The sequence below is a fragment of the Achroia grisella genome, unplaced genomic scaffold (assembly GCF_030625045.1).
Source record: "Achroia grisella isolate CSIRO2021 unplaced genomic scaffold, CSIRO_AGI_Agris_v1 utg515, whole genome shotgun sequence".
NCBI classification, from domain to species: Eukaryota; Metazoa; Arthropoda; class Insecta; order Lepidoptera; family Pyralidae; genus Achroia; species Achroia grisella.
The window spans coordinates 576,101-832,641 of record NW_026712908.1 but is presented as its reverse complement, the minus strand read 5'-3'; the positions used below and the strand labels follow the sequence as shown (position 1 = coordinate 832,641).

The window sequence follows — 256,541 nt, the reverse complement described above, 5'->3', positions numbered from 1 at the left end:
TAACTGTCGAAATCATAGATGTAGTAGAAGTACAATATATGTGAACAGTTTGTTCACATATATATATACATAAAGACAATCTGTGAAGAATTTTTTTTACAAAAAAAAGTTATGAATATTTATTTTAAAAATTTGGTGTCAAACTAGCCGGTCTGAATCTAAGTAGGTACTCCTGAACACTCGGCTTACAATTATTACGTAATCTTATCAGTTGCCAACTGTTTAAAATTACTAATTTTAACTTAGGTTTAATTCTAGCATGACAATCTGCATGAACTAGTAGATATTACAGAGAAACTGAATAAAGAATAGCGATTATTACCACACATACCTACATAACGGTTTCCATTAGTTTTCAGATGCGACATTGAATAGCACCAGTCCCCGCCCTGCGTTAGGGTTAAGTGGGCTCGCACTTAAAAAGACATCAAGGGTACAGAAATGGCATTATATCTTCCTGATGACCCTCTTCAGAAATTACGTTCAACGATGTTAACTCCATTTCACTTGGGGACGTTCGTCTGGGACGTCCCGGTGAAAGAGAGGTCTGATAAATACAAGAACACAGATGTGACACTGATTGTGCCACTAAACGATCTTCATTATCTACCAACTGCGCTGAAAAGTACATAATGGTTAGCTTGACGTCAGATAGGCTTACAAATGTACGTATTACTACCTCAGAAGAGTTTCGTTAGTACATTGCTTAGCTTAAATTAAGATTTGAATTTGATCTAGGGTCGGGCCAACTGATTACTATTTTTTGTATTAACAAATTTGTTGACGGCCTCTTGAATGGTAAGCGATAACATTTGCATATACATAGATAACATGATAGAAACCATCGGTAATATATTATGTGAAATGACAACGCACGACTGATATGACAACGCACGATTGATATCACGAATATCACAGGATAACGTGATGTCTGTAGTGATGTTCATGTATATAAGCGATGGTTATCGTATACCATCTGATAAGTCGCCAACATTTACATTCCAATATCTTAAAAAAAATCACTACCACGGTTTTGAAGCGGACAGTCATGCATACAACACTAAAAGCAGATACAAATATCAGATGTGCCAGTATAAATGCGTGGATGGACCTATATCTGATACATATTAAGATTGAAGTGTAATAAAATGGCGTGCTGCATGCATTTTTTACATAAACGAATTAATAAATTAATCTAGTTGAAAGACTACCAAAGGGAGTCTTTGTGCAAAGTCGACTTGAGGATCACCTGTCTCATTATTTATGTTGCTAAGTTGCAACGAAAATAACCTTAGTCTCAGCAATGTATGAAGGGTATTACGAGCTTCGCAGATTCTTTTGTGATGTTCACGTCTATAAACGACGGTATTTTCCATTCAGTGGACTGACTTAAATAATGCATAAGTATTTTTAAAATAATTGCTGTTATTTTAGTCTTTTTCTCTGATGCAGATTTATATGATGTTGATGTAGATTCGGGAATGTTGAAATGAGTTAAGTATAATCGTATCATATATATCAATAGATTAGGTAATTCGATTTATATAACCCTAATACATGAAGTCTGTTATGAACCAGTTTATTGACTCTATAATCGATTTCATCTTTATCATCTTGATGTCTGTGGCCGATGATGGGAAAGTCGATATCCTAGCGAACTTAATTCAGGCATAGATATCTTACAACTTAAGATTATATGATAAAGATTAAAAAATACTGGAGTAACAAACAATCATGAAGTGATGATACATTGAATTGTTCCCGAAAGGTTTACAAAAAACACTTTTTTTTCCGAAATATGGATGGAAACAGGGGTAAGTGCAGAAGTCACTCCAAACACACGTAAAGACTTAAGGAGCTGTTGTAGATCATCTTTAGTCGGATAGGAACAAATCTAGGCTCGTTCGAATTTAGAACCCTATTGGAAAGGGACAGAAGGTCGCATGAAGGGAACAAAATACATTGTTGGGAGAAGGGAAATGGGGACTGATGACCCCATTGCTAGTAATGTACCTACCATGTTAGGTTGACCTGCACGCAGTGCCCTCTGGAAACCATAATGTCAAATTCTTGGTGAATTTGTCATGATGGGCTGACTTGCCTGATCTCATGTTCATCTTATCATCCTCCATTGGTGCCTCGCCAGCGTAAGCCGTCAGTGAAGGGGGGTGCACCATTCCATTAGGTATCATTACAGTCAGCGACTTTGTTTTATATATTACACAGTATAAAACAAAGTCGCGGTCGCTGTCTATCCCTACCTCCCTCATGCAACGGATTTTGAAGCGGTTTTTTTAATACATAGAGTGATTCAAGAGGATGATTTATATGTACAATATACCTGTGCGAAACGGGGGCGGATAGCTAGTATGGTATGAACCATAGAACCATATTAATGATAATAATCGTAATAATAAGAATACAGTAGAATATTGTATAAATTTATCAAGCATAACACAGGTTTATATAGTAATAAAATCTTCTATATACCTACATATATTACCTTTATCTGTATTTAAAGTATCCGTTATAACAGAGACCTACACTGAAATTAGATAGAGATAGACAATAAGGTATTGAATGTTGAGTATCTATTTTATACAGGTTATCAGGTTATTGTTCGCTAATTAAGGCCCTCCTTTGATGCCGTGATGCTTAAGCCTCTGTGGTTCGCGCCTTCACTTGTTGTAACTTTCCATTTCAACGTGGAGCGATCTGGGAACATTAATTAAGTACTTTAAATACGCTTTGATCCTTAAATGGTGGATCTACTACTTATACCCGAATAAAAGGTTTAAATATAAATTAAACAAAAAAACTAGATATAAAGGTGAATAAGAATTTGCTTACCTAATTTTAATATTGCCACATTATAAGGGCTATTATTGTCAGACTGCTACGACCTTTAGACACCCATTGTGAATATAATGTGGTCTTCAATGCCGAGTTTTAATCGTAGCCGTTAATTTTAGTCATGAAAAAGAATTTAACAAGATTTTATTTCTTTAGAAGTGCAAAACAGATTAGGTACATCCGAAATAGATGAAAACTCATTTGTTTATATCTTTCGGATGGAGTAGGTATATTGTAGCTCTAGTGGTATATTATCCCGACTTGAACCCACGGATCCTGATTTCGAATTTCTCAAAAACACAAAAAACTTTGTGGTTCAATTTATATATCCCACTGATTCTCCGATGAGTGAAAAACCAATATCAAACCAATTTAATCCGAGAGTCGATGGTAGGCTTGCTTTCTGCCAAGTTAAATGTTGCCATATCAAATAATGCTGTACTGCAACAGTTGATAATGTTTCTGATTACCCTATTCGGGGACGGTCGAGATGGCAAACTTATTTTTGATTTATATAATTAATATATACCATTTGTGAATGAGTGGGCTACGAACTCATAAAATATGTAATCCTATTTTCTCTTCGTTTAATGCTAGCTAATTAGGTACTTCCATTTTTACTCATATGTATATTCTTATTCTTAGAAAATATAATTATAGATATTAAAATAGATCATTTCATAGCATAATTGTACTAGGTAAATTATAAAACGATAAGTGAAAATACAGTGAGAAGATAGCAGGGATAAATCGAAATGGTGTCGGTGCGCAGTCATAAACACAAACCCGGATAAGAAGGAATATTCCTAATAATAAGCTGCATTTACGGCTCATTCGGCTAGCATGTACTTATGTAGCATACGCTTTCACAAAAATAATGGCACACATAAATCAGGCCTCTTGACGCTGTCTCGTCGCGTTCATGTCGTGTTCTCAGGAATATTGTGGAGGCGAAGCGACGGGAGCCGAGCTGGGACTTGTGTGTATATAAAGCCTTATTTATTTCCAAATATTTGTTTACTCCGTTGGATCATTTCGAACGAGAGTCTGAGAGCTGAGCCGCCCGATTTTTTTGGCTTAAAGTAGGTGCTAAAAGATCTGTGGCGTCTGCAATTTCTGAGACTGAAATTTGTATCTACTAATGGTAGACGGTGAAAGCAATACTTGACATTTTGCTTAGTTTATTTGTATGTAACGTAGTAGTGAACGAGCCTACTGTAGTCTCCCGGATTAATTTGGTTTGTTATTGGTAGTTCCATAGCAATGTATATTAAATATAATTAAATTGACAAATTTTCTAGTGGTTTCGGACAAAATTTAGTAGAGGTCTGTCTGTCTCTCTGTTTATTACCTGTTTACGACCAAATGGTATTTAAATGAAATTTCATAAGAAGAAAGATTCTATTATAAGGACTTATTAATTCCAAAAAAAAAAATTATGAGGGCGTAAAGCATGAGATGGAAATTTGTGAAAACCAAGTTGCGGTTAATAGCTGGTATTCTACAACTAAATTTTAACACGTTTCAACTTATACATTTTATATATACCTATATCACTAGAACTTTCTTTGTTGTTATAAATACTTGAAACAATTTCAATCAAATAATTTATAATTAATTAAAATAGGTACCTACTTCTGCAATAAAATGGGTTGTGTAGGCGGAGCGGCGGAATTTTCTTCTAAGTATTATAGAGTTTTCTTATATACATAACGCGAAAATTTATTGCCTGGCTCCGGGCCTAGTCACACGCTGCCATGTTCTGGCGAGCTTCCTGATTTACACCCTTATTATTTGGCTTTAATAATGGATTTTTGATACGTTACTTTTTCCAATTTTCCGCATGTGGTTAGTTCCTACTGTCATTTGCATCGTGGCGAATCTACTAGAAATTAATCACTGGCTTCTATTATTAAAAACCCCACCCCCCTAGAAGTTTATAATAATTATAATAAATATAATCTTTCAAGAGACAGTGTTACGCTCTTAGGTCGAGAAAAGAAAAAAAAATCTGAGTAATATAGTACATATTACTTGGGTAAAGGAATGCTCATTGTAATTTGGTTGTACCTGAAAATATGAGTGTTTGAGTGAATGTATTTACCTTTTTGTGGCTTCACTAGTAAGTAGTTCAATCACTTTTCGTAAAGGTATGTATTATCTATATTTTAGTTAATCATAATACATGTATATCATGTATGTCTTTAGTTAATCTGTATCTTACGTCGATTTGGAACAAAGAAACAAATTCTTCCATGTAATTAAAAAATCATTTTAAGGAGATGCTTTTTTTTATGTTTGTTAGGAAAGAGCATTAAGTACTCTTAATTAAACGTTACAATGTTGGGTACATTATTAATCCGTGTATTGTTGCATTTCTTTAAATAAGTTGCTATTATATTTCTACTATTGAAGAAGTGACTTAAATTCAGATGATATGACTTAAGATAAAAAAGTTATACTAAAAAAGATTTGCCAGTATTTATTATAACCTTTCATGCGTTTAAAATAAAAGAAAATTGCGCCGGTGATATATTATTAGGTAAACCAATTATGCATAGAGCTGAAGTAACTATGAATTCTGTAACTCCTACTTTCAATAGCGAAAATTAAAATTATAACGTTGTCCGCAAATAAACTTATTCTTGCTATATATTGCTATCATCTATAAATTCATCTATCTTATAATAGGCTTTTTTACATAACATTGAATATATATATAAATACAATGTTACGTAAAAAAAATATTACTTATGTACCATTAAAAAGCAGTTTATTAATTTTGAACTTGTAGAGGTTGGCTGGTAGAGAATACTAATAGTATGTGTGTGTATCAGCCTGCGTATTGTACAAAAATTCAATAAAGTTTAAATAAATAAAAGACATATTTGTTTTGAATTTCTTATTTATTCGTGTCAACTAGCCAGTTGCTTACTACGTATGTATCTAAAATATATAGAGAAAATGAAAAAAAATTTTACTTCTATCTGTATATAATTTTGACTCTTTGCATTGCGTAAATTGCATTAAGTATTAAATATACATAGAAAGGATCTTTATTATATTTTAGTATATTTACGGACAATATGAAAATTTATTACTATTTATGATTTGAAATGTTATCCTAATATATGTTATAGTATAATTTAGATATTGTACACGAACAAGTACTACTTTCCTACCTATCATGTGCAGCAACAAGACATACATAGGGATGCCAACATCTACATCGCATGCAGGGATGCCAACTTTGAAACACGGAGCTTTGTAAGAAGAAATGAAAATCTCACAAAATTTCGTACACTGGCTCAATTTGGCTCTCCAACATCATACGCCATCGTATTTTGACCTTGTTTCGCAGCTCAAAATCTCGTACAAGCGTGGACGAGGATGAAAATTTCCTCATACTAAAGGCCAAAAATCTCGTAATTGTAAGAGGATCTCGTGTTATTGGCACCCTGGTCTTAAGGATGTAAAGTCAAAGTATCTGATATGTGCGTGTGCGGTATGCAATTCCCCTTTTATGGAGGAACTTTGTAGCATAAATTAGAAGTCAGCCACGACGCTGTTACATATGTACATTACTGGATAGGAAGTAACACCTACATTACCGATTCATATTACCATTTCAAAGATTTAAGACATCCGTAGTAGACGTTATCAGGTTATGGACTTCAAGTTTAATATACTATTTAAAGACAGATCTATACTAGCTATTATGAACGAATGGACATCCATTACAATCGAAAATTACAATTATAAGATTACCTAGGTACTAGCGCTGAAGTAACAGAAATTATATATACTCTAATTAGATAAATAAGTATTTTCCTATACAAATTATATATTAAGTTAACATATCTTGTTATTTTGTGTTAAAAGCATATTATTGAGACGCCTACTGTAGTCTAGCTGTTGTTAGTACACTGTTTTCTATTTCGTTGATTGCAAGTTCGATTCTCACACACCCGAGATTCCTAGACTGTAGTTTAGGATGTAATTGACTTCCTTAGGCTAGAGGAGGATATATCTGAAAACGTTGCTACAGCATCTTTCTAAGTCTTCAAATAAAGGACCAAATTAAGTTAAAAATTATGTTCATATAATATTTTACATACATCTTTTTTCAGTGCCATAAAATATGCCAAATTTATCCTGTATGATATTAGATTAGTCACATACATTATTATTTTTTCTGTTATATTGTTTAAGTTAATATTGATGATGGGAAAATACAACAAAAATACTGATTAATTTTCAGAATGGAAATATTTTTATTACGGAACATATTTTAGCTGAAGAATCTTGATAATTCGTCGCCTCGATCTCGTTTAAGTAATTGATATCAATTATTTAACGAAAACATTCAGAAACAATGAATTTTCAATATTTCATTATAAATACCTACCTATTGTTTATTTATGAGAATTTTATGATTAAGCTTTTCTTGAATTATTTTTATCTGCATTCGTTAATTTTCTACTATGTTTTTTAGTTATAAGTAGATATAGCTATACTGAAATCTATTATTTTAGATTATATTGAAACAATTTACAGGAAAATTTAATAGTTTTTTTTCAATTGAAATTTTTTTGATATAATGAATAGTGTATGAACCAATAGTTTATATTGTTACATGATAGTTCGAAATTTTCATAGAGTGTGCTCTTAAATGTGAGTTAATATATAGGCTAAAGAAATCTTAGAGCCATATCATATTTTTGTTATTAATTTTAAGTTTTCCAACTATGTTCATAAAAACTCTCCTTGTACCCATAACACATGCTCTTCTTAGCTTGGGACTAGATGGCGTTGTGTAAATTATTCAGGGTTATAAATAAATTAATGCTTTATTTTAATTTGTCGTTTGATGATATTCAATTGGTGCCGTATACAATATACGTTTGTGGTGATAAAGGCATACAAAACATAATGTGTTTGTTCGGTGCATTATGCAAAATACATCGTATTTAAAACAGTATTAGAGTGTTGTTTCACTAATGAGCCTGCATAACGTGTGAAATAGGACAAGTGAAACGAGCGCCTGCTGTAACTGATAACACTTTAACGCGCGTAAAACACCATAGCATTGTTTTGAAACTTTACCCGCTTTTATAGGCTTCTAGCGGGCAGTATACTTATTTTAATATTTTACCCGACTACTAAAGGAGGGTAATATGCAGGGGCGGATCGTGAATTTGTGGGGCCCTGGGCTAAATCTACTTAGGTACCTACCTACGGTACCTAATTATATTACTCAAATAAAAAAATACACCGACCAAAAACAAGCGACTAGAAATTCCCCGTTCCTTGCGATAGACGCGCACTTGCATGGGTTTATTAATCTTAGGCTCAACCATATAATCCAGGTTTTTAAACATTCCAGATATTTTTTTATATTCTAAATATTTTCAATACTTTCAGTGGGGACTGGGGCCTTTTGTAGCCTCAAGGCCCTGGGCTGCAGCCCAAGAATCCCTCAGGTAGATCCGCCCCTGGTAATATGAGTTTATCGCGTGTATGTATGCATGTAAGTGTATCCTTTTCTATGTTGTAACGGGTAACTTAACGTCTTCATTAGGTTTCATAATTAGATAGATGATTCTGAAATGTAGAAGTTCCATAAGCAATGCACTCTATAGTAAAATAGCTATTGGACTTTGTTTGATTTGTATGTATTTGAGAATTTTATTGTTAACGCCACGAAAATGACGTAACGGTTAAAACCTTCTATTCTTATAAATCAAGAACCAACAACCTACTAGAGGTATGTACTATTGTATATAGACGATTTATTTATATTAAAATATTACAAACAAAATGCTATAAACAAGTATATACGTGTAAGAAAATTATACTTAAGAGAAAAAAATCCACACTATTGTACCGACTATAAATATATCGTGCTCGTAATATCTCGTTAAACATTTTTTTATTCCTAGCAAATCTGACAATTTCAATAAACCAGACACGTCACTTAAATTATGTTAAAAGCGAATTAGTAAGTAATTAATAAATAAAAGAGGCGGTTAAAAAGAAACCATCCTAAATTTTAGATTAACATAAAGAAAATTAACGTCGCCGCTGCTTTCTTAATGAGGTGAATAATAAGATGCGAATAAATGAATGTACCATTGTATATGTACTTTACTTCGATTTTTTGTAGGTTTTGTGGGTATTTAAGTATTCCAATATAATGAAATAATTATATACATATAATGTTACGTGCTCTTTCGTTAAAACTTTCATAAAAAGAGTATATTTTTTTCTGTATATTGAAATGATAAGGCTTTGATATCAATAATGTATGGCCTCACATTAACCTATTTCAATATCTGTGTACTAAATCCGTTCCGGCGGAACCACCTGATACAAGCATTGCTATTACGGTTGCTTACTGTCTATAATGTTTAACATTTATCAATATTTCACTATACATATGTGTACTTGATAATAATAATAATCATGGACAATTCAGACAACGCCATCTAGTCCGAACCGGTGTTGTGTAATGGGTACTATACTACTGATAGAAATATTTACATAATATTCATAGGAGACTTCTAGATAAACACACAATTATATATAATATACTCATGCGTATACATATTTGTATCGCGGGAGGAATTGAACCCACGAGTATTGATAGTAAGGCGTACTAAAATGTATTAAAATGCTAGATCACTTAGGCAATGTATCTGTAGTTGTACATATGAACTAGTGAGTTCACTCAAATAGCGTAGAGACGAGACTGAGTACGTGAGAACAAGGTGGGCTAATTAGCTATTAATTTGAGAGGGAGGGACTGCACTCGTGAAGAGGTAGAAGCGTAATTCGAGTGGAAAGTTTCAATGGCGGTCTTATATTTTCTTCGGGAAATAAAGTTCTTATCGACCTTTAGACGTCGATCCAGAGGCGGGAATAGTCCAATAATGTATATTTTAAGCAGAAAATTTTGATCATTATCGTATTATATCGGCTATAAAAGTGACAGGTGGATTATATTAATATTTGTCTATAAGTAATTATTTTCAGTTCATTTTTATTTTGTAGATGTATGGAACCATGTGATTCTAATGGTGGTCAAAATTTTTTTCATCATTGTTTCTGCAGAACATTATACACGGATATATATTACAATTTATGTGCTTAATGACATTTATTTACGTCATTCATTTACTACTATTAATTAATATAATCATGGAACAAAGTGAATAACATAAATATTTTTATTAGCACTGAAATTTTTAAACATACAATATGCCACCGTTATTTCTGGATACCATTGTGCAGGATAGTTGATTTTATAAATGCTCACCTACAGGTTCGGAGGAATTCGTTTAAAATTCCTCGACATCAAATAAAACTGCCTCAGATTCTAGAATGTTCTGTGACTACTGTTCTTTCGCATCGCTTTACATTGCTACAGTGAGTGAGTTTGAATTCTATTTGAACAGTAACTTTTAGAGAGAGAATGTCAGAGAGCCACCGACCTATGTATATACGAGTATAAGTAAGTGTATTTAAGTAACAAGATTAGGTAAGTATTTACTAGCTTCATTAGACAATGAGTAAAAATGGTATTATTCTTATATTACTAATATTTTCTTTATTAAATAACTTATGTACGTAATTATTGAGTCAACAAATGAAAAGAAATAGATGGATGAATGTTTTTGAAAATTGTCGCAACAAATATTATTAAAAGCCTCGTTGGTTTAGTGGCTAGTACACTGCTTTACTACCGATGGTAGCGGGTTCGATTCCTCGCACGGTACTAATTTTCATGAGTAAGATTGTTTGTATCGGTCTGAGTATTTTCTAAGTATATAGTGTAGGTAAGTGTTTATAAAATAAAACGACTATAAATATATTTACACAGTTATCTAATTGGATTTGCACCTGATGGCGGTGTCTGAATTGTCTAGGATTATTATTATTATTATTATCATATAATAATAAGAATATTGCGTAAAGTTAGTAATAAAAAGTAATACAATGTAAATATTTTTTATTAGTATATGGTTCAAGTCTATTTTTAGACAATCAAAATTGCAATAGTTTATTTTAATGACATTAGCATCCTAATATTCCTCTTCCATTTTTCTGTAATTCCAAAACCTACAGACAATGAATCATGTCTGTACCTCAGTTCGACATTCAAATGTCCGAGAAATTGTGTTTAATATATTTACTTTATAATAGGAATAATTTAAATCAAAGTAGGTGACAACTGTCGCGTTTACCAAGGAATTTGAACGCAGCTTAAATTGTTACGTAATTGGAATGTGGAATTCGAGATAATTTCAACGTTGGCGCGAAATGCATCCGCGCTTTCCTCTCGCTTCATTCTCTGGCTGGATGCGGATTTGCGCTAATGTACGTTACATTGCCAAGTAAGGTGGCTCTTTGCCTTTCTGCCGTAGATAATGTTTGCTTGCTTTGCGTTTAACAGTTTAAGCCCGATATGATTAACAAATTACATTCACATTACTTTTACCTATATGACTACTTTCTCAGTAGTCACATAGATATATGTTACGTTACATATAGACTGTTTATTGTATTTTTTCTGCGTGTTTCAAGATATCACATCTATTTTTAATACATATGACAATCTTTTCTGAAGTCTACGTGAGTAATACAGTGGAATACTGTAATAATATAATTCAAAAAACAAGACATGATACGTAGAGCACAGCGCTAAACTATCAATGACCTATTTTAGTTGTATTTTTATTATAGTCTCAACAAAAACTATTGGGAACTTCAAATAAGGGACGTCTCGAAGAGCGAACTTTAAAAAGTTAACGAGAAAATGTAACTTTAAGGTTGAACTAAAGAATAAAATAGTTTTGTAGTTCAATACCTATCTAACGGGGCTATTAAATATCGTCGCATGCAATCGAATCAAATTTCAGAATTGAATTTTTCTTTTAACTTAATTGTGCAACGCAGAGAACGCTACCGAACTGATATTGATCAGGAACGCAATAAGAGAGAAGTTAACCTACTGTACAGCTATCGGCTGTGCAGCGTGTTTCAAAAGACAATCCAATTATAGAGAGATATGGCATGCCGTTCCCATTTTAAGGATTGTTGTTACAGACTTGGAAAAAGGAAGATGTTTTGTATTCAAATTTAAATAGGTATTGATTTTTTTATTACCTTCATTACTTTTAAGGACTTGCAGATATGAAATTTGGTTCTTTTATAAAATTAACGCATTATTGCATGGATAACAGTAACAAAAACACAAATATATACTTAACTGGTCAAATGCAAAACAATTTACAATTCATATAAAACACTTTAATGTAATAAAAAATAGTTATTAGTATGCCATGTGCCATTTCAATATTGTGCCTTAAAGTTATAATACTTATAAATATTCTAATTTGTGGGTATTTTCCTGACTCAAACATTATAAACTTTGTATATGTTAATAGAGAACTAGTATAGATGTCATATGAGATATATATATATATATTTCGAAGAGAGTTAAATAAAGATAGCAATACAGTTAGGTGATTGCATTGGTGTGTGTGGATTTATAGAAAGCAACAAACAGTGACGGGCACGAGGGAACAGTTTCATTTCCTTCCGCACATATTCACGAGGCGACGAACAATATCTCAGTAACAATAGCTTCGTAATTTGGACGAGATGGCGCTCATGGGACAATACGTCAAGTGACTCATTATTGTGGAGGACTGCTTCGGGCAGAAAAATCATTCTCCTTGCCTCGCATGTCGCTCTGAACAATATGAGCTGCGTGCGTGCGAATGGCGAAAATACATCACCAAATAGATTACACGCACCAAAGTTTAATTCATTGCAAAATTTTACCTTACTCCAACGGAATAAGAATATAATGGCCCTAAATGATCTATTTTAAAAGTCGTCCTTGAAGTTGCATGGAGCGGTACCGTCTTAAAGCGGTCGCTCGCACCGCGGCTGATCTTTTGTTCGTTGCGTGTTATGGTAGGCAGTTATTCTGTGCTATTATTCGAAAAATATTCAATTAAATTGGTGCCCTCTTCTAGGTCACGACACTGGTATTTCAAATTCTTACGGAATTTACGAAGAACCAACTTTCTCTCATTTTCGAATAATAGTTTCCATTATAAGATATTCTCTACCCAACTCAGAGCTGTCAGATTTCGGTATCATCCCTAAATAGCATGTCTCTTGTTGGTAGGCCTCTTATTGGTTGGTAGGTAGGTAATTAAAAGGCGTAAGCCTGTGAAAGCGGGAGTCATAGCCGACTGTTGATATTGTAAGATATCTACTTTATAAAAAAAAATGTTTGCATTTTATTCGATCTAGAAGAGTATATGAGATGAGTCAGTGAGAATATTTCCTGTATGTGTATTTAAATTACAATTCAGCTATTGCAAGAGATATGCTTATTTTCTTGTGACTTAGTAAAAAATGGGGAGAATTGTGAACTTCGTTTTCCTTGAACGTTTCGAACTAAACGATATTACTTAAAGCCTGTATATAACTCAGGCAGAGACCACTTATATAATAGTATTAATATAATATTATATAAATAGTAATACAGATCAAATGGTTGATATATTCACTTTCTCAATTGACAACTCTGACCGAACTACATTGACCGAACCTATGTATTTGGATAATAAGCGCGAAGGTAAGCATAAAAAGAAAATCTGTTGAATTATTCATATAGTTCCATTGTTTCTTTAGGATTCTTGTTAACGAAACAAAGCTTTTTATAATATGCGCCGAGTTTCGCACAGTTAGAATATTCGAGCGTTCATTAATTAGTAACATGATATAGGTAGCTGAAGTAAGTATGTAGATAGGAGACTACAAGGATGCCAACCGTACGACGATCCTAGCACAAGTACATGACCTCTTGTACATGTTTGTACGATATTTTGACGGTCAAAATACGATAAAATACGATATTAGAAAGTGAAATTTAGCCAATATACGATATGTCATAAAATTCTTGTTTTTTGTACGAGGCTAAATATTCTAAACAAAACAGAGAATATCAAATCTATGTTCCATATGGTTTAAGGGTGGCAACCCTGGTGAGTACAGGCCGTTATTTCGGTGAGTGCACGCAACGGCAGTTTCAAAGAGATTTTGAAGGGGGGTGGCATTGTCACGTGTGTTATTGTACTGGAGGGGGAATATGGAACAGGTGGGTAATCTGCGCGAGAGCAAACAGGGCGCCTGTAATTAGCTGTCTCTGCTGCAACCACAGTAACAGACAGTGAGCCTTTGTTGCCGTTTCCTATTTTATCGTGGCAAAATAGGCTTAGTAAATTGCCAATCGGTATACATTATTACAGTATCGATTTTGTATATATATTGACTTTTATTACATCTGTATATGTAACAGTAGATAATTTATATTTATTAGTAAAATACCTATCGAACATAAGCATATTTTTTTATTACGCGTAATTGAATTCTTTGCTAAGTATGTCATTTTGACAGTCATAAAATTTATCGGTATAAATGAATTTATTCAGGACAAACTTCAGTCTAAACAAAATAGTATCGGTGTATACAAAATAGTATCAACATAAGAATAAAGATACTTAATTCATTTCGCGTCATGAACCCTTATAACGTATAATTTAATTTCTATGTATCTTCATGTTTTAACGCAGTATTGTCATATATAAATGTAGTTCATATTGATAAATACTTTGCAAACTAAGATGTAACAAGAGAAAAAAAGTAGATTTTAATGTGTTAAGAACGCGTGAGCCTTATTTTAGTACAACAGTGCTACGCCATGTTGTCGTAGTGGCTATAGTGTTGTTTCATAGCTGCAATGGCTACGGCTAAACATTAATTTATGAATGTTATTTATTCATTATGAATAAAGAATAAATATTTATACTTATATTTTTTCTGTATTGTTAATGCGTGAGCCTTACTTTGGTATAACGCTACGACATTGCTACGCTATATTATCGTAGTTGCTAGAGCGTTGTTTCGTAGCTGCAACGTCTACGGCTAAACATACCTACAATAACTTGATTCTTGTTGGAATAAAGAACAAATATTGATATTTAATGGAATTAATGCGGGAGGTTTACATTGGTATTATGCCACAACATTGCTATTCTATATCGTCACAGTTGCTATGTTGTAGCGTTAGTAGTAGTTATAATGGTTACGTGTGGAAAATTTTCATTATGAGTTTATATTGTACAGTAAGTAGTTCAGTTGTTCGGCCATTGACTGAAGTTCCTCTATGTGGATATCTCAGGATAATATTAACATTACATCAGATGAGATTGCCCGTTTGTATTGGTAAAAATATATGTAATAACATGTATATATGTACGTTGTCTAGTTTAGTAACTAGTAATACTCGTACAGTACAATATTTCTTTATAGACTACATATTTATTCTTGTGTGACTCGTATAAATATTATTTTATTTATTCTTGGTAGGTCTCAAAGACTCAATGATTATTTCATGGAATAAAGGTACAAAGTTTTTGTTTTATCGCATTTCTATCATGTATTATTACTTAAAATTGAAACAATGTATACATATGTATATATTATTGCAATTTTTAATTTGTCTCCTTCATAACATGCAATAACTTATATCATTATTTCATAAAGTCAAATAATATTTAATTCAAAAGGTAAAACAAGAAAGAGGGATTTTAAATTTTCACTCGTATGGAATGTACGTAATAAACAAACTCGAAACCACACGGGTGTTGGTTGTGGATATTCAGTTACCAAAATGGACTAACGGTAACCTGACGCAGTTAACGTAGAATGTACAGACTGTAAAATATTACATACTCGATTACAATGTACGATATATATGTCCGATAAATAAGCTATTTTCGGCATAATTATTGAAGAATTTCTAACTTTCTTTCATGATAAATTTAGACAAAAAATAAACTTAATAGATGTACTCTGTTTTTAATATCTAACTTATTATCTCTCTGTATTTTATTATCTGCTGGATAGTCATCTTATAATTTAAAGTACATAATAATCACCTCAAATATATAGAACCCATTTAATTCATACAATAAGTTATACTTTATAATATATTCAGTTTACACAAACCAACACGTTAATCAACAGATTTATAGCCATATTTTAGTTTTTATGTCATCGCTATCGCTATAAATAAATATTTAAATCTCAGATCTAAGTCGATTTAATTTAATATATAAAATATCTTAGACATTAAAATCTAAAAGACTTGGCTTTCAATATAAGAAGGCTGAGTAATACTCAGCTGTTCCTTAATTTGTTTCGTAGATAATACTCGTATTTTAACTCACAACTTCAAGGGAGGAAAATGATTGTTAAGTGAATGGACTAATGTTCCATTTGCTGTACCAAGTTAGGTCGATCACCTGGATCACATGGTACTCCCTGAAAACCACCATGGTTTATTACTAGTGATTTCACCACGATGAACTAACTGAGTTCATGTTCATCTAGTGCCCCCTAGCATATACTGTTAATGCACTATTACATTATCATCCACTAAAAAAAACTCACAACTTCACAAGTCACTCACGTGCATACGTGCATGCATTGGGCAACGAATTCAATTTGTAACAGATATATCTGGGTAGAGTGCCGGGTACCTGATAGAAGGGGAATATATTGTATTTGCTATATGCGTACACGGCAGATGTTATGACGATGTCGGTGGCATATGTTTATGACGTTTTATTTTTATCCAATACTGCCATTGTACCCAGTGGTTAGGGACGGCAAGTGCTTTTAGGTATTTTGTTTACCGCTTGACTCTGGTTTGTCGTTTGATTTATTTTATAGATAGAGGTGTATCATAAATGATAGTGGTGTTGTTATGGAATAGAAAAAATGTAAAAAAACTATATTAGACGTAGACGTCTACGTCTAATATAGTTTTTATGACGTGAGTTCGAAGTTAACTGGCATGCATCGTCAAATCAAATCTTTATTTTTAATTTATATTTCGGACCGATTCTCCATTAACAGGAACACCGATAACAAATTAAATTAAATCGGGAAACGACGTTGGGATAGGCCGGAATATTTATTTTATTAATTTATAGTTTTTAGATACTGCTCTTTATCATGTGTTGAAATGAAGATCTAAAATAAAATTATACTTGCTAAATACGCATATATGTATTTATGATGATTATCTTTTTTGTGTCAATGGCAACCTATATATATTTATACCAGTTCTTAGTACTTAATGACTCTGTCAGTAGTTTTATCCAAGTCTTTTTTTGGGCAGCATGATGAACAGAAAATGTTGATAATAATGTGACATACCTAATTCCCTGACATGCGTGTCAGAATATGCTAACAAAATCATTTTTATAAATTAAAATAATAATAAGCAACCATGAAAGAACTGTTGTACAAAACTTGCTATTGTATTTTTCCATTTGGGACCATTTTCGTTCGTATTCGACTGAATTTTTTTAGTTTACTTCCCTGTACGACAACATGTAGCTTTGTAACTTGCGATGACGCAGTTTTTATCTGCAGTAATGCTTTTGTGAACTCTTTTAGTCTATGCATTCAATGATCTGGTTTCACTGTGACAATGTTTTTCTTTGTTTGCCATCTATTTGGGATTACACAGTTGCGAACATAAATATATCTAACTATATATGTAATATAATAATACTTATTACGTAATACTTATTTGTATGTATAATTATAGGTATATTTCACATATGGACAGATTTATATAATGGTAGGTACCCGCCCCGTCTGTATTGCTAAATACTGCATTAAAATCCGTTGCATGAAGTTGCTTCCGGTATCTGTTTCTTATAAACTATAAGAAACAGATAGCGGAAGCAACTTCATTTATACTATGTAATGTAATGGTTCTGTAAATTAAATTAATATTTTTATGATTTGAATTAATGTTAAAATATATTTTATAATTTGTATCATTACAAAAACATTGTTTTTATACTTATTACTTGTCCTGTCTTTAGCCAAATAACTTATAATATTAATATTATTGAATTAATTATATCAAACGATCATTTTCACTAGGTACATAAAAGTATAAAATAAATTTTATTATAATTTTGAGCGTAACACCTACTACAATGAATTGAATGAAAGCATCAATTACAAAACAATATATTATTAAACAGGATGAAGGTCCATCAGAACCCAAATGAAATTGAACAAAAAGTACTTTTGACCGAATGGACACATTTGTCTTGGCCGTTCGTTACAAAAAATATTGAATATAGAGTTGTACGATCGATATATCCGAAATGCAAAGCCATGGCATGATTTGAAAGGATGAGGTCGGAAATGTGTTAGGGAATAGGTTTACGGTAGATTGATGGGTAGGCTTTTTCTGTCATGATGATATGTCCGTTGCCGTTCACATATGAGGCGGGAGCGTGTTTGAGATTTTCAGTTACTCATTGCATCAACCGATTTATGGGTGAGATTTATAGGCCATGTTTTATATTTTTTGTTCCATTGGATATTGTGTGGATGTGCTACTTAAAAAATTATGTATCAATGCTGATGAAATTATAAATCTTATTCGTCAGTCGTCTGCTGCTCGAAATTAGAATATATAATATTTTTAAGTTTGAACGTTAGGTATAAATATTTTTGTTGCGAAACACTAAATTTTATATACATATGTTTGTGTGTCAAACTTATAGTACTGTGTATGTAATATTTACAGTTATATATTATATTATCAATCAATTTTTTTTTTATTACATTATTAGGCTTTTTGCACTCCTTCCCCATTTAAACTTTAACTTAAACAGGTTTAGAAAATATTTATATTATAGGAAATATGTTTAATATATAATATCTAAAAAATAGTACGTAATAGTTTAGTTTTATTATTAATTCTAGAAATATTATATATATAATAAATAAAAGAATAACTACCATTTACAGCTTTATAGCCGACTAGTATAAATCTACCTAATTTCATTTATGGCATGTAAACATTTGCTTTCCATTTCGCCGCACAAAAGATATATTTGTAAATTCAATAAGGTCGGTAAGGGAGAGGATAGGGTACAGACTGCTGGTATTCTAACACAGAGAGAGCGATATCTGAATTGAGCATATTTTTCGATTTGCTCACGTGTGGCCTCAAGTGATTTATGAGAGAAGTAGTGGAGCTATGGATATGTGCTGCAAGAGTGGCGGTTATAGCAATTCCGAAATATGCTGATTCAGCGCATTTATCAGCCCCTCTATCATATGTTAGATTATATGAATATGCCTAAAAGATTAATATTCTGATGATGATAGGGATATAAATAAGTATAGTAATGAAAAATAACGACTTAAAAATGTAAATTGAATATGTATGTTTATTAATACTGGCGAATGCTGGCTTTGCATAACTTTGAATTCATCTAAGAGTATATTCACACGTCATATTGATACATGCAATACGACATAGAGAGGAAGTGACGAGACTGTCAGTAGCTTCTATACTTAAGCGCAATTGTAGCTTAATTTACTTTTATAACTATAGTTGTGCCTACACGCTGGTACCAGTTTGAATATACGATTTTCCTTTGAAAGAATATACCGTTTTGAAAGTACGATTTTCTTTGATAATATATAAAAATAATAAAACCACTATACCACAAAGAGTACATAAGAGAAAAGAATAATTTTACAGAAATGTTCATTCACAGATGTAGTTCATACCTGTTTAAAATTAGGTCAAACGTAGCTTTCAGCGGATTGAAACGCAAATTCAAATTATTCACTAACTACATACTACTCACCGCAGCGATAGCTGCCTGCGTACTTTAATATTTCCGTGTTTTCTGCGACTACACGAAATATTTCGTGAACATTTAATAAAGTCGCGACGTCATTATTGTTGCCGAGCATTGCTACCAACGAAATTGCGTAGTATTTCAGCGACATAGAACTAGAAATGTTGTAGCAGACAGATAGAATTCGCAAAATGAAACAATAGAACGTATTCAGATTTATGTATTATTATATACAGTTATTGAATACCTAACTACAACCTACTTAAATTTAGATATTACTATAAATAGTGTTTAATGCATCTAACCTATTATTAAAAGCTGACTTAATTTAGAAATAATTGATTATTTTTCCATAATATTATGTATTACGTTACGTATTTTTGCATTACGCAATAAGTAATGTAAAAAAAGTGTACTTACGTACAGTTAAAAGTGAAATGTCATAATCCCGTTTTTTAATAGAAATGGAATATTGTAGTTGTGACCTTCTTGATTTGAATATATTATATTTTAAAACAAGTTAGTATTTACAATTAGTTCCAAAAAGTTCATTTGGACGACTTTAATTAATTGTTATTTTTCATACTATTTTCTGGATAGGTTGTTAGAAAATGCCTTTAGGCATCTACCATGTATATAATTAATGTTAATATGCAATAGAAAAACAACTAAATACATAATTAAAACAACCCGTAGAAATAATGTGCTCTATAAACATGAATATAGATTTGTTACTTACGTACACCTACTAATACCTTATTAATATCTTTACCTGTATCACATGTACTTACAGTAAAATAATATTTAATATCGTTAATAAGACGTAGGCAACAGGTATGCTAGTTCTATGCGACCTGTCGCCATGTTCTTATTACTATGTTTACCGAGCTCTTGTTAGTATATTGTTTTTGCCGCAGGTAATGAAGAATTTGTCGTAAATGTTTTTGGGTTACATATCCAAGCGGTAAACATTGGGAAGACTAATCTTGTTTGTTTGTAGTTTATTCAGCTACTAATTAAGCCAATAAATAATAATCTAATAAATAAATAATAGGAACAATTCAGACAGAACCATCTAGATCCAAGTTAAGCTAGTTAAAGATAATGTTATGGGTACTAGATAACTGATATAGATACATATACATCATATTATATTATTTACAATTATATGAAAGATGTTGTTATATACGAATATTGACAGTGATTCACTTATCTAATATAAACACTATTCTAAGTTCAGTGAATCGGAGGAATATACATATAAGTATTACTTTTCTATGGATACATACATATTGATTTGAAGGAGGACATCACTGTACACTGTTACACCTACAAGAACAATACATTGGGGGTTTGAATATTGTCAATGAACTGTATGTCAACGTTGATATATAAGTATATATTTATTTTATACGGCATGTAAACCTGTATTTTTGTAGCTACAATAGAAGCTCGTATCGTTGAGTGGATTTCATATTCTCGTAACAATAGCAGATATAATAATAAGGTATCGGGAGTAATAACATGGTCGGAGTCATGTTAGGAAGTTGCTCGTAGGGACAGCCAACTAGAAAGCCTTCTGTTTGCGGTAATTAGATAAGTTTGCAGATGTACAGCTGCTCAAACCAATCTTAAGGTATAGTTACCTATAGTCGTATTACAACGCGACTTGATCGTTTTAGTATTTTTACTATATAATATAATATCTTAGAAAAACTTACACAGAGCCATTTAATCCCAAGGTAAGTAGAGATTATGTTATGGGTTATATATACTAGACAACTGTTATAAATTCATAGATACCTTTTTTTGTAAATAAATGCATAGAAAACATCCAGACCGAAAGAAATAATCATAATCCAGAATACAAATTTTTGTACCGTCTCTGGAATTGAACCCGTGACTATCAGAAGTAAAAGCGGTGTGCTATACCGCTAGACCACCAAGGCCGTCTAATATTTAAGTACTTACTTCTTTAAACGAAACTAATGTGATTCCTCAGGGTAAATATTTTTGCAATTACATATTAGGATTTACTGTTTAATCTCATGTAAATCTTGTCTTGATTGATTTTGCGTTTTTTATCTTTATACTTATTTTGGTTTTACCTATCAACCATACAGAATAGAATAATTACAAGTTCCACTAATCATGGAGAGTTCTAAACATAATGAATAGAAGTCTTAGATTATCTCTTCTGTCTGTCTGTCCTTGTCTGTTCGTTTCTACTATTATGCTTTAATTTTAGGTTCTCCGTGTTATTTATGTATATTTTTGGAATCAAAACTTTTAACATAAAATCATCATAGAATTATGATAATACAATGATTGTTACTTTTAATGATTTACCTTTTATGAGTTTACATATATACATTTCATGTATGAATATAAATCTTTTCTAAAACTCTACCTACTATTCAAAGTGCTTTACCCTAGTAATGCTTTGCTATTAACTTGTAAGGAATAAAAGTACGATCATTCAACCTGTTCCAGATTTACATAATCTGAACGTAGGCAAATCTATTGTTAGCCTAACAAAAGGATTTCAATAATCCGACAATAACCCACAGTCTAAATCGAGAGGTCGGGTTATACGCGACGCGGATGCACGGCACGTAGAGAACTTTCCACAGGAATGGGTCGCCTGCTTGCTAAAGTTAACCGAAATGTCATCAGTCCTACAATGCACTGTTTCTTTGTCCCACATATCCCTGTATGTCATATGTCCCATTTCTTGTATAATTTGTCATCCGCCGGAAATTTCCGTGGAACTGGCTCAGACATGGAGACGCTGTATCTATTGTCCGTCCGAAGGGGAAAGAAATAAAAGTATAACATCAATCTGGATGTGATATTTCACTATGTTCCCTCTCATTGAAGTTGGTAACTTCACAGTAGGTTTTATAACAATTATTTATATACTTATAAAAGTCGTTTGTATCTGTATTATTATATGTCCTAATACTAGTTAATACCTGTAAAATAATGTTTGTTATTGGCTCTTGTTATGGCTCTACACGGTAAGAAGAAGACTAGTAATAAGATTTTATATTATTATAAGCTTCATAGGAACTAAGGAACCAGTAGGTATTAGTATACTAATGAGTGTAGACTCTTTATGTAATTAATTAAAGATCAAAGAATATAATTCCTAAGAATATGGTATTAGTAAAAACTGCTTTATACTTTAATGCTAAGAGATTAAATTTCTAAATATATTTTCAATTAACATTTCGTTATGAACGAACCTAACCCCGGGGTTTCGTTGCAGTGGTTGCTTTATTATAAAGATATATAATACTTATAAACAAAAAATAAATACCTATGTTGTATAAATGCAAAATTTAGTTTAAATATTGTTTTGAGATTTTCAACTACTATATAACGAATGGAATCATTCTAATTTACAAGATTAGTTGACTTTATTAATCTTTTCTCTTTAGAAGAGGTTCTAAATGAATAAATTACTTTGTAGTTTTAGTATTTTTATAACATTCGTTAAAAGAAAGAACGAAAAAGACCAAAATTGAAAAAAAAAATCTCCATTTTCAGTTTTAGTTCTTTCTCTAAGCGAGGGCTCTGCTTTTGAGTTCGTATTCGTATAGTAGACGGTAACTCTTCCTCAGTGTAAGGCTGGACGGTTGGACATTCTGCGCACGTACAGTCAACTTCCAACACTCGGCGGCTGCTGGAACTTCGCAGATATTTGTCAGAGCACACAAGAGCACCAACTGTAATTTACGTATAAGGGCAACTTTAGTCAAACATTCTACGTTTTTGCATCAAAACTTAGAGACACGTATAGGTATATGATAGAGATGGCTTTATCGTAATATATAATATCATCTTTACATATAAATCATAAAATTGTGACGAGGCAAAAACTGTTCGGTTGTCTGTCAGTATTACGTTAAGTAAACTGTTTTTATGACAGTATCACGTAAAGAATTAGGAAAAAAAAATCACAGAATGTTTTGTTTAATATGGGTCTACGGAACATAGAGGCTAAAAGAACAGAAGAAAAATATCCCACAAAGGAGTGCATAATTATCTTTGATGTTAATTAACTTAGAATAAATTAAATGAATTACGTAGTAGATGTTGTCTATATATGTACACATGCACGAAATAACGGGCATAACTTGATGTCATATGAATTATTACAAGATTAGTCAGAATATTTGTCATTGTGACTAGACTGTACTTGTGGAAGTAACTAAAAACAGTCTGGTTGCAAAATTTCTTCATTTAAAAAAAAAACGACAGATTATTTTATCGTTAACTAATGTCAATAGATAAGAAACAAATTCATTTATAATATTTTGAAAAAATACGAAACTTATCTACTAGTTTTTATTTAATATTTAAAAAGCATGATAATTCATTAATTGTAAACAGGTAGATATTGTAAATTTCTAATTTGTGTGAAGGAGACAATACCTACCTACTTAAATTTTTATGGTTTTTCATAGTTTTTTCGTTATAACTGCAGACCTTTTCAGTACCTATATGGATTTTATAACATCCTCATACGGAAAACATATAAAAGCGGACGAGTACTCTTTTGGTTCACGATTTTTCATGTAAACATACATATACATATATACATTGATGACTTGTCGTTACTATGAAGTTTTAGTGCTTACTCGCATGTTGTAAAAACTAAATAAACCCACTTCTTCGGACCGAGTAAGGTAATAATTTTTTCATGTTTCGAACCGATCGATATTTTATTGAGCACTAAATGAACTTTCTTGCTCGGCTTCTTATTTTACGACATGGAACAAAATGATAAGAAAGACTCTTAAAACGTAAAGAAAATTAAGAATTATAAAAATATATTCAAAGCTCGATTTCTTCAAATTTTTTAAAAAAATGAACAAATATTCTCTAAACTTAGAATCATAATAATAAATGCTATCGCATCTTTTTCTAAAAACTATATAAAAGTAAGCATTGCATGCTAATGCTTCCCGAACGTCTGCAAAATAGTTATGGAGTTTATTATTGACGGTGGCAGATGAACTAACTAAACTAACTTCTTCTTTTCAAGTTCTGCATCAATGTAAAACATTACACAAGTTTAATTAAAAAGCAGTCCTTATAATATTTATCCTCATTTCAAAGAAGATATTTTAGAAGTAAGTAAAAAGTACTCAAATTCGTATGTTTCTTAGAAATTAAATCTATTACAAGAGAGGATTTTTTTTTATTTTTTAACGTTTTTCTTTTTTATTAAAAATGTTAGAGATGTACCAAAAGTCTTGTAAACACAATTGTAAATGTATGCAATATATGATTTTATATATATGTTAACAGTATATACATATTAACAGTACCAAATAATATAATGACAAAATTTTAGTAATTGTAAATGGACTGCAATTACTAAAATTTTGATTTGGAATTATTCACGCTGCTATGGAAATGACATCTAAACTCTAACATTGTATTACTAACTGAAATCTAAAAATGGGTCGACTACTAATGTAGTAATATCTAGAATAGTGCCGGCGCAGCCGGGTCGTTGGGCTCTTCAAATGTGGTTGAGCGTAATGATGGTTGGCCCATCCATCATTTCATAAAAGGGTGCAGTTTTTAGAAACTGCTCAAGATTGCTACGACTGATTACATTTTTATTTCTCTCTGAAATGTATATTTAAATAAGTATATTCTTGACCGTTACGTTATTGGTTATTTAAATTCTAAATTAAATTTTGAACCGTTTTGTATATGTGACATAAGACATATGACGTGATTCTTGTAGGTGCTTTGAAAAATGTTGAACTCCGGTAATTCGTAACATGTCAATTTGTGCAATTGACACTTTTCAGTAAAACTGGTATATCAATAAAAACAATGACTATATATGAGTAGAAGATGAAACGACGTAACTTTTTTATGAACTCACGACTTTGTTTTAACAACCGGTAAATACACATGTAATGAAAGACAAACACCTTGTTAATATAATTGAAGATCAATATGAATTCACTACAGATAATTAAAATAATAAAATTCATATTAGTAATTAATTCGATGAAATATTATAAATTTCAAACGATAAATAATCAAAGTTTTTATTATAAAACAGAGATATAATTAATCAATATAAAAAGGAGACTCCATTTGCCTCCTCTTCATTAGGTATATTCCCCATTACAGACTATCACCGCCAATTACGCACGGACTGTGAAGGGTTTGATCTGGTACTAATTTCATCGCTATTGAAAGCACAATTTAATTATTTATTTTTAATACAAGCTTCACGTCTTGTAATTGTAGTATTTGTAAATAAAGATATAAAAAAGAAGAGCCAATGTATAATTATTATCACATAATGGTATACTAGAATGGGATCCTCTTAGTTAATTGTTGTCATTTATAGAACAAGGGACAGACATTTGTCGATAAATACACTAATGGCTATAGATACATCATTGTTAACTTGTACGTATTATATTCTCTACAGCTATTGTTTACGGTATATTGTTTACGTAATGGAAGTCAGATAGAACGGAATTGAATTTTTATAGTCCTTTATATTTTATTTGCACTTTGTATTTGCAACCCGTCTATATCTTTTATTGCTCTTTAATTTTGTATGTAGTATTATTTACCGTTTACCATTTACCATAATAACTAGTAAGTGGTTTATACCACTTACTAGTTATTATTATTCCGAAATGAGTATCAACGATTACTCCAGACATTTCGATAATTTCTAAATATTAACTAACCGAATTTCTGCGATATATTGTTGTATGTTGGTATAGTTATAGTTTTTTACGTACATTACATACATCTTATCTTACTTTTCTCAGAGTGTTTTATTCTCCATTTACTTGGAAATTAGTAATAACCCCATTTTTGTACTTTGTGTACATTGTCAGTCGGCGACATTTATTAATTAAGTTTGAATTTGTATCTCTGCTCATCTGGTATATGTAACTATGCAAGTTACATGTCTATATAATAGTAATCATTATTATTCATTTAATTATGGTGTAGCTTACATAAAATTATGATTTTATTAGGTTTTTATTTGGTTAGGTTTTAGTCATTAGTCAAAATTTATCCATACTTATATTATAAACGTCAAAGTATGTCAGAGTTTCTGTCTGTTTGTTATCATTTCATAATTTAACTGATCTGAATAAAATTTGATATGAAGAAAGATAGGATCATGAGGATATATATCAACTTTTATCTAAAAAAATCAGACAAAGTTACATCAAGCAGCTAGTAACGAAGATTAATAATCTTTCACAACGGCTTGCCGTATTTGACAACAAGTTTTAAAGTTACGTTGTATTATTTATTAGTCTTTTTATTTTGAATACAGCATAAAATAAATATTCACAACTAAATTCAGATTTATATTTTGATGAGAAGATTGATTGGTGGCTATGTAATATAACATTGTTTGACTATTTCTATCAGTGTTGGTTATAGACCGATGATAAAACAGAGTTTTAGTTACGAACTCACTCAAGAATATTTATTAAACATTATGCAAACTGTAGGTATGTACTGAGATGCCCACCCATAAAGTATGCTAAAACCCACACAACTTACAAAAATATTCCTTCGAGAGTTGTAAAAGATAGTTAATATATAACATCCCTTTTAGGATTTATTGCATATTGATTTTATAGATTCGTGAACGTTTTTTCATTTCGATATACCCAAAAATATCTTTATAAATAAAATGAGTGTTTGAATGTTGTCCTTTCATTCAACTTTGGTGAGAGTTTGGTAAATTATTCTGCTCATTCCTCTGCCAGCAGATATCCTTATGTTAATTTGTCAAACAACCATGGTAAAATTAATCATATACATGTAGTATTTAGGAATTAGATGGATGTAAGCGAGATAATAATTATACCCAAGTCAATCATTATATTCCTTGCTAGTTAAGGAAACACACAAGGAAACGTACAATAAAATCGAGAAATAGTGATGACGTGTTCCTTTGTGAGCTTGAGAGCTTGATGTCAAAAATATATATGCATAAACTAAAGAAAGTTGGGAATAATATATCTGAAATGAGCAATAGTTTATTTTGTGAATTTTTTAATTCAACCAACATTACGTTAGTAATGCATTCATTAATCAAGCACTAGATGGCGTCGTATTTATCCTTATTTTTGTTGTTGTTTATTCGTAGTACGAATTTACGAGCACGATTATTACCTTCGTACTAAATACTAGATAAACTTGAAGACAATGGATCACACTATATAGTAACGTGTAGATAACTACCCTATTTGAACAGTGCGTACGTCGTTGGTGCCGTTCAAATAGCTTGTATATCCATCTGAAGCTCCATAGAAGCCAAACAAGACACAAAGGGAGCGAGAGATAAACTGTGTAAATCCTGCGGCATACAAATGCGGACTCACTGGAGGAATGATCCGGCGGGCTGATCTCTTCGGGGTTATGGCGAACTCTATCCAATTCATTCATCATACGGCGCATTTACTGTAATATCTCTGTGTGGATTCGTTAAATGTCGCTGATTTATATTGTACTAGTTATAAAACATGACTTCGTCTGATTTTTTTGTATAAAATGTATACAGACATAATCTATGTATCAATAAAATAATATTTCTTATTATTTATGTCTGGTTTATTAAAATATCCTACACAAAGAAACTATTTTGCATTTGAATTATTAAGTCTGTAAAAGTGTCATTTTATAACAAAATTATTTAATGTACTATTGTGACGAGGTCACCAAATATTTACCTAATTTTGTGTAAATATGAGATAGGTTTATATTAAATATACATTACTTTAGAATTCAAATCACTAAGCTACAATAAAAAGGTTTTCTTTGTTACAGCAATATCGGTGGTTTCTGCTTGAGTGCTTTCTATTTGTTTCACGGAAAACTACATTTCCGATGTAAATCTTGGAAATTTTGTTCTTGTTAAAGACATTCTAGTATCAGTTTGTAGTAATATCAACATTATTACTATTTTAAGATGAAGTGAGGGGGTACTTAAATGTCAGGTCAATATAGAGCAGTCTATTCCCTGTTACTCTAAGTGGGACGTGTTCTATACATATTATTACCGCCTATATGTACTTTATAGTGATTATTATTTAATTAGTCAATTTATAATAAAATAGGCCAGTTAGGTAGATACAGTAATTACTATTAGTGTGAATCACGGCTATTTTTTGTCCGAGTCATTACTGTTCATAACTGTCAGTATTTTTGCCTATAGTGCTGTTTAATTAATATTTGTGTCTTCAAACAAAAATACACTGGTTGAGTTATCTTTTACCCAAAATATTTCCTGGTTTATTATAGATAACATCTTTTCGGGGGTGAAATGAAATGAAAAAAATACAAATACGGCAAAATTAAGTAGGTTATCTAAGATGTTGTTGTTATTAAGTTATTCAATTTAACTTTATATAGAGATAATATTTCTAACGAATAGTTAATTTCAGTATTGTATATTGAACTTCATTAATTAAATATTGAAGGTCTTCATTCATATAATTCGGTTTATATTCCGTATATTTAACGTATTGTGTACAATAGCGATCAAATTAAATTTAAGTTAGGTGTTGATGTTTATGGCAGGTTTAAATATTTCGTATTATTATTGCAAACAGTTGGCGTATTTTCATTTAGCGCATATTGCGGCATATGTGTGTACATTTTGTGCTTTGTAGTATCAACAGTGTACGCTGTATTTCCCCATTTTATTTGCCACGTGTTAATCCCATAAAACGTCGCAAATTATTGTATGCGGAAGTCGTTAGTGTTACCTACTTACATTTTCTTTTTCCTGTACATTATTATATTGGCATTTTATAATGGTATTGAAAGCTAATCAGTTGGAAAAAATATAAGTATTCTATATACTAAATATTTATAACACAAAGTTTACTTGAAATTGGTTCTTTTTCTGATCTAAATCTGATCTAAATACTTGTATTGCATGAATAAAAAAAATATATTGAAGTAGATATGTATAAAATTTACTTTAAAAAAGACTCATGAATGGTTTTTGACAATATCTTAAAATATTAAAAATAAGAGAACTAGTGTCTTGCAAAAAAAAAACTATATTTTATAAACTGTTAGGTGTGTAATAAGATTTATCTAGTAAATAATATCTACATATCTATACTATTATTCGGACGTATACAGTGCAGCATTGTGGAAAAGTAAAGCCGTAACCAAATGTTTATTAAACATTACCTTTATGTTAACCTTTATGTTAACATATGTCACGTCATTATTATACCAGAATTATTGACGCTGTCTAGCTTGTCGTTAGATACGCTAAAAATGCAATAAATACTTGATATCGGGGGACAGGAGACTATTATTAACTATTGTGGACCAATTAAACCATTGCTAGCAATGTACAGATTGACTTCCACGTAGTTCCCCATAGAAACAATTATGGTAAATTCCCGGTGAATTTGTCACGATGAGCTAACTGACCTGACCTCATGTGAACATGAGTCTTACTATCCTTCTTTGGTCACTTTTATTTCTTCCATTGTCATCTTTAAAAAAACTATTTCATATCAACCTGTGCCGGTAGACATAATGAGGCTACGACTTCAATGCCGTCTGAATATTTTAATGGCTCAATCGTACTTCGCTTACCTTTCAGAAGCTATTCCTGGCCCTTCACAATTCTACTGTAGATACTAATTGAAAACATGCTTTGAAGAATTTCATAAATATTGAAAAAAATATTGTCTCGTTAGAGATTTACATGTTGACATAACTAAAGATACACAATAGACTATCTACAGGCTGATATAGTCTGTACTCAAGTATAGTATATTATCTATGCGCTGTACGAGTACTCCAATTTACTGTGTGCCCAGTATTACGAACACTACTACAATAACACTTTTATATATTTAAATTATTTATTTATATAATAGTTAAGCTATTTAATAATGAAAGATCTTAAATTGGTAGTTCACTCTACCAATATATACTAATTTTATTATGTTAATTTGGTAGGAATTTGAGTTATAATGGACTACTACTGTTATAGTAGATTTTTATTACGAGGAGCAAACTATATGGTAGGTCACACGACATCGAATGCTACATATTGTCTACAAATAGCACGCTTCACATTAATGAAATACTCTTTAGGCAAAATAGGGCAATGTCAGGAGTAAAGCAACCATGCCCGTATCATAATCTAAATAAGTGCTTATAGTCTTTAGTACTGTTTTGAAGTGAAATTTGTACGTTTTAAAAAATATGGAGTGGGCTACTGTAAAAAATTACATAAGTATTTAAGTAGTACATGTGACTACATAGATAAATACAGATTTATTACGGCATTTTATATACATAGTTACTTTTCTTAGTACTTCTAATACGATTTTTAAGAGACGGTAGATTATTTTACTTCATATATATTTTCTCCCTATCCTATACTTTGGAAATTATCATTTTAATATAATCATTCATTATCATTCTAATAATGTCAAATAACTGTATATATAAGTAAAGACTGAAATGGTCGCTCAACTCGAGTAAGAGTGATTAATCACGAACAAAAGAAACAGTCGTCCAAAGAGTCTGGTGTCCTACCCATTGCATTAAAATAAGGATGAGCAGAAATTTAAAAGTTATCCGATAATTAATGGTTGCTTGGTGTCATTAAAATTTGTGGATTCCTAGCTATCTGTCTTCCTTTTGAGTTCATGGCTGCCAGGGACGACGGAATGCCAATTCAAATTATTCTAATTACCCATACCTATTACTCCCACGCCTCAGAAAAATCTTGATGTAATTTCTCAAAACGGCGGATAACGTTTTTGTAACGCGCCTATTGATTCATTTAGTTACAAATGAGATTCCGGACTGAATTTTCGGTAAAATCCTGAAATTTAATGAATAAATAATCATTACCAATATTCGTTTAAGTCAAATATGCATTTAAGTTGAAAATCGTCGTCTCATGGAAATTAAATATACTTACTGTAATGTTGTTTTTAAAATTAGTAGCAAAGTTTCAAAGCACGATTTCTGTATCTAATTAAGAATTCTCGCTACGTGCTTATGATTAAGGATAAGAATTTTGATGATGAATATATATAGATCAAGGTATTAATATTGGAGCCTGATTGCAAATTTCTCGGGTATCGATTAGTAAGCTTTTGGCATCTGTGTATTGCCTTAGGACTTAGATTTGGCCATTGTCCAACCTACAGATCACTCGGACATAATCTCACACCGTGTGCATTTGTGCATCAGAAAAATAGGCATTTACTGGTCGAGTAACCTAGTACAGTTTCTGCCGTGGGGGGAAGAGGGGGTGGCGAGTTTTGCAATATGTTCTTTTAATCTAATATTGTATTTATATATCTACTTTACATAGTACACAAATGTTTTTACATGGTTTAAAAACTAAATATCGAAAATGAGTAATTTATTTTCTGAGAAACAGTATCACGTAGGCATAATTGTCTGTCTAACACATATATGTATACGTAGTAAACATATTTATATGTACGTTAAAATAACATTCCTTTATGAAGATCATTAAAAATATAATTCTTTTCAATACAAAGATTTAAGAAAAGTAAGTTAAAGTACCAACGAACTGAGATCCGCCTTTTGGTAGTTGGACTATAAAACTTTGAACTATTATTTAGAAGAAAAAAGGTTTTCAACGTTATGAATTGAAGTCTTCGTCTTTACCGTATTTTAAGTATGAAACGTTAAATAATTCTTAGCCCACATTGTTTCTTCTGTGAACAGTATCATATTGAAATATATAATTTTAAAGATTGTATAATTAATGTAGACAGACATACCTAAATAGGGCAATAAATGTCACGGATTACATTATTTCACTAATATTTCGAAACTTCGTTGTTTTAACGAAATGTAGAATATCTGTTGAAATAGTTGGTAACTGTCAGATTATTTTCAGTCGATAAAAGCATTTTGGGAGAGAGTTTCGTTCGCTCCTACTTTATAAAGGCTTTAATGAAGAAATTTTACGAATAGATCCACTATTAACAATGTGATTAAACTTTGTTTTACGCTACCTGAAACTGTCCATTTAAGGTTTAAACATTCTATTCATGAAGGGTATTATGAAAATGCGAAATAAGTAATAATACCTTTTATTATGTAACTTGAATGGGTTTGCCATTGATGTTGACGACTCTTTTGCTGAAAAGTAAAGGACTCCTCATTGTTGTTCTGCCTAGGACTAAGGTATTACACCTGCATACCCTGTTTTTACTACCATATGACATCCTTTAACGTAGAATATAATTAGCGAAGCAAACTGCCTGCGATAGAAATTTAATCTATGTGTATATTTTAATGCCATCATCTTACTACTGTTCTCTTCTTACAAAGGATATCATGATAATTGGGTTAATTGGTATTTATATATAATCTGCATTTTCTACTTCTTGTAATGTTGTATTGTTGCGTTCTCCGACCCTTAAAAATGATAAAATAATATTGGGAACAGGATAATTTCGTCATATCTGTCTGGGCAATAAGATTTTATCTTTAAATTTAATAATATAAGAAACTGTAACCGAGTGCAATTATTTTTTTTTTCATTGGAATTATAAAGAGCTATTTTTATTGGCGGGGTGAGCGTAAATCGCGACCGCCAGAAAATTAGGGGCTTAACCCGGATTACTGGCAACATTGAGCACCGCTGTCGTTTGTTTCTAATTCTCCAATTTCTTTATATTATGGAGACGAACTTCCAGCAATTTTGTATAATAGAATGATAAATCATGATATTAATCATTCTTACTAACGCGTTTGATTTCGATTTGATTATTTATCAATAGTGTATTTATTAGACATTCTCGTAAGAATTCCTTGATTAAGAAAAAATCGTTAGAAGATCTGAAAACATTAGTAAGTAATATGTAGATGTTTATTATTGTTTCCCCTAAATAGTACTAGACGGATTATAATGATATAGGTACAAACATTTCTAGATTAACAACTTTTTACACAATTCATGCGGACAATGCATGTACTATATTAAATATATAATTAAAAGCATCTGTAATTGGCTTGAAATATTAGCACTCTCTTCAAATAAAGTCCGATGCAAAGATATCAGGGTATTGGACTACCTGACATATTAGCCGACAAAGGTAATTCGATTATTGCTACGATAAAAGCACCGGAAACTAAATTAGATATTAATGTAATAAAGTGAAGGTTCGGATCATTACGTTCCTTGTAATAATATTATACTTATCTCGAGTTATGTTTGAAGATCTCTGTACGTAGTTTAATGTTGTATGTACGTCAAGTGTTCATTGAGAGTTGACCGTTGAGAGTTCGACTCAATTTTACATTACATAGAAATATGGCGCACCTGTTTGCGTTAATGGGAGGAATCCGCTTATATGGCACCAGTGAAAGAACGAGGATGATGTCAGTACAGTAAACTCATAGTGGTGGTTATTTGTCGATTAAACCTTAAAAGGCATGTCACTAGCAATGGTGTCCAATATTAACAATCCCCTCCGTGTGAAACGTTTCTTATTTACCATTCAAGTAATAAGAATACGATTCTTAATGGCACTTTCCGACTTTTCACTTTTGAATATAAAAACGGCATTTTACTTTTTCGAAATCTAATCAAAGGAAAAAATTAAAATGAAATGGAAATTGGCCCGGTATGCCTACGTGGGCTGCTTTGTAGGCGAAGCTACAATGAGAGAGAGGCATTAAAACAAAAACAAAGGTTGAACTATAGTAAAGGTTATACATGCCTTTTGGTGTTAAACCATAGATACTTTAATAAATCTCTTTTGTATAATACCTAATTCATGAATTTTCATCTAAGATTATATAGCTACCTACACATTATTATAATTAAACGATAGGCTGTTTATACAATTCACGTGTATATACATTTGTATATATTTACCTGATCTTGTATAAATATTATTGAAAAATCATTATTTTTCTATTGCATGTAACATTTATTACTGTAATTTATATTAGTTTAAACAATAATATAAAAATCATTAAAAATATATAAAGCTTATTCGAAATGATCTCTTTAAACGTTGAGACCAGTTATCAATAGAAGCACACACTATTTCCATGGAAAAATTCTTCACTGCTAATCTTATGGATTGGTTTATGGTCTCCAAATTATCATGGCGTTTAGAGTAAGCCCTACTCTCGAAAATCCTAAGTCATCTTTAAAAATAAGCGACATGGTTCTAGATGCTTCATCTCGGTAGATAGAATGCTTTCTGACAGGATTTCTTAGAATTATTTCCCTTACTGCTTTAATTGAGGCCAGAATTTTTCTGTCACAAACAGAGGAGGTTTCATTTTACCTATCAATAGCTCGGTACGCAAACATTCGACTGGTGGAGAGTGGAAGCGGGTGGAGAGTTTCAAATAATGTATTTATCTCCTATACCTACTTTGTGTAATACAATCACAGCGATTCGGTTCTTTTTATCACTCCGCTTCATTTTAATATCACAAAAATATTTGACAACCATTTGGCGCGAAAATGAGAAAACACAATGAGCATTCATAACAAGAATGACAGATTCCAAATTCAAATATAATATTTTGTTTATTTTTAATTGTAGCAGTATTTATGGCCAGACTATGTATATATTGAATGTACTGCACACTGTTCTAAATAAAAGATGAAGCGCTTGTAAAATTTACGCGGGTATATATTTGTAGGTATATATGTATATTTGTATCACAAGTAATCTGAATTTGTGATAAATATGTGAAAATTTGTGAGTTTTGCCTTTATGACAGTGTATATTTTATAGACTTTAAAACAGAAGGAGCTTTCAATTAAACTATTCTGTAATAAATAATAACATATTCATTTTAAAAGAATTGTCATAATTAATAATAATTATTTATTAGTTATAAAGTTATTTTTAAAAGGAATAAAAATTGTATCTAAATAGTATTTGGGAATTACTTATTCACAAATACTATTAGTTCCATACCATTTTTTTAATTACCTAATTTTGGTAAAATGAAATGTTTTATTTGACAATTAATTAAACATGTGAAATATTCTGGAGATCCTTTACAAATGTTGTAACAAACTTAATAAACTTTTTGAGTCGTACAATCATGCCTTTTGAATATAATGGCCCTCTTTATGCCATAAAACCAGGCGCGATGAAAAGTTATTGCAGATGAAATTGCAGTAGAAGCAGATTTGAATGAAATAACCGTTATAGAGTTATCTTTACTGTAGGGGAGATTAGTTTTGTATAATGGCGAGAAAGTTCGCAAGAAGATTGAATTACCTATCGTAATTGACTAATTATGGGTCCATATAAATTTTAAGTATTCAGTATGAGCAGGACCAATTCTCATAGATTGAAACTGAAAAATTAGATTTAGATAAAGAGACAAAACCATTGGACACTATTGTTACCTCTAAATATTTAGATATAGTGTATATTATAACGAAACTTTGAAATAGATAAGCACTTTCAATATTTGCATTTATTTTATTTTGACGTTAAAAAAAATATAAGTGTCCAGTACCCATAACAAATTTGTACCTTCGGACTAGAGGGCGATGTGTGAATTGTCCAGGAGTATTATTATTTATACCTATTATAACATCCCCCACCATATAGTTTTTAGGAATTTAATTCAATCGTATATTTTTGACATAGAAGTAACAATTAGTAAAAATATACAGATAATTACTATATGACCTAATCTATTAGAGTATGCTAAAACAAAGTAAAATAATAGACTAAATAACAAATTTACTTACCACTGTTTTATAAATAGAATTCAATGTTTGAAACGTTTCAGATTATAAGTAGTTTGATGTTTTAAAGTAAATCTACAATATTAGAGAGAAATCTGAGCTACAAACCCTTTTAATTAAAATACGAAACAAGGCAGTAAATTAGCTTTCTATGAGACAGCTGATGAGGGGAGGAAACCAACGGTTCCAAATTTTATACAACATTCTAAACGAGATTCTATGAACGTTTGTTCAACTCGGAATAAAAATCGATTGCACAGAATTTTTTCCTTTGATATGTTTGGTTAAATTGTAAGGAAAATGGGACCCCTTATTATTTCCTACAGACAAAAAATTTTTTGTTGAAAGGTGGTATTTATTATATTTTGTTTGTTGATTACTGTCTTAACATTCGTTTTTATATTAATTAAGTCGGTCAATTATTGATCAAGTTAATTTGTTTAGATTTAGTATGAAATCTAATATTAATACGTTACTGTTAATAAAAGTTGATATAGTGATAACTGTATAAAATGTTATGAAAAAGACATGTAGGTATAAAGTGAAATAGGTATATTTCTTCGGAGTTCGAGCAGGCCTTAGCAAGTGTGTTGAAAACTCTTAGCTTCAGTAATTGGAGTTAGCGAAAATGTTACCCAAGAGCTTATTAAAATATTACAGGCAATTAGGTGAGTACATAAGAAACTTTGGAAGCAGAAAGTCCCGATCGGTTCTACCACGAACGAGTCGGTCAAGAGCTGACTTGAGGGAATTTAAACGTAGATTAATAAGCTTCCGAAAAAGGTATGCCCTTTGTGGCTGGTGCTCTCTATTATTATTTGCCTATTCATGAAGTCGATAAACTTTGTTGAACTGGAGGATTGAGAGATTTGATTTAGAAAAATGTAAAAGCGGACGCTCCCGTCGTTGACGGCAACGAGTTTTCTTTGCCTCTTTAATGAGATTCAGTTTGTTGTTTTCAAGTTATTCTCTTTGTTTCATAACTGGTACACAGTATAGAATACTCAGTTATATATATATAAGAAAATTAATATATAGCGTTGGTTCACTGTTTATAAACATATTTCACTGTGAAGACATTAACATTTATAAATATTTACTTCATGGACTTTTAAAATAAACTTGACTACTCATAAATCACAGAGAAGTTACAGCTTCTACTAAGAATAAACTGTAGAAAGACAGAAAGGAATAATCTATATTAAAGTGAAATTCCAATAAGATTTTATGGGTAAAATGATTTACAAGTATCCAAAATGAGACATACTAGTACAAAAAAGATTTCTATTCAGAATTATAAATGCATCTGATGTCTCACAACTTCAAACTATGTACAAACTTGTTAGTATTATTATTATATTAATTAAATTATTTTATTTTATTAATAAATCTGCTTGAGTGTTTACTCTGTGGCATCTCCGGATCCGGCAAAGTATCCTCGTAGGCACGTTTGTTCTCAATAAGTGCGGATCACTTGGAAAATTGTTTGCCATACGAAAGGCGGTACTACACTTTCGTTTGAAGTACTAAGTAAGGCCACATAGTTACACATATATATTTTGATATTTTTATGATCTTACTCTCCTGATTTGACAACAGATTTTAGGTTTCTAAGATATTTTACGCTTGATGTATACGAATATTTAATTTGTATTAAAAAATAATAATAGGGCAATTTTAGTTACAGTCATAGAACTGGAAGTATCCACTAGTTCTAAAAGGATAATGAGTGGATATTTTAACAACTATTTAGTCCCCTAAGTTAACTAAGTAACTAAGTTTCAATTAATTTATTATTGCTTTATTCGAAATTAATAATCTACCTACCTTACTAATCTGAGTATATATGATTAAATGAATTCTGAAAATATATGTAGGTGGTACTTGTAGGCGTAAGGTTTTCCTTTAATAAATTATATCCATTGCGTTATTGTCTGTTGTGTATTTTAGTATTAGTGTATGGTGGGTACATACATACGTAACAAATACGATTGACATGTCAATGAATAATAGAACGATAACAATGTTCTTTGTCTTCAAATTGTGTTGAAAATGGTATACTTAAAGGAGTGTAATTACATAATGTATAATATCTATGTTTAGTGTTCATGAACTTTATATTGGAGCCAGTAAACACTTTTCATTGCATTAGTCGTCATCTTGCGCGCCATTCCCAGTTATATAAAAAATATTGTAGTTGTATTTATTGTAGCTACCCTAGATAACGACTTGAGGGATGATTCTAAATTTAAATTCAAATTATGAATAAAAAATGCAATCTAAACATAATCTGTATTCACTTCTTTTCTTATTTTTTCTTCATTTTTATTACGTTTTAATCACATGGCAAAGCTCATATTTCTTGGTTGCCAGTTACAATTTTGTTTTCAAACAGAACTGTACAGTAAAATTATATGTATTATACATAATGTAGACGAATAATTAAGGTCAACTACTGGATAACTAAGTGACTGACGCACAGCTAGAACTATTGGAACATGAAGTTTTAAGTTTTACACAGACGATCTCTAGATTGCTTTGCCCGGTTCCCGTTATGAAATTCTTCACGAGTTCAACGAACTACAGGTGGTTTAAATAATTAAAATGGCTAATCTATATGTATATAATCTATGTTAGCTGTACCATAGCATAATTAAATCTTTACATAGTTTAAAATGAAGTTGCTTCCGATGTCTGTCCGCTTATATATTTTAAGGGGGTCTTCCTATGTGACGGCCTGTTTTTTAGGGATATTTTAGGATTTTTTTTCTACGACCAGTAAATATTTAGAGCTTCAAGTTTTTTATCATTTATTAACACATATTTGGACAGTCAGCTAAAAATATTCAGTCAAACTTATATATTTCCTATTCCGGCTGAATCTGAAAAAAAAAAAAACGTTTTAATTGATTTTAAAGCATGACCTATAATCAAATGAATATAAAAAAAATTGGATTTTTGATAGACATTAAATTATTATTTTTTTTTTTTTTGTTTTTTGCTATTAAAAAATCGAAGTTTTGAAAATTTTCGATTGATAATAGTTCATTCCATGCGTTTACATATATTGAGTGTGCCCTGTAAATTTCAAGTAATTCGGAGGAAAGTTTGAAAAACACAGTTTTGAGAAAAACGCGTTTAAAGTTTCAAGTCCGTTAAAAACTATTAAAATATCAACTTACTCTCAATCGGCGATGCCTGGTCCATTTTCCTTCCTCTTCCTCGTGAAACTCTTTTAAAGCATTTTTCTTGAGTCAATCCTGGCTTGTTTAGACATCACTTACGCGCCGCTCAGAGCGTAAGATTCGCTTTTCATCCCGTTTCTCAACATACGCTATATAATCGACATAACTTTTAAAATACCTTCATTAAAGATAATAACTGCTAAGTAGCTAGCAATTTCAACAACTTTGGGACCAGAATGAAGATGTTTAGGAGCGAAAGTCCATATCAAATAATTCAAAGATTCGTTTTTGTTTTGTGTCTGCTCCTAAACAACGAATTAATAATTCGTCTTTCGATAAATCTTCGAAAACCGGTTTGATAGCTTCTTGGACTTGCGGAATTAGAGGTGGTTTATCGTGATGAAATTGGTCCAGTTCATTATTAGCTTCAGCCTTACGCCATTTACACCAACTGTCTTCGCCTTCTGGACAAAATTGATGCTGAGGGTTTTCATCAGAAGAACATTTGTATACGTTGCCCAAACTTCCTTTCTCATATCTTCAAGCGAATCTTTCGAATTGCTAATCCGTAGAATTTTGTAATTTCTTGGATAAATTTCTGTTTAAGTCTGTAGAAACGTGTCTAAACTTGTATAAACAAATATATTAATAAAAGGGAGGCCAGGTATAAAGCCGATATAACTATAATTTCTTTTACATGCTGTATCTTTAAAACGACTTCGAATTTTCTAAAATCGCTTTACTACCGTATTCTAGACATGTTAAGGGAGCAATTTATGAAAAAAAAAAAATCGATTTTTTCAACCCATCACATAGGAAGACCCCCTTAAATTACGTAATTGATTTTAAAGCATTATTTAGCAATAGATACTTATTATATTTCTGTAAGGGATTGTAGGATATGTTACGCGAACTTTCATTAAAAAGGCAAATTTTAAAAGTGTTTGTCTTTACTTTCCGTATTTTTTTCTAAAGAAAAATACGGAAATGTATAATAATTCTAAACTAACAATCACTACATACTATAAAACAAAGTCGCTGTTGCTGATTGTCCGTCCCTATGTATGCTCAAAACTACTTACTTTTTTTTTAATAGAAAGAGTGATTCAAGTGGAATGTACATATATATAATACATGTACACCTGGCGAAGCCGGGACGTGTAGGTAGTAGTAAATAAATGAAATAAATAACGATCTGAATTTAGAACACTCAAGGAATTCTCAACATTCTAAACGTTTTCTATGGCTGCAATAATATCGGTATTATTATTTTCATTTGCCATCGTACGAAACGCAGTGAATGTCTGAACGAAGGCGGTTGCTCGCTATTCTCCAAATTACTTTCACGGTTTGCCCGTCCGCTACATCGAAACTATTGTTTGCCATAAAGTAGTTTCTCGAAATTAATATCCTCGACCTCAAATATTTCAAAAGCAAAATATTGCGCTTTTAAAAACGTATTACAATTTTATACCATACGATTCAGGAGATGTCACATTTGGTAGCGACATCCGCGCGCTACCTACATATTTCTGGTAAGCAATTACGGGACAATCGTCGGAATTATGACCATTATAAATTCCGTGTTCTCAGTGGGCGAAAGATCCTTTTAATGCGTACTTAAATCATTTTTATTAACTTGAAAAGGTTGGATTTATGCGGGAGGCCTGCTGCTTGTAATTTGCTAGGAGCGTTGTGAAATTAGGGATAGCCAACTTAGCGCCCATTGGTTCTGTTCGCGTCATTTGCAATGTTGTATAAATTAAATTGTTATTAAAAGGAATTGGAAATATTTGTTTTAAAACAATGTGAAAAGTTAATCAAGTAATTACATTGTGTAATATATAATAATAAAATGTTGATATATGTAAAACATACGCCTATCATGACTTATGTGCAGTATTGATTATTTGATTGTTTTATTTGGTTAAGGTTTACTCACACCACAGATAAATATTAATACGTGACATGACATAAGAAGTTTGATTATATGTTTAATTGTAATTTCACCTTCGCGATATATAAATATATGTAATAAATAAAATAGATCATAATGGGCTGTTTTCAATAAACAGTTAGTAGTGCAAGTTTTTTATAGTACAGTAATGACAATAAAGTATACGACCCATCTGATGGTAATCGATTATCGTAGTCTGTGGACTCTTGAAGCACAAGGGGCTTCACATGCGGTTTGACGGCGTTTAGACACCTTAATATTCTCCCTTCTTTCTTGAAAAATTCCATGCTGTAATTTCTAGAGTAGTGAAAAATAATTAAAGACCTAAGTATAAATAATGTAAAAAATAATAAACTCAATTTGCAGTCGTGATAAAACACATGGTTTCATTAGTAGCAGATATAAAAAAATGCCCTACTAAAGTTTTTTCTATTTACATGATCAAGGCACTTTCATGTTTATTAGAAAATTTTGCATAATCGCCTGAAATATAATTTGAATACGCGTTTTCAACGATCTACATAAAAACCTGACACCTGACTACGAAAGAGTGTGGAGGCTATAATAATCTGCTTTTAAAATTGATGTCCCCATTTGGTTCATATTTTCCCCCTAAAATGCCTCTTAATGTGTAGTAAAGGATAATAAAACGTACTATAATGTATTTTATCATTAAACAGTTAATTTAAAAGTAAGGTACTTTCAAGATACACTCACAGATTTACTCAGACGTTAAGATGAATATGATGGGTATAATTTATTTAAGCTCTGATTGTTATCACTAAAACCAGAGTGATGGGTCAATGATTTCCTGACTTAGAGTACCTATATGCATAGTATATATATAGTAATATGGAAGTAGTGTGTAAGTAAGTAAGAACAGAGGTCTTTGGTCTCTGATTCTCCACCTATCCCATAAGAGATGTGGCGTGAAGATGAATCATCGATTTATTCCACGAATCAATCCTAAAAGTATATAATAATATAAGAAATGAAATCATAAATTGTTAGACGAAAGTTTATTGACTGTAACCGTAACATAATATTTTGTTTAATATCTAATTTTTGATATTGTTAACTGCCAAAGTTTTGCTATTAACCTTGATAAATGTACCTACAGCTTTTGTTCTATGTAGTTTGTAAAAGCCATTAATAAATTGTAAAGATTTTTTTTTATATAATATTGTCTTTTTTGTGAGACATCTTATAACAAATTTGTTTTAACCTTTTTTATGTCGCTAGAGTGTCAACCTAACTGAAGCCGCCTGATGGTAAATGGCAACTGTTGAATTGAGAGTATGCTGTAGGTTAAAGTTTATATTAAAGACTTAAATAATTAACTTTTTTAAAAATAGCAAATCCTAAAATGTAACCTACAATAAATACCGAGTATAGTAGAGATATAAGTAAATCTCCTTTCAGTATCTCTGTGTTTTAGCTATTTCTGTCGTTAAGCTGTTTGCATTGTTAGTAGTGCAGTTCCAGTCTGTAGGGTGTCATATGGCAGTGAAATTACGGAATACAGAGACTTGACTCTATACTCAGTTAGTTTTCTATTTTAATCTTATAAAAATATTAAATAACGGAAAGTTCGGTTTTATTCATATATTCATTACATGAAAGGCGAGTACAACTTGAATATTTATATTTAAGTAGTTCACGTAGTTTCACGTTGGTTAATTCTAAATAATTAAATTTATAGACGTAAATATTATATAAACTTTTATAACAGGTTTCAAAATCATAAATATACAAATTTGATTGAACAAATTCTTGCGTAATTCCTGCTCTTAAATGTAAATAAAGATTAATAATGAACTTGTGACGAAGTTTTTGTTTTCATTAATAACATAAATTAACTTTAGTATATTCTTAATGCTATTAAGTCTCAAAATTATGTAATCGTAGTCTCAATTCTGAGTCTATGAAAATATCCATTTAATAACACTGAAATATTATTAGATATTCAGATAGGTTCAGATTACGAAATTGAAATAAGTAATAAAGGGGTTATCTACGTAATTAGAGCGACTTCCTTACTAGCGGAAGCCCGGATGCTGTGGAGCTCTGATTTCATAACAACGTATATCTTGTAAGTGATTTCATCGTCGGAACATGTAGATATAATGAGTGTGAATATTACTCGTGCTTTATTAGCTTTTGTAGAAATTTCATTGTTAACTGAGATTCTATTGTCTATTTTATAAAGCCTTAAAATATTTTTGAAAATTTACCAAGTCAAACTTTGTATAAAATCATATACCACCTGTGTGTTCATAATACAAGAACACTTGAATAGGAATAAATTTATTCATTTATAATTTGTAATTTCTTATAAAACCAACATCATTAAAATTAATATAAAGAAATATGTTAAAATTTAAGTCATATATGTATATAGCAATTTTACAAATTTTATTTGTATTTTACAAGTAAGAACCTAAAATTAAAAAGCTAAAAAAATATAGCATAATAACTAATTTTAGTGAAGATAAAAAAATGTTCAAACCACGTAAAGTTCGTCTTAGTACTAACAGATATTTTTACAATTTACTAAAAAATTTTAATAGAAGTTTAATATATTTCATAAATTGTTAGTCACTAAAATGTAATGTGAGAGTTAAGTCATCCTAACTATAAATAGATAAAGAAACACCGTATTTAAATAGTTCCTTGTCCTCCTTCTGAATGTAAATACAGTCTCCAAAATATTTATGTTAAAAAAAGTTAAAATTTATAAGTTTTCTATTAACTAAATAAAGAAAATGCCACACAAAACTCGCTTTAATGTTATTATATGCATACAAAGTGGGACATTAATTGTGGTAAATAACTAAAATAAATAAAGTTCAGGTGGCTAGAGAGGCCTAAAATGAAATTTTTCATTCTCCCGTACTAAACGAATCTAGCCTTCATTGTGTCGGTAACGTAGCTTGAAAGTGTACACCCGGCTACGACGTAGCGAAGTGCTACGAATAGGAAATGTACATAAATATTATAAGCTGACTATATGTCACATTGTTGGGATTACAATGAATGTGTATATGACCTCAATCTTCAAATCTAACATCGTTCTACAAAATACAGACTGCTTTTACTCCTTAAATAAGCCAAACTAACCTCACATACTTAATGGAAAGGGTGAAGTATAGGCTATATGTAGGTGAATTGATCAACATATATATATATATATATATATAAACTGAAGTATCGTTTATAATTTATCACTCCTTAGGAGTAAGTTTACATAGATACTTCCAATTTACAAATTACAGATACTAAAAAGATAGTGAAATTGAGATTTCCCATAATTTTTAAGTCAGTTTAAAAATATTTAAATCATAACAAGAAGTGTTACAATAAAAAGCGATATCTATCCTGACAGGAGGTAGTCGTAAAATCTACATATCTCGCCTATATTGCCCACGTATTTACACAGTATTTTTTCCCAATTCCTCTCATGAATGTAACAACAGTCTCATGAATTTTATTGCGGCGTGTGGTCGCAAGCGGACTATTGTAGCAAGAATTGTGCTCTCCACTACTCATAATTGAATTACAAATAGTCTGATGCGTAATGTAAGGTAGGTATAAGAAAAGTATCGCAAAGCAGTAGATTAGCACAGGTAGCTAGTTAGGAAAACTATAATATCATTTGTTCAGTGGTCTCGTCTATCCAATGAATTTTCCAAATAACATCCCCTCCTTCCCAAATGTCTAGGTTTGATATTGTATAGGTGCTTTGTATTGAGTTATATTGCAAATAGCGTTGTCCTTACAGGCAATGGTAGGACAATTTAGCAATTAAATACTGTGATTTTATTAACCTCTGTCTCACCTATTTCTGCCGCCGAGCAGTTTGCTTTATAACCTGTATTTCGGTTTGAAGGTTGATACATGTCAATAAAATTACACAGTGAGGCATGAAAGCTTAGACGTCAGAATTGGCAACATATGAGGGATACCATAGGCGTCATAGGATGAACTGAAGGCCACTATGGATAATTTCCGACTTTCAATTCAATTACATAAAAAAATTAAATAAGTAATAATATGATATCTACACATATAAATAAAATTGGAGTGTCTGTTTGTAATATTGAAATAAGCGTTTTTTACTACATGCATATGAATTTATATTACGATATACGATACGATTTTATATACGATACATACAGCAAAAAAACACTGTTTAAAATATTTGTCTATTTGTCTGTCAGTCTGTTTGTTCCGGCTAATCTCTGAAATGGCTACACCGATTTTAAAGGGGCTGTTTTTGGCAGGTATCTGATGTAATAAGGAGTAACTTAGGCTACTTTTATTTTAGAAAAATAAAGTTAAATTCCACGCGGAGGAAGTCGCGGGTGCAGCTAATTGTTATATAAAATTAAAGTTTACATTAAAGCATCTATTATACCTACAGTTAAACTGCATGCCACATAACGTTTACTACAGCGGTGTGTGGTGGTGCGGCGTTCGATGACTAGTGTAGCTCGTCACTTGCCAGTCCAATATTCGATCCTGTAGCGGCAGTGATATTGCGCGCTCCATTCGTGCCAATCCGCAACCGCAAATTGTGAACGTGCCTGCCCTACGACTTAAGTATATGTTGGTATAAATTTCATTATATTTTTGTGAGTTTAGTTAGCAAAAGCAAGATATTACGTGTATAGTACTTTGGGTCTTACCTGCTTAACAATATTATTCTTTTTTTGTAATAGGTATATATAAAATAATTTACAAGTAAGATAAAAATGAGAACAATATTAATAATTTCTAATATTATGCTTGTTAGTATATACACAATAAAATATAGGTTAAAACATTTTAACCTTTATGTATACGCGAGATAAAACAGAAAAAAGTAATTATATTGCGACAACTGTGACAAGGATCAGAATGAAAGTGTTCGTGTTTTTTGTGTTTGTTTCAGTTATGAAATCACACGTTTATATATTGTTAGCCATAGTAATATTTTGTAAATATAAAGTAGAAGGAAAATCATAGTCCTTCATAGTAACTATTCAACTATATGGCTTAATCATTTTGAACATTTCAGTACGATTTTGATAAAGAGACCGTATAGACAAATGTAAATTTTTTTAATACTATTCTTAGAAACGAAATTCATACGATCTGAATTTGATTTCACTGACGGACTGTTCATGTAGCCTTTCCCAGAATGTTATACAAAACTTTATTAACATTCCATAAAAGCCTACGCTTATTCGTTCGTTCATGCCGCAGGTCTATTATTGTGGTAAATGTAGAAACATAATACAATTAAAAATGGAGATGTGCTAATTGAATTTAATTTAAAAGGTTATGTTTACATATTTATAACACCTTGGTGTACAAGATATACAATTAAAAATTAATTAAAAGAAACCTTATTAGCAGAGTAATAAGATACAAAATGCGGACATATCGCTGATGCAATCTGTTCCAGACGAAGTTAGGCTAGAAGAGAAAATACAGAATGTGTGTGGCGCTCATAAGGGAATAGTACATACTTACTCGTATAGTATATACTCGTATTTATACTTCTAGTATTATTTATGTTTTTAAAAGTGTAATATCACTCTGCTAAACACAAAATAAATATATTCCGTCTAGTAAAAAAAAATTGAATTCCTACAGGAACAGGAAGCACCGCGGAATCTGGTTCGCGAACGTTTTTCGTATCTGCGCTTATACGCCTTTAATATGATTTTGAGCTACGAATTGCAGAAAAACCACGCAAGTAAGTGAATCAACTATATCGACAAATATTCCGTATGTGTAGTATTGGGCTCCATTTAGTGTAATATTCGTACAAGAGATAGAAACAAATATGTACATTGAAATAATAAAAATATGTTCTTGAAATATTGTGGGTTAGTCAGTACCCACAATATTTCAAGAAGATATTTTTAAAGCATTTTTTATTGATACGTTCTATTAAAACTACATAAACATACTTTCGCGGCTGTTAATCCAGATAGAATAGTTGTAGGCTCCGTCAATTGTTATCAAAGTAGTGGTGAACACAATACCTGACATGCTAACATTTGTTTAATTGGGTTGTTATCGATGTTTCTTGCACTGGAGAGTAAATCAGAAATATAAATTGACAAATAAAGTGTAGTGTCAGTAAAGGGAATTCAATCACTAGGCCACTACGCTCTCTATGAGTGACGGGTAATAATTATTACGTACAATTATTGTTGTCTATATCCGAATTAATTATAGTTATTTAGGTAGATATAGATGTGTCAGATACACTGACTATTACTCAACTGCAAATACAGTTGCTTGTAACTCAATCACAGTGAACGGATCAACATAATTCAATTGGAATTACATAGTGTTGTACATGTATCGACAAGTCTATGTAATTGTGCTGCGACTACAATCTAGGTGTAACATCAAAGAGACCTGAAGAGACTGTCTATTAATATAAAACGAAACAGTTTCCTAAATAATAAATTATACCAAATACATTATATTTGGTATAATTTATTATTTGGGAAACTAATCATTTTAATATGTTGGTAATTTAAGAATATATTGTTGTATTTCCAGGAAAATGACGATGAAAAAAATAGACGCCATAATACGGCCTTAGCAACACAGATATTATAAAATACGCTCTAGTCCCTAGCTAAGCAGGGCTTGTATTATGGGTTTGACAACTGATATACTTATATAGATACATATTTTTTGTATCTACTTAAAATATTCCATACAAACACACATGAATACAAACCGTGTGAGGAATTGAAATCTTGACCATCGGAGATAAAGCGGTGTGTTACACACCTAAACCAGCAAAGCCCTCACTAGGTTTGAATGAAAACAGTTGATGTACCTATTCATGGGCAATCAGATAGGTAGATAAGTAGTATTTCTACTACTGCTCAATCCATTTCCCAATATTAAACAGTATTCGATTTTTTCATTACATTTCGCACAATTATTCTCATTCTCTCTTTATCCGCTTCAGCCTCTATTTAGTCGCGCCCAGCATGCAAATGAACGGAAGTCTGATCGTGCAGGCTAATTAGATCGAGCCATAATTAATGGAGCCGGCCCTCGTCCTCGTCGGGAAATATTTGCTTAATGACGGCTTTGACGAGCACCCGCCAACCGAAATACGCTCGCGAATGAAGTAATTTCGTTTCTGACGCATACCTATCTACGAAACCAACCCAGTTACACTCTGACTCAATGTGCAACCAAATTACATCTATAGGTTGTAATACATTGTAATATTTTCATTACATACAACTTGGGTTAAAATATATATGTATTTTTAAATATTTTAGTGTAAAACATCCTTAAAATGCTTTCGTCGACGTCGATCTTCTCGGTTTATTTGTAATATATTTTTCATGTTAACTACATTGGACTTGGACTTGGCTCAATAATACAATATTTTTGTGTGTTAGATATGTAATAAAATGAGTGAGTCATATCACATGATGAGTTTGTTATTAGTTTGAACTCATATGTTTTTTGTCAAACGATTAGGCTGTTTCTGTTTTTTTCACTATATATTTTTAAGACTAACTCCTATATTGTTTGTTTTGATGGACACTATACAAAAGGTTTGACTAACAATTTGTGTCGCGGCGATCCGAGGCTAACACGCCATTTACTAAAGTATCTTGTGCCGTCCTCTTCTGTATTGGCAAAATTTATTGGACACTAAAGTTTTCATACGCTTTTATGTTTTCGGGAGATTACGCCACCAGCAGCAGTTTGCCGGAACCCCAATGTTTATAAGAGTCTTCAGCCTTCGCGAAAGGGACGCACGAAATTGCACGTTTTCTTAAACAATGTTTGATTCGTAAAATTAGTTCGCAAAAATAATTTAAGAGCATCATGAAATAATATTAAGATACCTTTATCCTTTTTCGGCATTAGCAAGCTAAACGAATTAGAACACAAGTCCTTTTGTACATTAGTCATAATGTCAGTCAAAATAAAAACATGGTAAGAAATTTATGAAACTGAGATATAAAATGTTTTTTCTTAGGGAATTTCTGTCTTGATTACCTAGAAAACACTCAATTTCCTTTAACTATGCTCGAATTACTGAAATCGAAAGTCGGGCGTGATTACCGGTTTGTTCCAGATTAATTAAATAGAAATAGAAATAATCTTTATTCAAATAAACTCATTACAAGCACTTTTGAATGGTCATATTTTGATTCTACCACTCATTCGGAATGCAGATTCATCACAAGAAGAACGAGCAAGAAACTTGTGTGTTACTCTTTTTAATAGATGTTTTTTTAAATATAAATAATTACAGAATAACAAGTAGGAGGCATGCGATAATCAACATATAAATCGCTACTCACTCATTATTAGTGTAATTAGATAATATTGTCAGTGCTATGGATTTAAAGTTTTTTTGCAAAGGAACTGTTTTATTTGACATTTAAATCTTTTTTCTAGCAGATTTATAACAGACTCTGGTATTTTATTGTAAAACCTTACGCAATTTCTATAAAACGAATTACTAACTTTAGCCAAACGACATTTATTAAGTTTATGATATGCTATTGTAATCATAGGAGAATTCTGAAGATTTATTTTTGTCGACAATTTAGATCTTTTGAGTCAAGGTAATAATACAAATGATACTCTCTTTACGACTGCAGTACGGAGACCCTCCTTGTACCTAAATAGAGGATTAATTATTTAGTCAGTGACCAATTTGGAAAGTGGCAATGGCAGCCACAATGAATAATTGTAGAAGCCATAGAATAAACCTACTGAACGTTACGTATTATTCTTGTTCGGATAGATCCTAAGTAAAACATACGAGTGGCTTATAAATATAAGTTTCATCTACTTATTGTACATAATTATATGTTCAGTTTTTCGTCAATTCGTTTCGTACCTGTCGTCGGTTTTTGTGAAGCTAAACTTCAAACAAAATAAAGTTGGACAGTTTGAGCGGCGGCCGAGGGTGGGTGGTCGCTCAACTCGCTCGCTTTCCGCTCAATAAATGCTCGGTACTCGCACAAGTTCCGCCTGGCTCGGCCACACTCCATTCTATGTACAATAACAACTTTCATCCCAACTTTTCGACAGGAAGCACAAGTCGACTACACGTCCCCTCATACACTACTCTTGCGTTCAGTTCAGTTGTGAGCCGAGCCAGTGATTAATTGGTGATTTGATTGGGTACAGTTGGTTTATAATAAAGGAAATGGCCTATTGCTGATGGTTCGCGGTGAGTTTTAGATGGGCATCACGTGTTTTTGTATATCTAAATGTATATTCAATAGTACTAAGTATTTTCTGCGACTTTGTGTTTTTTTATAGCTGAAAAAATAGCCTCGTGATACACATATTATCTTCATGATTCTAGATTTAATTAAGATCGCCTGTACCTATTATGTTAGTGTGAATAGATACTCATTGTGGATTAAGTTATATATTTTTTCATATCGTGCTATCCGAGACTTTATTTAGCATTACAACGTCAGTAAAAAGTAAAACAACTAGGTATTATGGCCACTTTGAAAGGAGACCCTTGGTTCTTTGAGCGACATTATGACGTAATAAAAAGACATAAATGACCTTAACAGTAAAAGACGATTACCTTTTATTATTTGGACCACAAGATACTCAGTTTTAATAAATATAATTATAAGATTTCTCTATGTACCTAATTAGTTATGTTTTCAGTATTTCGTCGATTTATGTACAGACTGTAAGATTCCTGTATTAAGTTTATTATCTATTCTATAGGTGGCAATAAATAAATACTTACCTACTAATGTTGCGAAGTAAATCGTTTTCCAATAAATAAATAGACACGTAATCTCCATCATTCCTTTATGACTGTTAACATCAAAGTTTTGAAGTTATATATCGAGGTTCCTAATATAAATAACTAATAATATCTGAAAGTGCTTATATAAATAACCGTGATATGATAAATTTGGCGGAACATAAATAGGTATATGCTTAACTTAAATAGTTCTAAAAATACTGAGTGCGGCAGATATTTTTAGGTAGATTCTATGTATTTATAGACGACTAGCTGAATCATGCGGCGCTTTTCGCATGAATTCCGATAGAATATATCTAGTTTAGGTACGATCTTTATGTGTACCATATTCTAAGCCGTGAATTTTTGTGAAAGAGTTAACAATTTTCATCTCACAACTTAACTTTTATAATACCTACTAAAATGAATAAATTATTTAATACACTAATTCGCACAATTGGAAAATTGAAGTCCTTACCTTTCAACCACAAACCCATATGAGATAAACGATAGAGACGGATTTTGAAATCCTTAAAGTACGATCGATCTTAATATGGACGTAAAAATCCTCTCCACGAGAAATGAAGTTCTATAAATGTTATAACTTAGGTACATATATGTTGGCTGTCATACCCTTTATGGAAACTGGAATACACTCTAACAAGGTTTATCTGGAATTTAGCTCCAAATGGAATTATCGGTGGCCTCCATACGTTCCTCCTACGTAGTGATTTGTATATAATAATATATCGTTCAACAAAACTACAAACATATATGTAATTATATTTATGTACCCATCTATTTACTATGATAGGAAATATACTTAAATAAAAAGTAAAAGTGTGCCGTACGTAATACCTGCATACAATACAAGTATATTCGTATATAATATAGGTATAAGTATAAATAAAGGTAATTAACGACCAAAATTTCGGTTGTACCAATTGTTAGGTCGAAACTAGTCGGTAACAAAACTTACGTAATAACTAAATTAGTCAAACATAGTATATTTACATTATAAGGATTTGATTAAATAAATGGCATTTATTGAAATTTATAAAATAGAAAGGTATTGTAAGTAAGTACATAAATAAAAGAGGACCTTCTATATAAAACCATTTTTTTTTCTGATACGTTATAATTTTATCTGTTTCATATAGTATACTATTAAAGCGTTTATAAATAAACATACGAATGGATTCTCGGCTCGAAACGTGTCTCCACTGAATTGTGTCCCACTTTGTGAGAAGCTGACATCTTTTGTAAGTATTCAAAACGATGAGAAGATGCCACTGATTTATAGGCGCCATTATTCACACTTACAAAGACGTAAACACATGCCGCTCATTCATATACCATGCAACCAAATAAAGCATACTTAGGTACTGGATACATTTTCATTGGGTGACTGTGAGCTGTGAAAGTCATTTCGACAGATGATGAGAGGCAAATATCCTAGATAAAGTAAACAATGCTTTCTACAGCCAAACGGTACTCATGTACTCACATTTATACTGTAAGATCTGTAAATATATATAAAGTACATACAAGATTTATAAATGAATAAGTAAATAAATGTAATCCTATCCAGTATGAATTTGCATGATTTGACAGCCAGACTAGTGGTAATTATGGATCTAACTATTACCTGGTAGTAATAATAGTAGGTAGTTATAATCAAAGAGATTTGTTATTATTACCTGTTAATTACTTAATAACAGATAATCATAATTGTGTAGACAATTAAGAGAAACACAATAACTTTGAGAGCATTGAGCTCGGTGGTTTACTACTCCGACGCGGTGTACCTAAAAGGTCTTAGGTTTAAACCTGGCTTATAAATATTGGATTTAAATTTTGGTATCTTTGGAATGATAAATCGCAATTAGTATTATTATTTGCGTCTCATTTTGTCAAACGTCTTCATTTTTTTATACTTATTATGTGGGCAATACCTGAGAAGTGCCGTCGCAAAAAGAGGTATTAAAATCAATTCACAGTTGGTGAAGATATACAAACAAAAATACAACTAAAACGATTTTTCCTTGAAAATATACTTTAATGGATTCTCAACATTTCTAATACCATCAAAGTGTTTCATTACCTACGAGAAACTAATTTTTAAACAACGGAATAGTTTGTTCAGCTATTCGTCAGTGAGTAGACACAAGTCTTGGCAACACAAATAGTAATAAGCCTGAAAAGTCGCTTAAACTCCACCGAGGCTTTCGGGAGTTCGCAAATATATATTACGACAAAGCGACTCAAACTTAGATATTGTTTGTCGGACGTCCTACTGTCGATATGCTGCAAACTACACAAGCAGCATCATAATTACTTACCGACTGGCTTTGTTCACATAGCTCAAGGTTCGGGTATAGATTCGGGCTTTGCCAATAAACGGGACGGGAAAAAATTGCATGCAATACGCAAATAAATCCATGCCAAACACGTCCGGGGCCTCTATGTTCCGGATTCAGCCTGACTAAAAAATACAAGGATTTGGTTTTGGTACTAGGTATGTAATATTATCTTATCTGTAGTACTATTAAACATCACATTCGTTTTAGGTTTTTAGCCATTGGTCATCTATTCTAATGTACTACCTAATGCTAAGCTTTTCTAGATTACGGATCCGACAAGTTTTTGAACGTTGTTAAAATGTTCTACCATTTCATAAATAGCGATTCAAAGACGAAATAGGACGATTTCGACCTCATCGTAAAAACTTTAAACATAAAAATAATATTTCCAACCATTAGATACGAGTCTATCTTCTTAAAGGATATTGCAATAGTCTAATATTAATTACATTTACGGAGCAACAGTGAAGGAGAAAAGGGTGAGGTGAACTTACCTCACTTGGTTTCTACAGGGAATTTGTCAGGTAATAGTTTTGTATTATATTACTGAGCGTCCTTCTCCCAGAGATTGTCCGATTGTCACAATAGAAAACTATATTCTATTACGTGTTACTATGTAAGAATAAACAAGTTTCCATTTTCATGTCAAGTACTAAACAAAATCACTCGATTGCTTATTTTAGACCTTAATATTACGATACTATTGATGTTTAAAACAATATCTTCTTCTTAAGATCTTTACTAGCAAGTCATAAGGTTTAGTTTACGCAGATTTTTGTACACCAAGTAATAAATTTTGCTGCCATAGCATCATAAAACAGTAAAGTACGTACCTCGTTTGTACTCATCACGTAAATAGGTCGAAAATTATTAACGTCTTAGTTCGCTATCAGGGCTTTTTAAGGTAGTAACTCGCTCCGATGCATTCATAGAGTTTTATTTATAGGTAAAAGATTTTTTAAATCAGTCAACTGTCTTTTTAGATCATTGATTATAAACAAATTAAAAATCCATCCTTTTTATACTAACCGATATAGGAAATAATTTAATTGATTTTAAATATTAAAACGAGAAGCAGTGAACGCTTTTAAGATGTCCAACACCGTATTTTTAACAGATATACCTATTATATACGAGTACGGCACCAACACAGTAGTGTCCACTTAATTACAAAATTATTATATAGATATAATAAAGTATCTGGTATAAAATTTTCTGACTAATTTCAACTTTGAAGTACGATATCTTTTAGACTGGAAATTCCATCCCGTCAACATTAATAATTAAAACCAGGACGTTTCATACTAGATGAATAGTATGTCTAATTTTCACTACGACTTTTTAATATGATTCTTAAACGTATTTCGTATTTATGAACACAACACAATATCATATTGTAAATTGAACAAACTTCAAATTAAACAATTGAAAAGCATTTACATTCAACAAATATACTTATTTGACTTGGGTAAAACACAATAAAAGTTACAATACACCACACCAATACAACAGTGTCACGCATTATCAATTACACAAATTAATTACATAATTCAATCAATACACCTGTATCATACAGGTGATTTGATTGATCTTTCTGTTTTAAATGTGGTTACAATTAAGCTGAGCGCCCACTTGATTGTATGTGGTAATAAACACCATATCTGAAACGCATCACGAATATCATGTGACGCCTTGGTATCCCTAATGCTTTGCAATTTGGAGGATAAGGATGTTTTCAGTATCCGGTAATTTCACTGCCATATATCAACCGAAAAAGTTTACAAAGCAAGCTGCTTGGTCTCTCATATAAGTTACCAGGAGATATACAACTATTTTGCACAAAGTCAACTTCGTTAGACGGAGAATATTGACTCTGTTAAGTATTATCTTACCTATTTACCTAACATTTTAACATGTCAATTTTGCAGTTCGCTATAGAGCGAGACAGCACCGACCCTTAATCGCAGATAAATGAATTACGTCGCCAGCCATCATCCATCACTGTCGGTAATTTTAAGATAAAAGCTATAATGCGCGCAGGTTGTTACTTCCAAGGCATATCGGGGTTATACCTCAATATCTAATAGATCTAGGGTAACTGAATTTCGGGACACAGCGGAATTTATCTTTTTTCTAAGCTTGATCCGAGTTATATGCCACGGGGCTCGTTACTTATAGTAACCTAATCGATACAATATAGATAATTATATTGTTGTCTAGGATTCCATACTTCAGAAATAGCGACGATTTGTATTGTACGCAACTTGGAATATTGCGTACAAAAAATCGCATTTCATTGAGCCATTGAAAGCAATGTAATATATATTACACAAGTAGATTTCATCGTAGTACACTATAATAATTTTTACAGGAGACCTTCTACATGTTATATATAATATAAATGTTAAGTTCTTTATACAACTTATCCGATAACAGAAATGTAACTCGTGAAGAAAAACCTCAACAAATATAAGTTTACGAATCAGTCACTCTGGCCTACGACGATGGCCGTGTGCCGACACCTGTGCCCGTTGTATTATAGTTATCTGTCCAATGGTCAGCACAATATTTTTTTATTAGTTTATTTATATCTCAGTAGAAATCAGTATAAAATACTTTAGTGTACTGAAAGGATTGTCAGAAATTTAAAAACATTTAGGTAGTTAAAAATGTAGCACCGTGGTTTAATTAAAAGTTTTAAATGTGTCAATATTATTATACTCATCTTTATTAGTTATATTAACGAAACATTATAAATTAGCACTAACCATTTGGTATTTAGGGCCGTTTATATTGCAAAGAAAAAACAATGACAGAAAAAAATATAGCGCCGAACAAATCTCGATTTGTTTCCTAAAGATTACTAATAATGTGTAAAGTATATACAAAAAGGAACAGCGACCAATTTAAGTTCTTTTTAAGCTGTGTAAGAGACTGTCAAACTTTATTATTTTGTTCAACATAGGTATACTAACTATATTTCATAAATAACAGATGACAGAACCAGATTAGATTTTCGGACCAGAATTGAAATCTACAATACTTATATGTAAATAAAACAATAGGGACTATTCAATCGAGTTCACGAAACCAACTGTAGTCGGTATATACATAAATAGCTCCTTTAATACAACTGAAAAAAAATTATAAGCACAAAATATGGAACAAAAGAAAATGGCTGGGTGTACCGAGCGTGAGACTTCCATAGCGACCTATTTTGTTTACGGCTTTCAACGTACTTTGTTTACGGATGCACCCATTCAAATCGAAAATTATAGCTGCATGCAAAGTATTTCCCGGAGCGGGCGGATCGAACAATACGCCGCGAGGTAATACATTTTTCAAGACGCCCTGAGCCCGGCCCTGCCTGGCTCGATTGTACGAGTCTTTCTCTCGAGTTGCACTCGACCGAGACATTGTGCTTATTGAAAATATTAGCCAAAATTCAAAACACAGATTTTAGTATTTTGTCACTGAAATTATTATGTTTGGACCGCCTGAGATAGATTGGATACCAGATAAATGAAAATTTGTTAAATTTTCTGTATATTGTGCTGAATTTATTATCATCGCGCAGTAACAGCTTTGCCTGCTTACGATGCTACAAGAAAATAACAGTTTTGTAATTCGGGACGGAATCCTCTTGTATCATTAGTAAATACCTCTACAATATGAATATTAACTTTATTTTTCGGACTACTCTAATGGTTTTGGCCGCAGCAGTATTTTACATTTTCACTGAACGATAGAAGGCGAGTGCTGCTTTTTGCAGTGCCAAACCCGTGGAAGGATTTATGGAGCGGCAGTAGGCCAAACTACCACCTCACGGATTCGCTTTAGTCTGAGGGCACAGCTGGGGGTTCGAACCTCGGCTCAGGCCATCGTAATATTGATCCCCGTTTGAATTGGACGGGGGATCGATCGGAGGGGGTGAATATGTACATAGCCACCATCCGTTTTCTGTCGCTACCAATACCATTACGAACAAACAAAATAATAGCGGTACCACCTAGCCTCTAAACATTATATATGAATATGTTAGGTTTATAACGATGTAGAATTAAAAAAAAAAGACAATTTAGTTTTAAATCATTTAATAAAATAAGTAATGTATTAATTTCTTATAAAGAACACATTTTAAGAGCAGTCATTGGCTGTATCGTAAATAATGTTTTCACATAAAATATCAACAATAGTTTCCAATAGAAATTAATGAGTTGGTGGACTTTACCCTTTGTTTAGAGTTCAGTGGAAAGCAACTATTATTGCCAAGTAAACAACCATTCCACAGGAACAATCTATCAACGACAGAATAATGACCTTCAGGTGTTAACAAATTACACACCTTGAATTTTGTTTAAAGAAACACCAAATTGCGTTCATACTTCGTTTCGTAAGGGCTTTCTATCTGATACGTAACATTTGCCAATAATTGGAACATTGAATTTCTTAACGAGAAAGTGAACATTCCAAAAAAAAAAAAAACATATGACTGAATATCTTGCATTTACTATATAATACATAAAAACATTAATGTATCATTATAAAATACAAATCTCATATAATATGTCTGTGCTTTCCTATTGTTCGGGAGAAAATAACATTAATAATTCTTAAGTACCTAATACAACAGAAAATAATGTTTCCTATACAATCTGCTTTAACTCATCTCCTATCGAGTCACCTCGCCAATAAATTCATCCATATCAAAATATATACCAAATACATTTTATGATTCATTCATTATTATGTCACAATTGATATTTTATTTAAAATATAACGCCACATTTTTAATATGTATATTATAAATTCTTACTACTAAAACGGTAACAAAACTGATATATTATTGATTGGTTTATGACAGACATTCACAATTATAAAAACATTCACGTGACACACAAAAGAAAATAGGAATATGACTGTTCTATCGTGATCAAGAAAATTATATGTAATGACGAACTAAACTAAGGAGACTAGCTGCTTGTCCTATTGTCAAGTTTGCATTTCCAGTTACATAAGTACACAGAAATTATTGCATTAGTGCCGTTACATTGAACATTATGTATGGCACAGACAGACATAGACGTTTATAAATTTAATGCTAAAACATTCGACATGAACCAAATAATCTAACTATATATTTAAAAATTGCATCAGGTACGTACATTGTAATTAAAACGAACTAGAATACAATCTCGAACCTAGCCAGTTATAGCATGGAATGAGAATACCATCGCGTCCTGTCACTGTATACAAACAAGTAATATGGCAATGAAATAAATAGTTGCGTACGTTTAATTAATCGCTAATTATATAAACAAAATATTCTACTTAAAAGAAAAATAAAATATAAGAAATATTCGTAATATTAAGAGAAATGTCCAAGGTTGCAATACTACTAACAAATAGCACCTAATCCGACAGTTAAATAATAAAAGCTGCCGGTCACCACTCCATAACATGGCTAAGAAACAACATGATTCAGGCAAGCAAAGTTTAACTAGCTGCTTCGCAGGGATCGCAGAGCCGTTCTCTACAATATACGACGGTAATATTCAAACTATAATGATAATTATATCTTTCATCGTCTCGAAAACAGAGCAAGAACATTAAGTCATTTATAATATCACTCTTTAAACATTATATTACAAGAATCGATAGACAAAGACATTTTTCAACAAAGATACTCTCACATCGAAACACTTTGAAAAAACAACAATGCGTAACGCGTACTACGCTCACAGTTAAAATTACATTTGTCACCATTCCACCAGTCCGTCACGGCATGGTCATAACACAGACTTTGACGAGTCTGTGTGTTCTGTTAATTTGTTCCAACCTATAAGGTTGTAAGATATGCTATCCATTGGATGAGAGCTCGTCTTTGAGCCACTGTGGCACGGGACGACCTAATCTCACTAGTATTTTCGATAGAGCTGTATTGTGGGGCGTGTAGTATCGCTTTAAGAATTTGGCCGACAGCTCGTTCATTGGCGGGTATATCCGACCTTTGGACTTGCCGAGGCATTTCGTTTTCTCGTTACTCACTGCTTGGCAGAAGAAGCCTTTCTTCGCATCGAACCTGTGGAGAATATCTCATATATATGCATGTACCACAATATAATACACCTGTACTATGAAACAATATAACAATATTAGTGCTGTTACTGCTTTGGTTTAGAAGATTTTAATCATTACATGTGCTGTTATTTAGATTTCAAAAAAAGATTCAATAGATGTTGCTTATTTATGATTAGCTTTAAAATTCACATAATCTGAATTAAATGGAACCGCTACAATTAATATTAGTAGCGACAATTCCGCAAGTAGGTACATAAAGCACCTATCCCACAATTCAGTGCTAGCATTGGCTCTGTTCCAGATCAGAGTTATTTTTGATAACGCATTTTCATTCAACCAGATCAGTCAGTTTTAATTCCATTACCGTAACATTTACATCTATCCAGATATTATACAATTACAATGCGTAAACAGAATTATTGCAAGTCCATACACAGGCCAGGTTTATAATTTTCATGTGTACCACATTGTAATATGTATTTTCGTAAAATTAAGTATCCTATTATTTGAGGTCGGCGCAGTATATCACCTGATATTTTAATAATGTGACAAATTTTCAAATTACCTTATATTTTAATATTTTTGCTTTCGTAGTATTAACGGGTATCAAACACATTATAAATCATATGCTCATAAGATTGTATATTACTAAATCTAATACATTATATAATACAAATCATCGATAAGCTTTAGTATAAATAATGCGAGAGTTAAGCTGCAACGGTTTGCCATAACTCAAATTATTGATTTTAGATTATCGGTGTTTACAAGGCGTGCTGAGCGATTCATCAGACTTTAAAATTAACCTGCACATTACAGTGTCAACAGCCAATTTCCCAACAATTGGTTTATGACATGACTCAACTTTTATTTGTACAATGTCAATTGAGTCACCCGAGGTCTGCGGACAAAGTCGGAGTAATCTGCTCGAATTAGTTAAATCATCACAAGTGTTTAAGGAGTATTCATAAATTTCATTTTGATCACCCCTCGCCTTATCAGAGTTAGCTGCTTTCGCGAGTATGACCTAACAGCTTTTCAAATCTTAAATCAATTTTATTTTAATTTTAAATCTAGTCATAACGTCATAAAGTCCATGGATTTTTTTTTTAGTGAATGATAATGGAATGATGATCCCACCTGCGCTTACGGTTTACGCTGGCGGGGCACCAGTGGAGGATGATAAGATGAACATGAAGTCAGGTCAATTAGCCCATCGTGATAAATTCACCGGGAATTTATCACGATGGTTTCCAGGGGGAACTGCGTGGAGGTCAACCTGACATGGTACATTGTTAGCAATGGGATCATCAGTCCACATTACTAACAATCCCCTCTCCATGCCAGGTCTATTGTGTGCAGGAAGAGAAATTTCGAGTAGATGACGAGATTATGAAACTAGTTCAGGTATAAGGGGCTAATATATATATATAAAATTATTAATAATGTGATATTACGAAACTTAGGACTGTTCTAACTCCTTGTCACACAATATTCATCTACTCCCTCCCTTCCCCTTAACGTATAACATTTAATTGATGACCTTTAACACGGCCTACACACGATATTACAATCTGCTATGCAGTTGTAGCGTGGGTAAAATCGGTAAAATTGGCCCTGATTTCACAAATCACGCTGTGAACTAGAAATAAATCTTCGTCGCTCCACTATCGGCTACCACTGCTCCGAAATTGGCCCTGATTTTAGCGGCGTGTGTAGATTCTTTTATAATCAGAATAAAGGTACTCACTTGAGCAGTTTATTGTAGTCTATGTGTGGTATTTTGAGGAATTTCTGGAGCGTGTTCATGACCGTAGCGGGTTCCGACCGCAGGAGGGATCCGTCAATGATGTGTAGTTGGTGACTACTGAACTCTGCCAACCAGCGCTCCAAGTAGTGACTGTACTTGCCGGGATTCAAACAGCGGTTTCTATGTAAAAAAATAATGTATTTGTATAATAGGTAATATTTTCTTGTTCTTAGGAATAGACGTCTCTTTACAATTATTAAAATGTAGTAAAAACATCACCTATTTTATGCAATGATGAGACTTTAATAATATAATTAATATTATTGGTTGGATCTCAAAAGAAAACTATGTTAACGAAATAAAGATTTAATAGACACTCAGTTCTGGAATATAATTATTATTTAGTATATAAATATGTAATATAAATTAGCCGAAAATTTATAAGAGAAATGGTATTTTATCAGAAACTGTATAATAACTTGGTAAAGAATATAATTAAGTCATCAGCTTACTATCTACAATAAATTAACATCGCAAAAATGTTAACAAAAATGATATAAAAGTAAAGAATATAACTTTGTATGGTATAACAAGAATCGGGATATATATGAGGGACTTAATATCCATCAGGGTTTTGTTTGATTGCTTAATATTACACGCTTTATTCAATTTAAACACCGAAACTTAAATTAATGGACTACTTACGCAAATTACATGTACAGAAGTACTTACGAATTGTAATAGAAACGTCAAAAACAACATTTCAAATTAGGTCTTTCATATTAGAATTTAAGAAATAACTGTATAAGTGGTTGGCAAACAAATGTTTCTAAAGTATTAATTAATATCTTTCAGAAAACGAAGAGGTAGTGATGTACGTGAGTCGTTATCTAAAACATGACTAAGTAAGTAAGTAATGCACAGTACCTACTCGTAATTCTATGTTTATGTGTGTTCTTTTCCATATAGGTATTTAATAATATATAATTTCATATAATCTTTGTATGTAATTAGATTTGACTATGTTGACTCTAATTTGTAATAACGACACGTTGAATGATATTTGAAAATTAAAAGTACAGTAGATAAATATAAATGGTACATTTGGTCTTTTGCATCTAAGTAATGACTAAATATGCAGCAGAACTATTATGTTAAACCATCATTGGCAAACCGCATTTATTCAATAACTTTCATTTAATTTGTAATCTACTTGCAGATTTTTACAACACCCATGTAGTTCTCTTGTATTGGCCAAAATAGCACAACAAACAGCTAATACAAGTTATACTAACAATGTATAATAACATAAATAATAATTTTCTCTCAATATGTAAAATAGGTACTTATTAAGAATATGCGCAAAGATAAATTGTACATGTTGCAGTTTATTTATTTCAATTATAATGGCGATTTATGTAAAAGACGTCATGGCGTCATAACGAATCAACTTTATTTATATTCTGCTGCAACTGATAAATTTAAAATATCATTACCGTGATGTAAGACTATAAACAATATGAATTATATATATTCCAACGTGTTATTACAGAGGGTTTACTTCGAAATTACAAAACTAAATATTCAGTATCGAATCATACTGGACCAATATTTACATTGATATATTAAAATTGATCTCTTTTTGATTTTATAGAAATACTAGCTACTCGCCCCGGCTTCGCACGGGTGTACATGTATTATATATATAAACTTTCCTTTTGAATCATATCAATCAATCTATTAAAAAAACCGCTTCATAATCCGTTGCGTAGTTTTAAAGATTTAAGCATACATAGGAACGGACAGACAGCGACAGCGACTTTGTTTTATACTATGTAGTGATTGTAGTTAGTTTAGAATCATTATATCTTTCCGCATTTTTCTATAGAAAAAAACGGAAAGTAAAGGAAAACAACTTTTAAAACTTGGCTTTTCAAATGAAAATTCGCGTAACATACCCTACAATGCCCTACATAAATATAATAAGTATGTTTTTATTATCATTTCACACATATTATAAAAAAGAAGTATATCTGGATCAATGGTTTATGCAACTATTTTTTCTATGTCATAACAATTATAATTTTATTAAAATTAAATAAGATTTTGCAACTACCTTTAGTGTCAAGATGGAGCATTTATAGATATATTATTAGACTACATTAAACTACATAGTTCTGTCAGATGCTTATTTTTGGACCTTAGGTCAGGTATTTGTCTATCTGATGACAAGCACAAATTTTTTTATATAAATAATAATCATCAATATTTCTTTTATGAATTCGTATTTTTTGATATTTGTACTATACAAGTTTTTGACTATAAAATATAAGTTAAGTTGTAACATTTGTTTAAAAGAGCAACAACAGGCAAATTTTTTGCTCAATATTCTCGTCTGAAACGGTGTTTCGAATAGCGGTGAATAAAAAATGTTTAAAACTAAAGGTTTTAATAAAGACTATTTATAAATTAAATATCGATTAACAGTCCATACCAACTATCAACTATTACTACTACGAGCTTTGTTTGATACTGTCTAGAGTAGTAGAAAATTTTCGAACATTCGGCGAAACATCGGATTCGTCATTTCGTAGTAGACCCCCTGGTGCGGCGCTGGATAGCTTATTACAAATTTATGGTGCCCCTTCAAGAACAGAATCAATTTCTTTTTTAGGTACTCGTAAACGCGCTCGTTGGTTACTACGGGGGATATTTTTTAAATTGCTTTTTCCTTCAAGTCAGCTTTGAGTTTTTTGTGTACGGTCTAATTCTTGGGTGTCATAGCGACATAAAGATATTAATATTAAAGTAAATTAATCTAATTTTAAAATGGTATTATTATTTATCCAAGAGGGCTGCTATCAATTTATAAATAAAGAAGTTACTGTATTTATATAGAATGCCGTTTACCCGAGAGTTTTATGATTTTTTGAGACAGTCATAACAACCTATATCCGTCCTTGTGATCAAATCAAACAATTTATCTTCACGTCAAATTTCATTGAGCCATTTAGTCGTGAAATCGTAACATATAGATAGACAGATACACTTTCACTTTAATACTATAAGTATTAATTTAATAAGTATAGAATAGTCAGGGATACAGAAGATTAGACGCCTAGGTAGTTCTTGAATGTCATCTATGCACGAAAGAGAGTCGATTCAATGAAGACTAAACTTGAGGATTACACAGCCATTCTACATAACCGTCCTGCATATGCAATTTAATGATGGGTTTAGGACGTTGTTCAAGTCCCGGGATTTTGTAGAGCTTTGGCCAATTTTGTATGAAATTTATACTTGGTTTTAACGGCATATACGAGAAGCGCAAGAAAAATGGAAGACAATTTAGTTTTCTTTAATAAAAAACTTGGAAATGATAACAGTATTCTGAACTTCATTTTTAAGTTCTATAGTTGTAGCTTCCATTTAACTATAAAAATGCTTGTGCCAGGAGGCTCCACTCTCATCATAGTATTTACAGGTACAGTATTCAAATAGAATATATGTCGATTTTTTTAAAGAGGTAGAATCTTTAAATAAAATTTTAGACACAAACACATATTTTGTTTCAATACACACGATATCGAATCTTTAATAAATTAAACTAAGAAAAGAGGTTTATCACAAATGAAATGAATGTCTAATACTATAGAGAAATAAAAAAAGGAACTTACCTTAAGTCCTTGAGTGGTTTAGGTGCGGAGTCGTTGGCAGTGATGACAGTGTAAAAAGTATAGTTATTGGCCACCGGGTCGCCATGCGAGCGAATGTGTTGGTACCACGAGTAGGCCCTGATGACAATAAAAATATATTCTATTTAGGTTTATGGCTGGGATTCCGTACCTATCGCAGTATTCATTTACTTTTATTTTATCCCGTCAAATACGCATTAAATATTTAATACGAGCAAATAAATCATTATTACATTTTAAAAAATAAATTCAGTGAAGGCTTAAACCGCGTTTTACTCAGAGTCTTTTGTATAGACTAATTGTTTTTAAAGTACATAAATTGTCTAATATATACAATTCTCGTGTTGATGTTTGTAAAATTCCCCGAAATCGCTTGACGATTCTTATGAAATTTTATGTGTATATTCAGTAGATCTGAGAATAGGACATAAACTAAATTTTATCCAAATGTTAATTTTTTTAACAACATTTTTCACCTTAAAATAATTACCATTCTATCATCAAACCCTATTTTAACAGCGATATTAGTACTTTAATATTTTTTACAGTCGATGACTTATTAATTTATAAAGCAAAACAACTTGTGCCGGTTATAGTATTTATAAACATAAAACGAATATAATAGATATGTTTAATAAACGATAAAGTTCTTAGCGATCATTGATGCCATCTGTGTTTTATAAATATTAGCTACGTCTTAACGTAGATTGTATATATACAACACTACGAACATTATTAGGTTTTGTAGATACAACGGTACTAATTGAATTAAAAAATGAACGGAATAAAATGTTGTGGTAAGCAGGAAAAATAAAACAACAGAGAGTTCCATGTAGAACGGGATCATTAATAAAATAGTATTAAAATACGGTTAGCATTGCAATGTACACGTAGACTCTAATCATAGACAAAATGATGTAGGTAAAGTGCGCTATTAAACACGCGCGCTATAAAACAAATACGGAAAATATGTCAGTTGGTAATTGGTAGACTAGTTGGAGAATAAATATGAAACAATTGTATTTATAATGAAAAACGGGAAACAAAATCACTGTTACAGAGATTGATTTTCGGAATATATTTTATATTTACCGTAGCCTAGTTGTTATATTAAAGAAGTTGAGATATTAAAGAAATCCTTCCACGTATAAGTGAAAATAAAGCTAATCAAAGTCAATATAATTATTGTTAAACTAGTTATAATATGCTACGCTTTCCCTAATTTACAATTGTGAATTCCAGCTTTTTAACCTTAGAAATTTTGGATGAGAGATTAATATTCATTCGGGACAAATTTTACAACTATAGATCAAGGTAAAATAATAAGTTTTACTATTACCGGTAATCTTGTGTGACTAATCTGTGTAGATTGCTCATTTTGAACTCTAAGCCAATTGAGTAAGCGTCCATTTCAAATTATACTCAAAACACTAGCCCAATGAGGCGTTTAATGAGGTTTTAATTACAGGCGTATTCAAATAATGTGCATTGAAACACACTGTAACGTTTTTAAAGCTTTTAGTTTTTATTTGGGTTCTAAATACCTAGACATGGCATTACAAATGACATTTATAGTTCCTAATTGCTCCAGTAACACTTTTTTAACAATTAAACTACCTTAATGATTTATTTAAGGAAATCGGATTATTACATTTTTCATATATATATATACATATATATTTATTCTTTGATGTCTCTTTAATATAGTCTCACCTTGTTTTTTCAGATTTTAAAAACTTAAATATCACCATTAGAATAGTAGAGCCAATATTAAAAATGAGAATATTTGGAAATATGAATCCATATGTGGCATTTCAAATGACTCTTATTAAGATAATTCTGATGATTAGTTTATTCAAAGTGATCACAGAAGATTGAACAAAGAGGAAAAAGAAAATAAAGATGTACCTGCCCGGCTACATAACTAAGACTGAGAATTTACAGGTATCTTATTAAGAAGAATTTAATTTTTCTATTGTCGTCTTTATTAAAGGTGACAAAAAATCTAATATATTGTTAACAATTGTAATATTCAGTAAACATAATACATAAATATTTATTTCCTATTTGCAGATTAACGCTTACAAATAAATAAGTACCTATATCTATCAAATATAAACGTATAAATAAATGTGTACAATTTAATAAACCCTACAAGGGTGTTCTAATTTTCCGCCAATTATCCCACTATTTCAAGAATGGTCCCTCCAACCGAAATTTATTTCGTATAGTGATTTATTAAACTAAAACGTATTCTTATTCTACTCTATCACGAAAAGAAAAGTATGTCATCGACGTAATAATCAACAATGACTAAAAATGATGTTTTTGTATACATAATAAATATATTTATGCTTTTACAATGTATGTATGCAGATAAATACATAAAAATATAGTTAAGTAAAACTAAAGTTACATGGTACAGAGTTATGATATCGCTTTGTCCGTAGTAGCAGTCAGGTATATAAGCGACGATTGCCACTTTAAATCATCTTGTTTGCCATTCCAAATATATTTAAAAATGTACTACTACAGTGCAAATATGTCGTTACGCGGCAATGATTTTCAATCCGCAAGTTGGACCAATCTGAGTCAGATCTAAGTAATTCATCGAACTTATTCTGTTGTTGATACAATTGTGAGTTACGACAAATAAAACTCAGACGTATATTTATCTAGTATTTCAAGGTATTGAGAATCTTACAAATCGAATAAAATAGAATGTTTATGTTAAAGATAAATACAAATATAATAAACTTAAATAGAACAAAAGTCTCCTCCAAGTTAATAAGTCGCTATCTCGACTGGATCGTTTGAAAACAAACGGTTTTATTACAATTCCTTTTTATTATATTTAGAATATAAGACACTTCACTTTTCAATACAGAACCGGCGGATTACATTTGTAGCAATTTTAACGAATGATTGTGAACGAATAATATAATATAGTAGAGTATATCTTGGTTTACGATTGTCCAACACAAATTAGAACGCAGAATATTGGAAATTTACACAAGATGATGATATAAAAAAAGAAAATAATTACATATAGTAAATGAGTTTTAAGAGATATACAACGACATAAATTACTTGGTGTATGAAATAATACAAATATATAGTATAATGTACCAACATGATAGTTGTACCACAGGTTCAACTTCCTGCAAAGCAATCTCAAGCGTACGCTCTAATGACAAGCAACTTGTCGATTTGTATACACAGATGTACACATACGGGATATATACAAATTTACACATCAGTAGCCAGAGGGCTTTAAGAAGCTCTTTGCCACACGCGCGAACCTGTATAACGCCTCACTGTTCAATATTGACATTAAACGAGTAAAATGTCTTTGTTGACTCGTTCCTTTGTTCAACAACTGTATAAAGTTATAATTTCCGTAGGCATTATATTTAGTCAAGGCGTATCTTATTATTATTATAAAATCAACAAAGTCAAGGCTGGTTCGGGCCACGTTTAAGAAGATTATTATACAATTGATTATATATATAGTACGTACCAGTAACCTGAAAACGTAACAAGGTGCAACTGTATCACCATCGTTGAATATATAAGTATTTTTCATAAAGACTTAATAAAAGCCAGACTAGATAAAACATACCTTTGATATCTGTACGATTTTAGATCACGACGCTCTCAATCGATACAGCATAATTTATTTGCATTAAACAACATTAAGAATAAATTTAAATAATAAGGCACACTTGTTAAAACATACATACACTTGTCTATACACTTCAATAAATTATTCCTAAGCATAATAGTAATTAAAAGAATATTGTATTAGAAATGGAAAGAATATTTGAATTCAGAATATTTACCTTTTTGACGGTGATATTAGTATGACAATGACTTTGGCGTTGGGAAGGAGTGCGTGTGCCCGACGCGGCACCAGCTCACCATCGAAGTACGTAGCCGACTTCTCAAAAGTCATTTGTGTGCTGTTCCCCAAGCTCGGCGGGAAGAAATTTAAGTACCTGACGTCATAAATATTGTAATTAGATACTATACTCACGTTGAATCTTAATATAATCTTTAAATGGTGGCGCGGAAATGGATTAAAGGGAAAATAAATTATAATGTACATTCACAATGATATAGAAAATATTGGTATAAAGTTCAATTGTGTTTTGATTTATTTACATTCAACAAATTAATAAATCTTGTAGATATAAAGTTGGACTTTACAATCAAAGACTCCTAGCATCAAGTATCTTCATTTTTAATCTAACTAGTTTACTAATGAACATCTAAATATATATTTGAGATGATTTTTGTTACCTCTAGGCATCTTAACGACTCAATCAATCATTACAATATAACCACAATTTATTTCCAATGAATAAATTCGAAAGTAAATTATTATTTTAAGATATAACAATATAAACATCAGTATGACCTAAAAGAAGAGTCCCCGACAAATTGCTATCAATGTTTGCCGAGCTTGTTACGTTTAAAAAAAATACACCGTACAACGTATGTGTAGCAAAAACGAATCGAAAAATGTATGGGTTGATTGATGTGTGACATGGAGAGTACATCCATACTGCATAAGTTATGATTGGACGACGTACCAATATATGCTACGCGACTATGGATAGGTACAACACACATTGACTATATCTATATTAATATATAAAAATTTCATGTCTCGTTGCTTGTCCGCGATGGATTCTACATTTTTAAAATGATTTTTATAAAATTTTATATGTATACTCGGTAGTAAGTCTGAAAACAATTTCGCGGATAAAACAAACAAATAAGGTTTGTTTTATTGGTATCATACCTTATTAATTAGAATAATATGCTCTTACATGAATATCTTAAGGTGTGGGAATAAGCTTTTTTTTGTAATCAACTCGGTGAAACTTGATAAAGATTTCCATGAAACAATCATGTCACACATACGTAGTTTTCATTATTTTTATTTGCACAAATAAATTTACTATCATAAAATATGAATATACAATAAATTATACCTAAGTCTACGTGAATAACGTCTCAAGTGAAAGCTATTTAAAACTAAATGTAAATATAAGTATAATTAATCAAAGGTCACAATCGTTTGATCTTAATGTTATATAGTATTACATTGTCACGCCTTCTTGTCAGAATGGATGTGAGCGTGTATGTAAAAGTGCGAACAATATTTTCACATATACTGGATCAAGTGATTTCCTGATGCCGCGCTACCGTAAATAGAATATAAGGCGAGTATCAAAGGGATCAAAAACCGTGAAATTGGCCCGTGTACAAGACATCTGATTGGAACCAGATTGTACCTACGAATGGCACCGCTGTTTTACTACTATCTATCGGCGTCGTTTCCAATCGTGGCAGGTATAAACATATACCCTTACAAACAGCACAGCAACAAAGTTATTTTTAGTTTCAAACTCCACGTAAACCGTAAACGGGTTAATAAAATACAATATGGCACGTAACTGATTTTTGTGGCGTAGGAAATTAATACTTTCAGGCAACACACACATATAAATGAACATTTGGAATTTACGGAGCAGAATATAAATCAGTGTAGGCAAAATGTAGGTGCATGGGCTACAGTAAAAAGGCAATTTAACTGAATATTGTTTGGTTATTCCATTAAATATTTCCAACTTTCATTGGCTATTTCAGTATCTAATATTAGAATACATTTGTAATTCGTTAACTGGTTAGAGTTGTTATATATTTTTGAAAATATTGACATTCTTCATGAGTCTAAAATATTCAGATCACGGCAACTTGCATTAAAAATCGCTTCTATCATACTGTATATAAATAGATGTATTGATTACATAAAATAGCGGCCGACGCTCTTATCAGTTCGTTGTAACATGATTACTAAATCTTAATTAAAGAAGCAGACGTTTAGTTCGTCCTACTGTCATAGTTTTAGGTTACGGAGGGTGGTTTTTGGGGCAATTTATAGTCGTGACATAATTACTGTACACTGTGTACTGGTAGGTGTGTGAAATGGGAAATTACATACAAATTTTTACTGCAACAGAACCAAATCGAATGAAATTTTTAAAGAGTATTTAGAAAATATTTCTTTAGTTAGGAATTAACTTAGAGTTACTAGAATATAAATATAAACAATTGAATTCATATATCTACACACACTTCAGATGCATGTAACAGTGTTTTGAAATCCAGTATCTTTGGAGAGGACGCTACTGCATTTATACGTATATATTTTTACAGTCAAATGTTATCCTATATAGAGACCGTTCGTAAAATTATCTAAATTGTATAATTATATGCCTGCCACCCGAACCACGCTATAACGCGTCAAGTGTAGGCGGATATAGTCTGTAATAGTGGTTTAGGTGCGCCTGAATAGTTCAGAATTTAGCGCAAGCACTAATACAATGCGGCGGGCGTTCGTTCGGACGTAATAGATTCCGACTAAACGTTGATATCGAGTTACTGAAGCTCCATTTTTTAAATACTGCTATAATATGCAACGTACTGAATTCTCTAAATTGGTAGGCATCTGATATAAATAAATAAACTGAGCATATCTGAGACCGAGTTATGCTCCTCTGCTACAACTGCTGTGGAAATAAAAAAAAAATACTCACCAATCTAATCCCTTCAAATAATTATTATTGTTGAAGAACTGCAACTCCTCGTACGTGGTGGGGCTGGGCAGGTTGGGGACAAGCGCTGGATGCATCGCGAGGAACGTATACAGAGCCGTGCTGCCTGTTTTCTGCGGTCCAATCACGAGGAGCTTGGGCAAGGTGCCGCACCATTTGCTCTTCGACCATATGCGCCGGTGACGAATGTCGTCACATGGATTCTAGAGAATAAACATTACTATAAGAATAAACTTTAATATAAGTATCTTGTTGTTTTAATCACCGATCACTCGAACGGGGCTATCAATAGTGACTTTCGAACGTAAAAATGATTGACAATTCCTTCTACATCACGTATTTATTTACATTTATTACATACAATATTTGCATTATTTCACTCATATCAATTAAATCTTTAATATTGTAGCTTGGGTATGCGGGGTGCCCATGACACACAACGAAGCTAAATCGACGCATATGATCGTGAGTTAAAATTAGCTTATTTATCTGTTAAATTACAAGGTACTTAATTTACAAAGTAAGAAGGTACACAATCGATTTCATCGCTCAAGCATTCTCATCCAGACAATAAGACAAAAATTATTATTCTTTACGAATGCTTAGAAAAAAGAACGAAGTAAATTGGAATTGAAAAAACAACTATTCATACTTAGAAGGTATTCAAGGTATTGTACATATCTTTATAAATCTACTTTATAAAATCTGAGAATTTTGTCAATTATTTTAACTGCCAATTTAATTGTATTAGTACAGTAAAAACCATATCATGTCATGAGTAGAGTAAGAATCAAAATAAAATCAACAACAAATACAAATTTAAAATTTATGTTTCTCAATTTTTATATAGAAATCAAAAATGCACTCAAAAATTCCGACAACAATTTTCATTTTGACAGCAACTATATGCAGTTATGTCAGACTAATATATTTCATTCCCCATTTCTGGTTGTTATTTCAGATATGGAATATCTATAGCGGGCAATAAAATATTAAAAATCACGGCATCCGTATTGTGTGGCTCAAAATATGGGGCCATCCGCGCACCGTTGGATGCGTTATAAATTTCACGTATCTATTCCTGCATATGCACAACTCTGCACGTTGCAATGTACTGATATATAGGAACATTTGCAGTTACACTGTTTTTCGTTTATAATAAACTGACTGATGTGACAGAGCAATCAAGCCAAGGATTTAAAAATTTTGCATAAGGGTTAGTTATCACTTTTTATAATTAGTCGTAAAGCGTATACTCGAATCAAATAATGATTACTTAAAATAAACAACACTTATATTTAGATGAAAATACTCGTTTGTTTTTAAACAATAGCGGTTACACGATCTATTTATAATAGTAATGTGGACTAATAACTCCATTGCTGGACTCGTACCATGTTAGATTGACCACGTAGTTCCCCCTGAAAACCATCATGGTAAATTCACCGTGAATTTATAACTAATTGACCGGGCCTCATGTTCATCTCAACTGGTGCCCCGCCAACGTATACTGTTAGACGGTGCACCATTTCATTATGATTAATAAAAAAAACGTTAATGTATAACGTACAAAGTAAATGAACACAAAGACTGGACATCCCTGAATTTATGACAACGGGAGATATTTGGTCCCAGCGCGCATGAGGTCGCAGGAGTCGTTATAGAAACATAAATATTTATGAAACGATTAATGACATTTTTGTTCTATAATAACTATTTAATAATGTTCGAGTCGTTAACTTTTAACAGCGCTGTGGTGGATGGCTATTCTATATACACTAAAAATATAACAATGTTTCCGACACTAAATTATCTTTATGGTAATATTTCCTTTAATAGCACAAATATTTAATTTATTATTATAATAAACATAATATTTCTAGACACATAAAAAAGCTTAATGATTTGGAATACATAGTTTATAATTATGTTAAGCGCTTATCTAATTTAGTATATCTTAATTATAATAACACGTAAACAATTATTTCTTGAGAAGAAATGTATTCATTGAGCACGGAAGTAATATTCAGATTGTTTCCATTATCTGATCCAAGATTGATAATTTTCCGGATGTTATTATTATTTTGACAATAGGCAAATAGATTTTATTTGCATAAGTAATATTATTATTCACTTAAATTATTTTCTAATGGAAAGAAATGAGGTCGAATAACAAACCTATTATGTATACAAATTACAAATAGCATGATACTACATGCCACCAGTTCTCAGGAATGGCATAATGTCTGTGGTGTTGTTCACGTATATAGCCGACTGTTACCATTTTTCATTAAGTGGACAGTCAGGTTTGTCATTCCCGTTATAATCACTGTATAATCGATATATAGTACATACATAACATTAATAAAAAGTTATCTACATATTAATAATTGAAGCAAAAACTTTGTATCCCTTTTAACAAAAATTGCACGGACGCAGGATATTTCACACACTTATAGTTGATACGGAGAATGTGCAGAATGCTAATTTAACTTCCATAAAAATTCATTAAATCAATAAAAAATCATAACACACACTACTATGTATTTGACACACACGCATATATACCCTGTTGTTTATTACCTGTACGAATGTCAGTGCCTGTGATTATAATTATTACTAATAATTTAAATTAAACGTGGTCGAATTTCTACCACTGGGCGACCACTAGTTATTACTAAATAATAAATAGTAAAACTCAGAGCTGGAATTTATCCCAATAGGGGCTCTATTCCTTCATTTATGCAACACAAGTATGTTAATCGCCAATGTGAGCAATTTACGATGTAAGCTGCAATGTCGAAGCGACTTTCAAAGCCACGTAGTTACTTACCCCCCACAATGGATTAAGTTCGTCGGGCCTCAGCTGGAAGTATTTGTCTGCAAGCGCTAAGGGAGGGGCGGAGGCGAGGCGTACATTGGTCCAACACCGCAGGAACTTGACCACCGACTCGAAAGTGTAGAGTGCGAGTCGATCATTGCCGTAGTTGGACATGTGCGTCATAAACACGTTGATCTGGTGAAGAAGAGCCTTATTAAGATACTAGCCGAGCATGTGCGACCTCTTACCTGTTTAATATTATTGTTTGTACACCGATTGGAATATAAAAAAAAAATTGAAAAACTTGCCACAATGGGTTGAGAAATCGTATTCGAATAGGTTATTCGTTCGAACTTATAGACGGACTAAAATTAGTAATCATTGTCTTAGTTCCGTTAATTTGCAAAATGATCTAAAAGCTATTTATGTACCTATTGTTTATAAAATACACACAAGTTAATATATTTACGCAAACATGCACACCCTATATATACGTACTTCAAAGTAAAACAGTGTAGCGGCATACAATACAAATATAGAAATGACTCGTTTAAAACATTATACGTAGATACGTAAGGTAAATAGGTACCTAGTACATTAATAATACTTTACTATACTTACCTATTCATAGTTCCTATTTAAAACGTAAATTTATGTAAAAAATCAACAAGAAAATACAAATTAAATTAAATCAATAATTTCTTGAAGTACACAAAACAAAAATTACGGATAAGTAAATGGCTAATTAATACCTTGGGAATAACCATATTTCTGTGCTACTCACTGGATTATTGATGACAGTCTGAAATAGTTCTCCGCCTTGAATGGAACGGTCGAGCCTTTGCCTTCCACCGGGGTACCGTTCCAGCAGTAGGGTATGGGTGAACAACCCGCAGGTCTGACGTGGCAGCACCATCACTCCTCTATGACGGAACCCGCGCCGTAATCTGATGGTAACCCAAATATTTTAGACTTAAACGAAAAAAACTCACTACTGAAATCTTAGATAAAGTAGTCGGATACAAAATGTGCTAACAATTTATCTACATTACCTATTATCTTACTAACATTATAAACGCAGAAGTTTGAAAGTATGGATGGATATTTGTTAATCTTTCACGCAAAAACTACTGAGCAAATTTTAATGCAATCTTTACAGTAGTATAAGTAAAACTACTGTAAAGATTGCATTAAAATTAGCTTATACATCTGAATAACATTATAACGGCTATAATTTAAAAAATATTATGTAAATCTGATGCAGATTTGTCAAATAAGTTTGATGCAGACGAAGTTACTTAATATTAAATAAAATTATTTCATATCAAATATTTTTGACAACATGTATCATGTATTTTACCCATGCTACATGTAGCCAAAAATATTTGATATGAAATAATTTTATTTATATATAATATATTGTTACTATATACTATATATATATACTGGTTTATTTATTTATTATTTTGGTAGTTTTATCGTCTTCACACACTCACACTCAAGTCTGAACTAAAATACATAATATCTTCTCGTCTAGCGGTTCAACACATCACTTTAATGCCGATGGTCGCTGTTTGGATGGGGTTTGATTCCTCGCACGGTTTAAACATTTACATTATGTATTTACAAAAAAAAAGTAAGTATGTATTTATTATCAGTTGTCTAGTGCCCATAACACAAGCTATGCTTAACGTGGGACTAGATGGTGCTATGTTAATTGTCCAGAGTTATTTATTTATTATTATTATTATTTATAATCACTGGCGGAAAACAATGATATCATCATGCACTTGGCGTCTCTGTTAAACTTGGGTCATTGAGTCATTTGAGATGACGTACAACACAACGCAGACCACAGAATTATCTTATTACTCAGCTAAATGAAATTTTAAAACAAATACAAACAAGGAAATGTCTCGTTTCATTATCACAGTATTATACCATTCATAACTTTTATACTAATAATATGTTACTTAGCTATGAGGAAGGTAGAGAATCTCAGTCAACTGTCTGTTGCAGACAAAGAGGAAAAACGCGTTTATAAACGAATTTATAATAATTATAATCTTCCGACCTTTTTAAGAGACTTCAAAGAGAAGGAAGTTCTCAATTTGGATGGATTTTTTTGTAGACGGCACGAGGTTTTATTACCAAATATGGCTCATATTTAAACATTATAATATTTTCTGTATAAATAAGGTTTAACGGATCTAACCCTCTCGATGAACCTTTTACAATGAAGCAATCCGCCTATAATTTTCAAATAATATTTATATTATTATATTTTAAATTATTATACGAACACTCGCTGTGACACTAGCCTTTAAATGTATTTTCTCAAACGTGTTACAAATCGTTGTGTAAACGCTTTCGTTTGAGACCGGAACAAACAAATTTTCTCTTCACAATATAAGTTCGGAACATAGTAAATGAGAATAGTTCGTTGCGTTTTGTGAACTACTAAACATTGGAACAAATAGCTGAATTCCATTTAAAGCGATATCTGCATGTGCATAGTGTACGTACAATTATTGGAATTTCATTATCGGTGTTCGGTATCGAGAGGTGCGGTCGGATGTTGTGCCGCAACGTAACATTCGCGGTCAATAGGAGTTTTGGCCGCAACGCTGTTACCGCAAACAGTTTCGGCAACAAGGACACTTATTGCGATCATTAGTACTATGATACGGTTATGTGTATCGCATGTCGATATTGTGTTTGTTTTGTTTTAGTACTTAATTGGCACTTTTCCAACCGATGTGGAATAGAAAAAGTTTAAATAACCTCTTTTTCCATGTATTTATCATTCGGTTGTATTTCTTTTGTTACCCTATGAAATTATCTACATCAATACTCATTATATATAAATAATACATAGTATTCTAAGAATGTACTTACTACCTAATCATGAAATCTGCGATGAACAGGTTTTGGGTAATATATAGGAAATTAAGTAAATATTATAATACAATTAAAGAGATATTACTAAATATGTAGACCGAAGATAGCAGTTAAAAGTCGATCACGCGATTGTGATTTCGTGCGTTATTATTTTTTTAATAGTTTGTGTACACCAAATAAAAAGACGCAGTAGACTGTTATAAGCTATATATTATAATAATTTTAATAAGTATGGTTCAACTACGGTACATATGGAACATGTAATTTAAATTTCGTACAAGATTTAGCATAAAATAAAGTAATGACGAAAAAGCCACATTCACTAACCTTGCGGGTCTCAAATGGGGGTATTCTTCTGTGCTCGTCACCTTAACGTCCCATACTTTTCTCCAGGCTTCAAACAGAGGTTCGTGTACCGGATACACTCCTGAATGATGAGGTGAAACTGAGTAACAGGAATTGGTCGGAATGCCGTGCTCGATTGCGAATTGTTTGTTTAACATCATCTCCGCTTCTAGTTGGGATACATTGTTGTAAAGATGCGGCTGTTGATGATTCCACATGTGGCAAAACCTGGTAAGATAAACCAAAACATAATCTTCTGTAATAAATTTATTAGATATATAAATTACTTACAAAATAATTGTTTTATAATCTGTGGAAGAGAATTTTTATAACTGGCAATAAGGAACAGAACGCAATTATATATTTGCCCCAGATATAGTCGTAAAAGTCATTTTATTTTAACACACCTCAGTGAAAAAAGCAAATTACTCTACCAATAAATATCGATATTTGTTGTAAATTCAAATATCGTTATTTTTTTGCATATTATATTTGCTATTTCGCTCATAAAGTTAGTAAAATAAATGATTTAAATTTATTATTAAATACAAATTTACATTTTGTGTTTCAAATATTAAATAAAAATCAATGTGATAAATGGCATATGGTTATTTATGAATGTATTTATAAATACAATGCATTAAGAGATGTAGATCAAACCTGTTAATTATTAAAATGTGAACACATAACATGAATAATTGATTTTTAAATTTTGAATGTATTTTATGTCCTAATCCGGCTGGAATAAGGTAAGGAATAATACGATAAACAAGCCAGCTATATTAATAAAGTTACCTACAGATATAAAAGAATATCGGTCAACAAAGCTTGTAACAGATAATTCAGAGCCCTTTGCCTTGTAATATAATTCAAAGTACTAAAATATATCTATGTAATAAATCTTGGCTCCGAATAAGTACATTGCTGTTTGTGGTCTCGTAAACTAAATGCCTATACTTCACTCAATTTCCAAGTATTGCCAAACAACATACTATATATAATATATAGCAATAATTTTATAGTATACCGATACTGATCTTATAAATTCGAAACTATATCTGTCAGTCTGTCCTTTCCCAACTTTTTCACGACCAAACGGATCTTAATGAAATTTGGTGTGAAGATAGGTTGTAACACGAGGACGGACATAGGTTCTATCTTATATATAAAATTGTATCACAACGTTAGTTACCATACTTTTCCGAAACGGCTTTTATCAAATTTTGTATGCATATCCAGTATGTCTGAGAATCAGCCACTGTCTATTTTTCATACCCCTAAATGATAAGGGTTGTAACATCCAATATTTTTTATTATTGTTTGACATTTTTTTTATATTTTGATAAATTAAAAAAATCATGCAAACATAAATACCATATTTTAAAAACTAAAATTATATGGCAAAAAAAAGTTAGTCGCGACAGCTAGCATTATCTAAAAATAGCAGACGAAGCCGTGGGTAACAGCTTGTATATAAAATAAATGTCGATTCTAAAACGCCATTCGGACAGTAGATTATAGTTCAGCAAACTAACAAGTGGGTTTGTTAACGTTGGGCCAATTCAAAAATAAATAACCAAAGTTCAGTGGTGCGTCGGGACGTGTCGTCATGTTTTTTGGCATTATTTCGTTCGGTAGGTGAAGTTCATAAAAAATGGACAAGGATAAAGGTCAGAGTTGAGTTGTTACATTATGAATGTGTTGGTAGTACATTTTTTGTGGATAAATAGTTCTAATATTTTCCACTAGAAAGTCATTCAGCCGAACTTGAGTTGAGTAAATAGTACTTGTTTATAATTTGATTATTGAAGTAAAATAAATGAATAACAATTATAGCGTCACGACTGTATTACCAAACTGCTACCCCCCAGTTAGAGGTATTGTTAATTGCGGATATCACGAATACATTTGACATGTCCACATTAATTTGGGTACATTTCAATCCAACGTGGTAATTGAAGTAAACTGTACTAATTTAATATATCTAATTATCCAACCTCAAATATACTCAAGAATAATTGTATTTTCCTTTTTATTACATTTCCCAAAGACAGTATTTAAATCAGATAAAAATGGACAGTCACGTAGAAACCTCCGGTAAAATATCATTACATTAGAATAACTAAATAAGTTTTTCGAATGTAATGATTTTTTTATTCGAAAAACAAAATAATTTAGTTTCTTAGACACACATGTAGTATGTAGGTCTTATTATTATTATATATAATATCTTAAATTATATTAATAAGTCTTTCATCTATCGATTATGGCTATAAAAAACTATTTGAAAAACAGTCGACACGAAACGCATACCCAGAACTATATTTAAACCACTTGAAGCAACACAACTTGCGGTTACATTTTCATATGCGCTAAGTATATTGCATTATATATATTTTCAAATAAACAAATCTAATTAACAAACAACGAGCCAATGTTTCCAGTTTACAATGTAAATGGTCTACCAATTAACTGGAAGCTTTTTTTGTAATAAAGATATACAAAATATACAAAGGGCATTGCAGGATTCATCAGTTGTGACAGACAATTTTCTATATATAGATAATATGAAGTTGATAACAAAGTCTTACATAAAATGAATACTTCGTTGGATTTCTCTGTTATAAATACATAAATGTTAATGTATTTTTTTATAAAATAGAAGGAAAGAAAACTTTTTATACCAACGTTACAAGTTCTATCGTAACCAGATTTTAAGACATCTATTTCAGTAGCTATATATTTAAATTATATAATCTAAATAGGGAGTACAGTCCTAACTGGTTTTGAATAAAATAGACTGTATTTAAGTAGATATTGCTTAAATCAGCTACAAGATAATATATAATAATAATAATATTTCAGGACAATTCACACAGCGCCATCTAGTCCCAAGCTAAGCAGAGCTTGTGTTATGAGCACTAGACAACTGATAATTACATGGATACATTTTTTTGTAAATAAATACATATTATACATAGAAAACACCCAGAGCGATACAAACAATCATACTCATGAATGCAAATGTTTGTACCGTGCGAGGAATCGAATCCACGACCATCGGATAGTAAAGCGGTGTGCTAAACCATTAGACCACCGAGGCTGTCAAATAAATTATTAATAATATAAATTATTATTAGCATTAAAAATACATGAAATCAATGTAATAACATTACACACACTTCCATGTATTTTACATATACACGCATATCACGCACGCATATCTATGCGCTATAATGCTACTGAATGTCAAATTAATTAGTCGATTTTCGACCACTGGGCGATCACTAGTACTTAGAAATTGAACATACCATGTAAAGTGTTCTCTGTTTTTCAGTAACGCGTCGTCTCCACGATTCTCAAGTGTGGTGCCGTGGTGGTAGTACTTGGCGCTGAATCCTAAGTTGAAGCGGAATCCTGGTACCAGCCTCTGTAGCGCTGCCTGTGATGCTAACAATGCTGCCACGTCCTCTTCATGAAGACGTGTACCTAATCAATACATATGGAATTTTTAGAAAATATATTTAACATATGAACGAGGTCGATTTTCAGGATTAGAAAAGCAACTTTCCTATTCCTATATCTAGGAAGTAAAGAAAACCTAATAATATATAAATTAAACTTTCACGACATATTAAACCTCTATAATAACAACACATAAGGGCTACTACGGCCATCAATTAGTTTCCCATTCCATTTAGATAACAAAAAAGAAACCGAGTATTCTAATATCTAATTACATATTACATTTATATAAACAATATAAGACACAATTTGGCATTACAGGCGTCCGAAGGGTGTGATGAATGTTCAAAGCATTGTTGCGGGAAAAAATTAAGTGGGTAGGGGCTGTTTTATTACAAACCGTGCCACCTCCCCTTATTTCTGTTACTGTGTGAGTGGCGTCTCATCATGAATCATTCTTTAAATGTTATTAAACAATAAAATTTAGTATAAGAGGCTCTGTTCACAACAAAATTGTAATAACACAATAATTCAAACCCAGATCTCAGTTTTACGCAATAGCCTAAGACATAGGGTGTACGTGTTTTTGGATCTTTGCAACTAATCAACTTGATGGATGTACATTAATGAATATAATGGAATCTTAATCGTGAAAGTTATGACGGTATGAAATAAATATAGACGGGTCAACTTTTAAAAGCGTACATAAACCTTTTTGTTCACTAACATTAATACCACAGAAGCAGTAATTAAAACGTTAAAAATACTTTTAAATTATCAGAAAACAAATGTAGCAAAGTACTAATGTGTTCAAACATTAACAATCTTATTCACAATAACTAAAAGCTTTTATAAACCCATTTTAACTATCACTATCTTTCAAATGAAGAAAATAGGTCGTAAGAAAACGGTTCTATAAATAAAATAGGTTAATAAGACATTTAAATAAAATAGGTTAACATAAGACAGCCAGATTTTTATATGACTGACTGTCTATTTCTTTCTTTTCAAATGATACTTCTTACTTCGAAAGATAAACATAGTTTGTAATAAAACAGTCCAATGAATAAAATAGGTTAATAAATCAGGCAGAAGTATCTATATAAATAACTAAAGTGGTACCTCTTTCGCCAACAAAGATGTCATCAATATCGACGAGGATCCACCTCTCTAGACTGAGACTGAGCTGCCCGTGGCTGAGATAACTTAAGGCGTCGAGGAACAGCAGCCGGTGCAGCCAAAATTGGAGCCCCGATCCGAATAGCACCCGCTGTACACCATCCAGCCGACCGTGGTCTTGGATCACGGTTGCTAGTGGCATGCGCTCTTCTGTGTACAAATGACAACAAATTAAAACCAAGTACGTAAAACATGCTGAAACTAAATATTACTTTGTACACGACAGACTAAAGTATTGTTTTATGTATTTCTACGGTAAATATACTCGTATACATATAAGTCACAAGGACATCACGTTTTCATGTGACGTCCGTAATACCTCTTATATGTACCCATTCAGAAATACTAAGATGTTATGCCTCCTTATGCTGTAATTCAGTATCATATCTCCCATCTTTCAACCAAGACACAGCTTACTAAGCAAGCTGTTTGGCGACATTATAGTCAAGTAATGTAATACCAAACGGAGTAGTCAGGTAGTAGTCAGAGCTAATGTTAACTGTCGACATTGTACTAAACACAACACTTGAAATACCCACAAACTTTCCGCGGCGCCGCCTCTTCTAAAGTCGAGTGAAAATAAGATAAAACTTCTCGCAATGTACACGTCCAGTAAATTGGGATGAAATTCAGATAATAGGATCAGTTAGCGTAATTAAAATTAAGTGGCACGTAATTTTAAACCGGACCGATGTAACCACGGGTCGGGTTGTCATCGCAAGATTAGGTTCGTACAGAATGAAAAGCGGGGATCTTTTAACGTACTATATTTTTTATATATCTAACTGAAAGCAATAAATAAAACTGTTTTATTAAGCTAATTATTCATTAAATAGCTTCGTTAATGTGAATTGATGATCATGAAAAATGGAAAACTTACTTACAATGATTGCAAGTTACATTCCTCGCACGGTCGAATATTTATGTTCATGTATGATTCTTTTATTGTTCTGTTATATTATCTACGTATATTATACTATTTGAGTATTCTTTTATTATTTAAGAGACATATTTTATAACTTTACTTTTGCATTTATAAACATATTAATTAGTATATGCTTTTTTAATTAGTTAAATACGACAGAGTTGTAATGGGATTGCAACAAAGTTTGACGTTACTTCTGAAGAAACCTTTGTGATCTGTATGCAGTCAGTAGTCTGTGTAACTTCGTAACAACGCAGTCTAGAATGGGTTTTAGTTGCTAAATCTACCGATTACTCGCGCTTATTTACTACAATTACTGAAGAGTTCGTATGTAGTTTTCCTTATAGCTTATATATAATCACCATTTTACATTTAGTTAATAATGTAGCAATTTTTAATGAAACATAAAATTTTATAGATCATTTACCAGTTACACAACTAATTGATTAGTCCGGTGGTCAAGCAGACCGCCAGTTTAGCATATCACATTTTTATACGGCAGCATTGCTACTCGCGGGTTCGATCCTCGTTCAATACAAACAATTGTGTTTATGTTTATATATATCTGTTTGATTGTTTTAACGTATATTAATGTAAATAAAAAGTATATTCAAATGTTTATCACTTTTCTAGTGACCATAATACCGCTTGAGACTAAATGAATGAATCCAATTATTTAATTATAACAGAAATGTATTATGAAAAGGGATACGTTCTCAATTTCACGGTATTCTTATTGTGTATATTACGCGATACTTTCGTCATATTCGAATTTTCTATGATTCCTTTCACAATTATTGTCGAATTTGTAGTCGGTTTCTTTTTTCTACTACAAAATTTACTTATTGTAAATGTCAATATAATAAACAATAGTGTTTTCGCATTGTCAGTAGAAAATAGTTGTTCGCGCGTCTTCTAAATCCATAAAAAAAAAAAAAAATAATAATAATAGGTTGGTAAGCCGCCACACTGCTTTTTCCCGCCCCCTTTCCCCGGCACAATATGGACAATTCATTATTCGCCGCCATCTAACAAGTGAAACAACCACCGCATGCATCAATTTTAATTAATCAAGGAGCTCCTTAAATATTATAACAAACTGTATTTGTGTCGCGAGTGTGGTGTATTGTTATTGGAAACCTCAAGTGCTTCAAGTCGCCGACGCAGATCATCAATATTATAATTTGTGCAATTTGGGTGAGTTCCTTAATTCCCTTTTCCTACGATCACTGCAGTGTGGCTAAAAAATACATCATTTTATGGTACCAATCGAACCGGATTCCTGTAAAACTGATCCAGAACGCGTTTTTCTATATATATATTCCGTCATCGCATTGTATTAGCATTAAAAACCTACAAACGCGTTCAAAACAATTGTCGTCGCTAGCGCACGGCATTCGCCATTTTGAAACCTATCGCTAATTGCACGTGATCGTGATATTCTATTTTTTTCTATTCGCTTCCGCTATAATAATACATTTCTACTGCTATTCGTATAATCGCTTAATACGAAACATCGTAATATCAAACCGCTTAAAATACACAAACTTCGTACAACCGCGTAAATATAATTAATTATTTACAAACCTATTTCATGTCTACATTCGCATTATTTTTTAAAACGATACTTATTTAACTTAAATAACGTGTTATTTGTGTAATACGAATAGATATCGATGTTCTATATTGCATAGTAACAAGCCGCACCTGTGTACCTATTATTTACAGGTAATTTAGTTATTGAGTACTTATAACTGCCCTTCAATTAATTTATAATTAAATAAAGCTATTCGCCATCTTTAAAAATGAGTTCTAAGGTCACTGTTTTAGTTGCTAAAATTAATTGCACTTTTCAACGTATAAATAGGCTGCATGATTGCGCAAAAAAGATAAATATTTCTAGTCCCGAACTTCGTTCTACGGAGGCGTTCATGGCGGATACGGAGACATTGTCAGTAATTCGTGATGAATTTATTGCTAATTTAGATATGATAAATCAATACAAAATTGATGATGATTCTTCGTATGTACCCAACTATTCCCAACTTAATGCGTTTGAAGATATTTACACACGCATTCAGAGAGTTCGTTCTCAGTTAATGCAATCGCAGTCGCAGAGTTCTCGTATGCAAACCCAGAATGTCAGGTCTACTATACCCCTTCCACCTATTGATCTTAAATCATTTGATGGCCGATTGGATTCCTGGCCAAGCTTCTATGAATGTTTTAAAGCTAATATCCATGATAACAAAAGTTTATCTGATTCCCAAAAGATACATTATCTGATAGGTAAATTGTCAGGCCCCGCTTTAAGACTAACGACTGGGATAGTACCAGCCGGAGAAAACTACGCCAGCATTTGGCAAAGTTTAGTTGATAAGTACCAAGACCAACGAGCATTAGGCTCTCATTATATGTCCATTTTATTGAATATTAAACCCGCTATTAATAATTCTGTTGCGCTTAATTCCTTTATCGAATCCTTCAACGCCGCAGTGTCAGCCTTAGAACAATTAAAAATTGGTGATCTTAAAGATTTCATATTATTAACGATTGCCTTAAGAAAAATAGATTCTGTAACAGCACACGCATTCGAAATGTCAATTAGAGATAAAGATATTCCTACTTATTCGGAGTTTGTAGATTTTATTAAAAGTCAAGTAAAAATATTAGATCGTACCAGCACCCGTCCTACGGTTTTTCCTATCGTAGCTAGCCCGCGTAATAATACAGTCCACAACTCGAAAGCTTTGCTATCCCACGACAATAATGAATGTTGTTCAATGTGCAATAGTGGTGATCACTTGCAATTATATCAATGTTCCTTTTTCAAATCGCTTCCAACCGAACAACGTTTCGATTTTATTAAAAATAAACGTGCATGTATAAATTGCTTGAGCATGTCACATACTGTATCGCGTTGTAATTCATCGCAGCATTGTAAAATGTGTAATAAACAACATCACACATTATTACATAATAATAATATTGTAAACAATAAATTTAATAATAATCGAAAATCCTCCGCGCCGCCGTCCTGCTCGCACGCATTAGTCACCGCGTCAACCGTCAATTCTGTTGACGTGCCTGCTCTAACCTCATGCAATTGCCCGACGCCGCCGCCACCGCCGGCGGCGGGGGAGGGGGCGAGGGCACAAACCGCTCAAGTCGCGGCACAGCTGACCCCAGCGAGTCAGGTATCATTGTGTGCTCGCGCGCATGTTATTAATAACAACAATACAATATTGCTTAGCACGGCGCAAGTAACTGTCTTAAATTACTATAAACAAAGATCGAATATTAGATGCCTTATTGATAACGCGTCACAAAATCATATAGTGACAACTGCTTGTTGTAAACGGCTTAATTTAAAACCAATTGCACTTAACACGCATTCTACTATTAAAGGTATAGGGTCCGCTTCGCAAACCGTTCGCGGTTGGGTTCCGCTCTGTATTTCTTCGAGAGATAATTTATATACATATACTATTGATGCGCTTGTCGTCGATGTCATAACGGATAACATGCCTTCCGGTTTAGTAGATATGACGATTATTGATAATTTATTAAATATACCGCTTGCTGATCCACTCTGGCATACGCCTGGACAGATTGAGCTTGTAATTGGGGCTCAATTATTCCCATATTTACTATTAGGTGGTAAAATTATTGCACCTCCCGCGCCAGCCGCTCTGGAAACCGTATTTGGATACATTTTAATGGGAGACACACCTTCAGTCGTTGACTCCAATACGAAACCCGCTTCTTCAACATTTCTTGTATATTCCGAACATGATAACGAAAATGATTACTTAGATAAAACATTATGCAAATTCTGGGAACTTGAAGAAATTCCTTCAAATAAATTCATGAGTCCGGAAGAAAAAGAGTGTGAACAGATATACTGTGACACAGTGTCACGTGATTCCTCAGGTAAATATTGTACCGCGCTCCCATTTTCTAGGGATCCAGCTATATTGGGTGATTCCCGTTCTGTAGCTACTCGCCGCTTATTCTCACTGGAACGTAAATTAAAAGATCCAAGTCTTCGTGTCAGTTATAATGAAATCATACAAGATTATCTCCGTAACGATTACCTGTCCGAGGTTCCACCCACCAGTAACGAATACGGTAAAGGGTATTACATACCACATCACCCCGTCATTAGGAACGATAAAACTACCACGAAAGTACGCGTAGTTCTCGACGCAAGCGCTAAATGTCATAATAATATATCCTTAAATGACGTATTACATACGGGACCCAATTTACAGGCAGATATATTCATTCTCTTATTAAATTTTCGCTTATTTCCCATTGCACTAACAGCAGACATTAAACAAATGTATTTAAGAATTGAGGTAAAACAAGAACATAGAAAATATCAAAAAATATTGTACCGTTTTAATTCTACAGAACCCATTCGCGAGTTTCAATTTAATCGAGTCGCATTCGGTCTCAGATGCAGCCCGTTCCTAGCCATGCGTACTGTCAGGCAGTTGGCGGAGGACGAGAAGGGAGTGTATCCGCGAGCAGCAGTTATAGCTACTCATGAACTGTATACTGATGATTTAGCTACCTCCGTTCCGACGCTCGAGGAGGGGGTGGCGTTGTCACGTGAACTCATTGACTTATTCAAAAAAGGGGGTTTCCATCTTACTAAATGGGCTAGTAACTCTGTAGAACTACTATCTACGGTACCTGAATGTAAACGCGCCGCTATTAATTTTGTAAATGATGATAATTTAAAAATACTCGGGTTGAAATGGCTGCCCTTAGAAGACGAATTTACTTTTTCAACATGTCCCTTGGACAATAAATGTACTAAACGTACTATCCTTTCCGCTATTGCTCGCTTATGGGACGTTCTGGGATTCGCTGCGCCCGTTATCCTTTTTGCTAAACTTTTAATAAAAGACTTGTGGGTCCAACGGATTGGATGGGATGACTCACCACCAATAGACATACAAAACCATTTTCTTAATTTTAAACAGCAATTACATCATCTCTCTTCTTTAAAAATTCCTAGACATGTAAAGGTAGAAAATGGTTGTAGTACTAATATAGTCGCTTTCGCGGACGCCAGTATGAAGGCGTACGGTTGCGTAGTATACCTACACGTCACAGATGCTGCAGGCATTGTGCACGTTGCTTTAGTATGCGCTAAATCTAAAGTCGCGCCCATCAAAATTGTAACTCTTGCTAGGCTGGAATTATGTGCCGCTGTATTAATGTCAAAATTGGTAAAATTAGTGTCAGAAACGTATCGTACACGCATTAATATTAATAATACGTATGCATTTTCCGATTCAAAAATAGCACTTTCGTGGATTAATTCATCACCACACAGATGGAACATTTTTGTAAGTAACCGCATCGCTAAATGTCAAGAAAATCTAGACCCTTGTCATTTCTATTACGTAAATACGACAGAGAATCCTAGTGATTGCCTGTCTAGAGGTTTATTACCTGATCAGTTGATATGTCACTCATTATGGTGGCATGGCCCCGCTTGGTTACAGCGACCCGTCGCCGAATGGCCAGTATCACCATTCAAATCTGTAGCATGTGAACAGTTACCTGAAATAAAAAATAAAACACTTACCTGTACGACGTCTACTCCCGCTTCTATAATATACCAAATGGCGCTGAAGTTCTCCTCCTGGAATAAAATATTACGTATTATTTCGTATATTCTTAAATTTGTAAAATTAATACCAAGTAGCCCCCGCGTCATGTCTTCCCATATTAATGTATCAGAAATGTATATTATTCGTGAAGTGCAAAAGTTATATTTTCAATCGCTTTTTTATGATTTAAAGAAAAACAATTTACCTTCTTCTCAATTTCGTAAACTGGATCCATTTATTGATGATAATGGACTTATAAGAGTAGGAGGAAGATTATCTAATAGTAACTTACCCTTTGAAGCTCAACATCCTGCATTGTTACCTAAACACGATCATATTACTCATTTGATTATAGATTATTATCACCACGTGCACTGTCACACTGGTGCGTCATTATTAACTTCATTGTTACGCCAAAAATATTGGATTTTATCAGCTAGAAGTGTAATTAAACAAAGAGTTCACTCTTGTAACAAATGCTTTAAAGCTTCTCCATCTAGTAAGACGCCAAAAATGGCAGATTTACCTTCGTACCGCGTGCGTGAAACGAAAGCTTTTGTGCATACCGGTGTGGATTACGCTGGACCTATAAGTATAACTCTATGTAGGCGTCGCGGCCAAAGATCTCAAAAGGCATACATTTGTTTATTCATTTGTCTAGTAACAAAGGCTGTACACATTGAGTTAGCCACAGACCTATCGTCCGATATCTTTATTTCTGCTTTTAAACGCTTCATATCTCGACGCGGACCTGTTTCATATCTTTATTCCGATAATGGAACAAATTTTGTTGGAGCAAAGGCTCAACTTCAAACTTTAGTACTTAGCCATCGTATCGAATGGCATATGATCCCTCCCCGCGCACCTCACTTTGGAGGTGCGTGGGAATCAAATATTAAAAATATAAAGAATCATCTATTTCGTACTATCGGTTCTCAATTACTCACGTACGAAGAACTATTAACAGTATTAACGCAAATTGAGACAATTTTAAATTCAAGGCCTCTTTGTGTACTCACTGAGGAGCCATTTCCAGAACCACTAACTCCTGCACATTTCATTATGGCATCTCCTCTTTCGTACTTGCCAATTGAACGCGTATCCGAAGATACTCGAAGTATTAGACAACGTAAACAGCTACTTGATCACATGGTTAGAAGCTATTGGAAAAGGTGGCGTTTAGAATATCTTAATAATTTACAAGTGCGACAGAAGTGGCTTGTTAATAATGAGAATGTAAAACCCGGTACTGTAGTATTAGTGCATCAAGATGATGTACCTCCGTTACGTTGGCCCTTGGGCGTTATTACTGAAACATATCCTGGATCAGACGGCAAAGTACGTGTCGCGCTAGTAAAAACATGTAGTGGTTCGTACAAACGTCCCGTTGTAAAACTTTGTTCTTTACCGTCTCAATAACCCAACTTAACAAAAATTCCATAGTTAATAAACAACATATAAATATTAGTATAGTATCATTTAATTTCATTCCGTTATTTCTCTAACTCTTATTGAAAATACTACGTATTCTCAAGGCCGGGAGAATGTTCGCGCGTCTTCTAAATCCATAAAAAAAAAAAAAAAAAATAATAATAATAGGTTGGTAAGCCGCCACACTGCTTTTTCCCGCCCCCCTTTCCCCGGCACAATATGGACAATTCATTATTCGCCGCCATCTAACAAGTGAAACAACCACCGCATGCATCAATTTTAATTAATCAAGGAGCTCCTTAAATATTATAACAAACTGTATTTGTGTCGCGAGTGTGGTGTATTGTAACTGAAAACTTCAAGTGCTTCAAGTCGCCGACGCAGATCATCAATATTATAATTTGTGCAATTTGGGTGAGTTCCTTAATTCCCTTTTCCTACGATCACTGCAGTGTGGCTAAAAAATACATCAATAGTAAATACTTAACTCTACAAATAAAAATCAAGTACAGTACCTAAGTGAGTAAAGAGTTTATTTTGTATTACCATACTGCATAGTTATTTTCCCGTACCTCGGCTTTTGTACAGCCATTTAACATAATACGCTTTTTCACCGCGAGTCTAGTTGCCACTTGAACGCAAAACCGGAGGATTTTCAGCTGATGTCCACTAATTTTGGCGCGCCAACAAGAGAATATATTCCGCTAAAAGGGTCTCTTATTTAATGGAAACTCAAATACCACGCTATTACGTTGGTACACTCACTTAAAACAACTGACAACATAAAGAATTAAAAACTCTTTACGTATTTATTTTGTACTTACTACTATTACTAGTTTATATTGTAAGAAAATTAAATACTACTAGTGTTCATTATAAAAATCTTCAATCCAATCTTACAAATGAATTGAGGATTTTTATAATGGAACTTTATTATATATTTGCCATTTTGGATTTTCTTTTTTATTTTCCGCAAACTTTCGAATGGATGAGTACCTATAGATTATTTTCGAGCGATTTGTTATCGAAAGAGCATATATGTAGTTCTGTATATTTCCTTGATTGCGGAAACAACCACGAGAAATCAACAAAATTCACAGAACCCAAGGTTCTATTTTACCTTCAGTAATACAAATTCGTATGATACATTTTTTAACAGAACATATGTAAAAGAAATTAAAGACATCTCAGTATAAATTGTAATCAAATCAAATTTCTATTTATTGTTTTAAATATAAAGTTCTATTTTTAGAAAATATTTATCGTTATGTTCACTCTACTACTTTTTGGCGTAAAAAAATATTTACTAAACGACGGAGCGTAAATATTTTTTTACCCCAAAAAATATTTTATATGTCAAAAACATTCAGCATTCGAGCTAGACCAGTACTTTGGTGGACTGCATAGATTTCACATAAAAACCTGTATAATGTCAGAAAAGTGCATTATGCATCAAGCTCACCGGTGGAGGCGTATTCGTTTTGGCGCAGCGCCCAGGCTACCGGTTCGTAGGTGGTGCTGTTAGCCCGGAACACGGTCCAGTGGTCTCCGGGCAGCGCTCCCCAAGCCGTCTCCCCGGCGCGCGCCAGCCGTAGCACCGGCGACGAGGGGTTTAAAGTTGCTTCCTACATATTATTAACATTATTTACAAAATATACAATAAAATAACCTAAAAATATTGAATAGAAGTAGTATTCACTGAAATAAATTTAATTTAAGCACCAATAGATATATTGTCACTCAGAGATTCTGCTGAGAAAAATGTATAAGAAACTTGGCTTGTGTAGTTTTGGAATATTCCATTACTTAATTACTAGAGTACTTTGTCACTTTCTTTCAAATTAATAAAACAGTTCGAAAGGAGAGCAGTTCAATAGGTAAGTTTCTTCAGTCTATTGTATGCGGATTCGAAGCTCTCATGGTAGAATATGTATACCTAATGTATTTATGTATAAGCAAATAACATATATATTACATTTTTACAAATAATATATAGACCATACATATATGGACCATAGACTAAAATAGTTAATTTCTATTGTTATATTACGTTCGATCTCTGGTGACTCTGATGACACCAACACAATGAACATCGAAGAATATACACTATAGCTCTTGGCACAATTTATGTAATAAAGCTTCCGTAAACGTAGGACTGATTCATTGAGCCAATCGGTCCAACATGTCAAACTAAGTTAGCGGATTTATGTATTGTTTTAATCTATCTTAAAGAATCTCGCCGTAATCCGTTTGACATGTTTTCAGTTCAATTATTAATTCTTTAATATTTTAAATGAAGTTTTCTTGTTCGAGGTCTATTTGTTGATTCATTATCTCTTACAATCAAGCATTTGACATACACAAGAAGTTTGCGATTATAAAAGATAGACTTATTTATATTAATCAAAAATATGTGGTTAATGTATACACATTAACCACATATATCATATAATAAGGCATGTACATGCCTTATTATTTATAACAAATAGATATCTTTATCCTTATTAGGACCTCATTCACATATTTAGTCTGCTGAAGATTTATATTTATGTAAGAAATGATTGAATTTGTTTTATAAATAAATTTCCATAGATGACGGTTTCGTAGTGATTTATGAATTATACCTGTTATTATAAACCGGATTATTATCCTAACATATACAAGAACTTTTGTTACGCTATTTATATTAAGCATTAGTAATATTATCCATGCACTAGTGGTCGTGGCAGGCGACGTAATGGTCGTAAAAGTAGCTCTACCTACTGGATCCAGTTGTGTTTTAAATCACAGGAGGCCATCGAAATGTATACACAAAATTTCAAACACCCGTTATAGACCAGTTAGAGTACAGAAAATGTACAGAAAAATTATATATAGCATAAGATATTACCTTCAACATAAGGTTGGTGTGCATGAAGAGCGGGAATCCTTTAAGCTGCGCCCCAACGAGCGTTTCTTCTCCAGGAGTCGCGAATCCCACGACGCCGACGGAATATTCCCGGCAGTACTTGTCGAGTAGTTCTCGATTCCATTTGTCCATGTTGGCATATTTGGACAAAGATTCGAACACGATCACACCGTAGCGCCCCTTGTCCAAAGTAGTAAGCACGGGCAGGCTCTTGCCCGCTACTTCTAATTTGTACCTATGATAAAAAATATTTATTTACTTTATTTGTATTTCTCTAACCCACGATGTCGTCGGTTTTTTTTGTGACAAAAAATTGTCTTTGTGTGTCCTCGTGATAAATCTACAGTAAATTTCATTAAACTACGATCAATCGTTTAATCGTTAAAAGGTAATAAACGGACATGCTTTTTAATTCTATAATATTTTACGTAAAACAAAGTTTAACATAATTTTTATAAGGAGTAATTTAACATGGCATACAACAACAAATATGTACATAGAAATAAACTCTGAACAATATGAATCTTGCATTTTTTAACTACCAACGTGACCAGTGGAGAAGATCAGTAAAATTTCTGATTCGGAGTGATATTATACATAATAAATGTTCTCTTAACGTAAGAAAGTAAAACGTAGTCCATATGTGTGTTTACCATTGCCGGTGAGTTGTGAAGAAATTTTAATTGAATCCAAGTTCGAATAGTTTCAGGTTTCCAAAGAAATGCTGGTAGAATTCTCAACGGATATTAAGATCATATAAATTCATCAAATTAGATACACACGTTAGATAATTTTTTTTTAATATATATATATATATATATAAATGTAGGACGGAGAACAGGCAGGAAATCGTACTCGCACGTGTTACTAATTACTTACTTGACTTAACATTCTACGCAGCACAATTACATACTTAGGTAAGATTTTTGATCTGGTCGTCATTGACATAGCCGTAAAGTCGCAAGTTCGCATCGGACTGACAACAAAACATTGTGTATTAATTTATGTTTCTGACTAAGTCTTCGGGATGGAACCACAAATAAAGAAATTGTATCAAGAGACAGTGATAGGCTGCCCACTGCCACATAGGATTTAAAATAGACAAATAGGGGATTGTTACTTTGTAATTGTACAGTATGTACAACTGTACAATTGACAATGACTATCTTATGTATTATTTTTTCTAAGTACAACAAAGTTGCGTTGAATAATCGCGACTTAATAAAGTACGGTGTCTTAATATTGGCGCTTCAAATTCAAGGCAATAACCTTAACCAAATACTAATCAAAGCAATGACGGCCGACCCTTGTCATAAAATTGTACAATTTAAATAGCAACAGCCATAGTCTCCCCTTTTCAAACACGGGAACAAACGACCTGAGTTGATTGGCAATATCGAAAATTGAAACTGTCCAAACATTCGCTTTTAGAATACTTTCTAATTTTCCGCTTAAATATCCGGTTTTTAGATTATTTGGGCCGTTTTTAATACAGTAATATACAATCACGACTGTTACCCAAGATGGAGTAGTCAAAAGCCTTGTTAACTGCCAATGTTTTGTGAACGAACTCGACAAATTTTCAATTTCTTTATTTGTGAAGCACAGGAAACAAAGGTCTTAAAATAAATATATTGTTCTTATTCTAGGTATATTAACATCCAACATAGCAAAAGGCGAGTGCTGCTCACATAAAATCGTGTTACACAAATACCGTCTCCATCACAGAAGTGTCAGTCAGAAATATAAATTGACACACCCAGTTTTTTACCGTTGGCTTCAATTCATGATCTATGGGTTTAAATCGACGTGATAGGTGACGTGACTATTATCAATTTCATAAAAATACTGAATCAAAATCTCGTTGATAGATTGCGGAAAGAAATGGTATGAAAGTAACGACTTACAGTCGTCCATTTCGCTCCAGTTAAGGTTCGTATCAATTTGGCAGCACAAGTGCACTAGAGGCGCAGGCTACGGCGAACGGTAACTTGCAAATAGCATTTACATACCCGTACCGGTCCGCTTCTCTCTCTAATGTACGGTGCACTCGTTGGCAACTTTGTGTAACTACTCGTATATTGAAATAGGAATTGGCTCTCCTATCAATACAAACCGTGAAATTATTTGTACTCTACTGTTTCTATGCAGATATACTTATTAAATTACACAAAATGCTGTTTCACTGAAAAAAGTATACACATCCTAATGTACTATAGAGCTAGACAGAATTGTAAGATAGCGCGTGATTATTTTATGACTTGCTACTGTATACCGTATAGCAATAAAATCAGTGTAGATTGTTAGCAATACGAGTTACCCAATTGCGTATTTCAAATGTTAACCAAATAAGCTTTGTTTTAGTATTTTGCGTTAACATATTCTAATTACCTTAATTAGTGTCCTGCCATTAAACGAGTGAACGCCCGGTTTAAATTAGAACGCGCGAAACGGCCTATTTTAACCGTGAACCGAATAGGACGAGGCTTAATTCGGGAAGGGAGCGCGAGCGAGTTCAATATGGTAGGGGGTGATGTCACGACATGCGACCCGGATGACCTGCCGCCCCTTGTGATAACAGCAGTTATCGCGATTTCGGCTCAGCTACCTTGTGTTGTGGTTGAAGCCATTAGTTAATCTGTCCCTCCGTACAACTCATCTTGGCACAGAGCAAACTTCGATGACTTTGCATATGCGTTAAGCTTAGGACCAAACTTCGTGTTTGGCCAATTAAGAATGTATTACGATTTATCCTCGGGGTAAGGTCACAATGGTTTGATACATGACATTGCTAATTAAGTTTCGGTCGTAGGTGGATATTTGAGTTAAGGTGACGTGGGTCGTAAGTAACTAAATACTGTAAATAGTGTTACAACACAAAACTTTTGAAGAGCTAAGTATCCACCCTGTGCGGCGGTAAAGGGTGGGTCTAATGGCAGCAACGACGTAGAATGTACGACTATACGACTATTCTAACGATAAGTATAACAATGAGACTTTCTTACTTCAGCAAGAATTTTTATTGGGAATACATTATTTGATTTCTACTAACCTTTCAATAGTACTTATTAATATATTATATTTGATTAGATAAGATTGTTTCTATTATTTTCTTATTTTTTCACACAAACACAATACCGCAATGTATTGAAGGTATAAACGCAATCTATCTTTTCTGAAAAATAAGGCGTTTATATTAAACCGCAACAAACTAGGTTGATAACTGATGAAGGGTCTATCCGTGGCTGCCTCCGGGGTATTGAGCAACAGAATATCCATTAGTGCTCTATTAAAAAAGCGATTTGCTCTCTCTCGGCTACTATAAAGCCGAGTTTACGACGAGCAATAAACGGCGCCAACGTTTACATTACAAAAGGGTCAAGTGGACGTAACAATCAAACTCCAAAACAAACTAGTACTTACACGTGTGTGGGCGGGGAACAATGTCATCCGTTTGTTGTGACAGTTTTTAAGAACCGATAGCACTGTAAATGAGGGGGCAATGAGAAGCCACGATATTACGTGTTATAACAGCCGTTTTAGTAAATGTATAGTAGCAGCCTTACAAAGTAGGATTGAAATAAATTGCCACGAGCCACGACATAAAGAAAAGTCTTGGCTAATTTATAGTACACAGGAAGCGTTTTTAACCTGAGGCCGCTTTTTAATGGTGTCTTTGTGAAGATTAAACGAAACTGTGTCAGTAGAAATGAATTAATGTGAAGTAATTAAGTCGTTTTGACACAAACGATCGTTAATGGAGAACTAGGCGTCGAGATAGGGGGCGGGATGCCGCGGGACGCTCTAATGGCACTACTAACTAACTAACTGTCACCGCAACGACTTGGCGTAGATGAGTGGAGTAGAGCGCGGCGGCACGGCGGTGCGGCACCGCGATCGTTCGCTCGCTCGCGGCCCAGCTGTCACCTTACACCTTCCTTGCTTTATATTTAATTAAGTTTACATTGCTGTCTCGCTATGTGAAATGCGATGGTGTTATTGAATTATACGCTAATTAAACGACATTACAAGCTCAAGGTAAATTATAATGGGGGCCGAGATATTAATAAAGCAATCGATATCAATTTAACACGTTAAACTGGAATGTTTACTAATAGAGGATGTAATAGTTTTCATATTTTTATAAAACTGATATAATATTATGTTTAGTGAATAACTTTGGTGATATCCTTATTGGATAGATTCTTAATGTTTATTATATAAAATAAGCTTTAATATGCATTTTATATAAAGAAGTTTTAAGTTAAGAATCAATTTCTAATTTTCAGTCATCCATCAGTCGGTTTGTATAGGAATGGATAGAAATTCCAGTAATATTAAATAATGTGATAGAAGTCTCCAATAATATTACAGAAATAGAATGTATAAAACGAGTTTATATCAAATATGTGTATTTTACAAATGTAATATTTTTTTGCGATATCAAATACTAAATTTACGTTAGTATATATAAGTTTAAACTAAGAAATTTCAGTGTTGGATAACCAATTTTATTATGTAGGAAAACTTTAGGACACAACATTATGCTACGGGGGAATGTGATTGTTATTAATGCGGATTAATGAACCCATTGCTAGTAATGTACGAGTACCATGTAAGGTTGGTCTTCTCATGATTCCGCTTGGAAACCAACCTGATAAATTGGTGGTGAATTTGACACTATGTGTCACTTCTTATCATCCTCCGCTGGTGCCCCGGCAGCCTAAACCGTTAGCGCAGACGAAAACAGCATTATCATCAATAAAAAAAACACGATTCTGCAATTACAAGGAGCGAAACATCAATGAAAAGTATTGTAGAATCGGGAAAATATTACTTTGAGAGCTTGAGTTGTGTGCGCTACATAAATGTTATATCTTTAGTGACGCAGACGGAGTTCCGCAGGTCTACTAGTCATTTATATATATTGTTAGTGTTTTATTAAAAACTGGCTGATAAATATGTAAAATAATTAATAATGGCTCATTCATTTGCCATTATTATTATGTATATAAAGTCGATACGTAAAAACACGATTGGAACAAGGGTAATAGTGAAATAAATACTGTAGATAGAAAATTTAACTCGGAAGTAATGCTTCTTTATTTTTATAAACAACTGACCAGAGTGCTACAAATACTTTCTATTTTTATTGTAAGTACAAATCGATAAGGTCAATGTTACGGATTACTTTATCGTAATTCCATTGTATCTCATAATCAAGGACATACAATGGATATTTTCAAGGATATTTACTATTTAATTTAATTCCGTGCGGCATTTTAATGTTTGGGGATGTACAGGTCTCCTTCATTATACAACCACTTTCAAATTTACAGATCAATTTCGGACCCTTCTTACCAAATAAAGAATACTTTATTACTTTTTAAAACTAGTCTAATTGATAATAATTAGTTTTAGTATTATTGTTCAAATGTGCAAAGGACTGACGAACAGACAAAGGCGCACTACAAAGATTCCGTTCTACATTTTCAGTTCAGAATCCCAATTTTAAATGAGTTTTATGTTTATGGTGAACTCTGAAGTCGATTTACTAGTGAGTAAGCAGAAGTTGTTTGTTTTAAGGAAGTCTATTTGCTTACGTAGCTAAGAGAAAACCGATGGAACTAAGTTGTTTATCTACTTATCTCTAGAGACAAATGGAAACAGTTATGGAAAGTAGATGAGCGCATATAAGTTTATCTTCTATAGTATGCGCTTTTAGTTTAGATATCTGCACGATTAGACGACAATATTAAATTAAATTTATTATGACTCAAATTTGAGAATGAAGTATATTTTTATTATCAATGCAAAATTCTTAAACTAATAAACATTAAAAATTGAAAATTACTTCATGGATAAAAAATAACTCATAGAAATAGATAACAGATTTTAAACATTTTCATAGTAGATTATATTAATAGATAGTAAATAGCTTATCTAAAAAAAATAGAAATCCCTAATTGCTCCGGTTCACTAATGTTTTATATAATCTCCAACTTTTTAATATATCCCTTTTATTTGCATTAATAATATATCATAAAGAGCAAATATTTCATTGTTTGTATGTGTACGTAATATCTACACCCAAAAGAACAATACAAAATATTTAAATATTCTATCATCTATGTCAATATACATCATCAGTGAGTAACATAGGTATAATATACCACGCGGACAGCACTGCGGAATACTATTAGTTAAAAAAATAATATTCTCAATGTCCTTATGGTAATAGGTTTAGTAAACCAGAGATTCGAGTGTTAACTTGTTAATGTATTTATCCCCATTAAGCATTATAAAAGGTTAGTGACGTACATACATACCCTTCTTTCTTCATGCTATTTCAATTACTATAATTCACATTTCAGGTACAAATGTATCCCTTTGTATTTAAGTTCTAACCGGTACAGGACTTAACCGAGCTTCTGAATAATTTATAACGTTGCCTGTTGAGAGTTTCAAATCACATCTCAGCACTATAATTTTTATATGAATCTTTAATTAATTCAACAAGCAAAGTGGGTTTGCATTTATGCAGTTAGTACCTCTACGGGTCTGATAATAAAATCAAGCTTTTTCTTGTACAATAGTAAATGCGATCTAACAATTTGAATGTAATATTTGCACTTTGATAACTTTCTAGTTTTTATCCGTACGATTTTTTTAAAAAATGCAAAAAACAGGTTCATTCATAAATAAACGCTACGTAAAATGCAGTCGCCCCCTTTGAAGATGTTTATAAAATATAATAAGCATACATTTCGTAAGAAAACGACATAAACAAAAATAATGTGGGTAGAAAATAGAATAAACAGAAATGTTGCTGCGGGCCGCAACCTAGTTAACATTGTAGGGCTCGTCCAAAAGGCGGCCGTACCTCATCAAGAGAACTGAGCGCCACCCTCGCCACTTATGGGACTGACTTGCCCCTCTACGCTGATTCGCAAATTAAATGCAATTACTGTGTTAACTTTCCACTTTATGAATACTTAGCCACTTGGAGTACGTAATACAATTGGGAAATATTTGGAGTTGCCCCGCCAGTTACGGATTGTACGAGTTTTTGTTTTTCTTTGTGACTATTTATTCCCTTTTGATACTTTTGATCGTACGATTACAGATACGATTAAATTAAAAAGTTGAGTTAATATTTAACGAAAAGTCAAAAGGTATAGTTTATGTTTCGTAAGTAATGATAAGAAATTATGTATTTGAGTTGTCTTTTAATTATTTAGCTTCAAAATTATTAAAATATGTATTGTGCCACGCAGACTGCAAATTTACTTTTATATGTTGATCAGTAGGTCCATATAATTAAATCCAATATATATAAAAAATAAACATATTAAAAAACCAATAAAATGCAGTACACAATATTATACAATAGATTAGTCATTAAAGTTGTTTCCAAATAAGTACAATAGTCAAATAAACGTGATGAAAACAAATGTGTGCCAGTAAGTATATTATATACACATTCAATAGAACGCTCTAGCAAAAAAATATGACGAAAGAAAACTAATTCTCGCAGTCGTCAAACATTTCAGGAACAAGCGTAGCTTCGTTGACTGGGCTCGAGAGGAAACCGATTTTTAACCGAACAAGAGCAAAAAGTCTCATGACGCAATCGGGGGGAAACCGGGGACAAATACACAGGACGCTTTTCAGACCGTAGCGCGAGACGGCTGGGGCCATCACTCTTTTAGTTTATTACGTTCAGTACGAACGGCCTTGATAATAGAAGATATATAGATTTATGTACCTAAACCTGTGTTTGAAGTTGGCAGCTATACATAAACAAATTAATAATAGGATAATTATATATTTGTATCGTTTGTTTATTGAAACACAAATTACTTCCGAGTGATTACGGTAAACAAATATTACTACTAAGTAATAAATTATCGCCTACATTTGTTGTCTTGATTGTTAATTGATTTTAAATTAATATGCACACAAAATGGTGTGAGAAAAATGAAATCTAATGAGAGGAATAAACAAGTAGCGTCACCGGTTCCTAAAGTATAATATGTAGCTGAAGTGAGAATATTTGTTGCAACAAATCTAAAATTATTTATTAGAACTCCCCTGTGTTGTATAAGGAGCTATGTATTCAACAGAAGATAGGATCCACCCCAATCCTTTAGCACAGACACTACATCAATTCGTCCGCATATTAGCTGTCAACGAGCACGACCGATCGTCTCGCTTTCGACCGAAAAGAAAAATAAACAAAGGGATCGAATAATATACGAATACGCCTTCGTAATAAACATCTGTGAAATGAACCCGATAATGTTTAGATAAGTTTTAAACTATGTATACTTCAGATCAAATGTTTCTTTTGCATACATAATATATACATGCAACATTTGAGGTAACAAATATATTGTGAGCTCATTTTTTACTACCTAACCCATCGAAAATATTATAATGACTAATAAAATCCTGACAATAAAAAACTATAATTTTTGAAAAACTATATTATGGGCATAACACACTATGTTGATCTTAGTAAATAAAATAACATTGAAGCCAGTTACTTCAATGTTACTACATACATACAACTACAATATATAGGTTAAGAAGCAAAAAGTTATTAAAGCGAAATGTTATTTTCAGATACCTATTTCCTTGGAAACCGTAATTGAAATACACTGTAAAAATTTCATAACAAGGTAGAAATACACGTTTTTATTTTCTGTTGTTTTACTTTATAAATTCGTTAATTTCTAGTGTTGCCAGTCGAGCGTTAAAATCGCTTGCGCTTTCTTCATAATAATTGCTAATGGAATATTCATCACGAAATAGACGAATTTCTTCGCGTGATACCAATCTGTTAATTGAATTGAAAAAAAATGTTGGTAAGACGTTAAATTGCAATGATACTATCAATGTCTATAGATATCGAAAGTCAGTAACGAGAGGGTGAGAGGGAGACTTGACGTAATCGATTAGGATCTAATCGAAATCACAGCGAATAGATTACATCTATTCGTTCTCCACGGGCTCGGTGGTCTAGCGATTCAGTACAACATTTTACTTCTGATGGTCGCGGGTTCAATTCCTCGCTCGATGCAAACATTTGTATACATGAGTATGATTGTCTGTATTGTTCTAGTTGATTCCCATGTATATACACAGACAATGTCATGTCATGACACATGACAGTGTCATCGCTACACGAGTCTGCTCGGAACCAAGGGTTTTTTTAACGTAGAGAATTCATCAAAGGATTCCGTCCGTCTGAGATTTTGGTCTGGCGGTGCTATGAGAGTTCTAAGTACAACTGTCGAAATATCTAGCGATGTATGGTATGAAATGTTTACATTTTATGTATGATAAGATCCGATAAATTATAATAATTAGATTAGGTATCTTGTAAGTATTCGAAACCTTAATTCAATAATTAATAGATACTTATGCATATAATGTAACAAAAGAACTTTCGGTGAGGATAGTCGAAATCTTCTGTACTATATAAATGTGATTTTAAGAGTTTTGAAAATTACTAAAGTTATCGGCTGTATATAATATCCACATTTGTGTATTTAATAAACGTAATTGAAAATAAATAATTTTAATGTGTCAAACACAGATATCACAAAAATGTTTTTTTTTATCTTTACATGCAGAACGCCAACTCTAGTAATCGATTAGCATCAAAGTATATGATATTATAACAAAAATTTTCACCTAGATTTAACATGTGTAAAAAATGTATAATTATATGTTAAATAAAAAATAGTATCCATTGGTATCACTATAGTAAATTTCATTTCAACCCGTAGTTAAGAGAGCTAAACTGCTTTAAATAAAATACTTTACAAAGTCATAGCTATAATATGTCTCCCTACACCTAAACTAGAATATGTACTTACGCGATTCGACTGCCCTCGTAAAGAGATGTGTCTACTTGGGCCGTCAACTGTCAAATATTTCAACGTCCGTGTTTCCTCGTAACATTCCTTAATACCACAAACACGCTGTTTGTGGTATCGGTTTTTTCCATATATTTTATTTTATAGACTTCCTATAATACGACTAACCGTATACGGTTGGCGACAAGCAGCTCGGCGATATCGCGTCCAAGTTTCGAGTAGGCTGACTCCACGATGACAAGTACTTTTGCATCGATGCGCAGACGTGCATCCGAGCGATGGTCACGCTCAGCTTGCTGTTGCTGCGAGGCGAGCAGTGAGCACTGTGCCAAAGGGCGAGGCACACGATCACGCCACACCAGACTGCAAAAAAGTAACACTGTTAAATCCGAATGAGCAGTAGAAATAAATATTGTATTATATATATATAAATTTGTATCTTAATTTATATTTTTTATTATTTATGACATTTTTATAAATTATTTATTTGCGTATATTAACCAACTGAACACCTCTTATGCTACGCTGTATTGGGTTGACAGGAAGACTCTTTTAGAAATATATCCTCCTTTGTGCATATTAATTATAATGAAAATAATAATGTATTTAAAGTACTATAAAGAATTAAAAAAAAAAATACTATCCACAAGTTCTTATGTTAACTTTATTTTAAGAAAGATAATTATAATTATAGATCGGTATAAATAAGTCTATAAGCAGACAACTTTATTATTAGAATAGATTACATACTATGCGAGGGAAAGGTCAAACTACTAGAATAAACGGCAACAATATAAAATAATATATAAAATTAAAGTTGTAAATAAAAATATAAACACTTTCTCGCTTAACTTATATAAGTATAACCATCCCATATGGCCCTCTCAATAACATTGGAAATGTATATATGAACTAATTAATAATAATTTGTTTCCTAACCTGGTTACTAACTAATAATATGAAGCGAAACATCTTTACTAACAAACACTGCATTAAGGAGGTCGTGAAGTGTTAGGTCATCACTATATATATAAGAATAGTACGAAAAATATAAATATAATAAAATCTGTATGTCCGCGTTAATCTTGAACGACGCACTATTAATAGAGTAGTCACCGAATGGCACTAAACAACACAGAAATACAGAAACAGAATTATTTATTTTCACACGTTGATTTACATCATCGAAGTCTTTTAGACTCAGACTTTTTTAAATATGCTATCGCTTATGGTCATTAGTTTGTAGGATTCTGTGGGTAAAAGAATTTTTCAAATCGGTCCAGTAGTTTCGGAGCCTATTCAAAACAATCAATCATTCCTCTATATAATATAAGTATAGAAAAGTACCTATGACGTTACCTTTTAAAGTCAATATTAAACCCAAAACTTTTAATTACTACATCAAAGTAAAACTAACATATAGTTAGTATTTTTTTAAAACCACATACGATTTTCATGGATGTTGGCTAACAAGATGAGGATATTAAATGTTGCAGAGATGTTTTAGTATCAATTCTGATAAGTAGATTCTACACGCATCTACCACAAAATGATCATAATTTAGGAAAGTATAAAGAAGATTATAAGGTCAATATTATTTAATCAGGTAAGTAATTAAATTTTAATGTGTATTGGCTACTAAGTTATCTACCGTAGCAAAATTCAGAAGAAAATCAATCAAAGACTGCCAAAGTTAAGGCTGCGTTCCAAGTTGGAGCCACATCAAAGAGCCATTAAGGTTTATCTCTATAGCGTAAAATAAATAAAGCCGGAATTTGTGAAAATATTTATCCTTAGGCGGCTGAGGTCCTGTGAGCCTCGGCTGAGACTTGTGGCCTCTTTGCTTTAATGAAAACCACGCCCGAACCAACAGATTGGAAACTTCAGTGGTGCTAATACGAAACATAGTGATGCTTACTAATCTAAATACTGAATAATGTTAAATTGAAGTACGTATTAAACATCCTACTCAATCTTGGATTTTTAACTAACTGTATTTACCTAAATTAATTTAATATATCGCCAATGAAAATGTATTAATTTAAATATATTAATAACAGAAGCGATATTCGCATTTAATTAAATAAAATAAAAATGTATGTAGTGACTACAATAACAGAACATATAATAGTAATAATAACTATTACTATTATATGTTCTGTTATTGTAGTCACTACATACATTTTTATTTTTTTCTGTTATATTATATCTCTCTGTTTCTGTTACCTACAAATGAATCTTTAAAAGTATTATGTAATCTATATAGCGGATAATAGATCAGACTAGAAGATAAGTAGGTAAAACTTTATAGTAGTTAGGGGTAAACGATAATAAAACAATACACCATTAAATCAACGAGTTTTCTACGCGTTTACGAAGCAGCTTCCATTAATTAGCCAGAACACAAGTTTTGCTATAAATTCAACTGAGTCGGCGAAACTTGCCGCCCCTACCGCTCATCTTGGTGGCGTAATTTTAAGCCGATAAAATAAAATATTATCGTTCTAACTACACGACATCCGCCGTAATTACATTAAGTCACGTTATAAATTACTGTGAAATATTCGCTTCTATGCCATAAAAATTGTCAATGCCAATAAAGAAAACAGAAAACGCTGCAACTAAGTTTGTGTTAGTTTTCTTGTTAAAGTCCACTTTCAATAAATGTGAAGCAATAAAAATAGTTGGTAGAAATGTAGATTTTATTTCTTAGGTTTAATCAACAAGTAAATCAGTAACGAACTTATGAAAAGACTCCAGCAAGCAAGCTATAATTTAATAACATCATCTTGGGTCTCCAATACTTTTTATTTTCTGCCTTTAAGGCCTCTCAAGGCTTTCATAAAAAGTGGCTTTGTTTTACTTCAATATTTATTTCTAACTGAAAAAGTCTTTACTTTACAAACAAGCGTAACCTTCCATATAGAATACAACAAGAATCGCGCGTCTTTCCCCGTGTATATTAACTTTATTATTAATTTTACTGGGAATTTGTAGACTACATCTGCTCCGCCATCTTTATATAAATAAAGATGGCGGGAAATATTTGTCTGTCGACGCAACGGAAAATAATCCAAGTTAAACAATGACGCGCACCTTCTATGCAAACTCTCACATTAACCGTTACAGGAACTACTTTATGAATTAATTACTATTAGTACTTATACAACGTATTGATATTAAATTTTCTGTATATTATAAGATTTCCCAGAAAAACCGATACTTTATAAAAAAAAATTAATCCGACCGTAGTTCGTTCCACTAGGAAATTTAAAAGAGAATATACCTTACTATTATTATAAAGATAAAATTAATACAATATAAACTAATTTGTAAATTAATAAAAATGATTTTTATTTTGTCTCTCCAATATATAAAATTCTCGCGTGTGTTTGGAACAAAAATCCTCCGATACAGCTTGACCGATTCTAATGAAAGTTGGTAGTTATATTCAATAAGACGTAAACTATTTTTCATACCTCTAAAAAACTATACTTTTATTTTTTGTTCAAAATTGTTTATTTTAATTTCTTTATGATTGGTATCAACAATATAAATTGTTAAGATACATACAACCCCGATACTCCAACGTTTGCGGGGTGTGTGATACTCTATTTGTCAAGAAAGGCTACATAACATCAAGCATTAACCAATAAGAGCGGAGTTGCAATGAAATACAGCAAAAATAGGGAAATTGATATATACAAAGTTGTGAGGGTCAGCTAGTGGTTTATTATAACACAACGATCATTTTTTCACACTCTTTATAATATAGTAGCATTTAGCCTTTATAACAAAGGTGGCCAGATGGCTTGGCATACAATTTTATTACGAGTTGTCATTCTCTTGCACAGATACTTGTGCTTTGTTTTGTTAGTTGTCTCTTACAGCATCCATGGGATCGAAAATGTACATATGTTGTATTCAATCATCTGATATTGTTATTTAAACAAATTGCACTATAACATTCAAACATAAACGCATTGTGCTAGATTCCAATGATAATACGAATTGGCACTGACCGAGAGGAATAATTCCATATTATTAATTCGCATTCTCGGCGCATTTGTGCCAAATCGTTCGTGATAGCAGGTAAATTTAATTTTATGCGAATGGTGCATATTTTCAGTTGGAGTATTTTAATTAAATATGAATATATTTCTCTATTTGATTCATAATATACGGACCGCATTTATGTACACAAAATTATAAGCATTGATTTTGTGTACGTAAATGTTGTGAATAACATTATTTTATTATCATTATTGAAACTGGTTACGTTATAAATAATTAATAATACAATGTGAAAATCAAATACCATTCATGCTTTGGCGCTCCTGGGAACTCTGGTTTAAGTAATGTTGTTATGGTTTAAGTTATCTGTAATACTATATCTTTAGTACTACATATTTATCAATTCATTATGGAGATACATAATGAATTGATAAATATGCTTACTTTAAATCACGGAAATATTTATATGGGTTGAACAGACGTAAAACGAAGTCGAAGTCAGAACAAGCTGTTATTAACGAATATTCTAGACTAGCTGACACGGGCTATTTCATCTGCGTCATATAAAAAAAAGAGATAAAAGGAATAAATTTTCCCATTTTTCATTGATGTGTACTGCTCCTATTAGTTGGAGGGTGATGTTATATAGCCTATATATTGGCTTCCTCAGTAGGCTAAGGAACACTAATATATCATTTATAAATTTGAGCCAGTAATTTCTGGCATTAGCGCGTTCTACCAACAAACCAAAATATTTAGCTTTATAATATTAGTAAATATAAATAAATCACAGAATATAACAGTTTATAACTAACCTCGTGAACGGCACTGTAACGTAATATGAATAGAAGAAACTGGTGAGGACGGATAATAACATGATGCCTAAGACGCATTTCTTCAAGTTGACGTGGCTGGCCAGCCAGAAGCAGCACCGTGGAGCCGTCGCCTTGTGTTGGTGGGCGTATTCTCCACCACACTCTAGCAGCGGTGTACGCAAGCCTCTAACCTCCCCCATACTTAACATTTACACACCACTATATTTACACAAAACAGTAACACTTAGGCCTCTATATATATCACGGTGCACTGTCTCTATCTGGGCACCCTAACAGCAACGTTTGTCCTTGGTGGTGACGTTTTCTTTCGCCACTTGCTATGTTTCCACATTTCATAGTGCTGGGGGGTTTGAGGGCGCGCGTGCGCAGGATGGCCTGGTGCGTGGGAGCCGCGGCTGACGGCCATCTCGAGCCGACAAACGCGTTCGTCTCCGGTTTAAAATGGCCGCCGACGCATTATGGCGGGTTGTGCTCATCACGGCGACGTCGTGCGCTCTCGGTGCTAGAGCTCACGGCATCCGTTGGGCAGGGTTGTGGCACCGGCTTCGGCGCTCATCTGTATTATCTGCAACAAACAAAAACATAAACTTAATTATCGAGAATTTTCCAATTTTATAAACAATGACCTGATCATCAATTAGGATATTTCATATGAGTATACCTACTTTGTCAAAAATCTGTCAAACATAATCTAGGATGCAACAGTTAATCCGTACTATAAGATAAATTAAATACAAATGTAATTACGAATAGAAACTTTGAATCATAATCAGTAATTCCTGAAGAATATTTAGGTGTATAATGTATCCGTACGAAATCGGGTCGGGCCGCTAGTTTGTACTGAACTTTCCACTGTGAATTCCCTGTGGTTTTTCCTTCAATGTGCATTGCGTATCGTTAGCCGTAATATGTCGTTGTAATTCCTGTCTGTGCGTGACAGGATTGTTCCAATCTCGTCCAATTTTATTAGATCAGATAATAAAACTGTTTATAGAGATGATATTTACTTACAGAATATTTATAACTGATAGGTCGTAGTCCACGAGTCATAAAATATAGATAAATGCGTAACCGTAGTAATTTCATTAATTACAAAATAAATAAAGTTATATAGCAAACTATTATGCTATAACAGATTTCCGAACATATACACTTGTACAGAATTCCACTATTTTTATAACGCACTGATATTTATATAAATTAATAGAACAATTTTAATCTTCAACAAACAGGCACGATTTCTTCCAGTAAATATCTCCCATTTAGAGATTTCAACTGGTAAACATAATTATTAACAAATAATGTTAATATAATAGCATAATGTACCAATATAGCTACAAATTTATCTTTGGAGATCTTTGAGTCCGTCGACTCGGAAATACTTCGGTCGGCCGCTCCTACAAATCCGACCTTCGCGTTATTTGAATGAAGGCTTACATTGAAACACTTCTTTGCAGCCCCGAAACAAATCCATTCAACTGTGAAATTGGAAGAGCGATCCTCAAAATTCTGAATTAAATTTGATCAAAAAGTTAAGTAATGAATGTGAAATCCGATTTGGGAGGGACAATGAAACGTTGTTTCTGCGCGCTACACCATTTTCCGAATTTACAGAGGCCAGTTCCAACCTCCCAACATAAATGAATATATTATTATAAACGATATCCAATATTTTAAATAAATATAATTTTCAAAACCGACTTTCAATAAAGATATCATACAAATACTGTATTAGAGGACGGCATGAAGAGGTATTATAATACAATTTACCATAATATAGTAGGTCTTTTTATACATTAGTAACAAATTATTCATTAAATTTTAACGTTAAATAAATGATTTATAAATTGTAAGTAATTACTGCTTTTTTAAAACTAACAAATAGGATGTACGATAAGTTTATATTTGATTTAACTTCGGATATGTTAACAACCACAGTCAAGTATGTGTTGTTGTCAAGGATAATTTAAGTCTGGTTCAATGTGGTTAAGTCTTGCTGAAACTATTTCGTTGCAGTAGTGTAGGGTGTTTTCATAATACAATCCATATAGTCCACACAATAAACTCACTAAATAGGTGTTATACCTACTAAAATAGCAGAGGTTTATATGTACTTATACCTGGTTTAATGATTATTTTAATATTAAATTAACTCACGAATAAAAAATAAACAGATTTTACATTGCTTTTTAAGTAAATTGAATTCCTCTTTAAAGTAAGTTATTACTATTATTATTATTTATTACGTGCAATCAATTAACCAGCTGAGGATATTCTGCTTTTATGCAGATCTCCTTTCAAAAAGCTAATCCTGAAAAACGCTGTTATATATATCGAAATAGTCTAATACATTTAATACTGATATATTATAGGGGCTATAATACAAAAGTTCTTAATTACATACAAACGAATTTTAACACATTTTTATATAACAACAATGAGTAACTGTTAACTGCGAAATATATACGATAACCGCTGTGTGCTAATTATGTTAGCACTTCCTGGTTTTTTATTCGATAGTAGCTATATCGTCATGTATCAGTTCAATTCGTAAATAGGTTAAACTGCAAAAAAAAATATAGAGGTCTATGTGGTAACTAAGAGGGAAGATTCGAACGCTCGTTTCCAGGCGATGGTAGAAGAGGAACGTGTACGGAATCCGTGATTGTGCGACCCTTTGAATATTAACTAGCAGATGACCCGCTTGTAACCGGGCCGTGGATCTGTGGACCTCCCTTCTCGAAAGGTTAATGCGAACTGCCCGCTTCCGAATAGGATTTTATTTCCCAACTCCCAACTCCTAATAAGGTTTGTATTGTGAATAGAGATAAAATAATCATTCTTGGAAACAATAGAATATTATTAGCTGACTGCAGCGAGGAAATTAGTTCTGTTAAGATTTACTTCGCAGTAAGAATGATTACCGCAATGAGCACAAGACGAAGAAAAGTTGAAGTTGTTAATTAAAAGGAGAAAAAGGCTGAAAGTACGCTCTAGATGAGCACAGTAGTCATTGCAGTGAAGATAAGATTTTTAAAACGTAGAAACGGTCTAAGATTGTCTCCGGGTCGATTCCGGCGAACAATAGCTCCGTTAACTTAACTGCCAATATCGTAGCTTGCTTTTTAAGATAGGTGCATCCTTTACAAATACACAATGCGATTAAAAGACACTTATCTAGTACGGTATTACTAGTATAATGTTTTAATTCGAATTATCATTGTATCTAGCTTTTAATTTAGCAGGCGTGTGATACAGAGTAGTATTGAAAATAGGTAACTGAAAATTTGAAGAAAATAATAAATACTCCATTGCCTCTCCACTGCCTTGCTATCTCAAGATGTATCAATAAGAGAAATCAAACAGATAATAAGATATAAATTGAAAAAGAGTTTGGAATTGCTTTCTTGAAATTGAATTGGACTCAGATTCTACAAGTACCTAACCGTGCCCGTTTTGTATTATAGTATCTAGGCGACGCGTTTCTACGTCTTTTTGTTTTGTAAAATGTATTTTTCTAAAGAAATGATAGGTCCTTTCTCTACAAGAACAGAATACAGAAGGACCGAATAAGCAAAGACAATTATAAAAACATAATATTGACAAAAAAGGTATTGATAAAATATAAAAACAATTTTATTCAAATCGGTCTAAAAGTTTAGAATCTGAAACGTGTTATAATGTCATGTATAATCTGCACCATTTTTGCAATGGGACAGTGAGAGTAATGTAAGTTTCTGATGTAAAAGGTAATCTCTAAGTCTACTGCAAGTGTAGTGTATGAAACATTGTTACATAATTTATAAACCATACACATTATTTTAAACGAACTTAGATGTTACATATTACGCTTTATGTATATGTGCGATGTCGGTACAAGCGATTATTATAAATAAAAATAATTATTCACATAAATGTGACGAAATGTAGAAAATGTACAATTGTTCAAGTGGTGAACGGAATATTCGGTTTAGTATATAATAATTTGTTATAATTTGTGACGAGACTGATGTTTATGCATGATTGATAAATTCAATTCACTGAGGTAACTGTGGTCAAGGCACGTTATATAAAACAAACAAATGTATGACACAGTTGTATATAATATATTCATAATCATTACAATAAAGTTCAACAGTTTCAGATCAAAACACAATGGTGTTTCAATAGTGTATTACGGCAAAGGGATGGACCAAGTTATTATAACTTTGCTCGTTCACCACACCTCGGCGTCACGGGTTTCGAAAACCCGCATAATAATTCTAACGTTAACATGAAACTCCCATAAAGTGCGGATCGCTCATCTAAAATATTTCACCGTATGAATCAGGATACTGACGATGACAGGGGTCTGTCGATGTCAATAACCGACACGAAAGAGGACATCGTGTATTATATATTTTGCGATGTGACAATTGGGGCCGCGTATATGTGTTGGAATGTTTTCCATACGAGTCGGTTTTGATAGGGTGTGAATATCAGACAGCAAAAGAGGTTGTCAGGCAAAATCATGTTTTGACCATAACATACTTATAAGCATCTATGTGTGATGTGATGTTTATTGACATAACAATTCGGACATTCGTTAGAATATGAAAGATAACTAAATAATAAAGTATATATGGGTCAACAATATATTGATCGTCTATCAAACGGAAACCTTACCTACCCTACCCTACCCCGTTTGCGAAAAGACAATCGCAATCAGTTTGGATTTAGCAAAACCGGTACGCAAAAAGAAATACTATAACTATACTATAATAAATTGAAAAGCTTTTTCTTTTGGCTTGATAGAAAAGAGCTGATGTTTAATGTAAATGCAAACTGACATATGCATACATTTTCACTATACTTACGTACATTCACGCATTTCTAGGTGTATCGCTTAAGTGAAAGGGATTTAAAATTTTACTCAGTTGAACGCGGGACCAATTTAATTTCTAAGATTTGATTACAGATATTGCGACGGGTGAAGCTCGATAAGGGCTGCTAAAAATACGATACCTTTAATGTAACTAGATAACAAATACTGTAACGGTCAAAATATTATTGACCCAGATGTTTCTTTACGAAAACATTACACAAACATTAATTAGCTATTCACTGAAATATTTTGATGTCTGCTTTAGTAAAGGTCTCTAACTATCTGGTCTGACTATCTCCAATCAATCTATTGCCCCAAAATAACTATCGCGATATGAGTGTAATACTTGTAATACTTCTTTACGAAAACATTACACAAACATTAATTAGCTATTCACTGAAATATTTTGATGTCTGCTTTAGTAAAGGTCTCTAACTATCTGGTCTGACTATCTCCAATCAATCTATTGCCCCAAAATAACTATCGCGATATGAGTGTAAACATTGCAAAGTTCTTGAATATCAACAGACTTATACTAGTGATGGACGTTGCACCAATTATTTATTGTCTCTTACATTCACCACAATTTGATAATTAAAAGATTCTGTAGCTAGTAATTACTATATGGAATTCACATAAGTACGTCCAGGAATATAATTCATGAAATACTATCCCGGTGGTATGTGTTAGGTGATAATAATAATTAGAGGCTAATAGCCGGAGATAAAGGGCAGAGTGAAGTGGAACGTAAAGAAGCGGAACACAGACGTCGTCATTAAGGCACGGGCCACGGAGTCCGCAGCCCGCATATTTGGTCAAGATTAATTGTCCCGACATCATCTGTCAACCCGGAGGACATTTCGCGCTCGTTGTTTGTACAACAAATAGCGCCACATATTCGTCTTTGCAATTTTGTTAATTGCGAGGTTTACACTGATGTATTATTATTTTGGATGTCCTAAAAATTAGGAAAAGTAAAAAACATACCACTTTTATTTATAGGCATGTTATTAGTACAGATATAGAATAGAAGATTAACTGCAGAAACACGTATATTGGAATTGAAAAACTTTCAAATGACGTTACGTCTAAAGTATGTAATGTATTGAAGATTAACTGCAAAACTTTTCTAGCGTGTGGTATGAAAAACGATATTCAATATACATTATGAAAAGATAATATTATTCGAGGATGTCGTTTAGTAAAAAGTCAGTGTGTATGACATAATAAAATAAATATGGACATGATTTAATTCCAGATGGAATAAACCGAGGTATTATCATAGTGGTCATCGTAACAACTCGCATATTTCGACAAATACTCGTGGATGGAACTGGAATACGTACTGTAAGGTCTCGCAACGTACTGTATATATGTATATAAAAGTCTAGCAATAATAAATTTGGGTTAAAGCACAGAGTATGGCGCTTCATAATTTATATGCTGAATCTCTCACCTGGATTGTTTAATTTGCTAAATGCAAGGCTGCTGTGTGAACAACAATCGAGTACTAATTGTGATTCACTAATTTGCATTGGCGCGCGACTTAGCCTGCGCAGTGCAACTGCCGCGCCAGAGTTTGCCCTCTACCGTTAACCAGAAGTTCACGCTTGAACTGCAGCATATGGTATTAGTTTACTAGACCAAATCTGATTAAGATTAAGGTTACCTAATGTTAAGTATACGTATATTACCTACACACATATGTAACAGATATATTCTAAACTCAGCAACAGATAAAAATAGTTAAAAAGGTATTAGCAATAGTCCCGAGGAAGTTCATTCTAATAAATCCAGAATACAAATCACATGAAGGATTCATATGAAATGTTCAAGAATAACTTTATAATTTGGTATAATTCGCTATAATTATCTAAAAAGTAATTTTGGTAGGTACATTAACAGTAATGTTGAACTTATATCGTTCTAGGTTACCTTCGTTACACCTTTACAATCCAATAACATCTATGTATCTAGTAAGCATATATATATATATATATATATAAATATATAAAAGAAAAAGGTAGAGTAAACATGTTATAAACGTATCTAACGTAACGCTTCTTTTGCCATGAATAAATAATCGATCACTTTGGCCTCGGATTGGGATTATTCGAATATCCAATAATCCCAATCCAGATAGGAATATAACAGTATTGTAGGTATTGTCTGATTTTAAGCTAAGCAATATACCGATTATTAGGAAATAGTTCTTACTAGTGACTTTATTCCCATGAAATTTTCAGTAAATAGTCTGTAACGCGGTGAAAGAGATAATGAAATACACGCCCTTACTCTTAATGAAATACACGCCCTTACTCTTATTTTGGAGATAAAAGAAAGCATCTCCTTTCTCACGATACAATTTATCTTCATACGATCACATAATATAAATAAATACATGAAAATTCAATTAGATCCGTTCAGCCGTTTAGTTGTGAAAAAATAACAAATAAATAGACAGATACACTATAGCATTTACAATAGTATGGATAAATTACTGAATTATGTAACCTCCGGAACAATCTGACTACCGAGTAGAAATCTAGCACAGAAATACTCCACGCGATTAAGAATAAGGTTTTTAGAAATGCTCATGCCATTCCAAAACACCCTTCAATTATGTAGATGTTCCTTTTCAATTCCCATAGAAAAATCTATGTGAAGTTTGTAGGAGGCTAAAGCTATTTTTAATGATTTGTACCTATAGAAATTAATTGAATAGCTTGTCATCGCGCGTTCCTGGAACTGGTAACGTTAATATAAATTAATTTCATGTATAATTAATTCATACCTACATTGCCAGTACCACGGTAAATAATTATGTTATGGATATATTAAGCTGTTAATATTCATAGGAAGTAAACACGATTAGATCGGGATTCCAAGTTTAATAATGGAATGTTTAAAACAAACCATTTAAATTTATGTTATTGTATGCACATATATAATTAGCCTCTTTATGTAGATATATATATATATATATATTAGAATATTTCAAATTTCTGACCCGAAATATCAGTTTGCCTATATTGCTTTTGGTGATTATTGGAACGCTGATATTGAATCAATCAAAGGCAATCTGCCTCCAGACCAATTAACGTCGATTACACACAGTGACTTGGCTCAGTGTTTACAGCATAGTGTGGTAGCTACATATCTAATTAACGGTGCAATTAAAGTCAACAAATTATTAATATTCGCAAGTTAAAATAACACTTCAAACTGCATATTGTAATATATGCAGTGTTTTTAGGAGGATTCATATTAGAAGTGACCGTGATTCCTATCTGATTGCTACGGAAGATAATCGAATTCATATACCGCCTATCGATAAGTTTGCACAGACGATTATTCCGCAACTATTACAGATATCATAACATCTTAAAACGATATTGAAAGTACGTAATCTATTGATTAAATTCACATCTGTAACTTGTTAAGAATAAAAGAAGAAACACCCAAAATTTTGAAATTAAACACTCCCATATATTTAGTGCCAAATTATTTGAAAGGTTTCAGTTTCCTGGTGTGTAAGTACCTACATATTTGCTCATCGGTGAATAGAGAAATGTATAAATGTTTTCTTCTACAGAATTATGTAGTGCATTGCTTGTTTGCATTATATTATGCAAGTGGCACTGGCTTTACCCGATTAGAGTGAATTTATGCAAGACATTATCCGAGGACAGCGGCGTCGCATAACAACGCCTTCAGTGTCCAAGCGGCAGGGTTGCGCCGCCTCCTTTATGAAACCCCTTACTATGATATATGGGCTAGTGCCAGTGGGTTATTGCTTCTCCAACGTGTTTCGTATGCACACACCGTGTTTTTATAATGGTTTCAGCGGTCAGTGTTTTGTTTTATTAGGTCAGAGCGGAGGTTTTTCGCTAATGACGAGGGCCTGGGTGCGCGGGACGCAGACGCGTGATAATCCTCCCGACCATTAGGCCAGACCACTCGCTCGCAAATCGTCCGCATATTTTGCCCAAGATTAATTGTTCTCGAATATCATCTATCACGGTGAGCTCTCTCGTGACCGTCGTCGGCAGTGCGTATGACGTTTTGTTTGAAGCACAATGGCTCTCAAGTCTCAAGAGCGCTGCTGTCAAGGTAATTAAATTTTTGCTTGCAATAATATCTTCAAAAATATACGGTATTTGAAAAGAATCGTGAATGGTGTTCTAATGGCGTATTTTATGAAGGTAAGTGTACAGGAAACGTAAAAGCAAATCTTGTTATAGCTGATTACTTGGGCTATCTCAAGAGACTGTCTGTGGTGAAAACATATTATATGTGATAATTGATTCTTATATTGAGTAGATTATTAAATAAATTAATATAGAGTAGGAATACATTATTTTTTATACTTTTATTTTAACACAAAAATACCTACTTTTATCTTGACAAAATTACTATTAAGACTAGGGCCAATATGAGTAAAAAATTAAAGAAGTTATACACTTACACAGCGGAGAATAAAAGTAATCACTTCAGATTTTACATAAACACAAAAATATAACACGCCTTAATTTAATATATTTCACATGTTTAATAAAAACAGTGCAATTTAAAGTATTTATTTTTTGTACTTACTCAAAAATTAATTATAAGATAACAGTAACTGTACTCACATAACAAAATAACATTTTATTATAACGACCATTATGGGACAAAATAAGGGAGCATGTTTCATTATAACATTTACATAACCCATTAATTTACCATTTAAACACTCTAAATCCTAATTCTGTTGGACGAAATTAGGGCGATTACAGACTCTACCAGAAGATAAATCCGAAGTTAAAAATACCCAACGCCGAGTTTATTGCGTAACGGACAAGAACAAATTGAGTCAATCTTTTTTTGCAGGGACGAAAAACCGAAACGTTCTGCATTTTCAGCGTTTCAACGTGTAAAGTTCGAATATCAATCAAGTCGACCTTTTTTCAATAACGCTACCACAGGGATCCTTTCGAAACCAATTTTTCGAGTAATTTCGCTCTTAGATACGAAGTGTCTATTGGCTTTTACAGACTCAGTTTGTTTCCGGCCATTCCGAACAATTGATCAACACAAGCTCTTCAGGACAGTAAATAGATACCTAGACAGGTTTATTCCGTTTCATTTATGAAGTAAGTCATGCTGTCAAGGAATCCTTGAAAAGTCATATTAATTACATTGTTCAAGCAAAAGAATATTAATATTCCTTTACATTCCATGAAACATATCTAAAATAAAACTAAATTGAAATAAGTTTTAATTGGATAGTAAAATGGTTAGTTTCTTTAGGTAATTAACATTCTATAAATGTTACTATATACGAAATACGAAATATACTATAACGAAATCACCCAGCAACCTACACGGTGATATATTTATAATACAATTTTTGAGTTTTTGTAACGTCCTCATGTATATATAATTAATTAGGAAAGAGCAAATATGTCTGTGTTTATTATAATATTCGTAATACCTTCTCTCTCTCTCTCTCTCTATATATATATATATATTATACACAGACAGTCGAGATTCTAAGCCAGTCGTCACAAATTGAACGACTTGAATCGATATTAAATTTAATTAAGTAATTTTATCGTAACCATTTAAAAAGGTTAAATTAGAGACTATAAATGTTAATTGAATTTATAAACGCATCATTTGAAATTTAATAGTTTGACCTTTTCATTTGTTTTAAGTATTTTCTTAACCACAAAGGAAAGAAAGTTTAACAAACATTAATTAAAAATAGATATACTAATGGTCCAAACGTATGTGTGTATAGTTTTAGATTTTATTCCATTAAACCAAATCCTATTTTTAACAAAATTTGTAAGGATGGTAAACAATTTTGATTAAAAAATTGAAAACAAAATGAGTTCATATTTGCCGAAAAGATAACGTAGGTAATATACGCACAAAAACTTATTATTTAGTTGTATAATATTATTCTGGGAGTAACTATTACTTTCTTGTTATGTAATTGGAATGACAAACCAGCTTACGATGGTACCTAAATGGTAATCGCCACCCTTATGATTTATGATGAAAAGCAATACGCTGACGCTCATAATGCTTTGCCACTCCGAAGGACTAAGAAGTAATGTATCTTATCTATAATATCACTGCCTTAAATTATCCTTCAACCTGAACACAGCTTACAAAGCAAGCTCCTTGGCCGCTGAAATCCGTGAGACCCACGTAGACATTTTACAAACTTGACTTTGGTATTACTTGTTTATATTTGTCAATCGCTTCTTTTATAATCAACTAAATATGTACATTACCTTAGTAGCGTAGGAATTTTAATCAGCGTGTTTACCATTCCAACTACATAAAAAATGTCTGTGAAAAAAACAGTATATCGGGTGAGTATACATTATCTTATCACATTACATCTTCTTTAAATAGATTGATATCAAGTAGTTGTTAACGACTGTCAGTGTCTAAATGAAACAACAAATTTTGATAAGGATTTCAGTGTTAATTTGATATAATTTTTTATGTACATTACATGCTGTTATTATTCGTATTGAATAATAAATCGAACGAACCCGGAACAGGGTGCTAATTATTAATATTTTATTATATATATATATATATATATATATATATATATATATATAACTGGGATAAGACAAGACGGCAACGACGATCAACTTATAACAATGTTTAGAAAACTTTTCTTATCACAATATCAAGAAGGTTATACTAAGAGTCGGTAAAGAGCACATCACATGTCTGGAGTTTTAGGTGTCTAGGCTACAATTTAAAAAATATTATTAATATTTTTTTTTATTATTTTTCTTCTCGTCTTTCGTCGGTAATTATTATTATTATTAATACTGGCAGTTCTTATATTCGTTTATCCATATTTAAAATATGAGAGTTCTATTTATATACATTTTGTTTTATACACACTGTCTGCTATAATAAACTACTATAATAATCTGTCTTATTTTCATTCATTACTACTGGCCCTTTCTCAAGCAATACAAAATCTCTCCCTTACAGTATTTGAAATATATGAAAATTTTGTTAAAATGGTATTTAATATTAAATATACCTAACGAGTCAATACCGCATACAACTTCGTGACTGTTATCCCAGATGAGGTAGTCACACGCAGTGTCAACTGAATAATAGAGGTCGAGGTAAACGCAAAACTTGACATGCCTACATTTCGATCAGTATATCTATGTAGTGAGTACGTTCCAACAATATTAAGTTAAATATGTGGCAGTCACTGTTTAGTTTCAATAAACATTCTATTTCAATATCATATTAAAGCGCAATTTTATTGTCTTTGCAACTTGAAGTTATGACAACAACGACAGTGATACCGGCAAAGAAATAGTCGGCAAAGGGAGTTGATTAAAGAGCTCCAGCTTAGTACGCGCCGCGACAATGAATATTCAGTGCATAAGTATAATGCGGCGGCAATCTTAGCGCTCACTGACGCTGTCGCAACCGCATTGCTGCCCATTTCTCATCTTAAATGGCAAAGTGCCCGCCTTCAGTCCGTTTGAGTCTTTATGATATGCGAAATACTAATCACTGGGAAACAGTCGACTTATGTCCAAATGTTTACGGCTTATTGATAGATATTAGGCAGAAATTTAATGTAGGAAGTTAATTGTAATTGTTAAAAGTAAACGGGGACGGGTGAAGTAACAATTAATGACACCTAAAATATTTGTGTTAGATTCGCCCGTAAATAATGTTATTTCCCAATAATTTTACTAAATTAAAAGGAATTGACGCTATTAAGAAATTATATGGATGTCTCTTCACTTTACGTCATCATTATAAAATATGTGCAAAAATTTAAAACAAAAATATTATTAAAAGTTAAACAAATTAAATTAAAAGAAACTAGAATGCATAAAAAAGTGTTTATTTACTTTTACAGCTTCAAAATAATACAATATAGATATAACGTAATGTAAATTTAAAGCAACTTACAAAATTCCGCTTCGTTGAAATAGAAATTTCTTCAACTTACTCCTCGTAAGAAACATCTTTAGAAAATTAACAAAACAAAAACAACTTCCATTGACTGATATTACTTATTGTAGAGGTACTAATTCTAGAAATTATCATGTATTATATTATGTACAGTATTGTATTACAATGATTGATTAAGTACGGTCACGTGATCAGCAATCAACAGAGTTTAAGAGAAAAGTAAAAGTTAACTGTACTACTATTAAAAATGTGAAAGATTATAAAAATGGCTAGGTAGTTATTGCTGAATCTTATTACATGAAAGTACACATATTACAGATAGATCACATCCTAGATGTATTCATTAGCGCAGATACTTTTTATGCAACTTCATGCGAGAAAGGCTGCTAGATACATGGTTCTTAATAACACGACAAAGACAAAAATATCATTATAATAATTATATTTTTTAAACCAACATAATTGTTATAAGGAATATGATAGATAATACATATATGACTTAGTGTCACACTCTGTCATATTACTGACTAACGACATTTTAATGAGTTAAACCACTAAACGGCTGATGTGACAAGGTATACAAGTGGTTTGCATATTCATTATTACTTGTGACTGAACACGGGCGCGCAGCTATGGCTGGTTAATGATTTTTAAGGAAGAGTTGCATAGACAACCATCACTACAAGGTATTACTAACATTTCAATTATGCTGGTTGTAACATTCGTAGCTTATAAGCTACGAATGTTACAGTTACGTCTGTAGAACATCAATGATATATCATTGATGTTCTACAGACGTAGAAAAATGTTTGAAGAAAAATATAACTCAAATTCCATTAGAACTAAACGTGTCTCTTTTTTTATTTAACTACTTCACTTATTTATTAATATGAGTATCAAACTGCTTCAAAAATAGAAATATATGAGTGGGTGTGTCTTTGAAAGACGATGTATAATTATATCGTTATTAAAAACATTTTTCGATAAAAAAAATATTTAGGAACACCGAATTAATAATTAGGAAGTGTCGATTAAAAGCTACGCCACGATGCCACCTACTATAGAGTCGAAAATTGATAGGCAAAATACACATTCGGCAATCATCTATTTAAATCGTAATATATCTATGTATATCCATACTTTAATGATGTACTGCTCCCTTAAATTGGTCCAAATTAACTAGAACTTTTTTTGGGCCCAATGATAAACATCTTAAAGCTTTTAGCATACGTGTCTTGTAGATACTGCAATGACTATGCTACAAGGACTAATATAATATACTATTTAAAATATTTATCTATCTTAATAAGTTACAAATAATTAAAAGGACATTAAATTATGAAAACAGTAGTATTACAGTCAGGTGTAAACCTAGCAACGCTAAAGAGGTAGTACATCACTTAATAATGAATATTAAGTGTATAAGCATATTATTAATCTCATTACCACGGTCTGCTATTAACGTTTCCAGCTATTTCTCATCTTATATAGCAAACGTTAAGATCTCTTTTACATTACTACTACTCATAAGTAGTACTCGTTTAAGTATACTGAATTCGCCATTTGTTAGCATATACATTTGCGTAAGTATATAGGTACCTACTACTTAGTAACTAACTGCAATGAAAATAGTTTAGTTACTGGCTGTTCACAAACCACAGATTACATGAATTGTTACCCAAATGTATTTAAAAGCAAGTATATAATTCGTCCTAAATGTCCTTGTGAATATTTAAAAGTGAGGAACATTATAAACGTAAACAAAAATGCATGGAAATATTGAAGCTACCTATTTATCATGGGTTAAGTTTCAGTGTTTAAAAATCCTTTCTCAGTTTGTAATAAATAGCAGCCCTCAACCAAATAATTTGTCCATTCAATGATCATGAAATATGGTATGAATACGTTACTAGTGTATAAAAATAATAGTTCAACAATATACAAAAGTGAGTCACAACACAGTCACATGTCGTTAGGTCTGATTTAGTTTATGGATTAGAAAAGCAAGATAAAAAATAATTATCCTATAAGTGTCTAATTGAATTCAAGTCCATTTAACCGTTTAAGTATTGCGCATGGGACCGTCTTAGGAAGTCTACTCTTGCATCATTGGGAGAATTAAATTGCATCGATCGTCTGGGCCGATATATCTTTATATGAATTCGATTAACCTAATTGCACTTTATCATCTGGTTAAGCGCTGACAGATCAGTTCGAAATATTGTGTGCCAAATCGTATGGTTATCTTAGGATTTTTACAGTTTTATAGCAAAAATGCGCTGTTAAAACCCTAAGGATTATTTTTTTCTCTTTGCAGTCCCTTGTAACAAACGTACGTACAGAACGTTGTTCACATTAAAATATTTCGTTTGGCACGCTATTTTTTGGAGTATATTAAGGTTTCTTAAGGGTCGGCAATGCCCACGTGACACCCCTGGTGATTCAGGCGTCCTTAGGCTACGGTAACCGTTTACCATCAGATAGGCCGTATTGCTAGTTTGCCACCTACGTAGTATACAAAAGAAATTATAATTACAAATTTTCAAATTGTAAATTATTTGGCTAAATTAGAAGGGATTTTATGACTTTTTTGAAATACAGATTGATTTTAATAATTAGCATGGAATAGACATTGATACAAACTGTATATAAATTATTGATTAATAAAATAAAAAATACTTCTTAAATAATTTGACATTCTTTTTTTAATGTTGATTCATAATTGATTATATACTAATTGATTATTTGTATACTTCATATATTAAATGTAATTATTAAAACTATTCTCTGTAGAATGAATGAAATTCATGATAAGCGAACAAGTTAGTTAAATTGAAATTCAGGCACTTCTGTTCGTTCGATTTAACTCTTAACGTCGAAATTAAAAATGAATATCGCGAAAATACCGTTATAGGAGACTTTATGTACTTAAATTATTAAGACATTAACATTCATATATCATTAGGGAATTGACTATTAATATACACCTGTCAAAAACTTTATGTATAAGGCTATAAAGCGCAATTAAAGAAAATAAACAATAAGGATCACTTTTCATAGCGCTAACGGAATGAGTCGTATACTACTGTCGGAAACTACAAACAAAATTCAATGACAAATTATATCGTAAGGGTGGAGTGGTCGTATTTCTGTTGGTAAAGGAAAAACTATTTTAAATTTAACATGAAATCAAAATAATCTGGCAATTAATAAAAAAAATGCTAATTACAATATATTGAATAATTCTTTTAAAATAATACTAAACTTACCCTTTCATAGATATGTTATCAGACAAATATTTATATTCGAGAAAATTTACAATACAATTACGACAACAGCTAGAATGTAATATAGCCTTAAATTTAATTATCATACAGTATATATATATTTGCTTATAAACACATCAAAATATTAGATAACAAAGAGGAAGCAACACTTATTGTCACACATTTCGTACGCGAGCTGGCGAGGGCGCGGCACGCGATACGTCTGACCTCCGCCGAGTATGGGGGAATACTGAAGCGGCAACTGATAGCGACGGCTAAAGTGATAGCAGCGCAGCGTGAGAACTATAAGAAACATCTACAGGACGGGAGTAGCTACGAAAATGCTACGCGCTACGAAACAACTTTTCCGGTAACTGAAATGAAAAGTGACAACAATACATGCAGACATAAACATCACCGTAGACATCACGTCGTCACGTGACTTTCGTGGTATCCGATGATGCGTGAATAGAGAAGAAGACCAAGTGCCTTTGTACCCTGTAATTTCACTGCCTGATCTAACTCCTCAAACCGGCACGCAGAATAGAGACTGCTGACAAATTGAATGTTAAGGAAAAATTAGGCACGTTCCTACCACGACAGTCCATCCATTCAGCACTGCCAACATTCTCCCGCTCTACTGCGATACAGCGCACGATCCGACCCGATTAATACTAAGCACGCCAATAAATACTGATACCGGCTTCTTTGTCTTGCACGGAAGATTCGTTTCCTTTTATTAATGGTATACTCACGTTTGTTTGACAAATTGTGTAGGTATTTCAGGATTTGCTACGTTAGTTTATGTCATTCTATTAGTTCAAATTCTAAACCAGCGCCATAAAGTGAGTTTTGCCACTGTGATTTTATTTGTCAAGTCACTAAATAGAGTGATATATGAAAATACAAAATGAAGTAAAATTTCATGTGTCATTGTCTAATAGATTATACATTTAAAGTAATACAATAAATTTTGTAATCAGAATGGAACCATTTCCAGGACACAGTATATATTAAAAAGATAGTCATCGATATCGATTTATTCTATAAAAACGGGTACATGTACACTATTACTATCTGCACAGGATCTGTAATGGTTCTTTCTGCTTATCAAGTAAGAGACCTGGCGTGAAAGTAGTTATATGATGTTATAATCATTATATGTATAAAATATGATTCTCTAACAAAAGTCACGTTATTGAGCAGAGAGTACCCCACCAAATTAATGTGTGACGGACAGTAATCCGCTCTTAATTAATGTATGTATCTGACGAACCGTGCGGACGTGATATTATTGTAGCAGGAAAGATCGATCGACATTCACGGGGTCGGTTATTCTAAGGCCATATGTGTGACAGTATTATTTCAGCAGCAAAATCAGAAAATAATGAATAATTTTAGATAAACATTGACTAGCTGTATTAAGTAAAGAAATAAAACATAGAAGAATGAAAAGAGAAAGAAAGAAAAATCAAATAGAGAATTCTATTGAATATTGACTATACTAATTGATAGAGAATGCTTCTAATATTAACTCCGCCTTTTTTGCTATATTTTATTTCGTCAATAGTTTTTAAATGAAGAAATTAAAATAAATAATTCTAAATTCCTTTCATGACAACGAAACAATGGCATTAGTTGAAATAAATATTTAGTATTTAATGAAAGACGATCAATGAGCTTTTATAGTCATATTAAACTAGTCAAGCTATCAAAAAACAATTAATTATTTGCATAGGACGACAGAGTAAAGACACTCAATAAAACTGACAAAGAGAACATTACAGACTTATCACCGGGCAAGCGCTTACAAACAATTTCTTATTAATTTAGATCAGTGTGAATGTAGTAAAGAATTTTATAAAACTATAGCGTTTGTTGACTTTAATTTACTGGTGTTCTACATAATAGTTTTTATTGAAACAAACGTAAAAGTTTATGGTGAATATTAACCACGGCTGCGATGTGGTTCCAAGGTTTCCGACCACGTAAAATTTGTAGTATAACATTTTTATGTGGTAGAAAAACGATGCGTCGACAGCTCTGAATAATTTATAATAACTCTGATTTGGGTGCTCCGGTTAACAGTAAATAACATTCCAGAAATATAAATGTGTCGTGAACTCATAAATACTTTTAGTAATATATATAATGCGCAGGTGTGACTATAACTATGCAGTGATTATTCGGGTTCACTTTGAAATACGACGGCTACGATGTTTATTCATATGTTCTACCTACATCTATATACATATATAATAAAAATATAACTGATCTCTATGTGTACAAGGAAAATATGTGAGCATAACTATTATTATAGGACTTTAGCAACGTAATAGAACCCAAAGCAATGCTTGCTATAATTTTTGTGTTTGTGCGTTTATGCGCGCTGATGTTAGGAACGCTTTAATCAATATTGAGCAATTGTCATTAATATGTTGTGGTAAGCATCACATAAAATTATGTGTTTGTTTTATTACAATCAAATGACAAACAATATAGTCATACTGGTACAAAATAGCAAGATCTTTTAATAATAACTATAAGCGATGGGTTTTACACACCATTTCTTACGTCTCTTAATCTCGCAAAAGGTTAAAAATATATCCTTCAAAAGTCGTTCTGTTACTATACTTTCTGTAGGTACTTAGCTGTGTTATTACTACTATTAATCCTATTTCTTGATACATAGACCTGAGGAGGGTTTTAATCTAATCTATATCTATCATATAGCAACAATTACGCGTTTCTTTTTATTTAACCACATAACTTATTTGTTTTTTATAAATTTAACTTTCTAAGTTACATTGCAATTCATACCTTAAATTGAAGATAATTTTTATCAGATTAAATAGCCAACTTAAGCATACTAATTAACAATAATATTTAGTATTTGTATTTATAAATAGCAGACACGAAATATTTAGTCTACAGAAAAAAAAAGAGAACTCAATGAAATACATTTTATTCAGCGCCACATTTCTCCATACATGGGATAAATAAAAACCATAAAATATTTACATATAGAAATATAACCGCCAAAATAGAAACAATATATGAAATCGCACCAGGGACTCTAGCAAGGTTCATGATTTAACTTCAACTAATTCCATGATAGGTTTGCATAAATCAGCAGATAATCTGTACGGTATTGATTTTCTGTAGAGGCCTAAGAAGTGGCGTTGTAAATATCTAATACTTTGTTTCTATTTATACGAGCATGTCTTATATTCCCAGCAATCTTCGTTCACACAAAACAACATTGTGATATGAACTGTACGAGATAAAAACAGACAGAAAATAATGCGTAAACGAGTTCAATATGATTGAACAGGAAACTCATCTGTGAATGATGGACAGACTGCACGATGAGATGTGACTGACAGACATTTTTATGTTATTTCTGTTACTAACTTATATTTATTTAAGTGTATTTTCTTCTATATTGATTTTGCCACGGGGGAGTGCGATATGTAATTTGGAGCACCTTAAAAACTCGAACAGGGTATTGTAGCAAAAAACCTTTTTAATCAACGTGTTTCCCTTGGGCTTTTCCCTGTGGGACACGAATAGCAAGCCTGCCTCCAGCAATCGCGTCTAAAATAATTTGAATCTTGTCATATTTTAGTAGTCATTAATAATTTAAAGTTAATTTTAGATTAAAGAAATATCTTGTCGGTAGTGTGTGTAGATTTATTTAACCTAAGTTAATTACAATTATAGTCTTTAACATATGAATAAGTAAATGACAATTTGAAGTAAATAACATGTAATTATGTAAAATTTACTCTAAAACTGACCTGATTTAGATTTTTTATTGATTTTAATACGTAAAATACAAAAATAATTTTATTTCATTTGATCTTAATGGATTGGACCAAATGACAGGTACCTAACAGGTAACGTTGGAACACGATGCTGTAATATGAACAACTTGCAACTAGCAATTTAGGTGGGTATATTAATACAATAAATTTATTATAATTTTGCGTTGAAAATATGTTTTGTTATATAACTACCAAATAATGGGACATTAATAGCAAAGTTTACAAACATGGCAAATTTAGTTCACACAAAAATCGATTAACGAGGTACCAAGTTTCGACATGTAACAAGTTTTGCGGTACAAATTCTCTAAATATGACTAGTGAGTAATGTCATGTCGCTAATGTGTTCCTGGCACAATGGGTAAGCTGGAGGCAGCGCCACCGTCTCACAAAGTGTAAAGTTTCTTCTACAACAAGGGGCGGCTTTTAGCCACCTTGCACTGAGGTGAAGCGTCGCCGTAGGTTCATTTATGAAAAGCTTTCAGGTTCGACACAGTTAACGGGAAGCTCTATTCAAATCGTCTTTCCTGTACACGAGCGTTTACATAAATCAAGTATTGAATAAGCTACTTTCTTTCGTGTGCAAGAATGGTTAGATAGCAAATTCTTTTGCAGAACTTACCCATTTCATCAGTCTAATGTAATGATGTCTCGCCATTTTTCAGTAATAATTACAGGCCTTAGCAAAGTGATGAATTGAAATATTTAACAGGCAGGAAAAAATGTTTTATTTTTTTCTTCTATTATACGATTGTAACATTTTGATTACATATAATATAAATGTTAGTACAGCTTACATAATACACAGCGATTTAAGAATAATTGCACTTTTAGTAATGAAATGGTAATTATATACAAGATAACTATTTACGTATCCCGAGTAGAGGAAAATATCCAATTTGCGAATATGTGGGTATAGTCTCAATTAATATAAACACTATTAATTATTTAACAAACGTTAAAGAATAAATAAATATTAAACAATATGAACAAAATTATATACATTTCATAGGGAAAATATTGTACATTAAGTAACATATGTATATATGGGAGAGAACGTCTGCGCAAATAGATAGGATAGTCTGGCCGCGCGTCCATAAGCTGCGGAGCGTAAGGGTAATAAGCGGCTCACTCGACTCCGCTTCAAGAAAGAACTTTTGTTGTTACTCGTCTAGATCTTCACAACAAGATAAATATGTAAAGCTGGAGTAAAAAGCATCGTGGCTCACGGACAGACACACAAAAAAAAATAGTAAATTTGATTCCAGTAAATTTAAAGAGAAGAGGTGCTAGAATCTATTTTATTATGTTAACTTCTTAATACGTGATGTTGTGAAATTGCCCTAAAATATACAGTAGCGAAATTAATAAACGGTAACGTCTTTGGGAATAAAATAATTTACAGCGTAAAGTAAATACATACTAACTTTCAAATAACTTGTATTAATCTATTAATTATGCTAACAAAATGTTGAATGAATTATCAATTTTATGGTATTATGTGATAACCTTTTCTCCTTCCACCTTTGTACAAACATTTAACATGAAACAAACTGTACGCTATCAATGACGTAGTACAGACTTTGAGATAATTTTCTTAGAATTACAATATTATTTTCAAAGAGGTTGACAAATAAATACATTTTATACTCAAATGTTTGCGGGGACAGTTTTTGTAATTACAACATTTTAAGTGTCAAGTGCAGGCCAGATAATTACAGATCATTGGAATAATGGATGGTCATTTCAATATTAACTACTAAGATACCTTAAATTGGGTATTAAGTATAAATCTCATCGAGTTAATAAAAAATAATATATACAGGATTTTTGAAATGGAAGCCCATTAGCTACAGATTGTACATTTATACGTGGTATGTTCTCTGTAATTCACTTGTATAGGTCACAGTATCTTAGTCTTATAAATATTTTAGTCTTCAGAGTGAAGTGAAGCACTTTACAAGTATTACGTACTACTGTAGATACCTACTGCTATTAAGCGGTCTAACTATTGTTATAAAAGCGAAAGTGAACCCGTCTATCTGATCGGTATGTTACGACTGACTGAACAACTGAATTTTGGCAGAGATAAATGACACGTAGTGAAATCCAGGGTTGAAACTATGAAATATAATACGATTCAAGAATTATTGATTATCATTGTGCATAATTAACACTACGTTTAAAACTTTAATGAGAAACTTTAGTCAGTAGTTATTTCATATCCTTAATGGATTATGAAACAAGTTTTTGATTATATGTAATATTGATTTGATTGACTGAAGATCTACAAATATTCAAAACATTTTTACTGAGGCTAATCACGATGGACCCACCGTGGTAGAGTCAGAACACCATCAATACACTGCCACCTAGTACAATATAATTGTAACGTCGTCAAAGTTAATGCTTTATATAAATTATTAACAGTTATAAATGTATAATATAATATTTTATTAGTACACTACCTACTAGTCCCGGCTTCGCCCGGGTGTACATATATTTATATGTATTATATATTATATAGACCTTCCTCTAGAATAACTCTATCCATTGCGTAGAAAAATCCGTTGCGTAATTTTAAATTTAATTTAATACATATAGGGACGGACACACAGCGACAGCGACTTTATTTTATACTATGCAACTATGTAATAATATCTAAATCTTAATAATTGGTACAACATCTATTAAATACACAGTAATAACCTATATACCTCTAAATTTATTACTTCAATAAACATTAGCATGAATATGTAAAATTACACTAGTGCAAGAGCCGGAATATCCAAAGGCGAAATCCGTAGTGGAGTGCAATGAGTGAAACTTTTTTCATAAAAGTGCACCGAAGCAGTCGGTTGCGAAGAAAGAGCAAGCGAGCGAACAGTTGTCGAGGTTACTTATTAACTTTTATAACTTTTGTTATGTTCGAGGATAAGTTTATTGCATTCATTAACAAACAATAACTACATGAATTAACTTAACATATCGTAAACGTTATCCTCGTTTAACTTTAGAATATTTTTAGTATTTTTGTTAGAATTTACAATGCGGATAAAATAACAATGGGTACGATTTTGTGATTAATTAATTAATTTTATCTCTAAAATTAATAAATATAAAATATTATTAAACTATTTTATTAATTTGTATTTTATGTTGTAAGTGGTATTATTTATTTGTAATGGTATTTCATTTACTTTTTCATGTACGAGTAATTATTATTTTTCTCGGTATTGGATGTGTAACCGAATGCCAGTATTTTATAAAAAAATCTTATTGTTTTATTAAATAGTTTAGATTATTATTTTGCTATACAGATATAAGTTGCTGATAGTATAATAATACACCTATGTTAATAATACTTAATAATACACCTATGTTGGATAAAAACAAATTCTATTGTTCAAAGTCAATTTAATAATTTAAATGAACATTACTTATAATGTGTTTAGAATATGTGTAAAATGAAATTGTGAGCCTTTCTTGTTAATATAGGGTTTAACATAAACTCGCTTTGTGATTACATTTTACTCCGCCATATTTTTTTGCTATAGGCTCAGAAATTATGTGAATTACTATGTAACTTGGATTGTCCTTTGACCCGACCTCAATGATTAAAACCAGTCAACCGTTTGTTCCATTAGATGATAAACATACAGCACAACTACATATATGAGCGAAAAAACATGAAGTTTTATTTTTATTCCTAAATATTTATATAATTACTTCAGACAGACATTTATACGTATTCATGTAATTTTGTCATTAAACACACATACTAGGGAAAAATACATTAATTTATTTTAGAACAACAATAATAAAATAGGATTTTGTAATAAAATATATAAGAATGGCATTATTCCAGGTCAGAGACATTTTATTCCGATGCGAAATCGCAAAGTATGTAATGTAAAAGGCAGAATAAATTTGACCGAAGAGTCGAGAAGACAATGCCAAGAATGTAGACAGAAGTTTTTTCATAAATGTGCAAGGCTAGGAGCGACTGAGTGAACAGCTGACGACTGGCCCCCGGCGTTGGGCTGTTGTACTCGACACTTTCTGGCAGATGTGTTAAAAGGGGAAATGGGATATCTTGTTTGATTTTATCACTTGGCCCGGGGAAGTAAATAAAAGGTTATATACTCTTAAATATTTTTTAAATTACTATATAATCTGCACAGTGTATTATAATATAAAATGTTATTTAATTTACAAGTGTCTTTTGATTAACATTGTGAACCACAGGTAAGTCAATTTAGAGATTTCCTCTCTCCTAATAGGTATATAATAATTTTAAACTTAGTAATAATTTATATTAATAGTATATAATAATAAATAGCTAAGAAAAACACAGAATGAATTCGAGAGTACGTTTTGTCTAGATGTTACGCTGTTGCGTGTGAACATGTGTCTTCAACATGTTTTACGCTGATTATTTTTTAGCTTCTGTTGGTTTCTTAGCGTATGTTGGTCCACTATTTATCTAATTACGGATTACGTCGATTTTTTGATGAACAAAATATTAAAAATTGTTCACCAAGGTTATTCCCTTTTAAGTCAAATTAGTTCAAAATAGAAAGAAAAAACATTTAAATCCAGCTAAACATCACAAGGGAAAGTTGATTCGCAAAGAAAAGTGCAAATTAAAGCCGTCAAACAACAGAAGTTTCAGTTGGCAAGCTGATGTCGTACAAATAGTATGGAACATACCTATAATTGGATTCGTTACTGCTACAACAAACGGATTGTCGTGTCTAAACTAAATCAAACTTTATTTCCGCCGGGAGTCGCCCGCGAGTTGGCGTCGTTATGGGGGATATTGGAACAAAACTGTAACCCACTAGTGCTCATTATCATACCAACACGGAAACCACGGAAGGGCTTTGCAAATAGTGCAACAGAGAGCAACATTATGAATAATAATTTTGTTGTAGAAAGTTTTCATTACGTTCATAAACATAAATGCCACATATTACATCGAACAGTTTAGATTGTTAATCCTTAATTCCTTACTAGTATTATAAATGTGAAAGTAATTCTGTCTGTCATGAAATTTGGAACACAGATATATTAGACCCTGAGAAAGAACATAGGCTACTTTTTAATGTGAAAAAAAAGATTGTAAGGGGTTGAAAGGGGAGACGAAGGGTTATATGGATTTGTCATCATTTTAAAAGCTAGAAGATTGATAATTTTTTAATGCAGTTTATTAAATAGAAATAAATTTGATATCCAAAATTTGCAAAAAAGAAAACTTTAAGGGGGTAAAAGATATTTTTTATCAAGGTCACTGTTCCACGCGGACGAAGTCGCGCACATAACTAGTAACATATAATAAAGAATTAGAGACATTCTTTATGTTTATTGTAAATACAGATATTATGATAGGAAAGGTATAGAAAAAACTATGTCTTAAAAATCTTTTATTTGTGGCATACACTTACTTACAGGTCGCTACTGGATATAGATGGCGGAGTACCAGTAACTATATTTAGTAAACTCATGTATTTTTTACTTCGTTTTCTACTCTTAGTCTCATAAATAAATTTGTATTTATATTATTATAACTGAATTGTCTACAAATTTTAAGGACTGTTACTACTGACTAATTTTAATTTTATTAACTGGGTACTTCATATAAAGCCTGAATTTTAAATTAGTTGTTGTCAACAAAGCATATTGTCATAATGTGTTATTCCTTTTACTATTGAAATTAGTCATGCATGTCGTTACATACACGTTTACACGCAACAGAGTGAAAACAGTGAGAGTGAAAATGGAACAGAGTTACGAGCGTCTCGCGTGTGACAATAATTATTTAAGATTTCATTACACAAAAAACACTGTTTTAAATCGATAGCATTATTTTGCCAAGTTTCTGAAATATAGGGCTGTTGCAGATAGGTGGATAGACAGATAAAGTATGTATTTTATATTACCCCTATGTTTATATTACCCATATGTGTTTTAGTTCACCCTTGGTACCATATAATATTATATATTAGATACTATGTACTTATTTTTTGTCAATCCAATGTTACTGTGTAGTGTATGACTAAAGCTTTGTTTTAAACGAAAATACATATATTAAAATTATTTTCGATTTTTAATTAAGTACTTTATTATTTCTAAAGGTAATTAAATTTGATTATTAGTATTAAAAATAACAATTATGTCATGTACTATAATTTTAATAGACATGATAGACTGTTCGTTTAAAATACCATATAAAATATTGTAACAGGTTTCAACGTGTGTCATAAAGAGTTTATGGCGTTGAAAATTAGATAATGTCGCTATTTAAAATAAACTGGCACGATTTGAAGCGCCGCCAACCTGAATGCCAAGTATTCTGTTCATCAAAACCAGATGTTTCCGAGCCCCAAGTGAACTTGAGCGGTTTGGTGGAACTTATGAGTACATTTCGCAATTATAGTAATTGTTTGTTCTATATATCATGATAAGCAAGCATATTAACCACGAGCGTATTCAGAATCACGTCAATGATTAATAGGACTTTAAGCATGCATTCGAAATACAACGTTATATGCTTCTATTTATTGACTTCATGTAATATGCTATCATAATAAATGTGCTTAAGTAGGTACTGAAAATATTTTATGCATTCAGTCATTTAAATTTTATTTTTATGTTTATACTTAACGTACTGAATTAATTATATAATATTATAGATTGGTAATGTTGATGTAATATTAACAAAATTATCATTAGTTATGTATTTTCAGGGTAGTCATAGTCAACGATGATTATATAGTATATTCGCAAAAAACAACAAAGTGAAACTGACCTAAATATAATTACAAGAAATGGTAAATTAGCGTGCACTACTTACAAAAATCACTATGTAACAAGTATAAAAATCAGTATTCAAAGTGGATCTGAAACCACATTAACCGTTTAATGTTATAAACAAACAGTAAACGTTGGCTGCCCTCCAACTGGGTTGGGCGCCGGCGCTACCGCCAACACTCTCTGCCATTTGAATTGCGGATATTGCTCTATCTGCAACAGTCAATCTTCGATTTATATAGTCACATGATATACAATTGGCGGTTCTTATGAAACTAGACCTGGGTAGACTTTGTAAATAGCCCATTCCGTGGACTCCTTATTATCACCCCTTTCAGTCGTAAAGTAGCTTGTTTTGTAAGCTGTTTCGATTGAAGGCTAAGATATGTCAGTGATAATACATATATCTTAGTCCCATGAAATGATATCATCATGGGTCACATCATAACGTGATATCCGTAGTGCTGTTCATGTATATAGACAACAGTTACAATTAGTTGGGCCGTCAGCTTCTTAGTTTTTTTAATTAAAATAAAAGATAGAAGATAAAAGAATCAAAAGTACTTTCTCTCCAGTCGAAATATATAAACAATTTTAAAATTTTGACCCACAAAATAGTACGAATTTTATAGGCGCCCACGTACTGTAATATTCAGCAAATTCGAAACATTGCTCTATTGGGAAACGAACAATTTATCTATATACTTAAATAATTAAATATCTGTTTAGTGTTACTGGATCTACCATATGTGCTATTTTCAATATTTCCGTGATGAGGATTATATATTTATTTTGTAAACTTGCCCAGTTTATTCCCGGTTTCAATTAAATCGTGGCTTAACTCACAACTTGCGCAGTTATAGAGGCCCTATTATCTCCATGAAATTTGACTCACAAACCGCAGTATCCCTGGTGGGTCGACATAACTCGACCCAAGTTGAAAGCTTTAATTACGTGGAGTGAGTTGTTCACGCAGGTGACTCCTTAATTACAGGGTTGAAATTGAGCTGCCCATTCGACTGACACGTTTGCAAACGGATTATCGTACCCTATATCCAACCCTTTGTGCGTAAAGTGCCATAATTATAAGTTCTTACTAAATATCAAGTAATAACAATTGTTAATAAGATTAATTGTTGACATAAATATTACAAAGAACGTCATATGGTTGGCCAGTGGTTTACTAACCAGAATTTTGTTTAAAACTTGGGTCATAACAAAAAATGTGTAACTTTACTTTTCTGGCCTTATTTCTAGTAAAAGAGGGATGAAATTTAAAAAAATAATGTGAGAGGCTCTGCCACGTTCAATTCAAGTATACCCAGCGAAATGTGGGCATGTCACGACTATTTACAATGACTCTGACATACCCTATATGGGATACCAGTCTAGACGTTTTGACATATTTATATATAATATATAACCAGTTTAAATATATTTCAACTTAAATTAAATTGCTTATGTATATATTAAACAATATATATAAACAAAAAAATACGTAGGTATATTTTGGAAGCACTTATGAATATACATATATATGCTTTGCATTAGACAGGTGTATTTTTATTTCGACGGAGCAATATCCAAGTCACCGGGTAGGGCTTCGCCTTTATTGAAACTGTTGCGCCTGTTTGAATGCTAATTTCGACGCTCGATAAACACATTAAAGACACTTGTATCAAAATATAATGCTTTAATCAGTGAAACGTTATTGTACGAAGTTATTATTATTAACATAAATTGCCTTTATGTGAATTCTACAAACACATTATGTGATTCATGGTTTATCCGTTTTAATTATTTAAATTTGTATATGTTTTAGTTAAGTAATTTGTTAATAATTTCACAATTGCAATTTGAACTGATTAAGTGTTTTCCTTTCAATGTTTCCTTTTACTTTCTACTTACAGCTCACAAAAGAAATAAAAATAATCACTCAGATACAAATTAAAAAGAGGTCGAAATACCTTTGGGAGTGTAGCAACTTTCCTTTATGTAGTAAATACATTTGTTATTCCACCTACGTCTGACTGTTTGAGTACGCAATTGACTCAACCCAATAACGCTTTGCTTGGAATACTCGAACCAAATATTCGTTTTAAATGTTTGAAAATATTTGCAACAGTTATGAATACAATTTATAAATATCTTCTATCTATAATTTCAGCATAAATAAATGAAATAATATTCATAATTTAAATGGTTTCTTTGCTTTTGAAATTAATTCAGGAACGGGATGAGGGGGAGGTAGAAATATCAAATATAGTACATAAAAATACTATATTAAAGCAAAACTTGGCTGAATTAGACTGTAAATTTCAAAATGTACAAAAAGAACGGGATCAACTGCAGTTTCTTGTCGACTCCTTTGACCAGTGCCGGAATGCTCATGACTGTGCACTCAACCGCATTCATGAATTAGAATGTGAATTGTCAGAAGCATATAATAAAATTAACACATTGACCACAAAAATGGGAGACCAAGAAACAGAAAAGACTATGACATTATATGCCGAGTTGATCGAACAAAGTGTATGTGATGAGCCTGACCCTGTCCACTCCATCTCCGACACACAGAAGCCTTTTGTACAACAGAAGCGAGTAAAGCACCCTCTAACTAATTACAATAGTAAGAACTATAGAAAAATAAGCAGACAAATTAAAAGATTAAGAAAATCTTTCAAACTTAATCAAACTGCCTTATCAAAATTAGTAAAAGAAAAAGAATTTAATTTTGAAAAACAATTAGAATATTATGAAAATCAGTTCTGGACCCATAAATTACAGTTTGATACAAATACTACAAGGTTATTATTGCATATAAAAGAACTGGAAACAACATTGGATGCTATTAGTGACAAGTACTCACATGCTCAGTTTCAAATATCAAAACATAATGTTGTGATGAAGGAATTGCTTGAATTTAACTCAAAAAGTGAAAGTGGAACATCAGAACAACTGTCACAGCAACATGCAGACTGCAACACTATGTCGGGCAATTACACATCACCTTCATCAACATCCATTGTCACTCCGGAACAAACAAATATACTACCCAATGTTGTTAGTAGTCACCACACATGTAAGAATAACACTGTAATATATTCAGATAGTATAGGAATAAATCTAGGATCGCTCATGAATAACTGTTTGAGTGAACATATCCAAAACAATTGTATGCCGAATGCCCCATTTAATTATATAGTTGATAGAATGTTAAAAAATCAAAATAGTTATACTGAATACACAACTATTGTGTTATTCATTGGAAATAGTTTAGGTATCACTCAAAATGATTTGATGAACTTATTTGAATCTGTCTCAAATATGAGAATTAAAAAATTTGTAATTTGTACATTTCCATACTCAAAATCATTATCAAAGAATAGAAATAATTATATCTTTAAACTTAACACTCATATATATAACATGAGCTGTTATAATGACAACATTCATTGTTTTGATACAAATAAATTTGTAAAAAAATTTACATTGACTAAAAATACTTTGTATTTGTCACATTTTGATAAAAGACATATAGCTACTTTGTTAGCTTATAATATACACAATCCTGTTATAAGTAGTATAACGGGTACTTATTCTGACTGCACAGTTTTTAGTAGTTTTACTAATGTTTCTGTGCAAGAATCTTTAAACTTAAGTTACAGACAAAGAGAAAGCCATCACAACTAAATTTAGTACATCAAAATATTCAAGGCTTTCTTGGCAAAGAATTAGAGATAGAATTATTTATAAGTAAATTTAATATTGACATTGTATGCCTCACAGAACATTGGTTAAAACAGTCCAATATGGTATTTCAGTTACCAAATTATGAAATATTGAGTACATTTACTCGGCAAATTTCAATTAGAGGTGGTTCAATTATTTTATTAAAAAATAACATTAAAGGGAAAGAACGTAAAGATATTGTAGCACTTTCAAATGAATGCATTATAGAATTATCATGTGTAGAACTAGAGAAACACATAATTATATGTGTGTATAGGCCTCCTAACTCAGACTATGAAAAATTTGAGTCTACCATGGAAGATGTACTGAAGTTAGCATTCAAAAGTAACAAATTTATTTTGGTATGTGGGGATTTCAATATAGATCTTCTTGTTGATAGTCCTATAAGTAATAAAATTAGAAACCTTTTTAAAAGTTTTGATCTGGATCATATTTTCTTTGAACCTACTAGGATTACATCCACTACGGCAACATGTATTGATAATATATATTGTAATTTTAGTATTTTAAATAAATCGATTATAAATAGATTGCCGTCAGACCATTGTGGACAAATAGTAACATTCGCATGTAATGAAAAAAACGAGATTATGTATAAGTTCTACAGACCAACAACAGCATTTAAATTACAGAATTTTAAAAACAGATTAAATGGAAGTTTACCGTTTTTGATGTTTGATAATATTGATCCAAATATATCATATAATCGTTTTTTCAATATAATAAAAAATCATTTTGATAAAAATTTTACAGTAAAGAAACTTAAAGTCAATAATTCTAAGTACGCTGAATGGTCAACATTAGGTATCAATATAAGTAGGGAAAATATGTATCAATTATATGATATTAGATCATATTTGCGTGATCCTATATTCTATGAATATGTCAAAAATTATTCAAAGTTATTCAAAAAAGTATGTAAGGCCGCCAAGGCACTTTATTTAAAGAATAAAATTAAGTTTTCTAAAAATAAAATAAAAACTACCTGGAATATAATAAATACAGAAACAGGTAACATTAAGTCGCGCCAGTCAGAATATGAGTTAAAAGCAGAAAATGGCGTTATTATTAATAATAATGAACTAGTTGCTCAAACTTTTGATAATTTCTTTTCAACAATACCTCTCAAAGCTACGGAAAATTTAAACTCGTCACCTAGTTTAGCTGAAACATTATTAAAAAATACCATAAATCCTTGCGTTCATGACTTTACTTTTCATCATATCAGTTGCTCCTGTGTGATAAAAACGTTCAACGCTCTCAATCTAAAAGGTACTGAGGATATCTGGGGTATGTCAGTTAGAGTCATGAAAACTGTAATAAGTGAAGTTGCTTCACATTTAACTGAAATATTTAATATGAGCATTGATCAAGGTATTTTTCCAGATCTAATGAAAGTGAGTAAAATAATACCGCTATTTAAATCTGGTGACAAAGACAATATATCAAATTTTAGACCTATCTCAATTTTACCAGTATTTAGTAAGATTTTTGAAAAGATACTACTTACACAAATGTTAGCTCATTTTAATACACATGATTTATTTCATAAACAGCAATTTGGATTTATGAGTGGACGGTCTACTACTGATGCAGGCATTAACTTAATACAAAGTATTTTCGGTGCCTGGGAAGATTCACAGGATGCCATTGGTGTCTTCTGTGATCTCTCTAAAGCGTTTGATTGCGTTGACCATAGGATATTATTACGCAAACTAGAGCATTATGGAATTAGAGAAAAATCTTCAGAACTCATTGGATCATATTTGCGCGATAGAATTCAAGTGGTAGACATTAAAGGAAGCAAGTCCAAGGGGTCATTTATAAAAATGGGTGTACCCCAGGGTTCTATACTTGGCCCATTTCTTTTTCTTGTTTATATAAATGACTTACCATACCAGTTTCAAAACATACTTGACATAGTATTGTTTGCTGATGACACATCACTTATTTTCAAAGTGAAAAGAAATACAAAGGATTTTAATAATATAAATATTGCTCTTGAGGATGTTCTAAACTGGTTTACATCAAATAATCTAGCGCTTAATTCAATGAAAACAAAATGTGTTAAATTCTCTTTACCAAATGTAAAACAAGTAACGACAACTGTTAGTATGAATCATCATGTTTTGGACTTTGTTGATGAGACTTCGTTTCTTGGTATTGTAATAGATAATAAATTGCAGTGGGGTCCACATATATTCACACTAGCCAAAAGACTAAGCTCGGCTGCTTTTGCTATCAGAAAAATTAGACAGTTGACTGATACTGCAACAGCGAAACTAGTGTATTTTAGTTACTTCCATAGTATAATGTCGTATGGTATTATATTGTGGGGAAGAGCGGCTGATGTAGAATCAATTTTTATATTACAAAAAAGAGCAATTCGTTCAATATATAATTTACCGTGTCGCGAATCTCTTAGAGAACGCTTTAAAGAAACAGGTATTCTTACTGTTCCCTCTCAATATATATATGAAAATATTATGTATGTACGCAAAAACTTAAATTTATTTCCAAAAAATAGTCACTTACACGCTTTTAATACAAGGAATAAAAATAAATTAAATATGCCTAGTTATCGTCTCAAAAAAGTAAGTACATCTTTCATGGGACATTGTATACGTTTTTATAATAAATTGCCAGATAGTGTTTTAAATTTAAGTGAAGCCAAATTTAAGATGCATGTAAAAAAAACACTTTGCTCTAAAGCTTATTATAAAATAAACGACTACTTAAATGACTACAATGTGTGGACTTAATTACAATTTTAACTTTTGTTATGAGGCATATAATTTTTCCCATTGACATGGATAATGTAATAACAATAAAGAAACTTATTATAAATTTTGTAATGACATATTGTAAATTAAATATTGTAAATTAAATAATGTAAATTTAATATTGTAATGGGTGAAAACTGTGATCGGTACAGCCTATGCTGTAAATAATATAATTGACGTAGTGGAGTAACCTGAAACAGTCATGCTCGCTATAAAGTTCAAACTTGTGGCGGCGTGGTGGGCCGGGTCGATGTGCTCCCTCAAATATGGTTGAGTACAATGATGGCTGGCTCATACGTCATACTCGTGAACGGGTGCTGCTTGTGGGGACTGGTCTGTTCAGGTTGTGAACACTGATTAAATTTTTTGTTCTTTGCGATAGCATATGCTGGTGGTCACTCTATTCTCCCAAATTTGAATTTTAATAACTGTATTTATCGTAAACATGTTCCACTATTATTTGAAAAAAAATTACGAGCTGAGTTTCTTGTCAGTTCTTCTCATCTCGATATCATTCCGAACTGACGGTAGATTTGACATATCATAAGAGTCTGTAATAGACCTACATGAATAAAGATATTTTGAATTTGAATTTGAATTTGAATTTGCTTTATTATATTAAATCACGTCCAAAGATGTCGGGGAAAGAATATTTTCTCAAAATACAAATTATGTTAGCAATTTTCATACAATAACGCTACTTAATTTATATTCAGTAAATTAATTAGCATCCCCATCTAATTCTATTCATGGCACGGATGAAATTAATTCATCTCTCGACGTTTACGATGATATCAATCTCTATTATAATTCTACGTAAATGTTGGAACAATTGTAGTTTGCAGTGTCGCGTGACGTTTGTCGTTCGCTCTATATATTGTTACCACAGTGTTACAACTGTTAGTGAATGTGTTCAGTGGTTTTAGTCATATCCGTGATTATACAACTGCAATCATATGAATTTATATGTAAATTACATGCTAGTTTGGTACATGCTGTCCATATTGTCTCTGGTCTATATATATAATGAGACCTACAAACATCAAATTTCAGAATATTATGTAATGAATATGCGCAGGAACATGTAATTAATTATAAATGAATCCAAACTGTAATGTCATACAAATTATATTACATGTATGTATTTAGACAGTAAGCTGTAATATATTTTGTTGTTATTGGTAATTCATCTCCTTTACGATAGAAATACTTATACTACTTACTACTCATGATTTTCTGCGGATGCTCTTATTTCACTATCGTTTTCTACTATACAGCTTAAAACAGATTTGTGCCAACAGAACGTATGACATTCGGACAAACTCACGTACCTACATTGTAAATTTTCACACAAATTAAAAAGGCCGTAGCGTCGAAGCCACATTATTTCGGCCCGTCCATCCCTCGTGAATCCAATTTGCGGCCCGGTACGACGTCCCTGTAATGGGATTTTGGGCTTTCTTTAAAAAAGGCTATATTTACACGTCTTATCCATTCTGTTATAGTTATAATATATACAAACCTTAGTTGAAGATATATTACAACACATATGTAGATATCAAGTTCTAGTCCAGCGAGCTAATACCCACGACATTGCGTGTATTCTGAGTTGCATTCATTAGTTGAGTCGATCAGTTATAACTGCTGTTGTCTGTCAAAAAAGTTTATTAGACTGTTCTGAATACAAATAAATTTATAAAATTTTAAATGATAAAAATATATGTACTATAACGTATGAGGCCAGTAAATCAGCAATAATTACCATCGTATCAACAAATTAAGGCAAGTGTACTCTTAAAACTACTCTTTTCAAAAACATCCATTGACCTCGGAACAAGTATTACACGTAACAAAACATCCTATCATACTATCGAGTCATAATCTTTCTTCTTGTCAAGGAAGAGAATATGCCACCAGGTAAGTGGGCTCTAGGCCGCATACAAAACGTTCACTCTGGAAGTGACGGGTACGTAAGAGTTGTTACCCTTAAATGTAGAAACAAAATCATTCAGCGTCCTATTACTAAATTAGTAACTTTGCCGGTTAATGACAACACATTTAACCAAAACTTAGTATAGCATACATAAATCAATGACGACTCCACAAATACACAGCACCACTAACACACGCACCCTACCAATATTCATAACTAACATAAAATCAGAATAATATTTAATTATTCATTTATAATTATTTGTATTATCATATTTATAGCTTAATTTATAATAGTAATATTTTACAAGTAAAACATGAAGGTCTGATTTATGGCGTGGGTTATGTAACGAAAACGCTAAACTATCATAAAGAATGTAGAGAAGCTCGCAAACAATTATCAAATAGACAAAAATTATGGAGTCGGATTACAAACAAAAATAATTGTACAATGAGGATACATTATCCATCAGAAAATATAATAAGGAAAGAGGTTTTTATAAAGATTATCTGATTCCTGAAGTGAATCTTTATGTACATTTATCAACAAAATCTCAAACTACGTAACGTTTCTTGTGTTGTGTAATTACGGTCTTATTCATAAAAAAACTTATTGAAGGTTTATAGAGCTCATTAGTTAAAACATTCATTAGCGCTATTGAAGGTTTATAGAAGTGCGTTATTCATAAACCTATTATAAAGCCTCGCTAACTAATAGAGGTTTATAGGACTGTTTTTATCATTATGTTGCAATCTTGACGTTGGACTGTTTTACCATATACGCAGGTGACGTAATCAGTGTTGTATTTTAGTTGCTTCATAAATCTAGCATTAACTCCTCCAGTATTGAACAAATTATGTAAATTAATACATTTTTATACATTTTCCTATTGAATATATATAAAATTGTATTTTATTATTGTAATTGTATTTCTATTTAATAAAGTTAAAAGATAAAGTATTTTTACATAGTTTTTAAATATTACAATGATTTTTGGTTTAAATATGCATGTATTTTTAAGCAAATTTTTAATATAATGGTTTCAAGTAGTTTTATTAATTCATTAATATTGATTTAAATATTTTGTAAAACTCGAGGTTTCTTTGCTATATAGTTTCAATAAAACATCGTTGGCAACACTGGTTCTGTCAAAACGATTGTTTTATTTAAAATTGCATGTTATAATTTACGATTGTTTTAATATAGTTACAATTCGTTAGAATTAGAATTAACGGATTTATTACATATTACGGATTTTCATTGTCTAGTAAATTTTAAAATGGATAAACAAAAGAGAGCACGAAGCGAAAATTGGTTGGAAGACGACAAGGTAAGATTGTGTTTACTTATCAATATTTGTTATTTTTGTCCAGTTTTGGATCAAGTAAATTATTTTTTATGTACGACTTTGAATTTCACTTGTTTTAACTTTTTATTACATTCATTTAATGCATACCTTATTTTTGATAGAATTTATTGTTGGAATTGATCATCGTGTCGCCGTACTAGAGAATAAGAATACGGATACGAATACCAACAACTGTAAAAAGAAAGGATGGCTGGAAGTTATGGATAGGTTATTTATTATTTGTAGAAGCTAGCCCGTAGATTAGAGTAACTTGCATGCTTAGTATAATTTTATATGTGAATTGTTATTGCTCATGTACTTACACTTCAATATATTTTTCAGTTTTAATGCAATGTGCAAAGGTAGCAGACGCACATTGCAACAAATAAAAACTCAGTGGGGAGTCATCAAAGTAAGTAAAAAGAAAAATTTTGCAGACCAGAGGCGATCTCTGAATAAAACTCCACCTACTGTGACTGTTCCAGTGGACAGTACAGACATATTGGCATGGTTACCGCAGGAGTTTTACGTGGACACCAATCTATATGACTCTGACGCTAAAACAGGAATTCCAGATGATCATGTAACCTATTTTTTATTTTTTCATTGCATATAATATAAAAAGTAAAGGTAGTAAGTGTAGGTTCATTAATCATTGTGTTCATATTTCAGATAAATGAAATAGATGTACCTGTTAGCGCTGTAAGTAATATATAATAAGTAGTATCTATTATATCATGACATCAATGAACTCAGCATAATGTATATTATATAACATATATATATTATTTTTATAAAAGTACATGTTGTAATTAAAAGATTCCAGACAAACCTAGAGAACCAAAACTGAATGAAAAAGCACCGGAGATGCCAGAAATTATTTTGGAGATTGATGAAATTATTGAAAATGTAAGTAATATAGAACTTTTAAATATATTTTTGTGTGCTAAATGACTGGGACCAAAGATTATAAAGAGATGTTTGATATGATTGATTAAATTGGTTGGTATAATATGGTGTTTAATATACATAAATTTAGTTATTTCTTTTGTAGTCTCAAAGTGGCAGCACAAAAGAATATATTTCAAATGAAGGAAAGAAATGTAATAAAAAAAGAAAGGTACCCAAATAAATTTATACACCATAAAATACAAATATTTTTTATAATTAAATAATTGTTTTTTTTTTATTATACAGCTCACAAATACAAACAATTATATACAAAAAATAGCTGATACAGAGATCAAGAACAAAAATGAATTACATAATATACAAATGGATAATGAAAGAAAGAAAGCAAGAAATTTAGACTTGGAGTATGAAATTCTCCAACAAAAATTGATATTTTCTAGAAAGAAAAACAATCCAAGTATGTAGACAACTTGTAACAAGTTAAATATAAAATATAGTAAACAAAGTAAATTAACATAATTTATTTTATTAAAAATTATTTTGTATAAATGTATCCAAAATATATCGAGAGTGTCTTCTTACAGCACCATTGCCCATTCCTTCATCAATTTGATGTTGTGATTGAATGGTAACCTCTTCAAGATTCTCATATTCTGAAATTAATAATATTATTACTTTACAGGCCCATAATTTATTGAAAAATATAATGTATTGATACTTATCAAAATACAGCTTAAACAACAAGGATTAGAAACATGTCTGTATAACTATATTCAATGGATGACTGTGACTGCATCATATATCAGAAGATATAAATAACAACAATGTATAAACTACATTAAAACTTTGTCCTTTACACATAATCTGGATAAATAGTTTGAAAGTTACATATTCATAGCAGACCTGTGAGGCTTCAAAAATAATTAATTCTGGAAGATTTTTACAAAAATACATTTTCATATGAAGTCACAGGCAACCGCTAGTTGTAATAATTGTGTAACAGTGCAAATTATGAATGCACTGAAGTTGATAATCAAATATAGTAAACAAATTAGTGTTTGTACAAAAACTTGTATTGTAAATTTTTTGTAAAAATTGTGTTTATTAAATAATATTGAAATAAATAAAGTAGTGTTTCATTAAAAGAATTACCTAATATATCGTCATTCCTACTCATAGCGATATTGTGGAGCACAGCTAAAGCCACTATAACTGCCTTTCCATTTTCCAGCGATACACTTAATCCATGTAGTAAACATTGGAATCTCTGTTTCCACACTCCAAAACATCTTTCCACACTATTCCGTGTTTTGATATGGGCAGAGTTATACCTTTCTTCCTTTCTACATACAGGATGCAAAATTGGTGTAAAAAGGTAGGGCAGAAGTGGATACCCTGAGTCACCGAGTAAACATCCTCTAAAGTGACCATTATTAAACCTTTCTTTTATAATTGACTCAGTAAATATTCTACTGTCATGAGTACTGCCCCTCCATCTTGCTACAACATCTCTTATTACAAGTTTTGCATCACAGACAACCTAAAATCAAAATAATTAAGTACTTTATACATTACTAGTACATATATATATATATATATATAAACCTTCCTCTTGAATCTATTATAACCCCCTTCAACATGCATTGTATAGTTTTAATGTGACTTTGTTTTATACTATGTAATGATAATTAGTTAATCAAACAATATAGATATGTTTTACACATAATACATAATTTTATCACCTGCACATTCAAAGAATAATATCCTTTCCTATTTATGTAATATTGGGCTGCATCACCACCTGTTTTTTTAATTTTAATATGGGTACAGTCTATAGCCCCTGTAACCCCTGGAAAACCAGCCAGACTTTCAAAATTTGTCATACAAGACCGTTCCTCTGTGACAGTTTCTGGCATTTTTATAAAAGTGGAAGCAAGCTGAGCAATTGCCTTTGCCACCCTACTACATATCCTACTAACTGTGGGTTGACTGAGTCCATGAAGATCAGCACAATCATCCTGAACCTATGAAATGAAAGATATCAAGATTAATTATGAGTTTGAATTGTATGAAAACTTACATATAAAAACTTACATTATCCTATATATATATAAATATATGATTGATGAATGTATTGTAAAAAAAACTTACCTCTCTTCGTCCCCAACACCTCAAAGCAGTTAACACTTGCAACTCTGGAGAAACGGCACCACCTCTGGGATCTTGTTTTAGTTGATCGTATACCAAGGAAATTATATATCGAGCAGTACTTTTATTGAATCGGTATTTATATTTAAAGCACTTATCTGGTAAAAGAAATGGATACTTTTTTTTTAAATGTTTTTTTTTGACGTATTCTTGACATATCAATTAAATTAATTGTAGAAATGGTCGTAATTGCTTCCATTTTATTAATTAACGGAATAATTATTTCACAATTTTTAGGTTAAAATGCCGCTAAAGTAGGAGTCGGCTCTGTTAACTTTATAGGCTCGCTATTTGACGTTTTGACTTTATCGGACCGCTATAGAGCGTTTATGAATAACGTTTTTCACTATCAGAGGTTTATCATAGGTTTATAGAGGGTTTATAGAACTGATTGCTAATGAACAGTTATAAGAGCTTTATAGAGCGTTTATAAATAGAGATTTTTATAAAGCCTTTATAGCACTGTTATAGTGGGCTTATAAAGGCTTCTTAAGTTTTATGAATAACACTGTAAGTGTTTAGTTATAGTTTGTTCAGTTGTAAGATAAATATTGTTCAATCACCTTATAGCATGTAAAATAACTTTATATCATTTAAAATTAAGACTCATTATTATTTTTGTTTAATGTTCGAATATAGCAAATTTTTTTTCTTTTTAGAGGGGCAGGATGTACGGAACACCGTACCATAACAATAATATACTTATAAATTATCACTTACGTAGCATATATCATTTCACTATACATATATTACTATACAATAAATCAGTGTATAACATCAAGCGCTCACTACGGGACGTATCTTTTATTTATCATCCCCGTAGATTATCAATTATAACTATCAATTATCACTATCAATTATCATTATCAATATCAATTATCATTATCAACAAGTGTAGGAACAACCCCTACATAGGTCATCATCATAAATGTAGTGTATAGTGTAATGCGTAGCTTTAACCATTAGTTACAATCATTTACAACTAACAGTAACTGTGCTTTTCTTTTACTCATATTAAAATGTATTTTTCAGATATACTAATAAAAAATAAGAGAAGAAAAAGTTTAATAGTACCTTAAATAATTGGTTAGTAGTAAATAACGGGCTTCAGCATGACGCTGTTAAAAACTCAGTGATAAGCAATATTTTACTGATGCGTATACTTTGTTCACTAGGGAGTTAGACGTGTGCGTAAAATATTGCCTGATTTTGGAGACATTTTGTTAATAATAGCTGTTTAATAACTAATTAAAAAATAAATTGTTACTATTATGTACAATTTTCCAAAGTATCCTGCTGTACTACTCGCAGACTTAAATAATAGCGAGTTGCTTGGGAAGAGCGTGTACAAAATTGCAATGGAATTTCCTTTATACCCACCTGTGGTTCATAGCGGATATTCACACCAATACATCTGAAATCTGTAAATTCTGAAATGATCGGAAGGATTATCAAAGACGACTCTACAGTATGTTTATAGCTATAATCTTCGTTGTATGTTTAGTAAAAATATATTTGATAGTTAATATAAATACAATTATATTGATATTAGTCTAACTTTAATTCACTTAGGTACATTAAAGTCGGAGGATACAAAAATCTATAACGTGATAACCTCTGGAAAGGTATTTTTCACTGAAAGAGAAATAAAAGAGGTTTTCTAAAGCAATACAATATATTAATTGAATAAACCCGAATAATTGTATAATTCAATTTATAGGAATTATATTACGCACGTTTTCTTAATTACATATATCAGGTAAGATAATTTTAACAGGCACGGTTATATATACCCTTTTAAAAATAATTGTTTAAGTAATATATTAGAATTAAACTCGTAGAGGCTTCCGATGATTAAATATTTCAAATGAGTGAACTGTCTCAGACTGTAGGCAATTTTGTGTGACAAACGAGCGGTTGAGCACTGCCTGCGTCTTGAGCCCGTCACGTGCGCGAGCTAAATAAAATACGTTCTAGTAAACCGCCCGCCCTTAGAAATGCCACGACCAAACCTATTCTGCATGCAAATTTCGCGGCCATATCTTGGACTAACTCGTTTTGTTTATAGATACGCTTTGTTTTTAATTTGCAACATAATACGAAGAGTTACCAGAATGATCCCCGTGTTAGGCCATATCTACCCGCATACTTAACATTTCATGAGCCGTTTAGGTAAAATTGAAGAGCTCCATCATGTGTAATGATAAGCCAACGATAATAAAAGGGAAAATTTTACGTTTTCCGCATTTTACGCAGGCTTCTGTATGGATAAGATCGTCTATCTACAGGGCGGAAGAGCGACTCGACCGAACAGCGCGAACGCAGCCTGAATCACAAAGTAGTAAATCAGTTCATTGTTGTGAACAGCTGAATATTCAGTTACCAACAGCATTTACGTGAATAAAATTTGTATGCAGATAAGATAATCTAAGAGTCCAGACTATCAGTAATAAACACCTCCAAAGTGTAATGTTACAGGTATACTTTTTATTAATAGACGTATTTGGTAACAAGCATAAACCTTATTATGTTATTTTTCGTGTCGTCCAGCTCCGCTACGTAATAGTAGCTGTCATAATAAACGTTGATTTTGTTTTTTGTAATTTTATTAAAAATGGTATAACTAAATGTTTCATTTCAAAATATTAGACAACATAGATTGATTTATTAAAAGACTTTCTATCTAAAAAAGACAAAAATGTTTAATCGATTTAACCGAAAAAGAAGACCCATGTCATTTTAGAAATTCTCATGGAAGACCAATGTTTTTTTTAAATTGCAGATTGTATTTCCATATTACTTCGTACACATTACATTTTTGTACATTAAATACTGTAAAGTATTAATAGGCACAGTTTATTAATATTGAGAATTTAAATATTGTAGCATGAACATGCAAAGGAATGTGCTACTAAAAGAAGCGATTAGATATAGGTACGTAGTTTATAAGGCACCACAAATTGTTTAATCAACCGTAAACATTCCGCGGTTATAACGACTTTCATTAGTTTTCAGACCTTCAACTATATATATATAAAGTTCAAGTAATATTCCTCGAATTATATACTTAGGTAAAAAGATATTTACATTTTTACATTAAATACTGTAAAGTATTAATAGGTACAGTTTATTAATATTGAGAATTTTAGTCTTTAAATATTGTAGCATGAACATGCAAAGGAATGTGCTACTAAAAGAAGCGATTAGATATAGGTACGTAGTTTATAAGGCACCACAAATTGTTTAATCAACCGTAAACATTCCGCGGTCATAACGACTTTCATTAGTCTTCAGACCTTCAACTATATATATATAAAGTTCAAGTAATATTCCTCGAATTATATACTTAGGTAAAAAGATATTTCTAACCAATCACTGAAAATACCAATAACTTATAAACGTAGTACTAATAAAGTAAAAAGCAGGGTAGAATATCTATTGTAGTGTAACTTCTTTTGTAATTTTTTACTGTATTTTATTATATTTGGATAAGTATGGTTTTGTGGCATCGCTTTTGTTGTATGTAGGACTTCGTCGGGATTTTTTTATCGATTTGAATGTAAAAATAATAATATGAACCTCTACCACGTTAATTTTCACAGTACCGTCTTTTCTTTCGTTTAATTACCACTGTTAATAAATGTAACATAGTTCTGTACATTTATTAGTTTAATATGTACACACTTTTTAAAGAATTTCAAATAAAAGATTATTTGTTAAACTTAAAGCAATTCTAATAAACAAGACAATTTCTAGGTAAGGCTACGGCATTACCACGGGTTGAGAGATCCACATGCATTAGCACGTAGAAGCCCAATGTTTACTCAACGTTACTTTGTGTTTGTCCAACTGGCTTTGTCGTTCCTACCACTTCTCTAACCTGTTGGACTCCACAGCACATGTTTTTATTTAACCCATTCCGAGTTCATTTACTTGATCTATGTGTAACTACGCATGTTATTTTTCTAGATCATGAGATCTCTTTGGTTTCGTGTCAAAATATGATTTGAAAGCCACTGCAATTAGAGAACAAATGTTTTGTCTAATTTAATAAACCGCAGCGATGCCCAAGGGGTTCGTTTGTCATGAAGTTTGTAAGACGGAAATCGAATTCTCCGCTAGCTGTCATTTAGCTTGATTCGACCCTAACAACATGCCACGAGTAGACGTGCCTGCCTTCTATAATTCCGGGAAAGAGATTGTGATAGGCGGAGAAGATGGGAAAATGTCGAGTGGTTGTTTTGACGCCTCCGCAGAGGCTAAATGGCGTTTACGTAGTATGAACATGGAGTAAATGGGCATATAAGCTTGTGCCGGAAATCGTAGCCGTCGACGAACCATCATCGTGTCGGCGGATTGGCCCGTAACGCGGGGCCCTATATCCGCCGCGAAATGGAACGTGATTCCACTTTCAATATTGTGGGCCCACATATAGCTTTGCAAGATTTGTGTACCTAGCGAAAAGGATTCTTGTTTAGTAATCACTTATTGCGAGCAAAAAACTGATATTGTACCTGCTGTAGTTATCTAATGTATGCCGACATACCAGTTACGTACGGATTCAAATAAATCGATATCAAGATATAGGAGCGAACAAAGTTTATGATTTATGGAACATACCTGGGGTGGTTTTGGCAAACAACAAAGTGTCTATCTCAAACAGCTCGATAATAAATAAATCTAGAATTTATAGGTCTACGATAAATAAAGTAGGTATGCAGATTAATATGATTCCGTGTTGTCACGAAGTGAATACAATGTGTCAATTCCTTCTTCTAGATAAACCACTAGACAAATATTGAATAAATAGACTGTAGTGAAAGGAAGGATCGGATATAAAACCCTACTCAAAATAACGGTTCAGTGTGGTATTACTGAGCTAGATCCAACTCATGAAGAGAAATCAGATCATGTGGGCAAATGACCAATGGGTCATAATTATAATGATTACTAATAATACATACCTCAATTACCAAGGTGAGCCACACTACGGTATGAATACATTGTATATACTAAACATAAAATTTAAAATCATTTATCACCGATGTAGACTGTAAACTAAAAAAATGCTCAAATTTTACGGAGTTCTTATTATTATATAAATAAAAAACATCTTTTCATGGACGTCCTATGATACGTGTCGTTTAACCTCATCTGTAAAACCTGTAATCTCTTCCGGAATTTGCGACCGATGTCCGTGTCACATTGGCTTCATAAGCAGCACGTCGGACTAACGCAATTCTATTATTATTTTTAGTTTATTAAATTGGGAATTTCCAGCAGCCCTAGTTACATAGGTCTAATTCAGATTGCTGTAGTAATTCACTTGCTAATTATTTACTATTGAATCAACTAAACACTACCTAAATAAATTAAAGATATACCTCAAATTGGGCTTGAAGCTAGACTTATTGTATTTTCAGTCCTTGTTCTCCTTCCTTAATCTAGTTCTGTGTGCTTTTGTACTTGTAATTTAATTGAGTGGTGTAGCAAAATATATGTCACTTTTAGTTGAAATTATTTTTAATATTACTGAAATCTTGATAATAAGTATTTTACTGAACTATACCAAGAAAACAAGAGGTATAGCTACAACAACTTCTTTAAAACATGATAATAAAAGAGCTCGCAAAGATAGTACTTATGATGTAGGAGAAATTGAATAAAGGTATATAAAATAACTAATATAACTTTAATAAAACAGAATGCTATCTAAAATCTGGCGAAAAACTGTCGCGTAAATGTTGCAGCGTGTCACAAGCCGTCAGTCTCCGTGGGGAGAACATCCGAATTAAATTCCTCAGCTCTTCGCCAATGCGTCCACGTTCCAAACTCCGACACGAATTTTCGACAAATATAGAGGATTTTCTTAAATTAAGTATATTAAACGAAGTAGTGTTACCAACACGATGTTATAAATGCTTAAATTATTAATGCACTAGATTAGTACATATACATATATGTGAATATACAAATTTTAAACTACAGAAACTATTTTACGGTTTTATATTAAACTAATTTTAGTATTATTATGTATTATTAAGCTAGTAATGGTACATAATAAAGTAAGAAGGTACCAGTGTGTTAAAAAGGCTTTGTGTTAGTGAATGGGTGTGCCTCAACTAAGACAATAACGTATAATTATTACATATCAATCTAAATGGGCTAATATATAGTATAAACATATAATGCCAATCTTCGAATATATATGCTGCATAAAAGTTAATAAATCCGATACTGTGATAAATTAGTTATATTACAAAATAAAATCCCCTTAGTTTCTATCGTACCTAATTTTGGGCTAGGGCCTAAATCGATAAACACGGGTACAAATAAGTAGAAATACAACCCCAAAAGTTGACAACATCGAACAAACGTAACGCCTCGATATTCGTAGACAGAAAACCCGCGTGTGGTGTATCAAATTTCCCGACTACGGTGTGTCGTGTAGCGGAGACAATTGTGAAGTGCAAAACGAGTTATGGCTGCTGTGAGGACAGAGGATGGGCGAGTGCATTAAGATAAAGAGCATTGGGCGCCCGCCAACGTCTCAAGTGTCCAGCCCGTGCCAAGCGCCGGCATCGTCGGTGGTTCCGGTCGGCACGCCGCCACGCGACTTTCCACACACACCTAATCAATTTTGATGACCTGATTCATGTTATTACTACCAGTTGTTACCATTATCTTATCACTAGCGTCCCGGAAATTCAGTTTTAGTCTTTCTTAGCCTCGTGCAGTACACCAAAGGTAGGCAGTAAAAAGTTGCCTGCGTAATAGTGTACTTCAACCGTCAAGTAGCTGGTTTTAAAAGTTGTGTTTTGGTTAGAGGATCAGATTAGTTAGTGAAATTACAAGATAAGAGGCATGACATCTTACTTCTCTGTTGGTAGCAAGTTTTAGTATCACGCGATAACGTGCTATTGATTAATATAGGCGAATAATACCGATTACTATCAGTTAGCCCGTCAGCTTGTTTGCAGTTCCGGAACATAAAAAAATATTTTGTTTTGCACATTGCACAAGGAAACATTAATTAAATAATTAACAAATATTATTTTAATGAATGTCTGTATTCAAATACCTTAAATATATTGATAACGTTGAATCCGGTTCGAGAATAAATATCTATTAAATGTGATTTGAATACAAATTTTCGATTGTAATACAATTTTTATACAACAACCTAACATAGATTCCTAGATACTAAGTGCGAACAATCACCATATTAACATACATATTACTGTCGAGAATCGTGATTATAATTTGAAATCAAACATGCGCAATATGCATACAATGGCAAGAATAACAAGTTTTCCTTCAGTTAAGGACATTAATACCTCTATTTTTAGAACAGATAATATTTACCTTTACATGTTATAGAATCGTAAAATAGTAACACCTATCAATGAAAGGCAAAATCAAAAACCTTCAATTCGTTAAAAATTAAAAAAAATCAGAGAATGTGTCAACATATAGAGGCAAAGAAAGCTGAGAAAATAAATAAGGAGAAAATAATACTAAATATGTATTTTAAACAAATCAATCTATGCCAATTCTATATACAATATATCTAATTAATATTTTTCTAATTAAATTCCTCTAAGAAAATAAAAATATATACGGAGAAATAAATACGAGAATATTAGTTAAACGAGATATTACAATATCAGTGACTTATTTGAATCAACGTAATAAATAAAACAATGTGTATTTATGTTGGACCAGCCAGAGTAAAATAGCGACAGACTGGTACGTATTGCCATACTTCCACTAAAGTAAAGATGTCGAGACATCTGGCTCTCAGCATAATTTTACTAAATCATCTCGAGCTCCGTCAAGTGTTACTCTCTCTCTCTCATAAATTCCATAAGACCGTAACAGAGGATGGACGAATTTTAATTAAAATCTCAACAGTCAGGCCTCGTCTTATTAATAAAATATAAGGCTAAAGTTAAAAATTGGTACTGTGCGATTGTTTATGAAGTTCAACAAATTTATTATACTTAATTACTACAATTATTGACACCGTAAATAATATTTTTTTAGCCGTACGAATGACAGTGGCGTATTTAGTTAAAATCTATATGTACATGGTTTAATTTACACAATGAAAGTTTTAAGCATCATGCATGTAACTATTTTTGTGAAGTCACGATTGCAATTAATTACTCATATATTTAAGGTCACTAAAACACGTTTCGAGCAACGAAACTTTTATTTTTATTTTATACATTAATGACAATAGCAATCTATGCTATGTCAGGCCATAGTAAAATGACATTATTAGAACATAAAATTAACTTATTCAAAATTAATGAACTAGTATTAAGTATAAAAAATGTATAGGCATATATTTTTTTTATAAAACTAGTGTCACTCTTATAATTTCAGTGCCGTTTTATAATACCAAACCGTTCATCATCGTAGACATTAGAGCAATTATTGATGATATTCATAATTTGAAAGGACTATTCGTTTTGTAATTAAATTAGGCTTAATATCGACTTTATACATAAGCATGTAGAGATCAAACCACTCTGATAAATAACAGTGTAAGAGCAATGGACCACGCACGTGCCGCGATTGCTCACGTATCGACCATCGGCGATTTTCCTTGACTGCGCCTGTTATAGTCCGAATCCCAAATGTATTGCAATTGTATGGCTTACTACATAAATATTAAGGTTATCTATTTATCGTAAAATAACGGCCCGTTCTAACTTCGTCCGTATACGCTAGTGATGTATAACATATATATTATATAACATACATATATATTATAACACATATTGTTCATATGTTACACATCACTAGCGATCCGGCCTTACCACACACAGATACACTGAATATTTAATGGAAGTTGTAAGGCAAAAATTATTGAAATGAAATAAAAAGGTATCCAAACCCATAGTTTATAAGAGCTAAGCGAAGCGACAGAAAAATGTTAACCAGAACTTAGCACTGGGAGTTTTTGTATAATTTTTAAAGATTTTGTTTTTCAATATAAATCAATGATGAACAGTAAATTTAAGGGAATTAGAAACGAACAGTTTACATATAATTTAGAGTATAATTAATATAATTTATTATTATATATAGAATATAATTTATTGTAATATGATATTTATGATATAATTTTGATCAAGAACTACTACATAATAAATACTACAATTTATATCTTAGTAGTGTTACTAGCTTTTACATCATTGGCAGACTAAGAATAATGACAATAACCCCATGAGAAAGTATACTACTACGTTGTCTAACTACCCAGATGCAAAGTCCATACAAGGAAGTATCCACATTCCAGCGTCCAATTCAGACAAGCATATAAACACCAAAAAAAATCGATCAGGCGTGAGCTGGAAACTCCGCTTTCTATACATATAAATAAGATTTACAATGAGTTAATTTATTATGGTGTATATTTATTACAGTAAGATATAACTTTATTATAATTTTAGTTATACATAATAATTGAAAATTTTGTTAACAAAATTATATTATTAGTTCCTCATTTTGGGTCAGAAGTTTATAAAAGTTATTTTAAAATCTGCAGGAAGCATAATCTCTATCAATTGCAACAAATATAATTTCTTGCTAATTAATTTCCAAACATAGACAATGTTTTTTTATCTTTGCTATAAGTAAAAAAATATTGTTTTTAATGTGGTGCAAACGGCTATTTATTGGTGACTGATTATGATAAATGCTTTTTTGAACTCTTCTGTGAGTTAAATACGTCATTTTCACTACTTTTTTACAATAAAGTTAGACAACAATATGTATTTAACCCTTTCTACAAGTATAATTGCATTTCTAGTGGTCGGAATATAGTAGTACTATAATGGGAAATTGTGGCAGAAAGACTTTTTATATTATAATGACAACAACAATTTGGAAGCGTATAAAACTGTTGAATCTACTCACAAGCCAATAGAGAGTAATGTCAGCAGTTTCTTTGAAGCGCATACTCAGTACGGGGACAATAATGAATTCAGGCTAGAGGGTCGCGGAGGGGGTGGCGCTTAAACGTCCTCGTACGGTCCACTTTGCACTTCCTCTCTTATAAAGCGATTAATGACATTGCACGACCTTTGAGACTGACGAAGTTTGAAAAGAAATAAAATCCAATCACTGATGCGATTTTGCTTTTGACTGTTTTTATTGGAAGCTTCAATATATATATTCTATTTTGCAACTAGCTGAAAGCCCAACTTCGTACTTATCGTGTTGAAAATCGATTATTTCACAAACGCAAAATATTACGCTTCTTACAGTAAAACAGTATTCAAATCTATTAAGTTGATCCTAGGATTAGCTTGAACGTAAAACGAGGAAAAATTATATAAACTATTTTTGATCTTGCAAATATATCTACAACGTATAAATTTGTAATTTGAAAAAAATAAAAAATACTCGATAATGTCGAAAAGTTATTTCATTTTTTTTAAGGCTGTGAGTAACCAGACGAACTTATATTATCTGCAGAATTTTACGTAAGCAAAAGGTAACTATAGAATGCAGTACACGTTGTCAGTATTTTGCTTCCTTTCGCTTACGACCTATCAACTTTACTAAACAGACATGTCAGTCCGGAAAATACATTTCCTGGCTTATAAACATATTTCAAGGAAAAGCGCTGTGTAATACAAGCAGAGCTCTACGAAATCATGATTTTATGGAGAAGTTATTTTAATATTTAGTTTAGTAGTAGTTTCTTTTTTCTAAACAAAATGTAAATTTATTATTTTCGAGTAATAGCCAAATAAAACAAGTACTAAAAAGAAGTAAAGAATGTCATCAGTTCATCACTGAAGTAAATAAAAGGTAAGATATAAAATTTCATGTTAGATCATCTGCATCAAAAATTGTCTGTAGATTAGTGAAATGAAATTCATATATAGATGCGGCGTAAAACTGATTTCGTTATCACATTGATGATCACAAGATCCCATTGTGATAGTAGAACCATTAGACTTGGCTGATATACTTAAATTGCATAATGTATGAGGCAGCAAATCTATCAGACAAGAGTGTTGTTATGCTATTAAGCGTGACTTGGCATCCAGTCAGCTTGCTAATATGCAATCAAATAGAGCCGGTGACAGTCGGCTTATTATGCGTGTACACTTTATGAATTTAAAGTGACCCTTTAATTGCTTCAATTGCAAAACAAAACTTCATTTATTACAGTTATGAGGAGTTGATTTTCATGTAAATTTTGTATATCTTCAATATATTAAATTGGGATAGAGGATTGTTAGTAACAAGGACCATCGACGCCATAGCTAGACACGTCATGTCATGTTGACTTCTACACTGTACCCCTGGAAACCGTCATGGTTTTGGTAGTAGTACATTATTATGCGAATAAAATATTTTCCTTGGCTTTCATTAAGTGACTCTAGCCAACACAAGTCAGTCATCCACTGTCGATGTATATAATAGAGTATATAATATGATGCTACATACTATTCATTTGAAGTGAACGAGTGCTTTGGTGCGGTACAAGTGTAACAGCTAGTTCTTAGGAATAGCAGTTATGTCCGTGTTGTTCTTTATGCATTAGTTACTATTTTCCACTAGATGTGCTGTCAACTCGTTGGCATTCCAAATAAACATAGAAATAATATTTATGATATATTTGTATCTACAAAGTTCACTTGAAAGTAGGTATAGTAACATTAACTCAGAACTGTTGAGGTTGCCTGGAAGAAATCACTATTTAGCGATTAGAATACCGACTTTCATATAGCTAGTATTTTCATAACTATTCATTTTAGGACCTGTTAACATCTACCAGCTTCAAAAAAGGAGGAGGTTCTCAATTCGATTTTTTTTATGTGTCGGTTTCGTTAACCAATTTTATAATTTAGTATTTATTTGCTAATAAGGTTTTTAATAAGGCCTGTTTTTATGTGACTTAAACTCGGTATAACGTAGTAGCGACCTTTATAAGTATGAAAGTGGCTCTTGTAATACTAATTATTAGAATATAAATTTTAATTCGACACTCATGAACGTAAAAGTTTTCACAGATTAAGACGAAATTTCCACTTTTATTTGTTTAATGAGCAAACATAAACAAGAACTTGTTCAAAGGGTGGGAATGTCTCTGCTTAACCGCCGCGACCCGGATTTCGTGCCAAATATTTATTTTAATTACATCTCGGTTCCTTTAAGGCCCAAGTTAAATGTCTGTGCCACCTCTACTGCCGTAATTCGTATTAATTTAGCACAGTTAGCTACTTATCAATTTCATGAATATATTAATTTTGTTAAATAAAAGAATAATAATAAATACCCACAAATATGGACTTGGGCAAATAACACAGTGCCGTCCAGCTGCTAACTAAGCAAATCTAGAATTATACGCATTAGAAAACAAATATGTAAGTTACACACAAGTAGGTAATAATTCAATTCAATTCAATAATTTATTTGCATTAACCATTTCGATAACATTTAGGAATATAAATATCGTTGTTTTTTATAATAATGTCAATATTAAAATTTGTCATCAATATAGTCAGTGACGGAATATGTTCAGTAATTACATATATATGCTTTTTCCTAGCAATGCGGGTATATAACTGGGAATAAATATACAAATATTATTTTAAAATGAACTAAGTAGAAATTATATATAAGGCCAATGTTTTACTATTATTAGTAGTTTGCCTAAAAAAGTGGATCAATTAAGTATTACTTTATTTTAACCTTTTTATCTAAGTAAAGTAAAAAGTAATGTTTCAATAAAGTAATACAAAAGAAAAGGTTTTATTATATATGAAATATAATTATGCAATATACTAAATATCGTAAAGGTTATTAAAAATCTATTAACGTGGAATGTTGCCGACGCCTCCCTACGGGAAATAGGGACTTAAAGTGCCTGTGCTTAATCAAGTTAAACTCGACTTCCTATTCCAGGTACTGTTGCTATTGCTAAAGATATTTAAATGCGGCTTTAGTAAGTAGCACTATAGGAAATATACATAGTCAAGAGGACTTAATTAAAACTAAACGGGATCCTGTAAAAGGGACAATGGTTGTGCGAGACAATAAAGCGATGGAAAGCGTCATAACTGCTGTCAACCACAACAGGTACGATCTAGGGATAACATCACAATGACTGATTGTTTGGATTCTGAATCAAAAAGGTAAAATGTAACCCATATTTTAAGTCCTTTTGTCTGTCCGTCAGATAGCAATATTACAGAAACTACAAGTTTGATACATTGAAATTTTGATATTTTAGAAATTGTTCACTTAAACATTGTTTGCAAGACTCCAAAATGGACACTTAAACTCTATCATTAACATGGAAGTCGTTAATTTATATATTCCAAAACACGGTTTAATATTTTCGAACTATGCTACTTTCGATTAGTAATTAGAAACTTAGAACAATACAATTAGTTCGCTCTGCACCTAGACAAAATTTCTGAAGCGATTAATCTGTAATAATTGTAGTTGATAAAGTGGCATATAAAAATAACAGAAACAAATAAAAACACACTTTATGACAAATAATTAAAACCTCTTCACTAACAAATATAATTACTTTACTAAAAATGTAAACTCTTGGTCGTTGCTCTGTTTCGTTACAGATAATACATTTTTGTATTTGAACGTTACAATTTCACAAGAAAATAGAAGTTTGCTTGCTGCATTCCCCATTTACAGGAGACTTTAGTAAGCAATATAGAGAACATCAGAATACAAGTTTATAGCTTCAGAGTGGAGAACATATTCTTTATAAGTAATAAGTTAACTTCAATTTGCATAGAAACAGCTATATTGATTAGAATTATTTATATGTATATATATATATCATAGTGTACACTTGACTGCTATATCTAACAATTTCTATACATTTGACAAATATTAAAATGATATCTGTATCTCAAAAGCGATATAGTGAAGTGATTTCGGATATGGAAGAGTCTTTCAATGTTCAAATATATTCCATAATAAAAATGTGGGTCTCGCTTTATATATTATGTAGGTAAATGCAACGTCAATACTCACAAAAGGAAGGAGAAACCATCCCCAAGAGTGACGTTAACAGCCTGAAATTATTTATAAGATCAAACGAATGGGAAAGAGTAAATAGAAACTGGTGGATCGAAAGAGGTATACCTGTCAAGGTCACCGGCGGATTCTTTACGACTGCAAGGGAGCACGCCAAGAAAATACATCTGGGTATAAATTCTGAACACGTCCAGCGATATAAATTTATAACGGCGCAGCGGGGACAAGCGGTGCCTGGGAGCCTCAACGAATTTATTAAATAAATTAATTGAACCAAAACGGACGAACGGCTTGAATATTGAACGAGCTCAAGTAGTGAGACTAGCAGTGTCACTGGAGACAGCCTTCGAAATTAGCTAGCAGCCAATTAGTGGCGTTTGACGTTTAATTTTCTTGTAGCGTGATATATCTTTTAATATTTCAATTAATGATGGTTTTTCAATAAGCTTACTAGACATACATATATAAGCTGACTGTAATACCAAATGGGGTATTGAAGTACTTTGGTCGACTGTTAAGTACCTTTATGGTAAATGTAATATTTCACTTGCACATGTTATTTTGTCCGTGTATTAGGTTTCAATTTAACAACAGGCCAGTATACAGGCTCCTCACAGATTAATCGAAGCCGAGTTTACCAACGCGAAGTTAGTTGTGAGTAAATTTATACGCACAAAGTTTTCGTACTCGTATTTTTGGATAAATTTAATTTTTTTGAGATCACGACAGTCTAAGTCACCAGTTTGTTGTTTCCAATTTTTGCAACAAATATGCGTTTCTACTCATCTTCTTATTCCCTATATATTTCCTATTTTTGAAGATAAAGTACATAGTTGATCAAATTTATAAAAATTAGGGTCGGTTTGTTTTTCCTGTTGAATTATAGTACCAAGGGAATCGAGCTACACTCGAAGTGTCTTTCACTGCAGGTACCTACTTAAATAGACAGCCGTAAAGTTTATAAGGACATCATACAAAAATATATAAGAATAAGTAATTTTAATCATAAATTCAACTTTAAAACTCTATCAAAACGTTTATAAGTATAAGTATATATATTTAAACTGAATTCACTACCAAGTCACCACACTCATCACAAACACAGTCACAAAGTATATAGATAGTTTATTTTCGAGAGACAAGTGTTTATATTGTTAACTGTAGTTATAAGCTTTACTTATTTCATACTATTTTATATTACGTAATTTTAATAATTATCGTAAAACTTACAATATAATGACATATTTCTATTAGTTATTGGTGTAAATGAACAGAAAAATAAGAGTAAACATAATAAAATCTATGGCCCTTGCCACGGTGGCATCCACTTTTCCAATAAACCAACCGGCGGAGTGCATAACGTGCCGAGATTACTTATAGCCTCCAGAGGCAGCTACCAAACAACAATATTTGTTGGGCCGGGACACTAGATTAATTTTTCCTCCGGCGTTTTTCTCTAAGCTATTCATTCGACAAAGTTTATTTACTATAAAAGGTTTTATATATATTTAATGATGAATTAGGCTTCTATTTGAACAGTCTCTTAAAATATATAGGTATATTTGCTTAGAATATCCATTAGAAGAGAATATATAATATAACATATAATAGTAGGTACATAAGTAAATCTAGGACAAACATTCAATTCTCTCTTTGTACTTCGTAAAGCTGTTTAGGAAATTTTGCGTACGGCAGGAAAGGCTACGTTCACACTTTACCAATAGTTTTTATGCTCAGATGATAACCGGCATGCTGCCATCAATAAGTCATAAACTCGTGTAGTAAAAAGTGGATACAGAATATACTTGCATTTCTGCTGTATACTTATGGACACCGTGGAATTTGAAATACCTTCGTTCATGCCGATTAGTCATTTCATACGGGTATTTTCTATAAACATAACATAAAAACAAGTAGCTAACTCGCTACGGCTTCGCACGAATGTGCATGTATAATATATATAAACCTTTCTCTTGAATCTATCTATTAAAAAACCGCTTCAAATATCGTTGCGCAGTTTTAAAGATTTAGGCCTACATAGCGACAGACAGCGACAGTGACTTTGTTTTCTACCATGTAACAGTACATAATTTTATGATATAACAATATAAATTATGGTATAATCTCGGAAATTTTACGGTAGAATGTAGCTACTTACGGTAGCTCTTGTCCCTGTGGGAGACAGGATTATAGTGTTACAAATAGCGTCTCAAGAATTATTAAATAGTGTAAAACTAGAAAGTACTTGCATAATTAAGATTATGTATTTACCAATAATTGGTAAAATATAATAGACAGATTAATACAGCTTTCTAATAAAATCTGAAAGACGAATAAGCTATACACATGACCAGAACCACAGAAATCACGAATAACACAGACGGTTATCGTATCACGCTTATAATACCATTGAATAAATCGTTATTTTCCACTAAGATGTCTTATCCTTATCATTTCACTGCCTAATCTCACCCTATAACCAAAACACAACGCAAGTTTACAAAGCAAGCTGCTTGACGGCTGAAATAAATGACACTGAGGTACCCATACTTTTAGAGTTCTTTGATTTAGATTTTCTTTGAAATTCCACAGTATAAACAAAACATAACAGTTTGTTTTTATTATACAAATTAAATAATACTCCTATTTATGAATTTGATATCTATTCTCTCGACTTAGCTTCGCGTGAATTTGGTTCATTAAGCGACTCCACGCAGTGCATACAAAACACTTTATCGATTATGTAGTTATGTTACAAATTTATGATGAATAAATGAATATGACTAAGGCTTTCAGTAACCACAATCAATAAACGTTTTGTATAATTCAACTGCTCATAAAGCGGTATACTTTACGAGTGATCTAATTATATAAACCGCGACGTCTGCATGCCTTCTATAGGAGTTATACCTATTAAGATAAAAAGGTATAAAAGTAAACAAATATTATTAATATTTCAGGACAATTCACACAGTTCCATCTAGTCACAAGCTAAGCAGAGCTTGTGTTATGGGTACTAAACAACTGATACTAATACATACATAGATGTTATTTTTTGTAAATACATATATATTACTCATAAATACAAATGTCTGGGCTGTGCAAGGGATTGAAGTCGCGACCTTTGGAAGTAAGGCGGTGTTCTAAACCGCTAGACCACCGAGGCAAATAAACACTAAATGTTAAGTAAATATTATAATTTATTAGTTAGAATACCACTCTAAAAAAGACATCATCCACTTTCTGAGAGTAGCGCGCACAAATGCATAGTCACAAATTCTATTACTTTTATTAGTCGCACAATACTAGTTTTTCTCATATATGTCCTATATATAAACAGCTATAAGTTATATATTTATTATATATATGTCAATAACTATGGTAGTGAATACTTACTGATGTTTAGCAATTATTATTATACTGGTTATATTACGTACTTAAGTCAATATCTACGTAAATGTTAAATAATATTGTTGTATAAAGTATTACAAGTTAATATCGGCCAAAGTAAGCCAAGTAAGCAAGAATAATAAGGCTTTCAGGAATAATGGAAAGTTATCAGAGTAAGAAACGTCAAGTACAATGAAGGCATTACTGTACTAACTTGACACTGCGATACAAAGCAACGTGGAAACATGAACATAACCTAATTTGCATACGATGTTGAGGTGGGAATAATTTAATATTATGTAAGCAAATGGAAACGTGTGAACCACCACGTTAGTATGACTTATTCCTGTCGACATGTCAGCCAGCTTGATATATGAAAAGATCATCCTTCATCTGGAAAACATACACAACACGTGATGCTGAATGCGCATGTTATGCTATGATTTTAAGAAACAGAGCTTAGTTGACGGCCTGGGTGCTCTAGCCGTTTAGCATACCATTTTGCATCTGACGGTCGCGGATTCGGCAAACATTTGTATTGATGACTATGATTGTTTGTATAGGCCTGGGTATTTTTTTTTATCTATGTAAATTATGGTTGTATTATAAAAAAACTATAAAAAAGATCATCGTAACATATTTCCGTAAAATAATTACTTCGAGTAATTTGTACAGTGTATTTCATTGAAGGGGTGTAATCAGTATACGTTATACTTTCTATTTTATTAATACACAAACAGTGATACTGCTGATACGGCTAGTAGTGAATTGTTGCCACTTGTATACCACAATAATATCTGGTATGATGAGGTAACCGAGGTCGCTGAATTCTGTCTAGTCATGAAAACGCATTTATATAATTAGCTAGAGTTCTCTCAGAGATAAACGAATAGATTCATTCTTCATGTCCATAAATACCATTATGTTCAAATAATGTTTAGTGGGAATATAGTGATCTACGAAGTCGAAGACTATAAAAATACTTACTGATTCGAGTAGCAAAAGGACTAAATTAAAAAGAGTTAGTATACCACAGGGATAAAAAAAATCCAAAAGAAAATTAAATTGTATTAATAAATTAGCACCCAAAAGGTAAGGTAAAAGTGTAACGTTAAAGATTAATTAAGGAAGCCAGGTGCAACAGAAACGTGTCTAGTAAGAAATAGACCTTTTCTATAATTTATACAGGTAGCCCCAATTGCTATAGCTGAAAATGAATTATGGCTGTTATTATAAACACTACTAAAGAAGCAGTTAGGGAGTCATTACCCACTCATATAATGGGATCATATGTATAATTTAGGGTCATAAATACAATATGGCGTGAACTAATCAGATCATTCCTAAAGTTTAAGTATTGTTATTTTGATTGACATGGAAAATGGATAGTGTAAAATATGTACTAATAACTATTATTCGAGGAGCACACTAAAAAAACGTCCGTTCACTATAACAATAATAAGCGAGAGAGATACCCTGCAATAATAACATTTGTTAAACAAGTTGATTACCTACATATATTACACGTCCACCCTTATATACTACTACAATTATATTTTATTAATTACACTATACTAATATATGTATTACATTTTTTTTTTATTAAATCCAACTCGAACTCATACCTAAGTTCAGGCTTTCTACATCGTTTTAGACGATGATTCTGCAGGGTTATTAGTATCCGATTGATCTGAATCTTCAGGGGATAATGCCAAATTTGAAGTTACGGGGACCTTGCCACCGTCTGCAATATCTACATCTGATCCTAATTGCTCACTTGCTTCAGCTACGGAATCATCATCACCTGTGTTCGCATGTTGCGATGAAACTAATTGTTTTGTAGTTGAAGGCACATCATAACATCTACTACGTCTGTTTTTTGTCTGATCTGCATGCCTTTTAATGGGTGGACCATAATCCCTTCCTTTACAATATATTTTCTAGAAGCTACTTTATTGCTGATTAGAATTTGCTATTTAGAAATTATTAAATTGAGTTTTATTACATATGAGTTTATTGTATATTTCCAATTTTAATTTATATACCAAACATTAGAATAGATTCTAACAAAGACTATTAAAGACTACTTAATAGAAATAAAGAGTGTGAAAATACTATGCCAGCCATGGCATACCTTATGTGTCCTTACTTAGTATGGTTCCCACTAGGCAAATTTAAAGGTATTCATTCTTCATTCACTCTCCTTAATAGACCAAAATAAAAACATAACATTAATACAATAATGTAATGAATTTATTATTTCGAGAACATTGAGTAGGCTTTATCAAGATTACGTAGACCAGAAAAGACGTTGTTCTGTCACAGAGGACTTACACATAATGAAATTTATTAGGGCACCGGAACTTCAATTAATAAAATGTAGGTGGGGAAAAAAGAAATACAAAAGAGGAAACAATACTCGCATGATGCAAACGTAATAACAATAAAAGGAAAAAATCTAATCAAATCCGAGTACGACAAAAAAATTTAAATAACATAGTACAGTCATAGCACAGCTATAAAAATCTATTTACATTTAGTATACTAATGGTGTGTATTTGGAACGCGATTGGCCTTGAGCCTGTCTGCTATCAATAATTACATGTTTACTTTTTTCAGCCGTTTGTCAGATTAATTTTTTATGTAGCTGGAATGGCAAGTCAATAGTCCACTGGATGTGAAGTGAGAACGTCATCTATAAAAGATATGAGTGTCAACAACAAAATCAAAAAATACAATATGACGTCCGTGGTATACTGTAGGTGTTGCCATTCCCGAAAACCAAGGTTCAATTGCAAGCTTCGATTGTAATTATATTAAAATTAATATTTGCAATATTAAATATTGATTAAGATGTTATATAGAAACGAAATACCAAATAGTCCTTAAGAATTGCAACGTACGAAAAATAGTATGGACGCTATCTACGATGTATGAGTTGTTCATGCGTGGAGTTGATAAGGCAATAAATGAAATAAGCTATTTGTTATTGTAAATGGTGTATAAGTAAAGAAAAAGTAAACACAAATTTCTTAAATTACAACCTTTCACAATGGAGTTTCACAATGCTGAAATATTAGCATTTTATTTCCTATTTTCATGCACATATTGTGAATGAAGCTAACAATAACAAAATAAGAATAATATTTGCAAAACAATGAGAGAAAACGGCTGTGTGAGCACACATGGCAAGGACTCATTAACGCCACTGCATCGGTGCATTCCCGTGCATATACACCCACTGGTGCCACAATCCAGGTCTTAACGAAAGGTAATTTAACAGCTACATGCGAATATGGCCGATTACTAACGCTGTACGTGTAGCGTGGAAAATGACAAACTATAATACTAGTCGCTTTCGCTTGCATAATTGTATTTTATTTTGGAATACACAATATTTTCAAATAATTATAATACAACACAATATTATAGTAAAATTATACACTATGAATATGCAAAATGTAAATTTAATGTATGTTAGATAAGTCCTTATTAGTCGAATATCAATCAGTGTTATCTAAATACCACAAGGGTGAAAGAACTTAACAATTATAGATAAAATATAAAAAAGTATATAGTTTTATAACACTTTATAGTATAAAATGATATATTCATATCTTTTGAAAAACATCAATGTTCCTATATACTCGAGCACTTTATCCACTTATCTATCATATTATGTAACTTCACGTATAATAACGCTTAGTATTTGTATTTGTCAATTTAGTGGAGACTAGATAAAAATTATGATAAGATATACAGTACGAACGTCAATTACACATGTGATGTAATTTTTCGTAGTTGAGATCTGTGTTTGAATTATTTGTTGGGCTTAAAATAAGAAAGTATAATAATAAATATCTATATTTATAATGTATTAAATACTTTTCTCCTGTTGTTCGCGATAGTATGGAAAATAAGAAAATTAAATAAAAATCAATTTAAATCTTATCCAAGTGAGGTTTGACGCGTGAACCCGTTGTACTTTTCCCTCTGTCTGACTTGTGCCTGCCGTGAACAACTTGCTATACAAGCTGTGTTGCGATTTGAATGGTGGCAATAGCAAATTATAGGATACAAAGTCATAACACTTTGCTCCTAATAGCAATGCATAAAATATACCTTATACATCACATTATGTTAAATAGATTTCAATAATTGCATTAAAAATTTATTTATAAGTAATAGCTGTTCTAAGTTTAAATACAATTTTAGCCTATATTTTGTGGAAATAATTTAAAACTTAAATGAAATCTAAATTACAAGCTCAGATACGAAGTACCTACTTACATAAAACAATCTGTTGTTACACGTATTTATTTGTTGGCTTAAAAGGCCACTACAATAAATCCGATTCCTAGTATGGAACAATCCGTATGTGCAATGCATCCAATGTCGGAATAAAAATTCAGTGCAACATATGGCATGGCGCCGAGTAACACGAATGTTCATTGTGCGGACGCTCTGAGACGTGTAAAGCCTACATTAATCAGTACCTAACTAAAGAAAAAAATCCATTACTGTAATTTATATTTACTACTCCACGGATTGAAAACAGTGACATTTTTCGAGATGAGAAAAATAAAAGAGAAAAATGAAAATGTTTCGTTAAGATAAAGTAAATACGTGTTTTATGAAAATGGGCATTAAATTCTGCAATATGATACTAAAAGTTATTTTGGATCTACGGTTCATTAAATTAAAGAAAAATATTAAGAACTACTTATTGAATCAAATCAAAATCATCTTTATTCATGTTCAGTTCATCTCTATTACACACTTTAAATCTACAGTCAGTTCGGGGTGCTTTCGATCTGAGAAAAACAAACAAAAAAATGAATTTTCAAATATAAACAATATTTGAAAAGAATATTATCTAAATTACAATATGTAAATAAGTACTCTGTAAAAGATTATTTGGCCAACGACCTTGTATAGCGTTAGATGTTCAGACATGGATTTTATAATTTAAATATGTTAAACACACATATATACAACGTAAATGCTATGTAATATTTAAAGATACAACTGACTAAAAAATATTATGTTTTTAAACATTTTTTTTATTATGTATAATAGTGATAAAAAATATGACGTGCACAAGAGATCCAGATATTAAATAATTTTGAGATTCGTGTTTGAATGTACCTGAAATAAAAAACCATTTTAAAAATCATGCTTGTGTTTGTATAATAAATTCATATAATGAAAAGGAACCGATAGGAACCAAACTTTATTATCCAGTATATATTAGCCCAACTTAAAAACTCGTGTATGTAAACTGTATGTAGATTTATTGATTAAATTTAACTACTAGTATTAAGCAGCGTAGACCGTAATTTGTTCGAACTATTTAATCGACCAACACGAAGTCGGAACTTCTAGGCCCGAAAACATGAGATTTTTAGAGGATTTCCTTATATGCTTAAGGTAAGTAAACACTAAGAAAAGATTTCTATGAGAACGGAAACAAATGTTTCTGCTAACAAATAACAGATTGTACCTACTATCTTACCCATATAAAACAGCTAGTACCAATAAAATATCATAGAGGTCAAGTTAGTGATAAATATAATTGAGTTTTTGTTAATAAATGTAACAGATTCTAATTTTTTCAATAACTAGGATGGTTAGAGTAAGCAATTGAAATTGAAAGAAACACATGTGTCAATATTTTATATAGTTTTACAATATATACATAAAAATGTATTTCATGAAACGGAATGGTAAGTCGAAGGTCTACCTGATCGTAATTGGTTACTGTCGCATATATGCATGAATAACGAACATGACGTCATCAGCGTGTGATACCCGCAGTACCCTTCATACGTTGATATTACAGAAATATTAAGCGTCAAGCTTCCATTTAACTATTTATCGGAAATGTTTTAACATATCTAGAATAAACATAGATTGTATATATTTTTTAAGGCCGATTATATAATTGTACACCCGCCTACGCTAATAGTTTACGATGGATCAGTGGAGTATTATTCGATAATCATTCAGGTTAGTTGGCCCATCGTGAAAAATTCACTAGGAATTTATCACGATAGTTTCCAGGGCGGACCGCGTGAAGGTCAAACTGTCTTGGTACATTGCTAATGGAGTAATTAGTTCTCAATACTAACAATCCCTTTCTCCCTGATTGTATAATATTCAAAATAGCAAAAAACAAATGATAACTTAAATTCATTGGTTCTTTTCAGTGAGTTTCGGTTTCAAATACTCATTACCATTAATGCTGTATATTGAATATAGTCATAGTTATGATTGGAAAGTAGATATGGATATCGCAATCTGCGTTTGTAACCCCTCTGGCGCACGTCACACAACTCAAATAAAACTTAGATGTAGTTATTGCCGTGAGGGATCAAACTTTTGAAAATAACAACGGTTAAATAAAAACTTTTGCAATAAATCAAGCGTAGGCGTAAAACAATGTAAAGACATTAGTGTTAGAAGCAACTTATAAGATTACAGGTTTCTTACATTTTTATTAAGTACAAGAGTATATTAATCCTTAAACTTATTAGTTAATTTGACATTGACACCATGAGTAGAGTACTGTTCATAGTTATTCATAAGTAATTGAACCGCTACTTCGTATGTACGTTAAAAATAATTCAAAAAGTGTTTATCTTAATTATTATTTACATCAGCTACTGTCAAGATCCCTCAACTCCTATGGAATACCTTGATGACTTAAAATAATAACATTTTAATCCCTTTGGGGATATATTTTTTCATATTATATTCCATATAAATATGGGTTAATAATATGGATTAATATACTGTGAAGTTTTAATTTCAACAAAACAAATTCTAAAACTTACATTTTCTGTTCTATGCCTTTGTTGTAAGAATCATTATCTAATTAAAATTTAAAAAAAAACGAATGTTATGTAGTTTTCTCACCGCATAATTTTATTTTTATTATATAGAGTTCTCGATGTTACTTATATTTAATTTTGTAATAATTATGTAATGTATTTGTTATTAATTTAATTGTCTATCTACATTTCACTGTTTTCCTCGTTCTATACATTTATATATCCTATACTCACAATTTACATATTTAAAATATTGCCGTAGTATAGTATTTGTGATAACAGTTTCGAACACTTGGTTGGTTGGATTTAGCTCAATTAAATTAACACAAAGGAGAAATTATAAAGATGATATCAGGAAAATTTGATTTCAAGAGACAACAATTGGAACGTGATCCAGGGTAAAATTGTATTAATCTCAAGTTAGGAGATAAAATGCCGGCCAGGTTTTAGAATCATTTCGATCTGATACAATCTATTTTATAGATTGAGTTAATGTTTTTCAATATTATAGTATACATTGTCATTTCTATTTCTTTCATTTTAGCTTACGAGTATCACAATGACGTGCGAGTAGAATACAAGGCTGATATTCATGTTTTTTTTAAATTTCATAAAGCACATAAAAGTAGAAAAACAGTTAATTTTTAAGTAAGAAAAGAAACAATTAACAGAAAAATATATTATTATTATGTCAAATTCTTGAGATTGTAACATAGGAAAGCGTCACTTTGATTCCAAAAAAAAATTTTTTCTCGGATCATAGAAACATGTTACAATACAGAGATACCTCTAGTGCCCTAGCTTTGGATTTCCGGGACACAGTATTTTTTGGACATTATACTCAACGTATAACGACGTATACGACTTGCAACTCGGGACCGGGTTTAGGAACACCGACTATTATAACGCGACACATTAATTCCGAAGGTGGAACAATTGTGGCGGGCAGCTTCGTTAGACCGCCAGCGACACGTGTAATAAGATAAAGTAACGCCCTGCCCTGCTAGAACAAAGCTCTTCCGACGTCTAGGCTGCGAACAATACTTACATGTCCCTTACACTGTGCTCGCCTATTTCCAACCGCTATCTATTGTATAATATAATAATATCGTTTGTTTTGTTTATTCGTAATAATATTGTTATAAATATTAAGAAATCAAATGGCCATGACTCACCGACTTCCTATAGAGCCATATCATGCCATGAACAAATGAATTGAATAATCCTTTTCTCATCTGTCATTTAACACTTCTTAGAATATTGTATTTATATTTTTATGGCCTTTACTCTCGAATTATAAATTATTTACATAAAAGATAGAAAGGAACTGAAAGGTTTTAAATTTGTAATACGACTTTTTCCTTTTACCAAGTACGTCTCGTAATAGTTTTACTAAATGAAATAGGTAATGATTATAATGTAAATTGTTAGTTTTAACTTGAAAAACAAGACTAGTTTTGTTTTATAATTGTAATAGCAAACAAGCATTACCTAATGGACAATAAAAGCGGTGGTGCTAAACAAATGCGTTGCTTTTCCCGAGGGAACATGTAAAAGTACTAAGGTGTTTTTGTTATTACAATTAACCTATATTATACTGATTGTTACGATAGTTTTAAAATTATACACAATAACCTAAAACGAGCATTTATTGAGCACATAAGAAGCAAAATAGTATCTCATTATGTTATTTATATATATACCTTCCTCTTGAATAACTCTATCTATTTAAAAAAACCGCTTCAAAATCCGTTGCGTAGTTTTGAAGATTTAAGCATATATAGACTTTGTTATATACTGTGTAATGATAATGAAATTATACATAAAACAGGATATAATTATTACAATTGCAAAAGTTTGTGAGTATGGATCGATAAATAGTTACCTATATATATATATATATATTTGACCACGGCTAGTGCAACCCAGTCAAAACGTCGAGATAGGTAAATACCTTTATTTGCCATAAAATTATTCATGTTAAGACCCGGTTAATAATTTAAATAATGGATGGATAAATGTTTGTCACTCTTTCACGTAAAAACTATTTAACCGATTTTGATCAAACTTTATAGTATATACCTATATAGGTTATACATCTGAATAACACATAGGCTACTAATTTAATGCGGATGAAACAGCGGGCACAGGTACTAACAATAATAAAAAATAGCTGTATAAACTAAATAGAACGTGACATTTTTTTAGAAGGTAGCCATAATTTACTCTCAATAATTATAACTAACAAGAATAAGCAGGCATATTATATAGATGTTTATTACAATCCTGCAGCCAACCGCAAACCACGGGAGGCACATATTTAATGCTCGGGCTTATCTGAAACGAGGAAGGAGAGGAGGGCGGAGGTACCTGCTACAATATCGAGCTTATCTTTCTACTAATGGCCTACATGTGAAAGGTGAATAGCTCTATCCGAACATAGCAAAGCAAGTAAGCCACTCGCGGACGAGGATGGATGACGCTTATATCATTATTGTGATAAGCCCTCCGTTCTAGATACCATAAATCTTAACAAAAAAAAGTACAAAATTGAAGATGAGTTAGCTGTCAAAACAGGCTTTTCAACTTTCATATCAGACAGAATGAACTAATTATAAGAAAAGCATTCAGAATGTTATGTTAAAACTAAATAAAAAATAATTTCAAAAATTAAAACGGTACGTAACTTTTATAAACATTTAATCATCAGAGTCATTAGAATATGACTCAGCTTCCTCTACGTATCATCCTATTAGATGTATTTAAACAAAGTAATTTAACAAAAAAAACTTGTCAGAAATCTGGATGGTGGCAATATAATAACAACTGATAACGATATAAGAATATATTGATTTCGAAAGTTTAGGCAAAAGTAAATATCTTGTACTAAATAAGAAAACACATATTTGCTGTAACAAAATTCTCATCTTTATACAGTCCAGATAAATATGAGCTCAAAAGATTCATACACAACTAAAAACCATTACAAATTAACGAATAATCTTTTTGTAGTTAATTAAAAATGACTTAGCATGGCACAGAAAAGTCGTTACCGCTGATGTTGAAGTACATTATATTCCTCTGTTCAGAAATATTTAAATGTCATTGCGTATGAGGGGACCCTCAATAGTAATTGACAACGTCAGGATGAAATGTAGGTCTATTGCCTACTTCGAATTACTTCCGCAATCCGAAAAGTATTGGGTTATGTCTCTAAATTGGTGGGTCGGGACATTTCGTCGTCGTAAAACAGTATGAAGTACGTAAGTACATGCGCTTCAGCGGGTATATAGCAAAAAGGTACTTAAAATGGGTTCGCAATGTTTAGACTAAGCAAAAAGTGCCTCGGACGTCGTGCTGCGGTCATCAATTATATGTTATTAGGCAGGGACCCGGTCTAGCTTTGGGCGGGTACAAATTTGTTTTTACAGAGACGTAGTGGTAGGCTACATTTCTAACTGTATTTACTATTATCGCAATTGTTGGTCGATCTTACTAGTGACAGAACAACGATGATGATGATGATATAAGATATTCAAAATCATTGTAGCGTGGTACTTGTACCTTTTACATTTAATCAATTTCTACTTAGGTCTACTTACATCACCTTTGAATAGTCAAAGTCTCTCTTTTAATCACTCTTGACTAAATAGACCTAAGTCTACTACTATATTTATCACCAAAATACTTTCGTTTTCAAAATTTAATTAGATTACATTACAATTATCAGCACATTAATTAAATTATAATACGGATGTACCAAAAACATGATAAAACCTATTAACATTATTATTTCAGTTGTACAAGAGTAGCCGTTGGCGCTATGTATAAATATAATCACTGAATCGTACTCTACTTCCTTTTCTAATCTATATGTCTATATGTATAGCCCGCCGTGTGTGTCGAGTACGTCACCGATGTCCATTACAATGAAACATGTTGGTCTAATTAATGGACGCAGTCTATTATCGTCCGGAAGCCACGTGCCCTGGATACGTGTCGACGATGTTGAGATCTTCCGTTAATGCGTTTGCCAATGTTGCATTGAAATGTAATGTTCGATGCAACCGATTACAAATTTTATGATCTGTGACGCTTTGGTCGTGAAGTAAAGAACGTGGTTTTTGATAGAGCTTCAGGGATTCCGGCCACTTTCATAAGTTAGTGTAATAGTACAAATAGAGATTTATACTTGCAATTAATCTGATAGTTTTCTCAGTGTGCCGTAAACTTACTTGTAAAGTAGTATTAAAGCTCAAGTTCTGAATTACTTAAACAAATAGTCAAGAAACTATTTCGGATAAGTTAGACAGATTACTAAAATGAAATTGATTATGTACCTACATCCAGAATTACGGTAACATATTTTTAGATTATACCTAATACTACTCAACAGTCTATAATAATACGATTTTCTAAATTCTTTATCCTTTCATGGAATATGATTATTCGTACGAATCTTTAACGGACTTCAAAATTATACCATATCCACCATTTACTTATACAACTCTAAAATATAATATGACAAAATTCTCCTATATTCCTGATAAATTTATATATAAATACGTTTTATATTAGTTCATATGGGTTACGTAAGGGATGAATTTCAAAAGCAATTTTAAAATTTCATACTCTTCGCCATACCATTTTTCTTCACAGTCCTGGCAAGAAAGACGTGCAACGTAGTTATTACCCACGTTATAAGCGACAAGAAGCGCAATTCATTCCATATGCTGTCTAGCTTGCCTACGACATGGACATAGTTAAAAGATAGAACCTGTCGCAAACAATTGCAATTTGTGCTACTTAGGTATAATACATATGTCTTTTGTTAAGGAAAGATATAAAATAGATAGGTATAGATGTAGGTGCACACCTGCCGATGGACAGAGATAGACAATCTTATAAGCTATGCACATAAATAAAAGTCAACCGCTGAAGTATATCAAGCGCATCACTTATGCGTTGCAACTATTTGGATATTTCTACTTTTTGTCGTGCTTGTAATTGCAACGACAACGTAAGTATGAAAGATTTTTTAAAAAAATAGAAATATTAAAATTTGTGTTATAAAAATTCTTTATAAAAACAATGATCTAAGATTTGTCCTTTTATTTAATGACATGGTCATACTGCAAAGAGAAGACTTGATTTCACTTTTTTAATTTGTGTTTACACCCATGCAGAGCGATAGGTAGCGGACAGTTAAAAGAAGAATAAGCTGGTAGGCAACTAGTACAATAAACCCAGTTTTGTAGTTACGAATGACGATGTTGACGTATGTGAATTTTGCGGTCAATTGGTTATGTTATTGTGACAGGATTTGGCCAAAGCCGCAGACGGAAGGCAGCACGGTATAGCAGCGTGACGTGTACGCCAGCTGGCACCTGAGTCCAACGCCTAATGGCCTGTCGTACGTCCATCCGAGGCGGTGATTGATCGACACACCCCCATGACGTGTGCACACACATCGCTTACAGTGCCTCCACGATATCGCGCACAATCCATCACAAATTCCAAAATTTGCGGCATACCTTCATTGTACATATTGCCAATGTCCTAGAAGAATTTTATGTATAAGTAAGAATGTTGAAGCCAATTCTTAAACAAATGAATAAGTAAATATTAAACTCATATTTTTTTTGGTATGCAACAGAATGTGGTTTTTATTGACAAAGTTTAAATTTTTCCAGATACAAGTGAATATTCTTAAGGAAATTACTTGTAACGCATAAGGAAACGGTAAATTGCAAACTTTGAACATTAAGATTCAATATTATTCACCTACTTTTTCACTCGACTCTGGGAGGGGGATAGTTTTGGATATATGTGGTACGGCGTCTATATAAATCTTTTTGTAAATTCAATTTAATAGCTCTTGTTTTTTATTTTTGTTTATGTAAGTACTGTATATACCTACTTATACATATGCATTTAGTGAAGACTTAATTGAATTTACTATTTTGTCTATCTGTCTATTCGTTCTTGCTAATCTCTGAAACGGCTGTACCGATTTTGACGGGACTTTTACTAGCAGATAACTACTTACGATCTTATTACAAAAATTCTAATAAAACTCGGACGAAACGTGGTCTAAATGGTCGTGGTTTAAACCATTCCTAAAGTTAATACTTGGAATAAACCTAACATTATTACGAATCCAGATCTAACAGAGGACTACTTAGTACTACAGTTAAATCATTAAATATATATTCCCCAAAATCAGTCACTCATTTCTGTCAGCCTACAACTGCGTTCCGTTTTACCAGAAAACTGAAATGATAAAATTAATGTTTATAACATAAGTTATCCGCTAGTGAATGTCCCGTAAAAATCGGCGTGATTTAATTTATTTTTATTTTAGAAATGTTGTGTACTTAAATTTCACGCGGAGTCGCGGGTAACAGCTAGTAATTAATAATATAATTTATAAGTAATTACATTTGTTGAATAATATATTTAAAGTTATGGAATTTTGCAAAGTTATTCCTAATCTTTAGTAGATACATTGTTGGAAGATCAATAAGCCGAAAGTACTTGAAACATCTCAGCAATAATTCAGAGAAGTTCAATGAATTCGAAAATCCAATCCAATCTTTATCTAATTTCAAGATTGAATGTGTTAGGTATTTCAACTTAGCAAGATAAACAAATCTAAAACGCCTTCTGCAATAACAAGCCCAAGTTGTTCAAGTGGAAGTGATCAATTTTCTCAACAATTTCACCGTCATCTTGAATCTTTTCAGAGGCACAAAACATTTAGCCAATTCAGCGCACAGGGGCCGACCCGTGATAATAGAGCCTGCTGGGAGGGACAGTCATCGCAAACATAAGCCATTAGCGTATTGTTAGCGCCTTTCAGTTATACCCTCCATTTTTTAGAACATTTTTCATAAAATGCCTACAGAGTTTCCAAAAGTAAATCACTTAGATGCTTTACCATAAGCTTGGTAGAACTAGTTCATTAATATTTACATTTAAAATACATGGACACTTATCTGTGAACGCTGTAAAATATTTTTAAACTTATGTTAAATTAAGAGACGCTTAAATTCAAGTTAATTAGCTTCAATAAAAAAAATATACACAACGAAAACCAGATATAAATAAATGACGTCGTGTGAACGAAGCTACCTAAATATACAAGCATTGTTAATGCTGTCCGACTGTACCAAAATAATGTTGCTTCTAGACGTTAACGTACATTGCGGTCGTAGAGAGAAAACTAAACAAGCATGTAGGTGTGCAGCCGCAAACTCATGAACAGCTCACGTGCGGCGGACAGACGATAGCAGGCATGAAGTCAGCCATTCTCCCCGGAACAAAGCTCTTCTGATCTAATCAACGCAACAATACACCCCTGATAACTCCGCAATTGAGCTGGAAAATAAACCGTCTACCGCCACCAACGCCAACACACTCAATATTTAAAATTACAAACAATATTACACGGCATAGATACAAACAAGTCCATTGTAGACAGCTGTTTTAGATAACGCGTGACCTCTCCAGAATAAAGCGCTCAATGAACAATTACAACAACAATGAGATCATAAATACATGCCTTTTATCTGTACAGATTTCACATTTATATTATACTAAAAAGTTATCCTGATCCTAAATAATGCTATAATTAATATTTTAAATTATTCCAGCACCACTTCACTTTTCAATTGCAGTATTTTTAATGCACCCATAACGTTAGTAACATAAGATACAACACACAAATTAAAAAACAAGATATCTTAAAAGAACGTGTATCTCAATTGGGTTGATGGCTGTTTTGCAGAAAATCGTCGCCTATTAGACCGTTACAGCAAAAAATCTTAGTGGTATTTGGTCATAAATGGTGATAACAAAGATAAAATGATACTTTTGTTTCCTAGTCATTCTCGAGATTACTTATTACTGCGGATAATTTTATTTAATAAGAGAGAAGTCACAAATGTATAGAAAAATAAAATGTATAGAAAATTAATATTTGGATCGCAGCAACAAAGCACTAACCGCGACCAAGGTGAATATAGTCATTCTGCTGTCACGTGAAAATTTGTTGATATTATACAATTTTTTGATTACGCACAATGTCGTTATTTCGAAATGCGCCGTAACGTATCTAATCCCTGAGTCTGTAGCTATAACACATTTTTTTATGGTCTGCTGTTTAATCTATCCAAAAATTATAAGATTATATTTACAGAAGGAATTGGATTCCCAAAATTGAAATTGCCAAATGTAAAGTAGCTCCTTAACAAACACCGAAATAGGTATCTCCTTTTTATTTATTCCCTTCAATAGCTTTGATCTTTGGCCTTTTGAAAAACGCCACTCAAGATTCACAGAATACGTTTAAATAAATGGTTTTCTTCTTTAAGTTTTATTTCCAGGATTTTTCTGTAATTTACATTTTCGTAACGCATTGGTTTAGTCAATACTTACAAGATTAAAACAGATATTTCATAATTTTAAAATAACTATTAAATAAATAGAATAGAACAGGCTGTAGTACAGAAATTTATGTTTATACATGTTTTGTTACCTAACAAATGTATTAACATTTTTTATATATGCACACAACTCTACTAAAAATTTCGAACACGTTCACTCTATTAGCATCACTTTTGTATAGGTACACAAGTCAACAACCCGTGTTGATAAACAGGAAACTACGCTGTTTAACAATATATTTTCTATACACTTTTTTATACAATTGGATGACAAGTAAGCTGTTGGCCCATCTAATGGTAAGCGGTAGCCATCGCCGATATACATAAACAGCACCAGGGATATCAAGTTCTCATGTGAAACTCGTGAACTTCATGCGTTGCCCTTCTGGAGAACTAAGATATGATATGCCTGTTATTCTGTAATTTCATCTCACTCGTGTCTTAGTTCATTCTTTAACCAAAGCACAGATTGCAAAGTAAACTGCTTAAGTCCTGTAAGTGATTACCCCCGTTTATGAGCACCCGCACACCAGGGAATTGCAACTGCGATGCCGGCGTTGTGAGAAGGAAGGAACCTTGAAGATTTCAATATCGTATCGGTTCGGAAAAATCATTGCTGGAAGGTGATTACACATTGTGGTTGTGCGTGGCAAATTTTTTCTGGAAATCCGCAATTCATTCGTTAATGTTCACATTGTTAAATGTAAATTACATATTTTAACAATTATTTGGTAATAATAAAATTTAAGGATGATGACGATAGTATGTAACTTCAAGTTAAGCTCATTTTAATACTTTGTTAAATGTAGTATCGGTATGTTATGATTTTTTTTCTTATTAAAATATCTTACATACAAAATATTAATAGCGAAAGGGCTGATAAAAGGGGCATTAACTGTTTACGGAATAGTCGATGGTGGACGACAGCCGTGTCGGACAGATAAAGCGCGCCCCCAGTAACAAAGCGCTGTCCGATATAATCAACTCGTCAATATGTCGAATATCTAGGTAACCTATTTAGATGGCTTTAGAAGTGTGATAAGAAAATAATTAAACCACAGCTATAATTCTGTATACTTTGTCCGATGGTGTTCTCGAGATTTCATGTTATTAAATATTCGTTTCTGTATTCATTGAAGATTTCAACCTTGCAAAATTTAAAATCTGCCGGTAGTATAAATAATTTTTGATGTTCATTGTTTAAATGAAAACGTGAATGCAGCAGAGTCACAAAAATGGAGTTCATTTGTTTTATCAATATTGATATCTACATACGTCTAGGTACATTATTTAAAAAAATATATGATTGAAATTCATCCTTATCTCATCGTATTTGCATAATCAGAAATTACGAACTTTATACATATTCTCTAAATATAGGTACGGGATTAAATTCCAACAGAAATAGAAACTGCTGTTGAAAATTATATATCACTCTGATCTATTAAATTATAAACAGAAATCATCTTAACCTATATAATGTGTCAGATTTGATATTTATTGATAACTGGGTACAAAACAATCCTATGACCGTTGCGCTCCGGGTTCACTGGCAAGGCCTGCCAAAACGTCCATTATAACAACAGGGTCGAGTGTGACTGACAAGCACGCGAGATAATGTGCTCCCTGCCGAAACAATGCGACGGTGCCTGATTTAATCAACGATGCTATACAGGGATCCAGAGTAAGCACTCAGCCAACTCACTCAAGAAACGTGACGTTAATTTGAAGCTTACGCCCGAATAATAAATTATGGATATGAGTGTTAATAAAATGAATAGATGTACAATGCGGCCCGAATTCGTAATTAATTTCTGACGTGTCCGATGATATCACGATTTAGTTCTTAAAACAAATTTTCCGATTTGACTAAGTAATCATAAGTTACATGAGTTACTTTTATTTTCTTTAATGGATTTCTATTGAATGGTGCTCCCTCCTATGCGATATATAAGGGCGAAACGTGAAAGATGATAGAATGGGGATGAAATCAGTCCAGTTAACCCATCGTGGTGAATTCGAGAGGAATTAAGCACAAGTCTCTAGGGAATTCTAGATCTCTAGTGGAAGCCGATATGACAGAAGTACCTTCCCTGTTACTTTTTATTATAATTCCAGTTGAACTTTGCAAGCGCGACTTTGTGACGGATACAATACAAATTGAAATACAATTTCCGTTTTTCGATACATTTTTCATTAACCTCTTTATAATATTAGGCTAGATTAATGCTAATCAAGATTATTAGTATCATCGATCACAAGCTGACGTATAAACAAAGTTCGACTTTTCGAATGGGTTAAAAGAAATATGGTTAAAAGAAATATGAATGGAAGAAATATAGAAGTTGCTTATGTTTGAATTTACTTAATTTAATTACTATGTTTCAGTTGTATTACTAGTACCACGGAACATACTACACTAACTATACGTTACAGTGTTTGAATAATGTTTCTTATTAGATTACTAGCTGTACACGCGCCTTAGTCCGCGTAGAATTTAACTTTATTTTTCTAAAATAAAAGTAGCCTAAGTTACTCCTTATTACATCAGCTATCTGCCAATAAAAACCCCGTCAAAACAAGTCCGGTACAGCCATTTCAGAGATTAGCCGGAACAAACAGACAGACAAAAATGGTAAAAAACGTTATTTTGGTGAATGTACAGTAATATTTATATGCATGAAATAAAAAACTGTTATTTCAATATTACAAACAAACACTCTAATTTTATTTATATGTATAGATAATACGGAAAATATATACCTACAGTAACTACAGGTTGCATTGTTTGAAATCGTGTAGGATGTTTCTTATTAGAAGCAGGTACAGGATGTAAATATTTTGTCTACGCTTACTAAGAATTATTGCTCAAAAATTGTTATATAATGAAATTTTGAAATTATAAATTGTGCTTGGTTGTTTTATTACATAATGGATGGCGATAATATTCGTGGATATAAATTTACTAACGATGTTATAGTGGGCTTAAAAGAAAATAAACCAATTTACATAAGAAATACCTACTATTTAAAGCTAGTTGAAAATTTAGTTTGTATACAGACTACATTAAAAAACTACGTCAGCGCGAATCCTGATATTATTTTGTAGCCGATATTAAGTCTATTTTATGCGTATAAAAATAACACCTTTTAAAGTTAATTTTATTTCTCAAAAGTTAGTAGGTGCTAGACTAGGTATATAAACGCTGTTACCTAAATACCTTAATAACAGTGTTTATATACCTAGTACCAACAGTTCCTTCACAGTTTTATGTTCCAAGAAAATCAGTAAACAGATTAAAATTATACCTATGTATAATATAATATATATACATAAAAAATATAATTATTGTCATCACGATAGAAAATGAACGAATGTCACCCGGGATTGCAATGTAGTACATGATAGAGCAGTTTAGCACGAGCATTATAGAAATACGAGAATCATATTACAAGAATACGTCAATTAGCTGAAGATTACAAAAATATTTCATAAAAATGTACTGTTAGCTCTGTAAAAATAGATTCTACCGCAAAGAGATTAAGACTTAAAATTAAATTAAAACGAATTAAAGAACTCAGTTTCCTACCAAAAATTCATTTTCTTACAAAATCTTTGAACTCCAAATTAGGTTAACATTGAAGACAGTAATTTGCAAATAAGACTGTTACTATAAAACAGCAAGGTAGAAATTCAAAAAGCGCTCCAGTTTGTGGTCTGACGTCATAAGCGTGCTATAAAGTAAAATGTTTAGGGCGTCGTTGTGTGAGGAGTTAGCAATTGAGATATTACGTTGTTTGGCGGGCGCGGGACGCGACGTAACGAGCGCGCAACTTGATGCAAGTAACAATAATTATGAGAACCAACACTATGGGTGACGCTCCCCTTACTAAATTACCTTATTTAATTACATTATTACGTAAGGAAGGCATATAAGGAAGCTTTATAGTTACTGGTGGCGGGTGAAGGGAAATAAAGGCGAGAGGAATAAGTGCTACGAAATGGCGCCATAAATATCTCATTACTTACGTGAAATCGTTTCAATATAATAATTTAAGTAAAGTAATAATAATATAGAATTTAATATACAGTTCAATTTAAATAATTGCTTTTGTTAATGATTTTCTGATGTTTGGTCTTAACATTAATAACTTGGTAACATAATGTTTATAAGTAGGTATTAGATGTTCATATTTAAATTTATTTCCAGAACTAAATACTATAAATATAGCTAAATAAAAATTCATTAAAATATTCCAATGAATACTGTTGAATATTTTAAGTATGTTAATAAATCATTTTGTTAATAATATAAAATTGGAAAGAAAAAATAAGAAAAGATACTTAAATGAGCATTTTCTTGATCTAACTCTGTCTTAACTGAATGCATGATATGTCATATAAGGATGTTACATACGATGAATTCTGTTCTTGTTCTTAATAAATTGGGAGATTAGCAATCTCCCATTTAGTCCATAAATATTAATAAATATAAATTATAGTCTACAATAATTAGGGAAATAGTAGTCCAGTAGCCATATTGCAAGCAAATATTTCAAGCAAAATATGGACAAATTAAGTGTTGAGTTTGCCACTACATCAACAGTTGATAAGACCCCAGAATACCCTATCTGGGATAATAGTAGTGAAGGTATTTTTTATATATTTTTTGCCTTTTCAATATTAGCATTCCTTTATAATATGCTACATATCATGAACCCCCTTTTAATGTTACAATAACATTAATGTGACACTAATAAAAAATCTTCGAAAAACAAATATGATGTAAAATTCAACCAGTACAAAAGTATATTTATTAATTCTATGGGCTAGAACAGAGGAATGCAGATTACAAAGACTGACAGGCCATGACTTGGTTGTCAAATGTACCAATGAAGTATGTTAATTATATTTTCAATTTTTATTATTTACTTTTGGAATACTTTTCACCATTAGAAAAATATAATATAACAGTTAAATAAAACCTACAATTCAGTCCGCCAGCGCCAAGCTACAAACTTAAAAATTTAAATTAATATAAACTTTCAGAATAATTGGACCTTTTAAAAAAATATTATAAATTGACAGCTATTTTTTATATTATATTTATATAGTCTCAAAGCTGGCCCTAAGCAGAAACATAAAACAAATTAAAAGAATATAATGAATGGCAAAAACGGAAATGCATTGTTCATGTTTTCTTATTTATTTCAAGTTACAGAGTCTAAAACATAGCATTTGAAGAAATGTACAAATTGAATTGCTATACATGACGTAGTTGCTACATATTCATTTCTAAAAAAAATAGATAGTTTACATATAAATCTGTTTTTAAAATACTAAGAGGAGGAAATTAATTCCAAGTGAAGTACTTATAATTTTATCAAATCGCGTTTTATTTAATTTTATAAACCATACACATCAAGAGGTTTAAAAGAAGTACATATTAAATTAAATTAAAGTATTAAATTTTATTTTTTTAATAGATAATATCGTTTTTAAATCAAAATGAATTCGAATTGTGTTGACTTTAAAGAATAATTAAGTATTCATTAAAATAATTATAAATAAATAAGGTTCAGTACTGGTCACAGTAGTTGTAAACAATTTCCACTTCAACAAAAACAACTAAACATAAGTGTCTACGTAAATGCAATGCATAACTTAAAACAAAGCAAAGTTATCTAATAGGTAAAATAAATAAAGATATACTAAAATGTGTATGTAAAGCCATAAATTTAAGGTCATTTTATAATAAGATTTTGTTCATACCAAGACACTCGATGACAGATGGGCCGAAAAGGTTACAAAGCACAAACGCACGCAATCCATCCAATGTTATTGATATGAATAACTCAATTAGTACACATTTAAAGTGTCCAACTACATTTAGAAACTTTATCACTACACCACAATTTAAAGTTCAACAATTTCAAATGCAGTAAATATTATTCAAATAAGTAATATTTCCACTATTCAACCACAACACCACACAATAAAAAAATATAGATAGTAGAAATGACATCACTGACAGCGCTTATTTTGACAGTGACAACTAAAATTAATAGACCATAACATCAGAAAATGCAAAAAAAGGTAGTTACCTAACCTAAGTTCAATCTTTACTTAGTTCTTTTTTGTAGTAGTATAAATTGAGAAAAGTATCCTCAGATGTGATCTCACTGTAAGGAATTACGATCCTTTCACACAGTAAATTGAATAAATAAAGCGAGATGCTTTTTTTACTTCTTGTTATTGAGAATGAAATATATTTTTTTATTTATTCTCTTGCAGGATTTAATAGTTATATCATATAATTGTTTGTGGTTTAAAATCATACTAAAATTTAAAATTATTCTATATACCTACAACACTGCGACGCAGCATTCTTATATAGTTTATGTACATCACTTAGTGTCATTTTGACAACCATAGCACAGATTTTACGTTAGTGTTTTTATTTTTGTGGTTTATCTGTGGGTTTGATATTAACTTACAGATTTTATTTCAATTTGTCTTTTCATATATATCTAATTTTTACTGTCTTTCGTGATATAGCTATGAATATTGTGTTTCGAAATAATTTATTTAAATATGTTGCCACAACATGTTTTCGTTCCCAGCTTACAGCTACAAAATTAAATGTATCGTTCAATAGAACTTTACATACCAGCAATGTATCACACGATCTAATGGAATTTTTCGATGACAAAAAAAATTGGAATGAAACCAATATAAAAGTAGGAAGAGCATGGAAACTGGATGAATTACGTATAAAGTCAAATACAGACTTGCATAAACTATGGTATGTGCTGTTAAAGGAGCGAAATATGCTTTACACCATGGAACATGAATGCAAAGAAAAAGTAAGGTTATTTCCAAATCCAGAAAGGATTGATAAAGTTCAAGAATCGATGAAGAACATTGAAACTGTTGTAAGAGAACGTAATATTGCATACTATACACTAGAAACAGGAGAAACTGGAGAACGACCAGTAGAACAGGTAGTAAATAGATTTGGTTTGAAAGAAAATTATGAGAAATCAGAATATATAATACCAAAGTTTATGAATAAGAAATGGGTGAGACCATATTTGGAACATGGTTTAATAAACAGTTTAGCAGTAAAGAAATTTTACAGACTATATAAAGAGAAGTTGCATAATGAAACTAGGAAGGCCCGAAACAGAGACTACAATCATGTTCAACAACTCCTTAAGAGGTTCCCTGATATGGATTTAGAGAAATTAAAAGCTGAATATCCTAATGTAGATATAGAAAAAGCTATGCGGACAAAAAAGGCTCGGGGCCATTATTTTCCAAAATATTAATAAATTTGAGTAGTAATTAATGAAATTAGTCAATGTTTCATTTTAAACTCCCTACACTTAAAAATAAATACTCAACACATACAAGAATAAGATGTCTGTCAAAGTAGAAAAGTAATAATTAAGTAATTGTTATAATTGTATCCAATGCAAACCTGACACATTTCACTAATTTTAAAGTACATAAAAAATACAAATAACTACTCAGTCATTCATCACTTAGTGAAGATTACCCATACTCAGTGATAGTTATTTTATAAAATCTATACCACTAATTTTATAATGTGTGTGTATGAGAGAGATAAAGAAGCCCAAGCCAATGGTGTGGTGGCAAGTATCAGGTTGATAGAGTAACCATTCTCTAAGCCTATATATTTAACATATTTGTATGACTATCACTTGTTTTGCCATTTTTACCAATTAGAAACTATGAACTAGTGTTCCCGCCAGCATGTACAGCACACATTATTCAATCATAAAAAATATTAGTTATGATCTCTTAGTATGTGTTGGCTTTTTTGATAGCAAATAAATACCCTTTTTAGTAGTCTTGTCAGATATTTTAATAAGATGATAAAATGTTATTTTAAATTACCAGTGTAATAATAAAAATATATAAAAACAATATACATAGGTATTATTATCCCTCTTTAATACTAACAAAATCTGTCTTCTGAATATTACATATTTGAAGACTAGAAAAGAATAAATAACAAATTTCTTTCATGACTAGTTGAACTATATTATATTTTCTTATCTGCTATTATACACATTTTTATAAAATGTGAAAGTTTGTAAACATCATCCATGTTTACCTACTTTCACATATTTTTGACACTCTTTCATGTGAAAACTACTGAACAGATTTTGTTTTTGTTTTTTTTGTTGTGAAACAGCAGGCACAGCTGTTAATACAAAATTAAGCAAGAATATGACATAAAATTGAATGCATAAGAGACCGGATTAACCATCTCGGAAAACTAGGCCATTACAATACCCAGGTCCCTCCCTGTTGAAGTGTTGAAGAGTGTTGTTAATGCTATTTTATATCTCCTTGTTGAAGTTGAAAAAAATATTGAATACCTATTGCCTTGAGGAAACAAATTTTGTAATTTAATCCTGCCTGTAAGTATAGCTAGTCTTTAGAAGTATTAGAGAATAGAGATCTTTTACTTTTTATAATACCATAGAATAACTAGTTATTATATATATTATACTGACTACCACTTTTATTACATATTTTCATTACCATTACTAATAAGGCCACACATATGGCAATATTATTATGATTCCATATCTTATAATATATTTATTCTAGTGTCTCCATTTATCATTACAAAAATGTTATTATGTCTGATTCTATGTATATATTAAATTGCAGTTTTTATATCATAATATACTGAAACTTGAGGGATTTCGAATTTCTAATCAAGTTGCAGTCAAAAGATCAACAGTCAGATAGTTTTATATTCTTTTGATAAAATATCCTATGGCAAATGAAAGTATAATATGAAAACAAAAAAAACACAGCAAAACATATTGTGTTTGCGGCAATTTGCACATGTATGACATGATTATAAGAAAAATCACTTATAACGGAATATTCACAACGTAATGTTTTATTGCATAAATTATTTTAAAACATTATATTAACTAGCGTTTAAATTGTCAATTTGGCTCTATTACTTATTTCAAATTAAAATATTTTAAAGTTTTATTGAAACTCTAAAAATTAATACATATCACAGTGTCTTACAAGTTATTTTAAATGATATTATATTTTGTTCTTTGGATTTTTGGCTCTTGCTAATAACTATTATAATAATAATGAAGTAACAAATTATTAAATTGTAGTAAATTAATACCTATACAAGTAAATTTATTATTATAAAGCTGCAATTCAATTTACTTATAATACATTTAAACACATTTGTATAGGTATTAATTTTCAATTTTATTTTAAAATTAAACTTATATAATTAACACCTTTGCAATGCATTTTATCAAGGTACCAGTTCAATTAATTTAAAGTAAGTCAATTTCAATTATGACAATAATTTACTACATTGTATGTTTCTTCTTATTTATGTAATAACAATATAATAAGGCACAAACTACATTGATACTCTTTGTCATTAGCAAGTACGTAACTTTTACAAGAAGAAAAATAATCATTAACATGAACAAAAGGTAGATATTTTTTGAAGTAATATACTAGTTTAGTACATCTATTTTTCATTCATTCTAAATTTAAGAGCCACACTCTTGTCGGTGGAGCTCATGCCACCTTCCACGATCTTACGTCATGCTCTTTAAATATTGAAACGCCACAACTACAATTATATCTTTAATTTGCTTGACCTTCCCCTCCCTCTCTTTCCTTCTATTTTTCCCTCAATAGTAATTTTCATAAAAATTATCCTGTCGTATCAAATATCCTAACATTTTCTCTCATCTATGTATTTTCTATAGTATTCAATATCTGCCTTATTCTTTCACCCTATGCACTACTGTTTTAAATTAGATTAAATAAAAAAAAATAGGTTTAAAAGTTTATAAGAACATACTTTATAAGTAGTTTACTAACACAATATGGATGTAATCCAAATTAAATAAATAAAAGGTTATAAACTTAATAATCCTATTTTCTCAAATACTTTTAGAACCTCAGGCAGTTCTTTGGTGGTCTTTGTATTATGTAATATTAATATAAATTCCTGTAGTTTCTGAAATATGGATCTATATTTTTTTATAAAATGTTCAGTGACACTAAACGAGCTGAAGTTTGTAACCTGTGCATTAGTATCAGTGTTATTAAGTATTTGTTTATTCAAACTATCTAAAGTTTCTTGAACAAGTTCCACATTAAATGCATCAAAATATGCCTCTAGTGATAAGTACATAGTGTGAACAACATAACTGACATTAATTTCATAATTCCTACTGATAGAACCTAGATCAAATTTAGGATATAGTTCACTGTTTTTTTTGTGGTGTTTTGATGATGTTTTCCAATTTCTACACATTTTTGAAAGACAATTCAAAATGTTTTTACTACTTTTAGGTCTGTTGTTGTGTCTTTTTGATAAATTTATTGTAGTTCCACTTAGGGGAAACTGTTTCCATTGTGACTTTGTAACAAAGTTTGTTAAATTAACAATAATGTCATCAAATTGCGAGGATAATAATTTTTGTACATGCAAATTACCCACAAGATATTGCATGTAATTTGGTTGTATCCTTTCTAATATTCTAATAATCGATTCCGGTGGCATTACTGGAAATATAAAAAAAAACAGTTAAAATATGTAATAAATGCTCATGTATGCAAGTGTTTGTGCTGTGCGAAGAATCGAATTGCGATCTTCATAAGCAACGCGTTGTGCTAAACCACTAGACCACTGAGGCCATCAAAACACGTAATGTGATGTTTTGTTATTCAATGGGTAAGGTTGCGAGTGCATTGTTGTAATAGAAAACGTATAATGCCTATCCTCAGGAATGGCAATGCATGACATATCTATCACATTGTTATTTTATTTTATTTATACTTTTCATCATTTCATATCATTTTACTTACACTTAAATATAATAAGTCTTAAAAATAAACCAAGTTCAAGTTCTGAGTGAAGTATTTCATTTTTATAAAATATATACAAGAAAATATTTGATGTTTTTATGCTCATGTACATACCTGAGATGATTTTATAAAACTCATTTGCAAAATTGTTGCAATATTTTCCAGTGTTTGGGTAGTCACTGTTCGAGTTCTTCTCACATAAATAAAATGTTTGAATAACTGTATTAAGCCAAGACTGAAACAGATAGTAGTATATTATTATATTATGTGTATTATACAATATTAAAAAAACTTAAATCTTATAATTACCTATCTGCATTAATCATAATAATAATTTATTATATTATTTTTAGTTGCTCTGATATATTTATGATTTGGTATATCGCACATTTTTTAGTAATACTTTATTGTACAGTAATAAAACAGAATATACAAGGATATAAAGATCTTAAGAAATAAATTGTACCAAACAACTTACCGTCATAATTCTTAAAGAATCTCTAGGATATTCCAGATGGACCATGTACACAAATAGTCTCAAAATTTGTTTGCAGTTATTACTCACTGTACCAGTACAAAGAATATTGTTTCCCCACAAAATATAGGCCATCAAAGGTTTGTGAGAACGCATAATGTGTGACCCTAAATTATTAGTATACCTGAAATATACGATCATATGTTTAGTCTTTTCTTAAAGTTACTCAATCTAGTATGGGATTGGGTATAAAATAGCAGATGTGGGTAATATATTCATAAATCAATTTACAGAAAATTTGATGAATAAAGGGTATTGGCATATGGGCATGTGACACCTGTACTGCTGTTCATGTCTATTAAATATTTACAACACAATGGGTGGTCGATTCTAGGAATATTCTTTATAGCAATACTATTTCACAAATTATAAAATATGTGCAAGCAGAAAACAACATCATATAAATAAACAGATTTGTGAAAATTATGTCATCATGTAACACACATTATATCACTATGTGTCACAAATCCAGAAGATTGATACTGTAATTTCACTGTCTTCAACCAAAACCTTCAATTAAAACAGCTTACAAAGAAACCTGTTTGTAGATGAAATAGGTAAAAGTGAAGTAGCCATACAGGCAACTGTTTACAATCCCCAATTCTCCTAAAGTAAAAAATACCAAAATATGCATACAGTACCTTGAATGCCAAATAGCCAAATCATATTGCAAGAGTTCTATGATACATTCTAGAACAGACATAACCCTTTCAATTCTCTCATTTCTGTCTAATAGTTCATAAATTTCGAATTTCTCTTTAATCCAATGTAAACCTTTAACACTTTGCCTCATTTCTTCTGGAATGTTCTCATCTTTGTTTATAAGAGGTTCATCTTTACTTTCTATACTTATTTCATACTCTAGCCTGTTCATACAATACTTTACAATGCCTTTATCACATTCAAATTGTGATCTGTTAGTAAATGTATTTTCTTTTGGCTGTATAGGAGACATTAAAAAATCATTATAACATTTTCTAAGATTTTTAACCATGCATGGTGGATGTATGCTGAAATTTTGTGATAGAATTGCTTGACATTTATTTATTAAATATTCTATAGTGTAGCCAGCATAGCTGTCATCATGTGCATTCTGTAATGATACAAGAAATAAAGTTAACAATAGGATTAAGAAACAGTCCAACATTCTGATATTTAGGAATTATTAAATACAGTGATTATAAATAAGAAAAGAAAATAAATAATTCTACATGCTAGAAAATTACTATCTGTATATTTATTTTATATTGGTAGACTAAATAAAACTTCTTACCTTTAGGATTAACTAAATACCAATACCAAGGTTTACAACTCAATTATCATTGATATTTTTACAAAGGTTGCATTCCTTCGAAAAAATATGCACTAATTTTTATCATTCTTTTTGTAACATGGTTTAATTTTGTGTGATGAAAATATAGAAGAATAAAATTGCAATGCCAATATTTGGTATTTAAGAATAATAAAGTAATACTTACTAGCATTATTTCTACTATATCTTTAAGAACATTAGGTGACAAATATTGCTCTGGAGTAATACACAGCTGACATACTTCTAAAGCTTCATACCACATGTTTGTTTTCATTTCAATTTTAAATGATTCTTCAACATATGATGGAATTTCCCTTATGTTGCCCTGAAGCAAGTTTTTTTAAAATTAATATCAAATACATGGCAGTTACAGAGGAGTTTTTATTATTATTTATACTTTCAAAATTATAATGAGTATTTACTATATACAGCTGAGGTATGAAGTAAATTTATGTGGAGGAAGTTCCCATACACTAATTGTATATAAAAAAAAATATTACATAGGTGAAATGCAATATAAATATTAAGTTTAAGAAAAACTTATTTAAAATATTTTTTTTCTGCTATGTGTACATATATATATGTATAATGTGTATTGCAACCTGTGTCAAAATTTTCCATGGTTGTACCTTGTTTCTATATTCAAGCAAATTTAAAGAGATTTGGTTGAAATTACGTTTATTTCACCAAATTTTAAAATACTTACTCCATGTTTGAATTCTTGGTGTAAACAATTGCCTTTAGCACATGCAGGCAAATAGAATAATCGAAACCGTGCACAAAGATCAAAATATGCATCATAGGACACTTTCTCGCATGCTGCGACAAAGTTCTTTCTCTTTTTGGCTTGTATATCTTCTATTGTTTTTTTCTCAGTCTTTAACCTTTTATTTGACTGCTCTACTTCTTCACTAACTCGTTTACTTGTACTTGCAGTTGGTGTTGATTGAGAACTTAGTTTAATTTTTTTTTTCTGTGGGCTCATTGTTATTTTTTTAAATAAGTATTCATATTCATCAAGGTTTCTGGAAGTTATAAAATACTTGAATAAATATCTCAGAGTACTACTATATTATTATTAATGTGTATATTCATCAATTGATTGTTCCTTCTGTAAAGTTGCTGGTTTGCAATGTCTATATTGACTTATTATAAAATAACTAAATCTTGTATTTACATTTTTAATAGGTTATATTTTAATTTATTGAAAAAATATATTTTTATAAAGTTTTGCTATTCTAATTTATCTAATATTGGTAAATGTTCTCCCAACAAAAATGGAGATAAAAATAGGGCACACAATAAAAGGTAAAGTAAATATTCAATTAAATTACTACTATAATCTTTACTATTTCTTGTTAAGTAATTCAATGTTTATAAAGTGTTATATCAAAATTTTCTTAAAGTTATTGTAAATAAGAAATATCTACAAACCAATATGTACCTCTTTGTTGTTGTTTTTATTGAATTACTAAGTTTATAATAAAAAATACAGCACAAAATTTACCTGGAAGCGAAGGATAATGTGTCATAAAAAGTAATTACGTAGATCTCAAAGGTACTAATGTAATCAGTAGATATCTGTAACTATTACACCAAGTTTTCTTATACTGTTAATGAAGTAAAATTCTCAAAATAATAGAATATATGAGCTTAAAAGTTATAAACAACAGTAGTTTTTATATATTAGTTACAGTATTATAAATTAGAAAAATTGCAAAACAAAATTTGATAACTTTTAATGTAATCATGACATTATTTAAAGACGCGAAACACAAATTATTTGTATGACGTATGTCAAATTAATGTCAATAGACAGAGAATGCAGAACTGGAAAAGCTCTATAATCGTACATGTCATAAGGTTACAAAAAGCTTTATTTTTCAAAGATTTTCTATGCTTTTTACAGCACTGCAACAGTGCTGTAAAAAGTAAGATCATATACCTTTATGATTTATTAATCGACACTAATAGACCAGAAAAGAACGTTTTTAATAAAACAGAATGATAATTTTCATTAATAGTTTTTTTATTATACTTGAAATATTCTATTAATCACACACTCGAGTCTTTTTATTATTTTACAATCATTTTTCAATATTTGAATATATATTTATATTGCAAATTTAATTTTATTTAAGTTTTTGACGCGTATTAAAACAAATCGTTTTATAAATGTTATAAAATTATAAATAATATTATAAAAATAAAGTTTTTACATTAGCAGTAGAAATAAATTAGTATGTAGTTATATAGTATAGATGTAGTTATGTCCTCCTAGTCTTTTTAAAATTGTAAAAAAGTAATTTGATTTACGATAAGCCTATTTTTAGCTGTTATCTTTAAGTGTTATTGCAGCACAGATAAGACAATATTATGAAGCAGCAGTATCAGTGCCTAAAAACTGGGATTAAAACATTTATTTACTCTCTTTAGTTCACCTCTTCGCTTATATAACTAATAAACCCTTATTAGAATTTTACATATGAAATATTGTTGGAAATGTACTACCTATCACCCGCTGGTATGGAGGTACCTATCTGTAGGAAGCCATTGCTATCAAACACATCCTCCCAATCATACGAAACGAAAAGTTTATATTTAGTATTTCAAAATCTATTTCTGTTATAGATACTTTGTAATATTCCTAGTTTTCAACTTGATAGGAAAAATTGCCAAATTCGATGGGCTAGTTGACTAGACTTCTTGTTCTAACTACTTATATTCTAAACATAGTTATAAGCAGTTCCATTTTATAGCCTTGTTTAGTTACGATATTAAGGAAATTGTAATTATTTTAATGTTCAGGGTTTATTATTTGTACATATAGATATCATGCATCGATAAATATAAATATGTAGGTACTTACATAGACTTCATTTGTAACTAATTGCGAGTTCGAACAGCAGTCCACAGATTTTTATTTTATACTGTTCCCCGCGGAGCTGCATTACTTTGTGAATTTGGAAAAAGTAACTTCTATCTAGAATTTTATCTATCTATTTAATAAATACCTAGCTAAATTTGATTAAAATGCGTTCTATACTTTTCGTGTGAAAATGCAACCGACATCTATTTATAATTCGAAACTTTTACTTTATATTTATTAATTAATAATTTATTAATTCATTTATAGAATTTAGTAAGTATTAGAAAATAATAATTTAGAATATTATTCACGAGTGTATTATAGTAATTTACATCCTGGAAACAGCAGAACATATTTGTAAAAAAATAACATTTTAAAACCTTTATGTACACCTGTCTAAGTTAATAATTAAATTATATTGAATAGTCGGATTAATAAGTTTAGGATTTTGCACTTAGAGTAGATAGTTCTGTTCAAGTAAACAGCTAAACAATGTTCGAAAGTTAGAAGTCTATATATATACGCAACGTAATATTGTAATGGCTACGTAGCTGCCGAATATTGTGAATTATTGATTCATAGTTTGCTGCAACAGAAGTAACCAAGTTCACTATTGCACCTATTCTTTCATAGTTCTCCGGCGGTATAAAACCACAACATTTGTTTCACTGACATCAGTGCCGCGGGGGTCCTTGCTGTAAATCACGCTGACGCAAAATGGCTTTCTTGTATAAGGTAAATGTTATAATGACTACATTGTAAAGTAGCTATATAGTTTATTAGAGATAAATGTCCACGTGACACATTTTATTTAAATGTTTCGGCTTTATGTTGCCATAATAAAGGAATAGCGGAAATTGACGGCTCCGATGGTATATCTAGTAGTTTAGCGCACCGCTTTACTTCCGATTTTTGCGGGTTTGATTCCTCGCGCGCTATAAACATTTGTATATTTGTTTGTATCGGTCTGGGTATTATGTGTATGTTTATGTTTATGTGTTGTATTGCTATGTATGTTATGTGTGTATGAACAGAAAAAAAATATCCAAGTATTTATATCGATTATCTAGTAGCCATAATATACAAGCTCTGCTTAGTTTGGGAATAGATGACGCTGTTTGAATTGTCCAGGGATATTATTGTTTTTATTATAATTGGAATTCATTAACGCATTAAAAAACTTGCATTTTAAAACGTTTCTAGAAATAGTAACTGAATTCAGTAACTAAAAGCATGGACTTATATTGGAATAAGGTACAAATTATTTAACAAAAATTTTGGACTTCTAAATTCTGTACTTCAAAACTATAATTAAAATCGAAATGGTTTTGTAGCTTTTTATTTTGGTGATTATTTTATTTAATCGAAAGTGTTAAGTACCTAATCATTCACTCTATATAGATATTACATTATACAAGTATTTTTTTTAAACCCACTACTAAATTTGAGTATAATTGTTAATTTTTGACAGTACTACTTACGTTTGAATATTTTATTAGGGATTATACTTAAGTATTGTTTTAAACAAAAGCTTGAATCTTATAGTCGGGTAAAATAGATATCACCTACGATCGAAGAGTAAGCAATAGTAGATATACTACTGACGTCATGTTTCAAGCATGGCCTACATGACTATATGAAGAAACTCGAAGTAGCTCAGCTACGCCAGAAGTTTATCAGCTTGATAAAATTTAAAATTATAAATTTAAGTGTTAGTTTTAGTAGTCGGTCTATTAAATGTATTGATGGTGACGGTGATTCTAATATTCGAGAACGCTCAGGCAATTAGGATTTTTGAGTAGCCATCCTTTAAAGGATAAAGTAGGGACTCTTCACTGCATTGGATGATGACCTAAAAATAATTATTTATTTAGACTCTTATCTATATGTTAAATATTTAGTAAAATAATAATGATGATAATTATTAATAAAATTGAAACGTGACATTATCTTATTTTCGAATATACTATTTATAATGCTAAACAATAATATAATTAACTACAAATAAATGTAGCAATAACATAATGAATTTAACAAAAACAAAAAATAATTACACTAATCAAATTAGTCATTCCTAATTAGGCACCGCTATGAAACTCCAAACTTTCTTCTTCTGCTTTTCATTGCCACTGTTGTGTAACATTTTAATATCTGACCGTGAAGGCCGTTGCAATGTTACACCGGCGCCTGCGCTGCAGCGCACCAATGAGATCATGATCTTCTGTAATGGTTTTAATATTATAGTCCAATATAGATGCATAATATAGAGCTTTCCGAATCCTATAGTCTGTTAAGAACAAATAAATTCTCTTTGTCATTTAATTAACAGTAATTTGTTAGTAAAACTATTCACAGTTATGGGTATACATTGTTTGTTATTTTGCAAGAGTAGAAAATAGTCTAATTCTATTTTAATTTAGCAATTACATTTATTTAAATTACTAACAATCTTTTTATTAGAGTAAGTGAATATGTTTTTTTATTATATTTGTCACTGGAAAGACTGACGTGATGCAAGGTGGTGAATAAAAGGGTGTTAGTGAACATGTACAGCATTACAATAATCACAAAAATTGTAATTATAACGAAGTTTTAAATTTTAAATAAACAAGTTAATTGTTGTTTTCAGATACTAACTCCTTTGGTTCTGGCCACAGTGGTATTATCCGGCAGACCAGGCGGATATTCATACAACCGCTTCAGTGGACCAGTTAGTGGCCAGATAGTGGAAGTCCAAGTTCCTGCAGCAGAAGGCATACCTGCTCAGCAACATGCTGATTATGGGTACGACCATAACACTGGCAGAATACATCCGGATACAGCCAAATACGCCCATTTAAAAACTGTAGACTATGTGGTATGTTATGAAATTGCATGGTGTCAGACATATTTATATATGTATTCATTCATATAAAACTTTAAATCATTTTATTGTACAGCTATTAAATTTATTTAACTTTTATAATATGTAATGGATTTTTGTCTTTATGAATGACAGGATTTAAGTAATATTATACACGAGTAGTTGCGGTTTTAATTGCAGCCAATTGACCAAGACAAATAAAATTTTATTTTTGTATCAAACTAGCAGAAATCAATACTACATCCGAAAGCGCGGTCTTATACTACTAAGCTATTAAGAGTAACCGTTTTTTTAAGTTTAGTTTAGTTTAGTTTTAAAACCGACATAACGAAGTAATCCCTATGTTTATTGTGGTATTTATTTCTGTTGACAGGCTAAACCCGACTATCAATACGCTTATGGCGTAGAAGATCCCCTCACAGGCAATTTGCAAAACCATAAGGAGCATCGTGATGGTGATGTGGTTCGTGGAGAATATTCTCTTGTTGAACCAGACGGTTCCATCCGCTTGGTGCGATATACTGCAGATCCTAAAAACGGATTTCAGGTACATGTAGATTTATATATTCAAATAGCCGTTGAGTATCATGATATTCCATCATCATACTTAAATACTATTTTATATCAATAGTGTACTTTCGCTTGTTCTTATGGTATATGTCGGCGAGACGTCAGAGAAAGATGAAGTAATAAGAAAATTGATTTTTTAATGGTGGTACAGGTGCACCCTTCTTCGCTAACGGTATATAACCAGCGGGGTATCGGTTGAGGAAGATATGATGAGCATAAAGTCCGGTCAATTAGCCCTTAGCCCATGACGAATTCATCAGGAATTAACTGTAGACGGACGGTAACGGACCGCGTAGAGACCTTACAGGGTACATTAGTTGCAATGGGAATACTATAATTAACATGATGTTTACTCGCTTAATCACTTACGTAAAATTTTGTTTTAAGTTTTTACTGATTAAGTCTTCATTTAGGTATTCTTATTTTTATTTAATACTTAAGCGTTAGAAGCGTTGTCAACTCACGGCTGATTGGTTCCGAAAGTAATAATAGACTTGCTTATAATATTATCTATTCGTAACAATAAATTGTTATTTAAAATTTCATTCGTTGCATGCAAATGTCTATTGCGTATATATGTTGTAAACATTGATATTTTGATAAACTGCTGTACACCGCGACTTCGTTAATAGTGAAGTTTAGTTGAATTTTTGTGGACTGTTTTTGAAATTACAATAAGTAATGTAATATTTTTAAACTTTCATTTTAAATTACTGTATTAAACAGATTTTAATATCTTGTGTCTCCATGTCTGTGAATAATAAAGTGAATAAAAGAGTATAAATGTGTAAAATTATAACACAACTAACAAATAAATATTATTTTTATAGGCTGTAGTACACAAAAAAGCAGCTGGCCAGACTCAACAACCTGTACACTACGGTCAGGTGAAAGAAGAGGACGACGATTCTAGAGAATACTAGTCTAAAAACAAAATTTTTTTATTACATGAATAACTAGTAGTATATTGTTGACTATTTATTGTAAGATTAGATACGTGTTTTCTTTTATTTCAATAAAAAAATATAAAAGTATCTCAATTTTTTTATAGTAATTTAATTTATAAAACACTAAAGTAAAATGATGATGATTAATGTAAATAATGTAATTAATAATTATAACGTTTTATAAACTGTATTCATTCAATATTTTCTTTAAAACTGTAGAAGTTTAGTAAGTATATTATCAACATACTAAGGAAAACGGGTATATATTATATCTCATATTATTTGTACATAACATAACGGAAAAATATTAAAAAACAATCTTTAAATATCATAAATTGTGTATATTCCTTTTAATATTTCAAATACATATTTTTTACGAAAAAAATAATTTCGATATCTGATGAAAGATTTAAAATAAATAATTTAATATATATATACAGAAATATTGTTGACAAGTTAATTATCGACTACAGATCAGACAACCTTACGGGTCCTGGAATGGTTGGCAATCTAATTCGTTTAGTTTTTTTCTATGAATATAAAGTACTAGCTACCCAGATTTTCGTCATATTTTTTTGACATAAAGGGTACAATCATTCAAGATCACATAAATATATACAGTCAGAAACATTTTCACATTAAAAAAAATGGTATAGTTCATATTGATTTACATTGGACTAGAATACTCTCTAAATAATACAATTATTGTCCTGATATTAATAATTGATTTGGTACAACATAATATTTTTATCTCCATTGACACATATTTTTCTTTTTGACAGCATTTTTAATATTACATTAAATGTGTAGAAAAAGTAATTTATAGATTAACAATCAGAAACACAATCGATTTTTTATATAATATTACGACTAGCTACTTAAAATTTATACTTATGTAATTCAGAATGTATTTCAGTATAAATAAATTCTTAGTATTTAATTATAATAACAAAATCTATACCCTAAGAAGAAAAGCAGTTTTTTTTATATTGGTAACCGTGATACACTTGGTCCCGGTAGGAAAGTCTTCAGAAAATCCATAGGAAACGGAAATATTATTGTAGAGTTCTTCTCAGCTGATATAGTATTGAGGGATTGTAGGTACCGTAACTGTAAGGAGAAAGATTAATTTACATTCAGTATTATAAAATATGTCACGGTATAAAAAAGCGATTCCATCAGACACACTTTGGCTCTTTGAAGCATACTTATGCTTGCTGTGTGCCTATAGAGTATGGTTTTTAGTGAATATAAAAATAACGATCCTTTAATTTGATGGAAGAAAATTTTGGAATTCATTACTTACTGCAGAAACATTTATGATTTATTTGCATATCTGCAATGCATTAAAGGTTACTCTGTTTAATGAGTATTCACCTCTATGGGATCATCTTCCGTTAATCTTTTATTGGAAGCCATTTATTATAGGCACGACTTATAGATAGAATTTAATATCTACTGAAAGTTGTTATCCAGGTAGTGTATAACGACATAACGACATTACAGACCTGCAACTAACTAAATACATCTTCTTTACATAGAGTTCCGATTTTACATGATACCTGTGATGATACGTATATATGTATATATATGAATGGACAGATAAACTATTTTGTAATAATTGCTTACTTGTAGTGCCATAGGATTGTCAATCATAACAAGAGAGGCTTCTTTCAAAGCCTTGGAAGCCTTAATTTCTCCTTCAGCAGCAATGACTTTAGCGCGTGCCTCTCGGTCAGCCTCGGCTTCGGCAGCCATAGCTCGTTGTAATTGTACAGGCAAACGAACATCTTTACTGAAATGTAATAAATACATTTTAATATTCATATGTAATAAAATGTGTTTTTTACTATATAAGAAATTCATGTAATTTCAGCTATAAATAATTAAATTATTTGATATATCATAGATAACCTAATTACTTTTAATTTCGATATCTTTAAATGAATATTATTTTGTGCAGATCAGTATCAAACTGTACTACAGCATGTATATATTTTTTTTAATCTTGCTATTTGTTTATAATATAAGCAAGCGACGCAATCAGTCAGTACCTACACTCACGTATTCCACAAGATCGTTCGAGAGAAATCATTTCAACACATAATACTGAAGTATTTTTTTTTGTATAATTTATGTAACTTTAATTTTAACTTTGAAAGCTATTACACAAAATATCTATATAAGTACATACTTATAAAGATATTTTTTATAATTTTAATCATATAACTTTCTTTTGCTAAATCTTTGGGTTGTTTATTACATTCAAATCTTTTAAGTGGCATATACTTACTATATTTTTTTTAATTTAATACCATGCGTGACTTACATTTCTACTCTTTCTACCTCTACGCCCCATGGATCAGTGGCTTCGTCCAAGTTGGCCTGCATCATGTGACTAATAGCCTCGCGATCTGACAGAAGCTGGGCGAGGTCTCGCATGCCCAATACATTTCGAAGAGTAGTTGCGGCCAGTAAACGAGTAGATGCACTAATGAAAGCCAGATGTTATTTTTACCCATTTACATTCATTTGTAACTAAACATTAAATTAATGGTTAAAAATGTATAGCGAGCATAATTGGCCGTTATAGATTATCTTAAAAATGCCTATATTAAATATGATACTTAGTATATTTGATCGGATGCAAAGAAGATATTCTGAATGTCGGGGTATATTCTGAACTGTATTTAGGAGTATTAGGGCAAATATTAATTCAGATAATATATAATTCTATAAGGTATAGTATAATTAAGATATTTATAATAATTTGAATTACTGTTTAGCAAGATGATGTGCTATAGATGTTTAACGCCGCTTGGAAGGTTTATTCACTACTATCTAGACACATACGGTAAATTTTTTTCTGGAAAATGCCGCAAACATAAAAATCTTTATCGGTTCTGTAAAATTTTATGTTCTCTCTCATTTTGATCATCAAATATCTTCTGATTATACTGAATTTTCTTGATTGCCGTGTTAATCTCGTAGTAATTAGTTCATTAATCACAGCCATAAATACTGACCTGTAGTCGGCAACCCTAACAACTGCATTCAATGGTTCTTTGATGCGATAGTAGACTACTGCATCTACTGCTACCGTCACCGAGTCTCTTGTTAATACCTAAAATTTAAGAGATATCTGATTACACTATATTTTAGTAGTAATACTGTAGTTAGTATGTAACGGGGAAGAGCTTTTGGAAAGAAATGGGTGTTAGTGGCCGTCTATACATATGTCAATCTTTTAAAGTTAACTCACTATAACGTTTTTTATGGTAATCAAATTTCTTCTAAAGTAATGAATTATTTGCGAAGGTGTTCTTATAAACATTATATCAATCCTTATCAAAATAAATTCGTTAACATATTTTCGCCCCGTGCGAAGCCGGGACGGGTTGTTAGTTATATATGTATTTGGCCACTGAAACACGTCATAATTTTTACCATTACCCCTGCCATCCATTTCGGCAGCTACTTCAGTTGAGTAGAATTCTAATGAAATTTGACCCGATGATTGATTTTTTCAGTACGTATTAATACCCGGCTAGCTTAGCTAATAAATAAATCATCCAACAATTTAGACACCCACCAAGCAGTAGCTAAATAAAGGAACTTCATTTCTACAGTTGTTTACGGATTAGGGCGTCAGGCGAGTTGGCGCAAACCACGTTTCTACAATCAGGTCAGCTCTGTTGAGTTTCTCGGTCGCGCCGCGCCGGGAACATGCGACTAGTCAAAATAAACAATCTTTCGCACATGATTATGTTATACATCATAGTATTATATTTATACAAATACCTTCGGTTTAATTATTTTAATAAACGTACATTAATTTATAGAACATGATTAATTAGTAACGATATGCTTTATTTAAATCAACACTGTTCATAAAGGTTATTGAGAAAATAATTAATGTATTTATCTTATATAGAATAAGTTTATTAGAGAGTAAGGAATTTTATTAGTAAAATTAAACAATTTTAAGCGATGACTTCATTCATAGCATCATAAACGCAAAAGTGTGTTTGTCTGTCTGTTAACGTTTCACAACTAAACGTCTGAGCAGGCCGTGAGGACGAACATAAGATATTCTTTTTCAGGAAACATTCTAGAAGGATGAAAGTATACAGACAAAATAACGGATAATAGTTAGTCATCTATAAATATTATTAATAGATATCATAGACATGCTTTATTAAGTACATATGTATTATATAACTTAAATAGTATATACTTTATTTGTAATGTACAGTAAAGAAAAGACATAAACATTTATTAAAGAAGACAGATATAATTACAATAAGGCGGTACTCGAGTGTGATTGATAATAAAGATACTTATTTACTTAAGTAACTCTACCTGAGTTATGGAAAAAAACACAATTACAATTAGAAATGTACAAACTAGAAAACTTAAGAGCAAAACACGGAACGGGTAGGTCTGTGTCATTTAACTGAATTATTTATAAGTACGTTGCTAGGTCAGTGAGCTTCTAGATAAATTGCGTAGGTACCTGTAGTTTACGATTGTAGAACATGTCGTTAAACTTTGATTGATAGGTTTATAGCTGAATCAATTAATCCCAGATCGTCTGAATGGCATGACTAGGGTTACCAACTAAATAATGAAGTTGAAGGCACTTTCAATTCAATCTACATAGACAAGAACAGAAGTTTTTCATCTAATTATATTTTGTATAATTATGTAATATAAAGAAAATATTATCCTATTTGTGATACAACTATACCTACTCATAAAAATCTCGTTTATTATTACTGCAGATGAGCCTATGTTAAAACTAAGCGGCCAGGTGACTTGGTATATTTATTATATTGGACTTTTTTCCTATTCCACTATTTTGCTTCTTCTGCACTCATGTGTTCTTTGTAATTCGTTTTGTATTATTTATTCTCACATTGAATATGAGAAAAAAAAAGAAAAATTGCACATACATACTTCTTATGAGACTTTATAATTATATTGTAGTACTTATACAATTGGACAGTATATTTAATATATATAATGTATGAATTTGAAGTTTTCGATTAAGTGCTCAATCAGTTACAAGGGATGGATAACGCCTAAACCGAAGTAGGTGTAGCTTTTGTATTTAAAATATATTTGAAGAAATGGGCCATATCCGTCACTGTCACATATTGGTGAATTAAAGCATAGGTCTGTTTTGCAGGAAAAAATGTACCTATGGTAACGTAAAAAGAGGCTTTTGCTTAGGAATATCGAATTAGAGAATAAACAGAAATATTTTATGGAATAGTCTATGTTTATATATTTTTTACTGCACCGCAGACTATTATACATTATCGTATCTTAGGCCTTTTCAAGTATGGGGTGAATTTTATGGATATTTTATTTTATAATACACTTTCTTATTAACGCCAATTACTCAATCATTCATGACATCTTAATAATAATAATATCAAAGGACTACTCTCACAGTGCCATGAGATGGCCTTTCCATTTGTTCTAAACAAATGGGAGAGATTGTGTTACGAGTCAGATAATTGATATAATTTTTTTTTATAACGCTTACTGAATATAGGTACATAGAAAACACCCAGCCACCCAAACAATCATACTCATGAATACAAATGTTTGTACCATGTTAGGAATCGAACCCGCGACCATTGGAATTAAGGCGGTGTGCTAAACCACTACACCACCGAGTCCGTCATTAGTATTCTCGTATCACATGTCTACGAGATGTACGAGTACATAGGTAACGGTTACCACTAAAAATTAGGTGAGCCGTAAACTTGATTGCCCTTCCAATTACTTTAAAAAAACAGCATATAATTCTTGTTAGATTTTCCTGCTTCTTTCGTTTGATGATGATGTGAGATAGATAGATATATTGGTTTACATTTGGTTGGCAATCCTATATAGAGATCAGCAATTGGGTTAACTGTTTTCAATACCAATGCCATTACGGACCACCGCGGTGTTTTGTGTAAGACACGTGATATACAAATGATTTTATTGTTTACGTGTTTTGTTTAATTCAAAATTATCGGTGATACGGTGAATGTACTGTATGTACTATAGTACTACTTTGTATCTATAAATGTCTGGATAGTCAGATTCATAGTATAATCATTTTAGAGTATTATTCAGCGAGTTATACCGAAACGCTAAAATTGACCGTCTTACGTGAATATTGTTTGTATATTTGTTCTTCACGAGGTTCCACAAAAAAAAATCTAAAACGATTTAAAAATTGGCAAAGATATCTCATAATCTAACACATACATGTTTATTAGATACACAAAAGTTCTATTGTTAACAATTTTGAGTAGTTTTTGTAGGTGTATAAATATACAAACAGTACCCAGGTAAATCAACAAATAATTCACGAAATATGAGTCATAAAATTCTAACGGCTTGTGGTTTTCTAACTCTAATTCACAGCAAAACATGATCTTAATTTGGCACAGCCTAAGTAAAAAATTACCTCTTGTGGAGGGACATCGAATGACACTGTTCTAAGATCGACTTTTCTGTAAGTGTCGATGCAGGGTAGTACAAAAAATAAACCGGGCCCTCTTGCGCCGCCTTTTCTTACTCTTCCAAGTCGAAATATCACAGCACGTTCGAATTCTTGAACTACCTATAAAATATAAGTTTTTATTAATAACAAAAAATAAGATTTATTTAAAAATCAACTGCTTTCGGAATCCATTAGTATAGATAAACAGTGGAGTGGAGTAATCGATTTGAAAAATAAAGAAAAAGGATTGTTTAGAATTGGCGACGTTCACCATAATGTAATTTATATTTAACAATTACTGTCAAATTAAGAATATTCTCATTATTTAAGCCACTAAAAAATATTTAAGAAATTATTATAAAAGGTGGAAAGAAACCTAAGCTTTAATAATGTGCTAAATGCATATTATTAGGGCTTAGATTTCTTTCCTTCCTTCCTTACGTAAATGTAAGTACGTGTACATTATTAATTACATTCTTAAAATTAGTGTAAGATGTTAATAAATATGGGATGATTTGTTGAAGTAAATGAAGCACGATAGAATTTATTGGCACTCGATTCTTTCTTCCTACCAAACTACTGGCAAACATATTTTACTTACATACTCGATTTCACTTTTTAATAATTGGATTTGTTAATAATTACATATTTAAAAAATTGTGACTTACTATTTCTGCTATTATACTATACTTAATAAGTATTATGATATGGCTTTATATCAATTATTTAATTATATAAGAAGACACCCTACTTCTTAATCCCAGTGGTTTAAGTTAATCCTTGGTACATTGGTTAATTACTATCTCTTCTTGTTTATTGTTTGAGTTCATAAAAGAGACAGTAGATTATTTACACTAAATTTAATATATTTAATCAAACGTTAGTAAGAATAAAAAATAAAGTTAGGTTTTAAATATTCAGTTTAGAGTTAGACATAACTAGAATGAGCATAATTTTACCTTGAAACATTCGAAGAGGGAGAACGGGAATGTGATGATAACCAGTAGAAATGATAAGAAAGTAGCAAATCGCTCTACACACCCCACAGCCTCTGGATTTGCTGGGGAATGAAATTTATCTTCGTTTCTTTAGATATTCACAGAAATAATTCGTAAAGTATTTAGTAAGTTTCGGTTACTTTAAAACCACACGTAAGTATCTAGCTACTCTTAGGTTTAATATAGTTCGATGTACCTACAGTTTTAAAGATAATTCGACCCTAATTCTCCGTTTAGCCGATTCCGGTCGTATGTATGCCGTCCGTAAATGAAGCATAGAAAATGAGACATTGAAATTGCATTTTTATTCTCGTCTACTTACGCATTTGTATTGTGATAGCGCAAGACGTACTCGTATCATAATCTAAAATATTTAAAGTACACAAATTAGAAATATTAAATGCGGTCTATTTATGTTCTTAGCGCAACAATGTCTCGTCTACTTACGACTGGGTACGTTGTCACGTCTAGTACCCATCGGCCTTAGTTCCGGACGCATTTTACTAAGTATCGTGCACGCGTCCTAGTTGTCCCGAATAATGCAATAGTAAATGTTCATAACGGCGATAAACACGACGAACAATCACAGACTGCGCTGGTATACGGTCTACCTATCCGTCAGAAGAGCCCAACTGTTTACACGACCCAAAAACAACACCGATTCCAATTAAATTACAATGCGTTGTTCCACAACAATACGTAATAGATCACTGTTAATAGCCTTTAGTAAAAAGTATTTACGTATTTCTATGTAGCACTCCACTTCGCCTGAATCCTTGTCATAGCAACCGAAATCCATGGGTGTTAACCCTCTGAATGTATAATACGTTGATTTAATGTCAATCAACATTAAAGTGGTGTCTTCTCGATGTCTATATCGGTACTAAGGTGAGATGCTGTAGATTGAGGTTGTTGGTAAAAATAAATAAATAACGCACTTTCAACCATACCGGCGGGTGAACGCGAGCGCACACTGGATCGCGATGCTCCAAATTGTGGATTTTAGGTATTTCAGATGCGGCTAAACTCCACCGTTGTGTGAAATGTTGAGAGGATGTTTAGACAATAACTAATAAGTTCCGTTACTTATTTTTAAGCCTCTGATTTAGATATAACACTTACACTAAATTTGTAATGAAGAGCAAATTTTATAGTACCTGAATATAGTACCAAGTTCTAATTAATTAAATTAATCATTTTTTAAGCAAAAATGATTGAAGTCCTTCATTTAATCATTTTTGCCTTAAAAATTGATTTATTTGAAAGATCATGCACGGAATGAAAATTCCTAACTTATGAGATGTTTGGACATCTAAATGATATATTTTTATACGTACTCATTAAATTAGACGTATAAGATAAATGTTACTATTTAACGTTTTCTTTGAATCCTTTATAACTGTTTAATGAGAACGACTGTCTGATGTTGAAATATAACAACTGTTTAATAAATAACCAGCTGTAATAGATCGTTTTTTAAAGATGCTCTTTTTTATTTGAGAATTATATCAATGGAATTAGGAATAATGAATGAGAGTCGAGTAGGAACAGTAGAAAAGTGTCTCGAATATACAATGTACATTCGTATTTATGACATTACAGCTGCGTTCAGTTTTAAATAAGAAACATTTAAATTGATAGTTTTTATTATATTCGTATATAGTTTATATTATTACATGTAAACATGTATATAGTATATATAGATAGATTTACCATTATACATTGTCGTCATATCGTAATGTCGCGTTTTGTCCATAGACTACCATGAAGAAGGGTTTAGAGCGATAGCTATTCATTTACTTCCTGTCGATGCTATTTCTAGATAGAGGTTGTCATATTCCTATTCAGATTGTATGGGATCTGAAAATCTTTCATTCCTGATCGTTGACAGTATGTATGAGTATTTTCTCTTGCTATAGCTTACTTTGTTTGGTGGTTTATATCCGTTCTATATCTATACACATTGATACTTTTGCGGATTTCCTCATTGCCGTCTCTATCACTCAGCGAAACTCCAGATATAAACAGACGTCATAAGCACCTTTTATTAGGGAATATTAATGTTGTAATGTTATAATTAATTTTTCTTCATAATCTTAATAAAATAAAATAAAATAAAATAGTATGGAACCTTATCATTATTGTCAAAATTTATTTCATTTGTTCTCATGCTTAAAAATATACACTTTTAATTATATACTTATATAAAAACATTTCTTGGATAATATTGAATTATTGCATCATAGGAAAATATTGCATTCAGCTACTAGCAATTAGGTCCTTGTAAATATATAAGTATTTTCAGGTTATCTGTTTATAAGGAATATTTTTCGAAGTATTCTAATACTGGTGAATTTAGCTAGCATTTACAGCTTCATCAGACCATAATCCGGTACAAACTCATAAGTTTGAATAAAGAAATAATACCAGAAGATTGATTGTTAACTACAGATTGCTAAACTCGTTGATATAGAGTGTTACATATTGTATTTTATTTACATTACAGATTATAGAAGATTAACTGCGCCCGCGACTTCGTCCGCGTAAAATGAGGATAGTTCCATATAACCTTTCATATCCCCTTTCAACCCCTTACAACCCTATTTTTTGCATTAAAAAGTAGCCTATGTCAGGGTCTAGACTATCTGTGTACTAAATTTCATTTAAATCGGTATAGATATTTCGGCGTGAAAGCGAGACAGACAGACAGACAGATAGACAGAGTTACTTTTTCATTTATAATATTAGTAAGGATTATAGAAATATTGTATTTGTGTTAATTATCCAGTAGATAGTCGGCGATCACTAATAATCGTGATTAGTATACCACGTCTTCTAAGTTTAGAACTAGTTCTTTTCTGTGCGGCTTTTAACAAATTTATTGGAAAATGATCAAAGCCGATGTTGGTTTTAAAAATAGTGTGTGTAGGTGATAAAAATAGTGTGACCAAATTCCCCGGCACATGTCTTTTTCCTCTGCAACAACTCTGGCATGAGACTATCGAACCATTATTTACTATTATATGGATTGATTTTTTATATCGAAATTAGATCAAAAGTCTATTTTATAATTTGATAGATATTTTTATTTACCATTTATACTGTATTTCCGGTTGATTCTTTGGTGGTTCTGGGAACACCTAGCTATTGATTACTACGGAGTACAAAAAAGCAGGAATATTGTCAACACTGCATATAGATTATGTAAAACAAATACCCTTTACTGCTATGTCGTAATAAGAGGCAGGATATGTTAGCCATGGAAGTAGTATTACAAAAGCATTGTTTTCTTTTCGCATCCATTGTGATCGTGTAAATATAATTTCTGATCACACGTTTTTATACGTCGAAAGAGGAGGATAATGGTCATGTTTGATTATGTATTTGTTAATTAAAATTATATATATGTATAAAAAAACTTGAGACTGCCGTGCCCTATTGATTATTGTATACGGAAATGTGATTTATTTTTCTTATGGATGATAATGTAATAGTACACCCGCCTACGCAGACGGTTTACGCTGGAGACCAGTGGAGAATGATACGATGAACATGAGATCAAGTCGGTTCATCGTGGCAAATTCACCATGAATTTATAAGAATGGTTTCTATGCGGAACCATGGAGGTCAACCTGATATGGTATATTGCTATTGCAATGGGGTTATTAGTCTACATTACTAACAATCCCCTTTCCCCCAAATGTAGTTATTTGCTACGTTGGATTCAAATACTGAGGGATATAAAGTCGTCATGTTTTGTCAAGCAGCTTATTTTGTAAGATTAAGATGTGGGCCAGGTTAAGGGTGACATAAGATAGTGAAATTACAGGATAAGAAACAGGGTATCACGGATATCACATCATAATATAATGTCTCTGGCGCTGTTCATGTATATATGTAGATGAAGGTAACTTATCATTTAGGTTGTTTGCATGTTTGCCATTAAAATTATATAAAAAAAATATAACGAACGAAATGTGGGCACGTGAAATGTTGCGTTTACTGTGACATTGATAATCATCAAAGTGTATTTTTATTCGAAAAATATCTCAACATGACTGTATTTTTCTGTGATTAGTATTTTAAATAACTATACGAGAGAGGTATATAAGTTTTGAACGGGTATTAACGTAGATATTGTTGGACCTCTAACGCTTAGACAAATTCTGCTTATCCCTTTTTAAACGACTCTACAATTCTAAAATAATTAGTATTCACTTTTATGGTACCATATTTTATTTAGGCAATGTTGTATCCGGTAGTCCTTTGAAAAACTATATCGATAAGAATACTTTTTTATGAGAGCGTTGTGATCTAGTGGTTGATTACCCCGACTTACACTCAAAAGGCTAGAAGAGCCCAAATCATGCCGAAAACAAAATAAGAACTTTGAGTGTCAATATATATCTCTGACTGACTACTATTTGATGAAGGAAAAATCGATAACGAATGAAATAATAAGCCAAGAGCGGCCTACCGTCCATGTTAAATGTGGCGTTCGCCATGACGTCGACAATTAACAATGCTTGTGACTACCCCTTCTGAGAGAACAGTCATGACGATATGTTTGTTTTATGTCATTTATTCTATACCTGTAATAATCTTGGCGACGGGTTATTATCGTGTGGTGATGAGATAGTAATGATGCATACGGTATTAACAAAACCGGTCGAGTTAGGAATTATGTTTGAACTTACGATGGATGACAGGATGCGACCTGATCTTTTAAACCGGTGTGCAGCCTCTCACTCGTTTTACCGCTCTAAGTCACCGTCTTGACCTTTACAGAATGTCCCACGTGAAGTCAACCCTTTGACGTAACTTCAAATTTAAAAATAGGATGCCTAGATTACGAGAGTATATAAAATTATTAAATACTAATTACCAAACAAAGGCGGTTCTGTCAAAGATAAAAAGGTTTATTTAGTCCATAAAGTTCTTGTAGAGAATAAGGTAGCCAAAATTCCGGTAGAAAAATTGTGTGCAGATTGGATTTTGCATTTTTTATGGTGATAGGTATGTAGACGAACTTATTAAAGTAGATAGGTAATGGCTATATATAATATAATATAAAAGATTTATTTAAAATACATGTATATCAATATATATAACTTGTTGCAATAAACAAGAAACTAAAACTAGCTTTAATTAAGACAGAAAAGGGCTTGGTTCTCCTAAATATATTTAAAAGGGCAATAAGACAAGATCGCGTTAATGTAATTGGAAAATATTTAGCATTTTAACTCAAAAAATGTTGATAGTTTAAATTTCATTAGCAACTTTACTGAGTCATGAGATCAGTGGATTTTTTAAGCACACCTATAATGGATTCGTAGTAATCATATTATGCAGTCAATATATTATTACATTACAGTACGTATCACAAGTTAATTGAGATATTATCTATAGTGTTAATTTATATCAGGATATATACAATATAAAATATAGTATATAAAACAACGTATTATTTGAAATTATTTACTTTATAAAGTTTGGTAACAAATGATTTGGTATCTAATAATAATAATAATGGAGTATTTCCCAAGAAGAACTCAGATAAATACAAGGAATATAAATTATTACAAAACATCATAATAATATATAGAAAATACAGCTTGACTAATACAAATGAATATAAAAGGCTGTACTGTGCGGCAATGGAACTGGGCCGCAAGGACAGTAAGGCAAAGTAAATTCGTTTTTGGGGGTAAACCTAGGTTTTCTTAAGTATACCATAATATGTACATGAGATCTGTGTCATAAGTACTAATATATAACAATGTAGGATTGATAGTGTAGTCCCACAATTAAATTTAAATAATATAAATACCTTATGGAATATAGGTTTACGTGTAATTATTAGATTGTTTCGTTATCAGATAGTTGATAAAGTACTTGCATTTGCCCACAAGTCGTGATATAATCTGAGAGTTAGATGCCTTAAATGCCATAGAGTCGTTATATAATAAATTGGTACTTCTAATATTATTACCGATTATATTGGAAGGGTGTGTCGTATAGGCCTCTATCAGTACATAAATCATTTTATCTACTGAGATGATGAAACTTCTGATTATGTAATGTAAGACAATCCTTATAAAAACCTTATAAAAATCCTTATAAAAAACCTTTTCAATATCAAAAAAAAGTTCTAATTAGCAATTTGATTGTAAATGTTATAGCTTGTGTACGAAAATAATGCGTAGATATTGTTTTCAATATTTTAGTAAGGTTGTATTAATTTTTTTCAATCTAATATGCATGTCTGAATAACTTCATCTATATATGTCTCGTTTAATTTGGATATCCAGTAGATCTTATTTAGATAACAAATACTTTCTAAATATATCGAAAAATTGCTTTTTATTTTGGTAAGAACGGATCATAATAATTACTTACCTTATGATGAGATTTAAAGACAGAAATATTTTTGCGACGATTTCGTAACCAGATAAGCTAAAACGGAATCTCTTAAAATTTCATCAAGTCGTTTTGTCTGACCGTCTATCTATCAAGGCATCATAACATTTTACTGTCACGTAAAAGCACTTTAAATATATGTATACAATACAAAGATATGAGTAGCTAAGTTAAAAATATAGCAAGTAGTGTTGCTATATTGTTAAATTACTTGCGATATCAGTACATAGCATATTTAACCTTAATCGTAGTTTCTTAATACTTAGACAGAAAAATTGCAAATATTTATTCAAATGGGCAGCCTTTTTAAGAGAACCCAAGTGCCGTGCTATTTAAATTAGTACTCAACATATTCAAAGTATTTAAAACAAGTGACTGTATTTCAGCCACTTGTTTTCTTATTTATAATTGAAATGATTTTGTATTGTCTTTATTATTATAGCATTTAATATTTAGGTCACTTTTTTAAGTAATTTACTAAGTCAAAAGTTTGATTGGTAATTACTAATTACTGCATAATATTAAAAATTCCTTAGACACTTAATTGGAATTTAGATGTGAGGCATGGTCTAGTTTCGTAACGATTACCTATAGATCATCTATGGCTACATTCTTCATTAAGTGGATTGGTATATAAGTACTAATATCAATTAAAATTGTATCTCTAGACAGCAGAACACCTAATCTGGGCATTTGATATAAAATATTCCTATTCAATCAATGAATAGTTGATTTAATCGTAAAATAGATAGTGCATAGTGCTCATTGAATGTAGATTAATTTTTAATTATAGCTGTGCCTGGAGTTTTATCCGCATGAAATTTATGATCCATGTGTTATTCTAATGTATAAGCTATGTTATTGTAAATTTCATTAAAATCCATTCAAGTTCTTGCGTGAAAGCTTAATAAACATCCATCCATCCACACTCACAAACTTTCCCGTTTATCATGTTGGTAACATATTATGACAAATAATTATGACGTTTATGGCATACATATATATTTTTTAATCAGGTTAATGTAACGATACTGGACTGGTTGTACACGACTTGGTATACAGTTTCATTTCATGTTTTCCGTCTCTTGCGTTGGTGGATCGAAGCATGTTCCCTACTTACGAGTCTAACTAACTCAGTAATATAATGTGGTATTTAAATTGTTATAAAATTTGTGAATGCTAATACACTTAGCCTGTAATATTGCGTTTAGAAATTTACTAAGAAGAGGTATTCTTATATTTACATACAATCATAATTTACGAGTCAGGCTCTTGTCAGTGGAGCTTTGCTTAATGCTGTACTTCTATAACGAGATAAAATTTTCTAATTTTACCTAATTTTGTACTACTTTTATCCGGTGTAAATATTTACTAAGAAATCTAGATATATACCTTACCTTACCTTATTTAGATAAAACCTTACCTAACAATATTATTTAAAAATTTTATATAACAAAAAAATGACGTAAAATTATAAGTAATGTAGTAATAGTTAAATATTATTTAATTTGATATTTTTTACCTTGACTGTTGCTCCACAGAAATATTTTTTAAAGTTTTATGTAAATTTGAGCTAGTTGATTTGTTAAATATATTTAAAATGACTATAATAAACTGATGCTGTTTTTTTAAATGAGTGATTTTTTATCCGTAAATATTTGTAACGAAAGTTTTAAAAATGCTTAAACTAAAAGATATTCGGAATTAAACATAATGATATAAAAATGTTATTATTATATAAAGTCTTATTTATTGATTATTAATAATATAGGGACTATACTCTAGGATCACAGTGGTGCATTAAGGCAATAGCATCAGGTGCATATTGGTGGGGCCATATATTTATAAGCGTTGTAAGCGCGCGCTTTTGCCCCGAGCCTGTTGCATCGTCTACACACACACACACAAACATGCGGGTAAGTGCTCTTGCGCAATTTCTAACCTCCATTATAGACTTAAATGAAAATAGTTTCGATGGCATTACTTAAAATTTAATTGTGTAAACATTTAACGGTCGAATGAAATAATTCTGCTTTAAATTAGTAGGTAATTAATTTAGAAAATATACTCTTTACAAGAATTCAATCTTCACAAATAAGAACTTTGAACAATGTCGCAAATATCTCTTTTTTTTAACATTTTCTGAATGATTAAAATTAAAAGATTTCATAAGCCCTTCTATTTAAAAAATCATGTTGGGAGCACATAATTAAAAAAAAAACTAAAGAAAATTAAGTTGTGGTATAATTTATTAGTATAAGTACCATCTGTTTTAGACGTTACTGCTGTTATTGGCGTGTACAAGTGCCGTGATAGCAGTGCCGCAATACTTGTCACATGGTGGATTGTATGCGCATGCGCCTGTAGCGGTTTCCGCCCCAGTGATACATGCTCCGATAGCAGTCGAGCCAGTTGTAAGTCAACTTCTTTAAATAAAATACAATAGTAACTGAAAAAAAAACTAACTAATATGTATATTTACAGAGTTGATCACAATTAAGGGTACACCAAACTAAAAGTCAAGTACTATAGTTATAATACTTTTAAACTTCAAGTACTTTCTACAAGAAAATAGTTGAATTACTGCTTATTTAATTCATCATGTAACTGTACAGTATGTCAATAGGTTTTAAAATTTATTTTTATCAGGTTTGCACTATATTTCTTTGGGAAAATAGTTCAGATTTATGTTTTATGCTATTACTGTCTATAAGCTTGGTATATATTCTATGTGGGACAAAATCTGTATAACATGTACAAATAGCATATTTTTTATTCTTTAGTGCATGCAGATCATGCTTTTTGCTGAGTATAACTTTTTATACAACGTGTGAAACTTCTACTGTAATTAAAAATTAAGGTTTATTTATTTTCATATCCCCACTTTAAAATCCATCAAATGCTTTAATCTTGTGTGTATGATTAGAGTCACTATTATAGAATCAAAATTGTTATGCAACATATAAGGCCAATATGGTTCTATGGCCAAAACAAACTACTGCTATGTTCGTTTGTTACTTTTAATGTGATGATCTTAACATGGCGTAATAATTGTTAGTTAGTTGTCATTTTTGGGACATTTTTCGTACTTGATGTTACATCTGAATATTTATATAAACATAATTATTTAGTTATAGGTAAATTTGTTTTTTTCTTATTAGGTTCATTGTTTAAGTTTTAAATAATAAGATAGAGTATATTGTGATATAGTAGCTAAAAACATTACTCGATTGTAATTAATTACATATTGACAAACTATGCTAGTATCAGTACTTTAATTAGTGTTTAAATAAAATATTTTAGATTTTAGTTTCCAAAGTAAATAAATCATTGAATGTTATTATTCGTCCTTACATTCACATCGAAAATGTAATCTTACATTTTATTAAACAACTATTTTTAAATGACTTTAAGTATTACTTATATATCTAATGTTTACAAATTTCTGTATGTCTATTTATTTTTATAGTTTTGACTTATTATGTCTACGACAATATTGACAGTGAACACATTATCCTATAACATTTTCTAGGTTTTCTAGAAGAAAAATCTTCTTAGAGATAATCTCGCCCTTGTACATTACATTTATCATATTACTGTTATTATTTCCTATAATAATATCCTTGGACAATTCACACAATGCCATCTAGTCCCAAGGTAAGCAGAACTATTATTGGTACTAGACAAACACTCAGACCGATACCAGCAATCATACTTACATACACAAATGTTTGTACCGTGCAAGGAATCGATCATTATATGTAATGCGATGTGTACAATAAAGAAAGAAACAAAAAATGTATTTTATTGTAATTTGTCGTTATAATTAATATTTGCAGTCATATCCAAAGTACGCGTTCAATTATGGCGTGAAGGATCCACATACAGGCGATATTAAATCACAACAAGAAGAAAGGGACGGAGATGTTGTGAAAGGTAATTTCAATAAATATAATAAATATGTGTAAATGTGTATGAAAATCGAAAGAAATTAACAAAAGGGAATAATATAGGGACAAGGAAGGAAGGAAGGAATAAGTGATATAGCACTGGTTAATTTCTTTCGATTTTCATATGTTTAAATAAAATGGCAATACAATTTTACTTTTTTGGAATAAGCAGATAATATTATACCTAAACATACATTTTAACAGATATTCATACTATACGACTAATACAATTTAATATTCAATTCGATCTACAGGAAGCTACTCGCTAGTAGAGCCCGATGGTTCAACACGAACTGTGGATTACTCAGCCGACGACCACAATGGATTTAATGCCGTTGTCCACAAGACCGGACACGCAGTGCATCCGGTAAGAATAAACATATATTTACAATGCATTAAAGTTTTAAAAGTCTAAAGAAACGTTTGCAATTTTAAAATTAACGCAATTACTTAATAATTAATTATTGACGAATTATTTGAAATTATAAAAAAAAACTGTTTAATATATAACAATATGTACCTACACAGAAATGTAGTGGGCAGTTTTTAGAAATATTTCGACTTAATAATAAATGTAATTAGTTTATTATATATCCTTACTAGCTATATCCCGAGACTTCGTCTGCTTTTTTTAGCTAAATGATAGGCTATGTGCCTCTTAGTGATGTAATATATCTTTATGTTTTATTATTATTATTGTGTCTTGAATAGTTAACAACTGACAGCCACATTTTAGAATTCATAATACTAGTATATAAAGAATATATTTTATATTTGATTTATTAATTTCTACTCCTATAAGTAGTTATGTAGATACGAATGCTTATAGAACAAAAATCGAGACTGATAATTATTTACAGAAATAGTGTATAATTATTTTATTCAGTGGATAACTTATTAGAGTGCTCAGCATTACACAAACGCGATTTCTCTGGAATTACACGGCGGCGTGCGCTTACGCAAGTTACTAATGGTGCGTAAGCTTATAAGGAAACGAGTTAGTCCGTAGATCTTGGCCAACATATTTAACAGAATATCTGGAAAGTCTGAACACTGTCGAGAATGGACCTTTCTGGGAAGCATGCATCATATGCCCTTATGTAAATTATATTAATTTTTAACCGATTTCTTAAAGTAGGTCGATAATTCGACTGCATTTTATTATATAATTGTGCTCACAGTTTTACCCGCGTATCCTTATTATGCTGTTGTATAAGCTAAATTATTGTCTAATCCATTCAGTAGTTTTTACGTGAAAGAGTTACAAAGATCCATATATACTCACAAACTACCACGTTTTTAATATTAGTAAAATTTTATTTAATATCTTTACAAATTCTGTACTAATTGTAACTTTTTATATTTTGCACAAGTATGTATGTTCAAGTATGTACACTAGAAAGAAACTAAAAAATAGGAGCAATAAAAATATATAGGGATATTTATTCTAAAAGGTTATCGTTATATTTTTTGCACATTACAAATATTTAATAACTTTCAATGACAAACACATTATTGATAGAATAAAAAAGAAATTATACCATTTAGTTAATGTCATATCCATATGAATGTGGATGGATGTAAAGGGAGGGGACGCCCTTAGAAAAGATGGATGAATTGTGTGTAAGATGATATGAATAAAGAAGAGTATGTTTAGCTATGACGACCGATAGAGAGCAGTGGAAGAGAATGACATACTGCGCCGACCCCAAATAATGGGATAAAGGCAAGGCAATGATGAGTTAATGTCATATATTTTTTAACAATTAACATGACATTGAACATTTTATTGATAAAAGTTAAAGCTAAATACGCAATTCCGGATATCTAGTGAAATGTAATGCTTGAGTAGTTGTAACCTTGAAATAAATGGGTACGCATTATTTAGAGAAATTACTCTGCTTCAGTGATTTTCGTGAGCAAACAAATTATTACAAAATGTGAACTGTAGACAATACAAATCACGATCATTTAAGTGACGCAAATAAACTATATTGTTAATCCACAAAAATAATTCTAACATTATTTTTGTGCATTAACAATAATTTAATTAATATTTAGACATAATTTAATAAGTATTATAGTATAAATATACATGTCTTCAGTATTTTTTAGATAACTCCAAAAAAGAAAAGGTTCACATGAAACTATATCTTGTCTACCTAAGTATGTGTATATGTTATGTGATTTTTCAAGGCAGCGATATTACTGTCGCTCTTTAATTCAGTAAGGTTGGATTACGAACCAGACAAATTGGTACAATATGTTTCTGTTATCGATCTATGAACTACGAATAATATGTCCATAACTAATTTTTTTATAATTTTTGAATTCTATAAACAACATGTGTAAATACAACAACATAGCGTGTTCATTATTTTAATCATGATCTAGAAAAGCTTGCAGAATAATAATCTTTATTTTTCTAACATAACTTCCAAGACGACAGGAGTCAGTGTCCTCTCCTGTATTGTAGTGTATTTGTGAGTAAACTAAAATGAAGATATTCTTATAAAATTGAATATTTGATTGAAATACGAATTTCCATACCGTAATATCTTACTATAATATTATATTAGAAACGCGAAAGTTTGTGAGTATGGATGGATGTTTGTTACTCTTTCACGTAAAATCTACTGAATAGATCTTTATGAAACTTAACAACAACAACAATATAGATTAGAAAGAATAGAAAATAATTTATTCAAATAAACTTTTTTTTTATCTCATTTGAACAGTCATAACAATTTGTTTTTTATCTACCACTCGTTCGGAATGCTGTCTCATCACAAGAAGAACGAGCAAGAAATCAGATCAATTATACATTAGAATAACATATAGGCTATATTTTATAAAGATATTATGTAAATTGGGAAATATAATGATGAGCATGTGTGATGTGCAGACGAAGTTGCGCGGGTCAGCTAGTATGGTATATAATAATTCCTCTGTATGTCTATCACCTACCTTCTACCTAAGCAGTTGGACCAATCAGAATGAAATATTATTTCACTAATTTAGTAGATCGCGTTTCTTTTTCGGACGGCACATCATAGGCCGTGTCTGTCAGTAAATTTATATATATCTACAATTTTTCAGGTGGCAGTTGCAGCTCCTATAGCACATTACGCTCCTGCACCAGCTATATCAATTTCTCCCTATGGATTACACTAGGGAACGACATTTTAGATGACGATAATATAATTTTAAATGACATCTCTCGTAATTTAAGTAAAATTCTTTTTAAACTAAAAGCAAAGATGGTATGGACAGGGTAACGATATAAAGCTACTATTCAAGTATATTATATATATTATTTTGTATGTATATAGATAAATAATTAGTTCTGTATGTGGACATTTGTCTACTTTATTTTGACGAGTGTTAAATTGCCAGTTGAGGGAAGCATCAAAAGTACAAGTTAATGTTAAATATACAAGACATTAGTAGATAAGTATATTTGTATTAGTAAGTTTTAATCGATAACTTTAATGTAATAAGAAAATTTTATACAGTTTTTTTATTTATAAATTCGTATTTAGTAAAATATTTAAGATATTGTTATGTGTTTCAATCATTACGAAAGAATATCTCTTCTATTTATATAATAATTATAAGAATAATAATAATTTGAGAGGTAGGTAAATAAATTAATTATAATCAAGCATACCATTAAAAAAACATATAAGAATTTATTTTAAAAAATAATAAAAAAAAAAATTGCTCATTCTTATTGGGTCGCCGTATAAATTATTTATTTTATTTATTTATTATGTATCTACGTTTGTGTTTGCTATACGTAGCCTATATGTATTAGGATATAAGTATATTTGATATTAGTTTTCTATTCGTGCAACGATTTTCAGATTTTTGTTATTAAACCAATTTAACATCAACTATATATGTATATGTTTAAAAACATATATAATTAAGACTTGACTAGTTACGAGATTTATTAATAGCATTAATTTGTAGCAAAGTTCAAAGACCTTACAATACGATTATGGCTTAATTTATAATCAATATATTATTTGCATATAGCCGCTATAAATCCTTAATGGGATATTAGAAACATGTTTCAGTTTATTATACTCAATTAGGAAGCGATGTGTCATATTTATATATACCAGTAGATAACTTTGGAATGCATTGAATCAATGTCAGGTTTCATAATTAACATCAGATGAATTATTACCTCAAGACACAGATAAGATAATATTACATACCTTAAGGTAAAAAAGAATTGGTGAGCATTTGTATCTAATCATACTTTTTTTAAAAATGCCAAATCATCCTGCAGCTCCTGTTTTGGTACTTTCATTCATATTACGAGCTTAAAATATGTCAAAACAGTTTAAATATAAACACTTCACTTTAATTTTAGTAATTAACAGTTTGTTTTATATACGAAAACAATTAAAAATGCAAAAGGAATGAATAAGTTTCTTATATTAATATGTAATAATATTTTCCCTTTAGTTTATGACAAAGTGATTATTATTTTTTTTATTTTTTAACAACTCTCTGTATTTTCCGTGACAGAATATATTATTTTTCGAAATTCATTATTTTTATAATGGATTTCAATTGGAATTTGTTTTATATATGATGCCAAGTATTTTTATGTAAAAAATATTTTTGGAGCCTATGAAAATACCCTAGCTAATGCTGTTCAAAACATGATGTTGTTGTGAATGTAGTAACATTTTATTACGATAGCACACATAATATAGTACTGCCTACACTGACTATTCAACAAAGGTCGATGACCTACATTAAGCTTTTGATATAATGCCATATATTTAGTGAGTAGAGAGAACATAATAAAACAAACAATATTTTCATAGGTTCTTAAATTTACAGTAATACGAGATTTCGATACGGTTTGGAAAATGAGAATTGTTTATATATTGCATTGCTCAGTAACTTAGTCCTCACCTATTATTATTTTTGCAAACACTATTTAGTAAATAGTGTTTGCAAAAATAATAATAGGTAATATACAAAATTTTCTGTTCATGAGTTCTCTACATTTGTTTTGATGGTCTACTGACATATTAGGCATGCATTTATAAAATATATCCACAATAAAAGAATATGTAAATATGTCAAGCCTACAGTACAGCTTTATAATTATCTAGGAACCATAGTGCAAGCCATAGCGTACCAGAGATATATTGTAAATAGTCGTCTGAGTTGGTATCTCAATCTCAATCTCTATTTCTGCAGTCTTTCAGGTTGCTTTATATGCTCTGATTGGGTTGTAAAGTGCATTAGACAGTGAAATTGCAGGATAATAGGCATCTTAGTTCTCTGGAATGGCAACGCATGAGTGGTATCATGGAGATCACAGGACAACGTTATGTCCGTAGTGCTATTCACGTGACCGTCGCGTATTTATGATACGCGACGGTCACCACTTACCAATATATGGCCCGTCATCTTGTTTGGCATTCCAAATACATACAAAACCTACATTATTTGATGGAAGCTCTACTTTGTCCAGTACTAGTAGGTGCTATGTTGTATGCACATCCAGTTCATTTGGGTATATTGTTATTGTTACCTTATAATGATCCTACTTAAATACTGTGGGTGTAAAATTTCAAGTCATTAAATTACCAAATTGGACGTTTTACGATTGCTGTGTTTTATAAAAACTGAACATTTATTATACACATCCGCTCATTTAGCAATTTGATAAAGCCATTATTGTCTTTCATTACTTACTGATTTAGGCATTCATTGTTTTATACAAAATGCCACATATTTTATGTTATTCAGAGTAAGAGTTTTGTATATACTTATATTCTTATATGTTTTATTATTAGTAACGGGAATTTTGACTCAATTCTAGAAAATTCTACGTCAGGTTAACATGAGACATTGCTAGTAATTATCGTGGTTAATTCCTGGTGTTTTGGTCACGATGGACTAACTGATCTGTTTTCATGTTCATCTTATCAACCTCCACTGATATCCATTCCATTATACTCAATTAAAATAAATTAAAATTTTACTATCGTCATTATTTCAGTCACATAGTCACCGGCACTGAATTTCTGTTGTACCTACACTTAAGATGACAGGATGTAAGAAATAAAGCAATACTTTCATGTGTGCAATGCCTATGAATGTTACATGACAATGTGCTTACCAATAGATTCTTAGTTCACTTTATACCTTGGTTATGTAGATTATGGTTAAACTGGCTCTAGCTAGTTCTACCTGTTCATGACACAGTCGTTGGTTATAAGGGATTATAGAGCAGATGGTGTAATAGCTACATTGATGCTGTTTTATATTGTGTACGTATAATATGTAATAATAGCATTAAACTTATATGTTTGGCCCAGTAAATAGACTATTAGGGATATAAAAGTATAATATTTAGATTGGTCACCTATTAATATTAATGAACAATTTGCTTAGAAAGTGCAATAATCTAATATCTAATAAATTATTATCATATAAAGAAAGAATTGAATTTTTTACGATACCCCCAGTTACATTATAACGTCCATCTTACATTGCTACTGTCATGCATGTTTTAATTTATTTATCAATCCACTGCGAATACAGAGTGAACTTGATAATAATATTTTCATCAATTCTACATCTAGTTTAGATTAGTGTGATTTGTGGAGTCAAAATATATTTTTATGTTCATAAAACAACAAAGAATCACTCGTTGTGAATTCAACTGTATACATCAGCGCACAGCATTGCTCCTACTATCCTTTTCATAAAAATTGCAGCAAATCAAACGCTGAGGACAGAGGCTTTACAAAGTTCTATAACAGTACCAACAACCATATCTAGTATCGTCTAAAAGGTACATGTTGATAACGTCGTCTCAAATGGCTTTATCCTGCCATACCTCATGGAGTGACATCAGTGTTGAACGGATATGGGCGAAATTGCTCTCACCCACAAAGTTTACGATCGTATTTAGTATAGCTGTTGTTTTTGCGACTTAACCACTAAAAGGAGTCACTCATCGACTTATACGAGAACTTGTGTGTTGGACCAGCAACACGGACGAACCGTGGCAACGTGCTTAATATTTTGTCACATAGAAATGGATCTATTCAAGGTAGGTCTTTCTTATTTACTTGTTATCCATTTGATTTGGTTTATCTACTAATGTATGAATATAGTTTGTATATTTAAAATATTAGATAACAATATGATAAATTCATGAAATGTATTTTTTTAGAATCTAGCTAAGTACTTTCCAATAAATAATTACAGTGATTGACTATATTGTACCAATGGTCACGAGCAGTGAATAATCGGAAAACTTGGAAATATATTTGTAAATCAATATATGATATAAATTTTAATTAAACTAAGTGATAATTACAAGAAAATAGTTCTATTATATTCTGCGTAGAGTAATTTGATATAGGAATTACTTCCTTTTATTTAGGCTTATCTTATAGGAATATATAATATAATTCTGCCGAATAATTCATAGCAATCTAATATTTCAAATGATGCAAATCCATATATATATATAAATATTTTAGATCAAACAAGAGGAATTAGAGGTACCTAAATTGCGTTAAATACGTAAACGCCTGCACCTACTAACATGCAAACATTATTGTTCTTTGTCACAATGAACTCATCTAGGTGAATTTAAAAAAAAATATATTGTCATATTAGCATTACCTAATACACATGATTATGACTGAGTAGGTGACAGTAGGTAAATAGGTACGAGTACAATAACTGGAAACAAATAGCCTGTTGTTATAACAGAAGCAGTCAATTTTAGATGAAAAGTATTGCATTACTTTTATGTTCAGGCACTTTTACAATTCACATGTGAGTGATTTATTTCAAAATCTATAAATAGGTACTGTATTATATATTTATTGATATTTCACTGCTGTAGCTCATAATAAGATAATATTAACATACTGTAACATAAATCAGTTATTCTTTAAAATCAAAGAAATATTGTGTTTGAGTTAATGCTACTTCAATATTCAACGTAGTAAAATGATTTTTTAGAGTCGTTCACTTTTGCCAGCCTATATCTATATATATATATTATAAAATTAATAATCATAAATTAATAAATACCTTTTATTCTTTTTTATCTCATATGAATATTACTTATCACAGATCGAATCGATATAGTACATAAAATATATAAATCACGTTTTATTGATGTATCTCGCGATATTTTTTGTGACTCAGTGTTTGTTTAACAAATGTACAACATTACTCAAATAGTATTTATTATAAATATATATTCTGATAAATTGTATTCAATTTATCCTTTATATCTTCTATAATGTCAAACCATAAGTTTGAAGCGTTCATAATACAAAGTAGATATGTAAAATAATTATTTTACTTTATCGGTTTTGGTGGCCTAGCAGTTTAGCGCACCGCTTACTTCCGATGATCGATGATTCTAAACTACTATACTACTAAAATAAACTAAACTATTTATAATATTCATGAGTATGAATGTTCGGATGTTTTCTATGTACCTTTATTAAATATGTATTTACAAATGAATGTATCTTTATATTTACATTACTTGTCTAGTACCCATAATTCAAGATTTATTTAGCTTGGGACTAGATGGCGCTGTGCGAGTTGACCTGAGATATAATAATGATGATAATGATGATAATTGTTAGGAAATTACTTTAGTCCATTGACATAATGTATATTGATAAACATTTTTATATATTAACTAATCATCATTATACTGTGATTACAAGCAAACATATGTATGTGTTTGTATATTACAACAGAATACTATATATAATTAGGTACTGGCATTTAATGAATTAAAGAGAGCTGTATTTGAGTTTCCGAAATTCTAAATTCTGTAGTAAATCATTGTTACATCTCGTTATTAATATTTTTAATATATTTTATTTTAGATTATATTTACTATTTTGCCGTGGATGTGCGAAACAAGAATGATATGGACACCAAGACAGGGTAGACTCAGTTCAGCTATTTCCGTACCTAGTTATTACTACACAAATATTGATGGTAAGAAAGTAAAACGTATGTTTTTTTTATAAAATTGGAATGGCAAACATGCTTATAACTCTTCTGATGTTAAGTGGTGTCACCTATACCAGGTGTATAGACGATGGAACAGCATCATGGACAAGCGGTCAATATTCTATGATTATGCTGACATCCTAGAACTGAAACATATTACTAATATTATAAATGAGCTGGTGGATGGATAGATGGATGTTTGTTACTCTTTCCCCCAAATCTACTGAACAGATGTTAATGAAACTTGCAGTAAAATAGCTTATACAATTTAAAAATACATTATGAAAATGTACTAAAATATAATGATAAATGTCAAGTAGGTAAGTGTGAAGCAGATGAAGTTGCGCGGGTCAGTTACACAGTTAAATAATTATACGACAAAGACTACTTCGCTAAAAACCTACGGAACCTCAATATTATCGTCTTATATTAGAATTATTATCATATTTTTTCAAGGATATCCTGGTACATATTCCTTCGGCTATGATACATATGATGCTGCGACGGGCAACATGCAGTTCCGTACAGAAGAAAGGTACCCCAATGGTACAGTGGTCGGCAGTTACGGATACGTGGATCCCCGAGGAAGAACCCAACGTTACACTTACATAGCTGATGAGAAAGGATACAGGTTCGTATTGGACATTTATGTAAACAATTATGCCACTAACTTAGATTCGTTTATGTAAGTGAATGATGAACAAATTGACTGATAACGTGCTGCCAGCAACCCTTGCAGTACATAAGCAGTCTCATGATTATCATACGAGTATACCTCATGTTCGTAGTGGTCGTGGCATCCCTTATGCGTTCGCATTCTTAAGGAGTACAGTGTTATGCTTGTATCTTGTAATTTTAATGACGTATACAGTTCTATTATATTAATATATTAGAAATTCAGATGTTATTTTATATTCTATTTTTGCGATAAATTAGGACAAAATTAGAAAATAAAGCAACCAAGAATAACGTAGTTTATTAATGGTATGACAAACTGAAACTTAATTGAATGTGAAATACAATGGTAGAATTCCAGAATATTCTAGACTTTCATAGGACTCGATTTTAAATAGGACTTGTTATAAAAAATGCTATATACTTATCATAATGATGACAAATGTTATTTTATGGTATCATATTAAAAATATAAATATATTATATTTCAGATTAATAAGCAATTCACCCAAGTCAACCACAAGACCACCTGCTAAGATTAATGACATTCCTACGGAACCTTCTATAACCTGGACGAGGCCTAAGAAAAATAAAAATAAAATGGGGGGCAGTTATTTAGTTAAATTACCTATAAAAACAAAATGACTGTAACTTGCATCACTCGATAAAAAAATATTTATTATATTAATAATAAATTAATTGTTATTATTTTATTCCGTATATTAATATGTATTTAAAATACTATTTCAATTATATATGCCGATTTATAGACCCTACAATGACGAGATTAATTGGTTTACATTATTAAAGCCAATATCTAATTCACTATTTAACTCTATTACGACTTCTTCAAGCTGTAGCTTCACTGAAGCAAATATAATTGAAAAAATATGAAAGCTGTGTAACATGGTTAGCGTTTTTACAGAAAAAAAACAAGAAATAAAGATAAACTAAAAGTAGAATCTTATCAAAGCAGATAATCGAAATCATTAAATTCTAAAAAATACAAATAAAAAAAACTAGAAAAAAAAATCACAGATGTTATATATATGTCAATAAAGAAATGGTATAAAAAATCGTCATAATGAGTTTTTCTTACCATTTCTATTGAAAGTACTATCCCGCTTCAAACTTGACACAAGTGACAATTTGCATTTTTATGGCAAATTTAAATACAACCAACATGGTTTTAATATTATTCAAACTACATAATGGTGTATACATTTTTTTAACAATTGTGTTAATGTTGTTAGGAATGATAAAATGTACGTAAAATTATATTTAAAAATAACACAAATATAAAGACAATCAACTCGTGATTACCGTCTTTTATGCAGCACAAAACTAGGGAATAAACAACTATTTAAACTGTTTTTTACGGATGATATCATGATATCTTATTATTATTTATCTTAATTCTTGACAGGCTTTCCTGTTGAAAAATACGACATACAAAATTCTGATTTTAAAAATGAAAAACGATATCCTAATGGAACTGTAGTGGGAAATTATTCGTATGCTGACAGCGAAGGAAATCCTATACATGTTAAATACTATGCTGATGATTCTAGTTATGGGTATGATGATATTTTTACAAATAATTTGAAGTAATGTATCGCTATTGATATGTAGCCTAATCATAATAGTTTCTGAGTGTCTGGACTCTTTAGGGATTTTATTATATCTTGTAAAATGTAATATAACTTAATTTCAAATTCCTAATTTTGTATAACGTGAATCATTATAATCATAGGAAAAAGGTGTACTGTCCTGTTAGTGTTTATAATAGTTAATTAAATAATAAACAAATATTAAACATACCTTAATACATATCCTATTTATATTTAATAAATAACATATAACCATTACCCTTTATTATTTCTAAATACTCCTGTATTGTTTCTTTTATTATTCATTTAATTATCTGTTTTAGCATTGAGTTGAAAAGTATTAAAGCAATAGAATCTAATGAAGATGCAACCACACAAACCACTACAGAGAAGCAATTTGAATATTTCGTACAAAATACTGGTTTGCCGGCAGATAAATCAAAAGTGCAGTTACCATTCTATAATACAAAATATAAAACTGAAGGTCCATCAGACTCTCTCAATAAAGAAATTAAAGCGAATCGTTACAAGGAACATAGTACTAGCCCTGACTATGAAATATTTGTCCAAAATGAATTAAAAGCACCCGAAAAATGCGGTAAAGATAAAGTCAGAATTTATTTTGATACAAATAAAAGAAAAATACGTGAAGCAGCAAACAATGAAGAAATTGCTAAGTATTGTGAACTTTTTTGATACCTAATTATATATTATTATGAGCCAAATGAATATTAAAAATTGTATTTTTTTTATTTAAAAGGATAACATATATTTTTAATTTTCTATCTATAATGAGACTCGCAAAGTCAGAGATTGTATAATACATCCGTAGCCGTTCCGGTAAAACTATAGAAAACTGTATACTGAAATATTAATCCTTGTAGGAAACACTAAGTTATTCATTAACCTAGAATAATTCTCAGCTACATTATAATTGGTTATTAAATAAATTCCAAGTAGAATTAAATGACTTAAATATGGTAGTAAGAATTACTTTAGAACGTGGATAACAGGTGGTGAAGAGTGAAAAGATAAGAGTAAAATTAGGTTAATTTAATTGTTGTTTAAAAATCTATATAGAGTTTATAATAGAAAAGTTGATATAACTCGTTTATTAGCCTAGAACATGAGCTGCAGATTAAAAAATAAAATAAAAGAAGGTAAATTAAAGAAAAATGTTTGCACCTATTAATTTGCTGCTTGAATAAATATTACGTAACCTAATATGTATGCTATTGTACGATAGTACTGTTAATTCGATCGAGATACATATGCATGTATGTGATGAGGTAACTATATTCGTATCGTTGTGAATATACTCACACAACACTTTATGTACTTACTTTATTTACTTAGATTAGATTAGTCTTATTTTAGTTTATATGTATAGTACTTTGTACAAATAATTATATATATAATTTTATGAGCATTTTAAATATGTAACACTATAAAACTTATCTTACATGGTATAAAACAAAATTGCTCCCGCTACCTATACGCTTAGCTATTTTATACTACGCACCTGATTTTAATGCAGTTTCTAGCATTAGATCGAGTGATTCAAGAACAAGGTTTGTACCTAATAATAAATAAATAGCGTATTATAGTCAATTACAAATTTAACCACTTTAAAATATTGATATTTAACATAAAAAAGCCCTCATAATAAGTGATAATTTTATTTATAACAAGGCCCAGGGAGGTGTCTATATATTGTCAATTATCAGATTGTATGTTCTATTTGCTATTCCACAAGTTAACGCTTGGTAATTGTCTTCACGTGTCAACTGCTCTGCTTTATATTGTACGGAAGGGTTATAAAGATAGCGAAAGTGTATCTCTTTTATAGTCACAATGTGAGCACGCTGTATATCCGGAATTGGGTAAGATGAAATAGTTGTAATAGGAATGCTAATAGATGTAACTCGAAATACACTGAATGAGGTAAAAATAGTATTGCGTAAATAGAAGTAGATGATAGATCTATAAAGAAATTTAAATTAATTAATAATAACAACCAACCAATAAAATTAAATAAGATTTGTGACGATAACTGAGTTTTTTATAATCGAGTAGTACTTCACAATAACACTATTAGTTTACTTTAGTTATTTCAAGTAATATTTTTTATTAATTTGATCTACTATGACGAAATAGCATTAGTAGTATCACAGATTATTAATCCTCTCTTTGAATAGAAAACATAGGTGGATTACTTTACTATTATAATATTATGAAGCAGGTTCAAAGTATCATTTAGCATTGACATTAAAAAATATTGATGCTGCCCACATAGAATCAGCTTGTATTGATGTACATGTATCGATAATTTTTATGAAATCTGTTAAGTATTTATTTTGTTTCTCTATCGATCAAAAATAACACAAAATAATTTCTTTATAATATTATATGGATATATAATATTCAACTATACTAACAGAGGGATGGCCAATTTATAAGATGGTCTATACTAAAAAAACAATGCACATACTTTGAATAATACGACAAAAGCTATGCCTGTAATCATTTTTGGTATGTTTACTCAATCCAGGTCAATAAGTTGTCTACAATTATAAATCTGAATTTATTTTGGTCAATAAACCGTCTATAATAACAAATCTGTATTTGTTTATTTCCACCATTATCACTACACCAATGCAGTACGTATTTCGCCTATAAATGAGGGATTATCCGGCAATAAATTCCTGCTTCGATTCTTCACTACGAATAACGATTCGTAGAAACTAATTAACACGGTTTCACTACATAGGATTTATTGGTTACTGAAGAATGTTATATAGGCCGTCAACGGACAAATGTATTGTTAGTCTAATCGACTAATGACGCCAATGGTGGTAACCTACTATGTCATGTAGACCTCCACGCGGTTCTTACTGGAAACCATGTTGCCATGACGTTCTAACAGATCTGACCTCAGGCTTATCTTACCATGCCCTACTGGCACCCCGCCAGCGTAAACAGTTAACGGAGGCTGTTGTTGGCATTATAATTTTCATTGAATTCAATCCATTATATCTCTTAAAGAAAGCTCAATAGTAAGCCGTCAGTCATTTGCTTAGTTGAATAAAATCTTGTCTGTAAAATAATATAGCTTATTAAACAATCTAATTGTGATTAGTATTTAGTTCTACAACTTATAATAGGTATACTATAAGATTTTTATTGTAGATTAAAGTTTAAATACTGTTATGTAAACTAAGGAAAACATAAGAAAGATCATGGATTGTTGTTTTATTATTTTACCTTTTCAAACATAAAATAATAAATTATTTATAAATTGATACAAAAAATATTTATTTACAATGATTTCATACTTCATAGTCACTAAATACATAAGTCTACTAAGTATACTTACTAAAAATACTACATTTGTTTATTATTATTACATAAACTAAATCATATTTGTATTCTACTAAACACCAACCCAGCTTATTGCAACTTTTAAGTTTTAGGTAAATGTAATAAACTGACTAATATTTTTATATTAGTTTATAAAAATTATATTCGTAACTGTATTTTAGATATTAAGATATTATACAGTAATAAAAATAACCAAGATTGTTCATGATACTCTCTCTCCCACACTGAAAAATTATCTTGATAGCTTGGAAGCGTCAGGCTACCAAAAATGTTTATAGTTTCCTCAATAAAAAAATATTAATTAACAAGAGAAAATAAACTTAGCTTAAATCACGAAATAATATTAGATAATTTTTAGTATTATAAGTTTTCAATTTTATAAAAGGATTTTAAACCTTTATAATTAGTTACTCAAGCCTTTTACGAAACAGGTCTCTATTAACGTTACGAATTTGCGTTTAGGAAATGATAGAGTAATAACTGATTGTAACAACAATTCGCTTTATCTATTACGTTAGTGTTATACAAGATTTGAGCTACTCCCTCGTTATTTGTTCTAGGTGGTTATTGTAAGCAAGTTTAGTTCCATAACAAAATAGGGTAATCAACAGTTGTGACATATTACATACTCCCCGAAATACGTTACATAATATTGTTGAACAAGTTGTCATGATTGACAAGTGTAACAATTGTAAACTAAATAACAACAATACCATTGTTATTCGTATAATGAGATTTTGGGATATGATATATTTTTTTTATTATATATTTTGGAAACTAGTTTCAGCTTTCGATTTCGTTCACGTGACCAGGATAGATCGAGAAGAGAAGTATCGTATGTTCTTTTCAATTATTGCACATCTGCGTAATTGCATGATAATTGCTTTAGCTGTGAAAGTGCAACAAACAAACGTATAAACAAACTCACTTTCGCATTTGTAAGATGGTAAACAAGTCACGTGGTAGTAACGAGTAATCGTTTTTTTATATATCAGAAACGATTACTCCTTACTACCCTATGACAAACCAGATTAGGCATGTGTGAACTGTACGATAATATAATTCATAAAGAATAACAATAACTTCTATTCAAAAGGAGTAGAGGCACTGTTAACTGTTGCTGTTAAATTTTGCTGGATCCACCATCAACCAGATTTGAAGTCCTTTAGGTTGATTGGTAATTTCTGTTTGAAAGCCACGACGCTAAATAAGGTAAAATGTATATATATAGTTTATAGCGGTTATGGCGCCGTCTTTGTAGTATTTATCTAAGCTTTGATGATCTCGTTGGTTAGCGGCTAAGCATACCTTATCAGACTTACTTTCGGTGGTCTCGACTTCGATTCGTGAACAACATTTACTAATATTCATAAGTATGATATATATGATATGATATAACCCAATACAAACAGTATTGGGTTAAATGTTGAGTTTGTAAATAATCCGTTTAAAAGAAAGTATTTAAATATTTATATTCACCAGTTTGTTTGCCATTCTGGTCATAAAAAAATACACAAAATATATCAAAATTTAAATGTTCAAAATACATAATAAATTATGCAATTTGCTTAAATTATGTATATACTTATATCTACAGTAATATTTTAAAGAGGAAAAATCTATAATTTTGTATTTAATGTACATAGAAATACTAAATAGTTTTCATAATTATAATATAGACTATAATTATAACTAGAAAAATTAGGGATGCATACTAAAATTTCAATAACATACATTATTTATCGTAATGTAACTTACGTTAAAAAATGTCCACCGTGGTAGTCCGGTACAGGCTGTTAGTAAATGAAGTAAGAATTCAAATATAAAAAGAAAAAAATATTTTTATATTTGAATACTTTTTATAAAATTATATAATTTTATTGAAAAGGTATTAAGTACACATACTTACTTAATACCAAATTCAAATTATCTCATATAATATCAAATATTATTAAAACAGTTACATATATAATTTTATCCGACGCACTACTTCGAATATGATAATTATGAATTGTTTTAAAATCAGATGCGATTATGTATTAACATAAATTATAACTAAGGCTATTCGCATACTGATCAAATTAAAGTGTGTTTATCTTATATATAAAATTTTCGAGTCACCACGTTAGTTACCATACTCGTCCGAAACGACTTGACAGATTTTTTATGAAATTTTACGAGTATATTCAGTAAGTTTGAGAATCGGCTACTATCTATTCCTACTATCTATTTTTCATATCCCTAAGTGATAAGGGTTGTATAACATGTTTATTTTTTATATATTTGGACAATATTTTTTTAATTTTTTATAACGTAGCATTAAAAAATACATGCAACCCCAAATATTCACCCTTCTACCATCAACCCCTATTTTTAATAGCAATTTTAATTTACATGTTTCTTCCAGTATGTCGGTTGTTAGCAAGTTCTTGAATATATAAATTTCTACTAACGACTTCATTCTACTAATGATTTGATCGAGTATATTTGGGGTTAAGAACCTTCTGCCGTTTAAATTAATTAATTAATCTCACAATTTTAGAAAATGTCATTTTAATAAATGCCATATTTTAACCTATACCTTAATGTTTCCCTTTAAATTTGTTGTCGCCGCGCCGTGTTGGTTCCGAGTTCAGTTTGAGACAAAAACTCTTAGAAGTTTTTCATGGCCTCGGTGGTCTAGCGGTTTAGCATACCGCTTTACTTTCGATGGTTGCGGGTTCGATTCCTCGCACGGAGCAAACATTTGTATTCAAGAAATATGGTTGTTTGTATCGGTTTGGGTGTTTTCTATATATATTTTGTATGTACGTATAAAATTAAATATCTAAGTATTTATATCAGTAGTCAAGTACCAAAAAAACTACTAGAAGGCGCTGTGTTAATTGTCCAGGTTTATTTATTTAATTTTCGTCTAAGAATTCGTTAGTGTCAATTATACAGTATTGGATTAATATTTATTTTTATTTGCTGTTAATGTGAGATGATCTTAAGCTATATATTTACATAAAAAGGGCCGACAGTAAAACAGAGTTGCTGGTTTATTAACATATCTGGGTGCTACTTTGTCACAATTAGATGTAAAGAAAGTGGGTTATTCATAGTGGGTAATGTTGGTTTGTGCAATATCATCGCATATTTGTGTTATATTGTGTTTTGTAGGTTATTTTTGAATAAGTAACTGCCATTAGGCCCAGTTGTGTTTGTGGTGTTTTCTTAAATTCGTATAAAACATATAATTTTAATTTAATTGTTCATCCTTGTTCCATTTATTGAATAGTACTTTTATATTTTGTTCTGTATAAAAATGATTTATCAATTTCGTTTAAATACACATATTATTTATTATATATTTAATAAGTAATATACATTAAATACGATCCATAAAAACGAAAATTATACTGTAATATTTCTAAGCAGCACATTTATATTTGTGTAAGATAAAATTCCAGAAGTAACCTGTGGTCTTAAATACGCCATATAAAATAGAGCTTTGACCTAAGATATAGCTAATCACGGGTTGGTTAGATTTTTAATATCTTGGGTCAAAGTCAAATACATTATAATTTTCGATTATCAATATTAAGCATTACATTTATTTGACATACAGTCATTAAATACAAATGTGGTATATACCTGCTATGGAGTATCTCCTACAACTACTATTTAGTTCTGTATATTTATGTGTAGATATAATAAATGATGTTTTCGTTAATATTTAATGGATTTAGTTGGTTATATTTTCAATCGTCAATATTTATATTATATATATTTAGTTTCGATTGATATTCCGTTTGCATGTACATATTAAAATGTATTTGTAAAATAGTGTATTGGATACAATTTAGTCCCGATACTGCATCACGCATCACCCACCACCCTATACAGATGTTCATATAAATTCACCGTGAAATTTCACCCACCACATTCGAAGCAACTCAGTTGATACGATTGCAGTTTGTATTCTCGATCAACCCAGCACCGGTTGTGTTGTGATTACATAAAACTAGTGTTTGTTTTTTATATCAACAACGAAAATGGCATTAAAGGTAAGATCAATGTGTAATGAGATTAAGAATGATTTTTATTTCTTGAATATAGTTTAAAATTTAGTAGATTACTTTGATGTTATTAATTACATTTTTTTTTTATTTCAATACTATATAAACTAATGGAGTTGAATAATATATAATGAAAATATATGACCAACATATAACTGCAATATTACTACAACGAAAATCTACATGATTTCTGCTTTATATACCTGTATACTGAACCATGTTTAATAATTTTACGACAATAACCTAGAGTCTGTAGGGTAATATATATTTTATTACTGATTCATTAAATTATTATTGAAATTAGGTAATCAAGAATTGTTTTTAAAAAGTCGTGATTAATGGTAGTTGTTACTGATATCAATATAATATGCCGTTTCGTATTATTAATTTATTTTGGAAATATTTAATAGAAGTTTTCTATAAAATTGTTAATTAACAGCCAAGCAAGTTTGTAAGTAGAGTCCATCACAACTTGGATCCTAGTTATCTTTGTCACAATGTGCTTGGTTATTTATACTGATCCAAATATATATATTAATCTCTACATACAAATACATCATTATATATTTTATATAATTATATTTAATTATTATTTCAATATCTTATAAGTTTATTAGTCAAATTTAAATGTCAGATAAATTATGAATTTTCCAAAAACTTGTGATATGTAGTAAAATTTGTACTATATGTGAAATTTTACCAATGAATTTATGGAATATTTATATATATGCACAGTCTGTGCAGAACTAGGATGTAATATTATGTAGATATTTTGGTGTCCAAAATTAGTGACTGATTTCATTTTTCGCTCCAGTTATAGTAATTATAGTCGTACTACGTACTCACTGTAGCGTTTTGTTCAAAAACTACAATGAATTCCAATGAAAATGGAGTAGATACATGTTGAAATATCAACTATTACGTGTACATATATAATACTACATACATTACCTAATTCTTTATTGGCTTGGTAATAGTATGAACTTTACATGAAACAATCAGATACGTATCTACTAAATATTCTCAATATATGTAAATCTGTATATATCTCTATCATTTAATGTTGTAATATAATTACTGATTGATATTAAATTAGTACTAACACAGATAATATATGGTACCACAGATAATATAATTAGTACTAATAAGTGAATGGAACTATAATAATTAGAAACAATTGGTTTTATGGGACTAACTCACAGTGGAATTCTTGATACGAACAATGTTACAATTAAACAATGAGATCGATACGTCTGCGGTTGAACAAAGGGATGTTTTTACATGATCACAGTAACTTTCATTACGCTAGTTATAATAGTTACGTGAATTGTTTTTTGTCGACTATTATTTGAACTCACTTTTGTTTTCACTTGAACTATAATTGAGCATTCTCATGTTATGTTTTGGATCTGCGAATTTTTTTTGTATTTTTTATTGGATGATAATGTATTGGAGCACCCACTGTATTAATGGTATACGCTGAGTGGGCACCAGTCCAGTTAGTCCATTGTGACGAGTTCAATCCCAATATAACCACAATGGTTTCCATTACGAGTACTGTCCCCCATGGATTGATTAGCTTGTAGATCGAAAGGTTCTTAGTTAATTAAGAATTTAATCATTATGTATTATTTTGATAGTAACAATATGGTAATAATGTTTAACAGTATAATTTACTTTGTTATTAAACTATACAATTACTTAAATTTTTTACTAGATATACTATGCTTAAATATTTAATTTATTTCTTGGCGAGATGTCTTGCAAAATTCTTTAACTTTCTTCTTAAACGCAGCTTGTTTACTTCTATTAGTATCTATAACTATTTAACGACCTTATTTTTTTTAAATAATGTTAATAGTAATGTATATATATCACGGAACGCAGCAAATTCTCTAAATGAAATGCCTGACATGGTATATTATTTAGAATCAGGTAATAATGAAATGTAAGTAACGTGGATATCTGTAATTTTGTTACTGCACTTTACAGCAATTATTAATTTAAAGTTTACGTGAATAACTATCCTTCCTTTAGCTATTACTAATTAATGATACTTGATTGGAGGCAGTATGTGTTAGCAATTACTTGATATTTTAATGACTGGAATATAAATACAATGCAGCCAAAATAATGAACCCATAGATGGAAAGTGGCAACCCTGACTGCTATGGATGGTCCTAAATGTACTTTTGTAGTACCTGAAGGATATATATTGAACTTATCTATGCCTATAATATTGTGGTTATATTATCGTTGTTGAGTTTAGTTGGCATAATATCATACCTATAAACTAGATGAATGTAGTTGTTGTTTTCTGTGACTTCGAATAAGTTGCTTGAGATAAATTGAAACCGATGTCCGTCCTTGTGATGCAATTAGTCGTTTAGTTGAGAAAATGTATTAAATAGTCAGAGAGATACATTGTTGTATTTATAATATTAAGACGGATAGTATGGATTTTATGCAAGTTCAATGTTCACTTATAAATCTTATAAAACATTATTATCTGCTGTCTTACAAGTTACAACAATTATTTTTATCAGAATATTAGTCTTACAAGCAAGTCAGGTGCATTAAATAAGGAAAAGATAAAATTTGAGTATAGAAAAAAATACCTACTTAAACTTTTGTATGACAATTTAAAGTATTACGAATGGCATCTGAAATGATAGTAGTTAAATTTTATCATAATAAAGAGCTCGTTTCACTTTATAAGGAAGTAATCAAGCAATATAGTATCAATCAATTACCTCTTGCATAGTAAGTTTTTCTTAGAGCAATTACGACGATAATCTATTATGGTTCATTCATTGCCGGGGTATGAAATTATAACGTGCTATGTATAATTAAATTCTTCGATAAAAATCACTTTCTGTTGTAATATCAATACTCTAACTAAATTCATTACTTTTACTATTAGTTTATACCCACAGTTTTTAATTAAATGCGACATATACAATAAAATATATATATAGATAAAAATGGGGGTTTCCTCTTATACATGTTAATATTTTGAATGAAGGTAAGGTAAGGTAGGTTTAGAATTATTAGTAGATATTTAGAATGATTAATAATAGGTTAATGCCGATTTTGTGTGTTGATCTAAATTACGACTGAGTTATGGTAATGATAATAACTGATGAAGATAGAGAATTACATCTGCTATAACATATCTATGTGCTGATTTTTATTATATATAGTCACTAATCATACATGCACAATCTTAAAGTTAGTGTTTCATTTTACATTTATTATGACGCCAATATATTCTTAGGTTTTATTTTTGGAATGGAATGTATATTGTTTAGTGCACATACAAAAAGAGTGGTGAAATGGGAATAAAGAAAACACATATAAATAAGGAAAACTGTTAAAACGTCTAAAACTTAATAATAACAAGAAAAGTAATATATAAAAAACTTTCTTTAACCGACTTTCTACTTTAATGTTATTTAGAATATGTAAATGTGTTAAAAATAAAATCAGACTATTAAGTAATAAGTACCATATTTACTTAAATAATTTATATTATTTGGAAGATAATATATGATTTTTTTCTAACGGTAACGTATTTTATAAATACAACTATTTGCTTTTCGATTGGATATATTTAGGAAAATAAATTGCGTATAATTAATAAAATTTCAGTTCAGTTTGACAGAGGTAAATAAATAAGTAATAATCGGTTATCTTGAAGTGGACAATATATGTGTTATAGAAAGGAAATTTAAAATTGATTATGATAATAAATCATGCTTTAAAAGTCATTGACCTTATAATATGTTTTAATTTCCAGCTGGCATTGCTTGCACTAATGTTCGTGGCGTGTGCGCATGGCAGGCTATTTGCATTCCTGAGACCTGCCCACAAGGCAGACTCGCAGGCCGCCGCTGCTGTAGTGCATTCTCAGCCGAGAATAGGATATGAACATCATCACATATCGGACGACCAGCATATTGATTATTATGTAAGCTTATAGATTTTAAAACACAAGGAAATTAATAACTGTCAGGATTATTATCCCAGAAGTGGTAGTCATCAGATGCGGTATCAATAGTCGATGTCGTGGTGAACACAACATTTGTCATGCTCACATTTTGCTAGATTAATTTTTGGTATGTTATCGGTGTCTCACAGGGGAGTCTGTTTTAAATGGATGATAATGATCAGGCCAGTTTATTGTGATGAATTTACCAGGAATTAATCATAAAGGTTTCTAGAGTGACCGAGTGAAGGTCGACATCATACATTGCTAACAGTTTCCCTTGTTATTTCTTATTCTCAATTACTAATCTCCCCTTCCGCTCATTGGAGAGTGAATCACAGATATAAATTACCATATTTTTTTTATAATCAGGTTTGAACTCTTAAATGTGAGTTGGTATAATCGCATATAACATAATATTACATAGTATAACTAAGTACTAGGCAACACCACTCATTTAAATAATTGAATAAATAAAGTTGGATGTGCATATTATATTTATTTACATCGAATTTACAGTTCTCAAGTTTGGGATACTTGACTTACTACAGACTATTTGTGAATGTTTATTTTTACACAATGTTTAGTTCCTATTAGAAATCAATTATATATAGTATTACAAATATAATTTTATCTACTCTGCAATGAAGTTTACACGAGTTATATTCAATTTACGAGTAGGTATTTGATATGTTCCATTCCACAGAGCATTGTAACTTGACTGTTGGCTTGAGCAATACGTTGCACTTTCATAGCCACTTTCCTCTTCAAACTCGGCTTTTTACTTAAAACAGCATATTATTACCGGATTAACATGTAATTGTTATCAATACTATTTATATATCCTGGATAATAAAAGTATATTTATTATTAGGCACTAAGTAAACTGTATATATTTCAATTCTTATGTTAAATAAAATCGTTATTTACAAAATTAAATGTGCATGAATCTCTTTCGATTCGAAACTACGTATGAGGCTGTACTTATAGTTTATTTCTTTTATACACAATTATATATTATAGTAATGCAACTTTTTCTATGTGGTTATCAACACTTTTAACTTATAAGAAAACATCTATAATATCTCGTAGTGGAGCATTCATTCATTCACAATTTAAGAGACGCACTCTTGTCAGTAGAGCTCTAGCTATTTTCCATTAATCTTATTATTTGCTGATAGGACACGACTCCAACTTTCTCCTTGATCTACTTAATATAGCTGTGTCTTTATAATCTCCTTCCCCTCTTTCCTTGTATTCAAAATTATAATTATACACATAAATGATATATTAGTCTATGTTGTATTTGTATATTAATGAGCTTCCGAATTGCCTTACGAGTATGTGCAGTATGTTTCGATCTGTGAATAGCGTTGAGGCTGAGTCCACATTACATTACATTATTGGCGTCGAAACATCGGACGTTCTTTGATAATATAATCATGGTAAATATCTCGTTTATCTAATGAGTATAATTATAAACAACTGTGAAAAATGTAACACAGTAATTATAATTATAATAGTATTATTATAATTTTATGAAGTGAGAATTTGAAGAAACTATTTCCAGCGCAAGATTCCGCTTGTTGACATATTCAATGCATTGCGTGTGATACTTTCGTGTATGGTACAAGATATAGATGGAAATAATTAGTGATTTGTGAATTACATGTTTTTGGATGTATAATAATAGTAGCTCTTTATGCACAGATAAACATCTGTGTAAAAGAGAAAGACCTTGTGCTCTGTCTATATGTTTAAGATTAAAAGCAGGATATTAAAATAAATGCAAATATCCACATCAATCCATAACTTCGTCTGTATTTCTAGAGGACAAGATTTGCCTATATCCATCCTAATAAAATCTAATCTTATCATAATACAACCTATCTTCACGCTAAATATAATTTAGATCCATTTAGCCGTTATGTCGTGAAAAGGTATTAAACACAAAAATACATATTTTCGCATTTTATTAATAGTATGAATAAAAAGTAATACAAATGAGAAACAAAATCGAAGGTACTCGTCCTTTAATTTTGTCTTTTCATTTATAAAATAACAATGTTACTTGTATCATTGTTGCCAATTGCTACAGGCGAACTAAGTTTGACTATCGCTCTCAGTTCGTAACTTACTATAATTCCGTAACAAAAAACCATTACGCAAGCGCAATGCATGCTGTGAAGATAAACGGTTTCACTACACGTAATAGAGTAATTTACGACGATGCAACTTTAGTTTTTGTGTGTACATGTTACGTCTCAAATTGATAAAGCAAATTTTGTTGCAATGAACTTCTTGTTAATATCTGGTTACTCATTATTACGCTATACACATTGTTATTATTAATTCATTAAAAGAAATTTTCAATAAAACGAAAAGTTATATTTTGATCTTCATCATAAAATTATTCATTATAATTTGGAACGCAGGTAGATTTTTAGTATTAACTGATATGACAATATTATCTAAAGGTAATCTTACAATTTATCAATAAATATCACCTGTCTGACATATTATAGATTACATATAGAAAACAAATTCAACCGCCCTCTATAGGTCTGCGATAATCTCAAAAACTACTGAACAGATTTTCATTCGGCTTTCGTTCACTAATAGAGTGACTTCTGTAGAAGGTCTAGGTGTATAATTCGTAAAGGTTTTGTCATTTAATTGATATAAGTGTACGAAACTGAAGCGGATCGCTTCGATATATACTTATAAAAAATGGTATTAATTTTGAATAATAATAATAGTATTAATACACAAATATGTCTTAATTGTCTTCCCTGTTACTATTACTGATTCTATAAACTACTAATAATATAGAATGTTGCATTTAAAGTTCTACTCATATTTACATTATAATGTTTACTTCCAGGCATATCCTAAGTATGTATTCAAGTACGGAGTGAACGACTTCCACACTGGCGACATTAAAACCCACCACGAGAGCCGAGACGGTGATGTCGTAAAAGGTAATTAAATATTAGTTTCACTGTACTTCCTACGAACGTTTCCTGCTTTCGTACTCAAGATAACCTTTTGTTTGTAAATCTCGCTTTGTCTCAACACAATATTGACAAGAAGATTTTTGTTTTATTCGATTGTCGGGTATTTATGACCTTACATTCCTCTTAAATTTAACATTTTATTTTATAAATATGTTTACGAACTATTTTCATTGAAATTATTGGACATAAGGCGCCAGGTTTAGCTATTATCATAAATTATTTATTAAAATAATAAGGAAGTATAAAATAAATATTATTGATCGCACAATGGTCGAAAATATAGATTATAAATATAAATTTTAAAAATTAATCTAATTTTTAAATTATAACATTATTGTGTTTCTATTATTGACTGACTGTTTACAGTTTTGTTTAAAAAAGAGTACATATATAATAATAATAATAATCGCGGACAATTCACACAGTGCAGCGTCGTCTAGTGCCAAGCCAATCAACATTTGTATTATGGGTACTAGACAAGTAACAGAAATACTGAGGTGCACTTTCTTAGAAATAAAACATCCAGACCAAAACAATAATTTGATTTTAAAATGCATACTGTATTTCGTGATATACTTAGTAAATTGCATACAATTTCAGGTCAATACACAGTTGTGGAGCCCGATGGTTCAATCCGTACTGTGGACTACACCGCAGACAAACACAATGGTTTCAACGCCGTTGTTCACAAGACTGCCCCCATATCGCCCCACGAGGCAGCACTCTTAAAACACTGAATTAGAAACATACCCTCCTATTTTAATACTGTTATATGTAATAACTTCAAGCGATTACTTTAATTTGAAAATGACGTAAAAGGAACGTTTTTTATCTGCAACTACTCTTTGTTTGGTCTCAAATTAAAATTTTCTGCCATTGGTCATTATTTAATGTCATAGTTCATCAATTGACGTTATTATTAAATAAATTAGGTACTATCAATATTTTCAATTAAAAATGTAATCTTATTATCAATTTGATGATTTATCACGTCATTACAAGTGAACTGTAAGAAAGAATTCGATTATTCTTGAATCCTATTACAGATTATTTCTTTTTACAATGGCATTTAATCGAATTTTAAAAATAGTTGATTTCGTTTTAAAATAAGCCATTCTACGTTATTTAGTTATAATCTATTTAATATTAGAATAATAAGATGTTGTTGAAAGATTGCTGAACTCAAGTTTATGAAAGTTCACAGTCTTGTTGTTTTTATTATTTTATCGTTTCTGTTATGCCTGTAGTTATTTATTCATAACTGTTAGAACTCGTACCTGATCTTAATTTTAAACTTTGTTTATATTTTAATTAGCTTTAAAGATTATGCTGTTATTGGTTTTGTAATTGATGTTATTGTCAATAAAACTGACTAAAATATTGAATAGTTTTATTTTGAATTTAATGCTTTTGTAAAATCCATTGATATGTATGTTAGTAAAGTTATACAAATATGAAAGAAAGCTACATGATATTATGAAACATTTACACATAACATACATTGATGTTATGAAAATCACGGGATTATACCGTGTTTTGTTTCTTTTTATTGAATTTACTATATTTCTCCAGTGTTATAACCAGTGATGATCACCAATAAATTGAAAAATAGGGGGTTGTTAGTAAATTATAGACAGTCACAGTTGTCCACCTTCATACCTCTTCGTTTTTGACAAAACTTTGATTAACGACGAGTTTGTTGTAAGTCGTTCGAAATCAGTGGGGCATTATTTCATAGAACGGATTTTTGCTTAGTACGGACATTGCATAAACGATTATCTGATCTGTTCTCGAAACTAAAATTTAAAAGTAAATATCTACACTAGCTAAGTATTACAAGTACAGCTGCCAAACCACACATGTGGCTCGTTTAATTAAATTAAATAGTTTTTAAAATTTTACATTAATATTCAAAATTACTGTTGATGAATTCTAAAATGACAAGATTAAAATAAATTGTATCAACAATCTATAACAAATTAATAAGTGTAAGATTCTGCCTAAAGCAAGATACATGTTTTATTTTCCTCCATTGTCGACAGATGGCAGATAGCCAATTAATGGTTATAAAAAAAACAAATAATGTTATGTTTATATTAGAGAAACATTTTAAAAGTATTTAGATAATGATTAAGACGGCGTGGTTAATTTACTTATAAAAAAGGTGGCAGCTCTAATTTAGAAAAATTAAATTTTTCTATTTAATCAACGATATCTAAAATACATTTATATAATAATATCTACGACAAACATGCCACACTTACCTCTATTTAGTATTTTGCAGATAGAGTCATAAGTGTCTAATATATTTAATAAAGATCTAGTGCATTTAGACATATGCTATTACTTTTTTATTATCCGATATTTGTTTGCTTTTTTTTAACATATCATTTGTAGGTTACTTATAATATAATAATAATATAATATAATAATCTCAGTACAATTCACACAGCGCCATCTAGACCCAAGTTAAGCTAGCTAAAGCTTGTGTTATGGGTACTAGACAACTGATACAAATACATAGATTTTTTTTTTCGTAAATACATACATATTATACATAGAAAATACCCAGACCCACACAAACAATTATACTCATGAATACAAATGTTTGTGCCGTGCGAGGTGCGAACCCGCGACCATCGGACGTAAAGCGGTGTACTAAACCACTAGACCACCGAGGTCATTAATTAAAACAGTCATTTAATAGTAAATGGAATCAAATAGACAGAGACACTCATTATTGTGAGTATGATTTCGACTTTGGAACTAATTTAAACAAAATGTTCTTTTTCTATGTTTGGTTCTATTTATAAGTACCATTATTTTAATAGGCTTGCATACTCTAAATAAGTGTAATGGAATACTCTAAATTCAAAATTAAGTTTATTTATTAACTAGTCTTAAAATATTATTTCAAGATCAAGTCAACTTGGGAAGGACATAACTAAATCAATGTTAATTGTATATGCAATTAAGCGCCATGGTATGTTCAAAGGTCAGTATAAAATCTCAAGATTATATCTGTAGCACCTATTCTTAAACGGCGTTTTGTTATGAATCGAAATAAATTGTAAGAAACATGTTTTTGTAGATTTCAATCTGCATACAATGTTCCTTCCTACATTGATATGGCAAAGGATGCAATTAAGTTTTACGTACTATAGGTGTCCAGAATTGTTTCACATTGTTTTTTGAAAATTCTAACTAATGTCTAATATAAATATTAATAACGCGATGAAGCTTGGTTGTCCTAGAAACCCTAGTGGTGTAGTTATTGTAGTTCTTGGTGTATTCGTCATGATTGTGTGATTGACATGGCTACAGTTTTTTTACCATCTTACTCTGGTGTTCCAGCAGAGTAAGCTCAGAACGGTACGCTATTCCATTATTATCCATCAAAAAACTGTAAAAGAATGTTAATTGAAGTTTTATCTCCTAAGGTCTTAATTGCTCAAATAGTCGTTAAGGAATTTTGTATAAATGTAATATCTGTGTATAAAAGAGAAAGATTATTTATTTTTTATCCCCTTTAATACTTATAACGGATAATTCACACAACGCCATCTAGTCCCATGCTAAGCAGAGCTTCTCTTGCGGGTTTTATGTAAATATGTATAGAAAAGACTCAGAAAGATACAAACAATTATACTCATGAATATAAGTGTTTGTACCGCACAAGGAATCGAACTCCCGACCATTGGAAATAAAGCGGTGTGCTATACACCTAGACCACGAAGCCGCCAAATTAAAATAATGTTTAATTGAAAATCTTATGTAATTAATCATTTGTATAAATATGTTTAGTTCCGGGACGCATCTAATTGATAATCTCCGAATAATCGTTTGTGTAGTAAGTGGAAGTAAGTATTTGGTAAGCGGACTGGCTATTGTTCCTATGTCTCAGGATGCAGACACTCTCATACAATGCACAGTATTTGACGGAACTGATGTTGTTTGGTTACTACAATGATCGCTGTTAGTTACGCTTGGCTTACTTCTGTATTTTTAAGACTTTGAATATATATTATTTACATCTAAAAGAAAAACATTACTTGCACTGAATCAAATTATTGGTAAATTTCAGCAAACGTTTTTAAAAGATTGCTACCAATATTGTTGGAGAAAAAGTGTTCAATTTCTGCAATGCGTATGGTATGAATATCATTGTAGATATATCAAACATGTATAATTGTAATACTTAGAATAAGGATACTGGTCCATCAAGACCAACATCCTTAACGTGAGGAGCCCATTCAAAACAGAAAGAACTTTTCCCGCATATTTCATAAGTAGCACTTGGAAATTGTTTAACAGAGGCAAACAATTTCTTAAAAAGTTACTTAGGGATTTTTAGAAAAAAACCCTGAATTGAGAATAAGCCGTGTATTTTGTGCATATAAATATATAATCGTTATGGATATATATAAAAAAGGTTGCATTGCGTCTGTCTATAAGTATACTCAAAAACTACTGATCGGATTTTCTTGCGGTTTTCATCGGACTTTCATCCATAAACAAAGATATGATTTCTGAAGACGAATGATAAATTTAGATGTAGCATTCATTAAGGTTGAATAAATTGGTTGAAATATTCATACGAAGGTGAGGCTACACGAAAACAATAATATTTTCGAATTAATAACATTGGCGGTGATATGTATATAAATCATTTAGGTTAGATTCAAAAAGTTATATAGACAGATACGTTATGTTTAAGTGCATCGACTTATTTTCTGATGGGTGAAGGACTATAAACAATAGATACAAGATTGTCCCACGATACTATCACGGTACATAGGTAGAACTAATACGCACGCGTGTTACATAGTGTGCTGTCATACAGACGTGAAAAACAGTATATATGAGATTACTGTGAATTCATACGAATTTATTTTTTTAAAACAAACCTATACGCGATAGGTTTATCTTACAAAAATAAAATTTACCTGTTAATACATAATTCATTAAGCAATAAGAATAAAATATACTAATATAAGAAATATGACGTTAATACAATGGCCTGGAAATACATTTAAGGTTAATAAATGTAATTATAGGTGGCATACTCAAAGACATGCCGAGGATATTTAGGTGTAGTTATGATTGGAAAGGTAGTCCACATGATCGACAGTGATATACGTAATGTGTAGGTATGAACATAATTATGTTTCTCTAACTTATAATAATTATTGTATTTAAAAAAGGAATAGGGAAAATGAATACAATTGATATACAACAACGAATATGTTGTTGTAAGTGGTAATTACAAAGAAAATAGTTAGAAAGAATGAAGAAAAATCATACGATTAGGGACGAAAAGGTCTATGGGGACAGAAAGAAAGGATAGAAAAGAAATGGCACAATAATAGCTTAATCATAAAATGCAGGTAACGTTATTATACCTGCTTTATGTTACTTTATAATTAAAATTAAACCATCAACTAATATGCTTCACAAAGCATATTAGTTTGTGGTTTTTTATATATCACGTATAAGTTCGAGTAGTAAATTTTCTTACATGCTGACATTTGAAATTCTGGTTATTATTAGTGACATTATTAATTATGTGGAAATCTAAAGTACAGTGTCATTCATTAATAAATTTATACAAAAGTGTAATCTACTAACTCTATGATTTTAGATTAGATCCTTCTTGCATTTTATGTTTTTAAATCAAGGACAGAGAGGAATTGAAAAGAAACCCACTCAAAATTGGTATGCTAAGCACTTCCTTACAAACTGAGATGAGATCATAATATTTCAATTTATGGCATAACTATATCTTTACATGGCTTCCATAAAATTAATGTCACAATCTAATCTACATAGCGCGGGTATTGTGGCGTGCGAAACTTTTCTCAATTAGTCGTTGCCGGTACTAGTGATGTCCATTAATATTGCTATATTTTATCGAGATACGTTCTTTTATTTTAATACTTCTGTTTTAAAAGAATAAGAATATATAATGACTACCTTCCTGAATATACTAACATCCTATATTACACTATGTTTACGCCGATCCCAAATGAATTTGATAAGGGAGAAGCAGATGATAATAATATCTTATAAACATTATCTAAATAAAAAAATCTCTTTATTTTATGCTTATAGCTCTTTGCTAGCATTTTGTAGAAATTATTTAGCAGTCAAAATTGGTCTGCAAGAATCGCATGTGTATGAATAATAAAAACACTATAGGTACCTGCCAAAGTACTAATGTTGATCTCAAAATATACACTTGTTAATGTAATTGAAATATACATATATTTCGATTACATTAATAAGTGTATAACTATGATAATAATACGGACGTATCTTGTTAATTTAAAATTTGCTTTTAGCTGAATTGGAAAGAGCTAGGTTAGCTAAGGTTAATATAATTCTTATCGATCTATTCACCGAATTAGAGTTATACAGTATTAAAAATGTTTAAGTAATAAAAAAAAACTTTAATTTGTTAATGTATCGCGTGAAAATCATGTGAATATACACATCACTAGTAAGCACCTAAGGAAACTTAATTTTCGGAAGCTAACTCCGCCTATCAAGGTTGGCACTCACTGGCAAATAAGGCCATTTATAAATGCCTGTGAACCCTCTATTGTGTTATTCTGGGAACAGACATCAGGTGCAATAGACGTGTTAGCCCTTTCAGTGTTGTGATCAAATATGGGGAGGTACCAGTGTTTGTTAGTTTTAGCTATAGTGAGTGCAGTACAGACGAAACAGAAGATTCCTGTATATGGTCCGGGATACGAAGGATATAAGGATCATTATGTACGTATTTTAATCTATACTAATACGATAAAGGATATATCTAAAAAATCAATAATTACTTTTAAAAAATGTATCAGTTACAGAATCTTACATAATCAGCGATTAATATAGCTAATAATTTATTAAAACAGTAATTAACTATCTCTGCAACAAGTGCATCCATGTGCTACATATATATGTAGCAAAGAAGTGTCTTTAGTATTTTATTAAAGAGATATTAAATACTAAATCAATATAAATTATTTATTTCATATACTTTCATACTATCTAATAAAACCTATACTATCATTTTAAATTATCCCGTAATGTTTCTTATTACCAGTAAACAATTAGACTAACTATTAAATTGATATTTTGTATTTCTTGCCACACACAAGGTTCTTTATGGCTAGATGTTATTTACAGTTTAAATACGTAACTACAACGGAGCTTTTGATTACTTGTATGTGCATTGGGTATTTCCAGAATATGCACAGAGTGACACTAACTGTAGATAGGTTGCTTGTAATCTTGTACTTGTCGGGGACAAGCTTATATATGTAGACTTGAGACAATAGATATATTTAATCAAATACTAATTATATTATATTAGATTAGATAAATCTAATTGTATCAGATAAATATATAACAGCTCTTGTCATATTTATATGAAATATTTTATTTTACTTCTAATATATATAATGTAATTTACACAGGATAGATCTAAACTAGATACCGATAAACTCAAAAAGGCATAAATTAAAATCGGTTTTGGATTGGAAACATAATGTTCATGTATAAAATATAAAAATAGTAATATAATCGGCGCCTTATTTTTTTGGGAATTTAGGGATGTCTACTTTCATTATATAAATACATGTGCAACTATGAAAATATTTTAGGATCACCCCAAATATGCATTCAACTATGGTGTAGCAGATCATAGCACGGGAGATGTGAAATCACAGCATGAAACCAGAGATGGAGATGTAGTTAAAGGTAAGTTAAGTTATTAAGTTTACCGCCTCGGTGGTCTAGCGGATTTGGCTCACCGCTTTACTTCGGATCGTCTCGGGTTCGATTCCTCGCACGGTACAAATATGTGTTTTATGTTAAATACATACATAATATACATAGAGTATATTATGTATGTATTTACAAAAAATATATATCTAAGTATTTATATTAGTTTTCTAAAAAAGTTCTGCTTACCTTGGGACTAGATGATGTTCTATGAATTGTGTATGGGCATTATTAAGTTAATTTATAGGACAAATGAGATAATATTAACATATTAATAATATATTTTGACTACGAAGATACTACCAATTATATATATGCTTAGTTAGGACACATTATGGCACTGCCTATTCATAATCACAAACAATCATCATCTATCATACAGATCGACCTAAAGTTGGTACATTTCAGTCAGGCTGAGTATATCTTGTGAATTGTCTTTGACAAATAGAATAGTTTCCTATAATTACATCCGTGCGAAAATTAAGATAATAAATATTTCCATAGACAATAATTCTAGATATTAGATAAAGATGTGAAACACGTATTCTTAATTTAAGATTCGGTTATTTTGTTGAAGTTGAGTATTCCTACATTGATTGACGGCTTCGTTGGCCTCTCGTTTTAGCACAGCACATTATTTCCGATGGTAGCGTGTTCGATTCCACGAATGAAATAATTCAATAGTTAATTAAACATATGTATATAAATACAATAAGGCGGCCTTATTGTTGAAGGCAATCTTTTTAAGACAATCTCAGGGAATCAGGTAGAATTGTAGAATATAGTATGTGACTTCATTTGCCACATTTAATCTCAATATTGAATTATTTATTCAATTAGTATATTGGCACAGTACATAATACTTTTAAGATAGATGCCTCTTAAATAAACCAAAGTATTATGCTGTTTTTATTATCCGGTTACGCAACACGTGTTATTGTATGCACTGTGGGTGATTAAATCTTTGTGCCTATTCGTTAATAGCTTGCATTGTTGTTTGTTGCACTACGCCAAGTTATGTCGCTGTTGAATAAGATGCTAAGGAAAAAAAACAACACAACACAAAGTAAGTGGTGCTTTTGTACAGTTGGTGGAATACCAAAATTTCATATTTGAACTGTGACATTGTAGCTTATTTACAATTAGTATTGTTGTGTAGTACCTTGGTCAGGCAATTTATATAGATATAAACTTTAAATGGCCCAAAGCAATGCATACCTCATGTGTTATTCATGGGCGGTATCTATATTTTAGATTTTTATAGCATTTATATCTAAGATATAAAATAGTCGGAGTATTATGCTGTTCTATTATCAATGTAAATGTTTGCTTGGCGCTTTAAATGGTTAAATAATCAGAACGAACGGATTATAACTAATATTTGGCAGGAAGAAGAATGTTGCGCATTCTTTATTGTGTTTTGCAAAGGATACCGTTATTAAAACCCAGTATAAAATAGATTTTTTTTATGGATGATAATGGATTGGTGGTCCAGCCTGCGCTAGCGGTTTACGCTGGCGGGGCACCAGTGGAGGATGATAAGATGAGCATGAGGTCAGGTCAGTTAGCCCATCGTGACAAATTCACCATGAATTTATCATCTCCACGCGGTTCCAAGGGGGAACCGCGTGGAGGTCAACCTGACATGGTACATTGCTAGCAACAAGATCAGCAGTCCACATTACTAACCATCCTCTTCCCCCAGTATAAAATAGGTTTTTTTTTTGTGGATGATAATGGAATGGTGCACCCGCCCGCGCTAACGGTTTACGCTGGCGGGGCATCAGTGGAGGATGATAAGATGAGCATGAGGTCAGGTCAGTTAGCCCATCGTGACAGATTCACCAGGAATTTAACACGATGGTTTCCAGGGGGAACCGCGTGGAGGTCGACCTGACATGGTACATTGCTAGCAATGGGGTTATCAATCCACATTACCAACAATCCCCTTCCCCCCTATAAAATAGGTTAAACGTTTCTACAAAGCATAAGTATGGCCATTCTATATAGTATTACATTAAAATAAGCAGTACGCTTTCCTATTTTACAGGTCAGTATTCCTTAGTCGAACCAGATGGTTCAGTTAGAACTGTGGACTATACTGCGGATCCTGTACATGGTTTCAATGCAGTTGTATCTAAGACTGGACCCAGCGTACATGCTCCACCACCACCACCACGTGTTCTCCCACAGATCAAGCCTGTGGTACAATATGTAACTAAACCCATACCTGTACCTGTGGAGTTGCCGCAAAATATTTTTATGCCACGAATATATCCATCGGGATCACCTTTCTGTAAGTCTGTCATTTTTGGTATAAAACTTGTTTCATTATTTATTGAATGTTCTATAATTATACTCAAGTAATTCCATAAACAATGTACAAAATATGTATATTTAGTCCATTATATTCAAAACTATTCACACAAAACTTAAAAGGACATAAAATAGTATATGTATAATATGCTTAAAACGCAATGCCAAATTTCTTAAATATTTTACTTCATCAAAATACTATTCAAAAGTGCTTGTATTAAGTAATAATTTTGTTAAAGAAATAGAAATAGAGATTATTTCTATTTATTTAATATTACTCAGATATCCATGAGGTATGAATATGAAGAGCAATTCATGTTTTATCTTCTTATTTCTATTATTTTGTAATAATAATATTGTGTAATAATATATTATTCTATTTTGTTGTAATTATCTATTACACATATGTTATAAAAAAAAGTAAAACAATACCTTGTGTTTTGATTCGATGGATTTAGGAAAGTATTGTTATAGCTAATGATGGTTACGAAATACACAAATGTATTGTATGTCTGAGTATTAGTTGTACCTAATTGTTGATTATTATTTACAATGGTATTTATTTTCAGTGTTCCCCAAGGCCGTACCACAATTTCCGGACTACGATGGATTTGATGTCGACAGCCCTTTTTCCATACCACCTGGAAGTTTTTATTAATTTATTTTTATGATATGCAAATAATTTATTAATTTAGTTCTAGATGTAATGTACTATTGGACTCAATTATTTAATGCATATTGTATAATAATTATATAATTTTTAGTGCCAAGTTTATATTACATTTAATTACATACATACATTGTTATGTATCTCAATTATTGATGTTATTTTCAGACAGTACTGTTATTGAATAATACTCGAATACTCAAAGTACTTAATTAATAAAACTATTTAGGAGTATATAGGAAATGACAATATTTTTTTTATGCAAATATTCATTTCTATAAGGTCTTCCTGCATTTTTGTGTCTATTTATGCACTTTAAGTGCATGCATTTGTTTTTTATTAATATTATGTGGTCAGTATTACACAAAAGAGGTTTTGAGAATATACTCGTATATAAATTATTAGAAGGTGAATTATAAATCAAATTAATACAAAATAAATGTACCCTTTTATGTAACGAACATTATCCATTTCTTTATATTTTTGTTATTTTTTATTATTATGTATGTAATATTTAAATGTTATGAAGCGAAAACTATTTAATAGAAACCACATGTTTATTATTTTAAAAGAATATTACGTATGTTTATTATTAGGTATCAGGAACCTACGTTACTGTCAATTATATCAAAAAAGAATATATATATTGTAATATAGTGTATTGTATATACATACATAATGATATTAAGGTTACAGCGGTATTAAATGACAAAATGAAAGGAGAAATAGTATTTTTTTATTAAATGTCCAATTTTAGCTATCACTTAGGAAGCCTTAAAGTGATTTAATATACATACATCACCTTCTGATTATCACAATATCGATTCCAATGTAAGCACTGGTAAATCAAGTACTAGGAGCTTACAGAATCATTATTATTATCTTTGTAGTATGTTAATACATTATTAGCTATTATAGTACCAAAAAAGTTCTAAGAAAAGCTGTTCCGAACAGTAAATTGGTACCTACTACCAGCACTTGCATTAGGTATACTGAATATGTACCTGCTTAAGTTTACGAGCTAAATTACTTACCTGAACTTATGTCACGTGTACGCCTGATGAAAAGATTACACAATTGTTTTCACATTTCAATATACAAGCAGAAAATATTGAATAATTATTGCATGGTCCCAGCATCTCTTATTTTTCTAAAACGATTTATACGACCAATAAAATGTTTTATGAAACAATTGATTACATTTATAACTTTAAAACATAATTTAAATCAAAGATTGAAAACATGTAGTAGGAAAGCAACTGAACGATATTTCGATCAGGCGTAACATACTGCAAAGATAAGTTACAAATTTGCTCATAAAGTTAAATAGGTACATTGTCGTTGTACCTGATCAAATTCCTACTATTCGTTATGGAACAAATTTCGTATGCACAATGAGAAAAATAGGACCCCTAAGGTTTTTTATAAAATAATGAGTAGTGCTTGTAAAGACATGATCCAAAGATATTTCATAGGAGGTTACTTTTATTTTCTATTCCAAAACACGGAAAACTTTTCTATTTAATTTTAGATTAAACAATAGTCCGATAAA

The 256,541-nt window shown here is 31.2% G+C and overlaps 10 protein-coding genes across 12 annotated transcripts; 6 read left to right on the top strand and 4 right to left on the bottom strand.

Annotated features, from left to right (window-relative positions):
- Window positions 1-57,795: 57,795 nt before the first annotated feature.
- LOC131847096 (bifunctional heparan sulfate N-deacetylase/N-sulfotransferase) lies at window positions 57,796-186,572 on the bottom strand. Of its 2 annotated transcripts, none has more exons than XM_059196557.1 (15): window positions 186,346-186,572; window positions 108,168-108,753; window positions 103,507-103,701; window positions 93,434-93,686; window positions 92,006-92,168; window positions 82,501-82,707; window positions 81,225-81,402; window positions 77,896-78,141; window positions 75,452-75,614; window positions 74,680-74,862; window positions 71,829-72,049; window positions 69,063-69,218; window positions 65,203-65,319; window positions 61,526-61,705; window positions 57,796-59,776 (listed from the first exon to the last, which is right to left on the bottom strand). In XM_059196557.1, exons 2-15 carry the CDS (start codon window positions 108,374-108,376, stop codon window positions 59,554-59,556), a joined length of 2,694 nt encoding a protein of 897 aa, XP_059052540.1. In that variant the 5' UTR covers window positions 108,377-108,753; window positions 186,346-186,572; the 3' UTR covers window positions 57,796-59,553. The 2 variants fall into 2 exon arrangements, with proteins under 2 accessions (XP_059052540.1, XP_059052541.1); XM_059196558.1 differs by lacking the exon at window positions 186,346-186,572 and adding an exon at window positions 124,290-124,518.
- LOC131846940 (putative nuclease HARBI1) lies at window positions 146,181-149,082 on the bottom strand. The gene is made up of 5 exons (XM_059196356.1): window positions 149,067-149,082; window positions 147,807-148,012; window positions 147,398-147,679; window positions 146,808-147,195; window positions 146,181-146,308 (listed from the first exon to the last, which is right to left on the bottom strand). The coding sequence occupies exons 1-5, from the start codon at window positions 149,080-149,082 to the stop codon at window positions 146,184-146,186; spliced, it is 1,017 nt and encodes a 338-aa protein (XP_059052339.1). The 3' UTR covers window positions 146,181-146,183.
- A 465-nt stretch (window positions 186,573-187,037) lies between the features above and the next one.
- LOC131847066 (large ribosomal subunit protein uL29m) lies at window positions 187,038-187,929 on the top strand. Its single transcript, XM_059196515.1, has one exon. The coding sequence runs from the start codon at window positions 187,134-187,136 to the stop codon at window positions 187,902-187,904; it is 771 nt and encodes a 256-aa protein (XP_059052498.1). The 5' UTR covers window positions 187,038-187,133; the 3' UTR covers window positions 187,905-187,929.
- A 2,197-nt stretch (window positions 187,930-190,126) lies between these two features.
- Window positions 190,127-195,065, bottom strand: LOC131847065 (uncharacterized). The gene is made up of 7 exons (XM_059196514.1): window positions 194,836-195,065; window positions 194,035-194,353; window positions 193,495-193,653; window positions 192,658-193,109; window positions 191,960-192,140; window positions 191,596-191,716; window positions 190,127-191,178 (listed from the first exon to the last, which is right to left on the bottom strand). The coding sequence occupies exons 2-7, from the start codon at window positions 194,311-194,313 to the stop codon at window positions 190,526-190,528; spliced, it is 1,845 nt and encodes a 614-aa protein (XP_059052497.1). The 5' UTR covers window positions 194,314-194,353; window positions 194,836-195,065; the 3' UTR covers window positions 190,127-190,525.
- A 1,776-nt stretch (window positions 195,066-196,841) lies between these two features.
- Window positions 196,842-200,553, top strand: LOC131847090 (larval cuticle protein A1A-like). Its single transcript, XM_059196548.1, has 4 exons — window positions 196,842-196,932; window positions 198,827-199,054; window positions 199,434-199,607; window positions 200,461-200,553. Exons 1-4 carry the CDS (start codon window positions 196,915-196,917, stop codon window positions 200,551-200,553), a joined length of 513 nt encoding a protein of 170 aa, XP_059052531.1. The 5' UTR covers window positions 196,842-196,914.
- A 467-nt stretch (window positions 200,554-201,020) lies between these two features.
- LOC131846978 (band 7 protein AGAP004871-like) lies at window positions 201,021-209,061 on the bottom strand. 2 transcript variants are annotated; one of them, XM_059196405.1, is made up of 7 exons: window positions 209,022-209,061; window positions 208,045-208,145; window positions 207,050-207,205; window positions 203,604-203,701; window positions 202,907-203,068; window positions 202,207-202,372; window positions 201,021-201,687 (listed from the first exon to the last, which is right to left on the bottom strand). In XM_059196405.1, exons 1-7 carry the CDS (start codon window positions 209,029-209,031, stop codon window positions 201,562-201,564), a joined length of 819 nt encoding a protein of 272 aa, XP_059052388.1. In that variant the 5' UTR covers window positions 209,032-209,061; the 3' UTR covers window positions 201,021-201,561. The 2 variants fall into 2 exon arrangements, with proteins under 2 accessions (XP_059052388.1, XP_059052387.1); XM_059196404.1 differs by having other exon boundaries at window positions 208,825-209,022.
- A 7,280-nt stretch (window positions 209,062-216,341) lies between these two features.
- On the top strand, window positions 216,342-221,987 carry LOC131846917 (cuticle protein 8-like). The gene is made up of 5 exons (XM_059196333.1): window positions 216,342-216,419; window positions 216,780-216,917; window positions 218,343-218,439; window positions 218,708-218,820; window positions 221,553-221,987. Exons 1-5 carry the CDS (start codon window positions 216,414-216,416, stop codon window positions 221,625-221,627), a joined length of 429 nt encoding a protein of 142 aa, XP_059052316.1. The 5' UTR covers window positions 216,342-216,413; the 3' UTR covers window positions 221,628-221,987.
- A 3,468-nt stretch (window positions 221,988-225,455) lies between these two features.
- Window positions 225,456-228,826, top strand: LOC131846916 (uncharacterized). The gene is made up of 4 exons (XM_059196332.1): window positions 225,456-225,549; window positions 227,366-227,480; window positions 227,952-228,126; window positions 228,662-228,826. Exons 1-4 carry the CDS (start codon window positions 225,535-225,537, stop codon window positions 228,813-228,815), a joined length of 459 nt encoding a protein of 152 aa, XP_059052315.1. The 5' UTR covers window positions 225,456-225,534; the 3' UTR covers window positions 228,816-228,826.
- Window positions 228,827-229,425: 599 nt separating this feature from the next.
- LOC131846938 (uncharacterized) lies at window positions 229,426-230,495 on the top strand. The gene is made up of 3 exons (XM_059196355.1): window positions 229,426-229,435; window positions 229,597-229,747; window positions 230,104-230,495. Exons 1-3 carry the CDS (start codon window positions 229,426-229,428, stop codon window positions 230,474-230,476), a joined length of 534 nt encoding a protein of 177 aa, XP_059052338.1. The 3' UTR covers window positions 230,477-230,495.
- A 10,532-nt stretch (window positions 230,496-241,027) lies between these two features.
- Window positions 241,028-255,413, top strand: LOC131846920 (cuticle protein 8-like). Its single transcript, XM_059196337.1, has 4 exons — window positions 241,028-241,192; window positions 244,095-244,191; window positions 254,057-254,302; window positions 254,892-255,413. The coding sequence occupies exons 1-4, from the start codon at window positions 241,040-241,042 to the stop codon at window positions 254,978-254,980; spliced, it is 585 nt and encodes a 194-aa protein (XP_059052320.1). The 5' UTR covers window positions 241,028-241,039; the 3' UTR covers window positions 254,981-255,413.
- Window positions 255,414-256,541: the final 1,128 nt, after the last annotated feature.

Excerpts from the sequence above, each read along its gene's own strand:
- LOC131846940 (XM_059196356.1), bottom strand. Across the intron at positions 147,196-147,397 it reads ATTATTCTTTGAATGTGCAG|GTTGTCTGTGATGCAAAACT; the intron begins GTGATAAAATTA and ends TTTTGATTTTAG. Across the intron at positions 146,309-146,807 it reads TAGGAATGACGATATATTAG|AATATGAGAATCTTGAAGAG; the intron begins GTAATTCTTTTA and ends TATTAATTTCAG.
- LOC131847066 (XM_059196515.1), top strand. The coding sequence starts at position 187,134 with ATGAATATTGTGTTTCGAAATAATTTATTTAAATATGTTGCCACAACA.
- LOC131847096 (XM_059196557.1), bottom strand. The coding sequence starts at position 108,376 with ATGTTAAGTATGGGGGAGGTTAGAGGCTTGCGTACACCGCTGCTAGAG. Across the intron at positions 78,142-81,224 it reads AACAGAGAACACTTTACATG|GTTTTGCCACATGTGGAATC; the intron begins GTATGTTCAATT and ends TTATCTTACCAG. Across the intron at positions 61,706-65,202 it reads AAACCACTCAAGGACTTAAG|AAACCGCTGTTTGAATCCCG; the intron begins GTAAGTTCCTTT and ends TTTTTTACATAG.
- LOC131846978 (XM_059196404.1), bottom strand. The coding sequence starts at position 208,933 with ATGTTGATTGACATTAAATCAACGTATTATACATTCAGAGGGTTAACA. Across the intron at positions 208,146-208,824 it reads GGAGTGCTACATAGAAATAC|CAAATCCAGAGGCTGTGGGG; the intron begins GTAAATACTTTT and ends TTCATTCCCCAG. Across the intron at positions 207,206-208,044 it reads CCCTCTTCGAATGTTTCAAG|GTAGTTCAAGAATTCGAACG; the intron begins GTAAAATTATGC and ends TATATTTTATAG.
- LOC131846916 (XM_059196332.1), top strand. Across the intron at positions 227,481-227,951 it reads TTACTACACAAATATTGATG|GATATCCTGGTACATATTCC; the intron begins GTAAGAAAGTAA and ends TATTTTTTCAAG. Across the intron at positions 228,127-228,661 it reads GCTGATGAGAAAGGATACAG|ATTAATAAGCAATTCACCCA; the intron begins GTTCGTATTGGA and ends ATTATATTTCAG.
- LOC131846917 (XM_059196333.1), top strand. Across the intron at positions 216,918-218,342 it reads CGATAGCAGTCGAGCCAGTT|TCATATCCAAAGTACGCGTT; the intron begins GTAAGTCAACTT and ends TAATATTTGCAG. Across the intron at positions 218,440-218,707 it reads GGACGGAGATGTTGTGAAAG|GAAGCTACTCGCTAGTAGAG; the intron begins GTAATTTCAATA and ends TTCGATCTACAG.
- LOC131846938 (XM_059196355.1), top strand. Across the intron at positions 229,748-230,103 it reads GCTGATGATTCTAGTTATGG|CATTGAGTTGAAAAGTATTA; the intron begins GTATGATGATAT and ends TATCTGTTTTAG.
- LOC131847065 (XM_059196514.1), bottom strand. The coding sequence starts at position 194,313 with ATGAGCCCACAGAAAAAAAAAATTAAACTAAGTTCTCAATCAACACCA. Across the intron at positions 191,717-191,959 it reads ATTCTTTAAGAATTATGACG|TCTTGGCTTAATACAGTTAT; the intron begins GTAAGTTGTTTG and ends TATCTGTTTCAG. Across the intron at positions 191,179-191,595 it reads GTTTTATAAAATCATCTCAG|TAATGCCACCGGAATCGATT; the intron begins GTATGTACATGA and ends TTATATTTCCAG.
- LOC131847090 (XM_059196548.1), top strand. Across the intron at positions 199,055-199,433 it reads TAAAAACTGTAGACTATGTG|GCTAAACCCGACTATCAATA; the intron begins GTATGTTATGAA and ends TTCTGTTGACAG. Across the intron at positions 199,608-200,460 it reads ATCCTAAAAACGGATTTCAG|GCTGTAGTACACAAAAAAGC; the intron begins GTACATGTAGAT and ends TTATTTTTATAG.
- LOC131846920 (XM_059196337.1), top strand. The coding sequence starts at position 241,040 with ATGTTCGTGGCGTGTGCGCATGGCAGGCTATTTGCATTCCTGAGACCT. Across the intron at positions 244,192-254,056 it reads AGACGGTGATGTCGTAAAAG|GTCAGTATTCCTTAGTCGAA; the intron begins GTAATTAAATAT and ends CCTATTTTACAG. Across the intron at positions 254,303-254,891 it reads TCCATCGGGATCACCTTTCT|TGTTCCCCAAGGCCGTACCA; the intron begins GTAAGTCTGTCA and ends ATTTATTTTCAG.